General features: G+C 42.3%; 3 protein-coding genes and 2 pseudogenes across 4 annotated transcripts; 2 read left to right on the top strand and 3 right to left on the bottom strand.

The window, feature by feature from the left end:
- Positions 1–9,120: 9,120 nt before the first annotated feature.
- On the bottom strand, positions 9,121–92,897 carry PHF8 (PHD finger protein 8). The gene is made up of 22 exons (XM_028135017.2): positions 92,792–92,897; positions 91,367–91,556; positions 64,319–64,404; positions 63,821–63,929; positions 60,838–60,998; positions 60,089–60,230; positions 58,225–58,411; positions 55,030–55,192; positions 50,220–50,307; positions 49,017–49,123; positions 47,631–47,722; positions 43,520–43,609; positions 41,311–41,613; positions 40,447–40,550; positions 36,043–36,221; positions 35,663–35,748; positions 35,025–35,158; positions 34,088–34,401; positions 26,799–26,894; positions 17,036–17,145; positions 12,604–12,940; positions 9,121–11,702 (listed from the first exon to the last, which is right to left on the bottom strand). Exons 2-22 carry the CDS (start codon positions 91,462–91,464, stop codon positions 11,614–11,616), a joined length of 3,075 nt encoding a protein of 1,024 aa, XP_027990818.1. The 5' UTR covers positions 91,465–91,556; positions 92,792–92,897; the 3' UTR covers positions 9,121–11,613.
- A 3,091-nt stretch (positions 92,898–95,988) lies between these two features.
- LOC129150325 (U6 spliceosomal RNA) lies at positions 95,989–96,088 on the top strand (annotated as a pseudogene).
- An 18,457-nt stretch (positions 96,089–114,545) lies between these two features.
- On the bottom strand, positions 114,546–177,276 carry FAM120C (family with sequence similarity 120C). Of its 2 annotated transcripts, XM_054713831.1 has the most exons (16): positions 176,512–177,276; positions 156,864–157,110; positions 154,077–154,159; positions 153,011–153,139; positions 141,894–141,996; positions 141,244–141,320; positions 140,535–140,806; positions 139,480–139,753; positions 135,580–135,751; positions 134,434–134,683; positions 129,620–129,734; positions 125,328–125,537; positions 123,675–123,876; positions 120,900–121,035; positions 120,458–120,515; positions 114,546–114,976 (listed from the first exon to the last, which is right to left on the bottom strand). In XM_054713831.1, exons 1-16 carry the CDS (start codon positions 177,211–177,213, stop codon positions 114,722–114,724), a joined length of 3,285 nt encoding a protein of 1,094 aa, XP_054569806.1. In that variant the 5' UTR covers positions 177,214–177,276; the 3' UTR covers positions 114,546–114,721. The 2 variants fall into 2 exon arrangements, with proteins under 2 accessions (XP_054569806.1, XP_054569810.1); XM_054713835.1 differs by lacking the exons at positions 123,675–123,876; positions 125,328–125,537 and having other exon boundaries at positions 114,857–114,976.
- LOC129148802 (DNA-(apurinic or apyrimidinic site) endonuclease-like) lies at positions 142,866–150,232 on the top strand (annotated as a pseudogene).
- Positions 177,277–192,062: 14,786 nt separating the features above from the next.
- On the bottom strand, positions 192,063–277,261 carry WNK3 (WNK lysine deficient protein kinase 3). Its single transcript, XM_054713822.1, is given in 23 exon segments — positions 192,063–192,478; positions 195,042–195,244; positions 196,877–196,990; positions 197,442–197,656; positions 200,321–200,940; positions 203,140–203,270; positions 203,647–203,878; positions 213,568–214,511; positions 215,104–215,241; positions 217,045–217,096; positions 217,178–217,333; positions 219,472–219,588; positions 222,743–222,890; positions 226,982–227,046; positions 248,294–248,428; positions 248,514–248,716; positions 249,706–250,000; positions 254,658–254,877; positions 260,331–260,419; positions 262,103–262,260; positions 263,727–263,947; positions 265,136–265,308; positions 276,637–277,261. Coding segments are annotated over 23 exon segments (5,487 nt in total). The 5' UTR covers positions 277,165–277,261; the 3' UTR covers positions 192,063–192,148.
- Between the last annotated feature and the right edge of the window lie 11,097 nt (positions 277,262–288,358).

The raw sequence follows: 288,358 nt of genomic DNA, 5'->3' as shown, positions 1-288,358 counted from the left end.
TATGCTGGGACCTCCCCGGTGCAGGGCTGACTAGCAGCCATTTCTGTTTGCTCCACCCTGGTGATTCCCTAAGACCCCGCCTCACCCAATTTGCAGCCCCACCCAAGATGTGCAGCAGCTTTTGCATATAAATGGCCTGGCCTCGCTCAGGCTAAAATCTGTCAAACAAGCTGCAGCTGGGTTAGGGAGCCCACAACCTATCAACAAAAGGCCCAAGACCCAGCACCAGCACCAGCCTGCCTTGCCTCAGAGCTGGGCCTGAAGCAACAAAGATTTTTTTTAAAAAGTTGTAAAAGGAAGGCTTTTGCCGCCCCCCACCCCCAGCCAAAGCCCAAGCCAAGATAGACAAGATTTCTCATTGTGTCCCTATGGCAGTAGGAAAGCTATTTTCTAAGGACCTCCTCATCTGAAGTGCTTTTATGTTAAGACTCAATCCCCTAGGTGCTATTTATTATATTTCTTGAACTGGGTAACGGGACAATTCTTTAATCTGTACATTTAGAATTGGTGTTCTTCACAAATTCTAGTATATTATATTTCAATTAAATATTTTATAAAATCTAAAAATATTTTAAAACCCTCAACATGTCAATTATCTCCAAATTGATCTACATATTTAATGCAATTCCTTTCAAAATACCAGCAAGGTATGTGTAGGCACAGAAAAGCTTATTCTGAAATTTATATGAAAAGGCTGAGGCGCTAGAATAGCTAAACAATCTTGAAAAAGAAGAATAAAGTGGGAGGAATCTCTATTTGACATTAAGGGTTATTATATAGCTATAGTAATCAAAATAGGGTGGTATTAGTGGAAGTATAGAAACATGAGATCAATAGAACAGAATAGAGATTCCAGAATTAGACCCATATTAGTACAGCTACCTGATTTTTGACAAAGGAGCAAAGGCAATTCAATAGAGAAAAGACCGTTTTTTTCTGCAAGTGATGTTTGCACAATTGGAAATTTCACAGCAAAAAAAAAAAAGCCTTGACCTAAACCTCTTACAGTATACAAAAATTATCTCACAATGGGTCATGGGTCTAAATTTATAACAAAACTATAAAACTTTTAGAAGATAAGAGACCATTTTCATGATGTAGGGTTACTCAAATTTTTTTTAGTCCTCACCTGAGTGAAGATTTTTTCCCCATTAATTTTTAGAGAGAGTGAAAGGGAGGGGGGAGGAGGAGAAAGAGAAACATTGATATGAGAGACACACATTGATTGGTTGCCTCCCACTCATTCCCTGACTAGGGCCAGGGATTGAACCTACAACCCAGGTATGTGCCCTTGACCGGGAATCAAACCACAGACCCTCCAGTGTGCAGGCTAGTCAACACTCTAACCACTGTGCCACGCCCAGTCAGGGCTAGTCAAAGAATTCCTAAACATGATAATCCCCAGAATAAAACTGATACATTGAAATTTATCAAAATTAAAAACTTGTTCTGTGAAAGAGACTGCTACAGACTGGGAGAAAAAAATGACAAGCTACAAACTGGGAGAAAATATTCGCAAAGCACACATCCAACATAGAATTTAATATCCTTAACTATATAAAAAGCTCTCAAAGTTCAATTGTAAGGAAACTAACAACCCACTTAAAATATCAAAAGATTTGAACAGCCCTGACCGGTTTGGCTCAGTGGATAGAGCGCCAGCCTGCGGACTGAAGGGTCCTAGGTTCGATTCCAGTCAGGGGCATGTACCTTGGTTGCAGGCACATCCCCAGTAGGGGGTGTGCAGGAGGCAGCTGGTCGATGTTTCTGTCTCATCGATGTTTCTAGCTCTCTATTCCTCTCCCTTCCTCTCTGTAAAAATCAATAAAATATTTTTAAAAAAAATTTGAACAGGCACTTCACCAAAGAGGATGTTCAGATGGCAAACAAGCACAAGTGGTTGCATTATGCTGTGTGCAGCCATCTTATAACCATGAAGAAGTATTACTGAATACAAAGCTAACACACACACACACACACACACACACACACACACAGAGGCAGAACTGAGATAATCAGAATCAAAGCTCTGATTAAATTGTGCTTGAAATCCACAGACTTCTAGACTTTTCAGTTACTTGAGCCAATGTCCCATGCCTGCTTTGCATTTTCTATTATTTGCTACTTAAAATATTTTTATGTCTAGCACACTTATAATCAAAATCAACATCCTTCAAGACAACTCCTCTCACCTCCAGGAAATATTTTATGGCTGCTCAATGATCTTTCTCCTTTTTTCCTCTGAACTTCTCCAGTCCCAAGAGTATAAGTCCATGGTTGGCAAACTGCGGCTCGCGAGCCACATGCGGCTCTTTGGCCCCTGGAGTGTGGCTCTTCCACAAAATACCACGGCCTGGGCAAGTCTATTTTGAAGAAGTGGCGTTAGAAGAAGTTTAAGTTTAAAAAATGTGGCTCTCCAAAGAAATTTCAATCATTGTCCTGTTGATATTTGGCTCTGTTGACTAATGAGTTTGCCGACCACTGGTCTAAGTCATTCACCTTATCCCTCCTCCACTCTCCTTACCCTCTTCCTTTCTCGCTCCCTCCTCTGTCTCTCTCTCACACACACACACACCACATACTCTTGTGACACTTTTGTGTTGTTTCACCTCATTTTCCATGTTTTTCCTGTTATAGCACTGACCCTTGTACAATGCAACATTCAATATTTGTTACACCGAATTGTGACTGTTTCCCCCATAAGACTTTTAGCTCCTGAGGACCTTTGACTCGACTCTTCTCTACTTCGTTGTTCCATGCCTTGACCCATAAAGAAGAGGACCCATAGCGGGACAAAAGGGAGACTGAAAGGTATCCATTCGAGCTTGTTTACTAATGCTTGTGCACCCCCCAGGGTTACCTGCCTTCATGACTTTGCTGGAGAGGGAGCCATCCAGGTTCTCTCTACCTGGGTCATCTTTCTGTTTTCACACATTCCAAATCCTACCCTTCCAAACTCAAGGCCTACTCTGGAAGGGGGTAGGACTGTGATTGACTGGGAAGGGACACATGGAAACTTTCTGGGTTGATGAAAATGTTCTGTATCTTTGATAGAGGTGTGGGTTACTATATACATGAAATTATACTCTTAAGATAGGTGCCTTTCATTATATGGATATTTTAGTTAAAATAGTCAAAACATATACTATAGTTAATGGCATGCACACAGAAGTGTTTTAAGGGGTTGTGTATAGATATATAATTTTGAAATGTATAAAACTAAGATGGGTTGATGGAGGAATAGAGGGATGAATAGATAAATGTGACAGAGCAAGTATAGTAAAAAGCTAATTGTAGAATCTAGATGGTGGATACATGAGTATTCACAGTATAATTACTTTGACTTTCTGAATGTTTGGAACTGTCCATAGTAAAATGTCATGAGCCCTAACTGGTTTGGCTCAGTGGATAGAGTGTCGGCCTGCAGACTGAAAGGTCCCGGGTTCGATTCCGGTCAAGGGCATGTACCTTGATTGCAGCTACATCCCCTGTGGGAGATGTGTAGGAGGTAGCTGATCGATGTTTCTAACTCTATCCCTCTCCTTTTCTCTCTGTAAAAAATCAATAAAATATATATATTTTTAAAATGTCATGAAAAAGGGGTGGATGGGTTAGTATCTCTGGTATCTTCACAGCCACTGCCCTGGTTTAGACCTCTTTGCTTCTTACTGGAATCTTGCAACCCCCTTCTGTCTCTCCCCACCCTAAGGATGACCAGAAAAATCATCCTGAAACATAAATTGAACCTCCATGACTGGGTCCCCGCCAACCTCTTAATCTTCATCCTCCAACACTTGCTGTCTTACTGTAGCCTGCACACCAGCCCAATTCAAGGGCTAATAATTCCACTCACACACAAGGCTGCCTCAACTTTCTACTTTTTCTTATGCTGTCCCTTTGATTGGAATGCTTTATTCCAACTCATCCTCTGCCTTCCCTTTCCTGGTGACTGTCCTTTAGTATTCAACTCAGGTGTTGCTTCTGCCTAGCCCTAGACATCTTCTCTGCTCCTCAGACTGGGTCCCATCACCTTCCTTCATGCTTCCCATACTTACTTGTAATATAGTACAGCAGGTCCTCAAATAATGTTTCTTTCCATGCCATTTCATTGATGAGATGTTATGGGAACTTAACTTTTGTTTGTTTTTGTGTGTGTGTGTTTTACTTTTATTCTATTTTTTAATATGTTTATTGATGTCAGAGAGGAAGGGAGAGGGAGTGAGAGATAGAAACATCAATGATGAGAATCATTGATTGTCTGCCTCCTGCAGACCCCCTACTGGGAATCAAACCTGCAACCTGGTCATGTGCCCTGACCCGGAACTGGGAATCAAACCATGACCTCCTGATTCATAGGTCGACACTCAACCACTGAGCCATGCCAGCCGGGGTTACGTTTTGTTTATATCAATTAGCCTATGGTAAAATTGATTTCTGTATATGTCATTTTGCTTAAAGTTGCAGAATGTATCAACAATGTTGTGCGGATTTACTGTATTTATCTCAACATGCTATACTTGTGTTTCCATGTCTGTGTACTGACCTACATGCTCCTTAAGGATCAAGCCTTCTTATAGCATACACAGGGCCTGATAAACCACTGTAGAATTGAATCAGTGATATTGAACTGCTATAGATGATACTCTGGCATCTTCCAGCAACGTTGCATCACAGATTTAGTTGTATCTCCTCTCTACAAAAGTGTAAGGCTCACCACACCTATTGACTCAGCCACGTGTGTCCTCCACTTTCCTCATGAAGCCAACTCGATTTCCTGCCCTGGTTTGAAATATTCTCTCCATTCCTTTAAAGCTTACTTTCTCTGTAGTCTTTATATGAGAGTATAGGCCTGGTTGGTCAAATATTAGCTGAGAAAAATTTAAATGGATTCACTGATTAACTGACTGCCAGACATTGAATGAAGTTTTTTAAAGACAGTAGCTACTATAATCCGCGCCCCCCGCCCCAACAAAGCTATCAGGTAGGGATTATACCTTCACTCCACAGATGACAAAACTGAATCAAGAAAATATGAAGTAGCCAGCTCAAGATCATATAGGTGTCAGAGCTGAATTGGAATCATTGGTGTACTCAACTCCTGGACATAATCCTCTTTCCACCACAGCCCATTGACTCCAGGTTGGGCAAGGACCTGGAAAGCCTTGAAAGCCAGAAAATATAAAGCAGTGGAACGCTACAGATGTTCTTAAGCAGGAAGGAATGATGAAAATAGGACTTTGGGAAAATAACCCTGAAAGGTTGTGTATGATAGAACAGAATGGAGTAAAATTCGAGAGAGGCTTGGTAGACTGCTGAGGAGAATATAAAATGGGTATTGTATTTCTCTTCCCACATTCATTAGTGAGTGCTGGCATTATGTTATGGTCCTATGGGGAAAGAGAGGGCCTGGAAAGGTGAGCTATTTTGAGTTAAAAAACTAAAAAGGGGATAGAGGAGTACAAGTGTGTCTCTTAGGTTGTATGAAAGGCCAAGTCCATAGGTCTGCCTCCTGGAAATGGCCTGAGATTTCCACCTTCTATGAGGTGTAGAAGTCCAGAAAAAGGTCAGAATTGACTGGAAAGTTGGATAAAGGCTTCCTTAGAGAAGTGGCATTGAATGGAACATTAGAAGATGCAATGGTAACCTCCCCTCCCCTCCTTCAGTAACTTCCTCGCTGGTCTCCCTAGCTCAATCTCTCTCCCTCTTAATCCACTCCTGACTTGCAAAGGGATCTTTTTCAAAAGCAAGTGAGAACATGCCATTTTCTCCTTAAAACACTTTAATGGTTCTCTGTAATTCGTGGGATAAAGTTAAGTCTTTTGACAGGCATCAAAATGATATATCCTCCATTATCTGAGGTTTTAAAATAAATATTATGCCTAAAAACTAATGGATTCTTATCATATGCCTACTCAAACTAAACATTCCCTCTTGGAGACTCTGCATATGTACCCTCAGGTGAAAATCACAGCAGCAGTTATACTAAATTGCTTGCCCTATTCACACATGAGTTCCCCTCCCCACCCCAAAATTTTTAAGTCATGCTATTGCCTTGCCTTGGAATACTCTTCCCACTGTTCTCAGTCTGACTGGCTAATTACTTTTCACCCTTCAGCTCAGACATCACCCTGACAGGAAACCTGACCTGAATTCCCTGCTTCCCAGGGATAGATTCTCTGACCAGCATTCCTTGCTCATCTGTCACCACACTGTCCCATACGGTGCTCTTCTCCTTCACTCAGCTTACTGGAGGGCAAGTGCCATTTCAGCCAACTTGGCATGATCAGGGTCCTGACAGAAAGGGAGGGGACAGCCCAGCCGGTGTGGCTCAGTGGTTGAGCGTCGACCTATGAACCAGGAGGTCATGGTTTGATTCCCGGTCAGAGCACATGCCCAGGTTGTGGGCTCGATCCCCAGTGTGGGGATGTACAGGAGGCAGCTGATCAATGACTCTCTCTCATCATTGATGTTTCTGTCTCTCCCTCTCCTTTCCTCTCTGAAATCAATAAAAATATATTTAAAAAGAAAGGGAGGGGCCTGTGTGCTTGAGGCAGGGAATACCACATGAGCAAACAGAAATGTGGAATCTGTACTAAGGATAGGTCAGGGTTAGAGGATTCCGTTCGGGAATCAATAGCATTCAAGGGTGATTCCTCCTCCAACACTTGTCGTCTTCTAGGGAGGTACATAGTTGAAGTAATTCCATCTGGCAAATGTAGAAACTGAAACCTGGACAAGTAATCTCTCCCAAATGACTTGGGTAGTTATTGAAAAGGTGAGTAGTGACAAGCCCTATATACTTGGCTACTCCATACTGGAAAGAAGGCTGAAATTGGGTGCACTTCTTCTCCTTCCAAGTTTTAGACAGGAACCTCTGATCTGCTGGCACCTCCTGCCTAGATGAGGAGTAAGGTCACCAAGACTAGCTTATCCTCTAAAGCAGGGGTGGGGAATGTCCAACCCGCAGGCCATATAAGGCCTGCAAAGTCATTTGATCTGGCTCTGCCAAGGCATTAGAGGTTAGTTTTATGTTTGACGAAATATAGCAGGCTAATTTTTAAGTGGGTAATTTTGCATGGCCTGCAGATCCTACATAATAAAACCCTAATATGCAAATCAACTGAACAGTGGAACGACCGGTCGCTATGACACACATTGACCACCAGGGGGCAGACACTCAACGCAGGAGCTGCCCCCTGGTGGTCAGTGTGCTCCCACAGGGGGAGCGCCACTCAGCCAGAAGCCAGGCTCACAGCTGGCGAGCGCAGCGGCAGTGGCGGGAGCCTCTCCCACCTCCACTGCATGCAGGCGGTAAGGAGCAGAAGGTCCCAGACTGCGAGAGCCCCGGACTGTGAGAGGCATGTCCACCTGCCAGCTTAGGCCTGATCTCCAAGGGGGATCAAGCCTAAGTCAGCAGGCAGACATCCCCCAAGGGGTCCCAGACTGCGAGAGGGTGCAGGCCGGGCTGAGGGGCCCCCACCAGGTGCACGAATTTCGTGCACCAGGCCTCTCATGATGTTATAAATATCCAAATGGCCCTTGGCAGAAAAAAGGTTCCCCACCCCTGCTCTAAACTTAGGCTGGTGACAGTGTTTGGTGATGATGTTTGGGCCCCTCACTGGGAAGGGGTGGAATGAGAGGTGGTGATAAAGCAAAAGCAGCCCACCATTCCTGCAAGGGCTCTGAAATCCCTCCCCCTTTCCTGTTGCCTTTCTACCAGGAGACACAGTTCCCCATGTCCCAGATAAGAACCTTCTCTATCCAAACCCTGCCTAATACCAATTCAAGTTGGGAGAGCTGGAGGGGGTCCTTTAGCTAGTAGGTGACAAACCCAGACAGCCTTACCCCAGACCCACAGAACCAGAATCTCCAGGATGAGGAAATCCTGATGGGGTTCAAATTCCTTTTATAGTGACAGTCAGACAGTAAGAAGCCCTTCCCTAGACACCCAGGGTAGTGGGAAACTTGGAACTGAGGCTCCCGACATCACTCCGGGGGCTCTCCACAGGACACACCTCTCAATGCTGCTTCTTGCATAAAACAGGTGCTCAATAAACATATGTTGGGTCAGAGTTACAAAAGATTTTCTAACATGGTGAGGGGAAAGAACATGAGTTTGGGAGTCAGGCAGATCCTGTTGTGAAAGACCACTGACCAGCTTCAGCCTCCTTCACTGTAAAACAGGCCATTAGCCTGGCCAGCATGGCTCAGTGGTTGAGCATCGACCTATGAACAGGAGGTCGAGGTTCGATTCCCGTGCCCGGGGTTGCAGGCTCGATCCCCAGTAGGGGGCATGCAGGAAGCAGTCAATCAATGATTTTCTCTCATCATTGATGTCTCTCTCTCTCTCTTCCTCTCCCTTCCTCTCTGAAATCAATAAAAACATATCTTAAAAAATATAATAGGCCATTAACTCTCTCCCAGAGTTGTCAGTGAAGACTAAATGAGAAACCCCTAGCCAATGTCGAGCGCAGGAAAGGCACTTACTAAATGGTAGTGGTTATCAGTGAGAGGTGGTAGAACTGTGATAAAAACACAGATTATGAAACCAGGCTGGCCCCACAACTTGAAAGTTATTTTGCCTCTCTTTCCTCATCAGTAGGTGAGGATAAAATAAATCAATATACATAGAACATTAAGAGCAGTGTGTCTGGAATGATATGTTAGCTCAAATAATTATATTCTATCCCTTGCACTGGCCCTAAGCACAGTAATCCAGTTCAGCCTGGAGGAGTGAGAGAGGGAGGGAGAGGGAGATAGCAAGAGAGAACGAGAGAGAGACCCCAAAACTTTACATTAATAGAAAAAAGATACAGGTGTCAACACTAACAACAGCCCATGCAAGCCATGGAAAGCCTTCCCAACACACTTGTTAGGCCCCTTTGAATTGCTGCACCCTTTCTTTTCTGCTCACTATCCTTCTGAGTATCTGTTTCGCATATGTGAACTGTGTCTTCTCGCGAGGGCAGGGACCCTGTCCTCTCCCCACCTCGGGTATATAGTTGGGCACCAGCGAAATGCTCAGTTGATGGGAGGGCGAGTTGGAAAGTAGCTATAGAAGGCGACATTCCTGGAACCACCACCACCACCACCACCAAAAAAGAATGCCAATCAAATCAATTGCCAAGATAAATCACTTTTATCTCTATAGGAAAGGGAGGACCTAAAAAAAATATAAATTACATTAGTAACACAACATAAGAAAAAAACAGGGGGAGGGGAAAAAAAAACAAGAGAAGTCTGTATGATGCTATTCTAACCTGTTTATAAAAAGGCCCTGCATCAGAAATTCACAATCCTACCCACTTCTAAAAATATATTTAAACATGTACAGAAGCGGTGGGCTTGTTTTTAAATTGTTTGCTTTTTTGTAAAAATATATTAAAGGTGAATAGAAATCCTCTCTCCCTGCCCCCTATCCGACCCCCAGCTCTGTACTGGGGATAGGAGACCAGAGGTAACTCTCTCACCATGTTCTAACCCTTGGTTCCTACCACTCCTAACCCCTCCCCAACTCACTTCACTTAGAACCTGAAACATTAAAAAAAAAAAAAAGCACACTAGCCTCTTTGGGAAAGCATAACTCTGAGGGTAAACTTGCTTTTCATTGGAAACACAAAACAACAAACAGGAAGCTCTGGCAGTCCAACTAAACTAAATGGAAACCCAGTCATGTGGAGGTTGGGTTTCAGCTCCACAGAAACGCCTAACAAAGAAACAGAGGGGAAAGAGGCCTGGAACTAGGGGGATTTGCTAGCAATTAGCTGCCTTTGAAAGATCAACGGGGGGAGGGGGGTTGTTAATGAGCAGAAGGGCTGGGGTCCTGGTCTTGGTTATAGCAGTCAGGGCCTAGTCAGACAGTTGCCTACACAGGGACAAAGGCTGCCCCCCTTCCCTCCCCTCACCACCCTCTGCTGCCTTGAAATCCCCAAGAAAAGCAAAGCTGGGCAGAAACAGAGAGGAGGGGAGTGGGGACCTCACGTGCAAAGGGGGAGGTAGCCAGGCTTTTTGCCTTTGGTGTGACTAGATGGAGGACTGCTTGGCCCCTGGGGTCCCCAAGGTAGAAAAAGCAAACGGGGCTAAGGGACCCCTGATTCCAAGGAAGGGGAGTCGATGTGGGCTGTGGAGGAAGAATGAACTGGAGACACCAAGATGACAAGGAGGTCTCACATATTCCCTGTGGCCTGCATGGTAGCTGTTAAGTTCCCCAGAAGCACTGGGCCAACTGGGGTGAGGCTGGAGAGGGGTGGAGGGTACGGATGCACTCCACTTGGGCAGTGCCAACATGGAGGGAGGGGATCATTCTCCATCCTGTCCAGGTTGCCAAAAAAGGCAGGACAGGTGGAGATGGAGGAAGTTGGGGGACAGGGAGGGAGATGGTGGGCACTGTCTGGACAATAGACATCCACAAAGAAAAGGGGAGGAGGGATCAGACGACCAGCTCCTGTATACATGAGTGCCCCGTGTCCCAGGCTCCGGCCCTGTGGCCTCTGCACTCAGCTCGAGCGTCCGCCTGGCACCTGGGAGTGCGGCGGCCCAGGAGTGAAGGTGTGAGTTCCATGGTCTTCTGTTCAAGATGTCAGGTGGGGGAAGCAGGGAGGTTCCCGATGGAGAAGCAGGGCTGAGCCGTCCTGCCACATCCTCCCTGGAAGGTCCACGCTGCGTGCTGGGATACAGGTGAAGGAAGCGGGCCCTAGAGCCCCTGGTCATCTGCTTCGGCGGCAGGTGCTGTGAGGCTGTAGGAGATGGTTTTTCACCTGCTGGGACTCAGCCACAGCGGCGTGGATCAAAATCCAGGCAAATCCCTGGAGCTCAGCCTGGGGACTTCATCTGTAGCCACTCCAAAGTAGCTTCCTCCAATGGGCTATAAAGTGATGGTCAACGTCATGGTCAAAGGCTCTCCCCACCTTGAGAAGTGACAGGAATCTCTCCTTTTCCCAAGGACGCATGAAGTCAGCCCATGACCTTTCTAGGCTCCTTCTGGAAATGGCCCATGGTGGGGCAGTGAGGAGGCTCCAATCCCCTCTCTGTTTCCATGAACCATTTGGCAAGAAAGGGCAGAGGCCAGCCCCTTCTCCCAGGAACAAGTCTCAAGTGGGAAATGTCCCCTGGGCTGCGGGGAGGAAGGGGAAGGAAGGATGGGCTGGGGGTGGGGGGGGCGGGCAGGCTTCTGGAGACGGGGCTGGAGTCGTGGGAAGTAATAAGCGCTGGGCCTCCCCCTTCAGGACCATGGCAATACTGAGGGCCCAGGCTCTCCTTCATGCCTCTCCTCACCCTGCCTTCTGGCTCTAGGTGGGGACAAGGCTGATGAGAGGGAAATGGGTTAGAGCAGCAGAAAAGAGAGTTCTAGTCAGCTGGAAACCTCTCCCATTTACCTGCTACTCAGAGGTATGGAGGAGGAAGACAGGATGCTCTACAGGAAATGGGAGAGAGAGTTGGGGGGGGGGGTCAGTGAAGAGGCCTGCGGGGGAGTCCCTGCCTTTGGTCAGTTCCAAGAAAGCAGGACAATGTGCCTCAGCACCTTGTTGGGGGCAGACAGGATCCAGGAGTGCCCCGAGAGTTGACCATGAAGGCAATGAGGGTGAAGGGGTGAGGGGCAGGATGCCAGGGAGCTCACAGAAGTAGTTTGCCATTTCTGTGGATTTTCAGGATACGGCCGAGTCTCTGCTTTGCTGTGGCCAGGCCCTTTTTGGGACGCTTTCCTGTGGGGCAACCAAGAGGTAAGCAAACACTATGGCAAGGGCTCCAGCAGCAACTCCAGTACCAACTGTCCTCAGGCCACGCCCCTCCTGGACCTCTGCCCAGTTTCCCCATCCTTACACCTGCTCCAGGCCCATCTTGGGCAAGAAGTGCTCCTTAACTACTCCCATCCCATCCCACATGCCTTCGCTCTTCCTCCTATGACCTTCTGCCACAGACTCCCTGGTTAGTCTGCCGGTTTCTTTTCTCCACTGTTTTTTGGTCCCATTTTCCTTCCTATATTCTTCGGGGAGATGATTGTGATTCCCAATCCCCTTATCTTGCCCACCAGTATAGACAAGTACCTGGTTAGTGATTATAGCTCAGTGTCCCTAATGTTGCTACCCCCAGAGCCTTGTTTCATTCAAAACCCCCATCTTCATCACCCAATGCCTCACCCCCTTGAGCTATGTACTCTTGAGACTGGGCTTTGAGGGCCAAAATGAGGAAAAGGAGGGTTTGAGTCCCTGACCCTTGCCTCCTCCCCTCTCCCCACATCAAATCACCTCCCACATCCCATGTGACCACCTCCATATTTAACCCATGTACCTCACCCTCTCCATTCCCTCTGCCAGAGCCCCTGCCTCTCTTCACTGCAGCTTACAGAATGTGTGTGCCTCCTTCTTAGACTTCCTACCTTCAGCCCATCCTCCACTCTGGCCACCAGAAGCTCTTTGTAAATTCACATCTGAGCTTGTCCCTGCTTAACACCAGTCGATGTCACTTCATGGCCTATGACATCAAGTCCAAGCACCCTAGGTCGGCTGCCAGTGTCCCTTCCTGTACTGTCATCTACCAGAGTGCATAGTGTTTGGAGCTGGTGGCCCTAAAGTCCTCAAGTCTATAATCGTATGGCAGTTGTACCTTGTCCTGCTTGATTGCTCTGAGAGCCAACTGAAGGGCGCCGCTGGGACAAGAAGACGCCAGGGGCCATGGGTGTGGTGCTGCGGTTCGCCTGGGCCATGCCAAAGGCATTGGGACGAGCAGTATACTCGTGGTCAGCAAGGCTTCCTGAGAGGGCCTCTTGTTTAGGCTCAGGAGGAGGTACGGGTGAGGAGGAGGTGAGAAGCTGGGGTGCAGCAGGCAAAGCTGGGGCTGGTGCTGCCACGCTGACATTGGACTCTTGAGGGCGAGGCTGTTCTACCTCCTTCAACAAAGGCTTCTTCTTGATACATTTCTTCTTTTGGGCCTTCTGCAGCTCCTGAAACACAAGCCAAGTGGGAGGGGAGAATTCAGGAGTGGAGAAAAAAAAAGAGAATTTCCCAGAAAGGAAACTGGACAATGGTGAGCGTGGTTCTGCGCCCCACCCCCAGCCCACATCTAGCCTGGATATGTGTACACACAGACAGGCCTTCCAGTACCTGAGGTCATCTCTCTGGCACCATCTACCCTTAAGTCATCACTGCCACTAATCAGTACAGTGGCAACAGAAAGGCAAATGAGTTCTGAGACTTGGAGTTTTGGTACTAACATTGCCAATTATGAGGTGGACCAGGAAACTTATAATAATAGCTAAATTTATGCCAGCAGCTGAGACACTTTATATACTTTATCCCATTTACTCCACAGAGCAGCCCTGAGAAAGAAAATCCCTATTTACAGATGAGAAAACTGAGGTGCAGGGAGTAAGTATCTTGAGCCTAAAGCCCTATAGCTAAAGAGATGTTGTGTATTTGAACACCCACCCTGCACACTTCTCAAAATGGGACATCTGAAAGTAAAATAGTGGTAGGTTTGAATAAGATAAACTTGGGTTCAAATCTAGATTTGTGCTTCCTAAGTTGGATGACTTTGTTCAAGTTACTAACCTTTCTGAATCTCAATTGCCTCATCTGTAAAATGGGCAAAATATAATATGTTTTTCAGGGTTGTCAGAAACATTAAATAAAATAATAACATAAACAACATAGTACATAATAGGTACTCAGGAAGTGAACTATTACTCTCTCTTCATCCTTTAAAATGGTGTCTCTTCCTCTTGCTGGTCTTTTTCTTTTAATAGAGGACTTGACAATCCTCTAGTTCACCAATCTTAAAACCTTGATCTGGGATGGAGGGATGAATAAGGAGTTGTGTCACTTCTCCAAATATCTTGGATTTCATCCATCTATGGCTCTATTGATTTACTATCCACTGGGTAGTGGGTACCTGTAGAATGAGCATCTGGAGCCCTGAGAACCTGGAAAGGTGATGCTGAGAGCATGTGAATGACTTCACCTTCTGAAATGCTACACAGCCACAAAGACCACCTCAGTGATTACATTTCTTTGCCTTCTCCTGGCAACACGGGCCTACTCCTGCCTTTGGAGGATCTGACAGGCTGTGGCTACCATAGGAATTTCTGAGAGATAAGAATAATAATATTAATAATACATGCCAGGCACTATTCTCGAATTTAACTCATTTAATACTCATAAAAAGTATTAGGAGACTTATAACCCCATTTTTAGTAGAAGAAACTATGGCATCGAGAGGTTGTCATTTTCCCAAGGTTACGGGACCTCTCTTTTCTCAGCCACAATGCTATTCCACCCACACCAGGAACTGTATTTCTGCCCCTATTTTTCTCTACTGAATCCAGAAGTTATCTATTCACACCTAGATCATGCAGCCAATTTTTCCTACCTCTATTGCCTATTTACTTCTCATATAATTAATCCAGATCCCCCACAGAAGATTAGACTGTCCTCTGACAAGGCCACTTTCACTTTTGCTCAAAAAGCCTAGCAGGTCCACATCCAAGTTCAAATTCCCTGGCCTGACATTCACTGTCTTCCACAGTCTGACCACTTACACTTACCTAACCCATAATGATAACAATGAAAAACTAACATGTCTACAGTAATTATACTCTGTGGCAAGTGCCATTCTCAGAGTGTTTGCATATATTACCTCATCTAATCCTCAAAGTCTACAAGAAAGCTGATGCACAGATAATTAAGTAATTTGCTCAGCGATAGAGGATTCAAACTTAAGCAGGCTGGTTCCAGATCCATTTTTTTTTTTAAATCCTCATCCGAGAATATTTTTTCCATTGATTTTTAGAGAGAGTGGAAAGGAGGGGGAGAGACAGAGAGAGAAAAAAACATCAATGTGAGAGAGAAACATTGATTGCTTGCCTCCTGCACGTGGCCCTGGGGGATCCAGCCTGCAACCGAGGTACGTGTCCTTTACCGGAATCGAACCCAAGACTCTTCAGTCCACGGGCCATAGCTTTATCCACTGAGCCAAAGTAGCTAGGGCCGGAATCCATTTTTTAACTTCCATTTATCTTACTCCATTCCTCAACATGAATCCTCCAATCCAAAAAAGATCTGCTCATTCATTCATTCACTCACTCAATACTGACTAAACACATATTTAACACAGTGGGGATACCAAGTTAAATTAGATATATCCCCACCCTTGAGGCCCTTACAGTTTAATAAGCCACAGAAAATTACACTTATGATTATAAGTACCCTCGGAGAATGCTATGAAAGCACAGAAGGATATTGAAATAAATTGGTGGTAAGTGGTGTGAAGGGGTATTAGGTAAAGCAACTCAGAAGAGGGTATGATTCCCAATGGGCAGAGGGAATAGCTTGTGCAAAAGCACAGAGGCATCTGATACACTGAGTGAACTATGTGTACCACAGTGCAACAGTGTGGCTGGCATAAAGGGCCTGCATGAGGGGCCGGCAGGAACTCAGGGAGAAGAGGTGACCAGAGACCAGATCAAGAGGGCCTTGTATGTGTATCAAGTTCTCTTCTGGAATGCCTCCCTATGACCTCCAAAAGCTGAGTCTGCAAAACCCCTCCCCAATTTCAAAACCTCTTCTTTAAGGTTATCCCTGATAACCGAAATAGAAATAAGCTCCTTAGAAGGTACTAAGAGTAGTTTTCACACTTTTAATTAATTTATCTGTTTATTTAAAGCAGAATTCCTTTTCTTCTCAATTACATTTTACATGGCACTAGGATATACATTACAGAGAATGTCTGATCAAAGAAGAACCGCCTGGAACCGCCTGGCCTGCGTGGTCTCCTGGCTCCCAACAATAACCACCAAAACACTTGCAAGCAACTCCAGCGTGCCATCAACCATCATATTAAAAACATAATTCTATTCAATTTTATTTAAATAGGGTTTAATTACTTAAATATATAAATACTTAACAATTTCATTTTATGTAAATAGCAATTTAAATAACAATTTCATTTTTATTTAAATGAAAGTTAGAGGATATGAGTTTGCATCTTGTCTCCTCCATCTACTGGCTGTATTATCCTGGACTAGTCACTTAAAGACAGCCTCATTTTCTTCACCTGTAAAATGATGAAAATATAACCTATTGAAAAGGGGTACTGGGAAGATTACATGAGACACTGTACAAACGCAGCACCTAACATAAAACAGATGCTCAATAATAAATGTTCTAAGCTACAGGATAAGGCATGGGGCACTAGGGGGGTGTCGATAAGGAGATAAACGTAAGATTCCCCTCTAACTGCTCCCATGGTTGCTGAGCACATTATACACATTAAACAACTTTGTAAACTTTAACACGCTTAAAGGTCAGCTTGATTATAGTGAAGTGACCCTTTAAAACAAAAATTAGTGGGTGATGTTTTCCTGGGAAGCAAGGGGACAAGATTAAGATCCAATTTTTGGGCCTGGCCAGTGTGGCTCAGTAGTTGAGCACTCACCTATGAACTAGAAGTTCATGCTCAAATTGGGGGCTCAACCCCCAGTGTGGGGCATGTAGGAAGCAGCCAATCAATGATTCTCTCATTGATGTTTCTCTCTCTCCCTCTCCCTTCCTCTCTAAAATCAATTTTAAAAAATGTATTTTTAAAACTTTTTTAAAAGATCCAATTTTGGTATAGAGGACAATAAAAACTCCCCCCTCCCCCCCAAAAAAAGCAAATTCCAATACTGGTAAATGGCTAAGAACTTGAGTATACTCAATTGAGTCACCTCCTTGGGATGTCATCTGAAGGCAAATGTTCTTACTCAAGGACAGACCTGGTCCTTCCCATCTGAGAGGTTTTTACACACCCAAAAAAGCAAGGGCTTTCCTCTGGTCCCCTATTTTCTTTCATGTCAACTGTGTAACCTGTGGAATGAGCTTCTCATTGAGTTGGGATGGGAAGGATACAGGAGGGACTAGAATACAGTCATAGGTAAAGATAAAAAAATGCCCACTCCCCAGGGAGACAACAGTGGGAGCCTATCAGCCTGAAGGTCTGAGCTTTGAGGCTCTAAGTGAAACTAGGATCATAGCAGGGCCATTGCCTGAGTGTTAGCACCTACCTGCTGGGCCAGCTTTGCAGCTGCTGCAGCCAAACCTGTCTCAATGGAAGCTACCCGGGTCCCCTCCCGCACAGGACGATCCTGCTTTGGCAGAGTTGGGGTCACACGGGCTGCAGAGGAAAAAGGATGAAGACATTTATCTGAATGCTAACCATATCCCCTACCTCTGAGCTCCCCAAAGATGATCACACTGGTCTTTGTACTTCTGGCTTTAACAAAGCCAGATTTTGCTTCCTGTCATGTAAGAAAATAACTCACAGATGCCTAAAGTACACAGAGCACATACTTATTAAAGGATAAAAGTTAATCTCCTTAAATTGGCAGTTAAGGTTGTACATCTTCTGCTCCAGGCCTACCTACCACACCAACCTTATTTCTGCACCCATATTCTCAGATTCTCCAGACAAAACGGCTTCCTCATTACACCTTCAGAATATGTACAGTTCATCTTCTCTCCCGGTGCCTTCATCCTTATCATCCACACTGCCTGGAGTACCCTCTTCCCTTTTGTCCACTTCTTCAAAACCTTCAAAGGTAAGCCAAACCAACCTTCTATGCAAACCTCTAGGACCTTTCTGGCTCCCCTACCCTGAACTTATAATATGTACACATCCCTTAATATATTAATTTCACCATCTTGTCTTGTTTCCTAATGTTGATGTGTGTTCTTTTGTCCACTCAGCCAAGCTATGAGCTACTGAAGATCAGCTTCTTGTACAACCCTTTTATAATGAATTTAACAATCCTGAATCAAAAAATAGTTACTCATCTCACATTTTACATAGGAAGTGTATTTCAGTATAACCAAACAGCATCAGATGATGAGGAAAGCTCTTTACAGAAGAATGCCAACTGATGAATGCAGAATGAATGACAGAATTAGGAAATCACAGGTTTGCAAGCCCTAATGAAACAACTGATTCTAGGGCACTGGACATTCACACAGTACCAGAGTATTACCTCACATGTTATTTGCTAGTCTCAAGAAGGAAAAAAAAAAACTTTATAAGGGTGAGATCAGGAAATCAACCCCTTAACTTGGTATTAATCTTATTGTCACTAATAGGGAGATAGACAACTTCATGCATCTCCTAATGCAATGCAACAGGAAATTTACAGTATCATCTGAGAACTAGGGGGCATGCAGGAGGCAGCCAATCAATGATTCTCTCATCATTGATGTTTCTATCTATCTCTCCCTTTCTCTCTGAAATCAATAAAACTATTTAAAATATAGAAACAGCCCTAGCCAGCTTGGCTCAGTGGATAGAGCGTTGGCCTGTGGACTGAAAGGTCCCGGATTCAATTCTGGTCAAGAGCACATGCCCGGGTTGCAGGCTTGATCCCCAGTGTGAGGCGTGCAGGAGGCAGCCGATCAATAATTCTCTCTTATCATTGATGTATCTATCTCTCTCTCCTTCTCCCTTCCTCTCTGAAATCAATAAAAATATATTTTAAAATAATAATAAAATAAATAAATAAAATATAGAAACAGACTCATAGATACAGATAACAAACTGACAGTTGCCAGAGGGGAAGGAGGTTGGGTGAAAAGGATGAAGAACTACAAATCATTAGTCATGAAATAGTTGTAGGGATGTAAAATACAGCACAGGGAATATAGACAATAATACTGTAATAACTCTGTATGGTACTAGGTGGGTACTTGAAATACGGGGGGGGGGGGGGACACTTTGTAAAAGTTTATGGTTGTCTAACCCCTATGCAGTACACTTGAATCTAATAGAAAATAATACTGATTGTAAGCTGTCATTGAAAAATAAAATTTAAACAAACACCCATTTAAAAAAAGTGCTAAATCTTAATGAGGGCAGTGAGCTTTGTGGCATTTTAACTTGTCCTAGACCCATCCAAGTCTCCTCAGCTCAGAAGTAGCCTCGAAAGATAAAAGCTTTCATTCCCAGTAATATTGGGAACATGAAGGAGCTGGAGCTTTCTTTGAAAGCCTAGTGCTCTAAAGCTTCTCCCCAGGGGGCATTTATCACCAGTATTTAAAGGAAAGTGCTTAATGTCACAGCCCTTAAGAAGCTGGATAATAGTTGTGGCAAACAAGACTAACCCAAAGGCTTAAAAAGAAAAGCTGAGCAATGAGCTATCCACTGGGGATTTAAAAAGCTCCCACACATTTTTGGGAATCTGGAAGGCCATAAGCATTCATAGAGTATGATCAGGAAAGACTTGAGAAAGCCCTAAGCACTCCCTCTGGCTGATGCTGAGGCTCTAAAAAGCAGGAAGTGAAGTCTTAGGAAAGTTGTAAACTGCCTGCCTGGATGTTGAAGGCACATAGAGACCCTTTATCTAGCACTGGGAGACTTACTGACTCCAGGCATTTAAGGAAATCAATGCCCAATCATTAAATGACCACTAAGCTAAGTGAGTAGAGACTTCAGTAGCATATACTAAATAAAAAGAATACATACTTTAATGACTTTTGTGACCTAATGCTATAAACAAACAAATAACAAGTAGCAACAAAACAAATCCTGGAAAGTAGAATGGGGCATATCTGATTTCCTGAGTTGCCACATTATTGAAAAGTTCAGATTTCAACAAAAAATTACAAGATATGAAAAGAACTAAGAAAGTGTAGACATACACAGGAGAACAAGTAACATATAAATACTGTACCTGATTTCCTAAACAAAGTTGGATTTACCCGTATTTTCCGGCGTATAAGACGACTTTTTAACCCAGGAAAATCTTATACGCCCAGTCGTCTTTTTTTTTTTTCTTTTTTTTTTAAATATTTTTATTGAGGTATTATATGTGTACATATCTTACTATTACCCCCCCACCCCATACCCACACATGCCCTCCCCAGTCGTCTTATATGCCGGAAAATACGGTACTAGACAAGGACTTTATACCAGCTATTCTAAGCATCTTCAAAGACATAATGTAGACCATGTATAAAGAATTAAAAGTATGAGAATTATGTTCCAGCAAACAGAGAATACCAATAGACAGAAATGTAAAGAATGAATCAAATAGACATTTTGAAGTTTCAAAGTAAAATAACTTAAATGAAAATTTCACTGAAGGATTTCAACATCAGATTTGAGCTGGTAGAAGGAAGAATTAGTAGCTTGAGATTTTTCCATTCTGATCTGCAGCAAGTAAAATGAATGAGGATTATCAGACAAAGGGATCTGTGGGGTACAATCAATTTAACAACACATGCATATGAGATTCCTAAAAAAGAGTGAAAGGGGAAGAAAGACTATTTGAAGAATTAATCACAAACTTTTCCAAATTTGATGAAAAACATTAATCTATATACCCAAGAAGTTCAACAAACTATATATTGCAATAAACTCTAAGAGACTATATACCATAACCAAACCAAAGACAAAGAGAAGATCTTGAAATCAGCAAGGCAGAAGTGATATATATCATACAAGGGATTCTTAGTAAGATTTACAGCTTATTTACCAACAGAAACCTGAAGGATAAAAAACAGTGGGGTTTCATAGTCAAAGTATTTAAAGAAAAACACTGTCAACCAAGAATTCTAAAGCCAGCAAAATGAGTTCATTGCCCTATAAGAAATGCTAGAAGAAACTCCAGATTAAAATGAAAGGACAGTATACAGTAAAGCAAATTCACATGAAAAATGAGCACTAGTAAGGTAACAACTATATAGGTAAATATTTTTAAAAACTAAAAACATGTTTTTGTTGTATCTCATTTTTTTCTATTTAATTAAAAAGACAGCTGTGTGTAAAGATGTAATTTGTGATAGTAATAGCATAAAGAAGAAAGAATGGAACTAGAGAAAAGCAAAGTTCTTGAACACTATTGAAATTAAGTTGATATTAATCTGAACTAAAATGATATAATTAAGATATTAATGTTAAAACCCAGGACAATCAATAAGAAAATAACTAAAATATAACTCAAATATATATATATATATATATATATATATATATATATATATGAATTAAAATGGGACACTAGAAAGTAGAAAAAACTCAAAAGAAGGCAGTAATGGAAAAATTAATGAACAAAAAGAAATAAGACACAGAGAAAATAGAAAAAAACAATGTAAACCCTACTTTGTCAGTTATTCAATTTAGTATAAATGGATTAAGTTCTCCAATTAAAAGGCAGAGATTGGCAAAATAAAAACTCATAATCCTACTATATGTGTTTACAAGACACACACTCTAGACACAAACAGATTAAAACAAAAGGATGAAAAAAGATATACCATAAAGACATTATCCAAATGAGAAACTGAATGGCTATACTAATATCAGACAAAATAGACTTTAAGACAAAAATTATTGTTAGAGACCTAGGAGGAACATTTTATGATAAAAGGGTCAATCCATCAATAAGATATGTTATAAACATATGTGCACCTAACAAAAGAGCCCCAAAATACAGGAAGCAAAAACTGACTGAATTGAAGGGAGAAACATAATTCAACAACAGTTGGAGACTTCAATGCCCCCACTTTCAATAATGGATAGGACAATTAGAAGAACAGCAAGAAAATATACACTTATGATATCTTAAAACTTCACTAAAATGCCTTACAAAAAGGATGTGCAAATAGAGCAAAATGTTCATCATTAAATATGGGTGATAAATCTTTGAATGTCCATAGTACTAACCTTTCTAATTTTGTGTATATTTAAATTTTTTCACAATAAACATTTTTAAACATAAAAAAGGGAAAATATTTACGGATTACTCTAGTTCTTGTAACCACAGTAACTTGATTATTACAGCACTGTAGTATATTTAAATCTTATAAGGCGAATTCCTTTTCATTTACTTTTTAATTTCAAAATGCTTTAAACTAATCATACCTGTTTACTCTTTTAATTTCAGAATGACTTCACCACTAAATTCCATTAGGATTTTGATCTGAGATAGTGTTAAACATATACATTTAATTAATGACTCTTTAAAATACTCAGTCTTTGTAACCAGGCAAACAGTACACCTTTATTTATTCATAACTTCTTATATGTTCCTCAGTAAAGTTCATGTAGGTTCCACACAGAATCTTACAATTATTCTTCAGTATTTTATACAATTTTTATTACCAATAGAATATTTTTTCTCAGTGCATTATGGTTTTATTAATGATATGTAACAACTCTTGTTTTTTGGATATCTGGTTTACATTCAGTAATTACCCAATGTATTGAATTATTATAATAGTTTTAACAGTTTTTCAGTTGATTCTCTTGCATTTCCTAATTATATAATCATATTATTTCTTTCATTTGCCAAATACTTAATAGACATCTCACATGTGCCAGGCACTGTGGAAGATGCTACAGATACAATAAAGGACTAAAATAAATAAGGTTCTACTGCCAGGGAGCCTCATATCATGATAATTTGACCTCTTAATTTCCAATAGTTAGGGTTATTTCTGCTTCATTCCTAATTATGCTGTCTAGAACTTCTAGAACAATGCTAATAGCAGTGATGATGGACATAAGGGGAATACCCTTGGTAGAATGCCTTAGTCTTTTGGGGTTAAGAATCCACTTTGAAAATATGATAAAAATTAGCTTTCTATTTACAGAAATATACATGCACATATGTATATATTTAAATTAAAACTACAGAGGTGTTCATTATCTGCTGTCTGAATAGGGAAACAATGGATAAGATCAACTTTTTATATAGAAATATTCAGGTTTTTTATGTAAATGAGGGGAAGTACCATAAACAAAATTACATATGTATACAAATAATAACTATTTCCTTACTATATAAAAAGGGCAATTTGAAAAGCCTGGAGACATACATGGATAAATGGGCAAGGTCAGAAATAAAATTTACAAAAGAAAAAATTCTAATGCTACTATGAACATCAAGGAAATAAAAGTTAATAAGATACTGTTGTTTGCTTGTGAATTACCAAAGATCAAAAAAATATCATGGTGGAGACTGCTTGTTCTCAACCCAGTATCATTTTCCCTTTCTTGCTTTCTTTTTTTTTTTAAATATGTTTTTAATGATAGCAGGGAGAGGGAGAGATAGAAACAATGATGAGAGAGAATCATTGATCAGCTGCCTCCTGCATGCCTCCTATTGGGGATCGAGCCCGCAAGTCAGGCATGTGCCCTGACCAGAAATCAAACCGTGACCTCCTGATTCATAAGTCGATGCTCAACCACTGAGCAACACCGGCTGGGCCCTTTCTTGCTTTATGACAAAACACATGACTTTGGGGGACAGAAACGTACCTAGCTAAAAACTACATTTCCTGGCCTGTCTGGCAGACAATCTTGGCCATGTGACACAATTTCAACCAAAGATGATATAAAAAAAAAAAAGACTGCAAAAAACCTCACAACACTGTAACTCAGAGACCTCTGCAGAGGTAAAGCAGCCATCTTGTGACCCTGAGGGGAGAAGCACTCACTAAGGATGCCTGATAGGTTACTTTTACTCACAGTCAAATACTATTCCTAACTGATATGCTCAATGCCTGTAAAGATTTATAAACAATATCCTCACACATGGCTGGTGAGAGTCTACACTAGTACAACCTTTCTGAAAAGCAATTTGGCAATACATATAAAGAGCTTTTAAAACACTCATATTAACAAATTGTATTGGCAAGGGTGTAGGGAAATAGGCACTCTCATGCATTGCTTGTGGGTGTGTAAACAGTCTCTAAGATGTAATTGTTAAGTGAGAAAGGCACATAACAGTGCATAAAGTATGCTTCCAATTGAGTGGGGGGGAAAAGCAGCAAAAAAGAGGGGGAAATACATATGTGTTTACTCGTATATGCATAAACTACCTCTGAAAGAATAAACATGAAAATGGTAACAGTAGTTGACTCCAGATGAGAAATTGGAAGGCTGTGGAACAGGGACTGGAGGAACTTTTCACTGTATACCAATATACCTTTTTTCTTTGGCCCATCTAGAGTCTCATGGAGATCCATCCTAAGTAAATAATCAGAGATACAAACACTTACATAAAAAGATGCTCACCCCAAATGTTATCACTAACTGTGAAAACTTGGGACTAAGCTAAATGCCCCACATCAAAGGAGAAGTTAGGTAAATTAGATATATCAAAGAAATAGAATGCTTTGTAACCACTAATATATTATTTATAAATGATGGCATAGGGATGTGCTTATGATATAATGTTAATTTAAAAGGCCAGATATATTTATTGGCTTTAAACTTTTACACTCAACCTCTAGTCAATGTAGAGTTATGATTCTCAAGACAATGTAAATAACCTTGACAATGTAAACGAAAAAATGTGACTCATAGAAGGTTGGAGGAAAAAATAGCAGACAGCCCAACCAGTGTAGCTCAGTGGTTGAGTGTCGGCCTATGAACCAGGAGGTCATGGTTCGATTCCTGGTCAGGGCATATGCCCAGGCTGCAGGCTCGATCGCCAGTGGGGGGGCGTGCAGGAGGCAGCCGATCAATGATTCTTATCATTGATGTTTCTATCTCTCCCTTGTCCTTCGTCTCTGAAATCAATAAAGATATATATTTTTTAAAAGCAGCTGTTAAAAAAAAAAGCCATAATGTCTATATCTTAGAGAGTGGATAATCAAGGGAGATTGTCAGAATCTGATGGAAGGAGAAACAGGTTAAGTTAATAAGTCAAAAAATTATGTCATAAACTCCATAATACTGAGTTTTGGAGGTAACAACAACAAAAAAGAAAACTATGAGGCCCTCACAGGCATGGGATTGTAGGCGGGAAAAACAGAGGAAGAAGAAGACTGCATTTCATCCTAAACTCCTCTATTATTTGATTTGCTATCAGATACACACATTATTTTGAATAAAGGGCAAAATAATTTTAAAGTAGGATATACGATTGTATATATAATGTGATTTCAATCATAAAAAGAAAATGCACAAGAAAAAAGACTAGAAGGAAATACATCAACACATTAACAGTGGTTGCTTCTGGGTGGCAGAATCCTGGATGGTTTCTTTTTATACTTCCCTCTATGTTCTGTGGTTTCCAAATTTTCTATTATGCTCATAAGTCAGAAACTATAGGAGAAAATAAAATCAGAAAATAGGCCTAAGGAAAGAAAAAATAGATACTTGCTGATTGACGCACTAAGAGAACACTTTCCAGGGCTGCCTTGCCACTTCACAGCCCCAAAGCCAAGCAAACACCAGACTCAAATAAGGCTGGGTGCGGAGAGCAGGCCCTTTATTTCCTGGGGAAACCTGGGTACTGAGATGCCAGCACCCTCTGTGAGGGTCTGCTGTAGTAATGACCTCAATTTGCTCACATCTCCTTGTATGCATGAGAATTTTGCAGCTCCCTTTCAGGAGGTGGAATCTACTTCTCCTGGAATCAAGGCTTGTAGAGGGCCGCCTGGGAGGTACCTGGGCATTTCTTTTCATTATCGTCAGCTGAACTCAGGGTGTAGGCAGAGCCACGCCCTGGGAACATGCTTCCCCAATGAGGCTGGACATGTTAATCAGTTCTGACTTCATAGCAGCTCAGGTGTCAGCAGGGGCGGGTCTAGATATGTAAATCCAGTAATGCTAGGTCCTAGTCAAGAATGCAAATAAGCTCCTTTGATCCTAAGTTTTGGTGTTACTTCCTGGATTTTTGGGATATAAGATAAACCTGCTGGGTGGCTCAGGGTCCTCATCATGCTGCCTCTCCATGAGAGAGGAAAGATGGCGTCCCACCCAGCCCCAGCTTCATGAATCTATTTCTGCGTCTTGTTTTCTTTATTTCTATTATTCCTCAATCCCTGGCCGCCTCCATTTAGGACCGGTTCGTTCATCTCTCTTTCCGCGCGGGACGCGGAAAAAGGAGATCCCCGCCATGTTTGGCCCCTGCAAAGGCTTGGCCATGTAACTTGCTTTGGTCAATGGAACAATAGAAAACATGACACAAGCCGAGACTTGAAGAGTCTTTGCACATTGGGGCTTGTCCTCTCTTGATGCTGGATACCCTTGTGCTTGCTACCTTGAGAAAAAAACTTGTCGATGAAAGACCACACAGAAAGAGGCCCCAGACCAATCCGTTAGGTCCCAGACACCTGAGGCAGACCTCTGCAGATCATCCAGCCCCAGTCAAGCTGGTCCAGAACAGCAGATCAATCTAGAGAACCACATAAAGGTGTTTTTTTTTTTAATCTAGAGAATGAGAAATGATCAACTGCTGTTGTTCTAAGCCACTAAGTTTTGGGTAGCTGGATAAGCAGCAAAAGCTAACTGACACACCCTCCAATGTGAAAACCACCTGGCCAATAAGATAAATAAAATACTTTTATTATCCTCTAAATTCCATGTCCAACTCAGTGATCATTTTCTTCTTTTCTCAAAGATGGCCTCTCAGCGAGTACAGGTGAAAGTCTAAGGAGTCTTGGGCCTTGCAGAGCTCAATAGTCAGCATAATTTCCCTCCTTTGACATTAGTATTACCAAAGGGATATGATGATGGTAGCAGAATATTCTCAGAAGCCTTAGACTGCTTGCTAAAATCTGTTCAAGGTCTTCTTCATTTCATTTTAAGCCATATAATATCAGAAGCAAAGTGCTCCATTACCTCTGGTTTTGCTGAACTGAGTGCATGAACTGTGTCTCATTGATCATTTTTGCTCCAGCACCTAATACCTGGCACACAACAGGCACAGTTTGCTAAATAAACAGATGAGTGACTGAATCATGTCTTCCTATAATTAATATCCCACCTACCTCCAGCCTATTTGTCCCCTAACCACTCCCACACCGTTTAAGGACAGAATACTAGGTCACCTTTAGGACTCCATGGAGCATCATCTGAATTCTTCTTTTTCTTGGGTCGAGATTTCAAAGCAGGGTCGTCATCATCAGATTCCAGGGAAGGGTAAACTATAGTGAGAGGGAAAAGCAAGGTAAACTGAGATCTCATCCAGAAGGGTGAAAACAGAAGGATACCTACAACTCAGCTCCTACCACTCCCCCAAAAGCGGACCCTTTACTTAATCCATATTCAACTACAGGAGTCCCTGAAAGAGCCACATATTTTTCATGCCTTCCTACCTTTGCACCCCTGCTGCAAATGTCCTTCTCCAGCATCATCTAATTCTGACTCACTCACCCAACATCCATTTAGTGAGTAATTTCATGAGTTAACTTTACTGACCCTGCAAAATTCAGCTCTAGATTCACTCACTAAAGCTTTCCCTCATTCTCGCAATCTGATTCAGGTGCCTCCTCAACACTTCATAGTATCCTGTGCATACCCTTACTGTAGTTATTTCTTATATAGTGCTTAAGAGATAATTAGTAAATCTGTCACCCCCAATTTACCAGGAAGACAGGGAAATGTACTGTTTGATTTCAAACAAAGGGAGCCTAACATAATGCAGAGGAGGTTCTCAGAAAGTGCTTTTTGAATTAATGAAAAAAGAATGGTACACACATTATTCACAAAAGGAAACAAAAAGCCTACTTGGCTGAATTAGGAACAAGATTACTGGAACTGAATGTTCTGGATATCAAAACACACATATACAAGCATCTCATACTATACAAATACACACAAACATCCAGTTTTATCACTTTCTCCTTATAATCCTCATGTAACATCTTATAAAATTTAAGGTGAAAGTGGTCTAGAAAGGTCCTACTGATGAGGTCAAACTCTGCTGTTGCGGCTAAACCTAAAAGAGAAGCAAAGTGAGGTTGAAAACTTCCTCCTAATGACCAGCTTCAAATTTCTCTAGAATTTTACTTCATCAGAGAAATTCAGTCTCCCACCTCTTTCTAGAACATAGAGTTGGCCAATCTATAACAATAAAAGTGTAATATGCTAATTAGACCGGACAGCAGAACGACCTTCCAGATGTCCTTCTAGATGAAGCTGCAGCTGCAAGAGCCAAGGCAAGCCACTGTGGCTGAAAGGGCCAAGCCCCTTGCACAAATTTCGTGCATTGGGCCTCTAGTAGACATATGAAAAGATGCTCAAAGTCACTAATCACCAGAGAGATGCAAATTAAAACAACAATGAGGTTATCACCTCACAGCTGTCAGAATAGCTATCATCAATTAGTCAACAAACAAGTGCTAGAGAGGATATAGAGAAAAAGGAACCCTAGTGCACCATTGGTGGGAATGCAGACTGGTGCAGCCACTGTAGAAAACAATACGGAGTTTCCTCTAAAAATTAAAAATGGTCCTGGCAGGTTTGGCTCAGTGGATAGAGCGTCAGCCTGTGAACTGAAGGGTTCTGGGTTCGATTCTGATCAAGGGTATGTACCTCGGTTTCAGGCTTGATACCTGGCCCTGGTCAGGCTCATATGGGCGGCAACCAATCGATGTGTGTCTCTCTCACACTGATGTTTCTCTCTCTGTCTTTTCCCCTCCCTTCCACTAGATCTAAAAATCAATGGAAAATATATCCTCGGGTAAGGATTTAAAAAAAAAGAAGAAGAAGGCACTCTTACCCTTTGGGACAGCATGAATGGACCTGGAAATTATTATGCTAAGTGAAATAAACCAGTCAGAGAAAGACAAATACCATATGAACTTACTTACATGTGGAATCTAATGAACAAAATAGGTCCTGAGGCATGGATGCATGGAATAGACTGCCAGATCTCAGAGGGAAGGGGGGAAGGGAGGAAGGGGGGCAGGAAGAGATGAACCAAAGAACTTATATGCATAGGCCATGGACACAGACAATAGTGTGGGGAAGGCCTGGGATGGGAGCCAGGTGGAGGGAGGCAAAGGGGGGGAAATGGGGGATATCTGTAATACTCTCAACAATAAAGATTAAAAAATACTCTCAGAAAAAAAATACTCTCAGCAAAATAAGAATAGAAGTGAACTTTCATAACCTCAGAACCTATAGCTAACACCATAATAGTACAAAGACTGAATGCTTTCCTCTTCGATTGGGAACAAGGCAAGGGTGTTCACTTTCTTACCACGCTGTGTTTGAAATGCTAGCTAGAACAAAAAGGCAAAAAGAAAAAATTACATACAGATTGGAAAGAAAGGAATAAAATTGTCCCTACTTGAGCAGAGGCTGATGGAGGGGACCAAGGGGGGGGGGGGAAATGAGGGACAACTGTAATAGTGTCAATAAAAAAAAAATTTGTCCCTACTAGCACATGACATGATAATATATACAAAAGAGAAAAGAATACACCAAAACAACTATATTGAGTTTACCAAGTTTTCAAGATATAAGGAAAACACACAAAAATCAATCAATCGTACTCGTACACGCACACACACACACTAGCAATAAACAATTGGAAACCAAGGTTTAAAAAAGGTACCATTTCCAATATCACCCAAGAATACAAAGCTTAGGAGTAAATCTAACAAAACATGTGCAGGATCTGTATGCTGAAAACTATAAAAAACTGATGCAATAAATGTTTAAACAACTAAATATGGAGGGACATACTATGTACATAGATTAGAAAACTGAATATACCTAAGGTGACAATTCTCTTGCAGTCATTGTGAAACACAGTTTGGTGGGGTTCCTCGAAGAGTAAAATATAGAATTACCATATGACCTAGGAATTCTATCCTAGGTATATTCCCAAGAAAAATAAAAACATATGTCCACACAGAAAAATGCAAACAATTGTGTTTAGCAGTATTATTAATAGCCAAAAGGTAAAAATAACCCAAATGCCCATCAGCAGATGAGTAAATAATAGAATTGTGGCATATCCATGCAATGGAATACTATTCAGCCATAGAAAGGAACAAAATGCTGACGCATGCCACAACTTAGATTAACCTTGAAAACCTTATTAAAGAAGCCAGACACAAAAGGTCACATATTATATGATTACTTTTATATGATATTAGAGGCTCAGTGCACAAATTCATGCATGGGTGGGTTCTGGCTGGCCCAGCCCCAATCGGGGCAGATCAGGGCCGGGCCTGTCAGGAGGAGGAGACAGCGGGAGGTTGGCCAGCTGACCCACCCCAATTGGGGCCCAATTAGGGCCGGGCAGGCTGGGGGGAGGGCGGTGGGTGATTGGCCAGCGAGCCCCGCTCCTGATTGGTTGGGGGGGGGGTGATCGGGGGTGGAGCTGGCTGGGGGTGAGGCCACGGGCCAATCAGGGTGGTGGGAGCTGACTGGGGGTGGGGCCGGCCGTGGGCGGTGGGCTGGCTGCCCTGCCCCCGAATGGGGTCCAGAGGAACAATCAAGAGCCAGCAGCCTGGGGGAGGGGCCATGGGTGGTTGGCCGGCCAGCCCTGCCCCTGATCGGAGTGGGGGTGCTGATCGGGGGTGGGGCCAGCCTTGGGGAGGGGCTGTAGACAGTGGGCCAGCCGGCCTTGCCCCCGAATGGGGTCTGGGGGACCAATCAAGAGCCAGCAGCCTGGGGGAGGGGCCTTGGGTGGTTGGCCTGCCGGCCCTGCCCCTGATTGGGGTGTGTGGGGGGGGGGCTGATCTGGGGTGAGGCCGGGTGGGAGGAGGGGTTGCAGAAGGTTGGCCGGCCAGCCATCAGGATTGGGACTGGCGGGGGGGGGGAGGGGCTGTGGGTTGATCAGGGTAGTGAGGGCCCATCAGGGGCAGGGCCGGCCAGAGGGAGGGGCCTCAGGAGGTTGACCAGCCGGCCCCACCTCCTGATCCAGCCGATTCACTGGCTGCAGTGGGCATCATAGTGACCTGTCATTCCGTCGTTACTGCGTTCTGGTCGCTGGCTTTTTATATACCATATATAGATATTCATAATAGGTAAATACTTATAGACAGAAAGTAGATTAGTGGTTACTAGGGAATAAAGGGAAAGGAACATGGGGAACAATTATTTAATGAATACAGGGTGTTTTCTGGGATGATGAAAATATCTTGGGCCCTGGCTGGGTAGCTCAGGTGGTTAGAGCACCATCCCAATACGCCAAGGTTATGGGTTTGATCCCCAGTCAAGGCACATACAAGAAGCAACCAATGAATGCATAAATAAATGGAACAACAAATCGATATTTCTCTCTCACTAAAAATCAACCAATCAATCAACCAACCAATCAATCAATCAAAAAGAAAGAGAGAGGGGTAGTAGTTGTACCACACTGTGCATGCACTAAATGCTACTCAATTGTACATTTTAAAATAGTCAATTAGTGGTGAATTTTCTCACAATTACAGATAAAGCCTTCGCAACACATGATCTACAGACAAGTGACAAAAATCATGCAATAGTGCCTCCCATCAGAAAAGAGTAAATGGTGGCTCTGTTTTTTACAAAATTAAGCTCTGGTAGGAGAGAAGGATGGCTGAAAGAGCAGACGAAGAAGTGAAGACACTTCCCCTGTGTTTAAAAAAAGACTGCTGAAAACTAGGCCCTGGATCACATTTTAATTTGATGAAGCTGGTATCTACCTTAAGCAAATGCCCGCAAGAACCTACACCTAGAAGAAAGAAGCCCAAGCCCAGGGTTTAAGGCTTCAAAAGATCCGCTGACTCTGATGCTGGGTGCAAATTCCAATGGGCACTAACTGAGCAAGGATTAGTATTAGGAACATCATGATCTGGGTCAGTGTTTTGGCTTCAAAGCCAAAGAGATTTTGAGGGGTGTGCCCCTTAACCCTCTTTTTCTTGCAAGCTCTATTATTTTACAAATTTTCAGAATGTGATGTTTTTCAGGAAACAGAGAGGGGTAGTGGCTGCATACATCCCATTGTAGCAGAAAAGTCTCTGATGAAAGATGTCAGTCTCCATAATTAATCCACAAGTACTATGAAATCCTAATAAAAAATCCTAATGGGATTTTTCATAAAATTCGAAAAGCTGATTCTAAAATCCATCTGGAATTTTAAAAAAAAGCTCAATAATGGCCTAGAAATTCTGGAAAAATAAGAACAAGTAGGTTGGCATCTCCTTGTTAAACTGCCTTTCCAGTGTTGCTGGGCAAAGCAGGAGCAGGGAGGGTATGGGAAAGCAGAGGCTGACTGAGCTGTTTGTTCTGAGGGGACTAATAAGACCAGCTCTGGATGTCTTGGCTGTAGGTGGATGTAACTATCTGCTGAAAGTAGAATGGGTGGCCAAGGAACCTGGCACGCCCCCCAAGACCAATCACAGCTCAGAACAGAGATGATGGGCTTGATGAGCTTCTGTGGTCTCCTCAGGTCCAAAGCAAGTTCTGCAGAAGGGATTTGCCTTAAAAGACACAAGACCTATAGTAACTAATCTATGTGTTATTGCCACAGGAACAAACAAAATGATTTTATGGAACAGAATAATAATAATATCTAATACTTACACAGCACTTACCACGTGCTAGGCAATGTTCTAAGTGCTTTATATATAATAATTCATTTTAACCCCACAACAACCTATATGAGGTAGGTACAGAGAGGCTAACTAGCTTGCTGAAGGTCACATAGCTATTAAGGGACAGAACTTGGAATAAAGAGTTGAAAAAAATATCTAGATTTACATGGGAATTCAGTTTATGACAAAGTGGAACTTCAAATCAGGGGGATAATGATGAACTAGTCAATAAATGGTGTGGGGGCAAATGACTACCCATATGGAAAAAAAATGTTACATTCTTACCTCCCACAATTCACAAAACTTGATTCCAGAAAAAAAAGCTAAAATTTTAACTTCTATACAAGTTTTAGGTGAAAATATAAGAAAATCTTACACAAGCCATAATATACCCAAAAAATGGTAAAGATGACTGTGTAAAAACTGAAATCTTCTATATGCTAAAAGATACCATAAATAAATTAAATACAAGCAACAGACGAAAAGAAAATATTTTTCAACACTTCAAGAATATATTAAAACACTCCAACAAATGTAGAATAAAGAACTCACAAATCAATAAGAAAAACAAACATCCTAATAGAAAAAATGGATAAATGACTGAATAGATAATTCACAGAAAAGAAATAAAGAAGAGCCAATAAACATAAAACAAACTGAGACACCATTTTTTGCCCTCTGGCAAAAATGAAAAAAGGCTAGTAACATCCACTACTGGTAAGGCTGTGGAGAGACAGGTTTTGCTCATAAACTACTCATATACTGGCCATTTTGGAGGGGGATTTGGCACTCTTAACATTTATTTTGTACACACCCTTCAACCCAGCATGTCTAGCCACCCTAGAGAAATGTTAACTGGCACATGGGATCTAAAGGTTATTTATACAAATTTTCATTGAAGCATTGTCAGAAATAGGAAAATATTAGAAACAACCTGAATGTTAATCAGTAGGAAATGGCTAAACAAATTACGGTACAGCTATGCTATCAGACTACTATGCAGGAGGTATATCTCAATATTATTGATGAAGTAGATCTCTAGGAACTGATACTGAAAGATATCCAAGCAAGCTTTAGAACCATAGACACCAAACAGCACTACACCTTTATCTATTTATAGCTACATGCAGGTATAAACACAAGAAAATGAAAGATGTAAATCAAACTGATAACAAAGGTCACCTGCCTCAGATAACCTGAGGCGGATGAGTGTTAGTCAAAAGTAACTTTTACTTTCTGTCTTGTTCTAATTTGGGTCAATAGCACTAATTTAAAAAAATAGTATTAAAACAAAAGCCTACATTAATGTCAGCTATACTATACAATTTAAAAAAATAGTATTAAAACAAAAGCCTACATTAATGTCAGCTATACTATACAAAAAGTGCTTTATACACTGAAGTACGCAATAAATCTTAGCTTATAAAAATGAGTCATCTCATGAGTCATGTAAAAAGCCCACCAAAAGGTTATTATATATACTTTTGCTAGGGATGAACGGAATGACATAGAACACACAAAAAATACAAGTGATGGAAGTGAAATAGGCAAGAGGGGGAAAAAGTCACCAGCAGGGAAGGTTGGACTAAAAGTGAATGACAGCTAATTATAACAGCTATCAATTTCTGAGGACCACCCATGAGCAAGACAGTATGTCAGGTGCTCTGTACAAGCATCATCTCTAATTCTTAAATCAACCTGTGAGATGGCCCCATTTTACAGATTAAGAAAATATGGCTCGGCTGTCCTGGACTGAGATTGGGATTGAGCCTGGGGTGGGGGAACCCTTCTGGCCTACACTCAAGTGCTCAGCTTACTATACTCGGCATCCTTGAAGCATGCTCCCAAGCTGTCCTGTTCATCCAGACTGGCGTTCTCCTCCTCCTCCTCGCTCTCGGTTCTCCAGTATGCTGGCCGCTTGATGGGCCGCTTTCCTGGGGTGCGCTGGGAAGCAGGACTGCTCGACACTGTACCCAATCCACTGCTGGAGCTCGTACTGCTTCGGTCCTGCCCCCCGGTCCACCAGGCCTGCAGGCTGGAGGTAGCTGGGGAGGACGATGAGGACTGCAGGTTGGCCATGCACAGCATGCCCTGGATGGCCTCCTGAGTGCTAGGAGAGGCAGGGGCCTCGCTGCAAGGGACAGAGGAGAAATGTTTAGGTAGTTTCTTTAGTTGTCAATGGAAATTAGTCATCAGAATAGTCAGGGAGGAGGGCCAACAGCTGAGGGGTCAGGGTGAGAGGAGGAAGAGAATCATCCCAGGTGAAAAACCAGAAATCAATAAAGGATCCAGACAGTATCACAGACTGTTTTCATGAAAAGGCCAGTCCTTCTTGCTTCAAGTCTCTCCACAGACAGCACGCAAGATGGCAAAAAGAGGGGCGGATCTCCCTCCATGTTCATCCATGCTGCATTCTTTCCTTTTTTGTTTTTTAAAAGATCCAGTTCTCCTTCCTTGTCTCTTCCAGCCCCTCTTCCAACTTCCCAAAACTGATTCCCCTTGATGTCTATATAGTCTCTCTCTCTCTCTCTCTCTCTCTCTCTCTCTCTCTCTCTCTCTCTCAGACCTTAAGTTTCTTAGGGCAGACTTCATGTCTACTTTATTCTTTCAGTCCAAATGCCCTGGCTAATTCTTTGTCCCTTTAAATAACAGCTTGATAAATGTTTGCTGACTGGTGGCCTCAGCCCTTTGAGTGGGAGGTGAGGGTATGTTGTTTGATTGCCTTGGAAAGGGGAGATCAAAGCCAGTACTCACGTGAGGGCAGCATAGTCAGGTCCCCCCACCTGCCTGCTGGCCTTGAGCAGATCAAGAATTCCACCAGCTCCACTCCCATTCCCAAGCTTGCCTTCAACCCCTTCTACCATGTCCTCATCTGTTGTATAGTCCTCCTGTTGGAAAAAAAGGATATTACCTTAGCTGCCCAGGGTTGGTCAGATAAGTGCCCAATGACAGTCTCACTCCTGAAACTAATATCTTCTGAGCACCAAGTATAAACTAGTATCAACAGAATATTCATTCTTTCATCTTCATTCCCACAGCATCTTTGTGAGGTAGGTAGTATAACTCCCATTTTACACATAGTGAAACTAAGGCTCAGTGAAGTTAAATAGTTTGTGCAAGATCACAATCAGATATTCCAAATCAGATGTTCTTTCTGCTACCTCACACTGCTTTTATTCTACTCTGTATTAAAGACTTTAAAATATGTTAACTAAATTATAATCTTCCATTTATATGTTCAGCAGCACTTAGTACACAATCTTTCACTTAACAAATACCATAGTCATTGAATACACAGGATATCTTCCTTCTCCCCAAGTAGAATGACAATATCTGCCTTCTGTCTCTATAACCAGAATTAGCAGAAGACTAAACACAGGGCAGGTTCCTACCTCAATATCAAACTCAACTTCTCCTGGTTCTCGAACTCGGTTGGGGTCAGAGCAAGGCTTCGCACGGGGCAGCTTTCGGGGAAATTCTAGAAAACAAAGGTATGCACTTATCACAAAGCTAAGATTAACATCTAAGCCAAACACCCAGGGGAAAGAAAATGAGACTATAATATTCCTAAAAGTAATGACCACAGACGACTGATTTAGAAAGGTTAGGAATTAGCTTACAAATAAATCTCTAGAGCAAAGGTTACATGGAGGCCTATAGAGCTGGTAAATCAGAATGTCAACAAGCTCAGGACTAATGTCTGGAGTCTATCAAGGGCACAAAAAATTCTTAATAGCCCAAGAAGCAGGAAAGAGAAAGAACAGGTACACACTTGGTCTTATTATCAGAGTTGTCTTATCCTTTCCCAATCTCTCATCAATCTGCAGTTCATCATCTGAATCCAAGTCAAATTCATCATCCATCACGTGTTCTGCCATTAGCCTAGCTTTGTCTGCCTTCCTTGCGATCTTGGCTCGCCGAGACTTGGATAAGCTCTTTACCCTCTTGGTACTAGAGGAAAACAGAACATAAAATCAGTCACACTCAATATTGTTATGATGGCAATTCTCTCCAAATTGATCTATAGATTCAATGCAATTCCTATCAAAATACAGCTAGATTTTTTGAAGAAATTAGTAAACTAATACTAAAATGTATACAAGCATACAAAGGTCTCAACTGGCCAAAACAATTTGGAAAAAGAACAAAGTTGGAGGACTTACACTATTCAATTTCAAAATTTACTATAAAGCTACAATAATCCAGGTAGTATGATACTGACATAAGGACAGACATATGTCATTGGAACTGTACTGCAAGTCTAGAATTAAACTCTTAAGTTTATGGTCAATTGATTTCTGACAAAGGTCCCAAGGCAATTCAGTTGGGAATGGATCGTCTTTTCAACAAAGGTGCTGAACAAACTGGCTATCACATGCAAAGAAATGTAGATTCGTACCTTACATCATACTCAAAAATTAACTCAAAGTGGATCATAGGTCTAAATGTAAAATCTAAAACTATAAAACTTCTAGAAGAAAACAGAAAATATCTTTGTGACCTGGGATTAGGTAGAATTCAAAATGTTTGCGCTTCAAAAGACACTATTAAGAAAATGAAAAGACAAACCACAGACTGGGAAGAAAAACTTGCACATCACTTATCTGGGAAAGTATTTGTATCCAGAATATTTAAACAACTCTTAGAACTCTATAATAAGACACAGAAACCAATTAAAATGAGCAAAAGATATGAATAAACCTTAGTCATTGAATGCACAGGATATCTTTTTTCTAAAGATGATATACAAATGGCCAATAATCACACAAAAAGATGCTCAACTTTGTTAAGTCTTAAAGGAAATGAAAATTAAGCCACAATGAGATACCATTTTATATCCATCAGAATGGCTATAATTAAAAAGAGAGAGAATAGCAAGTGTTAATCAGTATATGGAGTAACTTGTAATTGCTGGTGGGAATATAAAATGGTACATTTTGGAATAAAGTTTGGCAGTTTCTTAAAAAGTTAAAAATAGAGTTACCACATGAACCAAAACTTTACTCCTAAGTAAGAAACAAAAAAAATATGGCCACACAAATATTTGTATGCAAAATGCTCATAGCACCATTATTCATAACCCAAAGTGGAATCAATCCAATGACCACCAACTAGTGAGCAGATAAACAAAATGTGATATATCTATACAATGGAATGCTATTCAGCAATAAAAAGGAACCAGTTAATAATACATACTACATCATGGATGAACCTAAAAAACATTATGCTAAGTGAAAGAAGCCAGACACAAAAACACACATATTGTGTGACTCCGTTTATAGGATGTGTCTGGAAAAGGCAAATCTATACAGACAGAAAGTGGATTAGTAGTTGCTGGGTCTGGAGGGAGGGAACCAGGGCTGACTATAAGTGGGTATATAAGGGATCTTTTTGGGGATAGAAATATTCTAAAATTGCATGGTAGTGATGGTTGCATATTCTTTAAATTTATTAAAAATCATTTAATAGTACACTTAAAACATGTTAACCATATGGTAACTAAATTATACCTCAAAAAAATCTGTTAAAATATATAGTTAACACGTTAAGCGCCCAGCCTGTTTTGTCTTCCAGACGGAAAAGTATAGTGTCAGTCACCAGTGACTGACTGGGCGCTTAATGTGTTAAAAAAAACACAACACTCAAAAGTAGCTTAAATAATCCTATTATACATGGTAAACAAAATTAACCAGTACAAACTGCTAAAATAAATCTTATTATTAAAAAGAAACACATTTTTGGTAAATTAGTATACTTGACATATACAGCGAATAGTCATTTGGTGAACTAGCTTTCAGTTAAATGGCTCTCATTAAATTGGCCTGTTTTCTACCTCATAGAGTTGTTGGGAGAATTAAATAAGCTAATGCAGAGACTGATACACGGTGAGTGCCCAATGTAGCTAATGAAGTACTTGGGGCCTCAGTTTCCACATTAGTAAAATAGGGATAACAACCCTGGTCTTCAGGGTTGTTGTGAGGACTAAATAAAATAATGTATGTAAATAGCTAAGATAGAAGTTGATACAGAGTGGGTGCTCTGTAAAGGGTAGCTATTTATACCCAGATCTTTTATTAACATCTAATTATGAAAAATGTCAAATATATTCAAAAAATATAAAAGTATAACAAATTCCCATGTACCTATCACCCAGTTAAGTTCCAGCAATTATCAATCTTGTTTCACGGCCAATCTTGTTTCATTTACACCTCAGCCTCCGCAAAACACTGACTGGATTATTTGGAGAAAAGCCCAGACATAATATCATCTGGTCTCCAAATATTTCTATACCTTGACTCTGTAGGTAACTTAACAGCTGCTTCTGGCAGCTTCAGGAGGTGATAGAAGTAGGGAAGGGGAAAATGTCTCATCATGTCCTCAACAGCCATTACAGGCTGGACCCTTAGGACTCTCGATTTTCTCTTCCCCAGAGACCAACCATTGGTTCTGGACAAAGGCAATCTCAACAGTCTCTCTAATCTTATTCTTTAGTAACTAGGTTCTCAAATCCTAAGGATAACTCTGCTGCTTTCAGAATGTGCCCTACTCTCACACTCTTTTCCCTTATTTCTCACCAGGTGGACCTACTACACCCACCCTTGGTATCTGAAGACAACCTTTTCCTACAAAAAGGCTATTAAGGTATCCTTGTCACTTGTGTTCCCACAATGTACATACTCTGTATTTGGCTCTTGACTGATCCTGTCTGGTGTTCTGAGTGCCCAGATGATAACTCTTACTATCTTCCTCTGCCTGCCCACGTGTTTCAGAATTTCTGATGACCTACTCAGCTTCTGTTCATACCCATGCCATTATCACCACCATCATCACCTTTCACTTCAACTTCATCATTATATTTGTAAGAACTACCATTAATTAAGCATTTACTATGTGGCAGGCCCTTTGATAAGCACTTTACATATACTATCTCATTTAGTCCTCCAACAACCCTAAGTTTTAACTATAGGATAGATATAATAAGGACACTGAGGCAGACAGGTTAGTTAACTTGCCATGGTCACACACGAACACATGTCAGAGCTGAGATTCAAAGTCAGGATTGTCTGATTCCCAAGTCCATGCTTTTTGTTGTGAACAGCTTTTATTTTATTCTTTGGGAAAATGTTCTGTTAACAATTATTTTAAGAAAAGTAAGAATGCTCATTGTACAAAATTAAAATGCTATTGAAGTAAAAATTTCCTCTCCTGTCTCTCCTATCCTACTTACCAGAAGTAACTACTGTTACAAGTTTGGTTGACAAGTATAAAATAAATATATTTATTTGCGTGAATGTGAATAAATATCTCTGGAAGGAAATCATTGACATTGATTGTCCATGGGGAGGAGGACTGGGGAACAGAGAGGAGTGAGAGCAAAATTGTTCACTATGCATTCTTTCACGCTTTTTGAATTTTAAACTGTATAAATTAAAACTGAAACCTCTTCCAAAAAGTTAAATTAAAAATAAAGAAATATATGATCATGTCAACTAATGTCACCCCAATAAATTTAATTTAAAAAATAAAGGGGAAAGTCTGTATACTGCTTTTCTACACACATGCATTTTTTTAAATTAAAATGGAACTATTCCTATATATTATTTTATAAACTGATTTTTTCACTTAAGGATTTAACCTTGGACACTTCTCCATGTCAATAAATATTAAACTCATTCCTTTTTAACAGCCACATGGTATTCTATTCTACAGATGTACCATAATTTATCCAACCCTAATTGATGAACATGTTTCCAATTACTATTATAAACAATGATGTGAGCATTTCTCTGTATACACCTGTGCAAATATTTCTGCAAAATAAATTCCTAAAAATTGAATCTCAAAAGGTATATACAATAATGCTCTTAACCAGTATGCTATATTACCTCTTATACCTGCCAGCAGTTCTGACCCACTGACTGGCTGGAATTCCTAGAACTTACACAAGATTTTTCTCAGGGCTGCCAATTAGATTCTAGACCTCTCCCCTCCCTACCCATAAACACAATCATGGTTCTCTGAACGAAGTAATGATATCTGATAATATCTAGGCATTTCTCCAGATGCAGTCCCTCCCCAACCCATGTTACAGTCCCAGATCCCAATTCCATGCCCTGTGTTAGTGGCATGCTGCCACCAACAGTCCCAGTATCTGTGTTTATTCTTTCCACCTCACCTGCCATTAGACATCAATAAGGCCAGCGGACCCTCATTCCCATCAACGTCCAAGTCTGGCGAGTCATCATCTGAGTCATTCAAGCAGGTACCAGTGATGTTGAACTGCAGAAGAGGAGGCTCAGTTGTCACCTGTCTGGGTCTCCCATGTGAATCAGGATGGCCAGTTCCCTCCAGTTTCACTGGTTTAGTTCACTGTCAAAACCACCTGAACGAAGGCCTTCTACTACACTGTCCCACTCCCCACTTCGCACCCCAAATGATCACAGGAGTAGGAGGTTGAGAATGGCTGGCTCAGGGGGAACCCTATCAATCTTATAAAGTATGTTCCCTAAAAAGAGGGGGAAACACCATCACATACCCATAGAAGGCACCACAATCTTGAAGCAAGGCGGTGCCCTGGATGAGAGCTTTTCTCAAGGACCTGTTTTAAGACTCCAACCTGACACTCACAGAGAATGTTCTCAAATGTCATTCTCATCCAAGCAATTCAAGATTCAGCTTGTGTCATGTTTTCTGAGAAGAGCTCCTGACCATTGCCCCTACCCAGATAGAATCATCACCCTCTGAGTCCTAGGGTCCCACACACACCCGACTGTGTTATCTACAACACTTCATTGCACTCATTTCTTTATGCCTATCTTTCTCACTAGCCTGTCAGCCTCTTGAAGGTTACATCTATAGCACCTATCACAGTGCCCAGCATAGACAAGGTCTCAATAAATGCCTATTAAAGTAGTGGGACTGGTAGCCAAACACCAGGGGCCCTAAGGGACGTGGGAAAACAGGATAGCCTGTCCTTTTGATGCTCTGCTCTTCCAAGGGACACAAAAGGGTTGGGCTGAACCCATGGGCCAGCACCCACCTTTGCTTTCTGGGAAGAGCCTGTCTTCAGTGCCTGATGATTGTATATGTCCATGAGATTATAGCTCAATTGGCCAGCAGGCCCCAAGGCTGAGCTCTCCTTGCCCTTTCGCTCAGCCTTCTTGAAGAGTTCCTTGGGCTTCAGGCCTTTCTTCTTTGAACCAGTTTTGGAGGGCAGTGACAGCCTGGATATGGCTATTGAAGTGGGATGGATTGGCCTGGTTAAGGGAGTGGAGCCGGCTGGGAAGATCCTCTGCATCCCAAAGATATTGCTCGTATTCCCAACCTTCTGTTGGAAGATATCCTACAAGAGTGTTAGTACACAAGGGGGTTAGAGCTTACTCAAGGGTTCTCTCTGCTAAGAGCAGAGGTCCATTCATGGCACTGGAGGCACGGCTATGGACGTGGCTTACAGATGCTCCACATATGCACACCTTAGTTTTAGCACAATAAGTCATCAAGAGTTACTGGGTGGCATTTCTTTACCCAGCCACTGACGAATATAGAGAAGATGAGCAGAGGAGAAACCCAGCATTATTGTCAAAACTGGAGAGAAGTGGGTAGGGGCTGGGAGGAGGGGGGCAGAGGTGGGGGAAATGGGATATATCTGTAATACTATCAAAAATAAAAATATATTTAAAAACTGGAGAGAAAAGTCTCCAAGAGCAGCTGATATGAGACAAAATAATTGAGTAAACTGGTGGTTCCAACTCTAAGGACTGCAGGATTTGAGAGAAATAGAGAGGTTCTCATCTGAATTCTGCTACTAGATACCTCTGTGGCCTCAGATAAGTAATCTGACCACTCGGGGCTCTGTTTACTCAGCTGTAAAATTAAATAATTAGACTAGATAGGTGGTTTGCAAAGATGTCCTGTGGCTCCTTTCAGCTTATTGGGAGGAGCCCTGAGGATTGGAGGGAGATAGAAGGCAAACAAGAGGATCTAGTGGAGCTCTAAGCCTCTCACCTTCATCTTATTCACAGTAGCTGTGCTTTGACTGATTGTATATATTAGACTTCCAGGTAAAATCTTATTTAAAATATTTGAAAGCCAATGGATCAGATATGATCCATCACTAAGTCCTCTTCCAAGAACTCCAAAGTTCTGTGTATACAAACTTGATTTAAGTGGGAAGAGCTGGGAGAAGGGTAGGCCTTTTAATTAAACCTGAAGGATTTTGACAAACGGGAATGAAGGAAAATGAGGTAGGAGGTGGACCATGTAAGCTGTGCTCTAGGCAGTGAAACATGCTGTAAGCGGTGAGGCTAGAAGCCCAACTTCCCAGTAGCTCACTCTGACTACCCTTCAGCATGGATTTAGTGCTAAATGGAACTTTACAGCTTCTGAGCTGAAGGAAAATTTAAACTTCCTCAAGTCCCATTCTCCTCTGGTGCCTCTGCTACTTCACCAGCCCACACTGAGTTCTCTCTTTGCTGCAAAGTCTGCTAATAACAATGGGTCACATTTATTGAGTACTTACTCTGCCAGGCACTGTGCGAGGGGCTCTACATACATTAGCTCTTAATTCTAACAAAACTCTGAAAAGGTGGAGTTATCTCCACTTTACAGATAAGGATACTGAGGCTCTGAAAGGCTTGCAAGTGACAGAGCAGGAACCAGAACCCAAGTTTCTCTGAGTCTCTTACCACTACACCTTACTGCCTCGTGGTATATGCCACCTGTTGAAACATGGCTTTGTAATCATCTTCAACCCGGGAGAACTGTCATTTTGTAGAATGCAGAGACTGAATCAAAATATTAATAACAACAATAACTACTGTTATGACTTCCACCACCCAATATCACCATGACCCACCATCAGAATTTACTGAGAACCAACTGTGTGCCAAACACTATAATGCTCAACCTATATGATCTTATTTAATCCTTTTAACAACCCCTGAGTAGGTGTAATTATACTCACTTTAGAGATGAGGAAACGAGGCTTAGACAGGTTAACTTTGCCGGGTCCCCTACTAGACTGTGAGTTCTGTGTGGGTAGGCATTGTATTATGTATCTTAAGCACCTAACCCAATGTGTAGCACACTTAAAGCACATGATGTTTGAATTAATAAATAAGTGAATGAAGAGTCCTTGGTTGGGCCTTCCCAACCCTTCCTCTAAGCCCTTATGCCAAGTGCAGAGGCCTGACCTGCCACTTGAACCTCAAGCCCTTCCCAAACACCTCCCCTGCTCCCATGCTTCTTACTTCCACCAGGCGGATCTCCCTAGCCAGATCTTTAATGAGCTGTACAGTCCGTACTGTGTCCGGGATCTCATCCTCGTGTTCTGGCAGAGCCTGTCAAACAAAAAGCATGAGGACAGACCCACACATAAATGAACAAGTGATTTTCGACAAAGGTTCCAAGGTAATTCAAGAGAAAGGGTGGTAACACATGGTACTAGACCGATTAGATATCCATATGCCCCAAAAGAACCTTAACCCATATCCGGCACCATACACAAAGACACACATACAAACTCAAAATGGATCACAGGCCTAAATGTAACATCTAAAACCATAAACCATTTAGAAGAAAGCAGAGGAGAAAATCTTTATGACCTTGGGTAAGGCAAAGATTTGTTAGGACACAAAAAGCATGAACCATAAAAGAAAAAACTGATAAACTGGACTTAATAAAAAAAAAAAAACATCTCTGGGAAAAACACTGTTAAGACAAACCATAGGCTCAGAGAAAATATTTACAACACATATATCTGAGAAAGGACAGTGTCAAGATGTGTGAGGAACTCAGATGAAGGCTTGGGCCACACCCCTCAAAAAGTCAAGGACCTCAGGGAGATCCATGGGAACATTCCTTCCTCCCCACTTGTGAGGACAGAACTCAGTGCTGAGTAGTTACTGGCCCACAGCTAGCTCAATAGCAACCCAGGCTGAGAGCTGTTGGTTGTCTCTCTTAATTCCTTTGCAATCTTTTTGAGTCCTCGAGATTTACATGTTTATGTAGCCAGATCTGTCAAGCTTTTCCTTTGTGATTTCTTCCATCAGTTTTCACTTTACTTCAGTATCCAGAGGATTGATAAAAATTCCTCAGCATTTACTTCTTGTTTCCCATGCTTTGATTATTTTTTCCTTTAACTCTTTTAATCCATCTGGAATTTATTTTGATGGCTAGGCAGGGGTTGATGCCTAAAACCCATGTGACCAGCTGGATAACCTTAACAGCTTCCTCCTCCCACCCAGCCCTGGGGCTCTGGAAACGTGGGGAGCAAGTGCTTCTCACGGAAGTCAGTCTTCTGCACTTCACAAAAGACTTCTTCCATAAGCATGGCTCCTCAGATCTCTGTCCTACTCTCCCTTTGGCTACACTATTTGGGGCCATCCCTTGGTCCCTGGGGCAATGCTGGCCCAAGGCATGAGTGCTTAGAACCTACCCACATCCCTCCCTTTTGGTGTTTCTGGGACAGAGTCACGCTAAAGTTCACTAAATGGGGGCAGGAGGGTCAGAGATGAAACTCAAGGTAGCCACACCTGAATTATGTAAAGAAACAGAATTGCAGGCTAAGGCCCAGGCCTTGTAGATGTGAGCAAGAGAGGGCACAAAACATGAAGTCCGAGGATATCTGAGGGGAAGTTCGGCAACAGAAAATGGGGAGATCTCCTTAGGCCACTGTATGCAGGAAAAGAAGTCTATAAAAATATCAGAAGCACCCTAGCTGTTTTGGCTCAGTGGATACAGCATCGGCCTACAGACTGAAGGGTCCCGGGTTTGAATCCAGTCAAGGGCATGTACCAACCCCGGTTGGGGCGCGTGCAGAGGGAACCAATCCATTTGTCTCTCTCACATTAATGCTTCTCTCTGTCTCTCCCCCTCTCTTCCACTCCCTCTAAAAATCAATGAAAAAATATCCTTGGGTGAGGATTAACAAATATACACACACACACACACACACACACACACTAGAGGCCCGGTGCACAACTTCATGCATGGGTGGGGTCCGGCCGCTGGCCCCAATCAGGGCCAATTGGGCTGGGCTGGCTGGGGGAGGGGCCGCAGGTGGTTGGCCAGCCGGCCCCGACCTCCTGGTCAAACTCCCGGTTGAGGGGACAATTTGCATATTAGCCTATTATTATATAGGATTTGTGTGTATGTATACATATATTATGTGCATATATATATATATATATATCAAAAGCATAAAAAATATTGATATGTCTTCTATTTTTGCATTTCTTAAAATTGCTTTTCTAAAAATTCAATATTTTGAGTAGATAATCCATTCACAAAATTTTAAAAAATCAAACAATATAAAAAGATATATACTGAAAAACCTCATCAGCCCCACTAAGCCATCAGCTCCCTTAGGCCACCCCCATATGCCACTTTTATTAGTTTTTTCTGCATCCCTCCAGATTGTGTCTTAAGGCAAACATTAAGCACATACAAATATAATTATTGTTTTTCCCTTTTTACACATAAGGTAACACACTATACATACAGTTCCACACCTTTACTTTACAAATTCTAGAGATCTTTCCAAATCAGTAGAGAACTTACTGAATCTCTTCTATAGCTATTTAATATTCAACTGGATATATGGATATTGATATATTTCTAAAAAGCCATTTTGGCAGTATGCATCAAGAGTCATACATTTTTTTCCATGTGCTTTGATCAAGTAATTGCTCTTCTAGGAATCTTTCCTGAAGAAACTTCAATCAAGAGATCAGGGACAGCCCAGCCATTGTGGTTCAGTGGTTGAACATCAACCCATGAACCAGGATTCCAGGTCAGGGCACGTGCCTGGGTTTTGGGCTCGATCCCCAGTAGGGGGCGTGCAAGAAATAACCGATGGATGTTGATGTTTCTCTCTCAGCATTGATGTTTCTATGTCCCTCTCCCATCCTCTCTCTGAAATCAATAAAAACATTTTTTAAAAAGAGATGAAGGACAAAAACTAATACAAACAGATATTCACTGCATGATTTTCTACAACTGCCCCCCAAATACATGGATAAATAAAAAGAAAGGAACAGCCCTGGCCGGTTTGGCTCAGTGGATAGAGCGTCGGCCTGCGGACTGAAGGGTCCCGGGTTCGATTCCGGTCAAGGGCATGTATCTTGGTTGCAGGCACATCCCCAGTAGGGGGTGTGCAGCAGGCAGCTAATCAATGTTTCTCTCTCATCTATGTTTCTAACTCTCTATCCCTCTACCTTCCTCTCTGTAAAAAATCAATAAGATATATTTTTAAAAAAAGGAACAATGCACAAGTGGTTAGGTAAGGATGATACATCCTTGCAAAAGAATATCATGTAACTATTAAATGTTTACGGAGAACTTTGGTGACACAGGAAAATTAACATAAGCCAATCAATTCAGATATAAAATTGTATGTACAGGGTGACAGCAATTATGTTTTTTAAATGCACATACGAAAGGTCAGAAGAAAATACAGTGGAACCTAGTTTCTTGAACTTAATTCATTCCAGAAGGCTGTTCGAGAAGCGATTTGTTCAAAAACTGCATCATTTTCCCCCCATTAAAAATGTAAATTGAATTAATACATTTCAGACCCCCAAATGATTCTGTTTCAACCTTTCTTATATATAGATGTCTAATGTATTGTTTAATTTATAAGTAAACACTTCTTTTCTTAACTTTATAGAATGACTTCCTACTAGCCTTAAAGGAATTTTTCATATATCACTGCCTCAGAAGTTTTATCACTGGCTAACTGCTTTTCCTTTATCCAATCAACAACAGTTTTCTACCTATTCAATTGCCTGTGGTTGCTGTTTTGTGAGCACTTTCACACCCTTAGCAACATCAGCACTCTTGATGGCCTCTTTGTGTTGTAAAATTGTGCTAATCCAGCAACAAAAGCATTCTCTCCTTTGATTGTAGCCTTCCAGACACTTTTTGTCACGTTGAGGCAACAGCATGAAAGGGTTGTCAGGTCACTGAAGTTTTGGTCAACAAGGGAGACTTTTTTCTGTGAACAACTTGCTTGTCAAGAACTGAATTGTTCTAGATGGGAGATGTTTGAGAAATGAGGTTTGACTGTATACCCAAATGCTAATGTTAATTCCCTCTGAGTATTAAAATTACAGGTGGTATTTTTCTTCTTTAGACTCTTTTGTATTTTTTTAATTCTCTAGAGTAGGCATGTGTTATTTTTTATAATCAGAAAGAAAAGTTTGAAAACATAATTCAAACAGTCCTAGCCCAGTCCTCTACTCTAACGCCGCGAGCCCACAAGCCTCCCTGGTCTCTTCTGCCTCCCACAAAGAATCTACCCAAAGCCAAGCCCCATGAAGGGCAGAATTCTAGAGGAGGTAGAGAAATAAACGTATTTACTTCTTTCCTTGTCCAGGCTCTAAAGGCCAAGTTCAGAGCTTTGCCACCATGGATCAGGTAGGAGGCAGGGTGTCTCCTGTTCTCTCGCAAACCTAAAGGGTGAAAGAGGAAGGCAGATGGTGAGCAAAGCCATGCAGGGAAGTGAAGGCTTCTTTTTTTTTTTTTCAGGCAACCAGAGAAAATGCTCGAGGTTCTAAACACAACTCCAGATCTCAGTTGTTATAATAGTGCTCATTTAATGAGTACCTACTATGTGCCAGGCATCTGACATCTACATTCTCATTTAATCTTTATACCCAACCCTGTGAACCAAGTATCACTATCTTCATTTTGTAGTTCAGGAAACTGAGGCTCAGAGAGGCAAAGAGTTTTAACCAAGGACACACACCTAATAAATTGCCAAAGCCAAGACTGAAACCATGTCTGTCTGAATCTGAGGCCTGTGCTTCTCTCACGACACTACTCTCCCTCTTGGGTTCCAAAATATAACACTCCGGACAACTATGATTGCTCCCCCTCTACACAGATCTGAAGGGCCATTTAATGCCCTTGTTCTGAGTTACTCCAGGAGGAGGTTATGACAAAGCCAGATTTAGTTAGGTGCAATAAAGAATTTCCCACTAAACTGAGCTTTTCAGAACAAGTAATAAGCAGTTAGTCATTTACCCTCTGAACACTTATGTGACAGTCTATCTAGGTGGCAGAATAAGGGCTTGAGGTATTGGGTAGTAGACTACTCATTGGTCTCTGAGGTTCTTTATAACTCTGAGTTACTGATTCCTCCTGGCAAAGTCATCTTGAAGAATCTCAGGTCTAATCAAGGGAACTAGTTGATTTTAGAGCAGAGTGGGCAAGAAGACACCCAGCAGGTTAGCTTCCACCTGGGCTGAGACCCGGAACCAACACAATAATACCAGGAAGGTCAGGACTGGGCCTTGTCCCCATGGGAAGTAGACTTTCTCAGGAAACTCTGAGACTGTCTAGACTGAGTTTCTTATTTTAATTGGTAGGAAATAGGAATAATTTCGCTGTTACCCAATTTTCTCAGCCACCTTTGCTAAATAAAAATGTTTAAATCCATGCTCTCCCCAACATTATGCTTAGTAAAAAAGCCAATCACAAAAGATCACATACTGTATGACTCCAGTTTTATAACATTCTTGAAATGCAAACTTATAGAGATGGAAAACAGAACAATGATTTCCAGAAGTTATGGTTAGTGCAGGGAAGAGAGTGGGTGAGACTACGCATGGGTAACACCAGGGAGATCTCTGTGGTGACGGGATAGTACTGTACCTCAATTGAGGTGATAATTACATGCATACAGGCACACACACATGCTCAGGAGATGAAGATAAAAGGGACAGTTGGCAAAGGGCTTCATACCTCGAAAGATGTCCAGGATATGCTTTCCCACATACCAACAGATGGTCTCAAAGTTGGGGAACTTGAAGAGGTCTGCAGTGCTCAGCCGCTTTTCAATTTCATAGGCTCTGGGGAAAACAGGCACAACAGTGATAAGGATCCTGTTTACTGAGCATCTACTATGTATCAGCTACTGTTCTGGATGCTTTATATCAGAACATATATACGGCCCATGGGCCTGGGTGGGGAATGTCAGGCCCACGGGCCATATAAGGCCCATAAAATCATTTGGTCTGGCCCGGGGAAGGCATTAAGGGTGAGTTAATTAAATGTTTGACCAAATATGTTAATTTAAAAAAAATTTTAAATATATTTTTATTGACTTCAGAGAGGAAAAGAGAGGGAGAGAGAGAGATAGAAATATCAATGATGAAAAAGAATCATTGATCAGCTGCCTCCTGCATGCCACACAATGGGGGTCAAGCCCGCAACCCGGGCATGTACCCTGACCGGGAATCAAACCGTGACCTCCTAGTTTATAGGCCAATGCTCAATCATTGAGCCATGCCAGCTGGGGTAGCAGGGTAATTTTTAAGTTGATAATTTTGTATGGCCCAAGAATGATATTATAAATATCCAAATGGCCCTTGGCAGAAAAAAGGTTCCCCACTCCTGCTGTATATCCATTATCTCTAATCCTCAAAACTACCCTGTAAGACCATACTTTATGGGTTAGGAAACTTGGGCTCAAAGGTTATGTGACTTGCCCTGGCCAAGTGGTTCAGTTGGTTGGAGCATTGTCCTGTACACCAAAGGTTTCAGGTTCAATTCCCAGTCAGGGCACATACCTAGGTTGCAGGTTCGATCCCGTCAGGGTATGTTCGGGAGGCAACTGATTGATGTTTCTCTCTCACATCAATGTGTCTGTCTGTCTGTCTGTCTGTCTCTGTCTCTCCTTCACTCCCTCTTTCTCTAAAAATCAGTAAATATATCCTCAGGTGAGGATTTTAAAAAAAGGTTATGTGACTTGCCCAAAATCACATAACTACAAAGTGAGGAAGAGGTATTCATCCTCAGACCGAAGAGCATGAGGAACCAGTATCCATTTCTTTCTGGTCATCTTGCCTCCTTGGATGCTGCACTCCTTACTATACAGGAGAACTCAAAGCCTCTAGCAGCCACTGGGAATGGCCAACTTGGGATTACCACAGCTTCAGGACTCACTTGAGCTGCATTTCGATGTTAAGGCTGTGTAAGAAGTTTCCTCCAAAGGCAAGGCAGTCCACCGGGGTCAGCACAGCATGAATCCATCCTGCAGTGCAATATGGCAAAATCAGAGCTGGAAGACATCTCCACTCCCCACTCAGCTCAAACACAACTCCTTATAGCAGACAGCTTGGCAGTGATTCAGAACATTCTAAGTTCTTCTGGTTTTGAGCATTTTAGGTTCCTCCATTCTCCCAAAACACACCCTGGCAAAGTCTGCCATCATTAGAACCCGGAACTGGAACTATCTATGGGGTTAATAAACTCCTAATTCCCTCCTCTCCTCTTCAAAATCTCTGTTGCCTCACCCATCCTCTCTCTTGTCTCTGAGAAGGGCATCACCTCCTTGCCATGACTGCCGCTTCTAACTCTGCTCTAGATAAAACAAAGAGTTCTTGTATTGGACAGATCTGGGTTCAAATTCTGCCATTTCTAGCTAAATGTCCACTTCACAGGTTGGTTGTAAAGCATGCACCTAAGTTGGAACTCTATTCTCCTTGCGCTTAATGCTATACCACCTTCTGAAAATTTTCTGATTTTTCTCCTTAAATCTCTCTCATATTCACCTCCCCTTCTCCATCCATACATCCATACATCATCCATCCATCCTACCAATGCTGTGGTCAGACCCCTCATTATCTCGCACCTAGGCTACTTACAACAGTCTTGAAACTGGCTCCTCTACACCAGCAGTTTTTAAGTTGTGGTCCAGGAAACCCTAGGGGATCCCTGAAACTCTTTCAGAGCATATCCAAGATTAAAACTATGCTCATGATAATACTGAGATGTGATTTGTCTTTTTCACTTCACCCTCATTCTCTCACGAGTATACAGTGAAATTTTTCCAAAGGGTATATAACATGATATCACCATATGCAGAAGCAGATTTGAGGATCCAGTTGTTTTCTGTTAGCCCAAACATTAAAAATATTTGCAAAATGTAAATGTCAATCTTCTCACTAAATTTTGTTTTGGTTTGAAAATAGTTATTTTTCATAAATATTGATATAATAAGCTTCTTACTATTATCTCCAAATGGATTAATATATATTTTTGTATTTTCTGTTTTAATTTATAATATGAGAAATTATTAATATAAACCAAAAAGTAAATGCTCTTTTGGGTCCTCAATAATATTTAAGAGTATAAAGGGGTCCTGAGTGCAAAGTGTTTGCAAGCCATTGCTCTACACCAATCTCAACCTCTGAAGTCTATCTTTCAGAACCCAACCCAAAGTGATATATCTAAAATACAAATCTGCCTATGTTATCCCCTGCTCATAATTCTTCAGTGAAATGCTCATCTACAGAAGAATGAATAAACTGCCATAGACTCATACAACAGAACACTGGAAAACAAGTAAAATAAATTAATTTCAGCTACTTGATTCAAAACGGATCTCACAATCACAATGTCCAGGGTGGAAAAGCCAAGTTAAAAAGAATATTATCTCTAATATGATGATTCCATTAATAGAACATTCAAAAACATGTAAAACAATATCATACATTGCTTAATGAGGCATCCTATATAATAAAAGGATCAAAATGCATAAGAATGATAATAACTAACTTCAGGACAATGGCTAGCTCTGAAAGAGAAAAATGTGAATATAATTGAGAGCATACAGGAGGTTTCAAATATATTTATAATAATTACCCAACATGGGAGCACCTAAATATGTAAAGCAAATCTTGATGGATATAAAGGGAGAGACTAACAGTAACACTGTCATCATAGGGTATTTTAACACCCATTGACATCAATGGATAGATCTTCCAGACAGAAAATAAACAAAGAAACGAGGACCTGAAATGACACACTAAATCAGATGGATTTAACTGATATCTTCAGAGCATTTCACCCCAAAAAGCAGAATATACATTCTTTTCAAAGTGCACATGGAACATTTTCTAGGATAGACCACATGTTAGGATGCAAAACAAGTCTCAATAAATTTAAGAAAATTGAAATCATATCAAGCATCTTCTCTGATCATAATGGTATGAAACTAGAAATCAATCACAAGAAAAATATGAAAAACACAAACACCTGGAGGCTTAATAGCATGTTACTACTAAAACAATGAATAAGGTAACAATGAGATCAAGGAAGAAATCAAAAGGTATCTTAAATAAATGAAAATGAGAACACAACCACCCAAAACCTATGGGACACTGAAAGCAGTCCTTAGAAGGAAATTCCTAGCATTACAGGCCTATCTCAAGAAACAAAAATCTCAAATAAACAATTTAACTTTACACTTAAAGGAACTTGAAAAAGAACAATAAATAAAGCCCAACTTGAGTAAGGAAGGAAATAATAAAGATCAGAGCAGAAATAAAAGAAACAGTCTTAAAAAACAATACAAAAGATCAATGAAACCAAGAGCTAGTTCTTAGAAAACATAAACACAATTGACAAACCTTTAATCTGACTCATCAAGAAAAAAGGAGGCCGAAACCAGTTTGGCTCAGTAGATAGAGCATCGGCCTGCGGACTGAAGGGTCCCAGGTTCGATTCCGGTCAAGGACATGTACCTTGGTTTCGGGCACATCCCCAGTGGGGGGGGTGTGCAGGAGGCAGCTGATCGATGTTTCTCTCTGTCGATGTTTCTAACTCTCTATCCCTCTCTCTTCCCTGTAAAAAATCAATAAAATATATTTTAAAAAAGAAAAAGAAAAAAAGAGGACCCAAATAAATAAAATCAGAAATGAAAGAGGAGAGTAACAACTGACATGAAAGAAATAAAAAGGATTGTAACAAAATATTATGAAAAACTATATGCCAATAAATTGGACAATCTGAAGAAATGCATAAATTCCTAAAAACATACTATCTTCCAAAACTGAATCAGAAAGAATCAGAGAACCTGAATAGACCGATGACAATTAGTGAAATTGAAGCAGTAATCAAAAAAACTCCCAACAAACAGAAGTCCTGGACTGAATGGCTTCACAGGTGAATTTTACCAAACATTCAGAGAAGAATTAAAACATATCCTTCTCAAACTATTCCAAAAAATTCAAGAGGAGGGAGGACTCCCAAGCTCATTTTACAAGACCAGCATTATCCTAATGCCAAAATCAGATAAAGACACTACAAAGAAAGAATATTATAGGCCAATATCCCTTATGAACATAGATGCTAAAATCTTCAACAAAATATTAGTAAACCGGATCCAGCAATAAAAAAGATCACACACGCCCTAGCCCGTTTGGCTTGGTGGATAGAGCATCGGCCTGCGGACTGATTCAATTCCGGTCAAGGGCATGGACCTTGGTTGCGGGCACATCCCCAGTAGGAGGAGTGCAGGAGGCAGCTGATCGATGTTTCTCTCTCATCGATGTTTCTAACTCTCTATCCCTCTCCCTTCCTCTCTGTAAAAAATCAATAAAATATATTTTTTTAAAAAGATCACACACCATGATACAGTGGGATGCAAGGTTGGTATAATATCCACAAATCAATAAACATGATACAGCTCTGCCAGCATGGCTCAGTGGTTGAGCGTTGACCTATGAACCAGGAGGTCACAGTTTGATTCCTGGTCAGGGCACATGCCCGGGTTGCAGGCTCGATCCCCAGTAGGGGGCATGCTGATCAATGACTCCCTCTCACCATTGATGTTTCTATCTCTCCCTCTCCCTTCCTCTCTGAAATCAATCAATATATATATAAAAGAAAACAGGTAAAGTCTGGAATTGATTATCTAAGCTCTTGTCTCAAGACTGGAAAAGGGAAAGCAAAATAAACCCAAAGCAAGCAGAAGGAAGAAAAACGATAAAAGCAGAAATCAGTGAAAATGAAAACAGAAAAACAACAGAGAAAAATCAATGAAATGAGTGTTTTTTAAAGTTCAATAAAATTGATAAACCTCCATCAATATTCACACAGAAGAGAAGGCACAAATAACTAATATCAGGAATGAAACAGGATTTCACTAGAGAATTGGAAGACATCAAACGAATAATAAGAAAATACTATGAACAACTCTACACACACAAATCTCACAACTTAGAAAAAATGGACCAATTCTCCTTAGAAGTACAAACTATCACAACTCACCCATTATGAAATAATTTGAATGCCCTAATAAAGTTTAAGAAAATTGAATGCTAATTCAAAACTTCCCCCAAAAGAAATCCCTAGGTCCATGAAATTGGACTTGAGAATTCTACCAAACGTTTTGAGAAAATTCAACACTAATTCTGAAATTAAGAAATCAAGAAAATCTAAATAAATGGAGAGACTTACTGTGTTAATGGGAGACTCAACATAGTAAAGATGTCAACTTTCCCCAAATTGAGACAACTGGGAGGACTTTTTCAAAAAAATACACACACTCAGATCCCACTCAAGACCTACAAATTCATAATTCTAGGGGTGCTTAGGCATGTATTGTTTTAGAGAAAGGCCCACCCTCCCCCCATGTCACTCTGATTTATAGCCTGCAATGCCAGCCTCCCAGTCACCATCATTAGAGTCAGAGGGCTGAGAGTTCTGCTCTCTATCACCAAGTAGCCCAGTGCAAAGAAGTCTATTAACCTCCTCCTGGGCCTCCCCACCATTAGCCTTCCCAAGCGGCTATGCTGCTCACTGGCCACCATGTGAATTTTCTTGATGTCCAGTTCTGAGCCTTCAGCTGATATGAAAGGGATATCCCACATAATCACATCAACACATTATAGGAAGGGGCTGGCTCTGATGCCCCAAGCTTTCCTCTTCCTGCCCTCCTCAAATGCTCCCAGAGGGGCCCAGAAAAGACCTGTGGGAATGAAAAGTGTCTGTCCTTGCTTCACAGAACACTTGTAGCACTTGTCCACCTGGTCCCCAAAGAACATCTCATCCTGGTTAGAGGAGCTGCTCCAGCACTCAAAGAGAGTCAGGTTGGCATTTGTTGGGCGGATCAAGTAGAAGATCTTCTCACCCTGAAACAAAAAGAGGTTGAAATGCCAAAAACATCAAGGGTTTCCAGAAAAGTCCTCAAGGGGGTCTCCAAAAGGATATTCTCTCTCCCATGCTCTAAGACCACGAAAAGTAGTATGCCAGAATTCTTTTCCAAACCCATCCAAAGATCATTTTATTGGAATTGGAAAACTTCAAAAGGTGCTTTTTCACTTTTAAGCTTCTATGATATTGACAAAAATCATTTAAAAAGAGTATTTCAAACAAAATTGTTCAACTTAGCACAAATGTACACCAAAGGCTATTTTTCATGCAATACCAAATGAAAAATGGCCTCTACGGATAAAAAGATCAATACTACTAGCCCTAGGAGAATTTAAGGCCACATTACCAATGAGAAGAAATTGAATTTGCCTTTAAATGCCATTTACAGAGAGTATTCCTTCTCACACCTACAATCAAAGCTAATAAAAGTTTAAAAGTTCAGTAATCGCCTAAGGACTTCTGAAAGATTTTATGTTAGGTGATTATCTGCTAAAAGAACATTTTATTTCCTAATTATATTTTGCCTGGATAATCACCAGATAGATAATTTGGCAGAAAAGACACAAAAACCCACTAGCACAAAAATATCCCAACCCACAGCTTTATTACTTTAACCAATATTTCATTATAAATCTCAATGAAGAAAAGCAACAGAAGAAATTATCTTTAAAAATTATCTATTGTACAATTAGATAAATTTGAATCAGATCTGTAGATTAAATAATAGTATTATATCAGTATTAATTTCCTGATTTTGATAACTATAATATAATGCCCTTGTGTTTAAGAAATACACACTGAATTATTATGAGATAAAGGGACACCATGTCTGCAACTACTCTCAAATGTTTCAGAAAAAATCTATATATAAAATCATTTTATTATGTTTGCTTTAGAGAAAGAAAGATGGTAACCTTTGGAGAATCTGAATAAAGGACACAAATTCTTCCTGTTATTTTTGTATTTTTTCAATAAAAAATTATTTTTTTAAAAAATAGAGGAAGAATTTATTCTTATCACATATCTTAAATATATGATACACTATAGATTTAAGAAAGTTACCTGTTAAATGTAAGCAACAGTTTAAACTCTGTTTATTTTTTTTTTTTTTTTTGCACTTTAATTTCTTTATTGGTTAAGGTCTTACATATTTGTCCTCATCCCCCCATTAACCTTTGGAGAATCTGAATAAAGGACACAGAAATTCTTCCTGTTATTTTTGTATTTTTCCAATAAAAATTTATTTAAAAATAAAAATGTCTGCCTGGTTGGCGTGGCTCAGTGGTTGAGCATCAACCTATGAACCAGAAGGTTGCAATTCGATTCCCAGTCAGGGCACACGTCCAGGATGCGGGCTCGATCCCCAATGGGGGGGCGTGCAGGAGGCAGCAGATCAATGATACTCTCATCATTGATGTTTTCTATCTCCCTCTCCCTTCTCTGAAATCAATAAAAAATATTTTAAAATAAAATAAATAAAAATAAAAAAGTTAAATGTAACATTTGCATAATAGCTCTTCATTTAAATGCTCCAGCCAACAGGAGGGGGCTGGAAGGGGTTAATGGAGGTGGGGAGAGAGGACCTATGTAATACTTTCAACAATAAAGATCAAAAGAAAAAAAATGCTCCAGCTCTGCCGGTGTGGCTCTGTGGTTGAGCATTGACCCATAAACCAGGAGGTCACAATTCGATTCCTGGTCAGGACACATGCCCGGATTGTGGGCTTGATCCCCCATGGGAGGGAGAAGGCAGCCAATCTATGATTCTCTCTCATCATTGATGTTTCTATCTCTCTCTGTCTCTCCCTTCCTCTCTAAAATAAATAAAAATATTTTTAAAATAAATAAATAAATGCTCTAATTTCTTCATGAGAAAACAATGGAAACAATTAATTCAGCATTGGTGATCAGTTGGACAAGAGCCATGTCCATTTTCTGCTCTATCCTTGACATTTCTGAAAAGAAAACTAAATAGTGTGAACAATGGTGGAAAACAATCAAAATTATTTAAATGTGTTTTCTAGACCTCAAAAATCCTTTGTAGTCATTAACAATTGATATGCTAATTATAACAACTAAAAGGAAAATTATCTATAGGAAGGCTGACATTAAAACAAAACTTCTCATATATGCTCTGTTCTGATGGTGGTGGAAGTTATACAACTACTAGAGGCCCCGTGCACGAATTCATGCACAGGTGGGGTCCCTCTGCCTGTCCAGCAATCAGAGCTGATCGGGGCCAGCCCAGTCCGGAGGGAGGGACTGAGGGAGGTTGGCTGACTGGGGGGAGGGATCGCAGGAGGTTAGCTGTGGGAGCGTACTGACCACCAGGGGGCAGCTCCTGCATTGAGCATCTGCCCCCTGGTGGTCAGTGTGTGTCATAGCGACTGGTCGACCAGTTGTTTGGTCGACCGGTTGTAATGGTTGCTTAGGCTTTTATATATAGATAGATATAGATATACAAAAGCATCAAAACTCATCAAACCATACACTTAAAACATTAATTTTATGGTATAGTAGAGGCCTGATGCACAAAATTCGTGCAAGGAACTCAGCCCTCACAGCCCCTCACAGCCCCGGCTGGCCCTCACAGCCCCTTGCAGCCCCAGCCAGCCCTCACAGCCCCAGCTTTGTCTGGATGGTCATTCTGCTGTTCAGTCTAATTAGCATATTAGCTCTTATATGCTAAAGTATGCCTCAATAAAGTTAGGGGGAAGGGAAGTTCTCAAGTTACCAGGAATTTCAGCAATAAATATGGACATTTGCACACAGTGGTAGTGTATATTGGTTCAATTAAGAAGATAGTAGTTGGAGAAAATTTTAGGCATCTGCTGTTACTGAAAAAAATGTTAAGCACCAACTGTGAAGTAGAGACAGTTTACATGGCATACTCACTAAGTACCCAATCGTGGGAGGCAGGAAGGCCTCAGCAGCCTGTTTTGTGCTGCCACCTGAACAAAACAGAGTGGTCCAAGGCCTGGCTGCCTCCAGAAGCCATACACACTCCTACCTTGAGCACATGGTACCAGACTGAGGTGCCGCCAAAGTCAATGTGGAAGTCTGTATAGCTATCCCGCACGCTCATGAGGCAGTACTTCTGCACATTGGGTCTCTCAAAGATACACTCCTCGGGCCACAAGTTCTCCACCCATGAGAGCTTCCGAACAATCTTGGGTGTCTCCACAAGGTTAGAAAGCCTAGCAAGGAAGGGATGGAGAACAGATGTCAGCTGATTAGGAATTGAGGTTGAAGTCTGAATAAAATGCCCTCCGTTTCAGTGAGAGTCCATAAAGACAAAGTTGTTCTCTCCACAGAATTCCCAAGGGTACATAGAATACTTATTTCTGTAAATCTGGTCAGTATCCTCATTCCACTCAGCTCTAGAAGTCCCAAGTCCCAGCTCCACAGCCTTCCTCAGTCAAAGGTGATCATGTCCTCTACTAAATGTTCATACCCCTCTCCAACCCCAGCCCACTCATTTGACACTTGGTTTGTAACAGTTAATTGTATTGTCCCCATCTCATAGTGTCTTCTTTATGAGGAACCTTTAGAGAAACCTCTCTGGGCTCAGTTCCAGGTAAAGAAGTGTTTCTCTCAAACATCTGGTTGTTTTTATACTATGTGAAAACCACAAAGTCTGTACTATTGCATTCCCTTCTTTATTCTGACCCTCAAGAAATTCAGTGAAAATTCTAAAGTCCTTCTCCATCAACTATCCAGACATTCATACATGCATTTTGTGGGCAGATGACCCACCAGATGTATCTTATCTCCCCTCTTTTGTTTTCCTTTTATTCCAATTTTCTCTTTTTCCCTCTCTTGGCATCTCTGTAAGCTGCTTGAAATAGTCTTTCAAAATTAAGTGAGGTATAAACAATCATTTTTTTAAACACCTTCAGGTTAACTTTGCATGTTAAAACCAATAGCAAGGGTTTCAATATTGTACTATAGTTATTATAAGATGTTGCTATTGAGGAAAACTGGATGAAAGATTCATGGGACCTCCCTGTACATTTTTTTTGCAACTGCCTGTGACTCTATAATTATGTCAAAATTATAGGTTAAAGAAGTAAACCATCAGACAGTACTCTTCCTAAGTGCAAAAGGATGTGTTATGATTTTTGGGATCTCCCATGGTTTTAAGCACAGAGAAGACTACATATATCTATTGAGTATATAAGTCCAGACAGAATCATTTAAAGGTCATAAGCTTTTTTCCTTCTTTTTAAATCTAAGGAACCTTATCCTTAAAGAAACTATTTGGGCCGAAACCGGTTTGGCTCAGTGGATAGAGCGTCGGCCTGCGGACTCAAGGGTCCCAGGTTCGATTCCGGTCAGGGGCACGTACCTTGGATGCGGGCACATCCCCAGTGGGGGGTGTGCAGGAGGCAGCTGATCAATGTTTCTCTCTCATTGATGTTTCTAACTCTCTATCCCTCTCTCTTCCTCTCTGTAAAAAAATCAATAAAATATATTTTTTTTAAAAAAGAAACTATTTGGGGGTAATTTTAGTAAATCTATTTCTAGGGACAGAGGACCTATCCTGGGAGTTAAACAAATGACCATGCCACATTCTAAATATCAGAAGGTCTAAGAAAGCTGCCCCTAATCAGCTGACATCTGTTCTCCATCCCTTCTTGAAGGAGATAAAAATCAATTAAATTAGCTACTATATAATCTATCCAACGCTAGAAACTATGAAGGAGAAATACGATTTGGTTGTTATGTGAGCATCAACCCTAGAAAAGTATAAAGCAGCTCCCCATCCCAAAGGCAGTAACCACGGAGGTAGGGAAAGGAACACTAACATATACTCAGTATATGATAAGTTCCAGGCATTTGTGAGGCTTTTTACTCACCCCCATCCCTCCTACCTGGTATCAGAGAATTCCAAACTAATGACATTGAGGACTTTCTCCCTCTTCCCACTGTAGTAATATTTCACAAAGTCACCAAGCTTCATCTTGCAGTCGGCCTGGCGCGCCACATCAATCACATCAATCTCTTTGTCAGAACCTGGAGTAAAGAGATGGGTTCTATACCAAGTGGTCTCAGAGACCGGGAAAGCATCTCTCATCCCCTTACCAATCACTAGAATGGCCTGCACTCAAAACCTCTCTCCTCAAACACTGTATTTGTATGTGCATGTCTGAGAGATGCGTGTAGGAATCCCTAGTACTCTACGTGCTGGATCCAGGACTGCTAGGGCAACAGAACTGCCTGACACACAGCCTCTCATAATACAATCCACCTGCCTAGCCCCTGCTTCCTCACTTTTCCTCCTCCTATCCCCCAAAACTCATGCTCAGAAGAAAATTGGCATGTGAGGGCAAAAGTCAAAAGCTTTCTCATTTCAAGCAAGGACAGAGAGACCATTACAATTTCTGGTACTGCCCAGGTTAAAAAATGGGGCTCCGCCTGGGGTTTTGTGATCTGTTAGGAAAAAGAAGAAGGAGGAGGACAGGATTTTGGTTCTAGCTTCGCCAAAGAATGACTCGGAGCAAGCACTTCACCTGAGATTCCCAAGATGGTTAGAAAGGAAATTCAAAAGGTAGATTGAAGGGAGGGGTCACAGGTCTTAATGAGAGTGAACAATATCACAGTTAAGGTCTGTGTTGCTTACCAACATAGTGTTCCACGTCCCTCACAGTGAATGATGGTGAGGGTAGCGTCATCCCCAATCCATCCTTCTTCAAGACTAGGATGGGCACACTGAAGCTATTCTCTTCCAGGAATTCCACAGTCAGCTGACTTCCAGTGGGCTTCAGAATCACTTCATCTGAGCTGTAGGCCATAGGAGAGAAACCCTGAGCCCCAGAGGCAATGCCACTGAAGGCCTCACTAGATGCTACCGTTCACTTATGGGGTGGGATCTTGCTGAGGGGATCTAAGATGGGCTGGCAACTAATGGCATAAACTTCATGTGCCAGGGAAGAAAGGACCTATCCAGGGCAAGAAGCCAGGTCACTGGAAGAGGTGGAAAGCTTAACCCAGGATATCCTGTCAATAGGGTGCTATTCTCTGGAAGTCAAAGGAAGACATCAATCAACAGCCTGCCCACGAAGAAAAGACATAGATGACAAGTTTAGCTAATTTATTCTAACTCAGAGCAGCAGTACCCCATTTAAAATATTGGCAAATAAAGAGAAAAGACTTATGAAAAAAACAAAAATAATTTTTACAATCACTTACTCAACACACATAGTTAACTAGAAAACAAGAGGTTTCTTTAAAAAAATCATGCTGGAGAAAAGATGGGACTATTTGGTAAGTTGTGTTGAGACAAACATCTGGAAAAATATTATGCTCACTGTCTACCGCACTACTACTATAACTCTAGACAATTCAAAGATTAAATTGGAAAAAATAAATACATGTAGTACAAAAAAACAAACATGAGAGACAAGGCGCAGCACCTACTAAAAATAGTAAAAATAAATTTACATAAAAATTAAAATTTTCTTCAAGGAAAGCTATCATAAATCAGTAAGAAATAGGCAGCAACCCAATAGAAAAATAGTCAAATAACATAAGCAAGCAGTAACAGAGAAAGGAATAGGATGATTTATAAACATACAAAAATATATGTCTTCTTCATAATTAAAGAAATCAAGTGGAAACATTTCATTTTTTATCTTATCAGAAAAGCAAAAAAGCCCTAGCCGATTTCGCTCAGTGGATAGAGTGTCGGCCTGCAGACTGAAAGGTCCCAGGTTCGATTCCGATCAAGGGCACATGACCGGGTTGCAGGCTCGATCCCCAGTAGGGGGCATGCAGGAGGCAGCCAATCAATGATTCTCTCTCATCACTGATGTTTCTATCTCTTTCTCCCTCTCCCTTCCTCTCTAAAATTAATAAAAATAAATAAATAAATAAACAAACAAACAAACAAACAAGCAAAAAAAAAAAAAAAGGTTGATAGTAAACAGTTCTGGCCAGGATACAGGAAATTAGATACTTTCACACACTGTCTAGTGGTTGTCTAGTGGGAGTGTGAAATATAGCCACTTTGCAAAAAATTTGGCAATATTTGTAAAAATTTTTAAAGCACATACTCTTTGACCTAGCAATTTCACTGCTAGGTAATAAATTTACAAATAAAATTATCCACATATGCATATAAAGACATTTACTGCAGTATTTTTTTCTAACAGCAAAATACTAGGATCCATTTAAATGTTCATCAATAGAGGATTGGTTAAATAAATTATATATCCATACAATGGAACACTAAACATCCATGAAAAATAATAAAGAACATGTGCATGTGTTAATATGGACTGATCTTCAAGATATGTAATTTTAGCCCTGACTGGTGTGGCTCAGTTGGTTGGAAAATCGTTCCATGCACCAAAGGTTGTGAGTTTAATTCCTAGTCAGGGCACATAACCAGGTTGCGGGTTTGATCCCCAGTAAGAGTGCGTTCGAGAGGCAACTAATCGATGTCTCTCCCTCTCCCGCTCTCCCTTCCTCTCTCTAAAAATCAATAAAAATGTTTAAAGGTATATAATTTTAGGTTTAAAAAAGCAAGATGCAGAATATAGTGTTTCTATTTGTAATTTTTAAAAGAATAATTAATACACACACAAACACATACATTCTTTTTATTTTATTTTTTTTAATCCTCACCTGAGGATTTTTTTCCCCATTGATTTTTAGAGATAGTGGGAGGGAGGAGGAGGGAAGAGGGGGAGAGAGAGAGGGAGAGAGAGAAACATCAACGTGAGAGAAACATCAATTGGTTGCCTCCTGCACACACCCTGACCGGATCGAACCTGCAACTGAGATACATGCCCTTGACTGGAAATCAAATCTGAGGCCCTTCGATCCACAGGCCGAAGCTCTAACCACTGAGCAACCAGCCAGGACCACATTCTTATATACGCAAAAACTACTTCTGAAAGAATGCACAAGAAATTGGTTAAATTTCGAGAAGAGATCTGAGGGGTCTGAGGTAGAAAGGAAACTCACTGCCTTTACATAAACAAAACAAAAAATATTAAGTTAAAGAAAAAGTTATAATTCTAAACAACACTTCAGTTATAGGAAAGCTAAAAATGATTAAATGAATTAAAAACTAAGCAAAAGAGAGTACCTTCATTCATTAACTTTTTTAACTCATTATTTTTGTACAATTGATGTAATTTATTTTTAATAAGCCCATCTCAATTTTTTTTAAAAGGAAAACTTTCTTTTGATTGCAAAAGACAGATATGATCCTCATATTTTTCTTTATTTTTTAAAAGAGATTCCTTGTCTTTACAATGAGAATTTAAACTTTCGGATCTTTAAGACTCCTAGTTGTCACAATCTGTAGGTGCATGTAAATATCCTCGTCCAACTTGAGCAAAACTGCCTCCCAATCTATCAAAAGTTTCCACAAGTAGACCTTAATGTACTCTGTACATCAAATGAAACTCTAGCAATGTTTCTCAGCAACTGACTAAGACAGAAGACCCCTCTCCAGAGGGAACTCACAGAGCCCCGTAGACACCTCCAAGTGGGGGAAGCACCTAATGGGACAGCCAGCGGGAAAGCTGGAAAGGAGAGGGTCCCAGCTTCCCAGAGCCATAGAGGTCACCAGCACTTGGGGTACAGGTACTCACCTGTCAAAGGTCCGACCGCGGAGCTCTCGAATGAATGTAGGGCTTCCAGTTTTCACCGGCTTCCCCTTGTGTGCATCATGCCCTTTTGAAGACACACGGCGTTTTTTCACTGAGCCAGAAAAAGACATGAGACCATGAATCAGAATGGCTGTGAACTATGTTTCCAAGAGCAAAGGCCTCGGCAGACCCTGCTTCTCTTCCAATCTAATAACCCCTTTTTGAGCACCTGGAGTCAACAAGGCCCTCACAGACTCAGGAAAGTTCTTAGTGAGGATAGGTGCTTCTTCTGAGAAATCCCCAGGAAGGGAGGGAGGTGAAGCTCTGCACTCTGCCCTCTCCGTGGGGCGGCTGCTGTCCTGCAGGGCCTATATAGTCTCTGCTATTTCCCAAGGGAGATGAATCTGAAGCACCCACACAAAGGCAATCTCCCTTCCAAGCTTCCTTTGCTTTGTCTCTCCTCTGGCCCAGGCTCTCTTAGAAATCCCAAGATCTACTTACTAATGGAAGGCCCATGTAAGACCTCACAGTTGGGGCAGTGGTAGAGGTCAATGTCAGCAGCCTTCTCCTCTTCAACACCGACACAACTAGAAAAGACAAAGTCAGCCAAGGTTTATGGAAATTTTATTTTGATAAGGCCTATAACTGTGCTGTCCAGTACACATGATTATTTACATTTAAATTAATACAAATTAAGTAAAATTTTAAAAGCAGTTCCTGCATCACACTAGCTATAATTCAAGTGATCAATAGCCACATGTGCCCTAGCCAGTTTGGCTCAGTGGATAGAGCGTTGGCCTGCTGACTGAAGTGTCCCAGGTTCAATTCCGGTCAAGGGCACATGCCCGGATTGTGGGCTCAGATCCCAGGAGGCAGCCGATCAATGATTCTTCTCATCATTGATGTTTCTACCTCTCTCTCCATCTCCCTCTCTCTCTGAAATCAATCAATTAAAAAATAATTTCTGGTAAAAAAAAATAGCCACAAGTGGCTAGAGGTTACCATATTGGGCAGATTATCAAACATTTTCATCAGTGCAAAAAGTTCTAGTGGACTACACTGGCCTAAAACACTTATGACAGAGTTAAAAATGTACAGACAGTAAAACTTCATTAAGACTCAGAATGGCCCTGGCCAGTTTGGCTCAGTTGGCTGGGTGTTGTCCCATGCACCAAAAGGTTGGTGATTTGATTCTGGTCAGGGCTAGATCCCCAATCCCTGGTATGGGGTGTGCAGGAAGCAGCAGATCAATGTTCTGCTCTCACATTAATGTTTCTCTCGCTCCCTCTCCCTTTCTTTCTCGCTAAATATCAATAAAAATATTTTTTTTAAAAAAAGACTCAGAATGGTCAAAGCAGAAATAGACTCTAGAGCAGTGTTGTCCAATAGAAATATAATGTGAGCCAAATAGGTAATTTTAAACGTTCTAGTAGCCACATGTAAAAGGTAAAAAGAAAGAGGTGAGCCCTAGCCGTTTGGCTCAGTGGATAGAGCATTGGCCTGTGGACTGAAGGGTCCTGGGTTCAATTCTGGTCAAGGGCACATGCCCAGGTTGCAGGCTCGATCCCCAGTAGAGGGCATGCAGAAGGCAACCGATCCATGATTCGCTCTCATCATTGATGTTTCTATCTCTCTCTCTCCCTCTCCCTTCCTGAAATCAGTAAAAATATTTTTTTTAAAAAGAAACAGGTGAAATTTTTATATTTTATTTAACCAATATATCCAAATTATTATTTCAACATATAATAAAAAATTTAAACTTTATTGAACATTTTACTTTATTAAATGCAAATGACTAAAAGGATATTTTATTGTCAATGGTGGTTCTGAGCGAAGGATTACAGGTAATCATTTTCCTCTTCCTTATCTGTATTTTCTAATTTTCTACAGTGAACATATGTTACTTACTTCATACTGTAATGTCTAAAAAATATTTAATTTTGAAAATTTGAGTTTGCATGTATATGAGGTAGAAATCTCACAAAATTAAACCCTTCTTCACCAAAGAAGTCATCAGCAGTCCTCCAAGTAACTCCGGCTAAGATCAAACTCCTAAAATCTTTTAGTCGGCCATACACAGCAGGGAGAATAAGAACAGGGCAGAGCTCCAACTATTTCAGCCAAGATCATGCTCATAAACTGACTTCCTGGGATCAGAATCCCATTCCTTTCTTTTTTTAATATATTTACTAGAGGCCTGGTGCACAAATTCGTGCATGGTTGGGGTCCGGCTGGCCCACCCCAATGGGGGCCTATCAGGCTGTGGTTGGTTGGCCGGCTGGCCCTGCCCCCAATCAGGGTGTTGGGGGCCTATCGGGGACCAAGGGGCCTGATCGGGGCCCAGATCAGGCCGGTTGGCTGCCGCAGTGCACATCATAGCCACCGGTCATTCCGGTCATTCTGGTTATTCTGGCATTCCAGTTGCTGGGCTTTTATACACTGAGTGGCCAGATTATTATGATCTCTGAAAGCATAATAATCTGGCCACCCAGTGTACTTCTCTTGAGTACCTCATTTATTTGATATCAAAGATACTATAAATCGAGAACCTGATCAGTTTTCCCCTTTGCACTGGCTGATAGAAAGCTCAGGGCAAATAGGCGGTTGATCTCCAGCAAAAGTCTAGAATACTTTTGGGACCCATTTGAGATACAAATTTTCACTCTGAAATCAATTACTGAGAGGCCAAATTATTATGCGTTCAGAGATCATAATAATCTGGCCACTCAGTGTGTGTATATATATATATTGATCAGAGAGGAAGGGAGAGGGAGAGAGAGAAACATCAATGATGAGAGAGAATCAGTGATTGGCCGCCCCCTGCATGCCCCCTACCAGGGATCGAGCCCACAACCCAGGCATGTGCCCTTGGCCAGAATCAAACCTGGGACCCTTCAGTCCAAGGCTGACACACTATCCACTGAGCCAAACTGGCTAGGGCCCCATCACTTTCTCAAGTGCTAATCCTAATGTCCATAAACCTACTGCATATCAATAAACTGGGGATATCACCATCAACTTGGTAGGATTTTTAAAAGGACTCAGATAATGTATATATAAAGTACCTGGCACAGTGAGGGCAGAGTCTGGTACACAGTAAGTAGTCAGTAAGTAATAGCTAATATTTTTCCACCCAGCCTAGACCTCACCCTTAACCTGCTTAAACCTTCTTTAAATATATTCCCCAAACCTTATAGCATTAACTCATTTCCCTGGACTCCATCCTTTCTGTCTCACACCCCTGTTACCCTGCACACTGCTCAAAAGGACCCCTCTAGTGTCTCTCTCCGGAACTTTCATCCCACATAGCTATGTGCTTTCTCTACCCCAAACACCCACTGCTCATCAACTTTCTCTACTTTTCTGCTGTACCCCCAGAAATCCTATTTCCTGGTAAACAAACCCCTCTATATTCACATCCCTTTCAACAAACCCCTTCTCTTCACCTTTCTGGTTTAACTGAATGCAGCTTCTCACCATTTTCTCTATATCAGTACCACTCAAAGTGCAGCCCATGCACTAATGCTGTGATAAATACAGAAAGAGCACAAAAATTTTAATGGCAATTTGGCTGAGGAATTTTACATCTGTTGAATCTAATAATAAAAAGTTTGGGCTTTTATTTTGTGTAGCTTTTTTATTCAGACCACTTTTCTAGCAATTCATATTTTATTTTACAAAAGGACTGGTCCATTATGGATTAGAAATTGAAAAGTTAAAGAAACACTTTGGTAGAGCCCTGTCAAGATAGAAGTTGCATATTCTCCCAGACCCTTATAACTCAGGGCTGAGCTGGAGGTAGACATCCCCCTCATTCTCCAGTGAGACTTTGAATCATCTCTCCTCTACCCTTTTGTAAGATCTCCTATTCCTGAGTTTCATATCATCTAACCATACCCCTTGCTACTCCTCTTCACTGTCAGCTACTCATCTCCCCAACATTACCTCTTCACTGAAGAAACTACTCAGATTCCTCTTCAACTAACTCCTGCCAATTTTCCACATGACATTGTTATCAATGTAGAGGCCCAATATCTTGGCCTCTTAGCTCTCTGACCTTCCCCTCTTTGGAGACTGCTGCCTCCACTTCCATTTCAGCTACCAACTCTTATAATCAACGCTTGCAGTTGCTCCAACTATGAAATGTGAAATTCACATATCACACTCTCTGACCACAAGTATATCCATTCAGCTCTCATTCATTACACCTGTTTTTTGCCCGCAAAATCCCTTTGATCCTATTTTTAAGTGTGAAAAAATATTCACCGATTCTTGACTTCACCCTTTTTCACTTCAACCATTCTCTTACAGATATCCTCAACTCACTTGCCCACAGCCTCTCCATCACCCCCATATGCAAATACCAACCCTGGTTCAATCAAACTACATAACACTAAACCACTGGGCATGGCTAGAGAAGAATCACCCAATGGATCTGGTGCCACAATAAATTCATTGTCCAAAATATCTGAGTCACAGAATGATCAATACAATATTGAAGAAGAAGAACTAAGTTGGAAGTTGATGCTACCTGACTTTAAGACTTACTCTAAAGCTACAGTAATTACCCTAGCCGGTGTGTGTCTCAGTGGTTTAGTGTCAACCTATGAGCCAGGAGGTCACAGTTCAATTCCCAGTCATGGCACATGCCCGGGTTGTGGGCTCGATCCCCAGTGGGGGCCGTGCAGGAGGCAGCCAATCGATGATTCTCTCTCATCATTCATGTTTCTCTCTCTCTCCCCCTCTCCCTTCCACTCTGAAATCAATAAAAACATATATTTTTTAAATGCTCAAAAGATCTGAACAAACATGTCATCAAAGAAAATATACAGATGGCAAATAAGCATATGGAAAGGTGCTCTACATCATATGTCATTAGAAAAATGCAAATTAAAACAACAATAAGAGCCCTAACTGGTTTGGCTCAGTGGATAGAGCATTGGCCTTCGGACTGAGGGGTCCCAGGTTCGATTCCGGTCAAGGGCATGTACCTTGGTAGCAGGCACATCCCCCAGTGGGGGGCGTTCAGGAGGCAGCCGATCGATGTTTCTCTCTCATCGATGTTTCTAACTCTCTATCCCTCTCCCTTCCTCTCTGTAAAAAATCGATAAAATATATATTTAAAAACAACAAAACAACAACAACAACAAGAGATCACTATATACATATCAGAATAGCCAAAATCCAGAATACTGACAACACCAAATGCTGGAGGAGAGATGTAACAACAGGAACTCTCATTCTTTGCAGGTGGGAATGCAAAATGGTACAGCCACTTTGGAAGACAGTTTGGCAATTTCTTACAAAACTAACCATATTCTTACCATACAACAGAGCAACCATGCTCCTTGGCATTTACTAAAAGGAACTGAAAACTACATCCACGCAAAAACGTGCACACAGATGTTTATAATCAGCTTTATTCGCAATTGCCAAAATTTGGAAGCAACCAACATGTCCTTCAATAGGTGAATGGTAAACTGAGGTACATTCAGACAATTGAATATTGCTTGGTGCTAATAAGAAATGAGCCATCAAGCCATGAAAAGACATGGAGGAAACTTAAACACATATTACTAAGTGAAAAAGCCAATCCAAAAAGGCTGCATATTATATGATTCCAACTATGGGGACAGAGATCAGTGGTTGTCAGGGGTTAGTGAGGGAGAAAGAGATGAAGAGGTAGTAGAGCACAGATAATTTTTAGGGCAGTAAAACTATCTATAATAATAAAAGCGTAATATGCAAATCAACAGAACAGCAGAACGACCGTCTGGACGACCTTCCAGACAACCACACTATGACACCCACTGGCGCCAGGCCAGCCAAGGTGGGTGCAATGCGATTGGTCAGCGGCTGGCCATCACCCCATGATCGCCCTGCAGAGGGAGGCCCAGACCACCGACCAGCAGGTTGCGGCGGGTGGGCAGGGCCTACCTCTTTGGGGCAATCGATCGTGGGGCTCCCAGACTGTGAGAGGGCACAGGGCAGGCTGAGGGACACGCCCCCCCGAGTGCACGATTTTCATGCACCAGGCCTCTAGTTTTATATAGTATTAAAATGTTATAGTGGTAGGTAAATGTCATTATACATTTGTCCAACCCCATAGCATGTATACTAAGTGTAAACACTGATGTAAAGTATGGGCTTTGTGTGATTATGATGTGTTAATGTAGGTTCATCAATTAAAACAAATGTACCACTCTGGTGGGGAATGCTGATGATGGGGGGGTGCTATGTACATGGGAGCAGGAGGCACATGGGAAATCTCTGTAAACTCCACTTAATTGGGCTGTGAACCTAAAACTACTGTACAAAATAAAGTCTATCAAAAAATATCTGGGTCATGCTGCCTGACAATCCTCCCATATTTCCCTGCTCAGTTCTCTCGCCCATTCGTGGCTATTTCAAATCTCTCATTTATCTCAGCAAATAACTCTGCCTCCTACTTCTGTGACAAAATGAAGTAATCAGCTGGGAACTATCTCAACTTCCCACACCAGATCCACCTCCTTCTGCACCCATCCTTTCCTCCTGTTACAACAAAAGAACTATCCTTCCACCCCAGCAGGTTTGGCTCAGTGGATAGAGCGTTGGCCCAAAGAATGAAGGGTCTCAGGTTCTATCCCAGTCAAGGACACGTACCTCAGTTGCCGGCTAGATCTCTGGCCCAGGTCAGGGTGTGTGCAAGAAACAACCAATCGATGTGTCTCTCTCACATCAAAGTTTCTCTCTGTCTCGCCCTTTCCCTTCCACTCTCTAAAAATCAATGGGAAAATATCCTTAGGGATTAAAAAAAAAATCCCAAGAAACTAGTAAGTAGCAGAGCAGGATAAAATTCAGATCTGTGTGACTCCACTATATCACAACAATATGTAACTAGAATGTAGTGTGGGGTTGTTAGCACAGTCAAGTACTATGAGAACACAAAATGGGCACTCAATTCTTCCAAGAGTGTGGAACTGACTGCAAGCTGAGGATTGGAGAAGCTAGAGAGGTGACAAGGCTGCTCAGAAACCTGTCTGGCTTATCTGCTCAACCTCTGCTCTCTGACAGTGGCCAAAGCACCGGGTCCTGTCACTACCTGTGCCCTGGAAAAAGAGTAACTTCATTCACAAATAAAGAGGAAAAAGAGCATATTTTACCATTTTTCATTATTCAAAAAAATACCAGAAAAATACAAGTCAATTTCTAGTTTTCTGCAACAACCTTAACTAGGCCAAGCACAATCTATAAAAACAGGGATGGACCATCCCTAGAATCTGAGACACACACCATTCCCAATAGTGTCCCCCCTGCCTCCTGCCACACAGGACTTGAAGGAGTACAAAGGACACTGAACAAGATCTAGTGCACCGGGGAAGTTTTTTGTGTTTTTTTTTATCTACCTACTCCCCGGCACATAAATTTGCCTATAACAGGTGTCACTAAATTCTGGATGCACCAACACAAACACTCACATGCACACAAACAAGTTGTAATTTCCATCTTCAAAAAAATCCACCTAAACAAAAAATCCTCTTGTGACTCCTTCAGCCACTGCCTCATTACTCTGTTTCCCTATATACCAAAGCCCCTCAAAATGGAGTATCCTTGAGTCCTTTCTTTCACAGCCCCATTCCAATCCATCAGCAAATCCTGTAATCAACAGAGATTCAAAATCCAATCAGCACTGGCTGTGGTCCAAGCCACCATTGCCTAACTACACCAGCGTTCCTCAAATATCAGGAGACATTGGAAACACGTGGAGAGCTTGTTAAGATAGATTAGTGGGCCTCATCCCCAGAGATCCTGACTCAGTAGGTCTGGGGTGGGGCCCATACATGTGTATTTCTAACACGCTTCCAGGTGATGCAGATGCTGTTGGTCCGGGGACGATACTTTAAGGAGTAATGATCTACAGTAACCCCCAAACAACTCTCCCGACTTCCACCCTTGTGTCCTCACAACAGCCAAAGTCTAAAGCAGATCACAGTTCTCCTTTGCTCAAAACCCTTCTGTGTTCCCATCCCACCTGGAGTAAAAGTCAAGTTCTTTCAATGGCCCACCAAGGCCCTATACCTGTGATTCCCAAACTTTAGAGTGCATCAGAATCACCTGGAGGGTTTATTACAGCAGAATTTCTTACATCCCACCTCCAGAGTTTCTGATTTGGTAGGTCTGGGATGGGATACAAGCACTTGCTTAACCAGTTCCCAGGTGATGCTGATTCCTGCTTGTCCAGGGACCACACTTGATCTGCTCCAACCTCACAAGCCCCTATCATCAGCTTCTCCTATCCTCCCTTCACTCACTCTGTCCATTGGCCTCCTTGGTGTAATTGAAATGGCAGCATGCCAGGTGTGCTCCCCACCCAGGTCCTTTATTTCCCCTACCTGGAACACTCTCCCCCCACTTACGAGAGTGGTTTCCTTCCTCACTTTGCTTCAGTCCTCTGCTCATGTGTTACCCATGCATAATCACCCAGTATAAAATAACCATGCCTCGGAGAAACCAAGATGGCGGCATAGGTAAACACCTGAACTTGCTGCCTCGCACAACCACTTCAAAACTACAACTAAAAGACAAAACGAACATCATCCAGAACCACAGGAAGACTTGACTGAGTGGAAATCCTACAACTAGAAGGAAAGAGAAAAGCACACTGAGACTCACAGGAGCTGCGGAAGTAAAGTGCACAGGTACAGAAGTAAAGTGCAGAGGTACGGAGGCGAACAGGTGCGGAGAGGGCGCACAGGTGCGGAGAGGGCTGGCAACTGAGTACGAGGCTGGCTTTCTCAATCGGGAGGGAGACACAAGCTCCCGACTGCTCTGAACTCCAGTTCCGGGCGAGATTCTGGGGACCCAGACTCATACAGGGAGAAACTGGACTGTCTGGCAGTGGGCAAAACTCGAGGGCGGCTTTCTCTCAGAGGTGCTTGCAGCGATTACCGCGGGACACTGAGACCCAGGGGCCTCTTAGGGCAGAGCTGACAGGAAGCCATTGCTGTTTGCTCCGCCATGATACCCCGTCCCACCCAAGCTGTGCACAGAGGCTTTTGCATATGAATGACCTGGTCCTTTGAAATCTAAAATTACCTAACAAACTGCAGCTGAGTCAGAGAGACCCAGACCATCCAAAAGAAGGCCCAAGGCCCCACAGCAGCTTGCACTGCTTCACAGCTGGGCCTCATCTGGGCACCTCCAAAACCCAAACAAAGAAGAGGAATCTGCAGATCTCTCCATAGCTCCTGCTGGGTGGCCTCAGGCAGAGGCTAAACTAGCACCTCCTTGGAGATCCAAGAGCCAGTGTACCCAGGGGTCAGAGTAGGACCATCCAGATTATAACTCCTCAGATCCATAAGGGACACACTCAGGGGGCAGACTCAGTGAGCACCAAAGCTCCACTGAAGCAAGTCTTGCCTCATAAGGGTGTCTCCAGCACAGAAGTTCTCCCAGCGTACACACAGCTGATCCTCACAGCCAATTGGCCTGGAGGTCAATTCCTCCCAGTGATACCAACAACAATCAAGGCTTAACTACAATAAGACTGTGCACACAGCCCACAAAGGGGTGCACCAAGAGTGTCCACTTCAGGTAACTGAGGAGGCTGAGCCACTGGGCCCTATAGGACACCTAACACACAAAGCCACTCTATCAACACAGGGAAGCAGCCAAAATGTGGAGACAAAGAAACAGGGCACAAATGAAAGAAATGGAGGATATAGAGTTCAAAACCACGGTTATAAGGTTTTTCAAGAATTTTCTAGAAACCGCCGATAAATTTAGTGAGACCCTCAACGATATGAAAAAGGACCAACTAGAAATCAAGCATACACTGACTGAAATAAAAAAATAATATACAGAGATCCAACAGCAGACTAGAGGATCGCAAGAATCAAGTCAAAGATTTGGAATACAAAGAAGCAAAAAACACCCAACTGGAAAAGCAAAAAGATAAAAGAATCAAAAAATATGAAGATAGTGTTAGAAGCCTCTGGGACAACTTCAAGCGTACCAACATCCAAATTATGGGGGTGCCAGAAGAAGAGAGAGAGCAAGATGTTGAAAACCTATTTGAAGAAATAATAACAGAAAACTTCCCCCACCTGTTGAAAGAAATAGACTTACAAGTCCAGGAAGCACAGAGAACCCCAAACAAAAAGAATCCAAAGAGGACCACACCAAGACACATTATAATTAAAATGCCAAGAGCAAAAGACAAAGAGAGAATATTAAAAGCAGCAAGAGAAAAAACAGTTAGTTACCTACAAGGGAGTACCCATACAGTTGTCAGCTGATTTCTCAACAGAAACTATGCAGGCCAGAAAGGAATGGCAAGAAATATTCAAAGTGATGAATAGCAAGAACCTATAACCAAGAGTACTCTACCCAGCAAAGCTATCATTCAGAATTGAAGGTCAGATAAAGAGCTTCACAGATAAGAAAAATCTAAAGGAGTTCATCAACACCAAACCGGTATTATATGAAATTCTGAAAGGTATTCTTTAAGAAGAGGAAGAAGAAGAAAAAGGAAAGATAAAAATTATGAACAACAAATACATATCTACCAACAAGTGAATCTAAAAATCAAGTGAATAAAAAATCTGATGAACAGAATAAACTGTGAATATAATAGAATCAGGGGCATAGAAAGGGAGTGGACTGACAATCCTCGGGGGGAAAGGTGTGTGGGGGGTGGAGGAAGAGACTGGACAAAAATCATATACCTATGGATGAGGACAGTGTGTGGGGGGGTGGTAAAGGCATGGGGTGGGGTGGGAACCGGGTGGAGGGGACCTATGGGGGGAAAAAAGAGGAACAACTGTAATAATCTGAATAAAGATTTGTTAAAAAATAATAATAACCACGCCTCAAGCCCTAGGGGTGGCACTCCAGCTCTTGCTCACCGTGCTTTATTTCTCTATGCCACTTATTATAACTTGACACATTATATATTTACTGCTAGTTTATGGTCTTGTGTTCACTGCTGTATCCTACCCTTTTTGGCGTCTAGAACAATGCCTGGAACTGCACTGTCCAGTAAGTGAGTACATAAATGAGTGAATAAACGAATCCGTCTTATTTTCTAGCTTGAGATAATCTAGATAGCCCATGTCTTCATCTCTACCTCCCATGGTTCTTAGCTCACTGCTTGACAAACAGTAAATATTCACTAAATATTTATTGTATGAATGTTCTAGACGATAGCCAAAATTGAGTACTTTGAGCCAGGGACTATGCAGATGCTTTACAGACATTCGCTCATTAATCCTCACAACAACCACATGAAATATGGATTCTTTCTGTTTTAAAGCTACGAAAGCAGATGATAAAGAGGTCAAAGGACCTGCCCAAAGCAATAGAGCTAATAAATGGGAGAACTAGGATTCCAAGTTACCTTGACTCCCAAGCCATGCTTTCACCACTATGCTTCTGTTTCCAAAGCATATTTTCATTTGGCTCCCATAACACAGTCCTGGGAATTATTCCTATCAGACCTTCCACTGTATTCTAAATTTTCAGGACACTCCCCCTAGAGACATTGACCACCCATTCTTTGGTATGTTTGCCATTCCAAACTCCTTCCATGTGGCCTGGGACAAAAATGCTACCCCAATGATAAAGGAATAGTTCTGTAGGTTGATTGTTGTGGTTAAACAAATCTACAAATGTGATAAAACTGTGTGGAACTAAACACACATACACACAATTATGAGTACATATAAAACTGGTAATAATGAAGTAAGATTAGTAGATTAAACCAATGCCAGTTTCCTGGTTTTGATATTGTACTATAGTTAAATAAGATATAAGGAAATCTGGGTTAAAGTACACAGGCATGCTCCATGAAGTTTTTACAACTTTGTGTGAATCTATAATTATTAAAAATAAAAACTTATTTAAAAAGTATGCCACTCCAAGAGACATCCCAAGAATCTTGACAGATCAGGCTGTCCTCTGATCCTTCCAACTCTACACCCTACAAGACCTTCTCCAAGGCAGGGATTCTGCAGCCCATCCTATATTCCTATATAATAAAAGGGTACTATGCAAATTAACCATCACTCCGTCACAAATATGGCAGCGCCCAGTCCCCTCAGCCCTGTCGGAGTCCCTCAGTCCCGGGGGGTGGGGGGGCGGGGGCAGGCTGCAGCCACTGTGAGCGGGCAGCCTGAGCGGTGACGAGGCAACTGTTCTGCCCCGGCCTGGCAGAGGGCCTCTGGGGGACAGGGGGGCCGGCCTCCAGCCTCCAATGCTGAGCACAGGCCCAGAGAGGAGACGGCAGGCCCACCTCCCATGGAAGCAGCGCAGCTCCCTCCCACCTCCCACAGAATCTCACGGGTCTCTCACGGGTCCCTCTCGGCTTCCTCCCAGCTCCCGTGGGTGCTGGCGGCTCGCTTCTGCCTCCCGCAGGAGCCGCATGGCTCCCATGGAAGCAGCGCAGCTCCCGGCGGCATGCTGCGTCTCCTGCTGGCTCCCGTGAAAGCGGCAGGTGACCTACTGTGCGCGATATCACGCAATGGGCTACTAGTTTATTATATCTAGTAAAACCCTAGATATAAATGCCAGCACCTCTCTTCCCTTTGCCACATAACTTTTTTACACACACACACACACACACTCTCTCTCTCTCTCTCTCTCTCTCTCTCTCTCTCTCTCTCTCTCCTAAAGCTATGGGTTAGCCTTCTACCACTTCAAAATAAAAACTAGTGTACACTTTAACCTGATTTCACCTGGAACAAAAATGTGGGCTGTATGTGAGTTTATAAGCCTGATTTTCTCTATCTCCCACAACGTCTTGAAAATAGCTTTGAACAGTGCTTTATACTTTCTACAGTACTATATCTTATAGCAAGAGTCCAAGAGACCTAGGTTGGACTGATGGTTGAGCAACTAACTGGCTGTGTAACTTTGGGCAACTTATTATGGGAGAAAATAACAGATCCAAAGAGCTATTGTGAAGATTAATTGGTCACTTCTGGTTCTGGAACAACATGGAATAGACACACCACTCCCTATTCCTCCCTCTAAGTACAGCTAAAAGTCTTGGACATTATATACAAAAAAGTAAGGCAACTCTGAAAGATGGAGAGAAGAAGGCACCCTGACTAGGGACAGCAGAACCAGAGGTAGTAGGTGTAAACAGAGACCAAATGGGGAACATTGACTTCCAGTCCCACCTGGTATAACCAAGTGGTACCCATTTTCTCTGCCACTGAAGTGCAGTGTTTGAAGAGACCTGCGAAAACAGAAGATATAATATCCAGAATGTCATAGCACAATACCCAAAATATCCAGAACATAATGAAAATAATCACACATCATATCAAGAACAAAGAAAATCACAACTTGAATGAGCAAGAAAAATCAATCTCAACACTGAGATGACACAAATGTTGAAATTATCTGACAACTTTAAAGGAGCAATCATGCCGAAGCCGGTTTGGCTCAGTGGGTAGAGCGTCGGCCTGCGGACTCAAGGGTCCCGGGTTCGATTCCGGTCAAGGGCATGTACCTTGGTTGCGGGCACATCCCCAGTGGGGGGTGTGCAGGAGGCAGCTGATCGATGTTTCTCTCTCATCGATGTTTCTAACTCTCTATCCCTCTCTCTTCCTCTCTGTAAAAAATCAATAAAATATATTTTTTTAAAAAATAAAAATTAAAAAAAATAAATAAAGGAGCAATCATAAAAATGTTTCAATGAACAATTATGAACATGCATGAAACAAATAAAATAGAAAGGGTCAACAACATAAACTGATGAACAAAAACAGAGACAGAGAAGCATCGATCAGATGATCAAACCTCAGAGGGAAGGTAGGGGAGGGTGGGGGTAAGGGGGGAGATCAATGAAAGGACTTGTATGCATGCATATAAGCCTAACCAATGGACACAGACACCAGGGGTGAGGGCATGAGCGGGGTGAGCAATGGGGGGATAAGGACACATATGTAATACCTTAATCAATAAAAAAGAGACTCTCCACAAAGAACTAGATGATATAGAAAAGAAACAATGGCACTTTTAGAAATGAAAATATAATAACTTAAATGAAAACTCATTCAATGAACTCAACAGCAGAATGTAGACTACAGGAAAAAAGTAAACTTGAAGCTAAAACAATAGAAATTATCTCAACTGAACAGAAGAAAGACAATAGATTGTACTATGAACAACTATCTGCCAAAAAACTGGACAACCTAGAAGAAATGGATAAATTCTTAGAAACATAAAATATACCCACCCTAAATCAAGAATAAAATACAACCTGAACAGACCAATTATTAGTAAGGAGACTGGATGAGTAATAAAAAAAACCTCCCACCCAGCTGGCATGGCTCAGTGGTTGGGTATCAACCTATGAACCAGGAGGTCATGGTTCTATTCCCTGTCAGAGCACATGCCTGGGTTGCAGGCTCAGTCCCCAGTGTGGGGCATGCAGAAGGCAGCTGATGAATGATTCCCTCTCATCATTGATGTTTCTATCTCGCTCTCCCTTTCCCTTCCTCTCTGAAGTCAATAAAAAATATAGTTAAAAAACAAAACCACAAACTTCCCAACAAAGAAAAACCCAGGACCAGATGGCTTCACTAGTGAGTTTTACCAAACATTTAAAGAAGATTTAACACCAATTCTTCACTAACTCTTCAAAAAATTCAAAGAGGATTTCTGGGTCTTATGGTAACTTAAAAAAAAAAATCACAGAGGAGGCAACACTCCCAAACTCATTACATGAGATCAGCATTACCTTGATTTTTAAACATGCCAGATAAGTACATTACAAGGAAAGAAAACTACAGGCCAATATCCCTGAAGAATATAGATGCAAAAATTCTCAATAAAATACTAGCAAACCAAATTCAGCAACACAAAAGGAACAGTTACTATGATCAAGTGGAATTTATCCTAAGGATGCAAGGATGATTCAACATAAGCAAATCAATAAAGGTGATAGCCCTAGCTGGTGTTGTTCAGTGGTTTACAGCATCAGCCTGCGCACCGAAGGGCCAAGGGCAGATACCTGGGTTGCAGGTTCAACCCCTGTCCCCCGCCATCCCCCTGTGGGGAAGTGTTCAGGAGGAAACTAATCGATGTCTCTCTCACATAGATGTCTCTCTCTCTCCCCTCCCTTCCACACTCTCACCAAAAAAAATCAATGGGAAAAATATCCTCAGAGATGATTCACAACCAAAAAGTAATAAATTTTAAAAAATAATAAAGGTGATACATAACATTAATAGAATGAAAGAAAAAAATCATGATCATCTAAGATGCAGAAAAACCATCCGACAAAATGCAACATCCAATTATGATAAAAATTATCAAAAAATGGGGTATAAAAGGAATGTACTTAAACATAATAAAGACCATATATGACAAGCACACAGCTAACATTATACTCAAATGATGAAAAGTGGAAAGCTTTTCCTCCAAGGTCAAGAGCAAGACAAGAGTGCCCATTCTCACCACTCCTACTCAACATAGTTATGGAAATCCCTGCCAGAGCAATTTGGCAAGAAAAAAAAATAAGACATCCAATTTGCAAAGAAAGAAGTAAAACTGTCTCTACTTTCAGATGACATGATTTTATATAGAGAAAATCCTAAAGACTCCACACACACACACACAAGTTTAGGATTGAATTAACAAATTCAGTAAAGTTGCAGGATATAAAATTAACATGCAGGCAGTCCTTGGGTTAAGTCGGACTCAACGTACATCGTTTCATGGTTACGTAGCCATTTATTTATGAAAAAAAAAGTTCCATCATTTCAACGTATGTACATATGTGCTTTATGTTTTTTATTATTTATTTACCACAAGTAAAGGTCAGGAATTGTTATCTCTCTTTTAAATTTTTTTTACTGTTTCACTTCATTACTGCTGTGTATGTGCTCCATGTGAGTGACATACGTGCTTTTATGTAGGTGGGTTCCGACTTACGGCGAAAATCGCGTACTTCGCGCCGTAGGAACGGATCTCCGACGTAACCTGAGGACCTACTGTATAGGGAAAAATATTCTTGGGTGAGGATTAACAAACAAACAAACAAAAAAGATTAAAACAAAGACAAACCCAAAGAAATCCACACTGAGAAATAGCGTAATCCACCCCTATGTTCATTGCAGCATTATTCATGGTGGTCAAGACATGCAAACAACAAAGGGTCCTGCGATAGAGGCCTGGATAAAGAAGATGTGGTACATATGCACAAGGGAATACTACTTAGCCATCAGAAAGGATAAAATAGCGCCGTTTGCAACAACATGGATGGACCCTGAGAACATTATGCTAAGTGAAATGAGTCAGTCAGAAAAAGCTAAGAACCATATGATTTCACTCATATGTTGGATATAAAACTGAAACTTGTGAACAAACAGCAGTGTGATGATGGCTGCCACAAGGAAGGGGGTGGGAGAAGGGGGTCCTAATATAAGGTGACAGGAGAAGATCTGACTTTGGGTAGTGGGCACACGGTGCAATATATAGATCTTGTAACACAGAAACCCACACTGGAAACCTGTACCAGTATGTTCATGCCAACCAATGTCATCCCAATAAATTTTAAAAAATAAACTAAAATGAATAGCATAGTCAAACTCCTAAACACAAAAGACAAAGGAAAAATCTTGAAAGCAGTAAGAAAGAAATGACACATTACCTTCAAATGACAGAGGATCTCTCATAAGAAATTATAGAGATCAAATGGAAGTAAGTAGCACACTAGTTTTCAGTGCTGAAAGAAAAGAACTGGAAACCCAGAATTTGATATCAAATGAAAAGACCCTTCAGGAATTCAAGGGAAATCAAGACATTTTCCTAATACTTGGAAAGTAAACAACACAGTCTATATAATTCATAGGCCAAACAAAAAGTCTCTAAGGAAATTAAAAATGACATTGAACTACATGAAAAGGAAAACATATCAAAAGTTGCAAGATAGCTAAGTCAGTACAAAAAGGGAAACTAATAGCACTAAATACATTAGAAAATGGGAATAGTCTCTGGCCAGTGTGCTCAATGGTTGGAGCATCGGCCTCTACACCGAAGGGTTGAGGGTTCGATTCCTGTTCAAGGGCACATATCTGGGTTTCAGGTGTCCGGCCCTGGTCAGGGCACGTGCAGAAGGCAACCAACCAATGTGTCTCTCTCATATCGATGTTTCTCTCTCTCTCTCTCTCTCTCTCTCTCTCTCTCTCTCTCTCTCTCTCTCTCTCCCCCCCTTCCTTCCCTTCCATTCTCTCTTAAAAAATCAATGGAAAAAATATCCTTGGGTGAAGATTAACAAAAAAATAACAACACTGGAATAGTCTCAAATCAATAGCCTAAGCTCCCACCTCCAGAAATTAGGTAAAGAGGGGCAAAATAAACACAAAGCAAGCAGAAGAAGAAATAATTAAGTGCAGAAATCAATGACATTGAAAACAGAAAGATGATAAAGTTAATGAAACATAAAACCTGCTCTTCGAGGCCTGGCCTGTGTGGTTCAGTTGGTTGGAGCATCATCCTGTGCACCAAAAGGTCGTGGGTTTGATTCCTGCTCAGGGCACATACCTAGGTTGCCAGTTTCAATCCCAGGTGAGGGCACATGCGGGAGACGATAGATTAATGTATCTCTCTCACAGCAATGTTTGTTTCTCTTTCCCTCTTCCTTCTTCTCTCTCTCTCCCCCTCCCTCTCTCCCTAAAAATCAATTTTAAAAAACTGTGTGGCCCTAGCTGGTTTGGCTCAGTGGATAGAGCGGTGGACTGGAAGGTCTCGGGTTCGAATCCGGTCAAGGGCACATGCTCAGGTTGCGGGCTCGATCCCCAGTAGGGGGCGTGCAGGAGGCAGCCGATCAATGATTCTCATCATTGATGTTTCTATCTCTCTCTCCCTCTTCCTTCCTCTCTGAAATCAATAAAAATATATTATAAAAAAGAATTTGAAACTTTAAAAAAATTGTGTGTGCGTGAATAATGTTTAAAAGTTCTTTAATTTAAAAATAAAACTTGTTCTTTGAAAATATCAATGAAACTGACAAACCTCTAACAAGTCTGACAAAGAAAAAAAGAGAAGATACCCAGCCTGCAGATATCAAAAGGATAATAAGGACATAATATGAACATATTTAAATTTGACAACATAGATGAGATGGACAAATTCATTGGAAAGTAAAAACTACCACAACATACCCAACAGAAAATAGATAATCTGAATAATTCTATAACTATTAAATAAATAAATTGAGTTCATAATTTTTCAACTCAAATATATTTTTAAATAAATAAATAAATAAAAAATAAAAAATAGACAAAGGACCTAAATAGACACTTTTCGAAAGTGGACATACAGAAAGCCAAGAGAATAAAGATAATTAGGTGAAGTGTTTGGCATATTGATTGGCACATTAACTAGTATGCAATAAACAAGGGTCGTTACCATTTTATTTAAATCATCACAAACACTCTCAGGGAAACTGAGGTTTCACAGAGATGAAATCCTTTACTAAAATGTAACCGAGTCAGAATTTGAACCTAGATCTGAAGACAGAGTCATTTCCTCCAGAGTTTATAGTCCACGCCACAGCTACCTCCCTTAGGGATGTGCCAACCAATACTTCTTTATATATAGGGAAACTGTAAAGGGGTGAGGTTTTGCTCAAGCCCCAGGCATCAATAAATGCTGGCCAACTAACTTCTCCACCAGTACAGAGCAATGATTCTCAAAAGTTAGAGTGCATCAGAATGTACCTGTTTGTTAAAATACAGATGGCTGTATCCCAGTCCAAAAATTTGCATTTTTAACAAGTTCCCAGTTAATGAACCATACTCTGAGAATGACTATGTACAGCAATGATATGTTAGCCCAACAATCCCCCAACATCAGAAGTTGTCACATTCCACAGAAAGGGAAGGAAGTGAGACAGAATAATGCTCTAAATCAGTGGTTCTGAAGGTGGCCCCCTCTCACCCACTACAGCAGAAACCCTGAGGGTGGAGCTTTTTTTTTTTAATCCTCACCCAAGGATATTTTCCCATTGATTTTTAGAGGGGAAGAGAGAGGGAAGACAGAGAGAAATATCAATGTAAGAGATATTGGTTGCCTCCTGCACCAGCCCCGAAAAGGGCCCAGGCTGGGGAAGAACCTGCAAACGAGGTACCTGCCCATGATGGGAATCGAACCTGGGACCCTTCGGTCCACAGGCCAACACTCTATCCACTGAGCCAAGCCAGCTAGGGCTATCTGTCTTTTAATAGGTCTTCCAAATGATTTTGATTCACACTAAACCTTGAGAACTACTGCTCTACAAATCAAAGTGTTTCGCAAAACCCAGCCCTTTACAGTAGCATGAATGGAGCTATACCACCTTTTCCCTAGCGTTGGGAATCTAGGCTTTGGAGCCAAATAATTGTAAATTCAAATCCAGGCTCAGAAAGAAGTTTAAGTTAATCTCCATGAATTCCAGATTCTCACCACCAAAATGGAATGAACAGCCACCTTCCTTACTATAAACTTTCTGGGAAGTAATTTGGCATTATTAACCCCTAACTGGGCTTTAAGAAATCTAGCCTAACTTCAGCACAGCAAAAGAAACTATCAACAAAACAAGAGAGCCCACTGATGGGAGAACATATTTGCCAATGTTACATCCAATAAGGGTTTAATCTCCAAAATTTACAGGGAACTCATACAACTTAACAAAAGATAAACAACCCAATAAAAAAATGGACAAAGGGCCGAAACCGGTTTGGCTCAGTGGATAGAGCGTCGGCTTGCGGACTCAAGGGTCCCAGGTTCGATTCCGGTCAGGGGCATGTACCTTGGTTGCGGGCACATCCCCAGTGGGGGGGGGGGTGCAAGAGGCGGCTGATCGATGTTTCTCTCTCATCGATGTTTCTAACTCTCTATCCCTTCTCTTCCTCTCTGTAAAAAAATCAATAAAATATATATTTTTAAAAATGGACAAAGGGCCCTAGCTGGTTTGGCTCAGTGGATAGAGCGTCGGCCTGCAGACTGAAGGGTCCCAAGTTCGATTCCGGCCAAGGGCACATACCCGGGTTGTAGGCTCAATCCCCATTAGGGGGCGTGCAGGAGGTAGTCAATCAATGATTCTCTCTCAGCATTGATGTTTCTATCTCTCTATCCCTCTCCCTTCCTCTCTGAAATCAATAAAGAAATATATTTTAAATAAATAAATAAATAAAAATAAAAAATAGACAAAGTACCTAAATAGACACTTTTCGAAAGTGGACATACAGAAAGCCAAGAGACATATGAAAAAAATGCTCAAAGTCACTAATCATCCAAGAGATGCAAATCAAAACGACAATGAGGTACCATCTCACACCTGTCAGAATGGCTGTCATCAACAAATCAACAAATGACAAGTGCTGGCGAGGATGCGGAGAAAAAGGAACCCTCGTGCACTGCTGGTGGGAATGCAGACTGGTGCAGCCACTGTGGAGAACAGTATGGAGTTTCCTAAAAGACTAAAAATGGAACTCCCATTTGACCCAGTAATCCCACTTCTAGGACTATATCCCAAGAAATCAGAAACACCAATTAGAAAGAATATATGCACTCCTATGTTCATAGCAGTACATTTTACCATAGCTAAGATTTGGAAACAGCCTAAGCGCCCATCAGCAGATGACTGGATTAGAAAACTGGTACATCTACACAATGGAATACTATGCTGCGGTAAAAAAGAAAGAACTCTTACCATTTGCAACAGCATGGATGGACCTCGAGAACATTATGCTAAGCACAATAAAGCAGTTGGAGAAAGATAAATATCACATGATCTCACTCATTTGTGGAATACAATGAACAACATAAAACAAGAAAGCCCACTGCATGGAAGAACATATTTGCCAATGATATCAACAATAAGGATTTAATCTCCAACATTTACCGGGAACTCATACAACTTAACAAAAGGAAGATAAACAACCCAATCAAAAAATGGGCAACTGACCTAAATAGATACTTTTCGAAAGAAGACAGAAGGAAGGCCAAGAGATATATGAAAACCTGCTCAAAGTCACTAATCATCCAAGAGATGCAAATCAAAACAACAATGAGGTACCATCTTACACCTGTCAGAATGGCTATCCTCAACAAATCAACAAAGGACAAGTGCTGGCGAGGATGCAGAGAAAAAGGAACCCTCGTGCACTGCTGGTGGGCATGCAGACTGGTGCAGCCACTGTGGAGAATGGTATGGAGTTTCCTAAAAGACTAAAAATGGAACTCCCATTTGACCCAGTGATACCACTTCTAGGAATATATCCCAAGAAGCTAGAAACACGAATCAGAAAGGATATATGCACCTCTATGTTCATAGCAGCACAATTCACCATAGCTAAGATTTGGAAACAGCCTAAGTGCCCATTAGCAGATGAGTGGATTAAAAAACTGTGGTACATCTACACAATGGAATACTACGCTGCGGTAAAAAAGAAGGAATTCTCACCATTTGCAACAACATGGATGGAGCTGGAGGGCATTATGCTAAGTGAAATAAGCCAGTCGCAGAAAGATAAATATCACATGATCTCACTCATTTATGGAATATAATGAACAACATAAACTGATGAACAAAAACAGAACCAGAGACAGAGAAACATCGATTAGAACGTCAAACCTCAGGGAAGGTAGGGGACGGTGCGGGTAAGGGGGAGAGATCAACCAAAGGATTTATATGCATGCATATAAGCCTAATCAATGGACACAGACAACAGGGGGGTAAGGACATGAATGGGCGGGTGGGAGGTAATGGGGGGATAAGGAAACATATGTAATACTTTAATCAATAAAGAAATTAAAAAAAAAACAATGAACAACATAAACTGATGAACAAAGATAGAGACAGAGAAGCATCGATCAGACCGTCAAACCTCAGAAGGAAGGCAGAAGAGGGTGGGGGGTGGTTAAGAGATCAACCAAATGACTTATATGCATGCATATAAGCATAACCAATGGACACAGACACTAAGGGGGTGAGGGCATGAGTGGGGGGGGGGAGCGAGCGGGGAGAGGTCAATGGGGGAAAAAGGAGCCATAGGTAATATTTTCAACAATAAAAAAATTTAAATAAATTCAAAAATGAAATCTAGCCTATGGAAGACTTCAGAGATGTGAACAGATTTAAATCACCTATGTGTGTGGGTTTAACTATCGTGAGCAACTATGAAAAGTCCACACTATTTAGTAATTTTCAATTGTGCTGAAGTACAAACTTAAATGGGAAGGGGTGTGTGTGTGTGTGTGTGTGTGTGTGTGTGTGTGTAAAAGCAATGTACTGAGCAAGCAAGAGCAGCCATGTGTGTGTGTGTGTGTGTGTGTGTGTGTGTGTGTGTAAAAGCAATGTACTGAGCAAGCAAGAGCAGTCGTGTGTGTGTGTGTGTGTGTGTGTGTGTGTGTGTAAAAGCAATGTACTGAGCAAGCAAGAGCAGCCATGTGTGTGTGTGTGTGTGTGTGTGTGTAAAAGCAATGTACTGAGCAAGCAAGAGCAGCCATGCACCAAGGGCGTGATTCTTAGCTGTCCTTCTTGTTCTCTGGCAGCCCATAAAGACATGCATGAGAAGAAATAAAAACTTTTATTAATAACATTAAGGCAGCCCTAACCGGTTTGGCTCAGTGGATAGAGCGTCGGCCTGTGGACTGAAGGGTCCCGGGTTCAACCAGTCAAGGGCATGTACCTTGGTTGCGGGCACATCCCCAGTTTGGGGTGTGCAGGTGGCAGCTGATCAATACTCATATTGATACTTGATGCAAGTTAACTTGTGTCAGGGTATGCACAGAAATATCAGACTCACTACAGAAATGTGATTAAGGAGGGGCCTGACCCATCAACCCACTTCTGTATTTGTAAATTTGGAATTCTGAAAGGCCTCAGTGGTGTTCCTTGTAAATGTCAAGTCTCTACTGTGCAAAGATGTTCACTACACAATGCTTTTCACTTTAATTAGCACCCATATTAAAATTCAAAACATTTCCAGAACCTCCCGTTTCTTTCACATCACAATCTATACTAATAAAAGGGTAATATGCTAATTAGACCGGGTCAACCAGACATCTTCCGGACAAAGCCACGGTGGCAGTGGCTGAGGCAGAGGTGGTTAGGGGCGATCAGTCCAGCAGGGGAGCAGTTAGGGGTGGCCAGGCCGGCAGAGGGGCAGTTAGGGGGCAACCAGGCCAGCAGGGGACCAGTTAGGGGTGGCCAGGCCGGTGGGGGACCAGTTAGGGGGTGATCAGGCAGGCAGGTGAGTGGTTAGGAGCCAAAGGTCCCAGATTGCAAGAGGGATGTCCAACTGCTGGTTTAGGCCCCATCCCTGACGGGTCTCGGGTTGGAGAGGGTGCAGGCTGGGCTGAGGGGACCCCCCCCCCGTGCACAAACTTCGTGCACCAGGGCCTCTAGTCTATATAATAAAAGCCTAAGCGACTGTTAAGGCGGAATGACCAGAATGACTGGTCGTTATGATGTGCACTGACCACCAGGACCACCAGGGGACAGACAATGCAGCAGCTGTCCCCTGGTGGTCAGTGCACTCCCACAGGGGGAGTGCCATTCAGCCAGAAGCTGGGCTCACAGCTGGCGAGCACAGCGGCGGTGGAGGGAGCCTCTCCCGCCTCTGTGGCAGCGAGCAGACGGGCAGTACAGAGCAAGGGGTCCTGGACTGCGAGAGGGATGTCCGCCTGGCAGCTTAGGCCCGATCCCCGTGGGGAGCAAGCCTAAGCCAGCAGGCGGACATCCACCAAGGGTCCTGGACTGCGAGAGGGCGCAGGCTGGGCTGAGGGTCACCCCCCCGCCTCCAGTGCACGAATTTCATGCACTGGGCTTTTAGTATTATTTATAATACAAAAAAGTACAAACATAAGCATCTAACCACAGAGGCAATGACTGAGTTAAGTGAGGGAAAATACACATGGTGGGATATCAGAAATCAAGTAAAATATTCACATAATGTAGGAATAAAAACTCAGGTTATAAAATATTTATAATATAACCCCATGTTGTAAAAATATATATTTATATTCTAATCAAATTATTAGAGTTAGCCCTAGCCAGTATTGCTCAGTGGCCAGGCAGGGGTGGGGAACGTCTGCAAAATCATTTGGTCCGGGCCTGCCAAGCATTAGGAGTTAATTAAATGTCTGACCAAACACAACAGGCTAATTTTTAAATTGATAATTTTGTATGGCCTGTGAATGATGCTATAAATATCCAAATGGCCTTAGCAGTAAAAAAGGTCCCCACCCCTGGGATAGAGTGTCAACCAAAGGGTCACTAGTTTAATTCCTGGTCAAAAGCACCTACCTGGGTTGTGCATTCATTCCCTTTCTGGCCAAATTGGGCATGTGGGGCACATGAAGGCACATGTGGGGCAACTAATCTTTGTGTCTCACACATCTGTTTCTTTCTGTCTCTCTCTCTCACTCCCTTTCTCCCTCCCTCTAAAAAATCAATGGGGAAAAAAATGATGGGAGTTAATGCAACAAAAAACGTAAGTGTACTGTGCTGAACAGTAGACTCATAGGTAAGTTTTAATTCCTTCCTTATTCTTTTTCTATATTTTCTATAATGAGCATGTCTCCACTAGATAATTGGGAAAGAAATTAAAACATTATTTTAAAAAGAAATATGTAACTTTCAGGGTTGGGTGTGGGTTAAGATAATTTATGCGAAGTCCTATCCTACATCCTATTAGTAAGCACTGAGAAACCATTCCTTCCTGTTTCTTGTACCCAGACTGTGAAAATAGGGTCTCTATATTGTGGGCAAGAGTTCAATTTCCAGATTTGAATCTACACACTTCCCACACAATCCAAAGCAAGGGTCACAGAAATAGCTCTTTTCATGACGATTCATTCACTTCTTCGTTGAAAAATGTAAGGGGTGGGGAAAGAGCGAATTGGTAAAGGTGGTCAAATATATGGTAATGAAAGGAAACTAGAAATTTGGTGGTGAGCACATAATAGAGTATACAGAGATAGAACTATAATGCTGTACAGCTGGAATTTATATAATGTTATTAACCAATGTTACCTCAATAAATTTAATTTTTAAATGTACTCAGTATGGCCCTAGCCAGTTGGCTCAGTGGATAGTGTCGGCCTGCGGACTGAAGGGTCCTGGGTTTGATTCCAGTCAAGGGCACATGCCAGGGTTGTGGGCTCGATCCCCAGTGGGAGGTGTGCAGAAGGTGGCCAATTGGTGATTCTCTCTCATCACTGATGTTTCTAACTAACTCTCCCTCTCTCTTCCTCTCTGAAATCAATAAAAATATATTAAAAACCAACCAACAAACAAAAAAGAATAAAGAGGGCATGTGCCGGGGGGCAGGGGAGGCCGGGGGAAGGTCAATGGGGAAAAAAAAGAGACGTATGTACTACTATTTGTAATACCTTAAACAATAAAATTAAATTTAAAAGTAAATAAAAATAATTTGAAATATTAAAAGTTAAATTCTTATCCATTTAAAATTTCAAATAATAAAGTATAGTTCTAAATATAAAAAAATAAAAAATGTACTCAGCACCTATTATATGTTTAAGTCTAAACCAAATTCTGGGGATACCAAAAAATGAAAAGATGACACCTCTGCCCTCAGGTAGTTCCAGCTAATAAGTGACACAGATGTATTTATAACTATGATATGATGAAATAATTACTTTTGGTAAGGATGTACACAAGTGTAACGGGAAGCCAGTGGAAGAAGACTTTTACAGAAGAGGTATATTGTGAGTTGTAAAAGACAGGACATTAGTCAAAATAGAATGTGCAAAGATATAGAATCACAGAAAATTTGTCTTAGAACTATAAGTGCCCAGCCGGCGTGGCTCAGTGGTTGAGCATCGACCTATGAACCAGGAGGTCACAGGTTCGATTCCTGATCAGGGCACATGCCCGTGTTGCAGGCTCGATCCCCAGTAGGGGATGTGCAGGAGGCAACCGATCCATGGTTCTCTCTTATCATGGATGTTTCTATCTCTCCCTCTCCCTTCCTCTCTGAAATCAATAAAAAAATATTTAAAAAAAAACTATAAGTAGTTCAAGTCTTGCTAGGACATAAAGAACAAGGGAGGACAAGTGGCAGGAACTTAGATTGAACAAATAGATCACAAAAGGTCTTGTCTGTCACACAAAGAAGACTGAAGAACTTTATTCTGGCCCAGGTGGTTGAGTATTGACCTATAAACCAGGAGGTCACAGTTCAATTCCTGATCAGGGCACATGCCTGGGTTGCGGGCTCAATCCCCAATGTGGGGCGTGTGGAAGACAGCCGATCAATGACTCTCTCATCACTGATGTTTCTATCTCTCTCTCCCTTCCCCTTACTCTCTGAAATCAATTTAAAAATTTAGGGAAAAAAAGAATTTTATTCTGTAATGGAACCAACAAAAAAATATTTTAACAGTGGAGTCACTTGACCAGCACTGGCAAAGATATAAGGAGTCCTGAGAAACATCTGAATCCCCACTTACTTTCCGAGGGAAAGAAAAGGTCCCACCCTCTATGTCTGTCCCCTCTGAAATGAAATAACACGAGGCAGTCAACGGAACTCTGCACCTGGCCCACAGGGAAAAGTCAATAAAAATCAGTTGAATATGAATTTGGATGTGCTACATGAGGCAGTCCCTACTGAGAGCAGAATTTTAGCAACACCTGCATCTTGTTTGGTCCTGGGTATATAACAGGAACAGCTCTTTGGAAGGGGCTAGTGACTGAAAATTCTAAAATCTAACAACATGCAACAGGAGGGTGCCATAGACGGTTTTGTTGCACTCCAGTGTACAAAGCCCTCTCACAGTTTTCTTTCTAGACCTGGGATTTAAGTCCCAGGAATGGGATAGTATCACAGTTTTATTGCTCACACTAACCTCTCTAGAATCCTGGATAACAGGTGCTTACGTGCACACATGGTAAACTGGAGGGAGTTCAGGAGTGGTTCTACGCCTGCTGTTTTACCCAACATCTCTTCTGCTTAATTCAATCTAGATGGTTCTGCAGATAAATGCTATAGAAATAAAATACTGCTGCATTTCTGCCTCCATTAACTGAGTGCATGCAAAATGCTTTAAATAATCAGGAAGGATGTATTAGATATATTTTATAGGTGAAGACAATGAGGCTCAGAGAAGCAGCGCAACTCGCCCAAGGCAAACTTGCTACAATAAACTGCACAGCCCGAACTCAAATCTGTATTGATTGGACTCACATATCCAAAAATGTAATATTGTCTCCTCCCAAGCCCGGATCTGAGATAAAATTATCAGTATGCAAAAACGGCACTTTGTAGTTGGAAAGAAAATATTTTCTAAATTATAAAAAAAAAAAATCAAAAGAAGGGTGCAAAGAAAAAAACACATAGGGAGAGAGAGAAAAAAAGAGGAGAAACCAGAGGCCAATGTCAGCTAGACCCTAGCCGGAGGGAGGGATGGAGGCACCTGGGCCTGGGAGGTGAATTGGAGTCAATTCTCCTAGAGTGAGGGGGATCGAGTTTGAGCGGGGAATCTAAAAGAGAGCTGAGAGAAAAGCGAGTGAGACACCTGGCCCACCCGGCCGGCCTTCCTTACCTGCCATGAAACCAGTCCTGGCACATGTCACACTCGATCATGAAGCGGGTCACATCGTAAGGCAGCCGGCAAAGGCAGTACACTGGCACCGTGGCCATCTTCGGCTGGCCGGGGAGCGCTGTGTGGCCAGCCAGGTTCAGAGCGTCCCGAGGAGTGGGAGGCAGAGGCACGCGTCCTTCCTGGACCGGGGCTGGACACAAACAACACTTTTTTCACACAGTCCATCTGGTGCCCCAGGGTACCAACCCTCGGCTCACAGACAGGGGAGTGACCACAGCCGGGGTGCAACACAGGGGTGTGGCTGTAGGGGGCAATCTGAGAAAGTCCACCCGCTTCCAGAACAGCTTTAACAAATAAAGACCGACGCTATGCCCAGGAGGCTTTTCCGCCCCCCCCTCTGCCCCCCCCCCCCGCTCCTCTGCTACCTCCTCGGCCCCCGCCCCCACCCCCACCCCCGACCCCGAGTCCGTGAGAACTTCTTTCTGTGGTTCAGGGAAATAGCTGATGCCTTTCAGGAAGCTTCTTTGATCCCTCACTGCACCCTCTTCTTGCTTCCCAGAGCGCTCTTGATTATGAGGCCAGAATGAGGCTGGGGGGGGGGGGGGGCAGCAGAAGCCCCTTCTCTCTGCCCCCCAAACAGAGGCAGCTGGCGAGAGACGGGGAATCCGTGGACCCGGGCTCACTCCCTCGCAAATTACCTCGCTGCCTTCGGGAGCAAGGCAGAGGCGCCCAACTCAAATCCCAGTTGTGGGGTCTTGTTGAGAGAACTCTCCCCGTCATCCCACCCCGGCTAGCGGGAGCCTCCGTAGCCCAACGACTGAAATAAATCACAACCCCCCAACTCGTCAGCTCGTCGTCTATCTCGAACACGACCGGCTGTTCCCGTCGCACCCCCGAAACTAAAAAAAAGGGGCGCTCCAAACCTCCCCCCCCCCCGCAACTGAGGACCATTTCCTCACACTCCCGCAACTGAGCAAGGATTTGTTTTCTTCTCGCTGCTCGGACCCTGGCAGGCATCTCCCCCCACAACCCCCTCCATAGGACGAGGTCTCCTCGTCCCCCCCACAAAACTGACCGAGATCTCCCGAGAGATTCCCCAAACTGACAGGAATAGCCTCGCAGCCCCGAAACTTACGAGAATGTCTTCACACCTCCCAGACTGACAGGAACCTCCTCACACCCCCGAGCTGACAACAATGTCTACGGGTCCCGAGCTCGACGGGGACCTCCGCATCCGCCGAGCCGCAAGGATCACTCCCGCCGGCGAAGCTCCGACAGCTCCCCCACCCCCCCCACCCCCCGACGCGCCGGCCGCCGGGCTCGCTCGGGAGCCGTTGGCGTCGCTCGGCGGAGGCTCGGCCGGTAGTTCCGGCCCCACCGGCGGCGCGCGCCGAATTCTGGGATTTTCCCTGTAGCGCAGCGAACCTTGCTCGTCGGCCCCTGCGACCACCCGCTGGTCGCTCGGCCCCCGCCGCCCAGCGACGCTTCCGGGCAGCTCTCTCCGCGGCTCTGCCCCGGGCTCGGCCGCCAGGGCCTACTGGAGACCGCGGCTCGGGCCTAGTCCGGAGGCCGCCACTCGGCGTCGTCGCCGGCCCGGCCGGAGCTTCGCTGGCGAGCAAAGCGACGAGGAAGGAGACGACCCGGCGGCCAAATCGCGAGGAAAAATGGCCCGAGAAGCCGCCGGGAGAAGCCCGGTGGCGGTGGGAGGCAATTCGGAGTAGTCAATAAAGTTTATTCAAAACAACGAGGAAGTTGAAGCGCGGAGGGGAGGAGAGATACGGGGTAAACAGCTCCCATACTGAGAGTGGCGGCGCGGCCGCAAGGAGGCGATCCGACAGCCATCTTAGGAGGGCGCCCGCACGCGAACACCCGGCGGCGGAGGCGAGGGGCGGGGGGCCGGGCGGCTGGTCGGCTCCCGCGTGACGCCATGGGGCGGAGCCGGTCTTGAGAAAGGGGGGCGGGGCTCGGCTACCTTGGGACCCGCTCTCCTCCTCGAGGCGCCCAATGGACGCCGAGGGCCTGGAGCGGAGAGGCGGGGGAGCCGCCATCTTAGGCGAGGCGGTCGCTTGGCTCCATTTTGAGAGGGGCCAGAACCTTCCAGGCCTTCCCCCTCGGGGCCAGCGGGGAGGGAAGCGCTTCGCTGCCACCGCACAACACTCTCCCCAGCCTCTCCTCCTAGGAGAGGCGGTGGACTCTGACTGGAAACTGCAAAATGAAGAGGTGGCGGGGGGAGATGGGGGGTCTGGGGCCCGGGCGGAGGCGGAGGCGGAGTCGGAGGCGGAGGCTTCATCCAGCCTGGCGTTCAGGCTGAAACCCTTTCACTCGATCTTCTTGGCGTGTCTTTTTCACGCTGTAAGAAAGCTCCGTTGTGATCCCCAAAAGGAGGACACAGTTTTGAGGTGATGCATTTCCGAGCTGGGAAGCAACCTTACGCCCTCTACAACCCCCGCGCTCGGTCCTCGGTCCCTTTCCTGTTCATTTTGGTCCATTTCCTAGCTCCCTGGGACCTCTCTCCTCTAACCTTATTGCTTCGCTTCAAATGCACTTCAGATCCAGTTCAAATATTTTCCTGCACTATATATACATATATATTTCCCTGCCCACGTCCCACGATTTTCTGACTCCAGCCTGAGGGTGAGGTGGGAGAAGAGGTTGAATGAATGGAGCTCCACACACCTGCTTCAAGATGGCGCAGGTTTGCTCAGGCAATTGAGAAGAGTCTCTTACTATTGGATTTTCTTAAAGGGTCCCACGCTTTAAAAAAAAAAAATGCGAGTGTGCACATCAGTTTTATTCAGGAGAGTGGGTTAGGCCCTGGGGGTGCAAGGATGGAAAGAGGGACCGTGCAGTGAGAAATTGCCAGCTAGTGCAGGATGCCAGCCTGCAAATCAACAGTTGGAATACAAGTCCAGTAAGCACGCACACACCTCTTGCAAGGTGCCAAGTAAAGCGAAGAAAGTGCTCAGCAGCTGCTTGCTGCTGTCAAGGGAGACGTGGAGGATACATAAAATTTCACTTAACATTGCAGGTAAAAGAATCAACAAATATAAATGCATGCAGACACCTGGGGAAACATTTGCAAAATAAATGAGTATTAGATTTTATCCTGCAAGCAATAAAAAAAAACACTAAAGGTTTTTGAGCAAGAACAGCTGAGTGACATTTGCGTCTTAGGCACAGGAAATGCCAGGTTTACTGGCACCTAAAGCTTATACAGTTTGTGAGGTGGGACTTTAAGAAAACAATACACACTTGTGCCCGACTGGCATGGCTCCGTGATTGAGCATCGACCTATGAACCAGGAGGCCACGGTTCGATTCCTGGTCCGGGCACATGCCCAGGTTGTGGGCTCGATCCCCAGTAGTGGGGCATGCAGGAGGCAGCTGATCCATGATTCCCTCTCATCATTGATGTTTCTAACTCTCTCTCCCTCACCCTTCCTCTCGGAAATCAATAAAAAATATATTTTTTTAAAAAAGGATATACACTTGTGAATACAAAATTAGGTTCAAAGGGTAGACAGTAAGAATATTTCCAGAAGCCATTCCTGAGTAATAACGATGAATAGAAGTTATATAGACCACATATAAATGTCCCAGTAAACCCAACTAAATATGGGCCCCAAATCAACTTCCACTTAGCTGGATCTCAAAAATGTCTGAGGCAACTCCAACACCACCTACTACAGGAGAAAATGTGACCAGGGAAACTCTGGAAAGGGATAGCAGTTGTTTTAAATTACATCTTTATTGTTGAAAGTATTACATAGGTCCCCTTTTCCCCCCATTGACCCCTTCTAGCCCGCACCCACCCACCTCCACCTCCCACCCCAGGCCTTCACCACCCTACTGTCTGTGTCCATGGGTTATGCATATGTGCATACAAGTTCTTTGGTTGATTTCTTCCCACCCACCCACCCTCCCCTGCCTTCCCTCTGAGGTTCTGCAGTCTGTTCCATGCTTCTGTGTCTCTGGGTCTATTTTGTCTGTTAGTTTATTTTATTCATTCGATTCCACATATGAGTGAGATCATGTGATATTTGTCTTTCTCTGACAGCAGTTTTTTATGTTTTCATTAATTTTTAGAGAAAAAGGAAGGGAGAAGGATAGAGAGATAGAAACATCAGCCCTAGCCGGTTTGGCTCAGTGGATAGAGCGTCGGCCTGCAGACTGAAGGGTCCCAGGTTCGATTCTGGTCAAGGGCATGTACCTTGGTTGAGGGCACATCCCGAGTGGGGGGTGTACAGGAGGCAGCTGATCTATGTTTCTCTCTCATCGATGTTTCTAACTCTCTATCCCTCTCCCTTCCTCTTTGTAAAAAATCAATAAAATATATTATTTTTAAAAAAAGAAACATCATCAGTCGGCTGCCTCCTGCATGCCCCCCATTGGAGATCAAGCCCACAACCCTGGCATGTGCCCTGACCGGGAATCGATCCAGTGACCTCTTGGTTCCTGGATTGACAACCACTGAGCCACACCAGCCCAGCAGGGACAGCAGTTTTAACCAATTGTGGTTTAAGTATATTTTACCAACTTTATAAAACACATGACCATGTGACCATATGCAAGTTTATTAAGAAAGTTTACTAAGCTTTCTTAGCTTCACAAGGATGCAGAAGGGCGCTCACTTCAGCAGCACGTGTATTAAATTGGAACAAGGAGATTAGCATGGCCCCTACACAAGGATGACATGCAAATGCATGAAGTTTTCACACACAAAAAAGAATGAGGTAAGAGACTGTTGCATTAGTCATGAAAAAAAAAAAAAGATGTGACCTAAGTCAGGATAGTTGTAGCAAGGGTAGAAAAGGATCAGATTAAGTAGAGATTGAATAGGCAGGGCTTGGGGACTAATTGAAAATAGCTAGTGAGGGGAGGGAGGGTTGGAGGGGGTCAGTGGGGGGGAAAGGGGGAAATGTAATACTTTCAACTAATTATTTTGAAAAGAAAAAATATTTAAAAGGAAAGGAAAAACAGGAGTGGATGAGTGAAAAAGTGTGTGTTCATTTCTGGGTTGCGTGTCAGAGTGGATGGTGATACCATTGACTGAGGGAGAGTACACAGAGGAAAAGCAGGTTTGGTAGGGAAGAAGAGACTAAGTTTAGCTTGGAGTCTGTAGAGTTAAGGTGTATGTGGAACAGTAACTCACTCCACCATTCTTTATTGAGCATCTACTATGCACCAGGCAGGGTGCTGGGTGCTGAGGATGTAGCAGTAATGAAAATAAGGTCCGGGCCTTCAGGGGGCTGACATTCTACTGGGGGATCAGTCAATAACAAATACAGCCCTGACCGGTTTGGCTCAGTGGATAGAGCGTCGGTCTGCGGACTGAAGGGTCCCAGGTTCGATTCCGGTCAAGGGCATGTACCTTGGTTGCGGGCACATCCCCAGTAGGGGGTGTGCAAGAGGCAGCTGATTGATGTTTCTCTCCCATCAATGTTTCTGACTCTCTGTCCCTCGCCCTTCCTCTCTGTAAAAAATCAATAAACTATATTGAAAAAATACTAATTTAACAAATATAGTTTCATTCATATATTTATTGAGCACCTACTATATACCAGGCACTGTTCTATGCACTGGGGATTCAAGGATAAACAAAACAGAAACGGCCCCTGCCTTCCTGTGATTCACATTCCAGTGAGGGAGACGGACAATAAAGTGAACCAAATAAGAGAATTTCAGACTGCAGTGAGTGCTGTGAGGAAAATAGCACAAGTTATGAAACAGAGATTTGGATGAAAGATAGTCTGTTTGAGATAGGGTAGTCAAGGAACGCCTCTTGAAGGTGCCAAGTGAGCTGAGACCTGAATAACAAGAAGAGTTGGCCAGGGACAAGACAGGAGGAATAAAAAAGTGCCAAAGAAAAAGACCTATTGTGGTGGGAGGGTCAGTTCAGGGCACCCTCCCAATAACACCTCCTGAGCATTTATGATGGGCTGGGTGGAGTACAGGTGGGAGTTGGGGTGGGTTGGAAGACACGAATAAGAGACCATGTGTGTATCCCTAAAGGAGTGTGCGTACCATCTAATGAGGGAGGCAAGGTTCAATGAACAATAAGTAGTTTGAAGAGGTCAAACTCGAAGTGCTAACTAGACGTTTGAGCAACACGTGTGGGAACAAAGGGAGCCACAAGTAATTCGAATTTGTTCAGTGGGTGTGTCAGGGAAGGTTTCATAGGAGGTGGCATTTGACCCAGGTACATTGGTACCCACCCTGAGAAGTCCCTCCCCAGTGTTCTTGGGAGGTGAGGTGGGGGCACTGGAGGATAATGGGGAAGGCAAAGCTGTCCGGAGACTGGATCTGAGGCAGTTAGATTTGTTGGCAAAGGGATTCTTGGAACTGCCATGGATTGGGGGCAGCTGGCTGCTGCCCTGGAAGTGGGTGCTCTCACTGGTCTGAACTGGCTGCCATGGCAGGAGACTGCCCTGGAGACCCCTCCCCTACCCCACCTCCGCTTAACGATTGTAAACACTTATTTTTAATTCCACAGACAACCGTAAATGCATTCCCGTTGTATACATTCAAACAGGCTGAAGATAAGATCCCTGCTGACCACCTCAGGGGGCCTCTAGTCTGATTCATCTCTGCATATATGTACATAGAATTGTTGAGTTTAAGAAATGGTCTCATTGGTGTGGCTCCGTGGTTGGGCGTCAACCTATGAACCAGGAGGTCAGGGTTGAATTCCTGGTCGGGGCACATGCCCAGATTGCGGGCTCAATCCCAAGTGGGAGGCATGCAGGAGGCAGCCGATCAATGATTCTCTCTCGTGGATGTTTCTATCTCTCTCTCCCTCTCCCTTCCTCTCTGAAATCAATAAAAATATATTTAAAAATTTTTTAAAGTTTTTCCTTGTAGTTGAAGATACAGTAGTAGAATGAATAAACAGACATTTTGAATTATAAATAAATCATGGAGCCATTGTTTTCTTTCTTTTTTAAAAAAAATATATATTTTATTGATTTTTTACAGAGAGGAAGAGAGAGGGATAGAGAGTTAGAAACATCGATGAGAGAGAATCATCGATCAGCTGCCTCTTGCACACCCCCTACTGGGGATGTGCCCGCAACCAAGGTACATGCCCTTGACCAGAATCGAACCTGGGACCCTTCAGTCCGCAGGCCTACGCTCTATCCACTGAGCCAAACCTGTCAGGGCGTTTTCTTTCTTTTATGACCTTGTCTTAGTCCGTTCAGGCTGCTATAATGAAAATGCCATAGATTGGGTGGCTAATAAGCAACAATTTATTTTTCCCAATTCTGCAGGCTGAAGAGTCTAAGATCGAAGTGCTGGCAGATGCCATGTCTGGTGAGAGCCCACTTTCTGGTCATAGATGCCCAGCTTCTTGCTGCATCGGGAAGGGGTGAAGGAGCTCTTCAGGTTCTTTTTTTTTTTTTTTTAATATATTTTACTGATTTTTTTTACAGAGAGGAAAGGAGAAGGATAGAGAGCTAGAAACATCGATCAGCTGCCTCCTGCACACCTGCTATTGGGGATGTGCCTGCAACCGAGGTACATGCCCTTGACCGGAATCGAACTTGGGACTGTTCAGTCAGCATCCACTGAGCCAAACCGGTCAGGGCTTCAGGTTCTATTTTTTAAGGGCACTGAACTCCACCCTCAAAACCTAATCACCTCCCAAGGCCCCACCCCCTAAACCAGTGGTGGGCAAACTCATTAGTCAACAGAACCAAATATCAACAGTACAACGATTGAAATTTCTTTTTTTTTTTCTAATTTCTTTATTGATTAAGGTGTCACATATTTGTCCTCATCCCCCCATTCCCATCCCCCACCCCTCCCCACGGATGCCCCCACCCCCCTGTTGTCCTTAACCATTGGTTAGGCTCGTATGCATGCACACAAGTCCTTTGGTTGATCTCTTCCCCCCTCCCCCCACCCTCTCCTACCCACCCTCTGAGGCCCGACAGTCCGATCAATGCCTCCTTGTTTCTGGTTCTGTTCTTGTTCATCAGTCTATGTTGTTCATCATTTCCCCTAGATGAGTGAGATCATGTGTCACTAGAGATATACTAATAAGAACTGAATGTGAGACGAGCAATAGTAGTTATGCTGACAGGCAAATGAATCAGTCTGTAGTGAGTTTCTTTCTGGACCAACAGTTCTTTTGAGACCCAATTTCAATGTCCACCAGTTCCTTCTGTGTACATGTCGGCACTGACTTTTCAGCTCTGGATGGTGGACAAATGGTGGTAATGCAGGTCCGACTCCCTCTGGTTTGGTCTCGCCCGGACGCAGGGGCGCGGCTTCACCCGGACTCAGGGGCACGCGCCCTCACCCGGACCTGGGAATCAGCATCACCCAGGCCCCGGGGCGCGCGCCCTCACCCGGACCCAGGTGTGCGCGGCCTCACCCAGTCCCGGGATCCAGCCTCACCCAGATCCAGGGGCACGTGGCCTCTCCCGGACCCGGGACCCAGCCTCACCCGGATCCAGGGTCACACAGTCTCACCCGGACCCGGGATCCAGCTTCACCCAGACCCAGGACCCAGCCTCACCCGGACCCAGGGGCGCCCAGCCTCACCCGGACCCAGGGGTGCACGGCCTCACCCGGACCCGGGATCCAGCCTCACCCAGACCCAGGGGCGTGTGGCCTCACCCGGGTCCAGGGGTGCACGGCCTCACCCGGACCCGGGATCCAGCTTCACCCAGACCCAGGAGCGCATGGCCTCACCCGGACCCAGGTGTGTGCGGCCTCACCCAGTCCCGGGATCCAGCCTCACCCAGACCCAGGGGCACGTGGCCTCACCTGGACCCAGGGGCGCGTGGCCTCTCCCAGACCCAAGGGCGCGGCCTCACCCGGACCCGGGACCCGGCCTCACCTGGATCCAGGGGCACACGGCCTCACCCGGACCCGGGATCCAGCTCACCTGGACCCAGGGGCGCGTGGCCTCTCCCGGACCCAGGGGCGCATGGCCTCACCTGGACCCGGGATCCAGCTTCACCCGGACCCAGGGGCACGCGGCCTCACCCGGACCCGGGGGCACGTGGCCTCACCCGGACCCGGGACCCAGCCCCACCCAGATCCAGGGGCGTACGGCCTCACCCGGACCCAGGATCCAGCCACACCCGGACCCAGGGGCACGTGGCCTCACCTGGACCCAGGGGCGCGTGGCCTCGCCCGGACCCAGGGGCACAGCCTCACCCGGACCCAGGGGCGCGGCCCCACCCAGACCTGGGACCCAGCGGGGCCCCGCCCTCCTGATCCCAACTCCTGTCGGTCAACTCCCTCTCAGCAATTCCTTCGGCCATTTTCTCAAAGCTCCGAGGCGGCTGCCGCGGAACTCGCTGGGTGGCGGGCTCGGCGAAGCTCCAGTGCGCCCGGTGCGTGGCGGCGGGCTGGTACGAGGTCACTGCGGCGGCACTCGGGTCTGTAGCGGCGACCAGTCGCCGGGCGAGTGCACCTGGATCCGGGACCCAGCGGGGCCTCGTCTTCCCGATCCCAACTCCCATCGGTCAATTCCTTCTCAGCCATTCCTCCGGCCATTGTTCTGGATGGTGTCTGCTCTGTTTTCCAGTTGTAGTTTCAAATTGTTGTGGTAGGCAACAGTCAGGCGTCTGCCCTATGCCGCCATCTTGGTCCTCCAGAAGATTCTTAAGTAACCTTATAAATGTGGTTCTGAACACTGTGTCGTCCATTAGTTTACTTTCCCTCATCCCTTCTATTCGTGACCTGCTTCGGTGTCTTCACCTTTTGGCTGCCTCCCTATCGCTCAGCTTCCCCAATCTCCCTAGGCGGTCGCTCTTGATACCCCCCTTTGTGGGCTGAGTGCAAAGTCTTGGTGTTGTTAAGCCTTGATTGCTGTTGGTACACTGGGAGGATTCGACCTCCAGGCCAATTGGCTGTGAGGATCAGCTGTGTCTACGCCGGGAGACAGCCTTATTCAACTAGACTTGCAAAATTGTAAAAGCCTCTGTGCTCAGCTTGGATGGGGCGGAGTTTCAGGGTGGAGCCTACAGCCGTGGCTTCCCGTCAGCCCCGCCCTATGAGGTTCCTGGGTCTCAGTGTCCCTCTGTACTCCCTGCAAACACCTCTGAGAGAAACGCGCCCTGGAGTTTCGCCCGCTGCCAAACAGTCTAGTCTCTCCCCCAGTGAATCTGGACTCCCAGATTCTTGTCTGGAACTGGGTTTCAGTGTAGTCAGAACTGGGGCTCAGCGCAGTCTGGCGCTTTTGTCTCCTTCCCACCAGGGCAATCCAGCGGCACAGCCAACAGACCATCCTCTGCGCGCATTCCCGTGCGCGCCTCTGGTGCTCTGCCTTTCGCCGCTTCTCTGCATTTCCGCCTTCAGCCCAGATTCCCCCAGTATGAGCCTGGCTTCCCAGGGTCTTTCCCGGAACTGGGGTTCAGTGCAGTCAGAACTGGGGTTCAGCACGGTCCGGAGCTTTTGTCTCCTCCCCGCCAGGGCAATTCAGCGGCACAGGCAACAGTCTGTCCTCTGCGCACCTTCCCGTGCGCGCCTCTGGAGCTCTGCCTTTCGCCGCTCCTCTGTGTTTCCGCCTCACAGCCCAGATTCCCCCAGCATGAGCCTGGCTTCCCAGGGTTTCGCCCGTAACTGGGGTTCAGTGCAGTCGGAGCTGGGGTTCAGCGCAATCTGGAGTTTTTATCTCCTTCCTGCTAGAGAATGCCGGCCAGGCCGTCAGCCGCCCCTTCCTCTCTGGCTCCGTCCTCCCCGCACACACGCATGCTTGTGTCTCCGCCCGTGTCTCCATACCTCAGGCTTTTACGGCTCCTCTGATTTTCCTTGTGGTTTTCTCTTTCCTTCTAGTTGTGGGCATTTCAGTCAGCCAGCTTTCCTGTGGTTCTGGATGATGTCCGTTTTGACTTTTAGTTGTATTTTTGAAATTGTTGTGCCAGGCTGTAGGTTAGGTGTTTAACCTATGCCGCCATCTTGGTTTCTCCCTGAAATTTCTTTTGAGAGCCGAAAACCGACTTCTGTGCATGGGCCACGAAGTTTCAATCGCACTGTACATGCGCGCCCACACATGGTATTTTGTGGAAGAGCCACACTCCAGGGGCCAAAGAGCCGCATGTGGCTCGAGAGCCGCAGTTTGCCGACCACGGCCCTAAACCATCAACATATGAATGGGGGAGGGAACATCTCCACAAATTGCAGGAAATGTCAGAGGAAACATTAAATGTCATTATAGAAATTTATATTTAAAATTAGATTTACACAGCCCTAACTGGTTTGGCTCAGTGGATAGAGCATCGGCCTGAGGACTCAAGGGTCCCAGGTTCGATTCCGGTCAAGGGTATGTACCTTGGTTGCAGGCACATCCCCAGTAGGGAGTGTGCAGGAGGCAGCTGATTGATGCTTCTCTCTCATCGATGTTTCTAACTCTCTATCCCTCTCCCTTCCTCTCTGTAAAAAATCAATAAGATATATTTTTAAAAATAAATAAATGAATAAAATTAGATTTACACAAAAATTAGATTTGTATGAAGAGTTAAATCTTGTTAGAAAAATTGTTCCACAAGAATCATCAGCTCTAGATGCATTAAAATTTATATACAGTGTGTGTGTGTGTATACATATATGTATATATGTATATATATACGTGTATATATATATATATATTAATATGTATATTTTTATTGATTTCTGAGAGGAAGGGAGAGGGAGAGAAACATCGATGAGAGAGAATCATTGATTGGCTGCCTCCTGCACACCCCCCACTAGGAATCAAGCCTGCAACCCAGGCATGTGCCCTTGACCGGATCTGAACCCGAGACCCTTCAGTCCGCAGCTCTACTCACTGAGCCAAACCGGCTAGACCTAAAATTTCTATTTTGAAATAATTTATCATATATCTATCCCAATGTTGTCACAGCCAGTAATAGCTGCTTCAGTAGAAAACTCCTTCTCAAAATGAGAAGTTATCAAATATTACCTGACCTCTTGTGACTGATGTCGCTTTTGATTATATTGGTTAAAAATGAAGTTGCTAAAAATATAAGTTTTGATGACTGAAAAATTGAATTTGCCGAAAAGTAAGCCAAAAAAATTATGAATTTTGTTCTATAAAATTATCCCCAAAGTATTGTTCTGCGATTTGTGCATTTATGTTGTTAATCAGGTATCACTATTTTTCCTATTTTATAAGTAATAAAATATTTTAAAGGAAAAAAAACTTAATATTTTAGTACCTTTAACTGCACTTCTCGCCTCTCACCTAGTTTTGGGGTTTTTTAAAAAAATATATTTTATTGATTTTTTACAGAGAGGAAGGGAGAAAGATAGAGAGTCAGAAACATCAATCAGCTGCCTCCTGCACCGCCCCCCCCCCCCCACTGGGGATGTGCCCGTAACCAAGGTACATGCCCTTGACCGGAATCGAACCTGGGACCCTTCAGTCGGCAGGGTGACGCTCTATCCACTGAGCCAAACCAGTTAGGGCTCACCAGGTTTTTGAATAAGGAGTCCTCCATTTTCATTTTGACTGGGCCCCACAATCATGTAGGAGGCTCCCACTACTGCTGGATGGTAATCATGAGGTGATTTGAAGGGATTATAGCTATGCAAACAGCCTCCCTGCTCTCGCCAAACTCCTCTCCCCTAGGAGTGGGGGTGGGTGGGTAGAGACAAGATGACAACACAGAGGTATTAAGGTTAGGGACGAGATTTATCATTTTCAACTGAACAGGATCACACTGTCCATACTATTTGGCCAACTGCATTCTTCACTTGGCAATATGTCTTGGAGCTCTTTCTACCAAAATAAATCAACCTTGTTCTTTTTTAAAAAAAATTCTTGTTCAGGTAATTACATAATTCAGATGGGTCTTGATTTATTTCTCCACTCCCCTAATGGATTTTTTAAGTGGTTTTATTTTTTCATGAATACAGAGCTGCAGCGAATACACCCGCAGGGGCCTCCTTGTTTCTCTAGTCAGACACTCAGAAACCGGTATGGATATTTTCAATTTTTTAAAAATATATATTTTATTGATTTTTTACAGAGAGGAAGGGAGAGGGATAGAGAGTTAGAAACATCAATGAGAGAGAAACATCGACCAGCTGCCTCCTGCACACCCCCCACTGGAATGTGCCCGCAACCAAGGCACATGCCCTTGACCGGAATCGAACCTGGGACCCCTCAGTCCGCAGACTGACGCTCTATCCACTGAGCCAAACTGGTCAGGGCTGGATATTTTCAATTTTAAACACATACTGCCCAATTGAATTTCAAAAGCACTATGCCAATTTTCATTCCCATCAGCACTGCATCTTCACATTTCCTAAGACTCTGACCTTTCAATTGTTTGCCAACCTGATAGATGGGAAAAAATGGTAACTCGTGTTTGGTTTTTTTTTTGTTTTTTTTAATTTGTATTCTCCAATCACTGGTGAAGTTGAGCATCTTTTTTAAAAAATATATTTTTATTGATTTCAGAGAGAAATGGAGAGGGAGAGAGAGCTAGAAACATCAATGATGCGAGGGAACCATTGATGCTATTATTGCAACTCACCACGCTTACCTCTCCCCTGTTCCAGGCATATAGAATTGTACTAGTCCACCTCTATGAAATTAGGTGCAATCTTGTGGCTTGCTTCGGGCAATGAAAAGCGAGAAATGATGTGTGACATTTTCAGCTTTAAAAGTCAATGTGCATTTTGGTCACATGCCTTCCCCTGACTCAGTGGTGAGGCTTGTTAGTCTGAGTTTCCAAGTGACTATGGATGACAAAATCCCCCCCCTCCGCCCCCGCCAATTCATGGTGGACATATATGAGCAACAGGTATATCTTAGTTATGTTACTGAGATTTGGGAGTTACTATTGCAGCAAAACCTAGCCTATCCTGACTGATACATTCCCCTTTTCTAGAGTTGGAGATTATGAATGTATAAGGACTGAATGAAATGAAAATGTATATGGCGTGTAAAATAAGGTGCCTAGCCCTGGCTGGTTTGGCTCAGTGGATAGAGTGTGTCTACCTGCGACTGAAAGGTCCCAGGTTCGATTCTGGTCAAGAGCACATGCCTGGGTTGTGGACTCAATCCTCATTGTGCAGGAGGCAGCCGATCCATGATTCTCTCTCGTCATTCATGTTTCTATCTCCTTCTCCCTTCCTCTCTGAAATCAATAAAAATATATTTAAAAATAATAAAGTGCCTAGGCCTCTCTCTGACACATAGGTCACTTCCTGTATCTGATCCTAATGAATGACTACAGAATTTTTATATTTCTCACACACAAATAAAGACTAATTGTAGAAGGCGCAAAGAGAAGGCTCACATTATTACTAATGCTTGTGATTTTATTTATTTATTTTATTTATTTATTTTAAAATATATTTTATTGATTTTTTACAGAGAGGAAGAGAGAGGGATAGAGAGTTAGAAACATCGATGAGAGAGAAACATCGATCAGCTGCCTCCTGCACACCCCCCTACTGGGGATGTGCCCACAACCAAGGTACATGCCCTTGACCGGAATCGAACCTGGGACCCTTGAGTCCGAAGGCCGACGCTCTATCCACTGAGCCAAACCAGTTTCAGCAATGCTTGTGATTTTATAAGAAAAGCCATGTGACTGGTGGTCAACCCAACTCTACCCCAAGACAGGGAGGGGCAGTTCCCCAAAGGAAAAAAAAACTTGGCTTGACTGCCAGAAAGAGGAAAGAATGCTGGGCAGGCGGAAATAAATGTTCTCTAGTCAAAACAAACTTAGATTTCGAACCCTGGTTTTTAGAACCCTGGTTTTATCACTTATTAGCTGGCGGGAACTTGAGCAACACTAAATCAGTTTGCTCATGTGTAAAGTGGGGATAATATTTACTTGGCAGAGTTGTTTGTGCATTAGAAATTATGTACAAGAGCCTAGAACCTTATGGGCCCTCAATATATGGTAACTTTTATTTTTATTTTTTTAAATATATTTTATGGATTTTTTACAGAGAGGAAGGGAGAGGGATAGAGAGCTAGAAACATCGATGAGAGAGAAACATCGACCAGCTGCCTCCTGCACACCCCCTACTGGGGATGTGCCCGCAACCAAGGTACATGCCCTTGACCGGAATCGAACCTGGGACCCTTGGGTCCGCAGGCCGACGCTCTATCCACTGAGCCAAACCGGTTTCGGCAATATATGGTAACTTTTAAAAGCCGAATCTTAAAAATGTCCTACTATTAAATTCTGAGTCCCAACACCCAAAGATCAAAGGCTAGCAAAAGACAACCACAGCCATAATGATCTGAATATAAAACAAAGTATGTTACAAATAATAGTTTCATTTTAGGGTGAAGTGTTTATAAGCTTCAGTAAGCCTCTAACGCTCACCTTTAGGCTCAGCTCTTCCTTTTGTAATCGGTACGTACGAGGCACAGAGCAGTAAGACAGGCCAAACCCAGCTGGCATCACTCAGCAGTAGCTTCTGCAGAAGCCTTAAGGTAAGAATGGCCTCAAGTCCTGGCTTCAGACTCTACTCCATGCATCCCTCTGTTGTTCAAAGGTGGACTCAGAGTTCAATGTTTTTTCAGAGCCCCATTTGGAAACATACTTAGAGCCCTGACCAGTTTGGCTCAGTGGATAGAGTGTCGGCCTGCGGACTGAAGGGTCCCAGGTTCGATTCTGGTCAAAGGCATGTACCTTGGTTGTGGGCACATCCCCAGTGGGGGGTGTGCAGGAGGCAGCTGATCGATGTTTCTCTCTCTCTCTCTCTCTCTCTCTCTCTCATTGATGTTTTCTCTCTCCCTCTCCCTTCCTCTCTGTAAACAAATCAATAAAAATATATATTTTCAAAAACATACTTAGAGCCCTAACCGGTTTGGCTCAGTGGCCAGAGCGTTGGCCTGCAGACTCAAGGGTCCCAGGTTCGATTCCGGTTAAGGGCATGTACCTTGGTTGCGGGCACATATCCAGTAGGGAGTGTGCAGGAGGCAGCTGATGGATGTTTCTCTCTCATCGATGTTTCTAGCTCTCTATTCCTCTCCCTTCCTCTCTGTAAAAAAAAAAAAATAAAAAAAAAAAATCAATAAAATATATATTTAAAAAAATAAACGCATACTTAGAAAAAAATTAAAAATAAAAACATACTTAGCCCTAACTGGCTTGGCCCTGTAGATAGAGTATCGGCCTGCCAACTGAAAGGTCCCAGGTTCGATTCCGGTCAAAGCCACATGCCTGAGTTGTGGGCTTGATCCCCAGTTGGGGGCTTGCAGGAGGCAGCCGATCAATGATTCTCTCTCATCATTCATGTTTTTATCTCTCTCTCCCTCTCCCTTCCTCTCTGAAATCAATAAAGAAATATTTTTAAAGACCATACTTAAATACCACTCAGCGCTGAACACTTATATTCAATCTTGTGTTTTTGCCATCAACATATCCTCTACCTCAGAAGTCTGCAATCTGCTTTGCACCAGGCAACTTTTTCTTTCTTTTTTGTTAAACCTCCCCCGCCCCACACACACACCTGAGAGCATTTTTCCATTGATTTTTAGAGAGAGTGGAAGGGAGAGGGAGACAGAGAGGAACACCGATGTGAGAGACACATCGATTGGTTGCCTCCAGGGCAGTGGAACCTGCAACAGATACATGCCCTTGACCGGAATCGAACCTGGGACCATTGAGTTTTTATTGCGAGGAAAATGGCCCGAAAAGCCGCCGGGAGAAGCCCGGTGGCGGTGGGAGGCAATTCGGAGTAGTCAATCAAGTTTTTCTTCCCAGATAGGGCGGGGAAACATTTTTAAAGGTGTTTTAGCTGGCCTTGATTTAGTCATCAGATATTTACTAAGTACATGCTGGGTGGCAGGTGTTACGAAGACAAGAACAACAACATAAAAGATAGAGATGATCACGTTTAATCGTGGGGCAGATGTAGCAAAATGCTCTAGGGACTGGCTGTGAGGAGTCTGTAGAGGGATCCATTAGTCAAGGATTAGGGAAAGAATCATAAAGATATGGAGATGGCCCTAGCTGGTTTGGTGCAGTGGATAGAGCATCAGCCCTGGGACTGAAGGTCCCCGGGTTTGATTCTGGCCAAGGGCACATACCTCGGTTGCAGGCTCGATCTCTGGCCCAGGTCAGGGGCATGTGCAGGAGGCAAGCATGTACGCGTCTCCCTCACATGGATGTTTCTCTTAGTGTCTCTCCCCCTTCCATTCTATTGATCAATGGAAAAATATCCTTAAGTGAGGATTAACAAAAATATTTTAAAAAGGTATAGGGATGAATCTTGGTGGGGGGGGCAAGAATGCATGAGAGAGATGAGGGGAGACAGTCATTCTAGGTAATGGTATAGCCAAAGAGAAGAAATGGGTATTAACAGGTTAATGTTTATGGAATGCACTTGAGCGTCACTGGAGGGAGCTAGGGATGGCTGGAAATGAGGCACATCATGTGAGGACCACGGAGGTGGGAGTGCAGCATGTTAGAACAGATTATTCTGGAAGCTGATAAGCATGATGGATTAAAGCAATTGTTCTAATGTGGCTATGGTCATATACTTCTTTTTTTAAAATATATTTTTATTGATCTCAGAGAGGGAGGGAGAGATAGAAATCAATGATGAGAGAATCATTGATTAGCTGCCTCCTGCATGCCCCCTACTGGGGATGGAGCCCACAACCTGGGCATGTGCTCTTGACTGGAATCGAACCCAGGACCCTTCAGTCTGCAGGTCGGTGCTCTATCCACTGAGCCAAACCAGCCAGGGCCATCATAGACTTTAAGAACCTGAAAAAGGGCATGGGCCCTCTCACCAGGAGAAGGTACATACACCCAGACACGAAGTGTTGATCACAATCACCTGGGTAGGAAGACAGGGGAGCAACTGCAACAATTCAGGGGACACATGAGGAGGCCCAAACTCAGCCTCAGCTGCAGGAACAGAAAAGATATAGATGTGAGAAATAGAAAGATGGTTGATGGTTATTAACAGACCTCGTCACTATTTGAGAAATGAGGGAAAGGCATGAGTCTGGGAGAACTCCGTTGGTTTGCGGTTCAGACAACTGAGCAGAAGGTAATGCCACTCATGGAGTAGGCTTCAGAAGAAAAGATGGGTTCAGTTTAGGAAATGTCAAAACTGCCTTTAGAATATCCAAATAAAGAAGTTTAAAAGGTCCTGGGTTTGATTCTGGTCAAGGGTATGCATCTCATTGCAGGCTCCATCCCTGGCCTTGGTCAGGGTGAGTACTGGAGGCAACCAATCGATGTGTCTCTCTCACATCAACATTTCTCTCTCTCTCTCTCCCTTCCCTTCCAGTCTAGAAGTCAATAGGAAAATATCCTCAGGTGAGGATTAACAAAAAAATAAAAAAGGCAATCTTAAAAAAAGGTGTTTTTACTAATTTTTAGAGAGAGAGGAAGGGAGAGAAATAGAAACATCTATGAGAAAAACATCGATTGGCTGCCTCCTGCATGACACCACACTGGGGATCGAACCAGCAACCTGGGCATGTGCAAGGAATCAAACTGGCGACCTCTTGGTTCATGGGTCAATGCTCAACCACTGAGCACACCGGCCGGGCAAATGAAGAAGTTTAGCAGGAAGCAAAATACGCCCTTCCTTTGGATGATTCTCTACTGGCTCAGGTGCCCTGATATTCAACTACATATAGGCTCCACATCTCTGAGCAAGGCTTCTGCACTGAGACAAGTACTAGTATATCCTCCATTTGCAGAAAGAGATCCAGAAGCGGGAGGGAAAAAACGAAACGTCACACAGCCAAAATGATTTAACAATTTTTTACTAAAAGAATAAACTTTTATTAAGCACTGTAAGTTTCTTTCCATCGCAATTAACAGAACAACAGACCAATTTCCATCACAGAACAACTCCTGAGACATTTTCGTTCCTTTCTGAAACACTTCCATTACCTCCTGCAGTTTCCCCTAAGAAGCATCCATTCGAACTTACATTAATAAACTATGGAGCTTTTGTGGTGAGGTGGGCCAAAAAGGCAGGGAATTTGGAATCTGGAAGTGGGAAAGAGAAATACATATTATCCATCCACTAATCACACTGTCAAGAGCACAGGAGAAGAGATATTAACACAGGGAAAAAAAACAATGAAAGAATTTCTTACTTTTGTCAATAACATCATTTATCAGGGAGCACACACACACACACACACAAAAAAAAACATTGGCTCCTGTGGTTACGGTTTCTTTACCAAGTATGTTATTCTAAAAATAGAACAGAATAAAATAAAAGATAGGAGGGGAGGTATCTTCTGGGAAGGAACTAAAATGAAGTCATCAGATTTGGCAGGGTTATGAGAGAAAATCTGAAATGTTTAATTTGTTTCATTTACATGAAAATTCACTAGTCATTAGTTACTACCAACACGGACAAAAAGAACATCAATAGAAATACAATGGCAACGTCAGAAGCTGCAATGGGCACCCTAGCACGAGAGGGATTTTATTTTGCTTTTAACTTGGGAAAGATGCTTTTGTAGAAAATGAAGTTATCTTCTTAGGACATCAAAACAACCTGTGGCAATACTGAAGATAATGATCAGTAACGGGGAATGGGTACACTGAGCTCTACCTGCACCAGCAGACTACTGCAATAAGCCAAGGAGAGAGAGAATGGAAAGCCGAATCCAAGAAAATGCCAAAGTCACGAGAGGGAGGAAAATATCGGGCGACACACAATGGAACAGTGAAAACTTACCCCCCCGCCCCCAAACCCCAAGCATATTCAGCAAATATGCATCAGGAAGTGAACAAGTACAATGATTAAACCTTAGTAGGATTATACTAACTACTTTAAACTGTGGTCTACTTGTATTGTCATTTCAAAGGAGGGGGTCTTAAAGGAGCCTTTTGTGGGTCCCATGGACTGGATCACTAGAACCAGTGACTTACACATTCTTTCTAGCCTACAGAAGCACTGCTCCCCTCCCCCCACCTTAACCATCCTCCCTAATGCCTTGTCTGGCTGTTTTTTCCACAGTGATAAAAAAAAAGTTAGTGTGACTCGGCCAACAATGCCAGAAAATCAAGATGGAGACAAAAATAAAATGTCACTAGCTAAAGCAAGTGCCATTTCTTGGGCTTTAGAGTCTACCCCAAGTTCTACTGGCTCAGAATGAAATGATGCAAGTGAGCAGAAGTTTGTCAGACCTGGTCTAGACCAGACTGGCCACTCAGTAAGGGTGGGAGTCATAGGGTGACCCCAAGGCACACCTGCAGAAATCAGAACTGCAAGTCCTTGGGGATCAGTGTCTATAACCAACCAGGGGGCTTTTGCTTGTGGCCCTATAAGGTAAAGGGGTCATTCCTAGGGGTTCCTTTATGACTGTTGGAGAAGCCACATTATCGTCAAAAAAGGAACCTCAGATGAAGGATGACCGTCTCTTAAAAGTGGTACTCACGGCAAAGATCAAATCTGCCTTCTCCAATTTGTCCTCCAATTAGAAAAAAAGTTCATCTCCCAGTAATGAACCTTAGTCATTCTGGCTTCCAAATTGTGTATTTTGGCAGATAAATGAAAACATAGGAATATGGCTCTTTCTGGTTCTTTTTTTTGTAACCTTCCAAACCCCAAATGATGAATGTAACTAATAATCAAGGTTGGAATTGAGCCACTTGCTTCACCCTGGGCCAGCCTAGGAGAAAGGTCTGTGGAAGGGAGAAAAGCAAGCCTTTTGGCAAACTGGAATCACCTGTCAAAGCAGCAATTCTCACAGTGAATGCCTACAAAATAAGAAATGTCCCTCATGCTGTGAGAGTTTACAACACTGTCGTTTGATTGTATCAAATAGATTCAAGATGCGCAGAAACAGCAACAGAAGAAAACGCCTTTCCATGTAACTCCAAATACTTCCTATTACAAAATGGAGATCTAGACAGATTTAATTTAACACAGCTCAGTGACTCTGCTTACTTCTCCAGCTCCTAAGGATACCTCCCCCTGTGGCTCCAGAAAGAAATTTCCAAGCCATTCACTACTAAATCCCTCTCCTGCTGGATATAGAAGTCCCAACCTTCATGATGTTGTTGAAGGTTAGGCAGGTCCAGGAGAAGAGGGGGTACCAAATGAGGGGAGCTGATTCTGAAGAGGGTGCTTGTACGCTTTGTTCCTGGTTAAATCTGGCTCGGTGTGCACTCCTGTCATCCTGCTTTGGTTTATGTAAGAAGTGTCTGGGCAGGGGGAGAGGCATTTTCGGGCTCCCTCCCCCTGCAGATTGTAGGTTCTCTTTAAATTGGGCCAGACTAGGATTAGACAGTCTGAAACGGACTTCGATCTCTCATGATACACCAATTGTAAGTGGGCAGTGAGCAAAGAGCCTTCTGGTTGTCTGGGAAAAAAATCACCAAGGACCTGCAGTGGGTTAAAGTGCATGGGGGTTTTCGAAAAGGGAGAGAACCCTGATAGAAGTCTAGTCAGGTCAATTCCTGTAGAAATAGTACTTCTTGGGCGAGAATATCCCAAAGCCCAAAAGGAGGTGTGTGAGGCTGAAGGCCTCAATTCTTGAATGAAGATAGAATGCTAATCTGTAGCAAGCCACGTTCCCGTCCCTCAGACTCAGACTGCTGAGGAGGGAAACTGGAAGTGCAAGGTTGTCTCAAGGGTATCTCTGACAAGGAGGAATAGCCTCTTTGTCCCGGGTAGATTCTAGCCTTGCGCAGGGCTGGCAACCTTTTCCAGAATACTCCTTCCTAAAGGCCCAGGCCAGAGTCCTCTGAAGTCTTCCTTGCAAAGCAAATGAAAAGATCCCGTAGTCAAAATATCAATGAACGAATGAAATAATCTAGGCGTGGAAAATCAAATTGTCAATTTCCTCACACTTTCCTATACCACCTTTCCAATGCCGGTCCTCTCTCCCTCAGCTAGTCCTGGCGATGGATTCTAGCCTGAGGCCAGTTAGATAGTGGAGTTCCAGATGAGACTTCCTCCAAATTGGCTGCAAGCCCTGGTCATCACCTCCCACCCGCTCTCGGTCTCCGATCCAGGCTGCTCCTTCACACAAGGAAATGCCCGAATCGTCCCAATCCTATTCCAACCTTCTGTTTTCATCATATGGGATGTGAGGGCTTGGTTCAAGATTAAGCTTGTGACAACCCAACTGTTTTGTTGTTCTGAACAGGCAATCTCCGGAAAGTACTTTTTGTCTGCTTTAGAGAAAAGCCCATCTCCTTATAATTGTGATGGGCTGTGACTTAGTAAGGATTTTCAAGTGTGGTCTTTTGAAACCCACCACTCCATAGCAGTGGAAGCATTTCTGGGAAATTCAGTAAATCCTCTGGGACATCACCATGTATGTATGCATGCATACACATATCTGTATATCTATCTGTCTATTTACATAGACAGACAGATAGATATACAGTTATGTGCACACACATATACATATATTTATATATAAAATATGTATAGATAAATAGATCTGTTTCTTTTATATAAAGGGTATGTGTATGCATATAGATACACATATTCATATATACATCCACACACACCCATACACAAGGCGCACATGCACGCACACATACACGCGTGCACACACACACACACAGACACAGTCTTCTGAGTTCCCTTTCGTACTCAGTTTCATTACACTGATTCCCACCCCTTCAGGGTGTGGGCAGCAGGGAGTGGGTGGACTGCACCGCATCTTCTATTTTACAAAGAACGCATTAAGTTCAGAGGCAGGAAAAATCTGCCCAGTACTTTTCTGACTCACTTGAATCCCCCAGTACAAAGGCCATTGGTAGTTTTTGTGTTTTTCAAAAGTATACAAAATAAAATAAAACATAAAATAAAATAAAATAGCCAACACTACCTCACTTCCCTGAAAACATCTACTTATCTGATTGTCAGGCCAGCGCTAGAGGCAATCGTACAAGAACCTGGGGTTGGTGAGTGGGGAAAAAGAGTGAGGGGGTGGATACTGGTTACATACAAAGGCCCCACTACTTCAGAGAGCAAACAGGAAGTTAGGGAGCCCTGTAGGTAGCTGTCCCTACCACCCCATGGGTTTCATAAACAAGTATCATGTTGAAGACTCAGCAAATCAAAACTGGAATTTTCCTATTACAGGGCCTTATGTGATGACATTAATTCCTGGCGGTCACTACCTTACTAGGCTCCCGGGGGAGGTCAAGAGAATACTGGCATTTTGTGTTAAAGCTGACAATAGGAGCCAGTCCTGTTGCCATTCATTTTTGACCAGACCTTCCCCAGGAGCAGACCACTAGGTCTGGAGGCCCAGAAAAAGCCCGGGCGGGGAGAAGGATGGCTACAATAGGACATTGCCACAAAGTCCTGGGTAAATCTAGGGTAGGCATTGCTGTGCTCCTCTAACGTGGGTGGGCCTCAAATCAGACAAGTATATGTTTTCCCCTCTTCCTGATCTGGTAAAGCCATCTGTGGCTTGTCACTCCTCTTTCTGTCGTGCCACAGTTCCCAGGTTTTGCTCCCCCAGAAGGCTCTGCTCGCCGTTCTTCACGGGGAAGTAGCGGCTCTCGTTGTCGCACACGCTGTTCTCGCTGGATAAGGCACACTGGGATGGAGCTGGAAGATGGCGATCACTCTTCTCCTCCTTGGTCAATGTGCCATTGTTTCCATTTACCTGTGAGCGGGGCAGACTTTGAGGAGGCTCCAGGGATTTAAAGACTCCATCTGAAGTGCCCTGTATCAACAACAGAGATGCTCAGTGCAAATGGCAATCCCAGACTGGCTGACCCTGGCCAAGCATACTCATAAGGAACTCAACGCTCCTTCAGTTCGTCCAAGACGCCACAGAGCCCAAAGCGTAACACTAATGCGCTCTGCTATTGTCCTGAGAACTTAGGGTGACAACAGATGGATCTGACTAAAATCCAATGGCAATGACAGTACATAATAATGACACATCTACCATTTACAAGCTTTACGATATACTTTTCTGATACTAATGGGGACAATAAATGGTAGATATTATCATGTCCCACTTAGAGATGAGGAAGCTGAGGCTCAGAGAGAGTAATGTAACTTGCTCAAGGACACCCAGATAGAAAGAGTTAGAAAGTGGTGGGATCAGGCCAGGCTGACGTGGCTCAGTGGTTGAGCATCGACTTATGAACTAGGAGGTCACAGTTCGATTCCCAGTCAGGGCATATGCCTGGGTTGCAGGTTCAATCTCCTATATAGGGGGTGTGCAGGAGGCAGCCAATTGAGGATTCTCTCCCATCACTGATGTTTCTATCTCTCTCTCTCTCCCCCTTCCTGTTCCTCTCTGAAATAAAAAAAATATTTTTTTTAAAAAAAAGAAAGTTGTGCCCTAACCGGTTTGGCTCAGTGGATAGAGCGCTGGCCTGTGGACTGAAAGGTCCCAGGTTCAATTCCGGTCAAGGGCATGTACCTTAGTTGCGGGCACATCCCCAGTAGGGTGTGCAGGAGGCAGCTGATCGGTGTTTCTCTCTCATCGATGTTTCTAACTCTCTATCCCTCTCCCTTCCTCTCTGTAAAAAATCAATAAAATATATATATTTTTTAAAAAGTTAAGTTGTGGGCCCAGAATTCCACTGCAAGTCAGCCAGCCTCTAAAGTCTATTCTAACTGCCATGTGATGCTCTCCATGCTGACAGCTGGACATGTAAATAAAAGGAAAGGAAACAAACCATGCGATCTATGTGCAATATTCCTCAGAATCTTTCATAACTAAAAACATCACTGATCCTGGATGATTTTGCTCAGTGGATAGAGCATCGGCCTGGGGACTGAGGGGTCCCGGTTTCCATTCCGGTCTGGGGCACATGCCTGGGTTGTGGGCTCGATCCCCAGTGGGAGGAGTGCAGAAGGCAGGCGATCAATGATTCTCTCTCATCATTGTTTCTTTTTTTAAAATATATTTTATTGATTTTTTACAGAGAAGAAGGGAAGAGGGAGAGAGAGTTAGAAACATCGATGAGAGAGAAATATTAGTCAGCTGTCTCCTGCACACCCCCTACAGGGGATGTGCCCGCGACCAAGGTACATGCCCTTGATAGGAATCGAACCCGGGACCTTTCAGTCTGCAGGCCGACGCTCTATCCACTGAGCCAAACCGGTTAGGGCTCATCATTGATGTTTTCTCTCTCTCTCCCTCTCCCTTCCTCTCTGAAATCAATAAAGATATATTTTTAAAAATCACTGGTTTTTCTTCTAATTCCAGGAATGTGACTGTTATTGAAATGCTAATGACATGAATTGCATTACCTTGCAGTGCAGTGCTGGCTCTCAATGAATGTTATTAGGAAATAATAACAACTTGATTACTAAGTGGTTGGGCATGTCAGATGCTCTGTTCATTTTACGTGTAAGACCAACAAAGCTCAAAAAGTAAAATGACTTGCCCAAGGTCATTAGGATGCCTAGACTTGCATCCAAGAGTGTTTTACTCCAAAGACCTTGTTCTTTCCACTAGGATACAATACATAGTGGAAATCTAATTCCTGTTGAATTAGTGGTTAATTAGAAACAATAACTACTAATTTTCCTTGAATACCTCTCATGTGCCAGGCTCTGCGCTAAACACTATATATATCATCTCATTTTTAAAAAATAAATATTTTATTTCAGAGAGGAAGGGAGAGGGAGAGAGAGAAAAAAACATCAGTGATGAGAGAGAATCATTTATGGCTGCCTCCCGCATGCCCCCTACTGGGGATGGAGCCCACAACCTGGGCATGTGCCCTTGACCGGAATCAAACCCGGGACCTTTCAGTCTGCAGGCCAACACTCTATCCACTGAGCCAAACGGGCTAGGGCAATATATATCATCTCATTTAACACTCATAACAACTCTGAGGTAGATAACAATTTCTCCATTTCACAGTTGAGAAAACTAAGGCACAGAGAGGTTAAACAACTTGTCCAAAGTCACAGAACTGGTACATGGCAGAGTCAGATTCAAAGCTAGATCATTTGGCTCCAAAGCCTATACAACATGGGGGCTACTGTGAATTACTGCTCAAGAACCTGGAAAAAAATATGAAACTACAGTCAAACCCTGGTTCTTGACCATCTCCCATCTTGAATAATTCAGTTCTTGAACAATTTGGTTCTCGACCATGTTGTTTACAGAAAAAATGTCTCGGCTATGGAACAAAACTTCAAGTTTCTACCTGACAACACTTTCATGCTGATACCTCAGCATGACAAAAAGCATCTCTCAGGCAACAAAAAGAGAGAATGCTTTTTTGTTTCTGGCGAAATCAGTATCAAGGATTAGCACAATTTTAAAACATAAAGAGGCCCCCAAGAATGCCAGTGTTGCTAAGGATGTGAAAGACACTGGCCACAGGCAATGGAAGAGGTAGAAAGTCTGTTGTTGATTTGGATAAAGGAAAAGCAGTTAGGCAGTGACAGCACTTCGGAGGCAGTGATACGTGAACAAAGATGCCGCATGCTGACCCGAAGGACATCCCTGGACCAAACGCTGAAAGTGATTCCTTTAAGGCTAGTAGGGGTGGTTCGATAAACTTAAGAAAAGACGTGTTTATTTACACCTTAGACATGCACTGTATGTAAGAAAGGTTACAACAGAATCATTTGGGGGTCTGGAACGGATTAATTCAATTTACATTCTTTCTTTTTTAAAAAATGTATTTTATTGATTTTTTTACAGAGAGGAAGGGAGAGGGATTGAGAGCCAGAAACATCGATGAGAGAAACATCGATCGGCTGCCTCCTGCACGCCCGCAACCAAGGTACATGCCCTTGACTGGAATCGAACCTGGGACCCTTGAGTCCACAGGCCAATGCTTTATCCACTGAGCCAAACCAGCCAGGTCAATTTACATTATTTCTAACGGGAAAAAATGATTCGATTTTCAAACAAATCACTTCTCGAACAGGCTTCCGGAAGGAATTAAGTTCGAGAACCGAGGTTCCACTGTAGCAAAAAATCCACACAATGAATGGAATTAGCCACCCGTGGGTGGGAGCCAACAAAGAAACAAACCATTACAAATAAGTGACTTAAGAATTTGAAAACACACAAAACTCCAGTGGCCTAGAAATACTCTTAAGAAGACAGGTCTATAATGTAAGCAGACTTCATAAGATTGAACAATAAATTATACTGAGTGGCCAGATTATGATGATCTCTGAACGCATAATAATCTGGCCTGTGTGTGTGTGTGTGTGTATTAGAGGCCCGGTGCATGAATTCGTGCATGGGTGGGGTCCGGCCAGCCTGGCCAGGGGGAGGGGACATGGGCAGTTGGCCTGCCTGCCTGCTGGTCGAACTCCTCGTCGAGGAGACAATTTGCATATTAGCCTTTTATTATATAGGATATACACTGAGTGGCCAGATTATTATGCGTTCAGAGATCATCATAATCTGGCCACTCAGTGTATAACACTCTATAGAAAGGGTGGCTGAACAGACAAAGGAGAGGTAGCAAGGCAAGCAGCAGCAGCTCTGCCCAGGGAAGATGCCTCACCTAAAAACAAGGCCAGTAAGAAGGCTTCCTGGCCCAGGCTACTTCTAGAGTAGATAACAGTGCCCCCAGCAATCTCAGTCAAGAGAAACTTAGTGTGACCTAGCACCCCTTGTCTTCCCCGTTTTCTCATGTGTGACATAGAATAATAGTATCTATCTATTTGATAGGTTCCTGTAAGGGTTCAATGAAGCACTCATTGTAAAGTACTTAGATATGTGGTGGTTGGCACTGTGAGAACTCATTAAATGCCAGCTACTTTTATTGTTCTGATTTCAGGTCCTCAAGCAAACTTCTTTTAAAAAAATACTTTAAAATTTTATTTTAGAGAGAGAGGAAGAGATAGAAATATCAATGAAGAGAGAATCACTGATTGGCTGCCTCCTGCACACGCCCTACTGGGGATCAGGCCTGCAACCCAGGCATGTGCCCTGACTGAGAATCGAACCAGTGACCTCTTGGTTCATGGGTGGATGCTCAACCATTGAGCCATGCCGTGCAGGGCCCACATACTATTTCTGTGATCCTCATTAATGTGAGTCAACCACTGCGAAATGGACTCCCTGTTATTGTAGCAAAAATAGGAGGTTTTTTAGACTATATGCCCAATGATCAGATCCTGAACCATAGCCAATCCCCCAAGGCTGTATTACCTTATGGGAGCCTATCCTAGTGACCAGTTTTCCTTCTAGGTGTAATCCCTTTTACCTTATGGAACAGCTCCTGGAAAAAGTTGAGAAGCTTTGGAAAAATCCCAAAGTTATTGCTCTCTGGCTTTGGAGTGCATTACAAAATGCTTTGGGGAGGGGGTGTGTGCTTACCATTCTCGTTCCATTTTTGGCTCAAAGTAACATTAAAGCAAATCTGTATTCTTTGAGAAAACATCAGGCAGTGGGGGTGAACATGGATACACTGAGGGCTGGCTGTCTACCGGAGAGCTCATTTGAGATTGAGAACTGACGATAAAGTGGCCTTGCAGTATGCTTTAGTCAGTGACCCTTGTGAGGATTTAGAGGCGCATGTAAAATGTTTAGTAGAGGGTGTGGTAGGAAGTATGCACTCAAGAAATGGGAGCTGCTGCCCCGCCCTTGTGGCTCAGTGGTTGAACGTCATACTAAGAATGAGGAGGCTGCGATTCAATTCTTGGTCAGGGCACATGCCTGGGTTGTGGGCTCAATCCCCAGTGTGGAGCAGGCAGGAGGCAGCCAATCAATGACTCCCTCACATCATTGATGTTTGTATCTCTCTCTCCCTCTCCCTTCCTCTCTGAAATCAATACTATATTTTAAAAAAAGAATCAGCAGAATGGTTTCAGCTCCTCCTCTCGCATATTCAGCAAAGGCCAAAGTCCAGTTTTCTAAGCATCCCTGGTAGCCCTCGAGGAGCTCGGGTATATTGCTAGCAATCCTAATGTTAACTTCACTCTTGTCCTTCACTCTGGCCGCACATATTACGGTCCTTAAAGGTCTTCTGGAGAATACACCTGGTTTCCGTCTTGTGGCCTCGCTCAGTGAAGAGGATGACACCCTGAAGCCCTGTGGAAACAGCCTGGGCAGCTAACCCTCACTAGACAGCTAGAGAGCAAGGGAATGACATCAAATGCCAGGAGAAGCTGTGAAAGGTCCCAGGTTTCTGACCTCTTGCAATTTCGCTGAAAAGATAAGAGGCATCAAACAGAAGCAAAGTAATCTCAAAAAGGTACTTACTTGTTTATTTCCTTTTTTAGATCCTTTGAATCCCCTACCAGTCTGTTCTTTTCCATGCCTTTAGAAAGTGGGGGGAAAAGTGATCATGAGAAACACAGAAAGCCCATACCCCCATTTTCACTTAGTCGACAACTCATTTCCTTACAGAAGTTTGACGCTTATAAGTTAGATGCCCCTCCTCCGTGCTCCCAGTGTAAACCTCTATCCCTTTCATTTCTGTTATACCAAATTATTCTGTGTCCCATGTCCTCCTCTAGGGGCAAAAACTTTTTCATCAAGGCAGGGCATTTAATATATGTTTCCTGAACTAAACTGAAAAGTAGCTTTAAACATGGAAAGATACTTAATGCCCCTAACCTTATTAGAAGGATTCAATAGCCGGGCATTTCCCTAAGGGTCCCTTGATTGACACTAGCTCATACCAACCTACTCGAATACATACCCCTTTCCTGGCCCACCGACAGAAACCACTTGCATGCCAAAGCCGCGGCCCCTGGAGGGTCTGCTGCCAGCCCACTGGCCCACAACCATGCCAGCAATCTCCAGTTTTCCTCCTTGGGGTGGGATTGGATGGAGACCTAGAGAGAGAGGAAAAATGGCAGTAAGGGGCGGTAAGTACAAGGCAGCTTAGATAAGACATGTAACAAAAGATCCTACAGCCCACCTACTTGGCTGATTTCCATTTCCCTAGGATAAAGACTCCATGATAACAACAAAGGGTCATGGTGGAAGCAAATTCAGGGACGGAGGGTTGAAGATCTGTACACATCCACTTCAGCAAGTGGGCTGTGGATGATTCATTTTTTCAACTACACAGCCTGGCAAATAGCAGGCATTCAATATTTATCGAGGGAATGAATGTCTTATAATCTAATTGTAGGAGAATTGTAGGCCAAAACCACTTTTGATTTAAATATGTATCATCAGTCCCTGGAGGATTAGCCAAGCAACCAAATGAAGCTGAAAATAATGAAACTAAACTAAAAGTAATTTATCACTAAAAAGTAAGAATAGCAACAGTTGAAAACCAGAACAAACTCAAGACAAGATAGCCTATCTTCTTAAAACAGGAAATTCCAACTCCATGTGTGGGAGCCTACTGGCACAGAACTTCGTAATTTGGCACTGAAGGAATAATTCATAAAATACAGAGTTCTAGTAAGCCTTAAATTTTAGTTCATTGAGCCTAGCCGGTGTGGCTCAGTGGTTGAGTGTCCACTTATGAACCAGGAGGTCACAGTTCAATTCCAGTCAGAGCACAAGCCCGGGTTGCAGGCTCGATCCCCAGTAGGGGGCATGCAGGAGGCAGCCAATCAATGATTCTCTCTCATCACTGATGTTTCTATCTGTCTCTCCCTCTCCCTTCCTCTCTGAAATCAATAAAAATATATTAAAAAATTTTTTTTAAATTCATGGATAAAACCCAAATATTAATAACCCTTCTCTCATTTAGCAGGTTATTAGTAAAGAGCCCTTCATTTACATAAAAGTGGGATTCTAAGGGACTAGGGTGCTAGCTAGTCCTAAGAGGGCAGGAAAACTTGCAGCCCTTCGGGGGCAGGAGGCTCCTCACGAACCACTCGTGACTGGAGACTAAGCATCGCTGTAACCTGGGGTAATGGCGCGGAACTCCTGAGAACCTGACCTTAACTCTGTCTTCTGAGACACAATCAAATCAGTAAGCAAAGAATGAGAGATCAGAGCCATAGTGTCACCTTCAAAGGATGAAATGAAGGTTTCTAAGATTTGATCACTACCTTACTGAACAGGAAGTTAGTTACCAGAGCAGATATATCACACTGCTCATCTAAGCAGAGCTTTAAGCTAAACATCCATATTGAATTCTGTGACCCTCAATTTAACACAAACTTCAACTTACAGTTTTATTTTTACTATATATTTAATGATTTCAGAAAGGAAGGGAGAGGGAGAGAGAAACAGAAACATTAATGAGAGAGAATCATTGATCGGCTGCCTCCTGCACGCCCCCTACTGGGGATGGAGCCCACAACCCAGGCATGTGCCCTGACAGGGAACTGAACCGTGACTTCCTGGTTCATAGGTCGATGTTCAACCACTGAGCAACACTGGCCAGGCTCCAGCTTTACTTTTAAAATAACGAGCAACAGATAACAAATACCTTCAACCACAGAAACCACAGCAATGACTTCCCACCTGATCATAAAATCTCCATATTTCATGTTAAAATGTCCCCATTAAAATACCCTGTTTTACCAGGGGACAGGTTGTTTACATTATCAGGATCAGCTTTCTGAGCTACCTAAGCATGACAGACTATTCATCATTAAGCTGCAGCTCAGGTGTCAGCATAACTTAATAATTTATACATGTTTGTGGGTGTGGGTGTGTGTTTTCCCCATTAAACTGCTACCCGGGAGGGCATGGTTGGTAACTTACTTCGCTCTGTGCTTCTGGAAATGTATCAGATCACCCCCCAGAGTGGAAATGGGTACATCATGCTACAGTCATCTGCCGACAATGGTCACTTACTCTTACTTGTCACCGCTCTACCTGTAAGCCTCTTGTATATCTGCCTAATGAGGACTGAGAGATCAAACCAGCAACCATGAAGAACCCACTCACATGAATTATAGTTCTCAAAGGTAATTAAGTGGCTCCTGGTTTCTGCACCAGTTACTTCAGGAGTTTGGTTGGTGAGAGTCAAATTCTTTGGGATCAACCACCTCTATGGAGAGTGGTCTGGGAAGTCAGGGGACTTGCTTCCCCAGCTACAGCCCTCTACCTCTCTCCTTTCTATTGTTAAAAGTATTACATATGCTCTATCTTTTAAATATATATATTATAAATATATATATATATATTTTTTAATTTATTTTAGAAAGGAAGGGAGAGGTAGAGAGGTATAGAAACATCAATGATGAAAGGAAATAATTGATTGGCAGCTTCCTGCACGCCCCCTATTGGGGATCAAGTCCACAACCCAGGCACGTGCCCTCACCAAGAATCGAACCATAACCTCCTGGTTCATAGGTCGATGCTCAACCACTGAGCCATGCTGGCTGGGTTACAGCCCTCTATCTCAATAAGCTCCTCTTCAAACGACCACAACACAGCACAGATGGTAAATGAGATAAGACGTATGTAGCACCGCTAATTCTATAACCGGCAATAATTACTGGATTGGCTATTGTGAAATAGGTTGAGGCTATTAAATGCCTCATTCTTAGGCACTGACCTGCAAAACCCCGGCTCCTTCCATGAGGGGGAGGTGGCATTGAGCCCATGGCTCGGGGATAAAATGAAACAGGATAGAGAGACGGCATCATGGGAGTCACAAAAGCAGGTGACGGAAGTAGAGCAGAAGGCGGCGGATAGTTCATGTTGACTCCTTCAAGGATACTCTGTCTCATCTTTTCCACTTTGGTTGCCAGCTCAGCCTTCAAATGAGGAACAGAATAATAATAGCAGCTGCCATTCTTTGAACTTCTCTGTTTCAAATACAGTATTTATTGGGCACTCTAGGTACAGTCTCATAAGTCTATTCCCATCAAGGGAATCAAGGCCTGGAGTAAAATGGTCAAGGCGACACACTCAGAAAAGCCTGTATGGCACCAAAGCCCCCACTTTTCACACGACACCGCACTGCCATCATACTAGTTCTGGTTGAGGACTTGTGAGGCACATTGACTAGGTCAAGAAAGAAATCTATACTAATAAAAGGGTAATATGCTAATTAGACCAGACGTCTTCCGGATGTCCTTCAGGACAAAGCCACAGTGGCGGGGGCTGAGGCAGAGGCAGTTAGCGGTGATTGGGCCAGCAGGGGAGAGCAGTTAGGGGCGATCAGGCAGGTGAGCGGTTAGGAAACAGTGGTCCCGGATTGCGAGAGGGCAGTCAGACATCCCCCGAGGGGTCCCGGATTGGAGAGGGTGCAGGCCGGTCTGAGGACCGCCCCCCTCCCATGCACGAATTTTGTGCACCGGGCCTCTAGTATAATAAGTATTCACTGATGGTCCATTACAGGGCAAGCGGGAGGTAACAGAATTAGGTAAAAGAGAGAACCAAACCCTGACATATACAAAACAAAGCCTTTCAACCTTCTCCTCCATCCCCAGGATCAAAGATCCTGACCTATAAGTCCATGCCTCTAGCCCAGAGCTTCGATGAACTTGCTCTGATAAGGGCCCCATGATAAATATTTGAGGCTCTGTGGGCCATATGGTCTGTTACAAACATTCTACTCCACCATAAATGAATGAACATGGATGTGCTCCAATAAAACTTTATGAAGATAAAAACTCCAATTTTGGAATCTGGGGTACTTTGCTGACCCCTGCTCTAGTCCTTGAGCTCAAGCCCTCCTCCCCCCCCCGCCCCCACCCCTAAATGGATACAGGAGAAATTAAGGGTTCCTTTCCCTGCCTCTCCTCACCTTTCCCAAAATTTCATTGTAAAAAAAAAAATCCTCTTCTTCTACTCTGTTGCTTCATTACCCTCTTCTATTTCTAAACATAGTTCCTTTACAAAAATATTATCACTTGCAAAAGTGACTTAGTTTTTGTAAATAATAAGGAAGATGACATTCTAAGAATTATAGGAAAGACACAGAGTATATTTGAGGATTCCATGGGGGAAAATACTCAGAGTAAGAAAAGTAATATGAAAACGTGAAGTTCATAAGAAAAAAGCTTTCCAGCATATGATTCCGTAACATGCACATCACTCTCTGGGCCTTTGGGACTAACACTGACCAAGTTAGGTCAAGGTCAGACACATTCTGCCACTTCTGCTATCTCCCTCCCCATGTCTCTGTGCTGCTCCTACCCCGCCCGTTCATCCCCACAGCAGATCAGCAAAGGTTCTCAGCAGCTGCCTGCAACGCTGGTACCTGGCCATCACAGAGCTCCACCAGGGACACTCGCTCTCGGCCCGCTTTAATGAGCTTGCTCTGGAACAGCTTGCCATCGAAGTAAATCCAGGGGCAGCAGTGCTCCCAGGGGACTGGCTGGCCACAGGCGTCATTAGCAAACAGAGCTGTGTCCACCCCACTCATGAAGAGGGCAGCAAGCTGGATCCCTCGGGCATCCAGTTTCTCAATCTGAAACCACCACAAAGGAAAACCTATTAGGAAATTCATGTTATTGGTTACATTTAATCTTATTCCTGTTATGCTGATTATTCCAGTTAAATCTGAACATGTTATCTTTCAATACAGACATCTGGCTGCACAAGCAGCTTCTATCCACATCTTTCCCTGAGACGGTTTAAAAGATACTCATTACAACAACAACAACAACAACAAAAAAGACATCAGCTTTGAAACTTTAAAAAGAACCAACTTGAGATACCATGTTCTTTTGCTTGTCAAATTAGAAAAAATTAAAAAAAACTAAAGACCAAAATATGTCATGCGATATGTCAATTATATCTCAACTAGAGGCCCGGTGCACAAAATTTGTGCATGGTGTGTGTGTGTGTGTGTGTGTGTGTGTGTGTGTGTGTGTATGTGTGTGTCCCTCAGCCCACCCTGCAACCTCTCCAAAGTGGGACTCCTTGAGGGCAGTCGAACATCCCTCTCACAATCCAGGACTGCTGGCTCCCAACCCCTCACCTGCCTGCCTGCCTGCCTGATTGCCCATAACTGCTTCTGCCTGCCAGCCTGATAAACCCCTAACCACTCCCCTGCCAGCCTGATCAACGCCTAACTGCTCCTCTGCCGGCCCAATTGCCCCTAAATGTCCTTCCCTGCTGGCCTGGTCACCCCTAACTGCCCTTCCCTGCTGGCCCAGTAAACCCTAACTGCCCTCCCTTGCCAGCTTGGTCGCCCCTAACTGCCCTCCCCTGCAGGCCTGGTCCCCCCCCCAACTGCCCTCCCCTGCATACCTGATCGCCCCCAACTGCCCTCCCCTGCAGGCCTGGTCCCCCCCCAAATGCCCTCCCCTGCAGGCCTGGTCCCCCTCAAATGTCCTCCCCTGCAGGCCTGGTCCTCCCCAACTGCCCTCCCCTGCATGCCTGATCGCCCACAACTGCCCTCCCCTGCCGGCCATCTTGTGTCCACATGGGGGCAGCCATTTTGACCACATGGGGGCGGCCATCTTGTGTGTTGGAGTGGTCAATTTGCATATTACTCTTTTATTAGATAGGAGGATAAAACTAGAATAAAAGGATGGAAGGTGGATACTTATTCAGAGACAAAAAGGGGACACCAGCATCAGTCTGCTGATGAGCATGCAGTGAAATAAATGGGCATGCTCATAAAGAACTGATGAGGAAGAGATATGACAATTAAGCAATATGTATAAAACACTTTGAAAATGTTCACATTTGTTGACTCAGAAATTCCACTTTTATGAATCTATTCTAAGGAAGTAGGAATGTGAATAAAGCACTGTGTATAAAAATGTTAATTGTAATATTACATATAATAGAGGAAAACTGGAAACCAAACAGCCAGCACTATAATTAAATGATACATCTATATAAAATATTATTTATTAAAATTTTTTGAGACATAAAATATATGCTATATTAAGTAAATATATATATGCATATATATATATGTGTGTGTGTGTGTATATATATATATATATATATATATATATATATATGCATATATATATATTTTACATAAACAGTATCTCCACTATGTAAAAAATGCATGACAAAAGACTGAAAGAGCCCTGGCCCACATGGATCAGTGGTTAGAATGTGGGCCCATGCACCAAAGGGTCGTGGGTTCGATTCCTGGTCAAGGGCATGTACCTCGGTTGTAGGTTTGATCCCTGACCCCAGTCAGGGCACATGCAGGAGGCAACCAATTGATGTGTCTCTCTCACATCGATGTTTCTCTCTCTCCCTTGTTCCTTCCCTTCTACTCTCTCTAAAAAAAGCAATGGGAAAAATATATCATCGAGTGAGGATTAACAACAACAACAACAAAACAACACACACAAACACACACACACACACACACACACACACACACTGCAAGAAACTACCAAAATTTTCAGTGGTTACCTCAAGTTGGTGTGCTGGATGGCTTGAAAAGGAAAAGGGGACATACTTGAAGGTCCCCTCCTAGGTGTGGTCTTACATTTGTAATAAAAGGGAACCATGCACTGTTTGTCTTAGAGTGTTTCATCTTTCCCTAAGTTGACCTCACTTACATTAAGATTTTGCATGTCTTGTTAGACTTGATATTCTAGTTTATCCTGGGTCCTCAAAAGTCCATGGCTACTGGAAGTTGGGAGAGGGGTATCCTGCATTAATAGCTAATATTTATTGAGCACTCAAGGCAGTGTTCTGTTTTGCATCTATTCTTTTTTTTAAATATATTTTTATTGATTTCAGAGAGGAAGGGAGAGGGAGAGATAGAAACATCAATGATGAGAGAGAATCATTGATCAGCCGCCTCCTGCATGCCCCCTACTGGGGATCAAGCCGCAACCCAGGCATGTGCCCTTGGCCAGAATGGAACCTGGGACCCTTCAGTCCGCAGGCTGACGCTCTACCCACTGAGCCAAACCAGCTAGGGCAGTGGTTGGCAAACTCATTAGTCAACAGAGCCAAATATCAACAATACAATGATTGAAATTTCTTTTGAGAGCCACATTTTTTAAACTTAAACTTCTTCTAAGGCCGCTTCTTCAAAATAGACTCGCCCAGGCCATGGTATTTTGTTGAAGAGCCACACTCAAGGGGCCAAAGAGCCGCATGTGGCTCGCGAGCCGCAGTTTGCCGACCACGGAGCTAGGGCATGCATCTATTCTTTTATTTAATATCCTCAACCCTACAAGAAAGGAAACTAAAGCTAGAGAGGTTAAATAACCTGCCCAAAGTCACACAGCTAAGAAGCCAGGCTTCGGAGCCTGCCCGCTAACCTACCTTCATTATGGGGTGGATTTATTTTCTTTCTTATGCTTTTCTAGACTTCTCTCTAACACCCAATAAGTATTCTTAAAAAGGAGGGTGTCCATCAGTGGGTGAATGGATAAAGATGTGGTATGTACACAATGGAATATTCAGCCTCAAGAAAGAAGGAAATTCTGCCATTTGCGACAACATGGATGGACCTTGAGGGTATTATGCTACAGGAAATAAGTCAGACAGAGAAAGACAAATACTATATGATCTCATTTATATGTGGAATCTAGAAAAACAAACAAAAACCCAATGAAAGTCATAGGAAAAAAGATCAGATTTGATATTATCAGAGGTGGGAGTAGATAAAAGTGGTCAAAGGCAAAAACTTCCAGTTGTAAGGTAAATAATACTAGGGATGTAATGTACAGCAGGATGACTATAGCTAACACTACTGTATGATGTATAGGAAAGTTAAGAGAGTAAATCTTAAGAGTTCTCACCATAAGGAAAAAATTACAGAGGGTGGGCAAAAGTAGGTTTGCACTTATGAGTACATGAAATACAGTTTATTCTTATGTTATTCTTTTCCATATGAAGAACTATAAGCCTACTTTTGCCCTGTATATATAGTATCTGTATGAGATGACAGATGTTAGCTAAACTTATTGTGGTAATCATTCCATGATGTATATACCATTTGTGCTGTACCACCTAAACTTATATAGTTCTATATATCAATTACATCTCAATAAAACTAGAATAAAAGGATGGAAAGTGGACATTTATTCAGAGACCAAAAGGAGACATCAGGATTAATCTCTGAAGTGTATCTTAAAGAGTCAGAAACTTTATCATGGTCTATGGGCCACAACCTATTAGTCTTGTATAGTATCCACCTTTTCTGTCCATCCTCACCCATCAGTATGGGGGCATTGCACCTCTTTTATTTAAAAAAATATTTTTTATTGATTTCAGAGAGGGAGAAAGAGACAGAAACATCAGTGATGAGAAAGAATCACCAATGGGCTGCCTCCTGCACACCTCACATGGGGTATGGAGCCCACAACCCGGGCATGTGCCCTGACCGGGAATCGAACCGTGACCTCCTGGTTCATAGGTCAATGTTCAACCACTGAACCACACTGGCTGCGCTACAGGCACCTCTTGATTTTATTACTAGACATATTTGGCTACTGTAAATAGAACATTTACCTGTAGAACTTACTCTTCTCCCCAGCTCCAGAAAAAAAAAAAAAAGACCTAAAGTAAAGCTATGAGCTCATGAAAGAAAATTTAAACAAGGATAGATCAAATCACCTTGAGTTCTTGAAGTTGATCTGGTTCATATAGCTGGGAAGATACAGCCTGGGCAAGGAAAGTGTCTAGCTCATGGCGATGCAGGATTCGACCTCCAGGCCACTGAACCATGTACCTAGAAAATAAAAGCATCACTATTAAGTCATAAAAGTTCATTTAAGCTAAGATACTGATCATGGGCCAGATCCTAGGCTCGGTTTTGGTGATTCTACTGAAATAAAGTAAAGGATAGGACAGTGTGTTAAGTACCAAGACAGAAGAATCCACAGGAAGCTATAAGAGCACAGAAGAGGGCTACGACTTGAGTCTTACTTATTTTTATTTTTAAAATCCCTTTCTTGTCTCAGGATCAGTTAAATTCCTGCTTGGTTTTTACTCTGCTTCTTATCTTTTTTTAAAAACATTTATCTCATAGGTTGATGTTCAACAACTGAGCCACACCAGCTGGGCCCATTTTATCTTTTAAAAAGCATAGGAATTGGGAACTGGAGAGAATTGGGTTCAAACTCTTTCACTACCCCTTACTAGCTACCCAACCTTTGAAACTTTATTTCCTCATCTATAAACAGAGATAAATAATACTTACTTTTTAGCGCTATTATGAGGATTTAGTGGTATCACACACAAAGGGCTGACTTAGCATATTGCCAGGTACATACATGTAATATTATAAAGCCTGTTCTTGATTTTCCAAACATTGATTATTGCCTCATGCTTTAACAATGAGCTTATACAGGGTACTGATTTATGCAGGTCAGTTTCCCCCACGATAAATGACTCCAGATGATGCCTCCTCTTTTTCGGTTCTTAAGTCTTTAGTCACCTGTTACAATTGGCCACCTCTGATTTGTTGTACACTGGGTAATCAGATGACCAAATTGTCAGAAATGTGTCTAAATTAAGAATAAATAGGTTGAACAAGAGGCTAAGGTTCTCTTCAGCGGAAGCAAACAGAAACTATTAGACTATTAGAACACAGACTGATAGTTCATAGTTGTTCAATTTTTACTTATTTTCATGTTCCTGGATGTGTTTTAAAAAAACCCAGAGAATTGCCCAGCCAGTGTAGCTCAGTGGTTGAGCACTGACCTATGAACTAGGAGGTCACAGTTCGATTCCTGGTATGGGCACATGCCCGGGTTGCAGGCTTGATCCCCAGTAGGGGGTGTGCAGGGGGCAGCCCATCAATGATTCTCTCTCATCACTGATACTTCTATCTCTCTCTCCCTCTCCCTTCCTCTTTCTGAAAGAAATAAAAATATATTACAAAAAAGGGAGGGGGGCATTCTACTTTAAAAACAAAACCCAGAAAATCAAATAAATGGGAAAATGAACTACTACTATACTTTTGAGAGAAAAGATAAACAAAACATGTAATTCCAGAGTTAATATGAGACAATACAGGGCTGTAGTCCAGGAATATATTAGAAATTAGGAGGTATAAATCTTATCTATTATTCTTTGTTTTAAATATATTATTTTTCTTAATTTCAGAGAGGAAGGGAGAGGAAGAGAGAGAAAGACACATCAACGATGAGAGAGAATCATTTATTGGTTGCCTCCTGTACACCTCACACTAGATTTAGCCTGTAACTGAGGCATGTGCCCTGACCTGGAATTGAACCTTGACCTCCTGGTTCATAGGCTGACGCTCAACCACTGAGCCATGCCGGCCGGGCCTATCTATTATTCTTAATGAAAATACTTCTTCTTTTTTCTTTTTTAAAACATATTTTTATTTATTTCAGAGAGGAAGGGAGAAGGGAAAGAGAGAGATAGAAACATCAATGATGAGAGAGAATCATTGACCGGCTGTCTCCTGCATGCCCTCCACTGGGGATCGAGCCTGCAACCCAGGCATGTGCCCTTGACCAGAACTGAATCTGGGACCCTCCAGTCCGCAGGTGAACGCTCTATCCACTGAGCCAAACCAGCCAGGGCAATGGGAAGACTTCTTAAGTCACCAATCTTAATCTCAAGGTAGTTAGAGAATTAATATATTTTAAGATTAAGTCTCTCTCATGTTATAGGGCCCACTGCATGTATTATCTAAATCCTCAAACAGCTCTGCAGAAGGATTATTATAACTATTTATAATGAGGTAATGGATGATTTTATTTTTTTTATATTTTTTAAATTGATTTTAGAGAGAGGAAGGGAGAGGAAGAGGGAGAGGGAGAGAGAGAAATTGGCTGCCTCCTGCACACCCCCTAATGGGGATCAAGCCCATAACCTGGGCATGGGCCCTGACTGGGAATCAAGCTATGAGCTCCTGGTTCATAGGTTGATGCTCAACCACTGAGCCATGCCAGCTTGGCAGAAATGGATGATTTTAGTAGGTTAAGGTGATTTATCCAAGCTGCAAAGTACCAGAGCCAGAATTCAAACTGAGGTCTGTCTAGTTTCAAAGCTCAGTGCTCTATAACCCTCTGGTGACTTGTAGGGACTGACTTCTTCTTTGCACAAAAATTTGCTTCCTGTACACATCAGCAAATAAACAAGAAAGTATAATAGAAAACAGAATACTATCCATAATTGCAATAGTATGTATCAAGTGCCAAGGAATTAATTTAAAACACAGCAAACCTCTATGGAAAAAAATTAACTCTACTAAGATATAAAGGAAGAAACCTAAAAAAAAAAAAAGGAAAGGTAAACTATGATCTTTAGATGAGAAGACTTAACATTATAAAGATGTCAAATCAATCTAGAAATTCAACTCATTGGGAAAAAATCCCCAATAAGATTTTTTGTGGAAAGTGGGCTAATTCTAAATTATATTTGGAAGAATAAAGGTTCACACGGTTCAGGAATAGCCACAAGTATGAAACATGAAAAGCAAAGAGCAGAGGTTTGTCTGACCTGATATTAAGGCAAACTATAAACCCTTAATAATAAAAACAATGTGGTCCTGGCGAGGCATCAAATAGACAATGGAACAAAATAGAAGTCAGGAAAGAACTCGTGTATATACAGGAACTTGGTATATGAGAAGGGTGGTAATATAAATCAGTGTGGAAAGGATAAATCATTTAATGAACAGAATTGGAAAAACTGGCTTATTTTGTAGAGAAAACAAAATTAGATCTTTTCTTATAGCATATAGAGAATAAATACCCAGTATATTTAAAGACCTAACATGGAAGGCAACATTATAAAAATATATAAAAGGTAAAAAAAAATATTTTTGACCCAGGGATAGAGGAGACTCATTGAATAAGATTCCAAACGCACACATCATAAAGCTACAATTTGATGGGTTTGACAAAACCAAAATTAAATATTTTTTGATTAGGGGTGAAGTGTACCAATATCTGAAATTTACTTAGAAATGCATCAAAATGGATGCATAAATGGATGGCTACAGATGGATAGTTATATTGAATAATGTATAGTAAAATATTAATTGTAGAATCTAAGTGGTGGGCATATGGGTGTTCACCATACTAGTCTTCCATCTTTTCTGTATGTGTGAAATAATAAAAGGTTGGTGAAACTTTAATACTTTCATTTAACAAAGATACTGTACATAATTTTTAAAAAATATATCTTATTGATTTTTTTACAGAGAGGAAGGGAGAGGGATAGAGAGTTAGAAACATCGATGAGAGGGAAACATCGATCAGCTGCCTCCTGCACACCTCCTACTGGGGATGTGCCCGCAACCAAGGTACATGCCCTTGACTAGAATCAAACCTGGGGCCTTTCAGTCCACAGGCTGACTCTCTATCCACTGAGCCAAACCGGTTAGGGCCATAATTTTTTTTAAATGTGACTGGTTGGAAAAGATATTATACACACACTGGTATAGAAAATATATTTGCTATACATGTATGTGTATATACACATATCTGACAAAAAACTTCTGTAATCAGCAAGACAAGTAACCTAAAATAAATGTACAAGATAAATAAATAGGCACCTCAGAAAATGAAAAAACAAAAGGCTATCCTATATAATAAAAGGCTAATATGCAAATTGACCGAACAGCGGGATGACTGGTCGCTATGACGTGCACTGACTACCAGGGGGCAGACGCTCAACTCAGGAGCTGTGCCCTGGTGGTCAGTGTGCTTCCACAGGGGGAGCACCGCTTGGCCAGAAGCCGGGCTCATGGCTGGCAAGTGCAGCAGTGGTGGCAGGAGCCTCTCCTGCCTCCGCACCAGCACTAAGGATGTCCGACTGACAGCTTAGGCCCGCTCACTGCCTAAGCCGTCAGTCAGACATCCCCCAGGGCTCCTGGACTGCAATTTCATGCACTGGGCCTCTAGTATTTTAATAAATTTATGGGAGATGGCTTGGAAAGACACACATTAAATATCCCAGAGGAGATAACAAAGGGGAGAAAAGGGGAATTGGATGAGAAATACAGACTAAAAGGGACAAAAAAACAAATATAAAACCAAATATAAAAGAGAGGTCATGCCTGGCTGTTGCAGCTCAATGGCTGAGCAAGGACCTACGAACTGGGACGTTAGTTCCTGGTCAGGGCACATGCCCGGGTTGAAGGCTCGATCCCCAGTAGGGGGCATGCAGGAGGCAGCCGATCGATGATCCTGTCAACATTGATGTTTCTATCTCTCTCCCTTCCTCTCTGAAATCAATAAGAATATATTATCGTGCGTGGACTGACGATGATAGAGATCATAAACCAAGGAGACTATCAAAGCAATCAATTTCCGTGTTTCTGAAGTCTAAGCTAAACATAAAACAAAAACCTCCCCACCCCAAACACCATAAAAACACCTGATTAAAGGAAATATCCAAAAAGTAAAAGAGAAATGAACTGGCTGCCTCCTTGTCCCACGGCTTACCGGAGTACACAGCACATGAGCAGCAGATGGGTGGGCACATTGGCTGGATTGAGCATACTGGGTGTATCTGACTTCATACAGGCCAGGAAGGCCCTCATCCTTCTGTTCTTGTCCTCAACGGCTTTGCCTAGCCAGAGCCTCTTGAGGTTTGGGCAAGTCCATTCCCGAAATGTCAGTGCAGACACCAGTTCGGGGGTTTGAGGTGACTTCCCTTTATAGGCAGACCACTCTTTAAGGATCACTGCAGGAACTGGAAAACAGAAATTGAGGAAAACCAGGAAGTAGAGAATTTCTGAGTATTTCTGCAGCTGGCCACAATGGACAAGATGGATCACATTTCAACACCTTTTTTATTTTTGTTGCTATATTTATTGTTAGCAGTAGTAAGCATTTACTATATGCTTGATATGTATTAAGTACTTTACATATAAAAGTAAATTTCATTTACTCTTCAGAACAATCCTGAGAGAGATTATGCCTACATTATCACAAAATGTAGTGCTCATTTTGCAGATGAAGAAATTAAGGCTCGCCTGGCCAGTGTGGTTCAGTGGTTGAGTGTTAACCTAGGAACCAGGAGGTCACAGTTTGACTCCCAGTCAGGGCACATGCCTGGGTTTCGGGCTCAATCCCCAGTGTGGGGCGTGCAGGTGGCAGCCAATCAATGATTCTCTCTTATCATTAATGTTTCTCTCTCTCTCTCCCCCTCTCCCTTCCTCTCTAAAGTCAATAAAATATAATTTAAAAAAAAAAAGAATTGGCCAAAACCGGTTTGGCTCAGTGGATAGAGCATCAGCCTGCGGACTCAAGGGTCCCAGGTTCGATTCCGGTCAAGGGCATGTACCTTGGTTGCGGGCACATCCCCAGTAGTGGGTGTGCAAGAGGCAGCTGATCGATGTTTCTCTCTCATCGATGTTTCTAACTCTCTATCCCTCTCTCTTCCTCTCTGTAAAAAATCAATAAAATATTTTAAAAAAAAAAAGAATTGGAGCTTAAGTTAATACATTCCCCATACCAATAAGTATCCTGGTGAATTATACATTTTCTCAAAAACTGTTCCATAGCCAAAAGTATCATGTGTTTGCAGATACATTTTTGTTCTGCATCAAATTTTGAGAGATTTATCAAAGCCAGAACTATGCTTACGTTCCACAGGCAGCCGACGCCGTATAGCCAGGCGTTCCAATTTCCGCTGTGTCTCCGCCAGACTGAAAAGCACCCCGTATACATATTGACGAGCTGACCGGAACAGAAGAGCAGCTGGTGGCAGCTCCATGTTACACTCATCCTCAATACATACAGGGATCTTAATCTCACCCTAATAAGAAAATGGGCCAGAGAGAAGGAGAAAATTAGTGACCTCAAGCTTTGGAATTGAGCCGAGGAGAACCAGTAAGGAACTGTATGTAGCCTAGCCAGTAAATTTTCTACTTGTACTTAGATAGTTTCAGACTAAAAGAAGCCATAAGGGAGAAACCAAGATGGCGGCATAGGTAAACACCTAAACTGCTGCCTCGCACAACAATTTTAAAACTACAACTAAAAGACAAAATGGACATCATCCAGAACCACAGGAAGGCTGGCTGAGAGGAAATTCTACAACTAGAAGAGAAAAGCACACTGAGACTCAGAGGCGCTGCGGAAAGCAGAGGTATGGAGGCGCACGCGCAGAGAGGGCTGGCAACTGAGTACGGGGCTGGCTTTCTCAATCGGGAGGGAGACAAAAGCTCCCAACTGCTCTGAACTCCAGTTCCAGGCGACACTCTGGGGACCCAGACTCATATGGGGAGAAACTGGACTGTCTGGCATCAGGCGGAACTGGAGGGCGGCTTTCTCTCAGAGGTGCTTGCAGCGATTACCGCGGGACACTGAGACCCGGGGGCCTCTTAGGGCAGGGCTGATGGTCAGCCATTGCTGTTTGCTCCGCCCTGAGACCCTGCCCCATCCAAGCTGAGCGCAGAGGCTTTTGCATATGAATGGCCTGGTCCTTTGAAATCTAAAATTACCTAACAAACTACAGCTGAGTCAGTGAGACCCAGAACATCCAAAAGAAGGCCCAAGGCCCCACAGCAGCTTGCATTGCTTCACAGCTGGGCCTCATCTGGGCACCTCCAAAACCCAAACAAAGAAGAGGAATCTGCAGATCTCTCCGTACCTCCTGCTGGGTGGTCTCAGGCAGAGGCTAAATTAGCACCTCCTTGGAGATCCAAGAGCCAGTGTACCCAGTGGTCAGAGTGGGACCATCCAGATTAAAACTCCTCAGATCCCTAAGGGACACACACAGGGGGCAGACTCAGTGAGCACCAAAGCCCCACTGAAGCAAGTCTTGTCTCATAAGGGTGTTTCCAGCACAGAAGTTCTCCCAGCGTACACACAGCTGATCCTCACTGCCAATTGGCCTGGAGGTCAATTCCTCCCAGTGATACCAACAATAATCAAGGCTTAATTACAACAAGACTGTGCACACAGCCCACAAAGGGGTACACCAAGAGTGTCCACCTCAGGGAACTGGGGAGGCTGAGACACTGGGCACTATAGGACACCTAGCACACAAAGCCACTCTATCAACACAGGGAAGCAGCCAAAATATGGAGACAAAGAAACAGGTCACAAATGAAAGAAATGGAGGAAAGCAAATGACTGGACATAGAGTTCAAAACCACGGTTATAAGGTTTTTTCAAGAATTTCATAGAAAAAGCCGATAAATTTATTTTTTTTAAAATATATTTTATTGATTTTTTACAGAGAGGAAGAGAGAGGGATAGAGAGCCAGAAACATCGATGAGAGAGAAACATCGATCAGCTGCCTCTTGCACACCCCCTACTGGGGATGTGCCCGCAACCAAGGTACATGCCTTGACCGGAATCGAACCCGGGACCCTTGAGTCCGCAGGCCGACGCTCTATCCACTGAGCCAAACCGGTTTCGGCAAGGCCGATAAATTTAATGAGACCCTCAAGGATATGAAAAAGGACCAACTAGAAATTAAGCATACACTGACTGAAATAAAAAATAATATAAAGAGACCCAATAGCAGACTAGAGGATCACAAGAATCAAGTCAAAGATTTGAAATACAAAGAAGCAAAAAACACCCAACTGGAAAAGCAAAAAAAAAAAAAAGCAAAAAGAATAAAAAAATATGAAGTTACTGTAAAGAACCTCTGGGACAACTTCAAGCATACCAACATCAGAATTATGGGGGTGCCAGAAGAAGAGAGCAAGATACTGAAAACCTATTTGAAGAAATAATGACAGAAATCTTCCCCAACCTGGTGAAAGAAATAGACTTACAAGTCCAGGAAGCGCAGAGAACCCCAAACAAAAGGAATCCAAAGAGGACCACACCAAGACACATCATAATTAAAATGCCAAGAGCAAAAGACAAAGAGAGAATATTAAAAGCAGCAAGAGGAAAACAGTTAATTACCTACAAGGGAGCACCCATAGGACTGTCAGCTGATTTCTCAACAGAAACTATGCAGGCCAGACGGGAGTGGCAAGAAATATTCAAAGTGATGAATAGCAAGAACCTACAACCAAGAGTACTCTACCCAGCGAAGCTATCATTCAGAATTAAAGTACAGATAAAGAGCTTCACAGCCGAAACCAGTTTGGCTCAGTGGATAGAGCGTCGGTCTGCAGACTGGAAGGTCCCAGGTTCGATTCTGGTCAAGGGCATGTACATTGGTTGCGGGCACATCCCCGGTGGGGGGCGTGCAGGAGGCAGCTGGTCGATGTGATGTTTCTCTCTCATCGATGTTTCTAGCTCTCTGTCCCTCTCCCTTCCTCTCTGTGAAAAATCAATAAAATATATTTAAAATAATAATAATAATAATAAAAATAAAATAAAAAAAAGAGCTTCACAGATAAGAAAAGGCTAAAGGAGTTCATCACTGCCAAACCAGTATTATATGAAATGCTAAAAGGTATTCTTTAAGAAGAGGAAGAAGAAAAAGGTAAAGATAAAAATTATGAACAAATACATATCTATCAACAAGTGAATCTAAAAATTAAGTGAATTAAAAATCTGATGAACAGAATAAACTGGTGAATATAATAGAATCAGGGGCATAGAAAGGGAGTGGACTGACAATCCTCAGGGGAAAGGGGTGTGGGGGTACGGGAAGAGACTGGACAAAAATTGTACACCTATGGATGAGGACAGTGGTGGGGGGGTAAGGGCAGAGGGTGGTGTGGGAACCGGGTGGAGGGGAGCTATGGGGGGAAAAAAGAGAAACAATTGTAATAATCTAAACAATAAAGATTTATTAAAAAAAAAAAGAAGCCATTGCCCAGCTGATGTTGCTCAGTGGTTGAGTGTTGGCCTATGAACCCAGTGGTCAAGGTTCAATTCCCAGTCAGGGCACATGCCCAGGTTGCAGGCTCCATCCCCCGTGTAGGGCATGCAGGAAGCAGCCTATCAATAATTCTCTCTCATCATTGATGTTTCTCTCTCTTCCTCTCCCTTGCTCTCCGAAATAAAAAGATTTTTAAAAAAATTTTAAAAAAGAATGCAAGATGGTTCTTAAAAAAATAATACAAAATAAAAAAAAAGCAGCAAGAAGCCCAGCTGACCACAGCCAGCTTCAAAGCTATGTTCTGTTTTTAAAGTCTTTGCTATAACTGACTAGCCGACTAAATGGGGAAAGTCCATCTTAGACCTTTCGCTGAGGGGGGGGGGGGGGGAATTTGGATGATAAGATGATGGAGGGGAACAGCTCTGGAGAAGTAGAGAAAGAGGCAAAAAACAAGGGCATAAAGCCTCTTCTTCTAGTGTCCTCCCCTAGACCAGAATCTACCAAGTTTCTTCTTTGAAATCTCACAATTCCACTTCTTGGGGCCTCATTTACTGCACAGTCCCATCTCCTTCTGGTCTCACCTCACCTAAGACCCTTAATACAATGAGAAGCCCGAGCACTTGATCTCCTTTTATCTCCCTTCAGTTACCATTAATCAGCATTTTCTCTGGTGACACAGTTCTAGGAAGTGTGAAGTGCACTGTTAAGAGCAAGGAGGGAAGGAGGTACTGAGGTGCGCTCTCACCTTAGTGAGGACGTGGTAGATATATGGGTACATAAGACCTCTTCGGTGTCTGTGTTCGGCCACCCGCAAGACTTCTGGGGCTACTGGCGGTAGCGGCGGAATGGTGATGTCCATGTGGTTCCTCGTAGACATAGAGAGCAGAGATGGGATGTGGGGCTCGCCATCTCCCAGGGCAGCATCTGAAACTCCAGCATCAATAGGCTGTACCCACGGACCTCTGTTACCATTGGGATCCTCCCATCTAGGCTGCCGATGAAATGTTTCTGTGACGTGACTAAAAGATCGAGAGAGACAATGTAGAAAGAGAAAGGAGGTTGATAAAGGTATTCCAACTCAAGTGTCTGTTCTGATCTCAAGGAATCTTACAAACCCTCTGGAAGTTTGGACAGTGGGTTTGCAGTGGGCCTGTTTCCACTCAGTGGCCATCACCACCCTCCTGGCTTCTTCCATCTGCCACAAACCAACGTGATCAGAAGTTGTGGGAACCATTCTGAATCCTTCCCAACATGTAAGAGATCACATTTAGAGTCTGCATATGTTCTAAGAAAATAATTGCAATTAAAACCTCAAGGCAGCCCTGTTTCCCAGGGATAATCTGCTTAGAGAACAATCTAAGAACAAATGAGCTAATACAAAATGCCGATATTTTAATCATCAGCACCCTGAGTCACCAAGAATATAATAGCCTACACAATTGTTCCAATACCTCCACTCTAAAAATTCTTCTCATTTTTTTAACATTCAGTCTCCTCCCCTCACTAGTGGAGAAATGGCAGCCATGACATGTAGCACAGCCATACCAGGGCTCTCCTAACTGGCTGCTATGTTGCCTTTTACCTCCATGGCTTGAGTATCTGAAAATTACCACCCATCTAGGGTCAAAATGAGCATGAAGTGGCCAAGCAGAGAGAGAGTTTTCTTACTTTGCTTAGGAGCAAAGAGCCACAGAGAGAAGCCAGGAGCATATGTTTCCCCACGCCCCTGCCCAGGTTAGCAGCAAAAGAATAGAGATGCTTCCGAAGTGTGTTTCCTCGGGTGCCTATACAGATACTTACTCAGAGCTGACTCCGTTTGGCTCATCACCAGAGGAAGAAGAGTGGGAAGAGTCTGGTCCCAGAGGAGGTGAGGCTTTGGAAGTCAGGTAATTGGGAAACTGTGATGAGTCATAAGAGATACCCCAAGTGGCAAGGGGGTTGTCCTCCAGCAGGGGATTCTCAGAAAAAGCATGGGATTCCCCCAAAGTATGGGGGGAGAAGAGAAGAGAGGAGTTGGGTCCCAATGGGAATGGTGGTGGATATTTCATTTTCTGGGGCACATGGTGAGAAAACTGAAGGATAAAACAGACAGAGAAGCTCTTTAACATTTTACCATGCTCCAAGATGGTTCCCTCAAAAGTTGTGACATAGCAGATGATGGCTGTAGCAAGGGTTATTGGGATACAAAGAACCTACTGAGAGTAACAAGAAATAATTCTAACAGTGATGTATGGATAGAATTCTCCAGAGGCAGGACAATGAACCAAACCATGGTCTCCTAGAACACCCTCTAACATTAGCAAATCTACCTTCGCCAGGCCCTAGTGGTTACTGATTTGGATGTTTTCTTGACATAGTCTGTTGGCCTCCAGCTGAGAATGTGACATAGGTATAGACCAGTCTTAACATACTGATTACACTAAGACAACCTAACTCAGATTATAAAACTCAGGAAGCCACCAGAGTCTAATGCTAGCTAACGGTCTGAGGCCCCTTAAAGGATACTTACCACTGGCTTCCCAGCAGAAATACTGTTCATTTGACTTCGTGGAAGGGGAGGATTTCCCAGCCGATTATTACGGAAACCTGAAGCCAAGAGAAAGGGCTACATTTTAGGCAATCATAATAATTCTACCACGTTACATTCTGCTAACCCCACATCACCTGAAAAATTATTATTAATTATAAATAAGTCACATTTTACTGAACAGCTATTATGCGTCATGCCAGGAATCTTACATAAATTATTGCATCTGATAACAACCTTATACAATAGGTATCCTGATCCACCTTTCAGACAGATGTGACTTGCCAAGATCACACAGCTAGTAAACAGCAGAGGTGGGATTCAAACTCGGGTCTGACACCACTGAGAGGGCTGTCTTACGTATACTAGGCCACAACGGAAGGTAGCACCAGAAGAAGCCCAAGCTAAGAGAATGGCAGAGGACCCCATCTAAAGTTTGGAGCAATCGGGGCCCTGTCTTATGTCACCTCTCTTATTGCATGGAAATCCAAAGGAGAATGTCTACCAAACAGGGATGACTTCTAGGAGGATGCAATACAAACAAGTGATGCTACTCTGGCCCAGGAGTTTCTGAGGGGCCACCTCAGTTTCCTCTATGGACAGAGCAGCTCCGGGTCAGGTGGAAGCCTTACCTAGAAAGGAGGAGGAACCCACTGGCAGCGAAGAGATTTTGGTTGTGACTGAATAGTACTCAACTGCTTTCTTGAATCGCTCTATTTTATCTTCCGTCCTGGACTGGATGTTGCAACATCAGATGTTCAGAAGAAGAAACAACACAAGAGTGTCTTTTTCATGCAATTTATAATTTGAGAGTCAAAACAGTAGCAGAAATCAAATATTTAAAGAAACCCAAGAGAGTAATTTTTCATTGCAGGAAAGATTAGATAAGGAGAAAGCATTATAGAACATAAAATATGGGAAAAGTTTTTAAATTAAGTTTAAAAATAAATAAAAGTTGACTTATTAAATTTTGTATTCTTCTAAAATGGTCACATGATCATTAGAAAAACACATAAGGATAGGGGAAAATTACATAGTACCACCACCGGAAGATATTTTGGTGTGTTTTCTCCTTCTAGTATTTTTTTTAAATAAACTTTTCCCCCAGATCTTGGCTATTGTAAATAATGCTGCTATGAACACAGGGTTCTTAGGATATATTCCCAGAAGTGGGATTGCTGGGTCAAAAGGCAACTCCATCTTTAATTTTTTGAGGAAACTCCATACTATTTTCAACAGTAGCTGTACCAGTCTGCATTCCCACCAGCTGTGCACTAGGGTTCCCTTTTCTCCACATCCTTGTCAACACGTGTTGTTTGTGGATTTATTGATGGTAGCCATTCTGGCAGGTGTGAGGTGATACCTCATGGTAGTTTTAGTTCGCATCTCTCTGATGATTAGTGACGCTGAGCATTTTTCATATATGTATTGGCCATCTGTATGTCTTCTTTGGACAAAATAGAAGCAGAGGCATGGATATATGGAACAGACTGACAGAGGTCAGAGAGGAGGAGAATGGGGGGCGGGAGCACTGGATGAAATAAGGTGAAGAGATTAGCCAGAGAAGATATATGAATAACCCATGGACACAGAGAAGTGTGGTGATGGCCAGAAGGAGTGGGGTGCGGCTGGGTGGAGGTAAGTAAGGGGAGGAATGGGGGACATCTGTGATAGTGGCAACAATAAATTAAAAATAAATAAAAATTGTTACTTAAAAATAAACTTTTTTGTTGATATATATAGCTGTACTATTTTAATACACATATTTTCTATAGTTAATACCTTACTCTATGTATAATATTGTATCCTACTTTTATTACATTTTAAGATAATTTTGAATGGCTGCATATTTTATCATTATAAATATATCATAAATTATGCATCTAGTTCCCTAATACCTGACATTTAGGTTATTTCTCACATTTGGCTTTTATAAGTTATACAGCAAAGAACACATCAAATAAGATTTTTTGGACTTTAGATTATATCCTTAGGAAAATGTCCCCAAAGTGAAATTACTGGTTCAAAAGGCATGAACATTAAAACCAAAAGCAGCCCATCCAGCGTGGCTCATGGCTAACCTATGAACCAGGAGGTCACAGTTCAATTCCTGGTCAGGGCACATGCCCGGGGAGTTGCAAGTTCGATCCTCAGTGTGGGGTGTGCAGGAGGCAGCTGATCAATGATTCTCTCTCATCATTGATGTTTCTCTCTCTCTCTCCGTCTCCCCTTCCTCTCCAAAATCAATAAAAATATTTTAAAAACACACAAAAGCACTTAAACATACACTGAGTGGCCAGATTATGATGATCTCTGAACGCATAATAATCTGGCCACTCAGTGTGTTTGTGTGTGTGTGTATATTAGAGGCCCAGTGCATGAATTTGTGCATGGGTGGGGTCTGGACAGCCTGGCCAGGGGGAGGAGACATGGGCGGTTGGCCGGCCTGCCTGCTGGTCGAGGGGACAACTTGCATATTAGCCTTTTATTATATAGGACATACACCGAGTGGCTAGATTATTATGCATTCACAGATCATAATAATCTGGCCACTCAGTGTATATAAAACCACAATGTGACATCACTGTATATCCACAGAATGGCAAAAATTCGAGATTATAAATATCAGCACTGGCAAAGATATGGAGTAACTGGAATACCAGTAGATTGCTGGTAGGTCTATCTAGGTACAGCTTGGAAAACAGTTTGGCAGTTTCTTATAAAACTAAACATTATTTACCGAATGGCACAGTAATCCTTCTCCTAAGTAATTTACCTAGGGGAAATGAATACATTTGTCCACCAAAAAGTATGAACAAACTAACAGCTTTATTCATAATAGCCCTAAACTGGAAATAACTCAAATGCATATTAACAGAAGAATGGATCAATTGTGGTATATTCATACAATGGAATACAATATAGTGATAAAGAAGAGCAAAGTGCTGATACATGCAATGCTATGGATAAATCTCAAAGACATACTGAGTGAAAGACAGACAGACACAAAAGCGTACATATAAAGTTCAAGTAGAAGCAAAACTAATCTATGGCAATAGGAGTAAAATGGCTGTTTCCCTCTGTGGGGTTGGGGCTGACTGAGACGGGGCTTTTCCTTATCAAAATCCCCTTGAACATAATTTTATGGTCTTCGTATTTCATCAAATGGAACATAAGATATTAAAGTCATTTCTAAATTCTCATTATAAATAATGCTCTTATAAGCATATTGTTAACAAGTTTCTTGGGTTATTTCATAAGGCAAATTCTTAGAAATAGGTTTACAAGGTCAAAGGATATGGTCATGTTCATAGACTCTTGACACATGATACTAAATCACTTTCCAGAACAGTGTCACAAGTTATATTTTCATCATCAATACATGAGAGTGCCCAATTCGCCATGTAGCCCCAAGTGTTGAATATTTTCTACAAAAAATCCATCTACTAACTATAATAATCCATTTGTTTCTAATAGAAAAATTAATGAAAAGGGAAAACTTAAAATATTCATAATCTCATCTCTCAGAGTTGTAACTATTAACACCCCAGGATCTAGATAGCATTCCAGAGGTGTTTATGGGCATGCACGCAAGCACACAAACACAGAAATCAAGATCTCCAGGTCCGCCAGTCTCACTTGGAAACAAAATCACTCTGCTTACTAAAAAAATTGGACTTGAGAAGGCCTGTGTGGTTCAGTGGTTGAGCATAAACCCATGAACCAAGAGGTTGCCAGTTCAATTCCCAGTCAGGGCATGTGCCCAGGTTGCAGGCTCGATCCCCAGTGTGGGGCATGCAGGAGGCAGCTGATTGATGTTTCTTTCTCATCGATGTTTCTATCTCTCTCTCTTTCTCCTTTCCTCTCTAAAATAAATAATTTAAAAATTGGACTCACTATAATTGTTTGAAAAAAGGGTCCCATGTCTAAAGAATGTTTTCAAATTATACTGACTTACAGAATACTTACATGGTTGAATAACGTTCCTTTGAATCAAAATTTCATTTTTAAATATATATTATTGATTTTTTACAGACAGGAAGGGAGAGGGATAGAGAGTCAGAAACATTGATGAGAGAGAAACATCGGTCAGCTGCCTTCTGCACACCCCCCACTGGGGATATGCCCGCAACCAAGGTACATGCCCTTGACCGGAATCAAACCTGGGACCCTTCAGTCTGCAGGCTGATGCTCTATCCACTGAGCCAAACTGGTTAGGGCTCAAAATTTCATTTTTATGCATTATTATTTCATTAGTATATTTAATAATATACATAATAATTGAAAACAATCTCTTACAAGATAAAAGCTATAGGGTCTCTCCTACTAGCTCTACCTCTGCGCCCACTCCCCCCTTCCCAGAAGTGACTACAGTTACCAGTTGGGTATATGTCCTGTCATAATTTTTGCTGCATATACACCAGGTTTTTTTTTCCACATAAATGAAGTCATATCACACATTTTTAACCTGGTTTTTGTACTTAACAATAAATCTTATAAACTATTCATTGCCAGTGAGTATAGGCCTATGATACAATCCCCTGAAATACGAATTATGCATACTTCCCACAATGCACCACTCTGTTCCGAGTCCTGACAAATATTTACTCTTCCTTCAAGGGGCACACACCAGTTGTATGAAACCTTTCCTCTCTAGGAAACCTTTACTGGGGTTTTTCTTTGTTGTGCTCATTTATTTGCTTCTGCCTCCCAAATTTAACCTCAGTTCCATGAGGACGAAGAATGATTTATTCACATGTATGTCCTAGTATGTAGCATGGGACCTTGTCTAAACAGGTTCATTTAGTATCTGATATATAATTGCACTTAATAAAGTTCTATCCTTTTCTTTTATAGATCTACAAAGGTGATATTTATGAAAATGCTACAGCAACAATGAAAAATAGTGAAGTCATAAAATTAAGTGAAAAAAAAAAGGTTTAAATGTTTTACATTGAGATGACTACCATACCACATCAAAACACACATATAAAGGAGACAGGAAACATTGTAAGTAACTTAGGATGGAATTAGGAGCAAAGGGCCTATTTTAGTTTTTTGTTCTTGTTTTTTAAATTAAAAAGGGATAAAAGTGTGGTGATTGCTGGGGGGAGGAGAGGGGTATGGAGGGATAAATGGGTGATGGAGGGAGACTTGACTTGGGGTGGTCAACACACAATACAGTGTACAGGTGATGTGTTGTGGAATTGTGCACCTGAAGTTGTGTAATTTTATTAACCAGTGTCACCCCAATTTAAAAAAACATGTATGACCTTGCCCAGCCGGCATGGCTCAGTGGTTGAGCATCGACCTATGAACCAGGAGGTCACAGTTCAATTCCTGGTCAGGGCACATGCCCGGGTTGCGGGCTCAATCCCCAGAAGGGGGCATGCGGGAGGCAGACGATCAATGATTCTCTCTCATCACTGATGTTTCTATCTTTCCCTCCCTCTCCCTTCCTCTCTGAAATCAATAAAAAATATATTTTAAAAAAACACAGAAAGTTAAATGTGAAGTAATAGATATAACAAAATGTTGTTAGCAAAACATATGCCTCCAATATCAAACACTGATTTTATTCTTTATTCATCTAAAGAAATCTATAGAGAGATTTCTGTCCTGGATAAGATGGACCAAGCATACTCCACCTTGTTCCCACTTAAAGGTAGCTATAATAAGCAGGAGCAACTACGTGAAGACTCTGAAAAGTGAAGCAGGAGGATTGGGGAGAAGACCAGAATTCAAAGTACCACCGAACCAACAAGGATGAGTTTAGCATGTTTTCCCTCTGGTATCCCCTGGTGTGGACACAACACAGACTGAAATCTGGAAGCATCCATTGACGTGGACAGAGAAAACTCCAGAAAAAAACCTAGTCTTGTTCTGGCTTAGATAGTGGGAAAGGGGTCTCCAAAAACTCAAGGAAGTATCTAGAAACAACCCATTTTTCCTTCTTTTTCTTTTTTCTGTTCTCCTGTGTGCCAGCCCGAAGCAAACTTGTGGTGGCAGAAGTGACAATAGGGGAACAGCAGAAATCTAAAACTGAATGACAGGAAGCTTCCTCTCCAATCAGAGAAGCAAAAGTCTGAAGAGGTGGAGTGAGCTTTCAATGCTTTCTCTCTCTCTCTCTCTCTCTCTCTCTCTCTCCCTCCCACCCTCCCTCCCTGCTACTTGGCTCCAGACGCTGAACAAGGTTGGTCCAATGAACCGTGACGTACTGAAGAGATTGCAGAGAGGGAGCAGCACACACATGGATTTGACATTAGCAAACAGCCCTGCATAGACTGAGACCTGAAGATCTAAATCACAGCTCAAGTGCCAGACTGGCCACTGGGTGGCGTACATGCTACTGATCTAAATAGGTTTGCAAAGGCCTTGAAAATTGCAGACATTGAAACCACAACCCACAAAAGGATGGTGAGAACTTGTGATCTGAACCTAAATGGGTTGATTGTCTCCAAAAACAAAAGTATCAACAGGACTAAAACCTATAAAATGCTGACGAAAGAAATCAAGGATGATCTAAATAAATGTAGAGGCACACTGAATTCATGGATTTGAAGATTCACCAAATTCATCTATATATTTAAAGAAATTCCAATTAAAATCCCAGCAGGAGCCCTGGCCAGTGCTGCTCAGTTGGTTAGAGCATCATCCTGTAGACCAAAGGGTCGCGGGTTCGATCCCCAGTTGGGGAGAGTACTAAAGACAGGTGATCGGATGTCTCTCTCCCCACTTTCTCTCTCTCTAGAATCAAACAAAAACATATCCTCATGTGAGAATTAAAAATAATAATAGAATAGACAAAGTAATTTTGAAAAAGAATAAAATTGGAGGAATCACTGCCCAATGTTAAGACTTATCATAAAGCTACAGTATTCAAGACAATGTGCTATTTGCAAAGGGACAGACACATAGGTCAAATGAACAGAAGAGTCCAGAAACAGATGCACACAAATATGGACAAGTGATTTTTGACAAAGGCAATTCAAAGGAGAAAAGACACCCTTTTCAATGAAGTGTGTTGAAACACCCCACACTTTATACAAAAATGAACTCAAAACAAATGATTTATTCTAAATATAAAACTATATAATGTTTAGAAGGAAACAGAATTTGTCCTGCCTGCAGTTATGCAGAGTTCTTAGACATGACACCAAAAGCATGATCCATAAAAGATAAAAACTGGGAAGAATTTAAAACTTTTGGCTGCAAAAGAAAGTAGAGACAGGGGATCCATTCTTTGTGCTCAGATAAGGAGGAGCTAGACAAGGTCTTGAGCAAGCAATGCTGAAGAAATACTGCTTCACTAGGCCACGAGGTGAAAAGGGTGGGGAGTTGGGGAAAAGGGGTGCGGTGGGAGAAGATAAGAAAGAGCCCAAGCCCTAACCGATTTGGCTCAGTGGATAGAGCATCGGCCTTCGGACTCAAGGGTCCCAGGTTCGATTCCGGTCAAGGGCATGTGCCTTGGTTGCGGGCACATCCCCAGTGGGGGGTGTGCAGGAGGCAGCTGATGGATGTTTCCCTCTCGTCGATGTTTCTAGCTCTCTATCCCTCTCCCTTCCTCTCTGTAAAAAAATCAATAAAATATATTTTTTTTTAAAAAGAAAAGAAAGAAAGAGCCCAAGTTTGGGCCAGAGGGGTCAGGAAGAGTAAGTTGGGAGCAGGAGCAAAGAACAATGAAAAAGAGGCAGCAGGAGAGGGGCCAGCCCTGTATGAGGGCATCCCCAGATCAGAACACTTCACCCAGGGGCAAATGAGGCCTAGTCCTGGAATGTGGCTGGGCTTCAGGCGTGGATTAAGGAGCAAGGTTTAGACTGGATAAAGGAAGATGCCCCAGAGATCCTGTGCCTGCAGTAGACCAAATGTTCAGAGAATAAACTACCAGCTGAACTTCAAGAGCTGTATGGACCACCCCATCAGTACTGGTCAGCTTCTTCGGACTATGAAGGGTACAGTGGCATGGGCCTACTCTCCCACCAGTGCCCACTCAGTGTCTCCCCATGGCATTGGCTGAATTGGATGCATTTGTGATTGTGGCTGAATTGGACACATTTGTGCTGGTAACAGACTATGTACCTAATGTAGGCCCAGATCTGGTGCCTGGAGTATCAGCAGCCCTGGGATAAAGCCTTTTCCAAGTTCCTGAAGGGCCTGGCTTCCCGCAAGCTCCTTGTGCTATATGGGAACCTGGATGTGGCTTATGAAGAAACTGACCTTGGCAACCCCAAGGGAAACAAAAAGAATGCTGGCTTCATTCCAAAGGAGTGGCAAAACTTGCCTGGCCGGCGTGGCTCAGTGGTTGAGCATTCATCTATGAACCAGGAGGTCCTGGTTCGATTCCTGGTCAGGGCTTGATCCTCAGCATGGGGCATGCGGGAGGCAGCTGATCAATGTTTCTCTCTCATGATTGATGTTTCTATCTCCCTCTCCCTCTCCCTTCCTCTCTGAAATCAGTAAAAATATATTTTTTAAAAAGAGTGGCACAGCCCTAGCTGGTTTGTCTCAATGGATAAAGCGTCGGCCTGCACACTGAAGGGTCCCAGGTTCAATTCCAGCCAAGGGCACATGCCTGGGTTGCGGGCTGGATCCCCAGTAGGGGGCGTGCAGGAGGCAGCCAATCAATGATTCTCTCTCATCATTGATGTTTCTATCTCTCTCTCCCTCTCCCTTCTTCTCTGAAATAAATAAAATTTATCAAAAAAAAAAAAAAAAAAAGAGTGGCACAACTTTGGGAAACTGATATAAGCTGTTCTACTGGCTGACAGTTTCCGGCACCTCCACCCCAACACAATCTATGCCTACACTTTCTGGACCTACATGATAAATGCTCAACTAAAAAAATGTTGGTTGGCGCCTTAATTACTTTTTGGTGTCTCACTCTCTGTTACCTGCATTGTGTGACAGCAAGATCCATTCCAAGGCCCTGGTCAGTGATCACTAGCCCATCACCCTATGCCAAGCACTGTGACACCTCCCCCAAACACTCTGAGCCTGGGAAATGAGCCCCCCAACTCGTTTCAAAACTGCTTTACTCTCTAGAGAATTCTGTACTGTATGTCCCTTCTAAAAGTATGAATCCTTCAACCAGGCTCCTAGTGACAGATGGGTTTCCTTTAAGCCCAAGGTTTTCTTTGTGTGTGTGGGTTTTCTTCTTTTTATTACATTAAACAAAAGTAGGCCCTGCCGAAACCGGTTTGGCTCAGTGGATAGAGCGTCGGCCTTCGGACTGAAAGGTCCCAGGTTCGATTCCGGTCAAGGGCATGTACCTTGGTTGCGGGCACATCCCCAGTGGGGGGTGTGCAGGAGGCAGCTGATCGATGTTTCTCTCTCATCGATGTTTCTAACTCTCTATCCCTCTCCCTTCCTCTCTGTAAAAAGTCAATAAAATATATTTAAAAAAAAAAAGTAGGCCCTGGCCAGGTAGGTCAGTTGGTTGGAACATTGTCCCAATACACCAAGGTTGCAGGTTTGATCCTCGATCAAGGCACATACAAGAAGCAACCAATGAATACATCAACAAGTGGAACAACAAACTGATGTTTCCTTCTCTCTCTCTCTCAAAAAAAATCAATAAATAAAAAAACATATTTAAACCCAGCAAAAGAAGAAAAAAAAGCTACTAATGACTTCCTTTGAAGTGTCTATGTGAAAATAAAGAGCCATAGTTTCAAAAAAAAGAATGTAAAGACAAACCACAGACTGGGAAAAAATATTTACAAACCAGATATCTGACAAGGGACTTGTATACAGAACATATAAAGAACTCTCAAAACTGAACAGGAAGTAAACACACAACCTAATTTAAAAAATGAGCAAAAGACTGTTAACAAACAGACCATTCACCAAAGAGGACATATGGACAGCAAATAAACAGAAGAAAAAAACTGTTCATCATTAATCATTTGATAAATGCAAATTAAAATTATGATGGGCTATCACAATACACCAATTAGAATGGCTATAAAAATACTGACAGTAACATGTGCTAATGAAGAATGAAATAGCCACTGTGGAAAATGGTTTGGCAGAATCTTATAAAGTTAACCATATACTTACCACATGACCCAAAAATCCCACTCCTAGGGAAATGAAATTGTATGTTCATACAAAAACCTATACACAAATGTTTACAGCAGCTCTACCAAAAACTGGAAACTCAAATATCCTCTAGGATGAATGCATAAACAAATGGTATACCCACACAATGTATACTACTTGGCAATAAAAATGAATAAATTATTGCTGGATGCAACAACTTAGAAGACTGGCAAAGACATTATGTTGAATGAAAATGCCATTCTCAAAAGATTATATACTATATGATTCCAGTCACATGCTGTTCTCTAAAAGTAATAACTATAGTAACAGAGAATAGACTGATAGTTGCCAGGAGTTAGGGTAAGTTTGGGCGTGACTGCAAAGGGATAGCATGAGAGATTTTGGGTGGTTCAACTGCTCTGATCCTAATTGTGATAGTGATTACATAAATCTATACGTATTAAAAATTCATAGAACTGGTCCGGCCGGGATGGCTCAGAGGTTGAGCGTCAACCTATGAACCAGGAGGTTGCATTTCAATTCCCAGTCAGGGCACATGTCTGGGTTGCGAGCTCGATCCCCAGTGTGGGGTGTGCAGGAGGCAGCTGATCAATGATTCTCTCTCATCACTGATGTTTCTATCTCTCTCTCCCTCTCCCTTCCTTTCTGAAATCAATAAAAAATATATTTAAAAGAAAAGTAAAAGTAACTTATTTTCCTAACTTCATTTCACAAGACAAAATCATAGTCAAGCTCTTTTGTCACTATTAACAATAAAATATCAATTCTTGTTTTATGTGAACCTACTTTAAGTAGTCTTTCTCATTACCCATTATCTTCCACTAAGCAAGACTGCCTTTATATTAAAATATACAATGAAATAAAGAAAAGAGCCCTAGCCAGTTTGGCTCAGTAGATAAGAGCATTGGCCTGTGGACCGAAGGGTCCCAGGTTCATTACTGGTCAAGGGCATGTACCTTGGCTGCAGGCTCCTCCCCAGCCTGGGCCCTGGTAGGGGCTTGTGCAGGAGGCAATCAATCAATGTGTTTCTCTCACATTGATATTTCTCTCTTTCTTTCCCTCTCTCTAAAAATCAATGGAAAAATATCCTTGAGTGAGAGTTAAAATAATAATAATAAAAGAGTAAGAGGATATATGCTAGTGATAATATAGGAAGTTGTTTCTGGGTAATGAGATTTTAAGTGACTTTTTTTTTTTTGCTTGTTTATTTTCTAAATTTTCCAGAATGAGCTTGCATAGCTTTGATAGTCAGTGGGGAAAGTTAAAGAATCCTTTCAATCTAGTCCTAGTAATGTTTTCTCAAGGAAACTCTGGGGCTCTGGTCTGTATGCATGGGGAAGACAAGCAGCTAGGAGGAGAGAAGGTAGCCAACACAGGAAAGATCAAATCTGCTGGTGGGCCGAAACCGGTTTGGCTCTGTGGATAGAGCATCGGTCTGCGGACTGAAAGGTCCCAGGTTCGATTCCGGTCAAGGGCATGTACATTGGTTGTGGGCACATCCCCGGTAGGGGGCGTGCAGGAGGCAGCTGTTCGATGTTTCTCTCTCATCGATGTTTCTAGCTTTCTATCCCTCTCCCTTCCTCTCTGTAAAAAATCAATAACATATATTTTTTTTAAAAAAATCTGCTGGTGGTACTGGTAAAGGTAAGAAAACTGGCTACTCTTAGGAAGGGGGAGGCTAGCTCACCTGAGACTGTTTGAAAACATCCTTCCCAACCACATCCAGGTCAGAGGGGTCTTTGATGGCACTAACATATTCAGAAACAGCCTTGATCACCACATCACAAGGAGGAAGAACCAGCTGATGAGCTCGAACCTAGAAGAGTTAATATAAACAAGAAACACTGGCATCAGACATAGGTCGTTAGGAAAAAGGGCGAGGTGCCTGGCCGGCGTGGTTGAGTAGACCTATGAACCAGGAGGTCACGGTTCGATTCCCAGTCAGGGCACATGCCCAGGTTGTGGGCTCAATCCCCGCAGGAGGCTGTGCAAGAGGCAGCCAATCGATGACTTCCTCTCTCTATCCCTCTCCCTTCTTCTCTCTCAAAATCAATAAAAATATATTTTAAAATAAAAGGAGCCCTGACCGGTTTGGCTCACTGGATAGAGCGTCGGCCTGCGGACTGAAGGGTCCCAGGTTCGATTCCAGTCAAGGGCATGTACCTTGGTTGCGGGCAAATCCCCATTAGAGGGTGTGCAGGAGGCAGCTGATCTATATTTCTCTCTCATCGATGTTTCTAACTCTCTATCCCTCTCCCTTCCTCTCTATAAAAAAATCAATAAAATATATTTTAAAACAAAAAAAATAAAAAGAGAAAGTAGTCATCAAATATATATATATATTTATATATATATATATTATATTTTTTTTTTTTTTTTTTTAATGACTTGAACTGTAGGATACCCAGCTGCTATTGCAGAGAAGTGCTTGATGTGGGGAAAAACTCCAGCACATTTAGTGACCAGAAATATCAGAAGTGATGTATTCTGAATAAGTGTGGTTGAAGTGTGAAAGTAAAGGAGACACACAGGAAAGAAAAACATAGGAGGGAAGAGCTGGGTTTTCCCCTACACAGAAGGTGGAAAACGAACGTTTTTTCTCTTTAAAGGGTATTGATCATAATTATAAATTTTTATCTGGTAAGTATTTGGAATAGTTTAAGCCTAACGAAAGATAATTGTTCTAATAAAACTCCAATCAAAACCTGATGTCCCCTAGGCATGGATGTATCCGCAGGAAATGGGCACAATACCTTAAGTGATGCAAGGGGATGTTCTGGTCCCAAGAGGCTCCAGTGGAAAGCAGCCAGGTCCTCATCTGGGAGAATGTGGTTACCTATAAAATACATTTATCACTCATTGACTGTACAAATGTTTTCTTAGGGCCTCCAGGGCATGACCAAGATTCGGAGAGAGAAAATGATCAAATAATTCACATAGGCCAATATACTTCATGTAATGACTACAGTAGCTATGTGTTGATTACCTACTATGCATCACATGCATTATATGTATCATCTTCAAAATAACTATATATGATAGTATTATTTCCTCTCATTTTACACATAAGGAAACTGAGGTTTGAACAAGTTTGGTGACAGCCTAAGGTGGCATAGTTAATTAAGTGCCAGACCAGGATAAGAACCTAAGCACTGTCTGACTCCAAAGCTCATGCTATTTTCTATGACCTAGTCACCCTGTCTTTTATAACAGCAGCCACCAATTACTGTCTGCCAAGTGCTGGACATTTTTATATTTCAATTCACTTGACTTTATAATAATACCATGCGGTATTTATTTTCCCATTTCACAGAGGAGGCTACTGAAACCAGGGAGCTACCTGTAACTTCAGTGATTTGCCCAAGGCCTAATTGCAAAACTTGTGCTGACTGCACCAGATCATCCAAGCTTAACTCCTCTGGGATTATAAATAAGAGTTCACACCTAAGACATTAATCTTTATGCTGTCAATACATGGAAAACCAACTCGAAACATAATCAACTCTGCCATTTAAAAGGTAGATGGAGCCCTAACCGGTTTGGCTCAGTGGATAGAGCGTCAGCCTGTGGACTGAAAGGTCCCAGGTTCCATTCCGGTCAAGGGCATGTATCTTGGTTGCAGGTACCTCCCCAGTAGGAGGTGTGCAGGAGGCAGCTGATTCATGTTTCTAACTCTCTATCCCTCTCCCTTCCTCTCTGTAAAAAAGCAATAAAAAATGTATTTTTTTAAAAATAAATAAATAAAAAATAAATAAATAAAAGGTAGATGGGTAGCCTGGCCAGCATGGCTCAGTGGTTGAGCGTCAGATGACCTATGAACCAGGAAGTCACTGTTCCGATTCCTGGTCAGGGCACATGGCTGGGTTGGGGGCTCAATCCCTTGTGGAGGCGTGCAGGAGGCAGCCAATCAATGATTCTCTCTCATCATTGATGTTTCTATCTCTCCCTTACCCTTCCTCTCTGAAATCAATAGAAATATATTTAAAAATAAAAGGGAGATGGATAGAAGACTAGAATGGAGATATATATATATATATTAAAGCAAGCATAGTAAAATGTTAATGGCAGAAAACAGGAGGTAGATACAGGATATTCACTATAAAATTCTTTCAAGTTCGCTTATGTTTGGAAATTTCATTATAAAATCTTAGCACAACAGAAGCAAAAAGAAAAACATAGCAATTTGTGTTCTTGATCTAAATTTAGACACTGGGCCCTAGCTGGTTTGGCTCAATGGATAGAGCATTGGCCCATGGACTGAAGGGTCCCAGATTCGATTCCAGTCAAGGGCATGTACCTCAGTTGCAGGCTCGATCCCTGGCCCAGGTCAGGGTGCTGTGGGAGGCAACCAATTGATGTCTCTCTCATATCGATGTTTCTCTCTCTCTCTCGCTCTCTCTCTCTCCCTTCCATTCTCTGTAAAAATCAATGGAAAAATATCCTCAGGTAAGGATTTAAAGAGATAGATAGATAGATAGATAGATAGATAGATAGATAAATTTAGACAGTGGGGAAATGCTCTGAGTGGAAAAATAAACCTGTCCAGGGCTAGTAAAACATTTGGCCTAAGACAGTATTCTGCACAAAATAGTTATGGAATAAAACAAAAGAGTGCATATGAGTTAAAATAATGTTCTGGAATATCATGCATGAATTCATAAGGCAAACATGCTGAATTTCTAGTAAGAAGCTCAGAAGCCCGTCTGGCATGGTTCAATGGTTGAGCATTGACCTATGACCCCAGAGGTCACGGTTCCATTCCCAGTCAGGGTACATGCCCTGGTTGCAGGCTCAATCCCCAGCATGGGGCATACAGGAGGCAGTCCATCAATGATTTTCTCTCATCATTGATGTTTCTATCTCTTTCTCCTTCTCCCTTCCTCTCTGAAATCAATAAACATACATTTTAAAAAAAGAAGCTGCCCTAGCCAGTTTGGCTGAGTAGATAGAGAGTTGGCCTGCAGACTAAAGGGTACTGGGTACGATTCCAGTCAAGGGCATATGCCCGTGTTGCGGGTCTGATCCCCAGTGGGGGGCGTGCAGGAGGCAGGCAATCAATGATCTTCTGTCATCATTAATACTACTCTCTCTCTCTCTCCCTCTCCCTTCCTCTCTGAAATCAATAATAATATATTTTTTTAAAAAAGAAGCTCAGCCCTGACTGGTTTGGCTCAGTGGATAGAGCGTCAGCCTGCAGACTGAAGGGTCCCAGGTTCGATTCCGGTCAAGGGCATGTACCTTGGTTGGGGGCACATCCCCAGTTGGGGTGTGCAGGAGGCAGCTGATCTATGTTTCTCTCTCATCGATGTTTCTAACTCTCTATCCCTCTCCCTTCCTCTCTGTAAAAAAAATATCAATAAAATATATTTTTTAAAAAAGAAAGTAATTTTTTAAAAAAAGCTCAGAAGCATAGTATTTGGCATGAGAATTTTCGGAAGACAAATCCAATAATGATAGGTTAGATGGCTCTGGTCTTCATCTCTTATCACTAGAAGGGGAAAGGTAACTAATTACTGGAATCTGTTCTCTGAACGACCTACCTAGCAGCGCAGCGAATATGGGAAAACTCATCCGCTTCAGGCCCAGCTGCTTGGCCACCTCCTGCATCAAGAACTGGTTGGTAGTGAGGTTCTTCCCATTCCAGCTCAGCTTCAGAGCATGGGAACTGTAGTAAAAGGGAATATTGTAGAGAGCATACTCGGAGTCATGGGCAAGAAGGCCATGGAAGCCATTTTCCCTGAAAAAAGCCACCACTTCCAAATGGTGGTCTTCGAGGCTCTGAAAGACCTAGGAGGGAAGAAGAGAAGAACAAGGTCATGCAACAGAAGCTGAGCTGCATTTGGTTAGAGGTCAGGAAGGTTAGTAACTGGATTTTACAGTTTGTTGAAACTTAAGGTTATATGAGACTAAACAGAAGAGTTAAAAAAAAAAAAGGCTCTCTCTTGCCTGCCGAAGTGGCTCAGCAGTTGAGCACTGACCCATGAACACCAGGAGGTCACTCAAGGTTCGATTCCCAATCAGGGCACATACCCAGGTTGCAGGCTCGATCCCCAGTGTGGGGCATGCAGGAGGCAGCCAATCAATGATTCTCTCTCACTGAGGTTTCTATTTCCCTCTCCCTTACTCTCTGAAATCAATACATACATACATACGTGTGTGTGTGTGTGTGTGTGTGTGTGTGTGTGTTTAGCTCTCTTGTGGGAGTTATGAAATCAAACGAAGGACTTGTATGCATGCATATAAGCATAAACAATGGACGCAAAACTCTGGGGGGGGGGAGGGCATGTGTGGGTGTGGGGTGAGGGGGGTAATAGTAAGATATGTACACATATAATACCTCAATAAAAATATTTAATAAAAAAAAAAAAAAAAAGAAATTTCAAAAAAAAATAAAAAAAAAAATAAAGCCTCTCTTGTAAACGCAGAATTATCTTTGGGTTTGTTCAAATGCCCAGTCTTTTTATACTCCTTTCATGAAACCGAGAGGCCTAAGCCTCTTTAAAAGAAATTAACATGGTATATAAGTTTTTACTTTAAACAATAACAGAAGATACCTATAATAGAAAGATAATAAAGCTATTATTTATTGCTCAGCACCTCTATATATCCTGCATAGTTTATATAAACTATCTCATCATCAGAACAACCATAGGCAAGGGAGATATGGATGTAAAAACTTACACAGAAAGGTTAAACACCATATAGCTAGAACCTGAACCGAAGTTCATCTAACTCTCCTTTAAAAATTATTTCTTGCTTTTAGAGCACCAAGGGCACTTCCATCATGTAGGTATCAGAAACTTCACCCCATTTTTATTTTTTCAGTCCTCACCTGAGAATAAGTTTTTATTGATCTTTAGAGAGAGAGGGAGAGAGACAGGGACAGAGACAGAGAGAAATATTGACATGAGGTTGTCTCCAGTATACATCCCAACCGGGGGTTGATTAAACGCACAACCTAGGTATGTGCCCTGACCGGGAATCGAACCCACAACCTTTTTGGTGCATGAGATGATTCTCCAACCAGTGGAGCAACCCGGCCAGGGCAAGTTAACCCCATTTCTAAAAATGGGAAAACTCATGCTGCAAGAAATTGGCTGCCCCCAAAGTTACATAATGAGTGAGTGAAGAAGACAGGATTCAAACCCAAGCTCATCTGATGCCGACACACATACTTTCCATTACACCAGGCTTCTCCCTGGAGAGCACTATATTTTGAGACATACCATTAAGTGCCCTTCCTATGCAGCCCTCTATAGCTGCGCTTAGAGCACACTGGATCCACCACACTAACTTCCTTAATTTCACAGACTTTATCTCTGTATTCCCGGCTCCCACGTAAGACCTAGAACACAGTAATATGAATAGTAATGGCTAACAGATACTGAACATGCACTATGTGCTAAGTAATGTCCCGAGTACTTTATATGCATTAACTCGTTTAATACCTATAAACAGTCTTAGGAGGCCATAACTATTATTGCTATACCCATTTTACATTACTATTCTTCAGGTCACATGGCTGGAAGGAGCTAAACCTGGATTTTGGCTCTAGAGCCTGTGGGCCTCAATAACTTTGTTGAACTGCCCTGACCAGTTTGGCTCAGTGGATAGAGCGTCGGCCTGCGGACTGAGAGGTCCCAGGTTCGATTCCAGTCAGGGGCGTGTACCTCGGTTTCAGGCACATCCCCAGTGGGAGGTGTGCAGGAGGCAGCTGGTCGATGATGTTTCTCTCTCATCGATGTTTCTAGCTCTCTATACCTCTCCCTTCCTCTCTGTAAAAAATCAATAAAATATATATAATAAAAATAATAATTTTGTTGAACCCAACTGATCTATTCCTTCATTTAAGTTGTAGAGGAATGGTAGTTTTCTGAAGTCTGACGGGAGTTTCAATGCATTAAGCTTTTGCTTGCCTTTGTAAAGGGAGACTAGTCACAGTAATCATGTCACACATTAGTCATACAAGGGGAGGGACACTGGTAAGCAGATAGCAAAGTAAGGTCTATATTTGATATTCAGGCAAAGGAACCAAAATTCCTTATATTACACTGTAACATATTTAAGCCTAGAGCTATGATAAACTCCAGTTGGGTCAGGGTAGTACAGTTTTATGCTGCCCCTGGTGATAATTTCTTCCAGCACATCTCTCGTACAAATCACTGATGGAGCATCCTTCTACCTTGTACCAGGCATAAGGCTACGTGTGATATATTCTCCCCAATCATCACAACCTAACCATGTAAGCCCCATTTTACAGATGAGGAAACTGAGGCTTAGAGAAATGAGGTGCCATACGCAGGGCCACAGAACTGGGAAACAGAAACCTGGGTCACACTGCTCTTTCGACGACAACACATTACTTTTGTCTGGTCTAAAGCAGATTACGTCACTATCCAACTGATTTCAATTCCAGAAAGCCAAGGACTAGTGATTTTTAACTAAGCTGGTGGCTCTTATAACACTAGGAGTATAAATCACAATGACTGGAGAGCATCTTCAAAACATACAAACCTGTGCTTCAGATCTGCTGGTGACAATGAAACCCTGACGGGTAAGGAAAAAGCCTTCCAGCCACAATGCCTCTTAGAGAACAGCTGAGCAGCCTGGTTCCATTTCCACATCTCCGATGATTACTACCACCTATGCAGAATGACTTACAGGCCCTGGTCCAAGCTGATCCAGTTTCCTTGGCAACCGTGCAATTTTCCAGGAGACTAAAATGATTCAGGCGAAATTAAACAACATACCCAAACGACTAAGCAGAAAAAGAAGTACATTTGAGCTATAAAGAAAGCAAGAGTTGAGATTCTGAATTGTCTATAGCTTTTTATTGTTGTTAATCCTCACCTGAGGATATTTTTCCATTGATTTTTAAGGAGAGTGGAAGAGAGGGAAAGACAGAAATATCCATGTGAGAGAAACACATCAATTGATTGCCTCCTGCACAATTGGTTGCCTCCTGCATGAGCCCCGACCAGGGCCCGGGCCCAGGAGGAGCCTGCAGTCCTGCAATCAAAGGTACATGCCCTTGACCGGAATCAAACCCGGGACCCCTTTGGTCCGCTGGTCGACGCTCTAACCACTGAGCGAACCAGCTAGGGCTGTCTAGCTTTTAATCACTGACTCAATTTTAGTCCAACGAATATGAATTGAGAGGCTGCTAAGTGCTAGGATACAGACAGCACAGAGTGGCATGAATACAAAGAAGAATAAAACTCAGGGGAAAATAGCTCCCTGAGAAGTTTAATGTTTCATTTCCAATCAAAGTAGACCAAAGCAGTGGATTTTAAATTGTGCTTCCCAAACCAGGATTTGGGTAAGTAGAAAATTGGATCAAATAACCAGACAGGACAGATGCACCTACTTTCTCTTCAAACTGAGCTCATATTTACCTATTTTATATTTCGGCTCTTTCAGAAATATTTTATTTTATTGAATAATAGTTGCTGTTAAAAACAACTAGAAGTAGCCCGGCTGGTGTGGCTCAGTGGTTGAGCGTCGACCTATGAACCAGGAGGTTGAGATTTGATTCCTGATCAGGGCACATGCCTGGGTTGTGGGCTTGATCCCCGGTGGAGGGCATGCAGGAGGCAGCCGATCAGTGATTCTCTCTCATCATTGATGTTTCTATCTCTTTCTCCCTCTCCCTCTCTGAAATCACTAAAAATTTATTTTTTTTAAATCTAGAAGTATTTGTCACTAAAATGTAAGCTCCAAGAAGGCTGGGATTTTTTTGGTCTGTTTTGTTTACTGCTGTATCTCTCGTGCATAGAACACCTGGCACAGAGTAGGGGAACCAATGAGCCATTTTGACTTTCAATCAATATTTTTTTTATTGATTTCAGAGAGGGAGAGAGAAGGAGAGAGAGATAGAAACATCAATGATGAGAGAGAATCATTGATTGGCTGCCTCCTGCACGCCCCACACTGGGGATTGAGCCCCCAACCCGGCATGTGCCCTTGACCGGAATGGAAACCGGGACCCTCCGGTTCACAGGCTGACACTCAATCCACTGAGCCAAACCAGCTAGGGCTCTACCAATATTTATAGAGCCAAGAAGTGATATGTGCCAGGCACTGATCTAGGTGTGGGGATACAGTGACCAAGAGCCCCAAATTCCTATCTTCATGGAGCTGACATTCTAGTGATTAATATTTCACAATAAGCATTGGGCTAAGCCAGTGGTCTGCAAACTGCGGCTCGCGAGCCGCGGTTTGCTGCTCTGTTGACTAATGAGTTTGCCGACCACTGTGTAAGGCATTACCCTTACCCAGAAGTTTTGACTTCAGGTTAAAGACATTAGTACATTATTAAAATGTTTTTAAGTGTTTTTCCCTAAGGCAGTGGTCGGCAAACTCATTAGTCAACAGAGTGGCAAACCGCGGCTCGAGAGCCGCAGTTTGCTGACCACTGTGCTAAGTAAAATAAGCCAGTCAGAGAAAGATAAATATCACATGAACTCACTCATCTGTGGAATATAATGAACAACATAAACTGATGCACAAAAACAGATCCAGAGACGGAGAAATCAGATCATCAAACCTCAGAGGGAAGGTAGGGGAAGGGGGGGGGTAAGGGGGAGAGATCAATCAAAGGACTTGTATGCATGCATATAAGCCTAACCAATGGACACAGACACCAGGGGGTGAGGGCATGAGTGGGGGGGCATTGGGGGATAAGGACACATATGTAATACCTTAATCAATAAAGAAAAAGAAAGGAAAATCAAACGCCAGTAATGTAATCTTTTGACTAAACTATACTGTGGGTGTTAACAATATAAATATGCAAAATCTTGGCATTTACATTTTTAAAAAATGTTTTGTTGTTCTTGTTAGTCCTCACCCGAGGATATTTTTCCATTGAATTTTAGAGCGAGTGGAAGGGAGGGGAGAGACAGAGACAAACATCGATGTGAGAGAGAGACATCGATTGGTTGCCTCCCACAGGTGCCCCGACCAGGGCCAGGGATTCAGCCTGCAACCAAGACATGCATCTTTGACCAGAATCGAACCCAGGACCCTTCCATCTCCTGGCAAATGAGTTTCCTAAAGGCCTCATTATGCTAGTAACAAGCAAATGCAATCATACATTTGTGAAGGTATTTCTGAACAACCCTGGTTTAATTCAAAGTGTCTGGATGAGTTGAAATGCCAACTAAACAGGTTAAATATTTTATTTCAATCATTTCTGGAGTGCGGAATGCCCTTTAAATGCCAAATAAGAAATTGTTTTCTCAGTATCTTCAGTACCAAGCCAACCAATCTCCATATGATAGGGCAGATTTCCAAAACATGAATCTAGTCACTAAGCAAAGTATTCAACTGTGGTTGGTACAAATCACCATGTTAATTACTAGCTCCTGACATGTTTCATTTTGAACATTTTTGCACAGTGACTCCTAAGGAGTGGCATAACAAACAGCTTCAAGCCCTTGTAAAATGTTTCTGTTTTAAATGGAAGCTCCCTAAGTCCCACAGTATTGCTTTTGCAGAAGCACACATGTAGTCATATTCACTAATTTTGACCAATTTATACTAAAAATGTCAAGACTTTCTCAACATACCAAATCCAGTTATTTCTGGATGCACCTGTCACAGGCTACTAGGCCAAAAGAGTGAGACGGCATAAAAAATGTTTTAATGTTTTGGTATTGATTTCAGAGAGGAAGGGAGGAGAGAGAAAGAGAAACATCAATGATGAGAGAGAATCATGGATCGGCTGCCTCCTGCATACCCCACACTGGGGATGGAGCTGCAACCCAGGCCTGTGCCCTGATCAGGAATTGAACCATGACTTCCTGTTCTTAGGTTGACACTCAACCACTGAGCCAGGCCGGCTGGGCTGCATCAAACATTTTAACACGTAGGTGCAGTGGTTCTCGAACTCTACGGTGGATGGCTTGTTAAAACAGACTGACAAGCCCCATCTCCAGATTCTGGTTCTGTAGGTCTGGGACAGGGCCTGGGAATCTGCATTTCTAACAAGTGTCCAGGTGGTACAGTGCTGTTGGTCAGGGACCACACTGTGAGAACTACTAGCGAGGCACATAGCCAAGTGTATAACTATATGGGCAGCATTTATATCTGTTGTAAATAGCTGCAATCTAAAACTTCACAAATAACTTCTTCACCCAAGTTGTCCCCAAAATGTTCGGCCACCAATTTTTAACATCTGGAGCAACAATATTTCCTACCCTTGCAAATGCTTGTTTATGATGTAATTTCTGCTATACTCACTCTTTTCTCAAACTACTACCTACAAAAGGCTTTCAAGGCCTAGCAACGTTTTACTTACTACATATTTGCATTTCATGCTATATCATTTATTCTGTTTGTATTCAAACACACAGTCTATTGAGCCCTGACCGGTTTGGCTCAGTGGATAGAGCATCGGCCAAACCGGTCAGGGTTCAATAGACTGTGTTTTTGAATACAGACAGAAATGCAGATTCCCAGGCCCTGTCCCAGACCTACTGAACCAGAATCTGAAGGGTCCCAGGTTCGATTCCGGTCAAGGGCATGTACCTTGGTTGCAGCTGATCGATGTTTCTCTCTCATAGATGTTTCCAACTCTCTATCCCTCTCCCTTCCTCTCTGTAAAAAATCAATAAAATATATAAAACAAAAACAAAACAGTCTATTGAAATTTCAATCGCATTTTCTTGTGGTTGTTAATCCTCACCCAAGGATATTTTTTTCCATTGATTTTTTTTGAGAGAATGGGAGGTGAGAGACACACAGAGAGAAACATCGACTGGTTGCCCTCCACACGCAACCCAACCAGGGCCAGGAATCAAGCCTGCAACTAAGGTACGTGCCCTTGACCAGAAACAAATCCACGACCCTCCAGTCTGTAGGCTGATGCTCTAACCACTGAGCAAACCAGCTAGGGCTTAAAGTTCCTTTTGTTTCAGCACTAGTCATTTTTGTACACTGGTTGTATTTCTTATAATGGTTTATGTTTAAATGGTTTCTTAAACTATAGTCTTTCAATAGACACATTTTATTTAAGTATAGAGGAACTCGTCACTTTGTGAGAATAAACAAGTCACCTTTTCTGTCAAAGAACAGTTTAGACAGCCGCCATTTTGGACTGTGTGACTTGGCAGCCGCCATCTTGAAATGGCAAAGGCCAACCCCTCCCTTTGAATTAGCCAATCACAAGACTGTGTGCCTGAGCCCCAATCAAAAGTAAGGGACAGGTCACGTGGGTCAGGACTAAAAAGCCCAGCCGACTGCCTGCTCAGTGTGCCTTTGCTCCCAGATCATGTGCTGCGCACCCTTCTGCTCAGAAGTAAATATATGTGCCTTGCTACCTGGCTCCCAAGTGTGCTTTGTGTTCTACCAGGACCCCCTGAATTTGGGGGCTTGCCTTATTTCTTACAACTTCCAACAAAAAAAAGGCTCTCTCCAATTTTCCTTTAAATATGTGACTTTCTTATATAACCTTTTTGTTTACTTTTCATAGGTGTGGGTACAAAAAATATTTCATGTTCATCAAAACTGCTAAAAAAAAGTACAAGCGCCACAATCAATGCTATTTTTGTTATCTATTTCTATATAATAAATCACCCCCAAAACTTAGTGGCTTAAAAAAACATTTATTATCTCAGAGTATCTGGCTTGAAATGGATGAGGCAAGATTCATAGGAAAATACAGTCCTGGCCAGGTGGCTCAGTTGGTTGAAGCATTGTCCCATGCACCAAGAGGTTGTGGGTTTGATTCACGATCGGGGCACATATGGGAGGCAGCTGGTCAATGTTTCTCCCTCTCTCTCTCTATCAAATCAATAAAAACATATCTTCAGGTGAAGATTAAAGAGAAAAAGAGAATACAGAAAGTAGAATAAATTTGAGGGGAAACTATTGAGCTCCATCTTGGATATTTTTTTAAAAATATATTTTATTGATTTTTTACAGAGAGGAAGAGAGAGGGATAGAGAGTTAGAAACATCGATGAGAGAGAATCATCGATCAGCTGCCTCTTGCACACCCCCTACTGGGGATGTGCCCGCAACCAAGGTACATGCCCTTGACCGGAATCGAACCTGGGACCCTTCAGTCCGCAGGCTGACGCTCTATCCACTGAGCCAAACCGGTTTTGGCTTTCTTGGATATTTTTTAGATTAAGTCAGCAGTCGCCAACCGGTGGTCCGTGAGGTCCAAAAGGTTGGCGACCGCTGGATGAAGTGACCTAAGTTGTGCCAAAAGTTCATGAGAGAGGTTGGGAGTAAAGAAAGAACTCTAGGAATCATCAGAATATAGTTACTATTTAAAATCACAATAATGGATGAGCCCTGGCTGGTTTGGCTCAGTGGATAGAGCATCAGCCTGTGGACTGAAGGGTCCCAGGTTCAATTCTGGTCAAGGGCACACGCTGGAGTTGCGGGTTTGATCCTCAGGAAGGGGTGTGCAGGAGGCAGCCGATCAATGATTCTCTCTCATCTTTGATGTTTCCATCTCTCTCTCTCCCCCTTCCACTCTGAAATCAATAAAAATATATTTTTTTAAAAAGTAAATGGGGGTCTCAGCAGCTTGGGCGGCGGGAGACGCGGCAGCAGCCAGGCAGCCAGGTTCGCCAAGCCAGTAGGTGCGCCGTGGTCCTCAGGCACCCAGCACCCACCCGGCCCACCCCCACGATGCTCTGCAGAGGGGGCGGCCAAGGAGGAGCCCAAGAGGAGGTCGGCCAGCTTGTCGGCCAAACCTGCTCCTGCAAAAGTGGAAATGAAGCCCAAAAGGCGGCAGGAAAGGATAAGTCTGCAGACAAAAAAATGCAAAGGAAGGGGAAAGGGGGAGAGGGGAAAGCAGGCCGACGTGGCTGAGCAGGAACCTAAAGATCTATCTGTGGAAAACGGAGCCTCAGATGAAGCAGGAATAAAGAAGCCACGTCTGACTAATGTCATATGCCTTGTCTCACCAGTGGTCCCTGTCTCCCTTCTTGGACAACCCAGAGGAATAATTTTATCAACTCTTTTGCAAATGCAAGTTTTTTAGTAGCTCTAGAAACATTTATAAGAAGGAGGGAATTCCATCTCATCCCATTTTTTTAAGTGTAAATGCTTTTTTTTAAGAGGTGAAATCATTTGCTGGTTGTTTATTTTTTGGTACGACCAGAAAATAGTGGGATATTGAATATGGGAGACTTTGATTGTCTTGGGTGTCGGCTTAACATTCCATAGATGGGGTAGTTTTTATTTTTTTTTAAAATATTTTATTGATTTTTTTTTAAAATATATTTGATTGATTTTTTACAGAGAGGAAGGGAGAGGGAAAGAAAGTTAGAAACATCGATGAGAGAGAAACATCGATCAGTTGCCTCCTGCACACCTCCTACTGGGGATGTGCCCGCAACCAAGGTACATGCCCTTGACCAGAATCGAACCCGGGACCTTTCAGTCTGCAGGCCGATGCTCTATCCACTGAGCCAAACCGGTCAGGGCTTTATTGATTTTTTTACAGAGAGGAAGGGAGAGGGATAGAGAGTTAGAAACATCAATGAGAGAGAGACATCGATCAGTTGCCTCCTGCACACTCCCCACTGGGAATGTGCCTGCAACCAAGTTACATGCCCTTGACTGGAATCGAACCTGGGACCCTTCAGTCCGCAGGCCGATGCTCTATCCACTGAGCCAAACCGGTTAGGGCGATGGGGGTAGTTTTTATATCCTAGAATACAAAGCATACTAAATGGCAATTTGGAGTCAGTTGTGCGTTTGCCATGTCCTGAACATTTTAAGTTACTTCTATTCACATGCTTTCGGTAGAATTGTTTCCTAAAGAAAACCACTCCTTGATCTTGGCTCTCCCTGTCAGAATTTTGTGCATCTGTAACATCTTTGTTGTGGTAGTCCAGTTTTCTCAGTAACTTTGTCAATGTCCTGTGAAAGACTGAAAATTTGATTATGTAGTACATATGATATTAAATTGTGAATTCGTGGGACTTGGATGTAACAGCGTTATCAACATCTGAAGATATTGGTACTTGATACTCTTAAGGAAAGTTAGCCTCTAAATTTTAAGCTGGAAAGTCACTGGAATAACTGTTTAGAAAAGAATCACAACTACATGACTTTACATTTTTTTACGAATGTTGAGAATTGTGTACAAATTGAAATGTCTGTGTACTGATCCTCAAAACAAACAATAAAATCTCAATTATGAAAAAAAATTAAATGGGACGTTTTTTGTTTTTTTTAAGTTATTCACGTACACTGTAAGTGAAAGAAACCAGAGATGGAGAGACTGAAAATGCAGAAAAGAGATGATTACTTTTGAATTCTTATAACCTCACTATCTGACTCTTTCCCTTGGCCTTTAGCGTACACATTTGCCTTGTACTGGCAGTACCGCACAAACTAAGTGCTCAATAATCTCATTATTGCTTTTCTACATGTATCTATGCATATTATCTGGCTAATAAAAATACACACTCTTACACAAGATGTACGAAACAAAGGAAACTGCATGGTGAGAGTGTGGAAAGAGACTTTGAGCGATACAGACCCAGAACAAGGATTTTTATCCACCACTGACTAGTATTCAGACCAAGGAAAAATCATTTCACCTCTATGCACCTCAGTTATTCAACTGGTAAATGGGAAGAATACCATGCATTCTTCAAGCTTGTGAGGATTAAACAAGATATTTAAAAGGCACTTTATATACAACTTGGTGCTGACATAGTAATACAGTGGAACCTCGGTTCTCGAACTCAATTCCTTCCGGAAGGCTGTTCGAGAAGTGATTTGTTTGAGAACCGAATCATTTTTTCTCATTAGAAAGAATGTAAATTGAATTAATCCGTTCCAGACCCCCAAATGATTCTGTTGTAACCTTTCTTACATACAGTGCATGTCTAATGTACTGTTTAAGGTGTAAATAAACACGTCTTTTTTTAAGTTTATCGAACCGCCCCTACTAGCCTTGAAGGAGTCACTTTCAGCGTTTGGTCCAGGGATGTCCTTCGGGTCAGCATGTGGCATCTTTGTTCACGTATCACTGCCTCCGAAGTGCGGTCACTGCCTAACTGCTTATCCTTTATCCAAATCAACAACAGACTTTCTACCTCTTCCATGGCCTGTGGCCAGTTTCTTTCACATCCTTAGCAACACTGGCATTCTTGGGGGCCTCTTTTTTTTTTCAATTGTGCTCATCTGTTGATTTCACCAGCCACAAAAGCACTGGCTCCTTTGTCTGTTGCCTAAGAGACGCCTTTTGTCATGCTGAGGTATCAGCAAGAAAGGGTTGTCAGGTAGAAAACTGAAGTTTGGTTCAAGAACCAAGACATTTTTTTCTGTGACCAACTTGGACTAGAACAGAAGTGAGATGGGAGAAGTTTGAGAAATTCAACCAACCCTTCACGCTGATACCCGTATGATCATTCACGCGTCTCTCAAAGGTGACAAATAAAGGAGAGAATGCATGAGTATGAGTCAGTTTACCACTAAACCTCACGTTATTAACATCTTAGGAAATTGTGCTGTGAATATGTTGGTGTTCTTTTGTTTTTGCTGCTGCTGATTCCATTTTCATTTTTTTAGTGTATATTTCACTTCCTTTTTGTTAAATATTCCTTTACATTTCTTGTCCTTTTTGTTTTTAAAGTGCTGATTTATAGATTAAGCAGCACATTAGAGATGTACTGCATATAAGATTAAAACAGGGAATCATTTGGGGGTATGGGATGAATGAATTCAACTTAAATTCTAATGTGAAAAAATGATTCCGTTTTGAACAGCTTTCTGGAATGGATTAAGTTCAAGGACCAAGGTTCCACTGTACTGCACCTTAATAAATTTCTTTTAATCAGCTCACACTCCTCTAATTGCCCTGCTCTAAAGAAGCATACCTGTGAGCCTTGGCTAGTGTGCTCAGTTGGTTGGAGCATCGCCCCATACACCAAAAGGTGGCAGGTTCCATTCCTGGTTGGGGCACATGCAGGAGGCAACCGATCGACATTACTCTCACATCGATGTTTCTCTCTCTCTCTCTCCCCCTCTCTCTCTCAATTTTCAGATAGCATAGCTGTGAAATGTTTCTCTCAATTTTCAGATAGCATAAGCTGTGAAATGGTGGGTTTCATGTGATTATCTTTTTTTCTAATACAATAAAACCTTGATACAACAGAGGTTTTTATAACTTGGGTGAGGGTTGTCTGAAGCCAAAAGTCTGTTATATAACCCAGTACGTTTTCTAAATTGTTAAAAAATTGACAAATTAGTTTACCTGTTTTTACTTACATAGACATGTTTGTGTAAAATTATGAATGATAAGATTAATTTCACAGAAAAATGTGTATTGCTGTCATTTGAAATTTATACTGTTTAGTCTAGTAAATGTGTGCACTCACCAGTCACTGAAAGCAAATGAATGCGCATATAGGAACATCAGACGGCTGTGTTCAAACTGCAGCAGGGCCCTAGCCAGTTTGGTTCAGTGGTCGGCCTGTGGACCGAAGGGTCCCGGGTTCGATTCCAGTCAAGGGCATGTACCTTGGCTGCGAGGCTCCTCCCTGGCCCGGGCCCAGATTGGGGCGCATGTAACCAATCACTGTGTCTCTCACATCAATATTTCTCTTTCTCTCTCTCTTCCACTCTCTCTAAAAATCAATGGAAAAATATCCTCTGATGAGGATTAAAACAAAACAAAACAAAAACTGCTGCAGAAAGTCACACCAGGTGACAACAGAACCAATTACCCGATAGCGAGGTGGTGTGATCATGTGCTAATCATTTGCCGAATACTGTTTACCAGCAGTGACACTTGGATTTGAATGTGTAGACTATAGTTGTACATATGTAATATTTACTTATGTCGGCGAAATTACTATAGTGTTTTTTTTACAACATATAGCCTCTTCCCTAAAATTTGTTAAAAATAAGTGTATTAATAACACAAACTAACCTGTTAATCTAATTATAAGCAAATTGTGGTTAAAAGCATATGCCATAGGGACAGGAAATGATCCAAAGTCTGCTAAATTGAGTTCTGCAAAATCGAGGGTTTACTGTATATATTAACCATTAAAACAAAGTATTCATTCCCTGACCGCCCCACATCTTCTCCCAAATTATATTCTTTTTTAAAAAAAAATATATATATATTTTATTGATTTTTTTACAGAGAGGAAGAGAGAGGGACAGAGAGTTAGAAACATCGATGAGAGAGAAACATCGATCAGCTGCCTCCTGCACACCCCCTACTGGGGATGTGCCCGCAACCAAGGTACATGCCCTTGACCGGAATCGAACCTGGGACCCTTCAGTCCGCAGGCCGACGCTTTATCCACTGAGCCAAACCAGTTAGGGCCCAAATTATATTCTAAAACTGCTTTAGGTTGCTCTGCTTCTGAAACCCTTCGGAAGAGATCAGGTTGGCAATTAGGGTTGACTGAATTTTTCTGCTACTGGTACTTACCACTTACAAAGGTTTGTAGAACGTACACGTGAGACTAACCAAATAACAAAATCCATCCCAATTAAATACACTGGATGTTTTTCACGAGAAGTCCTACCTTGTCTAAAGCTCAACATCCAACCCCGCATTTTATCTTTTATTGATCCCTGCAGCTCTTTTCTCTGCCACATTTGGCAATGAGATGGGAACAAAGGCCAGTTTCCCGGCCTGGTCTGGAGAACGCCAAGAGGAGGAGAAATACAGTGGTGGGTTTTGTTGGGAAGCACTGGCGTTTCAGTAACTATGCTGTACACCTGAAACTAATGGAAAACCATGCTGAATATAAACTGTAATGGAATATATGTGTGTACATAACCTAGAATCCCTTTTTTAAAAGACGGTAAGCACACAGATCCTTCCGATCACGCAAGTGAAATCTGTTATCTCCAAGATGGTGGCGAGCGTTTCTAAAATGGCGGCGCAGAGCTACTAGAAAATCTGAAACCACGCCGTCATCCGCCCCTCCCCCCCCCCACCCCGCGTAGTTGCCGTTTTTGTTTTAAAATATATTTCTTTATTGATTTCAGAGAGGAAGGGAGAGGGAGAGAGAGAGAGAAACATCAATGATGAAGGAGAATCATTGATCGGCTGCCTCCAGCACATCCCCCACTGGGGATCGAGCCCGCAACCCAGGCACGTGCCCTTGGCCGGATCGAACCTGGGACCCCTCAGTCCGCAGGCCGACGCTCTATCCACTGAGCCAAACCGGCCAGGGCTTTTTTTCCTTTTTCCTCAAAACAGACTTTATTGGGGCACCGGAGCTGCCTCGCACGCGCCGCCCGCTTCCCCACGCGGTTCCCGGGTCGGCCGCCCCTCCCCCCGCGGTGCCCCCGCCGCTCACCAGCGACGGGTTTTCTAGTTGCCGTTTTTTTTTTGAAAATATCTCAGATCCGTCTGAGCTACTGCCTCCGAGAGCTAGATCCCGCTGCGTCACTGAGGCAAAGGGACAAAACGGAATCGGGTCACAAGTGGGGTACGCGGGAGAAGCCACGGATTTGGAACTCCCTATCCGGGGTCACATGCTGGCCCTCAGTACTTTTATTTTTTTTATTTTTTCCAAGTCAGTCCTTTGAGCTGCCTTCTGACTGCACGCGCGTGCACGTAGGGGGAAGGGTACGCAGAACATCACAATCGGCATCTCTGTGGGCCATCTCGGTAGAGAATCCTGCGGCCCAACAGGCAGGAAGACCTAGCCACTCTGATCCCTGCACGGACCAGCAAAACCCCAAAGTGGAGTCCTAGCCGGTTTGGCTCAGTGGCTAGAGCGCTGGCCTGCGGACAGAGAGGTCCCAGCTCGATCCCCAGGGTGGGGCACGCAGGAGGTAGCCATGCAGGAGGTAGCCATGCAGGAGGTAGCCGATCCATGTTTTTCTCTCTCTCTCTCCCTCCCCCCCCTTTAAAAAAGCAACAAAAACATACTTAACAACAACAACAAACGGAAGCAGACGTCCTGGCCCAGGAAGGAGCTCTCACATGGGGGTCCACGAACTACCGAAAAAGACCCCCTTTTAACTGGGCAAGTCCGTTCTGTGAAAACTATTTGTATCTGAAAAGACACGAACAGCATACACCAACCACATTCATTTTTCTCTAAGTTAAAGTTGTCTTTATGATCCTAAATTAATCCAGTTTCAACTTCAAAAAAAGAAAAACTTTCCAAAGGCAAACCGCAATCAATTCTTAACCAACACTTCTGGAATCTGTGCTATAAACCAGGAAGGTCTCTGTAACAACAACAACAAGCACTACCACAAAAAATCATTGACCAGAACCAGGAGAACTTCACCTATGCAATTTTGGAGCCAGTCTTAAATCCACAAAATTAAGAACCACATTCCACACTTTTTAAGTTACTCTTACATTTCATTCTCTTAGGATCACAGACCTATTTATTCAGGGGGAAAAAAAATTTATCCTGCACCTAAAATATGCAAGGCACTATGAAGAATCTGAAAAGATCAAAGAGCTTGCTTATCATTTAGCGTGGGGAATAAAATTTATATATTCCCCAAATGGTGTTTCTCGGGGGGAAGAGAGCTGCTGGGCTTTTTTCCTCCCTGAACATTTTATTATGAAAAATTTCAAATATATGGCAGAGTTGAAATAATTTTACACTGAACACGCGGATACCACCAAGATTCTACCATTTTTACTATATCTGCTTTCTCACACATCCATCCATACATCTTATTTTTTTTAAATATATTTTATTGATTTTTTACAGAGGAAGGGAGAGAGATAGTCAGAAACATTGATGTGAGAGAAACATCAATCAGCTGCCTCCTGCACAGATGTGCCCGCAACCAAGGCACATGCCCTTGACCGGAATCGAACCCGGGACCTTTCAGTCCGCAGGCCGACGCTCTATCCACTGAGCCAAACCGGTTTCGGCATACATCTTATTTTTTGATGAACTTGGTAGGCCTAACCTTAGGGCTGCATCTCAAAAATTTTGACTGAGCCCTAGCCAGTTTGGCTCACAGGATGGAGCACCGGCTTGCAGACTGAAGGATCCCAGGTTTGATTCCCGGTCAGGGCACATGCCCTGGTTACAGGCTCCATGATCTCTCTCAGCATTGATGTTTCTATCTCTCTCCCTCTTCCTTCCTCTCTGAAATCAATAAAAATATATTTAAAAAAATTTTTTTGATTGTTGTGGTATCAAAATGTCTGGAAAACACATACCCATGTTCAGCATTCAACTCTCCTGCCAACCTCCAATCAAAATTTATTCAGAGCTCACCACAGGCCATTTTAGGTCTCCATACCCTTGGGCACTGTCTGAACTATTCTTCCCAGCCTTCTTCAACACTCAGCATCAGCCTGTGAAGCCGCCTCCAACTTTCACACCCTCACTCAGAATTAAGCATGCCCCCCATTCCCCCCCATAAGGGCCACGTTATTAAAAGCAGCTCTAATTTCCCCAGCCTAGACACATGCATGATCCTTCGCAATTAGCCCAGGTATCTGCAATTCTGCTTTCAGTCTGGCTTTTACGAAACTGACCTCATTGAGGGCAGGGGGCATTTATTCACCTCTGAATCCTCAGCAACCAGCACAGTCCCCAGCCTACATAGCAAGCACTCGAAAAATGAGTAATACAAGGGTGTCCCCCCAAAAGGTATACACAGCTGATTCTATTACATTATGAAAATGAAATGTATTTTAATCAACACTGCCTTTATCATAATTCCAAGTGTGCATACATTTTGGGGGGGGGGACACCCTATAGAAATGAACCCCCCAGACCTGTCTTTACCCAGGAGCCGGGGAAGATTTTAGTCAAGTGTGGGAATGACCTAATCACACTGGCACTTTAGAAAGATTCCTCTTAGAGAGCACCGTTGTTAAGAGGATGAGCTTTGGAGCCAGACAGCCTGGGCATGAGTCCCAGAATCCCAGCTCTGCCATTTATTGCTGGGTGACTCCAGGCAAGTTTCTAAACTTCCTGTGCCTCAGTTTCCTGATTTGGAAAAGGAATAAGACACTTTCACTGGTTACTGTGAGGATCAAATGAGAGAATTTTTGTTTTTGTTTTGTTAAAGCACATAATTTAGCACCTGGCACATACTAAGCATTCTATCAATGTGAGCCATTATTGCCAGCAACCCAGTTAATGACAATGAGGTAAAAAATCCTTCAATGCCCTGGCTGGTTTGGCTCAGTGGATAGAGCGTCGACGTGCGGACTGAAGGGTCCCGGGTTCAATTCCGGTCAAGGGCACATGCCCAGGTTGTGGGCTCGATCCCCAGTGGGGGGGCATGCCGGGGACAGCCAATCAATGATTCTCTTTCATCACTGATGTTTTCTCTCTCTCTCCCTCTCTGAAATCAATAAAAATATATATTTTTAAAGAAGTCCTTCAAGCTTGGGTGGGCCCTGGCCGGTGTGGCTCAGTTGGTTGGGCATTGTCCTGGGCACCAAAAGGCAGCCGGATGGATTCCGGATCAGGGCACATACCTAGGTTGCGGGTACGATTCCCAGGTCAGGAGCCTACAATCAGGAGCCTTCGGTCAGGAGGCATATGGGAGGCAACTGATCGATGTTTTTCTCTCTCTCTTCTTCCCGTCTCCATAAAATCAATTTTTAAAAATGTATTTTTTTTAAAAAAAAAAGCTTGAGTGGCAGCGATGAAAACCAACTGGAAAGAACAGCCATGAATGATGAATCTACTAAAAAGTGTTCAGTCAGGAAGGCCAGCAAAAGGAGCTTGTTATATATATATATATATTTTTTTTTGGCTTTGTACATTTGACGTGGCTCATGATTGGATTTTTCATTATTAAAAGCAGCTATAACTTCCCCGGCGTAGGCACAGATTGGAAGCCGAGAGCACAAGGAGTCTAGTATGACTGAACTCTAGCCACAAGCTCTATGACCACTGTAAGCTTCTCTATGCGGGTCTTTCAGTGTCTCAGCTGCGATTTTTTTTTTTCATTACTCCCTGCAGCACCATTTCTTTAGTTTATGATCCCCCACAATTTCCTGTCCTGTCTTCTGACTGTGAGCACATCCCTCGGAGCCGCAGTGGCTGAATGGATTGGAGGTTTTGTCCTACCCCATCCTGCACTCTTTTTTCTCCTTCTTCCTGCCCACCTCCTTTACTTCTCAAGCCTTGCTATTCCCCACACGTAGGAACTTGAAACCTAAGAGCATGGGAAAGCAACAGAGCAACAGCAGTGCCAAGAACTGGGGCTGCTGCCAAGCTCTTCCCCAGGCCCCATATGCAGTGACCAACTACATGGGGAGATTAGACTTCACCGCCCGTGGGGCCTCACCCGCTTCATATTCCGTTGGCTTCTGCTCCTTTTCTTTCTCCCCCTTAAAGCGGCCTCCTCCCAAACCAGCAACCCATTCAAAAAGCCAACCCATCTTCGAAGACCCAGGTGAGGGCCAACTTCTTCAAGGAAACCTCCCCTGACCATTTGAGCCCCCAGATACCCCCCCCCCCCAACACACCAAACAGGGGCTGTACTTGCAATATGGACCGTAAAGCATAATCACGTACACATTTATACCACAAAATAAATTATTTCCTGTACACATATTTGATTTTCCAAGGGTAGGACCATGTCTCATGTTTGTTTTTCAATCTCTCATTCTCAGTGAGTTAATACTTGTTGAACAGTAACTGAATCAGTGGGGAGGGTTTTTTTGTGTGTGTGTGTTTGTTTTTTGCTTGTGTGTTTAGGCTACGGGAGGAGGTACCTGTTGAAATGAAAAAAACAAAGGTTGAATGGACAGACGGGTGGGGGAGGGAGAAGCACTAGGTCAAAATGGGGGGAGAAATATTGTAGAAGGTGTTCAATTAACATCTGTTTAACTGATTTGCTTCAGGGTTGGAAAGAGACATACAGAAGAAAGATGCCAAGTGGAAAACATTTGGAAAAAGGCATTTCAGCTTTAGGCAGAAAACAGCAGGAGAAAAGTTGGGGATACAAAAGAAATGCTTCTACAACCCGGGGATAGGCCAACTGGATAAATGGAAGGTAAAGGGAGTTATTGGGATGACATGGGTAGAAATGTGGTTAAGGAGGTGAGCGAATGGATAAGGGATGGTTTGAAGGGGTGGGTAGATGGAGAAAATGATCGAGGGTAGGTAGGCAAATGGGTTAGCTGGGCGGTAAATGGGTGGAGGGGAGGCAGTTAAGTGGGGGGATGGGTGGGTAGGTGTTTAGTTAGGAGGGAACAGGTGTGGGGCATATTAAGATAGGGCCCTTCCCTCACCTTGACCCGGAAACGGATGAGTGCCAGCCTCACGCAGTGGCTCAGGCAGGCCGGTGGCAGGAACCAGGCCCGTGGAGGAGGGGTGCCCTTGTTGCCCACGTGTCCCACGATCAGTTGCGCTGTCTGCCGCTCAGTCTGGCACCGACGGCCCCACTCAGCTAGCCGGTCCTTGCCCAGGCCCCCGGGGAACATGACGACCAGCTCCAGGCCCTCGCCGCCGGGATAGGCACAAGCCTGGCACAGCGCTGACAAGTAGCCCAGCATGGCGTTCCACTGGCCGCCACACACCCAATCCGTCTGGTAGCCGCCATAGAGCCGCTGCAGCGCCGAGCCCGCGTCTACCAGCACCCGAGCCCCTGGAAGCGGAGGGGGAGGGGGCGGCGGCGGCGGGGGCGGCGGGTGTAGGCCGGGATGCCCCGGGCCATGGTGGTGGAAGTGGTGAGCCGGGTGATGGTGCCGAGTCGGCCCCGCGCCCCCGGAGTAGGCGCCCAAGCCAGGGGGCGGGAGCGGCGGCTGCAGAGGACCGGGTCCCCTGGCGACGCGCGGAGCCCCGGGCGCTAGGGCCACCGGAGGCGGCAGCTGGCAATGCTGGAACTGCTGCTGCTGGCGCGAGACCGTGCGTGCGAGTTTGAGAAGGTCCACGGGGACCACGGCCCCGGGACAGCGCTTCTCCAGGAACTCCTGGAAGCCCTGGACGCCCATGCTTCGTCGGCGGGCAGACGAGACGGCGGCTGCGGCTGCGCGAGCGAGCTGAGCGGCGATCTGGGCGCGAAGCTGGGGGCGAGCGCGTGCGCACTCCGCGGGGGGCGAGGGGGTGGGAAAAGGATTCCCGAGGGGCGGGAGCGCGGGAGCGAGGGCGGGGTGGGAAGAGACCACTGATTGGATTTGGGGGGGAGAGGAGGGATGTCCAACGGGATTTAGGAAAGATTGGGAGGAGAAAAGCAATGACGGGCTCTGGTCACTTCTATCTTTTTTTTTTTTTTCCCTCTCCTACCGCTCCTCACCGCTTCAAAAGTGGTGAAGCCTCTTCCTTCCACTTCCGGAAGCCATGTTGCCTAGTATTGATGGTACACACTTTCTAGCTGCGGAGTGGGGGCGGGGCGGGGCAGAGAGGCATCCTGGGAGTTGTAGTTTTCTCCACAGCCTCGGTATACAGGCGAGGAACCAAATTCCCTCCCCGTCAGCCCTTGGTCTCACAGGATCACCAGTGGCGGGGCGTGATGATATATGTTTAGGATTTGCACCTCAACTCCTAGCACCCACCGAGTTGTTTCGTGGTATTTACTGCCTTTCCCAGGAAAGAGGGAGAAGGAGCGATGCATCATGGGAAAGGAAGCGGAGTGGATTAATTGGATTAAGTTAAAGTACGCTAAAATTCTCTGGAAGGGGGAATTTTCATTTCAGGGGAAAAAGTATAATACGTGTAGCTCTTTTGTTGTTGGTAATCCTCACCCGAGGATATTTTTTTCTATTTATTTCCTAGAGAGAGTGGAAGGGGGGGAGGGGAAGAGAGAAAAGCATCGATGTGAGAGAGACACATCCATTGGTTGCCTCCTGTAGGCATCCGCACCGAGGGCGAGACTGAACCTGCAATCCTGGTCCGTGCCCAATGTGAACCCTCGACCCTTGAGTACGCGGGTGGACACTCCACTGAGCGGCACCGGCCAGGGCTAATATGTGTAGCTTTTAATGCATGAGAAGGAAGGACGCTGTGGAACATAAAAAATAATAACCACCACAATTTCTGAAGCAATTAATTTAACTTTTAGCAACTGCAATTTTTTGAAGAGTTGTTGGCCCCAGTTAATGAATAGTGAAACTTACATTATTATTTTTTGCCCAAGGCAATGCAGAGAAAAAGTGAAATTGACTATCCATTGTCCTCAGGATCTCTTTAGGCAGGGAGATAAGCACCAACACAAATTAAACTAAAAGTTGTACCTTTCTGGTATTCACTGAGGTGTAGTGTCCTATAGTTAGGACCTCTGTTTTTACACCTCATTGTGAATCAATCTGTCAGGGAAGTCTGGTAAAATTACTACAAGGACTCCAATTCTAAATTAGATAGAGATAGAGATAGAGATAGAGATAGAGATAGAGATAGAGATAGAGATAGAGATAGAGATAGAGATAGAGATAGAGACAGAGATTCATTCAATCATCACCCGAGGATACTTTTTTTCCATTGATTTTTTTCTCTCTCTCTTCTCTCTAAGCATGTCCTCAGATGATTTAAAAAAAAAAAGAAAAGAAAGAGCCGATACTGGTTTCGCTCAGTGGATAGAGCGTCGACCTGCGGACTCAAGGGTCCCAGGTTCGATTCCGGTCAAGGGCATGTACCTTGGTTGCGGGCACATCCCCAGTAGGGGGTGTGCAGGAGGCAGCTGATCGATGTTTCTCTCTCAATGTTTCTAACTCTCTATCCCTCTCTCTTCCTCTCTGTAAAAAATCAATAAAATATATTAAAATAAAAGAAAGGTCATTCTCAACATCATGGCCTTAAAAAAAAAAAAAGCAGTTGGCATTCTATGTTATTTGGCAATAAAGCAGTTGCTTATTGGGACTCAAAACACAACAGCCCTCCTTAATACACTTTTCTTACACAATACACAATCTCTTAATACACCTTTCTATGCCTTAACTGTATTAAGAGATATGCAGTTGCTGAGGGTCAGGTAATAGTGGGCTTCACTGACTTACAGTAGAACTCGCACTTAAAATGTCTCACTGATTAGGAAACTGGCACAGGCAATTGGAATGAGGTGATCTGCATAAAGGTGCATAGTATTGCCTTGTTCTTCAGGCCCCTTAATGTGATGATGTCTCTCTCTGTAAATGCAGTCAGCTGGAATGCAAGGAGGCAAGACTAAGTGTAATATTCTCAGAGATCAGAAAAAAAGAAGCTTGACAGCCCTGACCTCAGCCCATGATTTCCTATCCAAGCTCTGAACCGCAAATGTGGAGCAGAAAGCCAGGGAGAATGAGCCAAGTCCGTAGGTAAAGTGCTAAGACATAGAATTTGCAACAGGATGAGCCGGGTTATTCTCTTTAACAGATCTGAAGAGGCAACGGAGCAGAACTTGACAAGATTCTTGGCACTTATTAGCATTCTGAATCCCCTCCAATGAAATATACAGGCAGTCAAATGAAATATACAGGCAGCCAAATGAAGTTTCCAGGAAGTTGTATCACTAGAAAATCATATCTCTACCCTCCCTAGGTGAACAGGGACCATGAGCCAGAGCAGTGATTCTCCCTCGATCAGCATATCCGCATCACCTACAAAACTGCTGGAAATGTAAATTGGCAGGCCTCACTCCAGAACTCCAGAATCAGAAACTCTGGCGGTGCAAGTGCGGAGCAATCTGTGGTTTAAGTATCGTCAAAGATAGGGCAATAGTTAAAGCAGTGAAGACATTTCATTCAGCCACTACTGACAGTAGGGGGAAAGCGGGGCCCCATTCCCATTCCCAGGGGGGCCTGGGCATTTGAAGCAGGGAGAGGAGCAAGCCGGGGCTCAGTGGTGTCAGGGAAAGGCGGCTGTGTCTGCTAGCTGTCCATTATGGAAGTTAGGAGTCTATCCTCCCACCGAGACTGGGAGATAGAGGCCCCAGGCTTCCTGATGACTGCAGTTCAAGGGACTGGCCCTTGAGAGAGACGCCCTGGAGCGGTGGGAGGTACATCTATATCTCAAAGGGACAGGGGAAGATAAATTCTTTGGACAGTCCTGAGCTTTTCCACGTGAGAACTCTGCCGTAGGCTGCTAGAAGCCACACTAAAATTTGGTCAAGTCTCTTAAAGCAGGTGTTTGAACAGAGTGTTTGTGTCGAGTTTTTGCAGATCTCGCTAGTGCTCCAGGTGCACTCTCACGTTTGAGAATCACTGCTCTTTTAGGGCAGGTCCTGGCCCAAGTACAGACTACTTAAGCAAGGAGGTACATCGAGCACTGGCTGGCATTGCTCAATGGTCAGAGCACCAGCCCATGCACCAAAGGGTCGCAGGTTCGATTCCCAATCAAGGCACGTACCTGGGTTGCAGGTTTGATCCCTGGCCTGGGTCAGGGTGCGTGCAGGAGGCAACCAATCAAAGTGTCTCTCTCACATCAATGTTTCTCTCTCTCTCTCTCTCTCTCTCTCTCTCTCTCTCTCTCTCTCTCTCTCTCCCCCCCTGCCCTCCCTCCCTTCTCTCTCTCTAAAAGTCAGTGGAAAAAATACCCTCTGGTGAGAATAACCAAAAGGGCACGTCAATAAATGGCCTCCCGCCCTAGCCGGTTTGGTTCGGCGGATAGAGTGCCAGCCTGTGGACTGAAGGGTCCCAGGTTCGATTCCGGTCAAGGAAACATGCCCGGGTTGCGGGCTCGATCCCCAGTGGGGGGCTTGCAGGAGGCAGCCAAGCAATGATTCTCTCTCATCATTGATGTTTCTATCTCTTCCCTCTTCCTTCCTCTCTGAAATCAATAAAAAATATTTTTAAAACAATGGACTCCCAGACACTTTTCTATGCCTGTGATTTAGTTCCTTTTTCCTACGCAGGTGGAAATGGTGCAGGCTCAGACCTGGTGGTTGATAACAGTATGCCCGTCTCCTTTCCTGAAAGACAATGTTTATCATGGTGAATTTACTTCTTTCTCTGCAGATCTATTGGTGGCAGTTAGATTTTAGAATCAAGAGGAGTTACATTGAGTTTGTCACTGACTTAGACGAGGAAGGGGCATGTTCAATATATTTTTATTGAGTTCAGAGAGGAAGGGAGAGGGAGAGAGAGAGACAGAAACACCAATGATGAGAATCATCGATCGGCTACCTGGGAATCGAGCCTGCAACCTGGGCATGTGCCCCCGACCAGAATCGAACCCTGGACCCTTCAGTCTGCAGGCCGACGCTCTCTCCACTGAGCCAAACTGGCCAGGGCAGGACCCAACCTTTATATACCTTTCCAGAGAATTAGGGGTTGAGCTGAAGGAGAGATGAAAAAGCCTGCAGTAACCCAGCCGGTGTGGCTCAGTGGTTGAGCATCGACCAGCAGGTCACAGTTCGATTCCTGGTCAGGGCACATGCCCGGGTTGCGGGCTCGCTCCCTGGCGTGGGGCACACAGAAGGCAGCCGATCAGTGATTCTCACTCATCAATGATGTTTCTCTTTCTCCCTCTCCCTTCCTCTCTGAAATCAATAAAAAATATATATATATTTTAAAAATCCTGCTGCATTCAAGTACCTGACTTCCTAAAGTCCACCTGCATCATCCTGGGGTTTTGTGAGATAACGCCAACTTTTTATAAGAAATTCGCGTCATTTTGCGTAAGCTTGTTCAAATTGGGTTTCTGTTACTTACAAACATGGATCTGAACATATATGCTACAGGAGAAACCCTATGTTGGACATAGGCTTCTAGCGAGGGTAGAGAGAACAAGCTAAGGCCCTGAAAGCAGAAGGGGACAGTAGATGTCACAGAATAGTGGTTAAAAGTTTGTGCGTTTTTTTTTAAAAAAATACATTTTTGTTGATTTCAGAGAGGAAGGGAGAGGGAGGGAGGTAGAAACATCATCGATGAGAGAGAATCACGGATCAGCCACCTCCTGTTCGCCCCCTAGTGGGGATCGAGCCTGCAACCCAGTCATGTGCCCTTGACCAGAATCGAACCCAGGACACTTCGGTCCGCAGGCCAATACTCTATCCACTGAGCCAAACGGGCCATGACATGTGGGGTTGTTTTTTGTTTTGTTTTTTTTTTTAAGATTTTTATTGATTTCAGAGAGGAGGGGAGAGGGATAGATAGAAACAACAATGATGAGAATCACTGATCGACTGCCTCATGCACACCCCACACTAAGGATAGAGCCTGCAACCTGGGGCATGTGCCCTGACCTGGAATCGAACTGTGACCTCTTGGTTCATAGGTCGGTGCTCAACCACTGAGCCACACCGGCTGGGCAAAAGTGTGTGCTTTGCATGATCTCACTCATATATGGAATCTAATGAACAAAATAAACTGATGAACAAAATAGATCCAGAGACACGGAAGATTGGAACAGACTGCAGAATCTGAGGGAAGGTGGATCAGGGTGGGTGGGAAGAAATCAAGCAAAGAACTTGTATGCATATTTGCATAACCCATGGATACGGACAATAGGAAGGTGAAAGCCTGGGGCAGGGGTGGGGGCAGGCTAGAAGGGGTCAATGGGGGGAGAGGGGGACATATGTAATACCTTCAATTAATATATAATTATTTTATTTTATTTTAAATATATTTTATTGACTTTTTACAGAGAGGAAGAGAGAGGAATAGAAAGTTAGAAACATAGCCGAAACCGGTTTGGCTCGGTGGATAGAGCATCGGTCTGTGGACTGAAAGGTCCCAGGTTCGATTCCGGTTAAGGGCATGTACCTTGGTTGCGGGCACATCCCCGGTAGTGGGTGTGCAGGAGGCAGCTGGTCGATGTTTCTCTCTCATCGATGTTTCTAGCTCTCTATCCCTCTCCCTTCCTCTCTGTTTAAAAAAAAAAGAAAAGAAAAGAAAGTTAGAAACATCGACGAGAGAGAATCATCGATCAGCTGCCTCCTGCACACCTCCTACTGGGGATGTGCCCGCAACCAAGGTACATGCCCCTGACCAGAATCGAACCTGGGACCTTTCAGTCTGCAGGCCGACGCTCTATCCACTGAGCCAAACTGGTTTTGGCAATATATAATTTTTTTTTAAAGTGTGTGCTTTGCCCAGCTGGCATGGCTCAGTGGTTGAGCATCGACCTATGACCCAGGAGGTCAAGATTCGATTCCCGGTCAGAGCCCATGCCTGGGTTTTGGGCTCGATCCCCAGTGTGGGGTGTGCAGGAGGTAGCTGATGGATGCTTCTCTCTCATAATCATGTTTCTAACTCTCTCTCCCTCTCCCTTCTTCTCTGAAATCAATAAAAAAATATTTTAAAAAAATAAAAATAAAAAAATATTTTTTAATTAAAAAAAAAGTGTGTGCTTTGGATGGAAGATCTGGGTTCCAATACCAGTTCAACTCCTTTAACATGTTACTTAACCTCTTAACCCCTTACTAGATCTTTGACATAGGGACTCATTAATTTATTTAACAGGAATAAAGCTGGGCACTGGAAGAAAAAGTAGTTTTCAAGACAGTCAAGGACCTTAGAAGGGAGATGGTAATGATAGCTATCTCAGAAGATGAGATGGTCCCGAAGCGGTTTGGCTCAGTCGATAGAGCATCGGCCTGTGGACTGAAGGGTTCTAGATTTGATTCAGGTCAAAGGCATGTACGTTGGTTGCGGGCACATCCCCAGTAGTGGGTGTGCAGGAGGCAGCTGATTGATGTTTCTCTCTCATCGATGTTTCTCTCTATCTCTCTCCCTTCCTCTCTGTAAAAAATCATTTATATATATATGATGAAGTAATGTCCTTGGCATAATAACTGCACAGTAAGCACCTAATAAGTGTTTGAAGGGTGGAGAGAAGCATAAAGAGGTTTCATGGAGAGTTCACTTGGATTATCTTCTGACATCTTCCACCTAAATAGTAACTAGCTGTTCAGTTTCTGCAAGGGGCCCACTTAACCTTTTGCACTCGGATGTCGAGTGTGACTCGACACGGTTAGCATTAAAATAAAGGAATCGAGAAAAAAGCAAGCGAGTGCAAAGGGTTAAGCTTTCTCTCTTGCTCAAATCTGTGGAGCCTGTTTGAGAGCCTATAAACTCATATGGTTATAGAAAACAATCCATTAGAATGTCTAACGAGACAGCCATGTTGCTTGAGTTTCTTTTTCTTTTTAAAAAAATATATTTTATTGATTTTTTTTACAGAGAGGAAGGGAGGATAGCCAGAAACATTGACAAGAAAGAAACATCGACTAGCTGCCTCCTGCACACTCCCTACTGGGGATGTGCCCGCAACCAATGTACATGCCCTTGACCGGAATCGAACCCGGGACCCTTCAGTCCGCAGGCTGACGCTCTATCCACTGAGCCAAACCAGCTAGGGCTGCTTGAGTTTCTTGAGCCAGCCACTGGCTAATAACAGGGAGGGCATTTCCTTACTAAAGGAAATAAGACGGTGGCTCTTAACCCTAGTTACATTAATATGTATGATATTAATATATCACCTAGGGAACTCTCATTTTTATTGAATTTATTGGGGGTAACACTGGTTAATAAAGTTACATAGGCTTCAGGTAGTATACAATTCTATAACACATCATCTGTGTATTGTATTGTGTTCACCACCCCAAGTGAAGTCTCCTTCCATCACCATTTATACCCCCTTTACTCGCTTCAACCTCCCCTCATCCCCCCTTCCCTCTGGTAATCACCATACTGTTGTCTGTGTCTGTGAGTTGTTTTTTTTTTCTTAAACCCTTCACCTTTTTCACTGAGTCCCCCAACCCCCTCCCCCTCTGACAGCTGCTAGTCTGTTCTCTGTTATCAATGAGTCTGTATTCTGTTAGTTTATTTCATTCATTAGATTCTACATATGTGTGGATCATGTGGTGTTTGTATTTCTCTAACTGGTTTATTTCACTTAGCATGATGCTCTCCAGGTCCATTCATGTTGTTGCAAAAGGTAAAACTGTCATTATTTGCAGATGACATATTATACATAGAAAACTCTAAAGACTCCACCAAAAAGCTATAACGAGTAAGTATGGAAGCATACACCATGTGCTTTTAATGATGGAATTAACATCATTAAAAATCCCTACCTGCCCTGGCCGGTTTGGCTCAGTGGATAGAGCGTCGGCCCGTGGACTGAAGGGTCCCAGGTTCGATTCCAGTCGAGGGCACATGCCCGGGTTGCGAACTTGATCCTCAGTAGGGGGCGTGCGGGAGGCAGCCGATCAATGATTCTCTGTCATCATTGATGTTTCTATCTCTCTCCCTTCCTCTCTAAAATCAATAAAAAACAAAAAAACAAAAAACCCTACCTATAAAGTATTATCTGGGAAAATATGTAAGGGATACAGTTTACACTGATTTTTGTGGTTTATATTTATTTTCTAAAAAAGGAAAACCACTTTAATTTCACTGGAAATCTCTCACATTGAAATAAAAAAGTGCCAATTTTTAATACAAAAAGTAATCCCTACTGAATCTTGAGTATTTCTGAATGATCTCTTCCTCGATGACTGTTTGTATAAACACATGCATGATCTACCTAAATTACCAAATGAACAAGTGATCCGACATCATTGGTAGTCTCCTAAATCACAGTATTGTGGTGATAATGAGGGAGGGGCATAGCCAAATGTACTTTTTTTCTAAAGGTGGACCATAATCAGTCAATATGAAAAGAAATAGTATGTGCAGAGGGCATATTTTGAATTTTCTCGTACTACATATACTATGGCTGAAATTATGAAACAAGTACTAGACAGAACTTGATGTAAGATGTGTAAAAGAATACATACTAATCCTCTAATTTGATGAAAACCTACTGTAAATGTATTTGGATTATGTTTCATGTAGTACATCTGACAATACAGCTCGGGATTTTTCCCATGAGCTTTAGAGCCAGATAGACTTGGGTTTGGATCCAGGCTTCACCATTTACTAGCTCTTGTTACCTTGGTGAATTCTTTAATCTCTTTGATTCTTCAATTTCCTCTGTAAAGTGTAGATAGTAACAGACCTAGTTTATCGGATTGTTTTATGAATTAAAATATCACAGATAAAAGCCTACCTAACAAAGTAGGTGCTCAGTAAATCACAGTGACTCTGACACTAATCGCTGATTGACAATGTGGAAAAGAGGTCCGACTCAAAATTTGTTGGGGCTATAAATCGAGAGATAACACAGCTTGGTTGGTGTGATCAGCCAGTGTAATCTACAGGACTTGATTTTAAATATCTGCCGAATTAAATTTGGTAAGTGAAGAACTAGTTTAAGCCAGATGACTGCAGTGACTCCGACAGTATTTTAATAAGATGACATACTCATTTTAACACAGCCTTTATTTTCTGTTTGAAAACAAAATTTCCAGGAAACAAAATACAATGGTTGGGTACAAATGAAATAAAAGTCACAGTTTCAAATAACCAAAATAAGACAACTGCTTAAAGGCAGATCACTTGGTTTACCCAAAAAAAAAAAAAAAAAAAAAAAAAAAAAGTTAAGGTCAAGGATTAAAATGAAGTTTAACAACATTCTATATAACGCTACATTCCCCAATTAAGAAAAGAGAGTTCAGCCCTGGCCGGTGTGGCTCAGTTGGTTGGAGCATTGTCCTGTACACTAACAGGTGGTAGGTTGGATTTCGGGTTAGGGCACATACCCAGGTTGCGGGTTCAATCCCCAGTCGGGGAGTGTACTGGAGGCAACTGATCGATGTTCCTCTCTCTTTCTCCCCCTTCCTCTCTCTTTAAAAAAAAATCAATGAAAAAAAAAAAGAGTTCACATATACAACTAAATGTTAAATGTAGAGATGTGACTGAAATTCTGTATACTTCATAGTAAATTATGCATGAAAGTTTATTAATTGCATAAACTTCCTGAGTGGCTCCCATGCTGAACTAGGTCTACATGCTTAATATTCATATCAAACAAAGCTTTATGTGATTGAGCATGGCAGACCTTGCACTTTCCGATCAGTCACGATTTCTGCTGAGGGTATGTACTGGACCACAAACCTCAATCTGAAATCTTAAAATATAGTGAAAAAGAAATGCAACTTAAAAAAAAAAAAAACCACAAAAACTGGAAGGATGACAAGCACACAATTAGGAATTTATTTTACACTGGCACTTTTTTTCTCTCAAGAGCCCAGTTTCTCTCTTCCCTTCTTGCTTGACTTTCAGCCTTTGTAACTTTTTCAAAATGAAAAGAAAACCTTCCAGAATGGGAGCTGGTGGTGTGTACACTCTGTTAGCTATCTCAGTTAAAAATAACTTCAGTGTAACCCAGTCACTATCCCAGGCCCCTGCCTAAGTCGGCTGTCAAGACCTGACCAATGTTTGTGTTCATCCTTCACATGTAAAACTATCTCCGGGGTGACCTGAAGGCATTTGGCTCCATTCAAGTTTCGTGCTAATTTCACCTCAAAGGATTTTAGCAAGTTTGACTGTCACCATTGTATAGTCTGTTGTTGTTTTCTTAAAAAGGTCGATCCCAGAAATTACGTTTACCAAATCAATTAATTGTCTTTTCTATGCCACCCACCCTTTTCTGTGTCATCGGGTGGGGAAATCAGTCGCCGATAATCAGAATGAAATGTGAACAATCTATTCCAGAAAATGGCCCACATGTCATCTCAAATTTTTCTGAAACAAAAAGATGAAGAAACTGAATCCCACACTGATGGCACATATACCTCAGGAATGTACTTGTGCACGAAGCCTGAAATACAGTATTTGTTGCCATGAAATACGCTGTAGTGTTGCACATGGTAAGCATGTGGAACAAGGACCATGTGGTTTACAAACATTTGCTGAGTGTTTTTGGGGAAAAAGGAATGCATCATTTTCATCACTCGGAAAAGACAGCAAAGAAAGTCAATGCCTCCAATAAACTTCAGAGATGGGATCAAGTTATCACCAACTACAATTCAAGTGAAAGCTTACAGCTATTCCCAGGTAACCAAACATCGCTGCAAATATCCCGCAGATGCTAATATGCTGAATGACAGGCCACCGCCGTAGGATTTGTCAAGCTACTTCACTGTGGTAGTTAGTTAAAACAGCTTCTCCCATAGCCCTTTTAGGAACACAGATAAGAAACGCATCTCTAATAAAAGACACAAAGTTACAGGCACTGAACTGTCTAAATTTGGGTGCTTTCTTATCATTTGCTCATTTGACAGCTAATTCCCACAACTAATTCTTATACTGCCACAAGCTGGATTTATTTATCTGCTCTCCACCCCCAAACCCCCAAAGCTTATTTCAGAGATGCGTGTGGCTCTCATCACTTAAACACAGATCGGTGGCAGAGTGATAGCCCCTCTCATCACAAATTCAGAGTTAACGCTGGGACAAAGAGGCAGGCTAGGTTAATAACCTGAAAGAATACTGAGAATCAAGGCAAAAAAAAAAAAAAAAAAAAAAAGCAAGTTTCACAGGCAGTGTTTACTTGTGCACCCCCAAACAGCACTGAAAACGAGGTAGATTAACAAAAGCAACTGGACTGGAATTAAACCTGGGGTTCTAAAAGGATACATCCCATCATACTCTACACTCAAAACACTCTACACTCAATCTAAAAATCGCAGCGGAAAAGTGCCTTTTAAACTTCCACAGATATTTTTGCTGTCAAACCATTAGAATTCATGCTCGTTATAAAACTGGTAAGAGGAGGATGAGAAACAGAATGGATATTGATTATATTACAGCAAATTACCTTAAACAGAGATTCAAGACTGCTACAAATATACATAGGGTAATTTTCATTAGATTTACACCAATACTGGTTTCATGTTCTTAAGATGTTACACCCAACTTCACAAACATAGCAGCAGGTAATTCATGAAGAGATGCTCACATTAGCACATATGGAGGTACAGTACTATTCGTCAGACTTACACTTTGAGAAGTAAACATGGCGGCTGGACATACAGACTACCCCCCCCCCCCCCAAATAAACGTTACAAGCAGATGACATAGTACAACCCTTTTCTCTCCCACAAGAAGGAAAATGAAAAGGACAGTTCGTTTTCGGGAAGTGGGTAGAAGGCCCTTGTTATACATACAGTAGGCTCTTGGTTAAGTAAGAAGGGAACTTCTGAGCTTTACCTCAAGAATTAACTATTTCTGGGTTGGAAAAGTACCTCAGCAAGGATGCAAACAGCACTAGTATATGATTTAGCAAAAAGTTAGGAAATAATGCAAAATCCCTATATAGAAAACTAGCCAATATTTACAGTCAAAGTGACCATAAGCTGAATCAAACATTTAAGTAATGGGAAAAAAATAAATAAAAAACCCCACAGTGATGTGAATAACACTGTTTTCTTCATTTCCGCACAATGTCACTGGTTGTTTTTTTTTTTTTTTTTTGCATTTTTAAACTTACACACACGTTACATATACACAATGTATACATAACATATATGTTAACCCAACCACTGCAGTCAGCATGGACGCGGCAGTACACTATTCACCATCTTCAAACTTTAGAAGACTACTTTTCTTTCCAGCAAAAAATCTGAAAAGATTCTAAATACTACAAGGCACTGCAAAAGTCTGCAGGCAAACAAATGATGAATCAGACATAAAACGGAGGTGGTGGCCAAACGTGGTGGGGCATGTGATATAGAGCAGCCATTCATAAATGTAATTGTGCATATCATCCATGGAGCTTTTTTCATCTTGGGGTAGGTACACTGTTTAAAAGGATTGTGACTGGAGCCCTGGCTGGTGTGGCTCAGTTGGTTGGCGCGTTGTCCTGGACACTGAAAGGTGGCAGATTCGAGTCCCGGTCAGGGCACGTACCCGGGTTCCATCTGCAGTCAGGGCGCGTACAGGAGGCAGCCCAGAGATGTCTCTCACTCTCCATCTCTCTTTCTCCCTTCCTCCCTCCCAAAATTAAAAAGTAAAAAAAAACAAAAAAAGGATTTTGACTAGAGGAGAAGGGACCTTAAAACCTGCAGTATTTTCACTTTCTGGGTCAGTGGTCGCTAACCGGAGGTCTGAAAGGTTGGCGACCGCTGTTCTAGGTTATAAGTCTCAATGTAATCACACAAATCCAAATCTTCTAATGAAACACGAGCAGTTTGAAAGAATTACAAATTTCAGGCACATTGTTTATCTATAGATGGTAAACACTGCAATGCAAGCACTTGCATTACACTACTGTCCTAAAATCACTTCAACTCGCAAAGCAATACTGTAGAAGGAATTTGAAGAATGTGTACATAAGATTTAGGAAGACTCATCCAAACTAGCATGTTATACGCAAAGAAACTTTGGCTCTTACCAACAGCAATTCTCCAAATGCTACCCTCCATGCCCCAAATGATAGTGACAGAATCTTCACCATGGCGAGGGCAATCCTCAGGTAAAGCAGTATAAAGACATATATCTTTTTAGAAAGGGCACTGAATGTCACAAAGTAAACGGTGCAAAAAAACCCAAACGACACCCATCAAGTTTGCTTCATTACCTGGCAGGCTCATGGGCAAAAATTTGCAGTGGAATATGGAGGAAAATCTGTTCACAGAAATACTGGGTGAGAATTTGGAATGTTTACCACTAGACAGTACTTGTTCTTAAGGTAAACGCGCACTGGAAACCACCTTGAAATTGTCAAGAGTGCAAAGTATTTTAAACATGTCTATGTGGCGGTCGGTAAATACCATTTACGAATTTGACTCGGGTTTCACAGACGGAGCATTAGGTAACTCTGTGACCAGCCTTTTAAGATGATTATAGTTAACTTTCTTTGAAAACCAAAAGTGTATATTTTGACATTGCCTTCCCTCCTCCCAAAAACTGGATAAAACCCAGTAAAGTGCAACTTGACAGTGACCTCTCGCAGATTCTAAAGAGGTTGCAAAAATAATCTAAGATCTAAAAACAAGAGGCTATAGATACTAACTAGAAATTATAACAACTGAAAAAAAAAGGCAATAAAAAAAAGCTAAGGGCAATTAAATAGTATACTTCAAGGGTCTACTATTTCACTGCAGGACAGTGTATACCCCACATCTCTTAGAACCCTGTAAAGCCAGTGTTTCATGTGTAAGTCTTGAAACCTACAAAACCTACTGTGTCAAGTAAATTTCACTTCAGAAGAATGGGTCAATAGAGGTGTGACTTGAATCCTCTTTGTCAGGAATACAAAGATTCCCCCCCAAATGAGATTCGTTATCAGCTGCAATATATCCCTTGCAAAAGAATGCAAGCCAAACCGATGCCTCTCAGATGCTCAAAAACAACGCAGTGTGCACATGAGAAACAAGGAGACAGCTGCTTTGAATTACTATGGAAATCCTAAAACAGCTACATTATCTGCAGAATCAAGGAACTGTTACAGTTCTGTTTTTATCCTTTCTTTCCGCCTCACCTAGAACAAGGCTTCACTCCTACAGCTGTGAAGACGGGAAGAAAATCACATTAAAAAGGGCTCGTGTTCTATATTAGTTGACAAAAGTTATTCTAATTTTATACACCAAAACATTTCCTGCAGCATTACCCTGCCTTCTGGGAGAGGTAAACCTAAGACAAACATGTGAAGAATCCCACAAGACTCCGGCTGTCGGAGGATCTCACTTTGTCCACATTGGGGGAATATCAATTTAAATAGTTCTTATACATTTTAAAGAAAAGTATCATCCAGCTGCAGTTGGCAGCAGTAAAAAATGGAGGCTTTTCAGCAATTCATGGTAAGTGTCCTGGAAATGGTAATGCTCAAGCCGAGCTCATTTAAAGCATTCTGAACAGTATTTTTAAAAAATCAAGTATCAAAGAGGATAGGATTTGAAGTGAAAAAACATTTCTGTGCGCAGTGTTCTATGTACAAACTGCACAGCTCTACAGAATGACGAGCTATATCAAAGACTACATCGGAACCCAAAAAAATACAGTGGAAAGTAAACTCAAATGAGGAAAAGATGGCAGAACCCAAGAAGAAGAAAGTTTTATATCTTAGGTGTCCCGGAAATAATTCTGAAGAAAAGCTCCCTTTTCTTCATTCATCATTTACTCTGATTCACTTGGGACCCGGAGGGTTCGTGGATGGATTCTGCACTGAGGATGATGGAAACGCAGGCAAATTAATTGCTGGCTGGAACGGTGGCCCTGGTTGGGTAGGCATGACCACAGGCTGTTGAGCTGGTCCGGGAATTCCTACCCACTGTACTGGATACCCGGCCCCCCCCACAGCATTATACTGACAGACATGGGGCACTCCATATGATGGTAATGGCCCAGGATACGCAGGGAGTGGGAGTCCTTGTGGTGAGGAGGCCGGGACAGCTCCACGGATTTGGGGCAGCGAAGAAATCCACGTTGGTGTGTAGCCCAGAGCAGATGGAGTATTCTAACGAAAACAAAAATAAAAACAAAAGATCAGTTTATTTGGCAGATGCTTTTACCCATCTATGTTCCTTCCGATTCTTTTTGGCTTTCTGCTCCCACGATTACGATGAGCGGCTAGCGTTTTTGCAGCACCTTTCTGTGTGCTAAGCATAGTTACATATCTTGTCTAGTTCATCTTCATAACTTCCCTGCGAGGTAGGCATTTTCAGATGTGGAAAAAGCAGCTCAAAATTGGTAGCAGCTGACACACTAAGCAAATTCATAGTGAGCTGAGGATTTGAACAATGTTCCAGCTAACTCTAAGGGCCTTGCTAAATCTCTGTTCGGTTTAGTGTCTCCTGTCCTCATGCTAGCATTACTCTTCTATTTTTATTTCCTTCTGCCAGTCCTGGGCATTCCCTTATTCAGCACCACACACAATAGCCCATCCTACCTAATATTAGACAAATATGCAAATTGACCATACCTTCGCTATGCCCGCGATTGGCCAGGAGGCGCGGGACTCGGGGTGGCCAATTGGGCCAGCGTCTGCGCCATGGCTGTGCTGCAGCACAGAAGGGGCCTCTGGGGCAGCGAGCTCATGTCCCACCGTGGACCATCAAAAGCGGGGGAGCTGGGTGCCTGTCCGCTCAGGCACCAGGCCTTTCAGAAGCCTCTGCCGCGCCGGAGGCTTCTGAAAGGCCTGGTGCACCAGCGGACAGGCACCCAGCTCCCCCGTGATCGAAAGCGAAAGCGTGTAGGGGACCCTACGTGTGCATGATTCAATCATGCACTGGGCCTCTAGTCTTACTATATTACATAATTCTTTGAAGACAGAGGAGCATGATTTAGTATGGCATGAGGGAAAGAGCCTGGGATACAGTAGGTGCTCAATAAATGTCATCTCCCTACTCCCTTCTACTCACTGTCTTTAAATAAAGTGTGACATTTCTATTATATTTTTGGAAATTTAAACTCAAGACAATTATGCTTTTGGAAGTATTGAGGAAATATATCCCTATCTGATTCTTCTTATATTGTATTGTGATTAAGCATATGTATAAAGATTACTGAAATCTTATGCACATGGGACTAATAAGTCTAATGGAAGTAAATAATTCTCAAAGGAGAGATTAGTATCAGTCCCAAATGCTTAGTTCTTCTAAAGTGAATGGTCAAGCTAAAACCATTTCAACTAAACTGAAAGTTTCAAGCTAAAGTTAGGGTAAAGTTTTTGAGCTTGACTCAAGAATAAATAACAGCTGTAACCGGTTTGGCTCAGTGGATCGAGCGTCGGCCTGTGGACTGAGGGGTCCCAGGTTCAATTCCGGTCAAGGGCATGTGCCTTGGTTTCGGGCACATCCCCAGTGGGAGGTGTGCAGGAGGCAGCTGATCGAAGTTTCTCTCTCATCGATGTTTCTGACTCTCTGTCCCTCCCCCTTCCTCTCTGTAAAAAATCAACAAAATATATATATTTTTAAAAAAGAATAAATGACAATATCTCTTGAGGTGAAAAAACCCCCACACATTTGCTTAAGTTTCAGCAATTCCTTCTTCATATCAGTGTTTTTGTTCGGTTAAAGTAAAACTGAATTTAACACTTCTGATTCAAAAGAGCACATACAGTATGACTGCATTTTTTATACATATACTAAAGGCCCAGTGCACAAAATTCATACACTGGTAGAGTCTCTAGCAGCTGCTGGCTGGGGCCTCCCTCCCTTCCCCCAGCCGGCCCCACCCCCTGGTCAAATTCCTGGACAACCCCAGGTTGAGGGGAAAATTTGCATACTACACTTTTATTATATAGGATTTCCATGTATCCATATACAGACATAGAAAGATACCTGAAATGGTGTTTATCAAAAGCTAGTGACAATTATATCTGGGTGGTGGGATTTGAAGACAGTATTTTTTTAAAAATATATTTTGTTGATTTTTTTACAGAGAGGAAGGGAAAGGGACAGAGAGTTAGAAACATCGATGAGAGAGAAACACCGATCAGCTGCCTCCTGCACACCCCCAACTGGGGATGTGCTGGCAACCAAGGCACATGCCCTTGACCGGAATCGAACCTGGGATCCTTGAGTCCGCAGGCCGACGCTCTATCCACTGAGCCAAACCGGTTAGGGCTGAAGACAGTATTTTAAATTTTGTATTTTTCCACATTGATTAAATTCTATAACAAGCATTTTATAAACAATAATGTGACTTTTATTTTTAAAAGACTGAACTGGATATTTCAAAAGCATCTCAGGCCCTGGCCGGTGTGGCTCAACGGTTAGTGTTGGCCTGAGCACCAAAGGGTTGCAGGTTGGATTCCTGATCAAGGGTATGTAACTGGGTTGTAGATTCGATCCCTGGCCCCAGTTGGGGCACATGCGGAGGCAATTGATGGATATGTCTCTCTCACATCAATGTTTCTCTCTCTCCCCCATCCCTTCCATTCTCTAAATATCAAACACACCCAGGCATGTCCCCTGACAGGGACCCCTAGGTGTACAGGATGACCCTCAAACAACTGAGCTACACCAGCCAGGGTTTTAATTCTTATAAGTGAAGAGAACTGGGTATAAACAACTTACTTCATGTACTTTGTTCCAGTTGTCAGTCTCTAATTTGTGTTGACTCTGTTTAAGTTGGTTTAAACTTGGCTTAATAAGAGAATTTCCAACCGTTTCCTTTGTCCAGTCATCTACCAATTTGTGTAAGTCATCTGTGAACATCCCTTTTTTACTAGCTGGAGATTGCTGGCTTGATGCTGTATTACTCTCCGCACACAGTGGATCTATAAGGAAAACCAGGGAAACCATAAAAAGGAATTAAAACTGATAAATACTCTTACTTGAACACCAATGCAATTGACAGAGTAAGCAGACATTTCAGTTTATCTGGGGCAGTTCTGGCTTAAAGCTGTTGTCCTGAAGTAATTACTAACCATACTCCTTTCGTTCTCAAACATTTCCTCTTGTCTGGATTGCAAATTATATGTTCACCTTAGGTATAAATCAAGTATAATAAATAGTAGTGTCACTGAAAAAATTAGCATCAACCCTAATCCTCAGATAGATACTTAGAAGAGTTAAAAAACAATCACAGAATGTTAGAAGTAGAAAGACTCTTAGAAGTCTAATCTAAACCAGTTGTTTTATAATGGGGAGAAGAGGCCCAGAAAAATTAATTGACATGCCTGGGTTAACGCAATTAGTTACCACAGAGCCAGGCCTGGAAATAATGAAGCTGAGACAGGACTCTCTTTCTTTTCAGTATACCATATTGACTTACAATGAGCTTCAAAAAATTAGTGGCGTAAAAACAACACAAATGTATTATTTTATAGTTCTGTAGGTTAGAAGTCTGACATGGGTCTCACTGGGCTATGATCAAGGTGTTGGCAGGGCTGCATTGTCCTTCCGGGGGCTTTAGAGTTGTTCCCAGGCCTTTTCCAGCTTCTAGGGGCTGCCTACATTCCTTAGTTTGTGGCCCCCTCCCTCTGTCTTCAAAGCCAGCCGTATTAATTCTCTCTGACACTGCTTCCCTCCTCACATCTTTTCTCTGATCCTCTCTTCTGTCTCCCTTTTGTAATTTAAAGAATGCTTATGATTACACTGGACCCAGATAATCCAGGAAAATCTCCCTATCTTTTTTTTAAAAAAAAGTATTTTTATTGATTTCAGAGAAGAAGGGAGAGGGAGGGATAGAAACATCAATGATGAGAATCATTGATCAGTTGCCTCCTGCACTCCCCCCTCCCCCCTCCCCCGGGCGAAAATCTCCCTATTTTAAAGTTCATTGAGCCCTGGTTTGTTTGGCTCAGTAGATAGAGCGTTGGCCTGCAAACTGAAGGGTCCTAGGTTTGATTCTGATCAAGGGCATATACTTCGGTTGCAGGCTACAATGTTCAGGAGGCAACTAATCAATGTTCCTCTTCCACATCGATGTTTCTCTCCCTCTCTGTCTCTCCCCCTCCCTTCCACTCTCTCTGAAAACCAATGGAAAAATATACTTGGGTGAGGATTAGCAAAAGAATAAAAATAAAATAAAATCCACTAATTAACACCCTTAGTTCCATCTACAACCTCAATTCCACTTGGCCATACAAATGAACATAGTCACAGGTTCCAGGGATTTAAACACAGACTTCTTGGGGTGGGGGTGGGGGGTAGCCATCATTCCGTCTACCACAAATTCTACTGAAATCTCACATACATCCTTAACGTACACCTTCAACTCCCGCCTTGACTTTGCACATGTAACCAAGGAAGGCTGACTTAACTAACAACTTCTTTATTAGTTAAACAGAGACTGATCCTTAAAAAAAAAAAAAAAAGTACACCCCTTGCTTGTTTAGCTCAGTGGTTAAGAGTGTTGGCCCTCTAACCTAAGGGTCATGGGTTTGATTCCAGTCAAGGGTACTTACCTCGGTTGCAGGCTCCATCCCCAGCCCTGGTCTGGGAGGGGGCTGGTGGCAACCAATCGATGTGTCTCTCATGCTCGTGTTCCTCGTTTTCTCTTTCCCTTTCTTCCACGCTCTCTAAAAACCAATGGAAAAAATATCCTCCAGTGAGGATTAACAAAAACAAGTACATTTTCCAATATTCTCATAAATAATAAAGTTCTTGTATCAGATAGAACATGACTATATTTTTAAGATAATCTTTGTTGGCAACCAACAACAAACTCTAAATGTTAGACCAGCAGTTCCCCTGAATTGCTAAAATTTCAAAAAGTACTTGGGGACTGAAATTGGGACTTCGGGTTTTTGTTTTCCAAATAAAAACACGAAATAGATTAATCTGCTCTCCAAAATCTCTCATTTATCCTCATCATTATTTCATAAAAGAACATTTAACAGCAAAAAAAGGTAGAAAAGAATCTCAGAATGTGCACCTCTTCAAATCATCTTAGCTTAATAAAAAATACATGATCATTATTTTTCTGATCATTGGCCAATGTTTTTAAAACCACTTTTAAAATTGATTTACCTGTAGCAGCCGAATCACTGTCCACCTGTGTCAAGGACTGGGGGCGGCTCCGAAGTTTGCTTCTGAGAGATCTTGGTCGACGCGGTGGGGATGCGGATGGCAGAGAAACCGCAGAGGACTGAAGTTTGCTATCTTTAATGGCCTGGAGGCGATCATAGAGCTCCTGCAGCTCCTTATTCTGCTGGGTTTGAAGATTTATCACCTCCTGAATATGTCTACATAAAAATGAGGCAGAAAGCGTTTTAATGCTGCCGGTTCTGTGCAGATGAGCTAAAAAATGTCACACCAGCACAAGTAACGTTTAACAAGGCATTTAGATTAAGAATGTGGACATACAGAATGTTTTCACAATTTTAAAATGGGAAATGTCTTCTTAAGCATACCATTAAACTAATCAGACATAAAGAAGAAAGGTCCACAAACTGACAGGAATAAATTTCTAAAACGTCAATATAGTGAAAAACAGCAAAACAAAGTTTAAAAGTCACAGAGCATTGATATTATCAATTTTTTCTTTTTTATATGATGCAGGTATAAACAAGAAAAAAAGTATCTGCATTATATAGAAAAGGTTAATATTTAGAATGTGTAAATAATTCCTAAAAATCAGTAAGAAGAAAAGAAATTATCTTTTAGAAAAGAGGGAACGAATATGAAAAGGTGACTCCAAAGAAAAATACAAATAACCAATAAATGAGACGATGCACAACCTCACTTTTAGTTAAGATAATATAATTTTTTAAAAATGAATACAGCCCTGGCCGGTTTGGCTCAGTGGATAGAGCATCGGCCTGCAAACTGAAGGGTCCCAGGTTCGATTCCGGTCAAGGGCACATGCCTGGATTGTGGGCTCAATCCCCAGTGGGGGACTTGCGGGAGGCAGCCGATCCATGATTCTCTCTCATCATGGATGTTTCTATCTCTCTCTCCCTCTCCCTTCATCTCTGAAATCAATAAAAATATGTATTAAAAAATGAATTCATCTGAGTGGAATAAAACTTAAAAGGATCAACAATATCCATCCCAATGTTGTTAAGAAGTGGGAAAATAGGCACTTTCATATATTTTTGTTTGGTGTGCAATACGGTATAGCTACATTTGATAATAGCAATATCTATGGAATTTAAAATGTACATATCTTTTAACCCAGCAATTCTACTTTTAGGTGTTGATCCTACAAAAATACTTGCATAACTGTATAACAAATAAGGATGTTCACTTCAAGCAAAACATGGGATAAAACTGAAATGTCCACTAAGGAGAGATTAAATAAACTTTCAGTGGTGATAAGCTATTTCAGTGTATGGAATACAGATTATTTGTGCAAACATGAATATACATAGGTGACAAAGTAAAAAATTGCAGCATAACATGTGTATCATGATAACACTTTTGTCAAAAGCAAAAACTATATATTTGTAAATGAAATAGGTCACAGTGGTTGAGAAATTATATTAGGGCATGAGAAATAGGAGATGGATTTTTGTAATTTCCTAAGTGATAAGAGCAATGGGAGAATTGTTTGTGATATATTTGTTTTTATTTTTTATTTTTTTTAATTGATTTTTACAGGGAGGAAGGGAGAAGGACAGAGAGTTAGAAACATCGATGAGAGAGAAACATCGACCAGCTGCCTCCTGCACACCCCGCACCGGGGATGTGCCCGCAACCAAGGTACATGCCCTTGACCGGAATCGAACCTGGGACCTTCCAGTCCACAGGCCGACGCTCTATCCACTGAGCCAAACCGGTTTCGGCAGTTTGTGATATATTTGGTCTTGTGTCTTCAAACAGCTCCAGAGTAATAAAGGTGAAAGGAGTGTCTTGTTATTCCTAATGAGAAACGACGCACAACCTCACACTGGTGTCTAAGTCAATCAAGTGACTTTTGTGAAAGTCCCAGGGGAACCAGCCAAGTGATTATAGGATGAGAATTTTCAGCTCCTCCCCCCGACCTCTGATGAGGGGTGCGGCTGGAGATTAAATGAATCACCAATGGTCAATGACGTACTCAGTCACACCTATCTAGATGAAGACTCCATAAAGATTCCTGTATTACAAGGTTCGGAGAGTTTCCCGGTTGGTCGGAGAGTGGCACTCACGAGAGTGCATGAAGTTCCATGTTCCTTCCCCCATACCTTGCCATTTGGCTGTTCTTGAGTTGCATCCTTTGGAGGGAACCTCCAACTTATAACAGGCTAGTCAGAAGCATAGGTAATACCACCTGGACTTGTAACTGGCATCTGGGCAGGGGGTGCAGTCTTGTAGGACTGAGTTCATAACCAGTGGGATCAGATGCTGTCTTTGTAGTTTTCAATCATAAAAAAAAGTTTTCAATCATTACAATGTCATCAGTCCTGCCCGGCCAGCATGGCTCACTGGTTGAGCGTCAACCTATGAACCAGGAATTCATGGTTCAATTCCTAGTCAGGGCACATGCCCGGATTATGGGCTCAGTCCCCAGTGTGGGGCATGCAGGAGGCAGCAGATCAATGTCCCACTCTCACATCGATGTCTCTCTCTCCCCCCTGACCCTTTCCTCTCTGAAATCAATATATATAAAATGCCACCAGTCCTAAATTAGTTAGCAACCTAACAGTTCTATAAAACCCAGGGCACCCCTAGCTCAGCGGATAGTGTCAGCCTGCGACTGAGGGGTCCCGGGTTCGATTTCAGCCAGGGGCACGAGCCTGGGTTGTGGGCTCAATCCCCAGTAGGAGGCGTGCTGGAGGCAGCTGATCTATGATTCATCCATGATGCTTCTATCTCTCTCTCCCGTTCCCTTCCTCTCTGCAATCAATAAAAATATATTTAAAAACAAAAATACCAAACTAAACCCAGGGCAACTAGCTAGGTGACAAAAGAGAAACAGTTCTTACTTTTCTCGTAATTTTTGAAGCTCCACCTTCAAGTCCTCATCCTCTACTTCGGATTCATCATCACTGCTCATTGGGGAAGATGGCGAATAGAAGAGTGAGCTCTCTGTCTGAGCGCAGGCTTTCTCTTCATGGAGTGGTACGCCCTGATCGCTCTCCGGATTACTCTCCGCCACCGAGTTCCCTCTGTCAGTAAGAGTGGCTGAAAATTCACCATCAGAGCAAAGCTGTTTCTCAACAGTAAGCCTCTCTCTCCCTTTAAGCAGCAGTTCGGAGCCAGACTGCATGCTACTTCCCGTCGCTGAGTTTTCTTCCAGTTCCTTTTCCGGGGTTACAGAGGAGACGTCAGTCTCACCGGCTGTGCTGAACGAGGAACTGTCTCCTGGTTTAGGAATTGGTTTACCTTCCTGAAAGGTTTCACGAAGAGCTTCTGGGTTCTGAGGAGCAAACACAGTCTCTGGACTGTGCGTGGCAGGTTCTATTTCTACTACCTGAGCCTTTGCGGTTTCAGTGAAGGCTGGCGCTTCTTCACTAGAATGGCTTGGCATGGCATTGAAGGCTGGTCCGTGTTTGATTCCAGTACATGTCACTTTCTCGGACTGCTGCTGAGGGATGGTAATCACCTGAGATACAAAAAGGCAAAAGTGGCTGGCTCCGCCTAACCAAAGAGCGAACCCACAAAGAAATTCAGGATCGACATGTGGCACAGACAAGTGGCTGTTCTGCTTGTGATGGACACATTGATAATACCAAAGCTTTAAAATCCCATGCATCTCCCCATATTGCACGTCTTTCTTTTTAGTTTTGTTATTTGTTGATTTTAAAGAGACAAAGGGGGGGAGGAGAGAGGGAAAGAGAGAGAGAGAAGAGAGAGAGAGAGAGAGAGAGAGAGAGAGAGAGAGAAACATTGTTCCACTCATTCATGCATTCATTGGTTGAGAGAGAAACATTGTTCCACTCATTCATGCATTCATTGGTTGATGCTTGTGTGTGCTCTGACAGGGGGTTGACCCTACAACCTTGGCGTATGGGGACGAGGCTCTAACCAACTGAGCTACCCCACCTGGGCTTCAAAGGCTTTCAATTGGTCCCCTTGGGTAAAGAGCCTTGGCATTGAGTGCTCAAATAAAATTCCACAATTAAAAAAAAAAGTCCATAATTAAAGATGCCAAGATACTAAAAGACATGAAGTGGGATTTATAAAAACAGGTGACCCAACCTCCCACTGTTACAGAAGAACGGAGAAGAACCAAGCAACGCTTGGAGAGATGGAGTTACATTTATTATTATTATTCCGCGCGGGCCCAGAGAAAAATGTCTCTAGGATTCTGGGCGAAGTCACACAGGAAGTTTCCTGTATTTATACCTTTTTACCCTCTTTGTCTCCCAAATATGGGGTTTTCCGGTCCCCTTTGCAAGTTCTTAAAGAGCCCCTATGTGCTGGGGCTTTGAGACCACAACCAAAGGCTTGGCCTGGTGCCAGCACTGATAACTTCATCTGGGGAAGGTTTAATGGCCTCTCTGGAATGGGAGTAGTCTTATTTTCCTTATTATTTAAGCAAGCAAGCATTTACAGAAGCCAAATAGCAGGGTTAAAATTTCAAACAGCAGTTTTTATATAAGATGGATGTTTCACCACCACAAAATAATGATCCCTTTCTGTGTCCTCTTCCAGCTACTAAAATCCATTTCTTTTTTCTTAAAGGATGCCATTCATTCACTCATTCATTTTCCATCACTATTTATCCCCCCTCTATAAATCCCCATTTCTTTAGACACCTTTACTGGATGGCTTCAAAAGGTGAAGGGGTGCAAATTAAATATGACAATGATCTACATCAGTGGTCGGCAAACCTCGGCTCGTGAGCCACATGCGGCTCTTTGGCCCCTTGAGTGTTCTAACGCCACTTCTTCAAAATAGACTCGCCCAGGCCGAAAACCGACTTCTGAGCATGGGCCACGAAGTTTCTTTTATTTTATTTTATTTTTTTAAATTTCTTTATTGATTAAGGTGTCACATATTTGTCCTCATCCCCCCATTCCCATCCCACACCCCTCCCCACGGATGCCCCAACCCCCTGTTGAACTTAACCGTTGGATAGGCTCATATGCATGCACACAAGTCCTTTGGTTGATCTCTCCCCCCTCCCCCCACCCTCCCCTACCCTCCCTCTGAGGCCCGATAGTCCGATCGATGCCTCCTTGTTTCTGGGTCTGTTCTTGTTCATCAGTCTATGTTGTTCATCATTTCCCCTAGATGAGCGAGATCATGTGTCACTAGAGATATACTTATAAGAACTGAATGTGAGACGAGCAATAATAGTTATGCTGACAGGCAAATGAATCAGTCTGTAGTGAGTTTCTTTCTGGACCAACAGTTCTTTTGAGACCCAATTTCAATGTCCACCGGTTCCTTATGTGTACATGTCGGCACTGACCCCTCAGCTCTGGATGGTGGACAAATGGTGGTAACGGAGGTCCGACTCCCTCTGGTTTGGTCTCGGCCGGACTCAGGGGCACGTGGCCTCACCCAGACCCAGGGGCGCGTGGCCTCACCCAGATCCAGGGACACATGGCCTCACCCGGACACGGGGGCGCGTGGCCTCTCCCAGACCCAGGGGCGCGTGGCCGGGCCACGAAGTTTCAATCGCACTATATGTGCACGCCCGCACGTGGTGTTTTGTGGAAGAGCCACACTCAAGGGGCCAAAGAGCCGCATGTGGCTCGCGAGCCGCGGTTTGCCGACCACTGATCTACACGGGCTTCAATGCTGTTACCTGTTATAATGCATTGTAGATAAGGATTTAATCAAAAGCACAAACCTGGAACCGGCCCCGCTGAAAGGATCCACTCATCGATTTGCATCTACTCAAAGGCCTACTATCAGCTGCGGACTCTCCTGCCAGAGGAATGGGATCAGGAGCAACTGTGGATATCACATCATCTGTTTCCACTGTAAGTTTCGCCAAATTGTAAAGAGAAAAGAGAAAATTGGTTAAGGCTAAATTTGTGTACATTCCCAAAAATGAAGAAAAGCAGAAAAAAGCTTAACTCCGGCTAGACAATTAAAAAGTGTTACCCTAACTCTCAACCAGACATTGCAAGATTTATCCCGACTTAGTCTCTATATGAAATGAAAAAGTATAAAATCAAATTACTTACAGAAGGAAAAATAAAATGGCAATGACGTTAATGGGATGTGTCACATACATGGGCTACGTGGCAAAAAGTGGCAACATTTGTGTATGAAGAACAAAAACCAAAAACCGAACAGAAGTAAATGAAAAGTGATGTTACCTAGTCTAGGTCCCTGACTGTAAGCACACTACCTTGACGGACTTTTGATCTCTTGAAAAAGCTGGTTGACTGCCGTAGCCTGTATGCCCAGCTTTTTAATTTGCGAGTCCAGGATTTCTTGCTAATAGGATTTTTGAGACTAGGACAAGTAAAGCTTAGGCCAAAATATCCACCTCCTGTGTGCAGACGAGTGGCTCCACCGCTTGGCACAGCAGCAGGATGGGCCTCTGGATCCCCTGGAAGTGAGGCATCTGGGGACATCTCCTAATCGAGACAAAAATCAAAATGGTAAAAATTTAGGTAAGGCGTCGCAGTTGGTTATACCATTGCAGTTTCTTGTATGGACGAATCGGTAATCCAAAACAGAATGCCATGTATACTTGCATTAATAGGACCATTTCAGACAGAACCTGAAGTATTCAGCTTATGGAATGAAGCCTTCCCCTTTCTTTAAAAAGCTCAGGCCCTGGCAGAGCTCAGTTGGTTAGAGTGTCGTCCCCATCCACCAAGGCTGTGGGTTCAATGCCAGGTCATGGCATATATAAAAATCAACCAATGAATGCATAAATAAGTGGAACTAATGGCTGTCTCCCCCCTTCTCTCCCCCCTTCCTGTCTAAAATCAGTAAATAAAAAATATATATTAGACTTCAGATAAATAAAACAACAGAATATGAATCTCCTACCCTAGAATATTTTCCCTTATAGCAACTTTGAAAAGTTGAAATTATTTCCTTCATATGCACTAATTTACTAAAAAAGGTTACTGAAACCCTATACTTTTTTTCTTCTTTTCAAGATTTTTTAAATGTTTTTTAAATTGATTTCAGAGAGGGAGAGAGACAGAAACTTCAATGATAAGAGAAAATCATCAATCAGCTGCCTCCTGCATGTCCCCTACTGGGGATCGAGCCCGCAACCCGGGCATGTGCCCTGACCAGGAAACTAACTGTGACCTCCTGTTTCATAGGTTGATGCTCAACCACTGAGCCACATTGGCTGGGCAAAACCCTGTATATATTTTTAAATATATTTTATTGATTTTTGCAGAGAGGAATAGAGTTAGAAACATCGATGAGAGAGAAACACCAATCAGCTGCCTCCTGCACACCCCCTACTGGGGATGTGCCCACAACCAAGTTACATGCCCTTGACCGGAATCAAACCTGGGACCCTTCAGTCCGCAGGCTGACGCTCTATCCACTGAGCCAAACCAGTTAGGGCAAAACCCTATATTCTTAAACTGAACATTTTTATTTATGCTTGTTATCTAGACATGTAGATTTACAGGAAAATATTACCAAATCAAATTTTTTACTTTATGTAAGCACACAGAAATTTACAATGGATCTCAAAATCACTTCAAATTCATGCTCTAAAAACTGTTAACATCAGGCTACGCATGGCAGGCAATAAAATCACTCTTCCCTCTTCTTGACCTCCTATCCCTCTCCTAAAAAAGCTAGAATTAACTGTTGTATTCTAAATAAGCACTTTAAAAATAAGTTCCCTATAATAATTAACACAAAAATTAATATACACAATCAAAAATACTTTCGGAAACATGAGAATGGTCACTACTAATCTAGAAAGTTGAAAGAGTATTTCAAAGCTCAAGGAATGGGATTTAGCATTTGTCTAAAGGAAGACAGCCTAAGTGGCACTAAGTATATTGCAGTCCTGGGTAAGAATTAACATTTGGGGAAGGTTAGCAGTTATTGAAAATAAAATTCTAAACAATTAGTTTTAATTTTCCAAAATCCCATTTGGAATGGTAATAATACTACCTTCATGAAGAGGAAAAATAGCCCTAGCTGGTTTGGCTCAGTGGGTAGAGCATTGGCCTGCAGACGGAAGGGTCCCGGTTAGAGTCCCAGTCAGGGCACATGCCCAGGTTGTGGGCTCAATCCCCAGTGTGGGGCGTGTAGGAGGCAGTCAATCAAGGATTCTCTGTCATCATTGATGTGTCTATCTCTCTCTCCCTCTCCCTTCCCTTCTGAAATCAATAAAAATATATTTGTAAAAAAGAGGAAAATATTCTCAATAATATTATAATGTAGAAAGTGTTGCATTGGTCCCACTGAAATTACAGGCAAGACTTTTCCTAAGTAATAACTGGATCAATGTGGTAAATCACATACAAGTTCTAGCCTCCTTTACCAATCCAAATTCACAGACACGCAGGAAAAACAGATGTAGACATATGCATATATAATTAAAGGAGGAAAAAGCAGCCCATGGCATATGCAGGAACTGTTACAAAACGTTGCAAATTCGAGTGGCAGATATGGGCAGTGGGAGAGAGTCCTGGCCGACCAAGATAATTAGTGGTTGGCTAGAACGCTTATAAAGTTCCACACGATCTGTCTTCTCTTTGCCTCTTCAACATCATATCATAACACCCTCCTACATGCTGGCTTTCGTCTGGTTCCTGGAACAGGTCTCCATCTGTGAATGTCACCGCCAAGTACAAGTCCTTCCTTGACCACCCTACATAAAGTCACCCTGAGTCTTTCTATCATAGCCCTTTAATTATTTATCTTTTTAGGGCCTATCTCCCCCCACTAGGATGTGAATGGCACAAAAACAGAGATCTTGACTTATTCAGTGTTCACTGAGGGAAAGAGTAAACTGCTTGGGGTAGCAAAAAAGGAACAGCCAGGCAGTTCTGGTCCTTCTCTCTCCACCTCCACAGCAAGCAAAAGACAGCGGGAGACATCTGCTCCCAAATTAAGAGCGGCAAGAGGAAAATGTGTGTGGCCAAGAGAAAGGTCAGCGATGCAGGGAGGAGACAACATCCAGGAAAAAGGGGAAGCTCGTCTTCTGGGCCACCCTCTAGGCCAGCGGGCGCCACCCGTTCGGACCTCACGGACCACCAGTGGCCCGGGGACCACCGGTTGGCGACTGCTGCTCTAGGCAGCATTAGAAACAAGGTGCAATCCAGTGCCAGGAAGCATGGCCCAGCCGAAACCGGTTTGGCTCGGTGGATTGAGCATCGGCCTGCGGACTGAAAGGTCCCAGGGTTCGATTCCGGTCAAGGGCATGTACCTTGGTTGCGGGCACATCCCCAGTAGGAGGTGTGCAGGAGGCAGCTGATCGATGCTTCTCTCTCATCGATGTTTCTAACTCTCTATCCCTCTCCCTTCCTCTTTGTAAAAAAATCAATAAAATATATTAAAAAAAAAAAAGGAAGCATGGCCCATGCCTTCCTCCAAATCACTGGAGGTAGGCTACAATAATGATGCATAGTATTTATGAGGCGACCAACAAGACATGTTATAGGGGAAAAAGAAAAGATGAGTACACAAGTAAGAATCACCAAACACTTATGGGAAATCAACACAATAAAAAAAAAAACACTTATCTCAACAAACAGAAGAATAGCCAAGGAACTAGCATTAGTAACATAAAATAAGACTAATATCTTCAAGAGATATGTGAATATACAACATCTATAAGAAAAAACAATGGACTACCTACAATGACTAGAAATTAAAAACATAATCATTGACATTAAAAAATAGCTGAATAGGACATTGGAAACAGTTTAAAAATTGAGAAATTCTCCCAGTACAGAAAGCAAAGGGACAGAGATGAAAGTGTGAAATGAAAAGTTAATAGATAAGAAAAACAGGAAATGAAATAAAACTATCTCTATTCACAGATGATATGATATTATATACTATATAGAAAATCCTAAATAACACACCCAAAGCTGTCAGAGCTAATAAACTCAGCAAACTTGTAGAATATAACACTCCCAAAAAATCAGTTCTATTTCTGTACACTAGCAATAAAAAAACCTGGAAAGTAAATTAAGAAAACAATTCCATTTGTAATAACAACAAAGAATGACAAGTGGTGCTGGAACAACTGGATCTCCACATACAAAATACTGAATCTGGACCCTTCTTAATACGATATACAAAAATTAACTCAAAATGATCCTACCATATGTAATTAATCAAGTGTGAAGTAAAATAAAGACATATTTGGGCATTAAAAAACTATTATTTCAACATGGTATTGTTTTTATTTTAAAAAACCCCACCATGTTTCACATATTCAAAAGTTCAGCCATTTAAACTATCCAGTTTAGTGGGTTTTTAAAAATTGAATTTACTGGGGTGACATGGTTCACAAAAGAATACATCTCACACTGCATTGTGCACCCAACACACACACACACAACACACACACACACACACACACACACACACATGTCTCTCATGGAACATATTTTAAAATATCAGTCACATTTCGGGGAGGGAGGAATTTTAGGACACCAGAAACAATGGCAGGTAAGTTTGATCAAGATGCAGCAATGGACACTTAAACAAAAGAATCCATTTGACAGTAACACTTGGAAGAAAGAAGTCTCCTTAAAATAACAAAGTATAAATGACAGAGAATTATATTTCATTTTAAAAAAAATATGTTTTATTGATTTTTTACAGAGAGGAAGGGAGAGGGATAGAGAGTTAGAAACATTGATGAGAGAGACACATGGATCAGCTGCCTCCTGCACACCCCCTACTGGGGATGTGCCTACAACCAAGGTACATGCCCCTGATCGGAATCGAACCCGGGACCTTTCAGTCCGCAGGCTGATGCTCTATCCACTGAGCCAAACCGGTCAGGGCTATATTTCATTTATTATAGTCCTAATCACATTATATGATTATTAGATAACATTTATAATATAAATGCTATTTATTCATTTCCAATTCTTTAAATCAAACTATAGACAAAGTACAACCAATAGTTACAGAAAATATATAGATGCTAAACTTTACCAAAATTAAAAAGTAATCCTATCTAATAAAAGAGTAATATGCAAATTGACCATCATTCCAACACACAAAATGGCTGCCCCCATGTGGACTCAAGATGGCCGCCACAAGATGGCCAGCAGGGGAGGGAAGTTGGGAGGGACCAGGCCTGCAAGGGAGGGCAGTTGGGGGCAATCAAGCCTGCAGGGGAGGGCAGTTAGGGGTGACCAGGCCTGCAAGGGAGGGCAGTTGGGGGTGACCAGGCCAGCAGAGGAGGGAAGTTGGGGGCGATCAGGCCTGCAGGGAAGGGAAGTTGTGGGGGGACACAGGCCTGCAGGGGAGAGCAGTTGGGGGGGGGGGGAACCAGGCCTGCCGGGGAGGGCAGTTAGGGGCAAACAGTCTGGCAGGGGAGCAGTTAGGCATCAATCAAGCTGGCAGGGGAGTGGTTAGGGGGTGATCAGGCTGGCAGGCAGAAGTGGTTAGGGGCAATCAGAAAGGCAGGCAGGCGAGCAGTTGGGAGTCAGCAGTCCTGGATTGTGAGAGGGATGTCTGACTGCCCATTTAGGCCAGATACTACCGGGATCAGGCCTAAACGGGCAGTCAGACATTCCTCGAGGGGTCCCAGATTGGAGAGGGTGCAGGCTGGGCTGAGGGACACCCACCCCCGTGCATGAATTTCGGGCACTGGGCCTCTAGTCTACCTAATAAAAGAGTAACATGCTAATTGACTGTACCTTCGTGATGCCCACCAGCCAATCAGGAGTGAGTATGCAAATCAACCCAAAGATGACAGGTTAATTTGCATACACAGGCGCTGAGCGCCTGGGGGCAGGGCGGGATGCTTGTGTCATTGCCATGGCGATGATGCAGGCATTTGGCACCACTCTAGCTGCTCCAGGCCTCTGGGCAGTGTGGGAAGGCGGAAAGGTGGCTCCGGGCCGGAGTGGAAAGGTGGCTCCGGCCAGAGCGAAGGAGCTGCCAGCAGCAAGGGGAAGGAAGGCCCATTCTTGCACGAATCTTCTATATATTTGTGCAAGAATGGCCTCTAGTATAATTAATAAAAATTGGAAGATGTACGAGTGGAGGAAAGAAAAAGTATAATTTCCTCACCCTTCATAGCAGTAAGCCAATAAGTACTGTCTGAAATTACTAAATTAAAAAATGAATAAGTATATTATTTACTAGTTATTAATGGCAATGAGCACAAGAATTAAAACAGAAACTTAGGTCCTAGTCGGTGTGACTCAGTGGATAGAGTGTCAGCCTGTGGACTGGGATTCCAGTCAAGGGCACATGCCCAGGTTGTGGGCTGGATCTCCAGTAGGGGAAGTGCAGGAGGCAGCTGATCAATGGTTCACTCTCATCATTGATGTTTCTATCTCTCTTCCTCTCCTTTCCTCACTGAAATACATAAAAATATATTTAAAAAACAAAAAAAAAAAAAAAACAGGATCTTAGGCCGAAACCGGTTTGGCTCAGTGGATAGAGTGTCTGCCTGTGGACTCAAAGGTCCCAGGTTCGATTCCGGTCAAGGGCATGTACCTTGGTTGCGGGCACATCCCCAGTAGGGGGTGTGCAAGAGGCAGCTGATCGATGTTTCTCTCTCATCGATGTTTCTAACTCTCTATCCCTCTCTCTTCCTCTCTGTAAAAAATCAATAAAATATATTAAAAAACAAAAAACAAACAAACAAAAAAACAGGATCTTAGAACAGCCAGTGTGGCTCAGTTTTTAAGCATCAGCTTATGAACCAGAAGGTCAGGGTTTGATTCCCAGGCAGAGCACATACCCGGGTTGTGGGCTCGATCCCCAGTGTGGAGGGGGGGTGCATACAGGAGGCAGCTAATTGATGGCTTTATCTCATCACTGATGCTTCTAACTCTCTCTCCCTTTCCCTTCCTCTTTGAAATAAATAAAAATCTATTAAAAACCAAAACAACACCCCCAAATCAGGAACTTAACCGTGTTTGGGGAGTGCAATGGGGGTTGGGGGTGTTAACAAAACAATGAGTTTAAATTTTCTATTCTGAATTGCTTTCATGTTTATGTATTAATTGAATAACTTAAAATTACTATTTACCAAAAAGTAAATATTTAAATTATATCTATTCAATAAAATATTTTACTATTGCTCTAAAAATTTAAGTGAGGTGGAACGATGTGTACTGACATGAATAGTACAAAATAAGTGGGAAAAAATGCAATCGACCCGGCCAGTGTGGGTCAGTGGTTGAGCATCGACCTGTGAACCAGGTGGTCACAGTTTGATTCCCGGTCAGGACACATGCCTGGATTGTGGGCTCAATCCCAAGTGTGGGGCATGTAAGAGGCAGCCAATCAATGATTCTCTCTCATTGATGTTTCTATCTCTCCCTTACTCTCTAAAATCAATAAAAATATATTGTTAAGAAATCCAAACCAGTCTACATATGTAAAGAAGTATATGTAACCCTGGCTGGTATGACTTCAATTAGTTGAGGGTCACCCTATACAACAAAAGGCCAACAGTTCAATTCTAGGTCAGGACACAAGCCTGGGTTTTGGGCTTGGTCCCTAGTAGCGGGTGCAGGAGGCAGCCGATCTCTCTCTCTCTCTCTCTCCCCCTCTCTCTCTCTCTCTCTCTCATCAATAAAAACATTAAAAAAAGAAGTGTCTATATATATAAAAGCCTAAGCAACCATTCAACCGGCCAGTAGTTACAACGCGCAATGACCACCAGGGGGCAGACACTTAATGCACAGGCATGGAAACATGGAACAGACTGATGAATCTTGGAGGGAAGGGGGGAGGGTGGGAAGAGATTAACCAAAGATCTCATATGAATACCAGAGGCCTGGTGCAAAGATTCGTACACCGGTGGGGTCCATCAGCCTGGCCTGCGCCCTCTCACAATCCAGGACTCCTCAGGGGATGTCAGAGAGCCGGTTTGGCCCAATTCCCACAGGCCAGGCCGAGGGACCCCAGTGGTGCACAAATCTGTGCACTGGGCCTCTAGTATATAAATAAATATATAATATGTATCCATGTCTTATAAATATCCTATCTAATAAAAGAATAATGTGCAAATTGACCGTACCTCTGTTACACCGACCAGCCAATCAGGAGTGAGTATGCAAATTAACCCAACCAAGATGGCTGCGGCCACGGAGTTGAGCAAGAGGCTTGGATTTCCCCGGCAATGGAGGAAGCCAAGCTTCCTGCACACCCTGGCCGGCCCAGGCCTCTGCTCAAGGCTACAACGTTTCAATTATAGAAGATAAATAAATCCCAGATACCAGGGCCTCCACTTGGGTCGCCGGGGGGCGTGGCTGGCCTCCAAACCACCACAGGCCCTTCACTCAGGCTGCCCTATGCCCTAAGGGAACCCCCACCCTGATCCAGGACACCCTTCAGGGCAAACCAGCTGGCCCCCACCCGTGCACCAGGCCTCTATCCTATCTAATAAAAGAGTAATATACAGATTGATCATCACTGCAACACACAATATAGCTGCCCCCATGTGGTCAAAGATCCTGCCCCCATGTGGACACAAGATGGCCACCACAAGATGGCCAGCAGGGGAGGGCAGTTGGGAGGCACCCGGCCTGCAAGGGAGGGCAGTTGCGGGCAATCAAGCCTGCAGGGGAGGGCAGTTAGGGGTGAACAGGCCGACAGAGGAGGGAAGTTGGGGGTGACCGGGCCTGCAGGGAAGGGCAGTTGGGCGGGACCTAGGCCTGCAGGGGAGAGCAGTTGGGGGGGGGGGGGTACCAGGCCTGCTGGGGAGGGGAGTTAGGGGCAATCAGGCTGGCAGGGGAGTGGTTAGGGGGTGATCAGGCTGGCAGGCAGAAGTGGTTAGGGGCAATCAGGAAGATTGGCAAGATCAGGCCTAAACGGGCAGTCAGACATCCCTCGAGGGGTCCCAGATTGGAGAGGGTGCAGGCTGGGCTGAGGGACACACCCCCCCGTGCACGAATTTCAGGCACCAGGCTTCTAGTATAGTGTATATATAAAGAAATATGTCTAGTTAAATATGTGTATGTCAGTTAAAACCATGTCTGAAAAGATTTATTTATAGCTATGTCTATAGGTTTGGAAGTGGGATGGATTTTACTCTATATATACACAAATACTATTTAAATATCATAATATAAATAATAGATACAATGGTAAAGATTTAGAAACATGACTATACTATACTATAAATTGAAAAAATAAAATTGCAGATCAATATGTATATAGCACAATCCTATTTTTGTGAATCAAAAATTCCAGGTATGTAAATAGATCTGTATAAGCTCAAGTCAAGAAGGGTTAAGTACCCAAAAAGTACCCAAAGAACTTTCCCATGGATACAGACAATCGGGTGGTGAAGGCCTGGGGCAGGTGGGGGAGTGGTGCAGGGGAGGGCTGGGAGGGATCAATGGGAGGGAAAGGGGACATACGTAATACTTTCAACAATAATGATTTTTTTAAAAAGAAGGGCTAAGTACCAAACAGTAGATAAACATCAGATAATGATTACTTCTGTGATTTAAAGAGACAGAAAAGGGAAATTAAATTGCTATATTATGTAACCTAAAAAAGAAAGTCAGGAGATTGTGGATGAAAGAAAAATTTCAAATAAATTAAACCCACAAAAACAAGATTACATTAATACCATAAAATTCTTGAAAAAGAAACTAACAACAGACATTTTTAACTGTAAATCTAAAAGTAAGTTCTTCCTACCCACAAAATCAATAAATCAGTCCTGTTCTTGTTATTAATACAAAACAGATTTGGCTTGCAAGTTCCTAACTAATTCACCAGAGGGCACTCTTACCATAAATAGGTCTGCCATCTCTGTTGGGAAGCTCTGGTCACCTGCAACTAAGATGGCCTTCTGAAATACCTGTGCCCTCGGAATCTTGTGACACAGACAATTACATTCCGAAGGATAGAACTTTAGCAAAGAATGTTTTGCCTGGCTGGTGTAGCTCAGTGGTTGAGGGGTGACTTATGAACCAGGAAATCACGGTTCGATTGGTCCCCAGTAGCGGGTATGCAGGAGGCAGCTGATCAACGATTCTCTCTCATCACTGAAGCTCCTGTCTCTCTCTCCCATTCCCTTCCTCTCAGAAATCAATAAAAACATGTATTTTTAAAGAATGCATTTTTTTAAAAGCACAAGGATAAGGAATTGTTTAGAAAGAATCATACTTACATGTAAACATAATTCGCTGGGTACAGAAGTAATCACATTCAGGTCCCTTTTGAACACTGATACGTTAGCAGGCTGACTGGCAGCCACATTGGACAGAACCTTAGAGCCTGTCTGCTGAAAACTGGGGGACTGCGCAGGGCTGTCTTGAATTCCACAGTGACTGATGGCTATGACTTCTGGCACTGGACACGAGAGTGTATCTTCAGCACAGGAAGAAAATGGAGAGTCTATGCTTTGGGTGTCCTTCTGGCTGTCAGGGTAGATGCTAGCCATGCTATGCTCCTGATAGAGCAAGTTTCTTAGTTTTTCATCTAGAGTTTTAATTCGGTTATCGGCAAACTCCATTTTCGGAGGTCTTTCCCCATCGGATTCCAGGACAGTGGGTAGAAGGGTAGACGGTTCAAGGCCGGGGGTCTGAGTGGGGATGACCTTCTTAGGAGAACTTGCTTCAGTGTTCACTGTGGTTTTCTCTCCTTCCTGGGAAGTAAACTCTGCATCCATAGTTGGCTGCTGCACTGATAAGGACTGAGGCCTTTGATCCGAAATCAATGCTGAAGTTTTAAGAGAGTTACCAGCAATCTGGGTCGACTCGCCAGGAGGTGCCGTGAGTACATTAGCCTGACTGGCAGCTGGGTGACAGGGAAGCACAGGTAGATATGTTCCTGCTTGGTTGGTGGGTCCCTCACATTTAACTGGAACTGTACGAACTGAAGTAGCAGTGTAAGCGGAACTACTTACAACTGGTGCCATTCTCTGCCTGTCATTTTCCACTTGATAAAGTACAGCTGACTGCTTAGCTTCTACACTGGCACATTCAGAAATCTTACCATCAACCACATCCTTGTGTTCTGACTGGGAGGTGAAAAGTGCACGCTGGCATGGATTATTTTCTAGAGTGAGCAGTGTGTCCTGTGACATTTCCTTATTATTTGTTTTTCTTGGACCTGGAACAATAACAAAGAATGGGTAAGCATGTATTGGTAAGCACAAAGCATGAACTACTACCCAAACTCAAAGGGGACAGGTAGGTCAAGGGGCAAATGAGAACTTGTGTGAAAAGGACTCAGAATATACAATTCTACCTGCGAAGGAAAAGAAAACCTTTTCTTTTTAAAAAATAAATATTAAATCAAAATGGCTTAAGTTACACCCTGGTATTAACATCTTCCAAAATGATTATGAAAATTCTCATAAGCACAAAATACCCACGAAAACAAGTTAAAAATATGGTCCAGCCCTGGCCAGCATGGCTCAGTTCACTGGTGTCATCCTGTGCACCGAAAAGTTGCAGGTTTGATTACTGGTCAGGGTACGTGCCTGGGTTGCAGGCTCAATCCCCAGTAGGGGTTGTGCAGGAGGCAGCTGATTGATGTTTCCCTCTCACATTGAAGTTTTTCTCTCTCTCTCTCCTCTCCCTCCCTTCCTCTCTCTCTAAAAAGCAAATTAAAAATCCTTAAAAAAAAAAAAAGATACGGTCCATATTTTGCACCCCTATCCTCCAAGTCTGGATAAAGTTGGCAGAGAATGAATGCTTACTAGAAAGTGGATATAGCCCAGGCACTGTAGATATGGACTGCTGAAGAGAAGGAGGAGATTGAGCCTCACGGTTTCTTATCGTTTGATTGATACAGAATCGCCACCGACCAACTGGGGATGACTGAGGAGCAGATTCATCTGTGGAAGATTTAATATGCTAAGCAACTGTCAGCATGTTTACCTTATTGACTAAGGAAACCAGGTCAAAACACCCATTTTTCTTGTACCTCCATTTCCAACAACACTAGGATGTGTGCAATTTATGAGACCAGACCTCCTCCCCAATCCTGAAAAATACTCTAAAGAATTAAGAATAGCCCAGGCCTGCCCTAGCTGGTTTGGCACAGTGGTTGAACCATGGGCCCTCCGACTGAAGGGTCCCGGGTTTGATTCCAGTCAGGGCACATACCTCAGTTGCAGGCTAGATCCCCAGCCCTGGTCAGGGTGTGTGCAGGAGGCAACCAATTTGTCTCTTTCACATCAATGTTTCTCTCTCTTTGTCTCTACCACTCCCGTCCACTCTCTCAAAAATCAATGGAAAAATGTCCTCGGGTGAGGATTAACAACAACAAAAAAAGAATAGCACAGCCGGTGTGGCTCAGTTGGTTGAGCTTCGTCCCATGCACCAAGAGGTCATTTCCCGGTCAGGGCACATGCCTGGGTTGCAAACTCAATCCCCAGTAGTGGGTGAGCAGGAGGCAAGCTGATCAATGTTTCTCTGTCATTGAAAGTTCAATCTCCCTCTCCCTTCCTCTGTCTCTAAAATCAATAAAAACTTAAAAAATGTTTTAAAAAGAATTAAACAGAAGATGACTTCAGAGAAAGAGTTCAGATTCTTCTGAAACAAACATATCAATAGCAGTTAGAAGCTGGGCACTTTTTTTGGGGGGGGGCGGGGGGTTGGGGGAGGAAGGAAGCACTTTTACCATTAAGGCCTACATTTCCTGTTCTGTATCCTGATTATGGTGCTTATAGAAATCTACACTAAGTATTGCAACTTCCAGGACTGTACACCAAAAGAAAAAAAGTCAATTTTACTGCATGACAACTTAAAAAAATAAAGTAAAATAAGCCCCTACGTCTTTACCCCTACTTTGTAAACTTACTGAAATAAGTAATTCTCTATTAAACGTTACCCTAGTTTGCCAGCCAGAAATCTGTGCAGACTCCTGCTAACGAGAAAAAGAAGACAGAGAAGGACCCTGGCATTCCAACACAAACTGAATTTCAGGGGAATGGTATCTGGTTCCATAACTCGCACACCACCTGTTGCTTCTTCGTGTCGTTATAATTCCTTCAGAGGTCCTCACTTGTCTATGGCTTTTCTCCCCCTCCCAGATACTCTAAATATACCCATGACCAGAGCTGAGAAGAATGGAGAGATCAAGTCGTCAGAGAAAACAGAGGACCCCTCCCCCCTTTTTAGTCCCTGGAGGTTTATCTGGTATCTGATTTACAAAAACTTAGTGACCAGAGCAAGAAGAAGCTTATCACTAGTGGAATGAAATCATATCAGTGACTATTAAAACACGAGGTAAACTTTGAACATAATGATTTTAGTTAAGAACGTTTCTGTACATCTCACGTGGGCGGGGGGGACACACGGACGGACAGACGGACTTAGCAGTCAGGTTCAAATAATAAAGCCGTTAAAGATCATCAGTACCATGACTGCTTTTCTGGTAGCATACCATATAGCAACTCAGAAATAAGTGAATCCGATAAAGAACCAAGCCTTGAAGGAAATTTGGAGAACAGTTTTACTTCTTATTCTACTTTCTTCTGGGCTATAAAGTTCTTTCAGAGCGTGGGAAATCCTACATTAACAACTTATCTAATTCCTTTATTGGCTAACATCTTTCTCAATGAAGATGTATAAATTAAAGTCTCCAAATGTCTTGTTTCAAATGCCAACTGGTAAATTTTATTAAATATACTTACTGCTGGTCTGAGTGGATGCAGAATTTATCTGTGCTTGTTCAGATGACCCTGTCTGAATTAAAAATGAATAGGTAAATAAAGAAGTTTCTGATACATATCCCAGAAGACCTATTTGCTAAGTAATTGCTCTTACTTGGCCACTGTTGGGTTCTACAGCGACAGCGTCAACCCCACTGGCTCTTTCTGCAGCAGAGTGGACGTGAAGAATCTCCTGGGCTTGACCTACAATAGCCCTCAATTCTTCTACAAATTTTTCTTTCTCACTATCCAGCACAAAGTTATCTTCGACCTGTCCAAAAGTAAAAGTAAGTCTATTTACGAGAATGAATTTAGTGTCTTCCAAATTATAGTATTATGTCTATCAATGGTTACTACCCTAAAGAAAAATAAATTAAAATTTATTATTTATATCCGAATGCCACAACAGAATTAACAAAGACCAGGTATTAAATTATTAGTTCTATTTTGAGACCACTAACATTTGTCAGGTTGGCATTACCTACCAGAGAAGAAGCCAGCATTTGAAAAACTATCTGGCATTCTAGAAATTGATTGTCATTTGAAGGACATAACTGAGGCAATGGCCGGGAATATATCTCTAAAGAAAACTGGCAGAAACAAAAGCATGTGTACTCTTCCTGTCACCCTAGCCCCGTGGTCGGCAAACTGCGGCTCGCGAGCCACATGCGGCTCTTTGGCCCCTTGAGTGTGGCTCTTCCACAAAATACCACAGCCTGGGCGAGTCTATGTTGAAGAAGTGGTGTTAGAAGTAGTTTAAGTTTAAAAAATTTGGCTCTCCAAAGAAATTTCAATCGTTGTACTGTTGATATTTGGCTCTGTTGACTAATGAGTTTGCCGACCACTGCCCTAGCCCATCCCCATTTTTAAAAATAGGTTTTTATTTTTAAAAAATATATTTTTATTGATTTCAGAAAGGAAGGAGAGGGAGAGAGAGAGAGAGACAGAGACAGAAACATCAATAATGAGAGAGCATTATTGATCAGCTGCCTCCTGCACATCCCCTACTGGGGATCGAGCCTGCAGCTGTGCATGTGCCCTGATCAGAATTGAACCCTGACCTCCTGTTCCATTAAGCCAAAACCGGCCAGGCACATGCCCATTATTAAAAAATGGAAAAATATGCCCTGTACATTGTGACACAGTGGAATATCATCATAAGCACCGAGAGTTTCTGGTTTGATTCCCAATCAGGGCACATATCCGGGTTGCGTGCAGGAGGCAACTGATCAATGTTATGCTATTTCTCTCTTCTCCCTTCCTCTCTCTTTAAAAATCAATAATCTATTCTTTAAAAAAATAATAAACAGACAAATAAATGGGAAAATACTAACTTAAGCCTAACAATTCAAGAAAAATATGAAAATTAAATGACAGAATGAACATTACTTAAACACTGAAATATAACATGTTATATCAGTGGCTAACACATCAGAATTAACTGGTGAACTTTTTTTTTTACTTATTTAAGTTGGGGACAGTGAAACAAGGAAGGGCTGGGGAAATGAGCCTAGACCAGGTTACTTAGGCTCACTAAAAAGTCAGGGAAAAGACGACCTTGGGGACAGGCTCGGGGTGTTTGCCGGGGATGAACTGCCACCGCCCATTTTTGCCCTGGTTGCAAACCTCATGGGGGTCCCTTAAAGTTTAGGAGATGCATGCCTGTGGGGAAAGAAGCTGGTGTGGGCAGGTGTTGTGTGCACAGGAATGCTCCTGGGAAGATTAAATTCTGGTAAACTTTATAAACTACTAGTGGTCTGGTGCATGACATTCGTGCACTGGCGGCGGGGGTGGGGGGGGGGGGTGGGGGGAGAGAAATGCCCTCAGCCCTGCCTGTGCCCTCTCGCAGTCCAGGATCCCTCGGGGTATGTCAGTCTGCTGGGTTAGGCCCGTTCCCTGGCAGGCGGACATCCCCGGTTTCTAGCTGAGAGGCGCTTCCCTTGTGGGAGCGCACTAACCTTAGGGGGCAGCTCCTGTATTGAGCGTCTGCCCCCTGGTGGTCAGTGTGCATCATAGAGACCAGTTGTTCTGCAGTTCAGTTGATTTGCATATTAGGGTTTTATTATATAGGATTGATGCTTAGGCCTCACCTCCAAACACTCTGATTTAATTAAGGACCTAGGGAATTGTTTTTTAAAAAACCTCTTCAGGTGATTTTAACATGCAGCCCGGGATAAAGAATCACTGATCTAAAACATCTCTCAATGAAACACCTTCATATTTTGCAGATAAATAAACTGAAACCAGAGGAGGTACACTGGCTTCCTCTTGATCATAACCAATTTAGCTCTGCACAAATTTTAAAAACAGTATCCTAAGAAAAAGATGACTCTGAATAAATGGGGGAAGAGTCACAGGGAAAAAAGAGAGAACACTGAAAGGAGAACCATTTGGTTTTACTGTACTTACCATATAGTCCGCAATATCCTCGGGTGCATCACCATCAACATCAAACTTGAAGGTGACCATCTTGTTATTGTGTGTCTCCAGCTGACACTCTACCATGTTGTCTCCAGAGGTTGACACCTGGGCACAAACATTTCATCACCAGATTAAGAATCAACCATGGTCGGAAAATCAACATAGTTAAAATGACTATCTTACCCAGAGCAATATACAGTTTTAATGTGATCTCCATCAAAATGCCAATGGCATTTAAACAAATAATTATATATATGTATATATATTGCTAATCCTCACCCGAGAGAAACATTGATGTGAGAGAGACTTGTCGATTGGTTGCCTCCCACATGTGCCCTAACCAAGGCCGTGGATCGAGCCTGCAACCAAGGTACATGCCCTTGACTAGACTGAACCCGGAAGCCTTCAGTCTGTGGGCCAACCCTCTATCCATTGAGCCAAAGTGGCTAGGGCAAAAAAAATATATTTTAAAAGATTTTTAATTGGTTTTTAGAGAGAGGGAGAGAGAGAAACATCGATTTCAGAAGAGACATCAATGAGCTGTTTCCTGCACACCCCCTATAGAGGATCAAGCTCACAACTCTGGCATATGCCCTGATCAGGAATTGAACTGGTGACCTCTTGGTTCATGGGTCGATGCTCAAACCACTGACCTACCCCAGCCAGGTGGAAACAACTTTTATAACAAGGCAAAAACAAGTTATAATAGTCAGTATCACTATCTGCAATGCAAAGACCTAAATTTGGTCACTGATTTCCAAAACTCTCTTTAAAAAAATTTTTTTAATTGATTTCAGAGAGGAAGAGAGAGATAGAAATATCAGTGATGAGAGAGAATCATTGATTGGCTGCCTCCTGCACACCCCTTCCTGGAGATTGAACCCGCAAGCCGGGTATGTGCCCTGGCCAGGAATAGAACCGTGACTTCCTGGTTCATAGATCGACGTTCGACCACTGAGCAATGTTGGCACTGCTAATGAAAATGTAAACTGGATGCCGAAACCGGTTTGGCTCAGTGGATAGAGCGTCGGTCTGTGGATTGAAGGGTCCCAGGTTCGATTCCGGTCAAGGGCATGTACATTGGTTGCGGGCACGTCCCCAGTGGGGGATGTGCAGGAGGCAGCTGGTCGATGTTTCTCGCTCATCGATGTTTCTAGCTCTCTATCCCTCTCCCTTCCTCTCTGTAAAAAATCAATAAAATATATTTAAAAAAAAAATGAAAATGTAAACTGGTCCAACATGTTGTTAGAACAGTGATCTAGCAACATGTAATCTTCATACTGTTTGACCCACTAATTCTACTTCTAGGAATCTAACATAAAGGAAAAAATCAGGGATATGTAGTAAAAAGGTTTGTGGTTCCAAGGTGTTTGCCGCAAAGACAGAGATGGTGACAGACAAACAGAAAGAAACAGACTAAATGAAAAAAACAGAAGGCATGATTAAATTATTTTATCTCTATACAAGGAATTATCCAAGACAGCCATTTTATTTATTTCTTTTTAAAATATATTTCTTTATGGATTTAAGAGCGTAAGGGAGAGAGATAGAAACATCAATGATAAGAGAGAATCATTGATCGGCTGCCTCCTGCACGGACCCTACTGGGGATCCAGCCCGCTACCCAGGCATGTGCCCTTGGCCAGAATCAAACCTGGGACCCTTCAGTACGCAGGCCAATGCTCTATCTACTGAGCCAAACCAGCTAGGGCAAGGTAGACATTTTAAATATGTTATTAAGGTTGCAGACTCGATCCCCAGTAGGAGGTATGCGGGAGGGAGCCGATCAATGATTCTCTCTCATCATTGATGTTTCTATAGCTCTCTCCCTCTCCCTTCCTCTCTGAAATCAATAAAAATACATTTAAAACTCTTAAAGTTTGTGGTACAGACACAATTGGTTCTGAAAAAAATTTAAAATTTATTTAATGACATAGTAAAGTATATATAATATACTAAGATTTTTAAAATATATTTTTATTGATTTTTTACAGAGAGAAAGAGAGAGGGATAGAGAGCCAGAAACATCGATGAGAGAGAAACATCGATCAGCTGCCTCCTGCACACCCCCTACTGGGGATGTGCCCGCAACCAAGGTACATGCCCTTGACCGGAATCGAACCCGGGACCTTTGAGTCCGCAGGCTGACGCTCTATCCACTGAGCCAAACCGGTTTCGGCATAATATACTAAGATTTTTAAAAGGCAGGATAGCCCTGATCGGTTTGGCTCAGTGGATAGAGCGTCAGCCTGTGAACTGAGGGGTCCCAGGTTCGGTTCCGGTTGGGGGCATGTACCTTGGTTGCGGGCGCATCCCTGGTGGGGGGTGTGCAGGAGGCAGCTGATGGATGTTTCTATCTCTCTATCCCTCTCCTTTCCTCTCTGTAAAAATTAATTTTATATATATATATATATATATATATATATATATATATATATATATATATATATTTAAAAGGCAGGATATAAAATTAAATATAAGGTTTAGCATCCATCCAAAACCTATACTATATATTGATTAGAGATATGGGGTTACAGTCTGATCTGGATTCAGGTATGACTATGGCTTGCTAGTCGAATGACCTTGGGCAAATTACTATACTTCTCTAATTCTCATTTGTAAAGATAGGTATACTACCACATATCATACAAGATTATCAAAGGATTAAATGAGAAAACAAATATGTAACATTTGGGGTGTCTACCCCAAAATAGTTCAATACATTTTCACTATTACTGGTACTATTACAATCTTAATGTAAAAGATGATACATACATACAGAATAAAAGAGATGAAACAAACTAAAACATTAACAAGTATTATATCTGAGAGTACAAGTGATTTTTAAAAACATATATTTTTATTGATTTCACAGAGGAAGGGAGAGGGAGAGAGAGATAGAAACATCAATGATGAGAGAGAATCATAGATCAGCTGCCTCCTGCACGCCCCCTACTGGGAATTGAGCCCCTAACCCGGGCATGTGCCCTGACCGGAATTGAATCTGGGACCCTTCACTCCACAGGCTGATGCTCTATCCACTGAGCCAAACCATCTAAGGCTGTACAAGTGATTTTTATTTTCCTTATATTACCCATGTTTAACAATGAATACATAATACTCTTATCACTGAAAACTTTTACTGAAGGAAAAGTTAATTTAGAGAGTCTCACAATACCCCACGTGCACAGTAACATTGCCCCTCCCTGACTCCCCAGACTTCTACGCGCCCTTAGCCCACCCATGTTCACACACTGACCTGCAGGACAGTAAGCTGGAACTTGGTCCCCTTCTCTGGTCGAGGACAGGACACTCTTCTCTGTTTGATCCGATCCTGTTTGCCATTTCCACTTGAGTTATCGGGGGTGTTGTTGTTTTCCTTCACAGCTGCCACATCATGCTGCAAACTAGTAATTAAAAATACAGAAGCAACTTCTATTCAATTTCTCACGACAGACATTCTTCTGTGATTCTCAAAACCCAATATTTGACCCCAATCAGACTTACCAAATAAACTTTCTTCATGGATAGAATCATTTCATCCTGATATTAAAATTCTAAGAAAACCTCCCAATTTAAAATCATAAATAATAAGTTTATGGAAAATAAATAAGTAGTATAATATCTTTTAAAAAGTTATGACTTCACAATCCTGTGAATGTACTAGAAGCAAATGAACTGTATACTTTAAATGGGTAAATTTTAAAAATATATATTTTTATTGATTCCTGAGTGAAAGAGAGGGAGAGAGAGATAGAAACATCAATGATGAGAGAGAATCATTGATCGGCTGCCTCCTGCATGTCCCCTACTGGGGATTGAGCCTGCAACCCGGGCATGTGCCCTGACCAGGAATTGAACTGTGACCTCCTAGTTCACAGGTTGATGCTCAACCACTGAGCCAAGCCAGTTGGGTTACCCCAAGATATTCGTTTCTATTGGTTTTTAGAGAGTGAAGGGAGGGATGGGGGGACAAGAGAGGGAGAGAGGGAGAGGGGGAGAGGGGGAAAGGGGGGGAGAGAAAGAGAAAGAGGAAGGAAGAGAGAGAGAGAGAAAGAGATCCATGTGGGAGACACACATTGATTTGTTGGAACCAGGGATGGAACCTGCAACCCAGGTAAGTGCTCTTGACCAGGAAACAAACTAGAGACCCTTCCGTGTGCACGTCAGTGCTCCAACCACTGAACCACACTATCCAGAGCTGCAGAGTTACTTTAAAAAACTAGTATATAGTGAGAAACCAAGATGGCGGCATAGGTAAACACCTAAACTGCTGCCTCGCACAACAATTTCAAAACTACAACTAAAAGACAAAACAGACATCATCCAAAACCACAGGAAAGCTAGCTGAGTGGAAATTCTACAACTAGAAGGAAAGAGAAAAGCTCACGGAGACACAGAGGAGCTGCAAAAGACTGAGGTATGGAGACGCGCGCGCGCGGAGAGGACTGGTGGCTGAGTGCCTGGCTGGCTTTCTCAAGCGGGAGGGACACGGAAGCTCCCAACTGCACTGAACCCCAGTTCCGGGAGAGACCCTGGGGACCCAGACTCATACGGGGAGAAACTGGACTGTCTGGCAGTGGGCGAAACTCGAGGGAGGCTTTCTCTCAGAGGTGCTTGCAGCGATTACCACGGGACACTGAGACACAGGGGCCTATTAGGGCAGGGCTGACGGGAAGCCAAGGTTGTCTGCTCTGCCCTGAGACTCTGCCCCATCCAAGCTGAATACAGAGGCTTTTGCAATTTTGCAAGTCTTGTCTCATAAGGGTGTCTCCCGCAAAGAGGTTCTCCCACCATAGACACAGCTGATCCTCACAGCCAATTGGCCTGGAGGTCAACTCCTCCCACTGATACCAACAACAATCAAGACTTAACTACAACAAGGTTGTACACACAGTCCACAAAGGGGTACATCAAGAGTGTCCACCTCAGGTAACTGGGGAGGCGGAGCCACTGGGCCCTATAGGACACCTAGCACACAAAGCTAATCTACCAACTCAGGGAAGCAGTGAAAATGCGGAGACAAAGAAACAGATCACAAACCAAAGAACTGGAGGAAAACACACGACTGGATATAGAGTTCAAAACCACGGTTATAAGGTTTTTCAAGAATTTCCTGGAAAAGGCTGATAAATTTAGTGAAACCCTCAAGGATATGAAAAAGGACCAACTAGAAATTAAACATACACTGAATGAAATAAAAAATATTATACAGAGACCCAACAGCAAAATAGAGGAATGCAAGAATCAAGTCAAAGATTTGAAATACAAAGAAGCAAAAAACACTCAACCGGAAAAGTAAAAAGAATCCAAAAATATGAAGATAGTGTAAGGAGCCTCTGGGACAACTTCAAGCGTACCAACATCAGCATTATGGGGGTGCCAGAAGAAGAGAAAGAGCAAGATACTGAAAACCTATTTGAAGAAATAATGACTGAAAACTTCCCCCACCTGGTGAAAGAAATAGCCAGGAAGCGCATAGAACCCCAAACAAAAGGAATCCAAAGAGGACCACACCAAGACACATCATAATTAAAATGCCAAGGGCAAAAGACAAAGAGAGAATATTAAAAGCAGCAAGAGGAAAACAGTTAGTTACCTACAAGGGAGCACCCATAGGATTGTCAGCTGATTTCTCAACAGAAACTATGCAGGCCAGACGGAAGTGGCAAGAAATATTCAAAGTGATGAATAGCAAGAACCTACAACCAAGAGTACTCTACCCAGCAAAGCTATCATTCAGAATTGAAGGTCAGATAAAGAGCTTCACAGATAAGAAAAAGCTAAAGGACTTCATCAACACCAAACCAGTATTATATGAAATGCTGAAAGGTATTCTTTAAGAAGAGGAAGAAGAAGAAAAAGGTAAAGATAAAAATTATGAACAACAAATACATATCTATCAACAAGTGAATCTAAAAATCAAGTGAATTAAAAATCTGATGAACAGAATAAACTGGTGAATATAATAGAATCAGGGGCATAGAAAGGGAGTGGACTGACAATTCTCAGGGGGAAAGGGGTGTGGTGGGTGCTGGAAGAGACTGGACAAAAATTGTACACCTATGGATGAGGACACTGTGGGGGAGGTAAGGGCAGAGGGTGGGTTGGGAAATGGGTGGAGGGGAGCTATGGGGGAAAAAAAAGAGGAACAATTTTAATAATCTGAACAATAAAGATTTATTAAATTAAAAAATAATAAAATAAATAAAAAACTAGTATAGGGTTTGGGACAAGATGACAGAAACTCAATTCTCCCTGCATCTCCCCTCAAAGTACAACTGAAAAATCTGGAAATAATACAGTAGACAATCACAGGAGGGGACTGATGGGACTCCCAAGAACTTAAGGAAAAAGAAGGCAGCTTGGTATCTACGTACCCAGTGACACAAGGCAGTCCACGTTTAGTGTCTGTTAACTCACAGCCCAAAGGCAAAGGCAGCCCAAGTCCAGTGGTCTCCTGACCTCCAACCCAGCAGCAGAAAATGGTTCAGGCAATCCCTTTCCTCCCCCTGATGACACTGGTGGCCACTCCACCAGCAGCATGTGACCTAGAGACCTGGCCTGGGACAGCGGGCCTAGAGAGTGCTCCCAACCCTTCCATCCAGAGGTGGGGCCCAGGAGCGGCAGGCGATCCAAGGAGACCAGAATCATACTCCAAGTACTGTGAAAACTAAATGGCCATCAGAACAGGGTGACTGCCTGATAAACTACAATATTTAAATCGAGTCCAGAGTCCCCTGAAATAACATCCAAAAGGTCCAGGAGACAAATGAAAATTCCCTGTCATACCAAAAACCTGGAAAAATCACACTCTGAATGTGGAAAGAGAGTCAAAGACACCAACACCAGAATGAATAAGATATTGGAAGTAACTGACAAGGATTTTAAAGCAGCCATCATCAAAATGATTTAATAAGTAATTACAAATACTCTTGAAGCACATTAAAAAATTTAAAAATCTCATTAAAAATAGAAGTATTAAAAAAGATCGAAATGGAAATTATAGAACTATAAGTACAACCACAGAAAAACAATGCATTGGAATGGGCATAATAGCAGAATGAATAGGACAAAAGAAAGACTCAGTGAACTTGAAAACAGAGCAATAGGAATTAGCCAATCTGAATAACACAGAGTAAAACATTAGTTTACAACTACCAAATAATAGAAAAATTATATATCTCATTATAATTTATTTCTTTACATTAGCTGGAATTTTACTCTATATTATTTCTTTCCTTTATTAATTCTTCTAAGTTTTTCTTAGAAACAGAAATGTTATAGTGAGAACAAGAAAATGGTCAATAATTTCACAATACATGAGCTTCATTAAAATAGAAAAAGTAAAAAACAATACCTACTATTTTTATTGAATGTACACATAAATTCAAGAAAATAAAATCTTCTCCAGTCATGATACAATGGGCCCCTAATGATTGCAAATACTTCAACATACCCTTGTCATTTCCATGGTATTAAATTTGAAGATACTCACCTTCTAACTAAATCCGGTTTTAGAATTGCTGCTTGTTGTTCAGCTGCAACTGGGTGGGATACAGGCTGTAAATAGTATAGAAATAAAACTTATGTTAACAGCAAACTTCAGGCTAAAGATGAAATTTGGTATTATTTCAGAAAACATACATGTGACATTTCATATTTTGACTAATTCAATAACCAGGAAGAACATCTAACTTTTGCATGTTTACCTCACATTGTAAAAAATATCTATTTTATTGATTTCAGAGGGGAACGGAGATGGAGACAGAGATAGAAACTTCAATGATGAGAGAGAATCATCAATAGGCTGCCTCCTGCACATCCCCTACTGGGGAATGAGCCCGAAACCAGGGCATGTTCCCTGACCAGGAATGGAACCGGGATCTCCTGGTTCATAGGTTGATGCTCAACCACTGAGCCATGCCGGTCGAGTCAGAATATATTTCTTTATAGTTAAGAAAACGGATTGATTGCTTTAAGAGATGGAGAGAAAAACATCAATTTGTTGTTCTACTTATTTATGTATTCACTGGTTGATTCTTGTATGTGCCCTGACTAGGGACCAAACCCACAACTACCGTATTGGGACGACTCTCTAACCAACTAGACTACCTGGCCAGGGCAGAACAAAATATCTTGTAGAAGGAAAGAAAAGGTTGCAATCTGATAGTTTTTTCTACCCAAATTATATTTCATTTATGAATGTGAGTGAAAGGTAAGTTTCACATACCCAAAGGATCAAAAATAGCACACCAAAGTAACCTTGAAAAATTACACAAACCCATTTTCCTAACTACAGAGGCACTTAGCAAAATTTAAGAATCCAGGATAGTTGTGGTATAAAAATTGGTCCTGTATATTAACACTAGCAATCAGTATTAAGTCCAAATGATTAAAACTGCGTTTCAAAATTGTACACATAAAAACTGAAAATGTATAGTATGACAAAATAAAAAATACCTTTCATACTATCCCCCCAAAACAATAGTTTGCCTTTTCCTTAAATACTTTATATAGTAGTAATCCACAGGTAATCATTCTCTTATCTCATTCTACCCATCTCCCAAATTGAAGATTTCAACTGTGCTATTTTACAGGCTGGTTCCTTCCTGGAGAATGAGATCAACCAGAAAGGTCCCCATTCTTTCAACATGTTCCATGCTTTACCTAATTTCCATTCAAAGGGGAGAAGGCTGAATAATGTCCCTGTAAATCAATCCAAATGACTAATGTCCTTGGACATGATGAAGCTATACAAAGCAGTGTGTGCCTTTTGCGAACATTTTTTTGACAATGTTCAGGAAACACACCCACTACTTAGACCAATTTCCCTTCAATTACAGTACAGTAATTTCACATAAAACCACTATTGTGCTAAATAGCATTTTTACATAAATGGTTTAATACCCTGAAAGCCAGAATCACTCTTTCTAAAGAAACCAGTCATAACTTTCTCAATTTTTACACAAAGATTTTCATTTAATGGAATTAACGGCTTTATAGAGGAAGTTACGGTGAAAATGAAATGAGGTGGCTTGCTTGATCCTCAGTGTCAGTTCACTAACTGTAAGATATACTCTGTTAGAATGCTTCAGAAAAATGGTCTCATGATATATTAAAACCTTCTTTACCATAATAAACTTGATTGTTTTAATCATATTCACACACAGTAAGCCCACAGATGTTTCTCAATAAACTGAACTTGCAGATTCTTTGGCCAATTGATAGCAGCATTATAAACATCAACAGAACAAAGTCTGTTCTTCATATAGTTTCTGTACTGTCTTAAAAACAGTAGAAGAGCCCTGGCTGGTTTGGCTCAGTGGATAGAGCGTCGGCCTGAGGCCTTAAAGGTCCAGGCTTCAATTCCAATCAAGGGCACATAACCTCGGTTGCAGGCTTGATCCCCAGCCCTAGTTGGGGCGCATGCAGGAGGCAACCAAACCATGTGACCCTCTTATCATTGATGTTTGTATCTCTCTCCCTTCTCCCTTTCTCTCTGAAAGCAATATATTAAAAAACCCACAAAAAACCCCACAGAATAGAAACGTAACCAGAGACAAAGTAAACATTTAAAAGGCACTGTTAGCTTCAGTAACTACCTTTCCATGGTTAGAATTAAAAACACCAAGTCTGAAGTGTAAAGATATTAAGTACTTCACTGATTAAGAAAGTGGAGCCGCCCGGCCAGTGTGGCTCAGTGGTTGAGCATCGTCGACCCATGAACCAGGAGGTCCCTGTTTGATTCCCAGACAGGGCACTTGCCCGGGTTGTGAGCTTGATCCCCAGTGGGGGGCGTGCAGGAGGCAGCCGATTGATGTTTCTCTCTCATTGATGTTTCTATCTCTCTATCCTTCTCCCTTCCTCTCTCTCTAATAAAAACACATTTATAAAAAAGCAAGTAGAGTTGAAAATTATTCCACTGAGATCAGCTAGGAAACAGTAGGAAAATAGGAATTGCTAAGAACCACAATCTCCAGAGTGATTTTATATATAGACAATTCAGATATGCTAATATGTAGATTTATCTGTGAAAACAGTTAATGCATGATAATATTTTATTGACTCCTGATGCATTAAAGTCTGAATTCTGGACAGTTCTGTCACTGCTTGTAAAGATGCATCAACAAAAACCCCTTCTCCTCCTTGTCAATACTAAACATTAACAACAACAAAAATCACTGTCATCTTTCTCTTATAATGTTAATCTGCATTATTCATGCAGATAAAAAATTCTAAGAGACTAAATCAACATGATAACAAGGAATATATACATCCACTCTAATACTACAGTAAACTAAAAAAGCGTGCCATCCACAAATCATAAATGGTGGAGAATCTCCGAAGGAACAGAAACCAATGGATCACATCGATAGGGAAACAAAATCTATGGAAAAACTAAAGTTTAGAAAAAGATAAGCACCAAATTCAACAAAGAGATTAGTTCTTTAGAACAACGAATTTCAAGTAGGTACTTAATGCTGCCTGGCAATCTTACTACTGTTCATTCTACCATTCTCCTAGAAAACTATTTTATAGCTTTGCCTCTTTCTTCAAACTTTGCTTTTTAAAATATATTTTATTGATTTCAGAGAGGAAGGGAGAGAGAGAGAGAGAGATGGAAACATCAATGATGAGAGAGAATCATTGATCAGCTGCCTCCTGCACGTCCCATACTGGGGGATCGAGCTGGTAACCCAGGCGTGTGCCATGACCAAGAATTGAACCAGGACCTCCTGGTTCATAGGTCTAAGCTCAACCACTGAGCCATGCCACCTGGGCTTTCCTCAAACTTTGAATACCCACTTCCTTCTCAAACTCATGCTCAGATTATGGCTTTCTATCTATTTCAATGAGAAAATAAAAAGCAACAAAGAAGAGCATTTCCATAAGCTCCCACTACCAGATCTGCTCACCTAATAGCATTTGTGACCATATTCTCTGCCTTTGCCTTTATTATGGAAAAAACCTGTCTGGGCTCCTATGCTAAGGCCAACCCCTCTATTTAGAAACTAAAGTTTAGCTCCTCTCACCTTCTCAAGGATATCATTCCAGTAATTCTCCTATCTCACCGTATTTTCCTCATGCTCCTAAATCATTCCTTTTATAAACATGAGATTGTATCTCTATTAAAACAAATCTTCTCCACCAAGGCTTGTTGAGATATGACCGATTATGAAGCTGGGGCAGTGACGAATAGGATATGCCTGGAACGTCTTGTTGTGTAAAAGATAAGTTCAAAGAATGATGGGGACATGTCAAAAGGACAAAGGAACCAGCTTGAAGAGGATCCCACTAGCGAAATATGAGATAGATGGTGCATCAAAATAAATAAACTCATAGTCATTTAAAAACAACTTTTATTTAAGCGGAAATCAAAGCAAAAATTTTAAACTTCTTATAAATAAAGATAAAGTAAATAGAACACGAGTATTGGTATAAGAATGGATAAAGGTCAAAGGAACAAAACAGACAGTTGAGAAATGACCCAAGAATGTATAGTAACTTCAGATATGATAGAGATGGCATTTCAGATCAGTGTGGAACTGATGAACTGTTTAATAAGAATGTCGGGGGAAATGTCTATTAACTTTGAAAAAACACAGCTAGATCTCTACCTCACACAGCACACAAAAAACAAAATCCAGCTGAAACCGGTTTGGCTCAGTGGATAGAGCGTCAGCCTGCGGACTCAAGGGTCCCAGGTTCGATTCTGGCCAAGGGCATGTACCTTGGTTGCTGGCACATACCCAGTAGGGGGTGTGCAGGAGGCAGCTAATAGATGTTTCTCTCTCATCGATGTTTCTAACTCTCTATCTCTCTCCCTTCCTCTCTGTAAGAAATCAATAAAAATATTAAAAAAACAAAACAAACAAAAACAAAATCCAAATGGAATATAGAGCTAAACAAAGACAAAATATTTTCAGTATCAGAAGAAAATACAGAAGAATATTTTATGCTCATGAGCCTTCCTAAGCAAAATGCAAAATCCAAAAGCAAAAAAAAAAAGGGGGGTGAATAGATTTGATTGTATAAAAGATAAATGCTTCTGTGTGACAAAGGATTCTATAAGCAAATTAGGGACACAATTAGAGAAAGTAATTGTGATATAATTAACAAAGGATTAGTATTATAATGTATAAAGAAATCAAAGAGAAAAAGAGGAAGACCTCAATAGACAAATGGACAAAAAGATATGAATGGCATTTACAAAGAATAATAAATATTCAATAAACATATGAAGAAGTAAAACTACTGAGGCAGGGGCTGGGTGGAGGGGGGGATGTAAGCACCTGTAATAGTGTCAACAATAAAAAAGGGTAAAAAAGTAAGCAACTACTGATACACATAACAACCTGAATGGATCTCAAGTCAATCTCAAAAGTTTATATATTGTATGATTCTATTTATATAATACTAGAGGCCTGGTGCATGGATTCGGGCATTGGTGGAGTCTCTCGGCCTGGCCTGCGGGGATCAGGCTGAAACCGGCTCTCTGACATCCCCTGAGGGGTCCCAGATTGTGAAAGGGTGCAGGCCAGGCTGAGGGACCCCACCGGTGCACAACTGGGCCGGGAAGGGACCGAGGGAGGGCTCCAGGGCGTGTCCGGCCCATCTCACCCAGACCCAATCAGCTAGACCAGACATGGTTTGCTACTCTGTTGACTAATGAGTTTGCCGACCACTGGACTAGACTAAATGTTACCGTGTAGTTGGAAGCTGTGAGGATTAGGCAATTGTGGCATATTGTGTGCAAAGAGGTAAAGGGTAGTATATGACAGTGGTCAGAAAACTCATTAGTCAACAGAGCAGCAAACCGAGGCTCGAGAGCTGTGGTTTGCGAACCACTGAGCTAGACCCCAGCAGCAAGCTAACCTACCAGTTGGAAGTCTGCCCCCTGGTGGTCAGTGTGTATTACAGTGACTTGGTAGAATGGTCGGACACTTAGCATATTAGGCTTTTATTATATAGGGTTCTTGAAAAGACAATTATCATGATGGAGAACAGATCAGTGATTGCCAGGAGTTAGAGGTGGGGAGGGAGGGTGTGACTATAAATGGATAGCTCAAAGGAGTTTTTGGGGGTGATGAAACTTATATATCCTAATTGTGGTGATTATTCTATAAATCTATACATGAAATAAATTAATAGAACTACAGACACACAAAATAAATGAATGCACGTGGAAATTGGTAAAAGCCAAATAAGGTTTATAGTTTAGTTAATAGTATTGTACCAATGTCAATTCCCTGGTTTTAATTATTGTACTATGGATATATTACATATATATTGGGGAAAGCTGAGTGAAGGGTATAAGGGAACTCCGTACTCTTTTAGCAATCTCTATGTGAGTCTAAAATCATTTCAAAATAAAAAGTTAAAAATAAATAAACATATGAAGATATACTCATCATCTCTAGTACTCAGGAAATTCAAACTAAAATAATATATTATTTTTCACTCATCAGCTTATCAAAAAACATCTGAATTACCAAACATTGACAGTAAGATTATACCACTGGCTGTTGAAATTTTAAATTGGTCTAGTCCCTTGGGAAAGCAATTTTGTAACCCTAATATATAAAAACCCAGGGTCCATAACATCCAAAACAGTTCGACCAACCAGAAGTCAGTGCTGGGTTGCCATGGCGACCCAGCACTGACTGCCCGCCACTGCGGGGCGTGGTGACCCTACACTGACTGCTGAGGGGGCTTCAGATCAGGCCCGAAGAAAGGCCCAGGGAAAGAGAGGCAGGGTTTGATCCGCAGCCTCCGTGGCAGCTGTTGATCAGCCATTGCCTCTCTCTTTCTCTCGGGGCCTGGCCAGCAGCCGCGCCTCTCTTTCGCTTGGGCCTCCACTGAGACTGCTGATCAGCTCCTCTCTGATCAGGCCCATTGATAGGCCTGGAGACGTTGACTGGCATAGAATCCGACCAATCAGAACCAAATCTGGGTGAGCTGCGAAGGCAGAACCTAAGGTGGGAGCTGAAGAGGGGTTTTAAGGGCAACAGCTGTTTGGTGTAAGGCAGGGGTCCTCAAACTTTTTAAACAGGGGGCCAGTTCACTGTCCTTCAGACCGTTGGAGGGCCGGACTACAGTTTAAAAAAAACTATGAACAAATTCCTATGCACACTTGCACATATCTTATTTTGAAGTAAAAAAACAAAATGGCAAAAACACCCACATGTGGCCCATGGGCCGTAGTTTGAGGATGCCTGGTGTAAGGTGTAAGAAAGCAGTTCAATTTTTTAATGACTGGTTTGGAAGTATAGTGCATATGGCTGGCTATCAGTCCAGGTACAGGGATTATGTATTTTTGTCTGCCAAGAGCATCTCCTCCTGATGAAAAAGGCTCCTCCCCCCATTTAAGCAATCCTATCCTATATAATCTATACTACTAAAAGGGTAATATGCTAATTAGACCGGGTCAACTGGCCATCTTCCGGATGTCTGACTTCCTTCCAGACAAAGCCATGGGGGTGGGAGCCAAGGCAGAGGCCATTAGGGGTGATCAGGCCGGCAGGGGAGAGTAGTTGGGGGCGAGATCAGGCCGGCAGGGGAGGGCAGTTGGGGGCAAGATCAGGCTGGGAGGGGAGGGCAGTTAGGGGCGATCAGGCAGGCAGGTAGGTGAGCGGTTAGGAGCCAGTGGTCCCAGATTGTGAGAGGGATGTCCTGTGGGATCGGGCCTACACCAGCGGTCAGACATTCCCCAAGGGGTCCCCAACTGGAGAGGGTACAGGCTGGGCTGAGGGAACCTCCTCCCCCTGTGCATGAATTTCGTGCACTAGGCCACTAGACCTATATAATAAAAGCCCAGCGACTGAACAGCGGAATGACCAGAAGGACTGGTTGACCAGTCACTATGACATGCACTGACCATCAGTGGGCAGATGCTCAACGCAGGGGCTGCACCCTGGTGGTCAGTGCGCTACCACAGTGGGAGCGCCACTTGGCTGACTGGGATGAGTGGCTGCTCCCACTGCGAACCCTGGGTCGATGGGCAGGAACCTGGGCTTCAATCGTTGCCTCCTCGCCCCAGGCTCCTCCTCCTCGCTCTCTGCCGCTTCCTCCAGACACCCGCACCCCAGAGGCTGGGAGGTGGGTTCGTGGCCCCTGCAGGACTGAGGCCTACTCCACTGCCTCTCAGTGCTATTGTCCCTGGGCCCAGCCCCGACCAGTTCCCCTGGAGAGGCGAATGCTCCAGCTCCACGGAAGATGCCGGACCAGAGAGCAGCCACTCAGAGAGGGCGGGTCCACAGCCACTTGGCAGACCAGGATGAGCAGTGCTCCTACAGCAGGCTGATCCCCGCAGGCCACGCCCCCCACCAGGGCATGAATCCCATGCACCAGGCCTCTAGTATGTATTACATTTAAAAATGTGTAGAACTTATGGTGCAGTATTTTTGCTCCAGTGCCTTGTCTAGCATGATCTACTATTATAACATTAATTTAAATAGTGAAAAACTGGAAACAGCCAATATGTCCACCAGTAGGTGGAAGAGCTAAATAAACTGCAGTGTGGTCTTACAAATGAATACTGTAGGGCAATTACAGAAAAGCAAGTATATCTCTATGTAATAACAGAGACATATCTCCAGGACATATAATTGAGTAAAAAAATACAAAGTGACATATATGGTAGGATCTCTTTTATGTGCTTAAAACCATTCCAAACCAGAAAACAGTACTATATGATCTAATGGTACATATCTATGTATGTAACTACACTAAAAAAAGTCTGGAAGAATGCCCAGCTGGCGTGACTCAGTGGTTGAGCATCAACCCATGAACCAGGAGGTCACAGTTCAATTACCAGTTAGGGTACATGCTCAGGTGGTGGGCTCAATCCCCAGTGTGGGGTGTGTAGGAGGTAGCCAATCAATGATTCTTTCTCATCATTGATGTTTCCATCTCTCTTTCCCTCCCTCTCCCTTACTCTCTAAAATCAATAAAAAATATATTTTAAAATTTTTTAATCTGGAAGAATACACACCAAACTGAAAACAGAAGGGACAAGGACATAAGGAGGTCAAATGAGACTTTTCTGCCTTGTTTTAAATTTTTACCAGGAGTATATATTGGCTTATTACCTAAGTAATTAAATTAATCAGAAAAGATTTTTTAAAAGAATGCAAATATTGTGGTAGAGAATCAAAATGATATTCAAACACTGTACTGAGTAGAAATAAACCTGCATAGAAAAATGCTGAGGTTTAGTATTTCTCTCCAGAGGCTTAAAATAAAACCATCTAAACAAATGTTTGATTAGACCACAATGTCAACTGAAAAGGAACCAATGTCAACCACCAAAGTACTAATGCACTAATACTATCACAGCACAGAACAGGAGGTAAAAAGTGCTGACCTCAGCGATAGATAAAAATCAGAATAAGTGGTTTTCCCTATTTCTAGGTAAAACAATCAAAAGCACAGTCAACACATCTGAACTCATAATCCGCTTTGTCTCTCATAAGCCCTATTGCTACGTGGGGAAATAAAATGGAGAAATAAGAACAGATCTTAGGTTGTCCACCAATACAAGTTCATTATCAACTTAGAAGTCCTGATTAGGCAACAAGAATGATGAACATAAACAAAGGATTGTTCTCCCATTGATAGCAGGCTTTATTTATTTATTTATCAAATATATTTTCATGGATTTCAGAGAGGAAGGGAAAGGGAGAGAAAGAAACATCCATGATGAGAGAGAATCATCGATTGGCTGCCTCCCGCACACCCCACAATGGGATCAAGCCCACAACCCGGGCATGTGCCCCTGATCGGAATCAAACCCGGGACCCTTCAGTCCACAGGCTGACACTCTATCCACTAAGCCAAACCGGCCGGGTGCCATTTTTATTTATTAATTTATTCAACAAACATGTTAACAAGCAACTATTTGTGTCCAACACTGTGCTAGGTACTAGGAATAGAGATACATCAGGTACAGATCTCATTGTAAAGAATTTTCAGTTTTATTGGGGGTACAGACACAAAATATAAGCACTGCCTGCAATTTGACCCCGGTGAAGAGCCCTCTCCCCTTTGCCTAGGGCCGTGGTCAGCAAACTGCGGCTCGAGAGCCACATGCGGCTCTTTGGCCCCTTGAGTGTGGCTCTTCCACAAAATACCATGGCCTGGGCGAGTCTGTTTTGAAGAAGTGGCGTTAGAAGAAGTTTAAGTTTAAAAAATTTGGCTCTCAAAAGAAATTTCAATCGTTGTACTGTTTATATTTGGCTCTGTTGACTAATGAGTTTGCCGACCACTGGCCTAGGGCCTAGGCCAGTGATGGCGAACCTATGACACGCGTGTCAGCACTGACACGCGTAGCCATTTCTGATGACACGCGGCCTGCTGAGGCGGCCGCATGCCGAGGATGAAACATTTTGTGAAATAATGTTTTTTCCTCAAAGTGACACACTACCCAAGTTATGCTCAGTTTTTTGGCGAAGTTTGACACACCAAGCTCAAAAGGTTGCCCATCACTGGGCCCTAGGCAGTAAGAAAAACCGCCCAACAGCAGAAATTCACTCCATTCCTCTGTCATTAACTCTTCAGGGTTTACAGATGGGCATATAGTGGTTACTTACCTCAATTAAGTCAGGGATGCTATTTTGCAACAACAAAAATGAGGAAAGAGAGGTTCTACTTCTGGAAGGACCCCATCAGAACCCTGTAGTTAACAACAAAAAGTGCTGGACAAATAGAAAAAACAACTCCCTGCAGGCATAAGAGAACAACCAAAAGCAGGTAGAAACTGAGAGGAAGGTGCCACTTGGAAGAAAGGAAGGACAGTGGATGAAGGAGTTTGCCATTTTTAGGCTTTTCCCCTGAGGGAGGGCCCTACAGAAGCTAAAACTCAGAAAAAAAATCCCATATTCTTATAAGACTGAAAACCCATATTCTTACAATATACTCAAAACAGTATAAATATAACAGGAAAGAATCTTAAAAAACTTGCAAGTAGCTCACAAAAAGACAAGGAAAGGGAAACAGAGAAAAGAGAAACATAAGGAAGAAACAAAAAGCAAATACTAAGGTACCAAAAATTATTTTAAACAGAAATGATTTCAATATATCAATTAAAAGGGAGACACTGGCAGAGTGGATAAAAAACCAATTATATGCTTTCTACAAGAAACTCACTTCAAACACAAGATAAATAGGTTGAAAGTAGAAGGATATAAAAAATATGCTGACATTAATCAAAAGAAAGCAGGAGTAGATCTGTAATATCAGATAATGTAGACTTCAGAAAAAAAGAAAATTGCTAGGGATGAAGAGGGACATAATATAATGACAAAAAGACCAATCCACCAAGAAGGCACTGCATCTTAAATGTGGATGCACCACACAAGAGGCCTTCAAACAAATGGGGGGAAAAACAACTGACCTAAAAGGAGAAATACATAAATCCACAATTATAGTTAGGAACATCAACCCTACTCTCAGCAACTGGTCGAACCTCTAGACAGAAAATTAGAAAGACATAGAAGAACTGAACTACCAACTACTGTTTCTCATGAACTTAAGATTCAAAAAATCCTCAACAAAATATTAGTAAATTGAATCCAATAATGTACACAAAAGGATGATATATCATGACCAATTGGGTTTGATGCAAAGAGTATTTCAACCTCCAAAATCAGTCAATATAACACATTTATCAATAGGTGAAATAAAAATAGGATGAGCATACTAATTATTAACACAGGAGTCGGAATAATGGAGCAACACCTCAATTTGATAAAGAGCATGTATAAAAAATCTATCTTATAATAATCCTAATGGTTAAAGACTTAATGTTTTCCCCCAAGTCTGGAACAAAGTAAGCATATTCATTCTTACCGCCCTTATTCTACCCAGTACTCGAAATTCTAGCCAGCACAATAAAAGGAAAAAGTAAGAACTAAATGGCAGAGTTTAGAAAGAGGTTAAACTGTCTCTACTTTGGAGATATGATTGTCCACAAAAACAAGTTTCAAGGATTGTATAAAGAACCCTCCTAGAACTAATAATAAATTCAGCGAGGTCATAGGATACAAGACACGTACAGACACGCACAAATAAATTTGCTTTCTATATACTAACAATGAACATGTAGAAACTAAAATTAAAAAATACCATTTTACAATCCCTCCAAAGAAAATGAAATACTTAGGGATAAACTTAGGCAATAAAAGCAATCAAAGTAGACCTAAATAAATGGAGAAACATACTGTGTTCATGTACTGGAAGACTAAATATAATAAAGATGTCAATTCTCTCCAATTTATATATAGGGTTAATCAAATTCCTATCAAAATCCCAGCAGGATTTGTTACAGACAAGCTTATACTAAAATTTATATGGAAAGGTAGAAGTCCTAGAATAATTAAAGTATTCTTTAAAAAAAGAAGACAGTGGGAGGAAGCACTTTCCCAATGTAAGACTTTCTATACAACTACATAATCAAGACCGTATGTAATTAAGAGAGGGATAGACACAAATGCACTAAACAAAATAAAGAGCCCAGAACAAGACCCACACAAATATGCCGAACTGATTTTTGACAAAGGTATAAAAAGAATTCAACAGGATAGTCTTTTCAACAAATATTATGGCACTATATCAACTATACACGGACAGGCAAAAGAAAAAGAAAAACGCTCAGTCTAAACCTCACACCTTATACAAAAATTACAAAATAACATAGGTCACGTGGATCATAAATGAAAAACCATAAAAATTTTATAGAATCCCTATTAAAATTTTGCTAGACATTTTTCCTGGTAGAAATTGTCCATATGATTCTAAGATTTATGTGGAAATGCAAAGGACTTAAAATATACAAAAAATCTTGAAAAGCATAACAAAGTAGAAAGATTTGTACTACCTATCCTCAAGACATACTATAAAGCTACAGTAATCATGACATTGTGATTTGGCTTATGGATGGACAACTAGATCAATGCAATAGGTTATATAGCCCAGAAACAGATGCACATTTATATGGTTACTAGAGGCCTGGTGCACCAAATTCATGCATGGGTAGGATCCCTAGGCCTGGCCAGCGAACATGGCCGATCGGGGCCTTTGGCTGCTGGCCAGGGCCTCCCTTCCCTGGCTGCTGGCTGCCGGCTGGGGCCTTCCTTCATTCTGTGCCACCCCCTGGTGGTCAGCGCACATCATTGTGAGCGATGTAACTCCCTTTCTCCCGGATAGAACTATCTAGGGGACAATTTGCATATTAGGCTTTTATATATAGATTTTACTGTTGACAAAAGTACCAAAACAACCCGATGGGAAAATGAAGTCTTTTCAACAAACAGAGCTTGAACAATGGGATGTTCTTGCGGAGAAATAAAAAAGGATATTTGATCCCCTACTTCATGCCATTCATAAAAATTAATTCAAAATGGACTATAGATCTGAACATAAAACCTAAAACCATAAAACAGGAGAGTATCTTTGTAATGTGGGTGCCGGCAAAGGTTTCTGAAGCCAAAGAAAGCAATATATCAGTTTGATTCATAATAGCAGAAAGCTAGAAAACTCTGGTATTCAAGAATAGTAAAATGGATGAATAAATAGAATATTACTCTGTAGTAAAAATAAAATAAAAAGAATAACCTACTAATACACTCAACATAGATTAATCTAAAAAACATGTCAAGTAATAGAAGCTTTACACAAGAGTACATACTGTATGGTTCCATTTATATGAAGGTCTAAAACAGGCTATGGTGAAAAATTCAATAGTAGTGGACTGTGGGGAGATGTAATGGGGACTGACTGGGAAGGGGCATTTGGAACTTTCTGCAGTAATGGCAGTATTCTATATCGGGTGGGCAAGTTACATACAGCCTTTAGGCCAAATCTGGTACACCACATGTTTTTGTGAATAAAATTTTACTGGAACATGGCCATGCCTATTCTTTTGCATTATTGTCTATGGATGTTTTCATGCATGCAATATGAAAGTTGAATTGTTGCAACAGAGACTCAATAGCGCACAAAGGTTAGAATAGTCACTATCTAGAACTTGACAGAAAAGGTTTGCCGCCCTAGCCAGTTTGGCTCAGTGGATAGAGCTTTGGCCCATGGACTGAAGGGCCTGGGTTTGATTCAGGTCAAGGGCACATACCTCAGTTGCAGGCTCCATCCAGGTTCTGGTCAGGGCATATGCAGGAGGCAAACAATTGATGTTTCTCTGTCTCTCCCCCTCTTTTCTACTCTCTCTAAAAATCAATGGAAAATATCCTCGGGTGAGGCTTAACCAAAAAAAAAAAAAAAAAGGTTTGCCAACATCTGTTCTATATTTTGATAATGGCTTAGGTTACAAAGGTGACAAAACTCACTGAATTAGCTCTAGCTGGTTTGGTTCAGTGGTTGAGCATCGACCTATGAACCAGAAGGTCAATGTTCGATTTCTGGTCAGAACACATGCTAGGGTTGCAGACTCAATCCCCAATAGGGGGCATGCAGGAGGCAGCCAGTCAATGATTCTCTCTCATCATTGATGTTTCTAGCTCTCTCTCCCTCTCCCTTCCTCTCTGAAATCAATAAAAAATATTTTTTAAAAAACTCACTGAATTAGTCCTAGCCAGTTGCTCAGTGGTTAGAGCGTTGGCCTCTGAACTAAAGGGTCCCAGATTCAATTCTAGTCAAGGGCACATACCTTGGTTGTAAGCGCAATCCCTGGCCCTGGTCGAGGCATGTGCAGGAGGCAACCAATCAATGTGTCTCTCTCACATCGATGTTTCTCTCTGTCTCTGTCTCTCCCCCTCCCTTCCACTCTCTCTAAAAATCAATGGGAAAATATCCTTGGGTGAGGATTAACCAAAAAACAGATTGTCAAAAGGGTAGGGGCTCAAAGCAAGTTATAAGAGGTCAATGGGAGAAAAGGGGAACATATGTAATAGTTTCAAGAATAAAGATTTTTTTTAAAAGTCACTGAATGATAATCTGTGTATTTCACTGCACATAAATGTAAACTAAAAAATATACACAAATACTGAGTTCTAGCCAATGATATGCATGCTAAAGTATTTCTGCATAAAGTATACTGATGTCAGCAACTTTAATTTTGAAATGTACCAGGATAATAAGATGAACTGATAAACACATAAAGGGATAGGTAGAGCAAATACAGCAAAAAGCTAACTATAGAATTTAGCTGGTACGGATATGGGTATTCACTTTACAATTTTTTCAACTTTTTTGTACTGTTGACATTTTTCTTAATAAAATTTTGGGGGAAATTATTTTAATTAGGTAAGGAAAGTATACAACACATGGTCACAGAAATGGATATTCCAAACCAAAAAACTCTGTGAAGAACTTGATTCTAAAGAAATAAATCTCAGAATTGTGCTTTGCCTGAAGAAACTTCAGCTGCAAAGATCTTTTTTTTGCAAAGATCTTTATTAATCCTTGATTATTCCTGCTAGGAGTGAGCACGCACACATAGCAATCTATATCTATATATATATAAAAGCCTAAGCAACCAGCTGACCGGCCAGTAGCTATGATGCACACTGACCACCAGGGGGCAGATGCTCAATGCAACTTTGCAGAGTGCCCTCTTGCACTCAGGGACCCCTCGGGGGATGTCGGACTGCCAGTTTTGACCAGATCCTCACAGGTCAGGCCGAGGTACTCCACCTGCTGGAGGGACCTCATTCACTCTGAAGATGCCCTTTGAGCCCCAGCGCCACCCCAGGTTCGGCCAGCCAGGGAGGGACCGTGGGAGGTTGGCTCTAGGGCGTGTCTGGCCTGTCTCACCCAGTCCCGCCCCGCCGGCCACCTTCTAATTAATTTACTTTCAATGTGTATGAATCTGTGCACTGGGCCTCTAGTTCCTTATAATTTATGCCAGCAATTTTCAACCTGTCTGGTGTGCACAAGAATTTTTAAATCATGCAATACCTGACTGTTTAGTCAGGGACACTGACCTCTTTTCCCTTAGATTGTCAAATTAAAAAATGACAACAGCTAACATAACAATAGCCATCCAGTGTGAACAAATAAAAATTATACCTACTTTTTGTCAGATTGTCAAAAAAATACATTTTTGGTGTGCCGCAGAATTTTAGTAATTAGTTTTTATGTGCCATGAGATGAAAAAGGTTGAAAACCACTGATATATGCCCTTGATAAAGAGAGAATTTTATAAAACACATAATACTTGAGATAATAGCTCTTTGGAACAGTAATATATCATAATTAGAAAACTCTTCCAGTGCAGCGTACATTTTATCTAAGAAGCTCAAGGCATTTTTATTAGCCAAACTCAACAAATTCAGGGATGTTAGAGATATCTAATGCAGAACAGAAGAGTAAGAAAAGAATAAACTGGATTCTCAGTTCTTTCCTTCAATGATTTCAATCAATCCCTGCATTAAGTAAATCTCACTGAAGTCATCATACCCTTTTTTCTCCTTTCCAGTAGAGAAGACAGCTATCCTACAAAGAGGCTGAATGGTGTCATGATTAAGGGCTCAGCCTCTGCAGCTGGGAAATTGGGGTTTAAACCCTGACCCTCCTGTATGTCATTGGGAAAATAACTCAAACTCCTGAGCCTCAGTTTTCTCACCTGTAAAAATGGGGGTAATGACAGCTACTCTTCATAGGGTTGTTATGAGGACAGTATATGTTAGGCTGTTAGAAAACAGCATTTGGCACCTAGGAATCACTCAATGGTGATCGTTAGTATCATTTCATAAAGGCAATGCTTTATAATAAACTCGAGGCCCAGTGCACGACATTCATGCACTGGGAGGGTGTCCCTCAGCCTGTACCCTCTTGCGGGGTGGTCGGACATCTCCTGAGGGGTCCTTAGCGCTGCTGTGAGCCTGGCTTCTGGCTGAACTGGCGCTCCCCCCGTGGGAGTGCACTGACCACCATGGGCAGCTCCTGCATTGAGCATCTGCCCCCTGGTGGTCAGTACGCATCATAGCGACCAGTCATTCCATTGTTCGGTTGATTTGCATATTAGGGTTTTATTCTATAGGATGTAGAACAAAAAAACGGGCTTCTAACATTTTAGGACTAACAACTACACTGGCCTCCTTGCTATTCTTCAAACATGCCAGACACACTCCTCACTCAGGGCCTTTACACGGTTTATTCCCTCTGCCTGGAATGTACACTGTGGACTCCCTCGCCTCCTCAAATGTCACCTTCTCAATGAGTCCTAACCTGATTGCCACCTTACTGAAAATTGCAACACACTTTCCTCCTTACCCTGCTCTAAATTTCCCCGATCTCTTTGTACTGTATTATATAATTTACTTTTTATTATGGTAATTGAGTCTTCCTTCGATTAGGCAACAAAACTCAGTGACAGAAAGCGTTTTTGTTTTTTATTAACTGACACATCCCAAGTTGGTGCTCAAGTAATTGTTATCATCATTGGGTCTCATCCCTTCACTTTACAGATAAGGAAAACCCAAAGCGACTTGCATCAAGGCCACTCAGTAAGGAAAAGAGCCAAAACAGGGACTGTGACTCCCAGTTCAGTGCCATTTCTACTATAGCTCACTATCTCCCTGACCCTGGAACATTACAGAAAAATCACAATCATCCGCTATCTTCTCCCAGGAGGATTTACCTTTGGAAATTCTTGGCTTTGCAAATGCTGCTGTATCTGTAACAGGAAAATGCTCTGAAAGGCACTGGGAGACCAAGTGTTGATGGATGAACAGAAGAAGATGGCCGATTTGGAAGGGCTATCTCAGCACTCTGATAGAGGGTCTGCTGTTGTAATTGTGTTTCTGATGACCCAGAAACAAGTGCTGAGCCAGAAGCTGGCTGCCACTGTGGCTGGACAGCAGGCCACTGCCGAGTCCATGCTGGCTGGTGCCATGCTAGGTGTTTCTGTAGAGGAAAAGTCTGACTTCTGTCTAATGCCTGAAGCACTTAAGGCTGCTCTAAAGGTTGTATTATATGTTGTCCCATTGCTGCTGGTTGCAACCGTTCTTGCCAAGGACGTGTAATCTAGACCGTGTTTGGAATGGCCCTTGGAATACCTAGTAATGGCTGAACTTGGTTAGGTGCCTGTGACTGAGGTACCCGCTGCAGGAAAACAGCATGCTGGCTACACAAAGAATGCTGCTGCTGCCCTAGCTCCGTGGTCGGCAAACTGCGGCTCGCGAGCCGCATGCGGCTCTTTGGCCCCTTGAGTGTGGCTCTTCCACAAAATACCACGGCCTGGGCGAGTTTATTTTGAAGAAGTGGCGTTAGAAGAAGTTTAAGTTTAAAAACTTTGGCTCTCAAAAGAAATTTCAATCGTTGTCCTGTTGATATTTGGCTCTGTTGACTAATGAGTTTGCTGACCACTGGCCTAGCTGGTTTGGCTCAGTGGATAGAGTGTCGGACTGTAGACTGAAGGGTCCCAGGTTTGATTCTGGTCAAGGGCACATGCTGGGCACATGCCTGGGTTGTGGGCTCGATCCCCAGTTGGGGGCGGGCAGGAACCAGCCGATCCATGATTCTCTTTTATCATTGATGTTTCTATCTCTCTCTCCCTCTCCCTCCTCTCCGAAATCAATAAAAACATATTTTAAACACCGGGTGTAAGGAATAAATAGGCAATATTCTTTAAAACAAACCAAAAAAATGCTACTGCTGATGTGACCTTCTTGAGTAGACTGCTGATGGCTTTTATGTGTTCGTCTATGAGATGAATGAATTATCTGCTGATGCTGAATGACAGCTGAGTGAGAAACCTGGCTTGGTGTTAGATGTGAGGCAGAAAGCTGTGCAGAGTACAGGGCTGGATGTGGGCCAATGAGGAGGTCTGCTGAATGAAGGACATCTACGCAGGGTGTTGAAACTCCTTCCACGGCCCTCTGAGATGGAATGCTAGTTGACTGGGCTTTTAGCTGCTGGTATCCAAAATTGACATCTATCTGGGGTGGAGCTTCTGAATGCTGGACACTAAATAAAGGCTCAGTACAAAGTGTCTGTGGCCCAGCCAGCGTGCTCAGTGGTTGAGCATTGATCTATGAACCAGAAAATCACAGTTCGATTCCCAGTCAGGGCACAAGCCGGGGCTGCGCTCTCAATCCCCAGAGGGGGGGTGTGAAGGAGGCAGCAAATCAGTGATTCTCTTTCATCAATGGTTTTTCTCTCTCCCTTCCTCTCTGAAATCAATGTATATATGGCTAATATGCTAACTGTTGGACTGACCGGTCGCTATGACGCTCACTGACTACCAGGGGCAGACACTCAACACAGGAGCTGCCGAGCTGCAGTGACTTGGCAGCGGCAGTTCTTGGGTGATGCACCCTAAAACTAGGGAGGGAGCCCAATTCCTCGAGGGGACGCATGATTCCACTTTTGGCCGTAGGTTATGTCGCTGCTGGGGCACTGTCGGCCCGAATCTGGTTTACTGCACACTTGCGTTTGCATTCCACACCCTGTATGACAGCAACTTTGCAGAGTGCCCTCTCGCAGGCCAGGACCCCTTGGGAGATGTCAGAGAGCCAGTTTCAGCCCGATCCCTGCAGGCCAGGCCAAGGGACCCCACCTGCCGGAGGGACCCTGCTGACTCCACAGATGCCCTTCGAGCCACGGTGCCACCCCAGATACGGCCAGCTGGGGAGGGACTGCAGGAGGTTGGCTCCAGAGCGTGTCCTGTCCTTCTCGCCCAGTCCTGCCCCGCTGGCCACCTTCTAATTAATCTCCTTTCAATGTGCATGAATCCATGCACCGGGTCACTAGTATATACACTGAGTGGCCAGATTATTATGATCTCTGAACGCATAATAATCTGGCCACTCAGTGTATATCCTATATAATAAAAGGCTAATATGCAAATTGTCCCCTTGACCAGGAGTTCGATCAGCAGGCAGGCCGGCCAACCGCCCATGTCCCCTCCCCCTGGCCAAGCTGGCAGGACCCCACCTATGCACGAATTCATGCACCGGCCCCCACCTCTCTCTCCCTCCCTCTCCCTCTCTCTCTCTCTCTCTCTCTCTCTCTCTCTCTCTCTCTCTGTATCTAAGGTTGATGTTAAATGTCTTTCGTTGAAGAATTACCTTAAGGCTTGTTCAGATGTCTGTGCTACATAAGGTGGTACTGAATACAACTTCTGACCTGCAGAGTTTGTAATATGTGTTTTCTTGCTATTAGATGGGTTTACAGTGTATACATGTTGGGTTATAAAGGTTGCCTATTAAGTTGTCTGGATAGTGTAATAAGTTTGTCTTGAATAAGGGGCATGCTATAGAGACAGTGCCTGGTAAGCAGGCTGTTCCATAGGTTGCATGGGGTAAGCTGCTTGGATCCTATATGCTCCCTGGTCTGGAAAAGGTGACTGAACTGGAAGTTTCACTGGCTAAGCAGGCTTCCCTTGGCCTGGGGCTGAATAAGAGGGTTGTACCAGTGGGTGAGACTGGATAAGAAGTCTGCAAAGAGCCGGGACCGGTTTGGCTCAGTGGATAGAGCGTCGGTCTGCGGACTGGAGGGTCCCGGGTTCGGTTCCGGTCAGGGGCATGTGCCTTGGTTGCGGGCACATCCCCAGTGGGGGTTGTGCAGGAGGCGGCTGATCGATGTTTCTGACTCTCTGTCCCTCTCTCTTCCTCTCTGTAAAAAAATCAATAAAAAAAAAAAAAAGAAGTCTGCAAAGAATGAGTTGGCTGTGATCCTGATGGCTGTACAGTGTAAAGAGGATGCTCTCTGGCGGGCAGTATATCAACAGGCTGTGCTGGAACCTGGATTGGGTAAGCTGACTATGATGAGCTTGTTCCCGGGGATGTATCCCAAAGAGCAGCTGCTCAGGAGCCTTCAAGGGAAGGATGGAAGTTCTGTGATGGTCCTGGATAAGTGTGTTGAACAGAATAAGATGGCTGTTCCAGAGGCTGAGTCACACTTTCAATACCACCCTTTGGCTGCCACTGAGTGGCATGGGCTTCAGACTCTTGCAGAATACAACCCTGATGAACGTTTTTCAGTGGTGATGCCATAATCTTAGGTTGTCAAGTTCATGGCTGCTGCTGAATACAGGCTTGGAAACAAGGCTTCTTCAAATGCAGAATCTGATTTTGTGGCACTGAAGACCCTGGAGTTATAGGCTCCTGATGTGCCACTGGGTATGACTGGCATACGCAGTGTATCCTTTGTGAAGTCTGATGGGCCCCTGAATGGCCTTTAATGGAACTAGAAGGCAGCTGTGCTGTACTCACATACTGAGCAGAAGAATGGCTTGACAAAGCTTAAGGGTGGTTTCTTTTCCAATTATATGAGCAATGCCTCAAGATCCTCGTTATACAATGTTAGTTTAGGCCAGTGATGGCGAACCTATGACACGCGTGTCAGCACTGACACGCATAGCCATTTCTGATGACACGTGCCGAGGATGAAACATTTGCGAAATAATGTTTTTTCCTCAAAGTGACACACTACCCGAGTTATGCTCAGTTTTTTGGCAAAGTTTGACACACCAAGCTCAAAAGGTTGCCCATCACTGGTTTAGGTGCATCCTCAAGAAGAATGTCGTAGGTGAAGGAAAGCAGAAACTTTCAGCTTTCAGTGAGTTTTATAAAAACCACTAGAGGCCCAGTGCACGGGTAGGGTCCCTAGGCAGGGCCAGCAATCAGGGCCAATCAGGGCCTTCCTTCGTTCGTGCTGCCCCCTGGTGGTCAGCACATGTCATAGCGAGCGACTGGTCTCCCAGTCGAACTTCCGCAGGGACAATTTGCATTTAGGCTTTTATATATAGAGATGATGAATTTATGAAAGAGAGCCTTTGCCTAGCAGAAAAATCTAGGCAGTGTCAGATATGCTTAACTGAATACAAGGCTTCGAAAATGAATCTTACCTTTGTCTGTGAGACCTTCTGGACAGTTAATGGGGACACCAGGGGTTGTGAGACTGGTGGTCCAAGGACATGTACAGGCAAAACAGTGGACTGACCTTGAGCCAAAGGCAAAATTTGGGGCTGAGTCAGCTGTGGCTGCTTCTGTAACAGTCAAATAAGGAGAAAAAAAAACAGATTAAAGATAATTCCTCCCATTTACAGTAAATATACTGATGATAACAGCTCATCGTACCCCTGAAATCTGCTGGTAATGTCCTACTAGCTGCTGGGGTGGATAAATCTTCCCTGGAACATTCACTTCGGCCTGTGAGATGTTAGAAACCATTTGAGAGCCCATCATCTGGTCAGAGGAATAGCCTGCGCTGGGCTGACTTGAATCTGAGTGTGGAATTGATCCAGCTCCAGTCTCGGATAAGTTGTCACCTAGAACAAAGAAAATAAGCAACAGGTAGAAGTGAAAACTTGTAGCACCAGGTCCAAACGGCATAGGAAATGGTGTTTCTTTCATTTTTTTTTTTTTTTACGCTGACAACCTGAGACATCTTCAAATAAAATATGCACAATGCAGAATTAATCAAAACCCCTCAGTGTAAACGCTCTGTGCTGACATGGTAGAATGGCAAATTTTTTCTTAGTAAAGCAAAAGCTGAAAACAAAGAATCACATAAAAATCAAATCCATTTGCTGGCCATTTCACATATATCCCTAACTAGCCTATACTTTTCAATAGGGTTTCAGTAAAATCTAAATGTCATATTCTTTTTTATTCTCCTAGAACCTAGCTAGAGAATAATACTGTCATTATACAACAATTAGCTATTACTATGAAAATGCTGTGCCCTTCTAGAAAAGAGAATGCATTACAATAGAAAAATTAGAGGCACTGTGTTAATTTTATACTTGAATAAAAATACAAAGGGTCTTAAAGTCTAGAAAATTCCTTCTTAAAGAAAAAATCATACCCTTTAATTCCTAGTTTTCTATATTAAAGGACTTATTTTAGTCCCCTAAAATGGTAGAAAGATTATAATCCTTATTCCACTAGTACCTAGGGCAAGTCATGTAACAGAACAGTTTCAAATAAAACTAGCTGGCTTATCTATTTCAGAGAATTTGTAAAAGGACTGATAAAATGATAGATAACAATACTCTGAAAAATAAAAAAAGTATTATCTAAAGATAAGGGAATATAATTACACATTTGTTTGCTTTTTTTTTTTTTACTTTTTTTTTTTAAGGAAGAGGAAGAGAAACATCAATGTAAGCGCATAACATCGATCAGCTGCTTCCTGCACACGCCCTACCAGGGATCAAGCCCGAAACCCAGGTCTGTGTCCCGACGAGACGAGGCCAAAACAACTGAGCCACACCAGCCAGGCATTGTTTATTTTTAAAAGTTAGAACTATGTTACCTGTAACAGAGGAGCATTGCTGCTGTGGTTTTCTTTGTAGAAGCTGTTGCCGAACTTGTTGATCGACTTCAGTTTCTTCACATTCAGCCGCGGCGTGCTGAGCAGGAGCAGGGGGCAAAGTTGTATTCTGGGGTGCGGGGAGAGCACTCCCCACGGACTTGCACTGTGAATCTCTGCGTTCTTCTGAAGAGCCAGCTGGCTTCTTCTCTCTCGTCTTCTTTATCAGGGTCACCCGGTCTCTAATGGACTTAGCAACAGCTTTGGAATCACTTTCATGGAAGAATCCTGACTTGACCTACAAACAAAACATAAACAGCAAACTCTATCTTTAACATTTTAACCCTGAGGATCAATGGGGTGACAGATGTTGCAGCAAGATCTGCCCTCACGTCCAACATTTAAGATTTTAACCTTTTTTTTTTAAAACTAGTGGAGTTATTTAGTGCCCCCAAATCCCAAATGCTATTAAATAACAGTTTCTATGTTCTTTCTTAATTAGACATAGGTAAATGTCAGAGTCTTTAATCAACAAAAGGAAAACAATACTATCACCAAGCATTGTTAAAAGAATTCTGGTCTTAAATCAAACAAGCAAATAACTTGATGTTTCAGTACATGCAGTCTCATTTCAGGGCATTTATGACTGCCCCGTTTTGTGACATTAAAAGGGTTTGCACCTTCAGCAACATTAAGTGCCTACAATAGGCTCCAGAGACATAGCGGTGATTAAGTTGGCCCTTTGTCCTATATGAGCACACAATCTGATGCTGAGGGACAGATACACACTGAAAATGAAATAAGAGGTAGAAATGAGCTGCTGTAAAAGCCCTAAAGGCGCACCTGCCTCTCGGGAGGAAGTAGAGAAAGTGTCACAGAAGAAGATAAACTCTGACCTGGATTAAAACAAACAAAAAAGGAACTTGGCAGGCTATTGAGTGTAGATGACATTTACAGATCAACACTCCAGGCAGAGGGAAGTATGCGAACAGCAAAGTACTACAGCGTGCTAGGTGTCAGAGGAGTGAGGAGAAGTTAAGGACTTGTCTGAGAGGAACAGGGCTGAGGAGTCCTACTATCTGCATTTTAGAGTATGTCTTAGGAGTCTGCAGACTTGGGGCAATTTCCTGGTAGCTGAAAGATGATTAAAATGTGAAACGGAGCCCATATATTTAAGTTCACTCCCTTTGCAAGCTAAAAGAACACGCAAACAAACCCCATAGTAAATGGATTTTTAAGTTATAAGCCCGTGAGGACAGGGAGAATGAGAGAAAGACAACCGCAACAGTAGTTTGGACTCTTTTGAATACGGAAAACAGATAATAATTGACTTAGCAAACCTCAAAAAGGTGAACTATAGAGAAAGTGGAGACTCATTCCCATTCACTCTCAACACTACTCACAAGGTGCAGGGACTGGTAGTACCAGGTACTTCCAAAACTGGGTAAAATCAAAAGAGATGACTAAAATAAGGAAGACTAAGGGAAAGGGTTTTGAGAAGCAGATATGTAGGATCCTGTACCCTGCCCTCCATTCCATACTTTTCAGTGACTGCTTCTCCCCTACCCAAGGAGTCTACAGTTTAGTTCTCTGGACTATGGAACACCAGGCACAGTTGAGGATATGGCTTATAACAAAAAAATTAAGTGACCATATGCATGCTGAATGCCATATGCAGAAACTTCCAGCCCTCTTCCCCACTTGGCTACCAAAATACCAGTAACCAGACCCTTACCTTGCAGGAAGGACATTGAAAGATTCCTCTCTAGGGAATCTGACCAATTCAAGAAGAAAAACCTACAAATACTGATGTCAGAGATTCCCTAATTAATGGCCTACCCAGATACCCGGTGGTAGAGGTCAAAGTTAATAAGTCTGACACAAGCAATCATCCGGTCCAATCAGCTTGTCAGTCTCTGTGGTAGGCAAAATGATGGCCCCTGGAAGATGTCACATCCTGATCCTCAAACCTGAGCGTATGAGATGCCACTGTGCTATGCACAGTTGACATGAAGGTAGGGAGATGATCTGGGTGAGCCTTTTACCAGCTGGTGACACTAGAAGGATTTAACATGCCATTGCTAACTTCAAGAAGAAGTGGGGGCATGTGAAGGGACTGTAAGAACTGAAAGTGGCCCCCTGACTAACAGCCAGCAAGGAAATGGGGACCTTAGTCTTACAACTGCACGGCATTACATTCTGCCAACAACCTGGGAGCAGATTCTTCCCCAGAGCCTCCAGATAAGAGCCTTGGTGGCCAACACCTGGACTTCAACCTGCGAAACCCCAAGCAGAGAATCCAGCGAAGCCCACTAGGACTTCTGACCTACAGAACTGAGATAATAAATGAGTGTTGTTTTAAGCCACTAAGACGTTTGTGATCATTTGTCACACAGCAACAGAAAACTCATACACTCTTCCACTATTAATCATGAACAGCCGGCCAAGAATTACCAGAAATATGAGAAAAGCCTCTAACAAGAAGATGGAGCACAAAACTAACAAAGGAAAAAAAACAGCAAATTGGAGTAAAGAGACTGTGCAGGGAGAAAAAAATGTCAAAAGCACTCCCTTTACTAAGGTTACAGAAAGATGCGATAATATTGCATCAACACAACAAAGAACACGATTTTTACTCTAAAAAAGAAACAGACCAAAGTATAAAGGAACTCTTAAAATTAAAAACATGATAGCAGAAATGAAAAACGCAATGGAAGGGTTAGAAGATAGTGTTGATAATAACTGCCAGAAAGGAGAATAAAAAGACAAAAAGATGGAACATAAAAATGATAAGAAAATTGGAGAAACAGTTCAAGAGGTCCGACATCCAAATAATAACAGTTCCAGAAAGAGAAAACAAAGGGGAAGAACTCATCAATAAAATACTTCAGAAAATCTCCCAGAAACTAAAGGGTATGAGTTGGCCCTAGCCAGTTTGGCTCAGTGGATAGAGTGTCCGCCCTCGGACTGAAGGGTCCCGGGTTCGATTCCGGTCAAGGGCATACACCCTCGGTTGCAGGCTCGATCCCCAGCCCTGGTCGGGGAGCATGCAGGAGGCAATCAATCGATGTGTCTCTCTCACATCGATGTTTCTTTCTCTGTCTCTCCCCCTCCCTTCCCCTCTCTCTAAAAACTGATGGAAAAACATCCTCAGGTGAGGATTAACAATAAATAAATAAGTTTAAAAATAAATAAATAAATAAATAAATAAATAAATAAATAAATAAATAAAGGTTATGGGTTGACAGATTGGGAGGGTCCACTGAGTAGCCAAGGCAGTAAATGAAAATAGACCCAAATCAAGACTTAACTGTGAAATTTTAGAATACTGAGAAGAATGCCAAGATATTACAAGCTTCCAAAGAGGTAAAATGGATCATGTGCAAAAGATCCAAAAAACAGAACAACTTTGCACTTCTCAATATCAATATGGAAAGCTAGAAAAGCAATGACTCTTAATTTTTTTTAACTGCCAATCTAAAATGCCTTAGCCAGCCAAATAATCGGTTAAATATGAAGACAGAAAAAAGACACTTTTTTTTTTTTTGCTGTTCCATTTATTGGTTGCTTCCCATATGTGCCCTGACTGGGGATCGAACCCACAACCTTGGTGTTATCAGGATGATGCTCTAGCCAACTGAGCCACCCAGCCAGAGCAAAAAGACACTTTTTATAAATGCAAGTCTCAAAGAATTTCCCTCCCATGTACCTTTTCTGAAGGCGCTAACAGAGGAAGTATGAAACCATAACAAAAGAGTAAGCCATGGAAGAGAAAGCTGTGCGATTCAGGAACATGAAGTCCAATACAGGAGAGAGGCAGAGAAGCCTATGAAGACAGTGAAGGGAGATGCCAGGATGAGAGCTGTGCACCAGATGTTCAAGGCAGTCATTCCAGATTAGAAGTGTGACTAGACAGACAGCCCTGTCGTCTCCAAGATCTCCACCATCACTGTCCCATTCTTTTTCTTCTTCTTCTTCTTCTTTTTTGGTTAATCCTTAACAGAGGATATTTTTTTCCATTGATTTTAATAGAGAGTGGAAGGGAGGGGAAGAGACAGAGAGAAACATCGATGTGAGAAAGACACATCGATTGGTTGCCTCCAACACACACCCTGACTATGGCCAGGGATCAAGCCTGAAACCGAGGTATGTGTGCCCTTGACCAGAAGGGGCTGATGCTCTAACCATTGAGAAACCGGCTAGGGCCCATTCTTCTTTTTAACCTGAGAACAGAATGCCCAGATGAGCCTGCTTCACAGTACCTGTACTTCACTAACCCTTGACCACGTGCTGCTGAATGAAGCTCCTGCGAGCCCTCCCTCCAAGCACTGCAACAGCCCAGGTTGGGGACCCAGACAACTCATTCTGGTCCCCACAACAGCCCCACTGATGCACTGACTGAGGGGAGCCACATGGTTAGTTCCCTGGACTCTCACGTGACCTCACCCAATGATTTTGCCAGAAGGGGCTCTTGTAAACCCTTCTCGAAGCTGAAGCCAGACAATGACTGAGAGGTTCTGTTCAGCTCCTCCTCTCCTGAGCAGCTTCACCTATAGGAGTAGCTTCAGTAACCAGTGGGGTGTGTGCTTGTCACTCAGGTTTTCAAAACAAAACCATGTGTTTCTTAGGTAAGCTACAATGAAAAGCAAAGGAATGAACAACACAAAAGTCAGAATAGATATTGCTGGTAGTGATGAGCGAGGGAAATGCAACCTGGAGGGGCACACAGATGGCTTCTAAGATGCCAATTGCGTTCTGTTTCTTAACAAAGGTAGTATATTATCAGTCTTTATACTGTAGGTACAAATTTAATATACTCTGCTATAGCAATACATTTCATAGTACAATATCAATTTAAACAAAGAAAAGGAGAAAATGAAAAAAGAAAGGAATGAGAAAGGAAATCAATGCTGATACTTCTAAGGGGCAGGGAAATAGCAGTAGAATGCACTTACCATTTCATAGGCTACTTCCTCAGGGGTATCTTTTTCTAAATTGAAACTGAATTCAATAGCTTCATTGTCTTTGTGCTTGCCTTTCAATTTTTTAGGGTCTTCAACCCAGAGTCGTAAAGCCAGAGATGAATTTGAGCAATCATCTTCCTCTGCTAACTCCACCCTCAGTCCTGTATCCTCAGCAAAAAATGCGTGGTTTAGTAGGTTCTTGATAGACAACCTAATAAACAAAATACATAGCTTATTAGCAATCCTTCCAATCATAAACAACATATAGAACCTTTAAAACTAATTGTATCAAAGTAGCACTCTGTATTAAAATTTCTATTAATTAAACTATTAATCTGCCTTGTCATAAAAACAAAATATTTTCTCTAACTTATTATTACCAAGGATGCAAAAAAATTTCCAACTAACATGCATCTGTAGGGACCTGAATTAAAGATTATTACTAGCAACATATCTAGATACAGAAGTTTTACATACCTAAAAGTATGCCTTAAAGAAAGTTGGAGACTGAATCTTGGAGGGAGGGTGAATGGGAGGTAATCAGCCAAGGACCTTGTATGCATTTATGCGTGGCCCAAGGACACAGACAACTGGGCGGTGATGGCCTTGGGCAGGTGGAGGGGGGAGGGGGAGGGGGCGGGCTGGAGGGGGTAAATGGGGGGAGGGAGGGCATATGTAATACTTTCAACAATAAAGAATTATTAAAAGAGACAGAGGGAGATTTAGAGGAGTGCTGTAGTTCATGTTACGGGAATTGAGTAGTTTCCCTAAACCACCGGCTTAGGTTATTAAAACACATTGTAGACGGATCATGCGAATTCTCGTGTTTTCATATTACACAGGGTTTTACAAAGTATCATGCTTTAAAAAGATAGTAGCTTGTAAGAACATGTAATAAATAACTTCAAAATGCAATGGGTATTTAATTTTAAGGCGTGCCTGTAACATTTATGTAAAACGTTTTTTTGTACTCATTCAATAGAAACTTACCTGGACACTGGGTAAAGCTAGCAATAAAACTACTGGTCCAAATTTTTTAAGACTCAAACAACAGATTGTCTGCCAAGGAAATGAAAAACTCTTCCAGATATGTAAACTCTAAAGTAAATTAGAAGTTCAAATTCTTTGCAAATGTTATAAATACAACTCATAACCCTGGCCAGTGTGGCACCAAACGATTGCTGGTTCGATTCCTGGTCAGGGCACATCCTTAGTTGTGGGCTCGATCCCCAGTAGGGGTCATACAGGAGGCAGCTGATCAATGATTCTCTCTTATCATTGATGTTTCTCTCTCTCTCTCCCTCTTGCTTTCTCTCTCTTTAAAATCAATAAGAACATAAAAAAAATAGAACTCGCAGACTTCATCAGCCATAATCGGTGTATGTCACGCTTTAGAGCATGCCACAGGTGAAGATAATTTATAATTTAGCTCAGCAAAGTCCCATGGTTTTCTTGAAGTATTTATGTCTAGTGTTTTACGCCAAAGTATACATACAATGGATACAAGACTAGCCTAATATCAGGGATTAACCATCTTTGAAGAAAAAAAAAATAAATACAGGGGTTCTAAAGATTCTTTTACAAGCTGGGAAGTTAATTTCCTTTCCTTTGACCAATTTCCAAAATAGATATATAATATCTAATCTATCTGTATTACAGGCCAGGGAGCACTAAAATTGATGTATTCCATAATGTCTATGTAGAAAGCCCCTGCTGTGCTATTTAAAACAGATAAAGCATATTGACAAAGCGTTATCCTGTAAATTAAGGATTTAAACCCTCTACATATTTAGTGATCAAAAGACAAATAATCCTTAATCAATAAAGAAAAAAAAAGAAAAGAAAAAAAGACAAATATTTAACTAAGGCAGTGATATAAAAAGAATAATCTTGCTCAGACTAATTAGTTTTAGGGTTAAGGAGAAATGTGTTTAAGAAAGCACAACCAAGTTAAACCCTCTGCCTTCAATGAAAAATTTGCCTACTTGATTAAAGAATAATTATAGCAATCGCAGAAGATACCATTCATTAAATACATATCACTGTTAGGTATTTTATATGCATCCATTATCTTTTTAATCATCAAAACAATGCCTGTTTTGAGTAACAGTTAAATCAGTATCACACTGATTGAGTCCAGATTTGAATTTTAGTCTCATACTGAAGCCTGTGCTCTTTCCAATAAACTAATATGCCATGAATCCTTTTGAATATTCCACTGTTCTAAATAAATCGTAATTAAAATGCTGTACAAACAATAATCAGAATCCAAACTAAAATGGATACTTCAACATAGTATTTTAGCCTTGCTTAAAAAGAGCAAGCCTAAATTCCTACAACTCAAAAAGAACAAAAATAGATAACTCAATTTTAAAAAGGGCAAAGGACTTAAATAGATAATTTTCCAAAGATATGCAAATGGCCAATAAGCACATGAAAACATACAACATCATTAGTCAGTAGGAAAATGCAAATAAAAACCACAATAAAATACCACTTCACACCCACTAGGATGGCTATAATAAAAAATCACACAAACAAACATACAAACAAACAAACAGAAAATAACAAGGGTTGGTGAGGATGTTGAGAAATTACAACCTTCCTATATTGCTGTAGGGAATGCAAAATGGTGCAGCCACTGTGGAAAACAGTTGGGTGGTTCTTCAAAAAATTAAATGTAGCCCTAGCTGGTTTGGCTCAGGGGATAGAGCATTGGCCTGTGGACTAAAGGGTCCCAGGTTCGATACCAGCCAAGGGCACACGGCTGGGTTGCAGGCTCTATTCCCCGCAAGTAGGGGGCGGGCAGGAGGCAGCCGATCAATAATTCTCTCTCATCATTGATGTTTCTATCTCTCTATCCCTCTCTCTTCCTCTCTGAAATCAATAAATATTTTTTAAAAAATTAAATGTAATATTACCATATCATCCAGTAATTCCACTCCTAGGTTTATACTGAAAAGAATTGAAAGCAGAGATTCAAGCAAATATTTGTATACCAATTTTCATGAAGTATTCATAATAGACAAAATGTAGAAATAACCCGTGTCCATCAGCAGATACATGAATAAACAAAATGTGGCATGTTTATGTGTGTGTATATATGCATATATGTGTTATAATATTATTCAGCCTTAAAAGGAAGGAAATTCTGATACATGCTATAACTTGAAAAACTACGCTAAGTGAAATGAGCCAGAAACAAAAGGAGAAATACTGTATGATTTCATTTATATGAGGTAACTAGAATAAGCAAATTCATAGAGTTAGAGAGTAGAAGAGAGGTTACAAAGGGTTGAGGGAAGGAGGGAATTAGGAGTTGTTTAATGGGTACAGAGCTTCTGTTGGGTTGCTGAAAAGTTCTGGAAATAAATAGTGGTGATGGTTGTACAACAATGTGAATGTACTTAATGCCACTGAATTATAACACACAAAAAGGACTAAAATAGTAAATCTTATGTTATATAAATTTTACCATAATGAAAACAAATACATACCTAGATATGGCCTGTTGGTACAAACACAAAGAATATTCTATAATAAAGCTATACAATATTCTGTAATAAAGCTATACAAACACAAAGAATATTCTGTAATAAAGCTTACACAGGCCTTACCTTAATGGCTTTATGTATTCTCAGATAAGCGACAGTAAACTTAGATGGAAAAATAATAAAAGTAGGCAACAATCAAATGCTGGTGGAAATAATTTCTATAAAGAACCTGTCACTTTTTAAAAAATATATTTTTATTGATTTCAGAGAGGAAGGGAGAGAAAGAGAGAGGAAGAAACATCAATAATGAGAGAAAATCATTCATCGGCTGCTTCCTGCATGCCCCCCATTGGGGACTGAGCCCACAACCAGGGCATGCACCCTGACCAGGAATTGAACCATGATCTCCTGGTTAATAGGTTAATGCTCAACCACTGAGCCACACCAGCCAGGGCAGGACCTGTCATCTTTATTAACCATAGTCAATAAGGAGGTAAAAATCAAATGATTAATCTATCAATTTAAGTCAGCAACTGTCCAAAGCTCAAATGAAAGGGAAATATAAGCTAAAACTAAAGGGTGTAGTCCACAAGAAAAACAGAATTGTGATACAAATAATCTAGAATACCAATTCTTGAACAAAAACAGCCCTATCAACTTTACTATATATATATATATATATATATATATATATATAGCTAATAGGCTAAGTGTCCCTCCGACCATTCAATCGGTCGCTATGATGTGCACTGCTGTCGTGACGCACTGGCCATTTACAAAGAAATGACACTGTGGATCTGGTGCCTGACAAAGCAACACTCAGCTTCCCCTAAGTGGGACAGAGGCCCTGCCACCACCATAGAGCAACAGCCCACCAAATGGCAGCAAAACGCTGCCAAGACTCCATGGTGCAAAATGCGGCCCCCAGCCCAGCCCAGCCCAGCCTGGAAACAGCTGCTGTGGGCTCGGGGATAATGATGTCAGGTAGCAACGCCCAGCTTCCTCTCCCTGGCGACTAGCCTCCTTGCAGTTTCTTCAGCCCAGGAACATGACTTGCTTTATAGCCAGGTGCAAACATTTTACACTTTAACCAAATGTCTGCGAAGCGTTTTCCTGTGCCTCATCTCCTTTGATCCTCACAGAAGTCCTGGAGTAGGTAGATAGGAGACTCAGTAGAATCCTATTTTCTTTTCATTAGCAAGACAACGGAGATTTAGAAAGTTTAGAAACTTGACCCAACTGAAAAGAAGTAAGAAATAGTGGACCTTGAAAATGACTTCAGGTTTTCTCACTGCAGAGTACAAACACTGCTGCAGTTAAATATTTTACCCTTTGTTCTCCCTGTGTGATCTACAATAATAATCTGCTGTGTTGCTGACAATTACCAGAAAGAGAAGTTGGGGTGCTTCACTGGGCTGGAAAAAGTTTAGCTAAATCAGAAAGCATGTCTAATTAAGCAAGTTTATTCCATCTATACATAGTGTGTGTGTGTGTGTGTGTGTGTGTGTGTGTGTGTGTGTGTGTATAGCTAAGTTGACTCATGCATGCATGATACATATAAAGCTCTCGCTGGTGCCAACTGCACACGTGTGTTTTGATCTGTCATTGTTGATCGTGAATTTGGTTGATACTTCTATTATAGGGAAAGGGCGAATAGCGATATTAAAATATTTCTCCTAATTAATTTCCTTTCAATGTGCATGAATCCGTGCACCGGGCCTCTAGTCATACTATAAGGACATAGGGTTAAATTTTAAAAACCTGGTGAATTGATGGTTACATTTTTTAAAACTACCATTAAAAAACCATTTAAGTACTTACATGAAGGTGACCCACAGAAGCTCTCTACTTAATCAACTGTCAGAAGTAGGTTAATGGGGGAGGGAGAACCCACTGACTTAAACTGATGCCTCAAGGTGACGAAGGCTTCTCACAACACACACACACACACACACACACACACACACACACACACACACAACCCAAATGTTGCTTCAAGGAAAATTTAGCAGATGATATCAAAGTCTAAAATGGCAAACAAGGTACACTGATACACTTTACTAAAGACAGTATGGTTTGGGTTTGGCTTCCATGCAAAGGTCAGAAAATGGGTGCAAGGTAAGAGAAAATGCATCCATCAGTTATGTCATTTCACTAAATTGGCACCCACCTTTCAGATTTGTTTTGACGAATACAACCTTCGATGATTTCTTTCACTTCAGGATCAGTGACTTTATTGAAACTGGCTGGTTTTATGCCCTGGGAGGAGAAAATGGTTTCTAGTTACAAATGAAGCAACTGAAAGCCCAAATCAACATGACTTTTATTACAATAATGGTTTTTACCCTAAACTATATTCAAGTTTTAAATGAGATAAATATATACATATATTATGTCTTTAACAAGTTTTTTTGACAAGGATTTTGTCCTAGTTCTATAGATAACAGTGAAAGTTGTAAATAATCTAAATCAACAATAGAGCCAAAATTGCATATTATGTAATATATATGTGCCAATATTATGTAGAAATTAAAATTGTTCTCAAAGTAATTATTAACATGGGAAATTCTCACTTCAACATTAAGTAAGGAAAAAACAAGACCCCAAAATGTATAAATAGTACTACCCCAATTAGCAAAATATAATAAACAAATATTTTTTGAAATCAGAAAATATTCAATGTTATTAAAGAACACTTATGAAAATTCCTAAGAAGGGCTGCTTTATTGCAAATATTCCAAATCAATATTATTTCAAAGTCTTCTAGAATGGCTAGAAACAATAAACAATCAAATTGATTTGTTGGAGAAACTAGGTAATTTTTCCTATAGAATATCCCATATTCTGGACATTGGCCTATTTCTTTTTTTTAATTGACTTTTTTAGAGAGAGGAAGGGAGAGAGAAATACTGATGTGAGAGAAACATCAATCAGTTGCCTCCTACACATACCACAACTGGGGGTTGAACTAGCAACCTGGGTATGTGCCCTGACTGAGAATGGAACCTGCCACCTTTTGGTGTATGGGATGATACTCAAACCAACTGAGCTACACCAGCCAGGGCTGGCCTTATTTCTTATTGTCTACCTACACAAACCTCTGAAGTCAGACTTGGGATCAAAATCCATTAGTAGTAGCAATGTGAATGTGGATAAGTCACAATCTCTGATACTCAAGTCTCATCATTTATAAACTGAAGATAGCACCATCTTGTAGAGATATAAAGATGAAAGCATGTGGCATACAGCATACATTTAAAAACAGTACCTATTCGCATTAGTTACTGGAAACAGTCTAACCATCACCTTCCTGGCCTATCCTGAGTCACCTAATTGGATATGATGTAGACCTCTTTTGAACAATTCTAACACTTTGCTTCTACCCCCCTTATGTCCCTTACAATAAATACTCCCAGCTGTTATTTTTATAGTTATTTGTGAATTTATATTACTGTCCTGATAAAAATATAAACTCTTTGTGGGTAGCAGACACTTCTTATACATCTTTGCATTCCTTGCAATTTCTAAAAATTTATGCATAGTAAGAATCAAATACTGTATCTGTTTAACTATATTTTGAATGCCCTTTCTTAATCAGGCTTTTAGAACTGAAAGAGACCCTCAAAACTATTTAGCCAATTTTTATTATTCAGGTTTGGAAAATAAGAACCATCTAATAAGTATCTAAAAATTCTTTACAAACAAATGGATATAGATGAGATGTCTATGTTTTCCCAATGATACTAATACAGAGCATTTTATATGACCCCAATAGAATATAGATATACAACATATACCTAAAGCTTGTTTCGTTACAATTATGTTTAATTTTGCACTGTTATACAGAACTAAACCAAAATTAGGTTTTACTCAGTTTACTTAAACCAACTTCAACATGAAATATGGCAGTTTGTGAAGTAAAAAGAATAAAGTTATACCTACACTAGTTACTTTACGGTATATTTGAGCTGCATTTTGGCACTCAGAATAAGGGTACTCCGAAGTAGCCATTTCCAGCATACACATTCCAAAAGCATAGACATCTACAGATTCATCATAGTGCTCTTCATACATCTCTGGGGCCATAAACTCAGGAGTCCCTACAAGGTAATACCACAACCACACTTTTATTAAAAAGAAAAATGTGTTCACAAAAATTACTTTCCCTTTGCAAAAAGGATTACTTGAGTTAATTTCTACTTCCTAAAAGAAATTTATAAATATAAAATTTGTTGAATACTTGCTATCCTATAAAGAGGTAATATGCAAATTAACCCTCACGCCCTCACAAGATGGCTGCCTACAACCAGGCTGGCAGGGGGGTTAGTGAGGGACGACCAAATGACTGAACAAGCAGGCTGCATGGGGCAACCAGGCCGGCAGTGGGGTTAGTGAGGGATGACCAAACGACTGAACAGCAGGCTGCATGAGGGGCGACCAGGCCAGCAAGGGGGGAGGGGCAGTTGGGGGCAACCAGGCAAGCAGAGGGGTCAGTTGGGGATGACCAGGCCGGCAAGGGGGGGGGCAGTAAGAGGCGACCAGGCTGGTGGTGGTGGCAGTTAGGGGTGACCAGGCCAGCGGGGGGGGGGGTGCAGTTGGGGGCAACCAGGCTGGCAGGGGGGGGATAGTTAGGGGCTACCAGGCCAGCATAGGGGGACAGTTGGGGGCGACCAGGCCGGTGGGGGGGTGCAGTTGGGGGCGACTGGGCCAGAACGGGGGGGGGGCAGTTGGGGGTGACCTGACCAGCAGCAGGGGGCAGTTGGGGATGACCAGGCCAGCAGGGAGAGCAGTTAGGGGCATAAGGCTGGCACACAGAGGCAGTGAGGGGCGATCAGGCTGGCAAGGCGGGGGGCAGTTAGGGGCAACCAGGCAGGCAGGCGAGCGATTAGGAGCCAGCGGTCCAGGATTGTGAGAGGGATGTCCGACTGCCAGTTTAGGCCCAATCCCCCTGAGGGGTCCCGGATTGGAGAGGGTGCAGACTGGGCTGAAGGGACCGGGCCTCTAGTATCTATATAAAGCACTTAAAGAATTTCATTAACTTTGTGTACTGATAAAGTACAATCTGTAATGCTCAAGATTAGGTCATGATCACTAAAATTTGTTTTTATTTCTATCCTTTTTAGTTATTGAAATTTTTCATAATTAAATTAGTAAATTAGCTTTCTTAAGTGCTTAGAAACTCAATAATTTAAAATATACCCCACAAAAGAAAAAAATACAGTAGGATATCTCAAAAATAAGGCAATATATAATATTTCAAAGCAAATTCACATACTAGGCCAGAGGTTGGCAAACTTCTCCATTAAGACACAAATGGTAAATATTTCAGGCTCTGCCATTATACGGTCTCTGTCACAACTACTTAATTCTGCCACTGTAGTACAAAAGCAGCCACAGACAATACACAAACAAGTGGGTATAGCTGTGCTCCAATAGAGCTTTATTTATAAAAATAGGCAGCAGGGCCAAATTTGGCCCATGGGCTGTAGTTTGCTGCTCCCTGTTCTAGACAAATACAATCAACAACTCTCTTTACCCAACCAATCAATTATAAAATGTTAATCACCAATGACACTTTTAGCAAATGATGTGCGCATTAAGGTAGCCAGGCCTAGATCACCAATCTTCACAGATCCAGTAGGTCCCGTGATGAAAATATTGTCACACTTGAGATCCCGGTGAATAATAGGAGGAGTCCTAGTGTGCAAGAACTGCAACCCCTTTAAAATTTGCCGGCACCAGCTCCTTAGGACCTTTGGTTTCATGACTTTAAATCGTTTTAAGTACCTATATAAAGAAACAAAAGACCACATGTTAATAAACATACCTAACTTACTATATGAGCAGTATTAGGGTAAATCACTTAAGCTAGCAGAAATTGTATGTGCCATACTACTATTACCATCACTAAGTTGTTGTTGTTTTTTTAATTTATTTTAAATATATGTGTGTGTTTTTATTTCAGAGAGGAAAGGATAGAGAAATAGAGTCATCAATGATGAGAGAGAATCATTGATTGGCTGTCTACTGCATGGGGATCGAGCCCACAACCCAGGCATGTGCCCTGACTGGGAATCAAACCGTGACCTCCTGGTTCATAGGTCAACGCTCAATCACTGAGCCGTGCCGGCTGGGCACTAAGTTGTTTTTTATTGTCTGTTATGGCAAGAAAATTCTAAATCTAAGGCCTCATTCTTAGAAAAGAATCCTACCAAGATTAGTATTTTTAATTCAAAACAAGAATCATTCCAATCAGAGTGGCCTTTTGTGAAATGGCAGCACAATTTTAAAAAGAAAGTCCGTCTCACGCTAGCTGGTTTGGCTCAGTGGATAAAGTTTCAGCTTGTGGACTGAAGGTCCAGGTTCGATTCCGGTCAAGGGCACATGCCGGGGTTGCGGGCTCAATCAATGATTCTCTCTCATCATTGATGTTTCTATCTCTCTCCCTCTCCCTTCCTCTCTGAAATCAATAAAAATATGTATTTTTTTAAAAGTCCGCCACTACTTCCTAATAACTGCTTATATAGATCACTAGAGGCTTTAACTATGTAAAATTTTAGAGCAAGGGTGCCAGGAAACAGAGGAAGTATACCCCACATTTAATAGTTACAAATAAGGGATTAAACCATCAAATGAAAAACTAGTCAGAAACAAAGCAATGGACTATAATCACATAGTATATACCTCATTAGATATGTGAACTTGGCCAACTTTTCAGTATTTTTTACACAACATTCTATTATCTCTATGATTTCTAATTCTAAAATCCTGCTATGCCACAAATAATTTCACATCATTGTATTTTCTAACAAAATTCATTAACATCATAATTTTTTAACCTGCTTTGAAACATAAGTCTCTAGATTCAGATTCTACAAATTCTTTAATCAATTACTGTTATTTTACAAGCAACTTTTATGACTCTGAAAATTATTTCCAAAAAGAACTCCATTAACACGATCAGGGTCAACTTACGTCTTTAATGTCCCTGATGTCATAAGTTCAGTCACCAATACAATGCATTTCTTTCCTTTCAATGTAGACTCCCAGGAATCATAAAATCGAACTATATTGGGATGTTGGAGACCCTTTAGCATCTCTGCTTCTTCCTTAAACCTTTGCTGCTCAGCTTTGGTTAATTTCCGATCCTGAATGAAGACACAAATTCCAAATTAAAGCGTGGAAATTCTCATGCACATTTCTAATACCACTCAAATGAGTGCTTTACTTTATTGTACTTATTTATATATGTATTTATTTTTGCCTGACAATTCTTTTCTATATAATCACTGATAGATATCCCTTGTTAGTGATTTTGACTCCTCCCATACAGCAATGCAGCAGCTGCTGCATTTCATAACTGTTATAAACACACCTGCATAATAAACCAATACCTTGAAAAACATATCTTGGAAGTTAACTTTTTATGGTAATCATTTTGTAATATATACATATATCAAATCATTACATTGTATACCTTAAACTTATACATTGTTATATGTCATTTATATCTGAATAAAACTGGAAAAATAAATAAAACTTCTGTTGCTGGAAAAGAAAGAAGGAAATCCTACCATTTGCAACAATATGGATTTATCTTGAAGGCATGCTAAGTGAGATGTCAGACAGACATAGACAAATAGTGTACGAGTTCCTTAAATATTTTTTAAAATATATTTTATTGATTTTTTTACAGAGAGGAAGGGAGAGGGAGAGAGAATTAGAAACATCGATGAGAGAGAAACATCAATCAGCTGCCCCCTGCACACCCCCTTCTGAGGATGTGCCCGCAACCAAGGTACATGCCCCTGACCGGAATTGGACCTGGGACCCTTGAGTCCACAGGCTGATGCTCTATCCACTGAGCCAAACCGGTTCGGGCCTTAAATATTTTTAAAATAAAATTGGTAAGTGACTAAATCTAAACTGTTCTCAATACAATAAAATGATAATTATGTGATATGATGGAGGTGCTAGCTAATGCTATGGTGGCAATCATACTGCAATAGATAAATATATTACATCAATACACTGTACACTTTAAGCTTATCATATGTCAATATTATATTTCAATTGTATTTCTGAAAAGAAAAAAAAAAGACTTAATATGAGTTAAGGAACTCAAAGGAAAAGGAAGAAATGCTAAACTTAGAAGATATCTAAAAACAAGTGTTTATGATTTTCTGTCTAACCTAACATGACGAGTAAGTCCTAAATGTCCCTATAATTAGCTAGAAGTCTTTCCATTGTGATAGGTCAGCAGATCTGCTCTGAGGAACAGTGAAGAAATTTTGATGCCCTCTGATGAAATTAGCAAGCACAAGTCATGTGCCAAGATAAGCTACATACTTCATTTTATCCTTTGATCCTATGGATTAAAAGTAGTCAGCATTCAGAGTAAACAACTTTACAAAGTTGTAACTGCTATCTCAGACATATTACTAAAGGTAAAATTCCACTAAAAAGGTACGGCCAAACCCTGGCTAGTGTAGCTCAGTTGGTTGGGCGTCCTCCCGTGCAAGGAAAGGCTGCCAGTTCGATTCCCAGTCGTGGCATGTGCCCGGGTTATGGGCTTGATCCTAGGTAGGGGGTGTGCAGAAGGTAGCCGATTCATTTTCTGCTCTCACATCGATGTTTCTCTCTCTCTCTCTCCGGCTCCCTTCCTCTCTCTCTAAAAATCAATTTAAAAATCTTTTTTAAAAAAGGTATGGCCAAGGTCTTCAAAGGTGCATTCTAATTCAGAGTGGAAAGTAAACCTGTCAAATTCACACCCAAATCCAAAGAGCTTTCAGCTACTATAATAATTCTCCTTTAAACACTCCCTGCCCCCTCTCTCTCTCTCATATTAATCAGTAACTTTCACACATTGCCAATGAAGAGTTCTTACACAAGAAAGGAATGATGACCCACAAATGGCAAACTAGAGATCACTGATAGATAATGGAGTTGACATAGTCAGAAGCCAGGAAAATTACAGTCTGCAAAAATGATCCTTTAATCTTACTGTCTCTAGGTAATGTCACCCCCCAAAAAAGCATCAAATATCAATGTTTTAGTGTTATAGATATTAATTTATATGGCTGATAAATATAATAAGAGGTCAAATACAAATTCACCGAATAGATTTCAACTACTCCAACACTACTTTAAAAAGAATTACTGTCCTTCTATGAATGTTAACTAAACACTTAATCTATCATAATATATGGCATGCTTAAAATGTACACAAAACCTTTCCTGAGGCAAGGCACAATACCAACATGAGTAACCTGCATATGTATTTATTCAAGATAAGTAGCATTTCATTTCCAAAAGGTAAACTCTGGCCTTATCAGCTATGTCTCTTAATGCAAACATCAACAATGAAGTACAGAATCAGGTCAGAGGGTACGTGGATACGTTTCTGCAAACGCAAGAGGAGGAAGAAATCAACATATTCCAAAAGCTGTACTATAAAAGAACTTGTTCAAATAAGGATGAACACTATTAAGGCTTCAAAACACACTGCTCACTTTACAAAGCAGTCTATCAATGACTAGCCTGGATAAATATGGCATTGCTCAGTATTTTATCACTGTCATTTAATGAACACTCAGACATGTATCACATGCTTTATAAGCATTATCTCTAACCCTCAAGATTTTGTTTCTCAAGCTGAGTAGTAAGTACACTAGCTGCACTGAGTTATTCTTTATTATTTTTGTATATCAGAAATATTCGTTATTTTTAAGTGAAAAACTAAGGCTTCAAAATGTGAAGTAGCTTAGCTTGTCCAGGGTACCTAACGGGAACAGGTAACATTGGAACCAGGTCTGCTGTATTCTGAAACCCATGCATTTTCCAGGTCATCACTGTGCCTCTCAGAAACAATATTCACAGCAAGGACTGCAGATACCTCACTCACAAGCCACTTTCCATGGAGAGACCGAGTAGCACCCCAGAACTACAGTGAAATGAAATAAACACACACAAGGGCAATGGCAGTTAGTATATGGTACTGCCAAAGAATTAATCAAGAAATCAGCATAAAATAGTCTGTCTATCCTATATTATAAAGAGGTAATATGCAAATTGACCATCACTCCAACACACAAGATGGCCGCCCCCATGTGGTCAAAGATGGCCACCCCCATGTGGACACAGGATGGCTGCCACAAGATGGCCAGCAAGGGGAGGGCAGTTGTGGGCAATCAGGCCTGCAGGGGAGGGCAGTTGGGAGGGGACCAGGCCTGCAGGGGAGGGGAGTTAGGGGTGACCGGGCCAGCAGGGGAGGACAGTTGGGGGCGACCAGGCCTGCAGGGGAGGACAGTTGGGGAGGACCCAGGCTTGCAGGGGAGGAAAGCTGGTGGGGGCAGGCCTGCAGGGGAGGGCAGTTAGGGACAATCGGGCCAGCAGGCAGAAGTGGTTAGGGGCAATCAGGCAGGCAGGCAGGCAGGCAGGGGAGCGGTTGGGAGCCAGCAGTCCTGGATTGTGAGAGGGATGTCCGACTGCCCGTTTAGGCCTGATCCCGGACATCCCTCAAGGGGTCCCAGATTGGAGAGGGTGCAGGCTGGGCTGAGGGACACCGCCCCCCCTGCATGAATTTCGTGCACAGGGCCTCTAGTATATGATAAAAGGAAAATATCTTATAATACCACAGTAATACTCACTACAGGGAAATACACCAATGAGTGCCAAAACAACAGGGGAAAGTTTGAGGAGAAACAGATATCTGCAAAGTCTCAAAGTATCTACCTCCAAGATATTAATATAAAAATATGTATTTAATAGTATAGAAAACCTATCATATGCTACCCTACCCAAGTGATCAAGGCTATCATCACCAGTAATCCAGGTCGACACTATATACCCCCTACTATAATGCACTGAGAATGGCATTATCACTCTTGTGGTATCCATGCCAAAATTCATACCCTACATCAGTGATGGGCAACCTTTTGAGCTTGGTGTGTCAAAACAAACTTCGCCAAAAAACTGAGCATAACTCGGGTAGTGTGTCACTTTGAGGAAAAAACTAACTCCAAGACTCTAGTTGCAAATGTTTCATCCTCAGGAGCAGCAAATGTTTCATCCTCGGCATGTGGCCGCGTGTCATCAGAAATGGCTATGCGTGTCAGTGCTGACACGCGTGTCATAGGTTTGCCATCACTGGCCTACATCTAATCATGAGGAACCATAAGACATACCCAAATTAAGGAATATTCTACAAAATAGCTAAACAATACTCTTCAAAAGCTCAAGATCATGAAACACAAGGAAAGACTAAAGAACTAGTACATCTTGGAAGAGACTAAGGGGACATAACTAAATGCAATGTGGGTCCAGCCAGCATGGCTCAGTGCTTGAGCACTGACCTATGAACCAGGAGGTTCTATTCCCAGTCAGGGCACATGCCCAGGTTGTAGGCTCGATACCCAGTGTGGGGTGTGCAGGAGGCAGCTGATCAATGATTCTCTCATCATTTATTTTTCTATTGCTCTCTCCCTTTCCCTTCCTCTCTGAAATCAATAAAAATATATTTAAAAATAAAAGCAATGTGGGATCCTGGATTGAATCATAGCATTAAAAAAGGACATCAGGCCCTAATGGGTTTGGCTCAGTGGATAGAGCATTGGCCTGCGGACTCAAGGGTCCCAGGTTCGATTCCAGTCAAGGGCATGTACCTTGGTTGCGGGCACATCCCCAGTAGGGGGTGTGCAAGAGGCAGCTGATTGATATTCCTCTCTCATCAATGTTTCTAACTCTCTCTCCCTTCCTCTCTAAATCAATAAAATATATATTTTTAAAAAAGGACATCAGTGGAAAAACTGGTGAAATCCAAATAAGTTCTAACTTTAGTTAGTAGTATTGCACTAACAATAATTTCTGTCTCTGGTTAACATATTAACGTAAGGGAAAACTGAGTGAAGAGCATACAGGAACTTTCTAGACTATCTTTGCAACTCCTCTGTTAGTAGCAAATTATCTCAGAATAAAAAGTTAAAAAGAGAAAACCATGTAGTAATGGAGTGGTATTCTGTTGCCTGCTACTCCCAACCCTACCATTTCCATCAAACAAACCTATATTTTAACAGCCCTTTCATCTGATTTTCACTAATTCCAATCTCCAAACCTTCTTCTTACCGATTATAAACTCCCTCTACTTATACTTTATAAAAATGGGGCCTGTGTCTGGTTTTCTCCATTATGTCCCTAGCACTTAGCACAGTCTTGGTACATTATAGACACTAAATATTTATTTGATGAATGAATGAACAAATGAATTAATGGCAGCTGTGTGTATTATATTCATTTCCTATTGCTGGTGTAATAAATTACCACAAATTCGGTTCCTCAAAACAACACAAATGTATTACCTTCCAGTTGTGTAGATCAGAAGTCTAAAATGAATCTCACTAAAGTCAAGTTGTTGGCAAGGCGCCATTCCTACTGGATGCCCTAGGGAAGAATGAATCTGTTTCCTTGCCTTTTCCAGCTTTTAGAGGTTGCCCACATTCCTTGCCTGCTTCCAACAATTGCATCACTTCCATCATGAGATCTCCTTCTGACTATGGCCACCCTTCTTACTCTCTTATAAGGACCCTTGTTATTACACGGGACCAACCCAGATAATCCAGGAAAATCTACCAAGATCTTTAATTTAACTGCATCTGCAAAGCCCTTTTTGCATTGTAAGGTAACATATTCATAGGTTCCAGGGATGAGGACACAGACATCTTTCAGGTGCAATTATTCAGCCTAATACATGTATCAATTTGTTATCTATCAAGCAGATAGCTCAAAACTAACCCTTTGACATAACTGGAAAAATGAATATTTCACAGACCAAGTCTGTCTATCTCCTGCTGCTCTCACCCTGTCATTTTATGAAAGCATCTGCCTTTGGTTTATACTTTTTAAAAATATATTTCTATTGATTTCACAGAGGAAGGGAGAGAGTGAGAGATAGAAACATCAATGATGAGAATCATTGATTGGATGCCTCCTGCACGCCCCACACTGGGGATCAAGCCCACAACCCGGGCATGTGCCCTGACCGGGAATCGAACCCAAAACCTTTTGGTGCACAGGACTATGCTCCAACCAACTGAGCCACCCAGTCAGGGCTCCACAATTTTGATACAAGCTTTCAGTGTGGAGGTATGGATTTTTAAACTGTTATTTCCATTGCATTGCTTTGAATATATTCGCTACTATAATGAAAGTGTATGAGAAGGCTCACTCAACATGTCATCCTGCTCAAGTCGATTGTGTCTTTTATTTTAATGTTTCTTTTCAGTGACATTTTGCTTGAGTTCAGAGACCACAGGTAGATTTTTTGATGTTTATTTGTTAGATGCTACTTAAAGGAGGCCTGTTTAATTACCCTGAGAAGCATACAATCACATGTGACCCCACAGTTAAGCACATTCAAATATATTTTAGGCATAAACAACAAAGATTTTCAGATAGCTATGTTCCTTCATTTGGAAAATAGCCCCATTAGATGAAAACTCACTTCCATCAAGAAAACAAATGACAAATGTACTAGTGGAGATATTTTTCCAAGTTATAGCAAAGCAAAACCTGGTTATGGGTGTAAAAGCAGAGTGCTGCTGATTCTGAAGTGGTTAGTCACTAACTGTTAGTGGAAGAGGAAAGAAACTATTAAAAATACCTGTGATTGACTCCTCCTGAGAGTTACTAAACAGTTTCAGTAAATTCTGACCAGGTCATTCAACATCATGAATTGAAATAAATAGTCCTGTAAACAGGAAGTAGGTCTTAAAGCCCTCACTCACAGTAAATTACCAATTTACCAAGGAATTACCAAGTAATTTACCAAGTTCTTTACAAAGAACAATAGGTCAAAGTTTCTGCACTAATGCATAAAAAGTCAAGAATGGAAACCCTAAAATATGACAAACTGCTGAAATGCAGTTGTTTATGGGCTAATCCTAAATCAGATTTACATCAAAGGGTTTGTTTGCTTGTTTGTTTTTAACATCCTGAAAGTAAAGTATCAGCAGTAAAACTCTCTCTACTGGTTCTTTGCACTGCCATAAAGTCCACGTCGTCTAAACAAATGGATGTGGTTGGTGCTTTTAAGAATTTGTACACAAGGCTCAAATGTCCACAATGGAGGGGAAATGCCATCAAGAGAAAAGGTATAAAAACTTTTTGTTGAGCTGTGAATTTCAAATTAAACATGTAAAAGATAAAATTTTTTAAAAAGAACAGAATCGCCTAATTTCAGGGGAGAAGAGTAAGCAAGAGGTGGTGTGAATGCAATATAGTTTACAATTTAAATGATGTTAGTAAATAGAATATACACTGAGTGGCCAGATTATTATGATCTCTGAAAGCATAATAATCTGGCCACTCAGTGTATACCCTATATAAAAAAGGGCTAATATGCAAATTGTCCCCTCGACCAGGAGTTCAACCAGCAGGCAGGCCGGCCAACCGCCCATGTCCCCTCCCCCTGGCCAGGCTGGCCGGACCCCACCCATGCGCGAATTCATGCACCAGGCCTCTAAAACACACACACACACACACACACACACACACACACACACACACACACTGAGTGGCCAGATTATTATGCTTTCAGAGATCATAATAATCTGGCCACTCAGTGTATATCATGTTGTTAGTGGACATACCAATTTTTTATATTACATACACATATATAAACAAAGATTGAAAAGAATCTAGAATAATTTAAACTGCTAACTGGGATGTTTTTCTATAAAATTGTTTAATTATATAATAAAGAACACTTTATTTTTTAAAAATATGAGAAACTGTCCATTACAAACTGCATAGTACTCACAGGAAAGTAATTGAAAGCTGATGCCCCACCCCGGCCATGGTGGGAGCATCGACCTTAAACCAAAAGGCTGTGGGTTCAATTCCCAGTCAGGGCACATACCTAGGTTGTGGGTTTGATTCCTGGTCTGGGCACGTATGAAAGTCAACCAACCCACATTGATGTTCCTCTCTCTCTCTCTCTCTGTCTCTCTCCTCTTTTCCCTCTCTCTCTCTCTCTGTCTCTCTCCTCTTTTCCCTCTCTCTCAAATCACTAAGCACATCCTTCTGATATTCTAAATAAGTTAGTTTTTCTTAGTTCCAAATATGCAGAAAATGAAATGATATCCAAAAATTATATCAACCAAATTCACTAATTCTGACATTCCTTTCATAATAGAAAATTGCAATTGTTTTTCTGTATAAATTAAAATGTACTTTATATAATTTATAACATTTGCTGCACATGAGAGAATCCCAAATCTGGCTTTGTATCCAATTACCTAGGGAACTTTTATTTTTTAAATCTTTATTGTACCTGGGGAACATTTTAAAAATAAGTTCCTGGGCCCTGGCTATTGTGACTCAGTTGGCTGAGAACATCCCATGCACCGGAGAGGTCCAAGGTTCAATTCCCAGTCAGGGCACATGCCTGGGTTGTGCGCTCATCCCCAATAAGGGTGTGCAGGAGGCAGCTGATCCGTTTCTGTTTCATCAATGTTTTTTCTCTCTCTCTCTCCCTTCCTCTCTCTCTCTAAATCAATAAAAACATATTTGAAAAAATAAATTCCTAGGTCCCATCTCCTGGAGATTTTGATTTGGAAAGTTTGGAGTAAGTGCCAGGAGTCAGTATCCTATATAATAAAAGGCTAATATGCAAATAGACTGAACGGCAGAACGACTGGTCGCTATGACCTGCACTGACCACTAGGGAAGCCCCGCTTAGCCAGAAGCTGGGCTCACGGCTGGGGAGCGCAGTGTCGAGAGCCTCTCCCACCTCTGTGGCAGCGCTAAGGACCCCTTGGGGGATTGTCCGCCTGCAGGCTGAGGCCCACTCCCTAAGCAGGCAAGCGGACATCCCCCGAGGGGTCCCGGACTGTGAGAGGGGGCAGGCCAGGCAAAGGGACCACCCCCAGTGCACAAATGTTGTGCACTAGGCCTCTAGTATACAATAAAATTAAAGCTCATGTTAAGTGTACTCAGGGATTTCCTCCTCTGATTCAGCTAATTCTTGGAACTGGTCCCTTATTTCAGTGCTTTTCAAACTCTGCTGTTCATCATTTGCAGATGTTACTAAGCGGCAGATTCTGATTCATTGGACTGGAATGAGGCCTGGGAACATACAATTCCAACAAGCTTTGCTAGGAAGACCTTATAGGATCTTTCCATCTTTCCCCAGGCGAATGATAGGAGGCAGGTCCTACTGCTAGAATATATTCTTCAACTTTTATCTAAACATCCTTCAGCATAAATAGAATGCACAATTTGCAAAATAACTTGACCTAGCTTTACTATATAACCTACTACCCAAGGGAATGGAAATTGCTTCCCCCATTTACAGAGTATCACTGAAAGATGAGTGTTACCAATGTCATGATGCAGAGGTGAAATTAAAATGTACACAATATCCACTAAATATATAAGGATGTTGACCACAACATGATTATAATGGTAAAACGTTGGAGAAAAATCTAAACGTCCAATAACAGAGGACTGATTAAATAACTTACAAGGGCACCTAGTAAAATAATGACGTAAATGTATAATTACTGGTATTGAAAAGATGTTAGTGATAAGTTTTAAAAAAGGTTTTGTAAAAGCTTATCGTTTGATTCCATTTTGTAGGGGAGAAAATACACAAAAAGCCATATATACATTTATGCAAAAGGGTCCAGAAAGATATACTAAATTGTTTAAAGCGTCCTCAAAGTACTAGAATTTAAGGTGGTTGTTTTTTCTTTGGGGGAGGAGGGGAATGCCCTGACCGGACTCTCTGGTGCATGGGAGGATGCTCAACCAACTGAGCAACACCTGCCAGGACCTCAGGTGGTTTTCATGTTTGTTTCCTTGCATTATCTAATATTTCTACTGTGACACAGACCTTATAAAATTCCTCAAGGATTAAAAAGGGGGTGAGAAGAAAATCAAGCAAACCCCATACCTGCATACACTTTTCAAGAACTACTATAATGGCTCTACTGCTAAATTATTTGCATTCCAAAGAGTCATCAAGGGATTTCCCACATTCAAAACACTTTTTGTTTTGTTTTGTTTTTGTTAATCCTCACCCCAGGATATTTTTTCCATTGCTTTTTTACACAGAGTGGAAATGAGGGAGGGAGGAAGGAAGGAAGGGAGAGAGGGAGGGAGGAGGGGGGGAGAGAGAGAGAGAGAAATAGACATACATCTATGTGATAGAGACACATCTACTGTCCCAGCCACCCCAACTAGTCCATTGCTTTTTTACAGAGTGGGAGGGAGGGAGGGAGGGAGGGAGAGGCCTAGTTGAGAGAGACACATCTACTGTCACAACTGCCCCAACCAGGGCCCCAGGGCTAGGGATTGAACCTGCAACCTAGGTAAATGCCCTTAACCAAAATTACTGTCTTGCACTCCACCCAGACTTGCTGAATTTGAATCTCTGACAATAAACTCCTGAATCTGCATATGAAGCAATCACTGACTTTTACAGAGAGTAAAGTTTGGAAACTTGGTGTTAAACCAAAAAGCTCCCTAGAAATGCAGAGACTTGCACTAAATTTCAAACCTATCTAAATGGTAACCTGCAGCATATTCAGAAAGGGTGAAATCAGACACACCCACTGGAGGCACAGAGACTACTAGAATTTGAACAAGAATTACTGGCTTTTATTCTATGTTAATTTTAAGCAGCTCCCGTGAAAACTGACCATTTCTCTTGAGCTGATTGAGGTCACAAAGGTTTTCCTTATATTTGACCTATATCTGTCTGAAACTACTATTATAACTCCTTCTATGATGCTTGACCCCCTATGTAGTCATTCATTAGTTAGAAGTCCACATAAACATTTATTATGGAACCAAATATCTAGTTGATTTCAACTACTGTCCTGTTGCTTTCATTTCTCCTTTCTAAGCACATTACATTTGACTAACCTCAGTAAATTCTGCTGATTATTTCTTCCAGAGATCCTCTTCAAGGTAAACACAAAGGCATGTGGGAGTTTATACTAACAGAAGTCCTCAAAGAATCAAGAAAAGCATTTCCTGTTCTAAAAAAACAGTACATGAACCCCCAGAAATGTGTTAAGAGAAAAGGGAGATATCACAGAATATATGACTAACATATCGCAGTCTCAAGCACTTATTATATCACGTCTTCAGGCACAAATTTAGTAAAAAGTTTTAAAAAGGAGACGTTAAGAGTTTCAGGAATTTCCCAACGTTAATAAATTAAGAGCATTTTCCCACGGAAAGACACCATAGAGTTTCTCCCTCTTAAACCAGAGGGTGAAGCAACAGGACAAAAAAAAAAAAGTTGGCATGAGGTCCTAAGAGGAGCTAGGAAAGGGGCATAATTTCCCGGAGGTGGGGGGACAAGCGCTTAATTTTATTTTAATCTCAGATGCGTTTTAATCCTGGATCACTCAGAAGACGAGGTCCACTAAAGATGGAATTTATTAAAACCAGGAAGATTATATACCGACCTGCAGCTCACACCAAGCAACCTCAACCCATGTTTCTGTGTCCAGTCCTTTATACACTGTTTTAAAGGCTCCTCTTCCCAGCTCTATGTCGAATTTCAGGAACCGGCCACTAGGAGAAGTAGCTACAGCCTTCATCTCCGCCTCTTCTTCCATTTCCTTTTCATTCTTCTCCTTGAGACAATCTTTGGAGGATTCGGAAGTTGCCTTTGAACCTTGTGAGAATTTGGCTTCTTTTTCACTTGTTAGCACATTTGCAGGAAGCTTTTCTCCTCCTGGCATATCTGTTGCCGTCTTCGATCTCTCGCCATCTTTGGAGGAAGAATCAACAACTTTGTCATCAACACTCTTTCGGAAGAATCGCTTCCTTTCCACAGTTTCCCCGCCAGCAGAGATGGCGCTGCCTTTTTCCTTCAGTCTAGTTTCCACGGTCAGAGTGGCTGCCATCTGATGAACTCTGTTTTCCAGTGAAACTCCATCAGGTTTCTCCGAATCTTCTGTGCTAGCTGGCTCCCCTGAATCAGTAGCCATGGTAATTAAGGTTGGCACTAAAAATTTCCCTGTTCTACCCTTCAGTCCAGTTACATCTCAGGTATCAGAATGATCAGAATGGACTTCCTTTTTATGTGGTCATGTTTCCATAGTAACCTGAAAGGGGGAAAAAAAAAGGATATTTTAAAATTACCTCACAAAGGAAATCATTAAGGAGAAAACAAGTCACCTGATGGTTTAATCCACTTTTTCTTAATAAGAAGTTTGTTCTTTTTTTCTGTCCAAGCTTAGCAACCAGCAGACTCCAGGGACGATGTCTTATCTTGTTTACCACTGTAACCTTCAGTGCCTAGCAGGCTACTTGGCACATAGCTCAGTAAGTCCTCGTATTGAATGAATGTTGGTTAGGAACCTAGTTCTCAGTCCCATCTATCAATCCATCATATTGAAAACAAGTATCTAAACCTGAGTTCACTTAGCTACAAGGTAAAAGGTAACACACAATAATATACAAGCACATTTCTTCTCAGTAATTGTTTTTCATCTAAAATTCTGGAATCCATATTGGGGGGGGGGGAGGAGGAACAATTGTAATAATCTGAACAATAAAGGTTTATTAAAAATAAATAAAATTCTGGAATCTGATGGTAGTCTTTTTTTATTGTGGTAAAATATATTTAATATCAAATTTACTATTTTAACCATACACTTCGGTGGCTTTAAGTATAGCCACAATGTTGTGCAATCATCACCATGATCTATTTCTAGAACTCTCCATCCTGGATCACTTCATACAAAACGGAAATACTGTATCCATTAAACAATAACTCTTCATCTCTCCAGTCTCTAGTAGTCCCTATCCTACTTTCTGTCTCTATGAATTTGTTTATTCTAGGTACTACATCTAAGTGGAATCATATAGTATTTGTCCTTTTGTGTCCGGTTTATTTCACTCAACAAAATGTTTGCAAAGTTCACTGATGTTGTAGCATGTTATCAGAATTTCATTCCTTTTTAAGGTTGAACAATATTACATTGTATGTATACTGTATACCACATTTTGTTTATCCATTCATCTGGTCAATGGATTGGGTTGTTCCCACCTTTTGAATACTATGAATAATGCTGCTATGAACATCCAATTGTAGTTTTGAGGTACACAAATACTTGTTTATGAGCTTGCCTCCGATTTTAGCAGAAACTACTGTAAAATATTAACATACAATACGAAAAAATTAAAACACTATACTAAATCTTTTAAGAAACACTTTAAAATATACATTCTCTTGAACCAGCAATTCTACTTATAGGAACTTGCCTTAGAAAATAGTCAATTTGCCGAAACCGGTTTGGCTCAGTGGATAGAGCGTCGGCCTGCGGACTGAAAAGTCCCAGGTTCGATTCCGGTCAAGGGCACGTACCTTGGTTGCGGGCACATCCCCGGTAGGGGGCGTGCAGGAGGCAGCTGGTTAATGTTTCTCTCTCATCGATGTTTCTAACTATCTCTCTCCCTTCCTCTCTGTAAGAAATCAATAAAATATATTTTTTAAAAAAGAAAATAGTCAATTTGAGCAAAGATTTAATTATAAAGACATTCATTACAGCACTTATAATTTGGAAAAAACTGTAACTAAACATAAGCCTAATAGGGATTTAATTAAATATCTCAAAATGAGATGGATACAGTATTTTTAAAAAACCACTAGCTTTTTTTTAAAATATATTTTATTGATTCTTTACAGAGAGGAAGAGAGAGGGATAGAGAGCTAGAAACATCGATGAGAGAGAAACATCGATCAGCTGCCTCCTGCACACCCCCCACTGGGGATGTGCCCGCAACCAAGGCACATGCCCCCGACCGGAATCGAACCTGGGACCCCTCAGTCCGCAGGCCGACGCTCTATCCACTGAGCCAAACCGGCTTCGGCAAAAAACCACTAGCTTTTAATGAGATTAAAAAACATCTATATATTATATGGTTAAATGAAATGTATATAATAAGCCTTCATATATACATACATACATGATATTAATTCTGAATAATATAATTATGGACTTTCTGCTTTTCTGTATTTTTTATAGTTTTCCACAAAGAACAAGTGGAAATATGTGGAACATATAAAGAAAAAGTTATTTTTTTTAATTTTATTTTTAAATTATAGTTTACATTCAATATTATTTTGCATTAGTTTCAGGTGTACAGCAAAATATTTCAGGGACCACTTTGTAAAGTATATGATCGCCTAAGGAAAAAGTTTTTTAAATGAATAGTCGAACTACCAATAAAAAAATTCTTCTCTTCTCACCACAAACATGCATCACAAAGTTAAGTTCTGTCTATTATTATGTTATGCACCTTAGAAGGCACTTTTTGTCACAATCAAAAAATACGCTGAAATATCAAATTTAAAAACCTGAGAATAACAATCCTTAACTAAAACAAAATGGGGAGAAATACCCTAAATTGTTCTACATATTAAACATAAATCCTATCAATATCCACCTAGTTTGTTTGCAGAAATTAACAAATTGATCCTAAAACTCATAAAACTTTGAGGGACCAGAATAGCCAAAGGCAAAACAATCTTGAAAATAGAACAAAGTTGGAGGACTCATCCTTCCAAATTTTAAAACCTACCACAAAGCTACAGTATTAAGATAGCATGGTACTGGCATAAGGATAGATGTAAAAATAAATGGAATGAAACAGAGAACCCAGAAATAAACCCACATATTTATGGTGGATTTTCAATAAGGGTGCCAAGACATTTCAATGGGGAAAGAACCCTCTTTTCAACAAACAGTGTTGGGACAACTGGATATCTATATGCAAAAGAATGAAGTCGACACTCTAAGGAAGGTTTACTGGAAAAGATGCTGGAACTGAGTCTCCAAGAAAGAAAATTACCTGATCTAAGCAGAAGGAAGATTACAAGCAAAGTCATGAGACAGCATGGATTAAGTGCGCGAATGGTACCGTGAATAGTTTACCGCATACTTTACAAGCAGGCAGATGAAGACAGAGAGCAGATACAAAATAAGAAGACCAGTTAGAAATCTACTGCAATAAACCAGGAAAGAGATGCTGATGTGTGAATGAAAATATTGGCAAGAGGGATAGATTCAAGATACATTAAAGGAAGTTCTAAATTCGAGGTTTATTGCCTGAGTGAATATGGTTTTGAGAGGAAAGGAAGAATCTATGATAATTCTCAGAAACTTGCCTATCACATGACACTACTAGGATATATCTGTGTCAACACCAGAGGTAAGAATTACAGTCATGTATCACACCATGACATTTTGGTCAAAGACGGACCACATACACCATACAGCCTACATGTCTAGTAGGCTATACCATTTAGGCTTGTGTAAGTATACTCTATGATGTTCACATAGATGAAATTACCTAACAATGTATTTCTCAGAACCTATCCCTATTGTTAAATGGTGCATGACTGCAACCTAAGGACTCATGAACCGCTTTATGAGGTTACATTGCCAAATCAATGTATTTCAAAAGTCAATGAATAAGACTAGTATTACCTGTAAGTAAGAAAAGGTAACTAATAACACCTCACTTAGGTGCAGATTTTTTTCTTTAACTTATTTTGACACAATTTGGACTTGGAAAAAAGTATACAAAGAATCCAATATACCCTTCACTCAAATTTCCCAAATGTTAACATTTTAGGTGAGATATTCTTAAAAATATTACTCACTTCACTTAACTAAAGGTCAATTATCCAGAAACCTCAAGAACAGAGATCCATAAGCCAAAAGGACTTCTAAAAAGACAAAAATAGGTAAAATAAGATAATTTAAGTAACTGCAGAAATTCTTTTTAAAAAGTGAAATCTTACTCGAAACCCTAACATAAAAATAGAGGGGCAAGTAGTCCTGCTCTAGTATAATTTTAACATGTTTGGTCACCTGGTTTTCCAAACTATAGGATAAGAAGCAGAAAATAAGAGGGATGCGGAAAGGAGTGTTCCCTCAGTCTTTTAAAAAAACCTTAAGATGAAAAATGTTATAGAGACAAAGAGGGATATTTTATAAGTATGAAAAGATTAATTCATTAGAACAATCCAATCTAATAAAAGAGTAATATGCAAATTGACCATCACTCCAACACAAAGATGGCTGCCCCCATGTGGACACAAGATGGCCGCCACAAGATGGCCAGCAGGGGAGGGCAGTTGGGAGGGACCAGGCCTGCAAGGGAGGGCAGTTGGGGACAATCAAGCCTGCAGGGGAGGGCAGTTAGGGGTAGGATCGGACCTAAACGGACAGTCGGACATCCCTCGAGGGGTCCCAGATTGGAGAGGGTGCAGGCTGGGCTGAGGGACACCCCCGCCCCCCCATGCACGAATTTCGTGCACCTGGCCTCTAGTAAAATTATATACATCTAACAACAAAGCCCCAAAATACATTAAGTTAAAAGTGACAAGAGCCCAACTGGTATGACTTAGTTGGTTGAGCATTGTCCCATGCACCAGGAGGTTGCTGGGTTCGATTCCCAGTCAGGGCACATGCCCAGGTTGTGGGCTCAATCCCCAGTAGGGGACGTGCAGAAGGCAGCCAATCAATGATTCTCCCTCATCTTTGATGTTTCTCTCTCTCTCTCCCTCTCCCTTGCTCTCTCTGTAATCAATAAAGACATATTAAAAAAATAAAAGATGCCACCAAGAAAGTGAAACACAAAAACCTTGGAGAAAATATGTGCAAATCATTTATCTGATAACAGACTAGTATTCAGAACATACAAAATATTCAGAACATACAAAATATTCTTACAAGTCAATAATGAAAAGATAAATAATCCAATGGGTTGAAGATCTGAATAGACATTTTCTAAAGAAGATATACAAATGGCCAATAGACACATGAAAAAAATGTTCCACATAATTACTCACTAGGTAAATGCAAATCAAAAACTGAAATGAAATACTACTTCATACCCACGAGGTTGGCTACAATAAAAAAGATGAACAGCAACAAGCTGTTGGTAAGGATGTAGAGAAAATGGACCCCTCATGCATTGCTGGTGGGAATGTAAAACGCTGCAGCTGCTTTGGAACATAATCTGGCAGCTATTCAACAAGTCAACATAGAGTTACTATATGATACCATCTACCCAAGTGAAATGAAAACACATGTCCACACAAAAACTTGTACACAAGTGTTCACAGCAGCTCTATTCACAATAGCCAAAAAGTGGAAATGATCCAAATGCCTACCAATTGATGGCTAAACAAAATGTGTTATATCCATGCAATAGAACAGTATTCACACAATAAAAGGGAATGAGGTATCAATACCTGCTACAAAGATGAACCTTGAAAACATTATGCTAATTGAAAGAAGCCAGAGGAAAAGACCATACACTGTATAGTTCCATTTATATGAAATGTTTAGAATATGCCAATCTAGAAACAGAAAATAGATTAGTTGTGGGCTGGGGCTGGGGCTGGGGCACAGGAATAGCACTGACAGCAAACCAGTACAGGGGATCAGGGGATCTTCTGGGGTGATGGAAATGTTCTAAAATTAGATTGTAATCAAGAATATACAACTCTATAAATTTGCTAAAAAATCATTGACATTTATATTGGTGAATTTTATGGTATGTAAATTACATCTCAATAAAATATGATGTCCCTGTTTACGATTCTAAAATATTTTTACTAAAATCATAATATCAAATATGCCTTTTTAAAACCACACACTCTACCTACCCCCCTTCTGTCCACTCTCCTTATCTTCAACCTGGCCTCCTGGGTTGAGAATTGCTGTTCTGAAGGGAAACCACTGACAACAATAAAATGTAATAGCTGGTAGCCTTAGGGTAAACAGTGAATAAGAAAAAAATTTAACTAGGCCAAGAACTTCACTACGCATAGTATATCTGGGGCCTTTTCATTGTGGATCCACTAGCTTTCTTGAACATAAAACAGTTTCAGAACACAGGTTTTGGGGTGCGAGAAACCTGGAATCAAATATTGGTTCTGCCTCTCACTTCTCAGAGTAGATCTGAGGCAAATTACTTACCCTCATTCATCCTTGATTTCATTTGTGAAATCTCACAGGACTGATACAGAAATACATATCAACTATTTAGCATAGTGCCTGGCATAATATAATAATCAATAAATGGAAGTTTTTATTCTCTATCTCTTAATAACCCCTAGTGGCAGCCCAATATTAAAGCACTATTCAACAATACTCAAAATTGTAAATTATTTTCAGATTACATTTATTTTTAATAAGGCCAAAAAGTATATAATGCATTCTTTTAAAGCTTTGCAGTTGCATTGCTACTGGGGTATATACTTCAGTGACCACAATAATATCTCTTCTACATTCAGCAATGCAGAAATACAGCTCGGTGAAATAGTCTACAAAAATCAGGCCTGAGCCCAGCCGGTGTGGCTCAGTGACTGAGCATTCACCTATGAACCAGGAGGTCATGGTTCAATTCCCAGTCAGGGCACATACCCAGGTCGCAAGTGCTATCCCCAGTCAGGGTGCGTGTGGGAGGCAAACAATCGATGTTTCACACTGATGTTTCCCTCGCCCTCTCTTTCTCTCCCTTCCCCTCTGAAATCAATAAAAAAAGGAAAAAAGCTTAAATATATAGAAGATCCAAAAATCAAAGAAAGAGGGAGTTATATATGGACACTCCCAACCCTGTTTGCCATTTAATTCCCATCACTCCAACATGTAACCACTTACTCAATTCTTATAGCCCTCCAGAGTTTCTTTAGGAAAAAATAAGTGAATATAAATACATGTTCTCTCTCTCCCCTTTCTACACAAAAAGTAGCATAGTATGTATTAAATTTTTTATAGTCACAGTATTTTTATTGATTTATTTGAGAGAGAAAGGGAGAAAGATTTGTTATTCCACTTATTTATGCCTTCATTGGTTGATTTTTGTGTGTGCCCTGACAAGGGATGGAACATGCAACCTTGGCATATGGGGATGATGCTTTAATCAACTGAGCTACCCAGGCTATAGTCACAATATTTTATGTCGTTCCCTGTCCATACATAGATGTTCCTCACTCTTATTTTTACTAACTATATAGTATGTATTCAGTTATTTGCTATGCTAGATAACATTGCGTATTTCATTTTGCCTATGTGTGTACATAAATTCCCTGAAATGGGATTGTTGGATCAAAATAAATTTGTATATTTAACTTGTATAGAAACATACTAATATATCCAGAAGAATACACATAATACAAGTGTATCTTTATATAATGCTGCCAAACTGCCTTCCACAGGCATTGTACCAATTTAAACTCCCACCTGCAATGTGTGAGAGTATCTTTTACCCCACATCCTTCACAATAACAAGGGTGTTATCAAATGTTTTGATTTTTAACGCTGATAGATTTAATAAAGGAATCTCTGTATGGTTTCAATTAGCATTTATCTTATGAGTGAGCTTAAACATCTTTCACATAAACAATAATTAAAGTCAGGAATTCCTATTATCACTGCTATCACTTAAGGAAATAAAAGACCTACAAATATCGGAAAGTCAGAGGCAAAACTCAAAACGTGCAGACTACATGATTATCTATCTAGAAAATCCAAGCAAAATAACTACAAAACTATAATAAGAACTAAACAGCGGAGCTCAGCAGAAAAACCAAAGACAAAATCAACAAACAACAGCTTTGCTAGACATCAGCAATAATCAATTACAAAATGGAATTTAAAAGACAACTATCCTAAGGTGAGGGCTAGAGCAGGGGGGTAGGCAACCCCACAAGTGGGGCAGAAAGAGCTGGGTACCCTGGAAGGAAGGCAAGTCAGTTGATTTTTTAAAAGATATTTATTTATTTTTTAAAATATATTTTTATTGCTTTCAGAGATGAAGGGAGAGGGAGAGATAGATAGAAACATCAATGATGAGAGAGAATCACTGATTGGCTACCTCCTGCACGCCCCCTACTGGGGATCGAGCCAGCAACCAGGCATGTGCCCTTGACGGGAATTGAACCCGGGACTCTTCAGTCCACAGGCCGGCACTCTATCCACTGAGCAAAACCAGCTAGGGCAAAAGATATATTTTTTTTGAAAAAACTATCCTGTTCATAAGAGCCGCAAAGCTATAAAATATTCATCTGGGAATAAACTCAAGAAGAAGTATGCAACACATATAAAGAAAGCTGTACAATTTTACTGAAGTACATGAAAAACCCTTTTCCTTTTGTCAAAAGATTCAATATCAGCATCTTCATATCCCCCGCCAGATGATTCCAAATTCAATGCAAACCCAATCAAAATCTCAAAGATATTTTTTGTCCAAAATTGAAAAGCGGATTCTAAAAGAATACAAGGAAATCTAAGAAAATATTGAAAAAGAAAACAATGAGAACTTGTCTTACCAGATACTACATACAGCTATAGTACCAGGTGTACCGGTTAATAATGCAGATTTTTTTTCAATAGATGGAGTTACACATACGTTGATATATATGCGATTTGATATGTATGCTATTTTGTTGTATTGACAGCAAGCTTCAAAACTTCATATGTCAAATTTGCTGAAGGTGTTAACATCAGAGATATTTTTGCGCTTAAAAATGTTGAATTTTGTGCCAAAAAAAGAGCATTTGCGGGAAGTTTTAATTCATTACTTTATTTTGAGGAAAAGTGCTGCTGAATACTTCAGGAAGCTTATGGTGAACATGCTCCATCTCAAGAGACTTGTGAACGCTGGTTTAAATGCTTTAAAAGTGATGATTTCGATGTGAAAGACAAAGAACGTCCAGGTCAACCGAAAAAGTTTGAAGACCAACAATTACAAGCATTATTGGATGAAGATGCATGTCAAACTCAAAACTAACTTGCAGAAAGATTAAACGTTGCTCAGCAAACAATTTCCGATCATTTACAAGCAATGGGAAAGATTTTAAAGGAAGGAAAATGGGTGCCACATCAATTGAACGAAAGACAAATGGAAAACCGAAAAGTCATCAGTAAAATGTTGCTTCAACGGCACGAAAGAAAGTCTTTTTTGCATGGAATTGTGACTGGCGATAAAAAGTGGATTTTTTTTTTGAGAATCCCAAATGCACAAAATCATGGGTTGATCCAGGTCAACCATCAACATCGACTGCAAGGCCAAATCGCTTCGGAAAGAAGACAATGCTCTGCGTTTGGTGGGATCAGGAAGGTGTGGTGTATGATGAGCTTCTAAAACCAGGTGAAACCATTAATACTGATCGCTACTGACAACAGACAATCAATCTGAACCACACTTTGATCGTAAAACGACCAGAATGGGCCAGAAGACACGGCAAAGTAATTTTGCTTCATGATAACGCACCATCACACACTTCAAAACCAGTTAAAGACACCTTAAAAGATCTTGCCTGGGAAGTATTAACCCACCCGCCGTATTCACCAGACCTTGCTCCTTCAGATCACCATGTGTTCCGATCGGTGGCACACGCACTGTCTGAGCAGCACTTCAAAACATACGAAGAAGTGGAAAATCGTGTCTCTGAATGGTTTGCCTCAAAACAAGAAAAGTTCTATTCTATTGGGACGATATCCACAAATTACCTGAAAGATGGGGGAAATGTGTAGCTAGTGATGGTCATTACTTTGAATAAAGCACTTTTGATGTTTCTCTGGAAATTACCGTGTTTTCTTTGATTACAAAATCTGCATTATTAACCGGTACACCTGGTAAATTAAAGTGTAGTTTCAGTACAGAAACAGACAAATGGACTAATAGAGTAGAAAAATCAGTACAGAGTCCTGACCCTGTGGCTCAGTTGGTTGGAGCGTTGTCCCATACACCAAAAGGTTGTGGGTTTGATCCTCAGTCAGGGTACATTCGGAAGGCAACCAATTGATGTTGTCTCTTACATCTATGTTTCTCTCTCCCCCCACCCCAACTCCTTCCCTTCTCTCTAGGGTCAATGACCATATCCTCCAATGAAGAATAAAACAAAAGAATCAGCCCTCGCTGGTTTGGCTCAGTGGACAGAGCATCAGCCTGTGGACTAAAGGGTCCCGGGTTCGATTCCGGTCAAGGGCACATGCCCAGGTTACAGGTTTGGTTCCCAGTAGGGGAGGGTGTGCAGGAGGCAACCGATCAATGATTCTCTCTTATCATTGATGTTTCGATGTCTCTCTCCCTCTCTCTTCCTCTCTGAAATCAATAAAAAATATTTAATTTTTTTTAATTAAAAAAAAAAAGAATCAGTACAAAAACAGACACATAATATATTGGGATGTAGTCCATGATAAAGATGGCATTTCTAATGGTATCAGAATAACTGGCTACCCACTTTTGGGGGGAAAGGGGGACAAAGCCCTACTTAAAACTCAGTCACAAAAATAAATTCCAGGTAGATTAAAGAGCTAAACATAAACAGCAAAACTACAACTATTAAAGAAAATATGACAATATATTTCTAACCTGAAGAAAGGCCTCTTAAAAAGACAAAATGCAGAGATCATTAACGAAAAAGCTAACACATTTTGCCATTTGACCATGAACAAGGTTAAAAGATAAGCAACAGACTGGGAGCCAGCATTTGCCACAGGTATAGCAAAGCATTAATATCCAGAATATATAAAGAACTAAAAAAATCAGGAAGAAGAAATACAAACGACAATAGATGTATGGTAGAAGGATGGCTCAAACTAATTAGTAAGCAGAGAGATGTAAATTCAAAAAATTCAATGTCATTCTTGTCCATCAGATGAGCAGAATAATAAAATATGCTAATATGTTTTGAGAAGTATGTGAGAAATCCTGCACTGTTAGCAGGTAAACTGGAATAGCCTTTTCATATGGCAATTCCAATTCCAAGTATCTAGCGCAAACTTGTCACCCAGCAATTCCACTTCTTAGTATATGAGAAATATTCCTATATATGTACAAATATATATGTACATGGATTTTTTTAAATGAAGCATTATTTGAAACAGAAAAAAAAACCCTGAAAAAAACCTTAAATAAGGAGACATATGTAATACTTTCAACAATAAAGAATTAAAGAAAAACACCTTAAATATCCATCTTTAAGAGAATAGTGAAATGAACAGTGGTATATCTGTACTATGTAATAATATGCATCTGTTTAAAAAATGAGATGGATATATACTAATATATAAAAATCTACATACATGTACTGATAAAAGCAAGTTGTAGTACTATGTATACATTACATCTATATATATTTATGTAAAAATC

Source organism: Eptesicus fuscus, chromosome 1 (genome assembly GCF_027574615.1).
Source record: "Eptesicus fuscus isolate TK198812 chromosome 1, DD_ASM_mEF_20220401, whole genome shotgun sequence".
Classification (NCBI taxonomy): Eukaryota; Metazoa; Chordata; class Mammalia; order Chiroptera; family Vespertilionidae; genus Eptesicus; species Eptesicus fuscus.
The sequence above is the reverse complement of the archived record's forward strand: the minus strand, read 5'-3'. Positions and strand labels throughout refer to the sequence as shown.

What these genes read in the sequence shown, in the direction of transcription:
- PHF8 (XM_028135017.2), bottom strand. Translation starts at nt 91,464, where the DNA reads ATGGCCACGGTGCCAGTGTACTGCCTTTGCCGGCTGCCTTACGATGTG. An exon ending in GGGAGATCCGCCTGGTGGAA is followed by an intron (nt 41,614 to 43,519) that starts GTAAGAAGCATG and finishes ACACTCTTGTAG; the next exon opens with GATATCTTCCAACAGAAGGT. An exon ending in CTGCAAAGCTGGCCCAGCAG is followed by an intron (nt 12,941 to 17,035) that starts GTAGGTGCTAAC and finishes CTTGTGTTTCAG; the next exon opens with GAGCTGCAGAAGGCCCAAAA.
- FAM120C (XM_054713831.1), bottom strand. Translation starts at nt 177,213, where the DNA reads ATGGGCGTCCAGGGCTTCCAGGAGTTCCTGGAGAAGCGCTGTCCCGGG. An exon ending in TTTCTGCTGGGAAGCCAGTG is followed by an intron (nt 140,807 to 141,243) that starts GTAAGTATCCTT and finishes TTTATCCTTCAG; the next exon opens with TTTTCTCACCATGTGCCCCA. An exon ending in AAGGAGCCGGGGTTTTGCAG is followed by an intron (nt 121,036 to 123,674) that starts GTCAGTGCCTAA and finishes CTCTCTCTCTAG; the next exon opens with GTCTCCATCCAATCCCACCC.